The sequence below is a fragment of the Hyperoodon ampullatus genome, assembly GCF_949752795.1.
Source record: "Hyperoodon ampullatus genome assembly, chromosome: 13".
NCBI lineage: Eukaryota > Metazoa > Chordata > Mammalia > Artiodactyla > Ziphiidae > Hyperoodon > Hyperoodon ampullatus.
This window is the reverse complement of record NC_136926.1, coordinates 18173465-18460752: the sequence shown is the minus strand read 5'-3', so window position 1 is coordinate 18460752 and position 287288 is coordinate 18173465. Positions and strand designations below refer to the sequence as shown.

General features: G+C 47.6%; 5 protein-coding genes across 6 annotated transcripts; 3 read left to right on the top strand and 2 right to left on the bottom strand.

Annotated features, from left to right (window-relative positions):
* Positions 1-58674: 58674 nt before the first annotated feature.
* Positions 58675-103703, top strand: MYO1H (myosin IH; the record flags this gene model as incomplete). Its single annotated transcript, XM_079717415.1, has 29 exons — positions 58675-58800; positions 61707-61822; positions 63090-63288; positions 64211-64291; positions 66627-66806; positions 69889-69987; positions 71116-71229; positions 71553-71624; positions 72285-72404; positions 73466-73533; positions 73870-73975; positions 74483-74563; positions 76979-77070; positions 78787-78881; positions 82530-82576; positions 86205-86285; positions 87434-87539; positions 88251-88368; positions 93204-93317; positions 95894-95970; positions 97565-97633; positions 99039-99123; positions 99795-99954; positions 100805-100888; positions 101675-101768; positions 101974-102029; positions 102894-103029; positions 103394-103464; positions 103599-103703. 29 exons carry the CDS (start codon positions 58675-58677, stop codon positions 103701-103703), a joined length of 2952 nt encoding a protein of 983 aa, XP_079573541.1.
* A 4475-nt stretch (positions 103704-108178) lies between these two features.
* On the bottom strand, positions 108179-143042 carry KCTD10 (potassium channel tetramerization domain containing 10; the record flags this gene model as incomplete). Its single annotated transcript, XM_079718143.1, has 10 exons — positions 108179-108973; positions 119557-119752; positions 121044-121096; positions 121421-121507; positions 124125-124294; positions 132669-132882; positions 139367-139506; positions 140400-140482; positions 140608-140718; positions 143035-143042. The coding sequence occupies 10 exons, from the start codon at positions 143040-143042 to the stop codon at positions 108749-108751; spliced, it is 1287 nt and encodes a 428-aa protein (XP_079574269.1). The 3' UTR covers positions 108179-108748.
* Positions 143043-145877: 2835 nt separating this feature from the next.
* Positions 145878-195872, top strand: UBE3B (ubiquitin protein ligase E3B; the record flags this gene model as incomplete). 2 transcript variants are annotated; one of them, XM_079716984.1, is made up of 26 exons in its annotated part: positions 145878-146038; positions 146191-146311; positions 147637-147696; positions 148115-148219; positions 149678-149774; positions 151022-151107; positions 151991-152073; positions 155423-155528; positions 155827-155947; positions 156949-157126; positions 157572-157735; positions 158876-159043; positions 172705-172876; positions 174447-174565; positions 175202-175316; positions 176092-176191; positions 180523-180642; positions 185087-185263; positions 185389-185499; positions 187414-187551; positions 187911-187976; positions 189797-189855; positions 192229-192411; positions 192887-192998; positions 194458-194550; positions 195438-195872. In XM_079716984.1, the coding sequence occupies 26 exons, from the start codon at positions 145878-145880 to the stop codon at positions 195627-195629; spliced, it is 3207 nt and encodes a 1068-aa protein (XP_079573110.1). In that variant the 3' UTR covers positions 195630-195872. The 2 variants fall into 2 exon arrangements, with proteins under 2 accessions (XP_079573110.1, XP_079573109.1); XM_079716983.1 differs by having other exon boundaries at positions 158876-159050; positions 172640-172876.
* A 13643-nt stretch (positions 195873-209515) lies between these two features.
* Positions 209516-220946, bottom strand: MMAB (metabolism of cobalamin associated B; the record flags this gene model as incomplete). Its single annotated transcript, XM_079717595.1, has 9 exons — positions 209516-209615; positions 211053-211112; positions 212651-212715; positions 213054-213151; positions 213401-213473; positions 215378-215435; positions 218110-218203; positions 219625-219686; positions 220831-220946. The coding sequence occupies 9 exons, from the start codon at positions 220944-220946 to the stop codon at positions 209516-209518; spliced, it is 726 nt and encodes a 241-aa protein (XP_079573721.1).
* Positions 220947-221294: 348 nt separating this feature from the next.
* Positions 221295-241670, top strand: MVK (mevalonate kinase). The gene is made up of 11 exons (XM_079717536.1): positions 221295-221317; positions 222236-222327; positions 223213-223360; positions 226048-226192; positions 228004-228159; positions 231290-231393; positions 231984-232029; positions 235959-236049; positions 236425-236541; positions 239760-239913; positions 240934-241670. The coding sequence occupies exons 2-11, from the start codon at positions 222250-222252 to the stop codon at positions 241083-241085; spliced, it is 1191 nt and encodes a 396-aa protein (XP_079573662.1). The 5' UTR covers positions 221295-221317; positions 222236-222249; the 3' UTR covers positions 241086-241670.
* The last annotated feature ends 45618 nt before the right edge of the window (positions 241671-287288 follow it).

Sequence of the window (287288 nt, the reverse complement as noted above, 5' to 3'; positions counted from 1 at the left end):
TGCAGAGCCACAGACTGAAAACCCCTTGACATACTTAATGTTGAGAGTGAAAACGGCACCCTCGAACACACAGTCTTGAATCCAGACCACGTTACAGTAAGTGAGCAGCCAGTGTGTTCTTGGGACTCTGAACTAGGTAAGTAAGCCTGTTTTCTTTTTAAACTATTTGTATTCTTAAAATAACTGTTCACAACATTTTAAAATCAGAGCATAACCATTTCAGTGGTAATTAAGATTCATAGGCAATGTCTATATACAAACACATAAGTTCTCCTTCCAAATCTCTGGTTTGATTTCAGATGTAAAGGTGAGAAATAACTTTCCAATAGGGAGAATAAGTTGTCTCAGAAGAAAACCCAAAAGCCTGAAAGCCTAAAAGAGTTTAAGGCAATTCTCTTGGCTGTTTAGGATTTGTTTCTCAAAAACAAAGCAAAACCTTCTATCCAAATGAACTGTTTATCCTAAGTATTGTTTCCAAACACCGTTTTGTTACATAGCTCAAAACAAAAGTTCGAGTCAACACTGTATGTCTGACTCCAGGAACTATCTTGCTTTGAGGCATGTGCACCCCACACGGGTTTTATTGCTTTTCCTGAACCCAGGGATTTGTGACAGAGATGGGCCAGCTGAGTGATAATGACCATGTCCTCTCTTGGACCAATTAATTACCCTCCCAGAAGGGTTTGGCAGCCCCATCTTGAGGGGACGCTTGTAAGCTTCTCAGGATTATTCTAGAGTCAGCTTGGCAACTGGCTCTTAGTTCGGCTCTGTTTCTCAGGCGCTGGGGTGGATAGGACCTTGCTCAGAATGATCAATGTGGCCTTTATTGTCATAAATATCAATGATAATTAGTAACATTGGGCAAGACTCATTCCTTGGAAAAAGCCTATCAGGTTTGAAACATGTTAAAGTATCAAGTGTAAGATACATAGTTGTTGGGCTTCCCTGGTGGCGCAGTGGTTGAGAGTCCGCCTGCCGATGCAGGGGACGCGGGTTCGTGCCCCGGTCCCGGAAGATCCCACATGCCGTGGAGCGGCTGGGCCCGTGAGCCATGGCCTCTGAGCCTGCGCGTCCGGAGCCTGTGCTCCGCAATGGGAGAGGCCACAACAGCGAGAGGCCTGCGTACTGCAAAAAAAAAAAAAAAGATACATAGTTGTTGATATACTGTTTAGAAAAGCAAGGGATGGCCAAAACAAACAAAAAAATTGGAGTATAACCTAAAGTGTAAAATAAATATCCATGAGTATGTACCGACATAAATGATTGAAAAAAAATGGGGGAGAAATGAGAACTATTCTTAACGGAAGATCCCAAATAATGTATTTACATACTCTGTCCTCTAGGAGGCAGATGTTAATTCTCTCCCCTTTCCTGCCCCTTCCGCACTGGGCTGGTCTGAACGACTCACCTCCGAATAACAGTGTATAGAGAGGGAAAAATAGTCACGTTACAGGGGGGCAGCCTGGCCCATACAACCTTAACCAGGTGATGCAGGTTAATAGCAGTGATGACATGTGGATCCCATGAGTCCCTGATGGGATGGGATAGGATGCGATGAGATGCACTTCACCTCTGTGGTATTCTTTCTAAATCTCTAACTTTGCTCTACTGATGAGAAGAACAGACAAACCCAAACTGAGGCACATTCTACCAAATACCTCACCCGTGCCCTTTAAAACTGTCATGCTCATGAAAAACAAAGAACAAGAAACTGTTCCAGCCCAGAGGGGACTGGGTAGGGATGACGACTAAAGGCAGTGTGGTGTCCTGGGTTGGATCCTGGAAGAAGAAGAGGGCATTAGTGGAAAAAAACGGGTAAAATCTGAATTAAGTCTGGAGTGCAGTTAATAGAAATGTCCCACCTTGGGTTTCTTAGTTGTGACAGGGTACCATGGTGATATGAAATAGTAATGGAGGAAACTATGTGAAGAGCAGAGGAGAGCTCTCTGTATAATCTCTGCAACTTTTCTGTAAGTTTAAAATCATTCCCAGTTTATTTTAAATCAAGTAAATGACACATCCATGTTCACAGCGTTATGGAAAAGAGTCAAGAGGTGGAAGCAACCCACGTGTCCACCAGTGGATGAATGGATAAACAGAACTTAATAGTATTCAGCCTTAAAAAGGAAGGAAATTCTGACACATGCTACAACATGGATGCAACTTGAAGACATTATACTAAGTGAAATAAACCATCACAGAAAGACAAGCAGTGCATCTTTCCACTTATATGAGGTGCCTAGAAACAGTCAAATTCACAGAGACAGAAAGTAGAATGGTAGTTGCCATTTTATGTGTTTTACTCCACAAATTTTATGTTTTACCATAATTTAATACATTTTTTGAAAAATCAAGAAAATGAATATAACAGTTGTACAAATTATGAAAAGCTTTGCTTACCATAAACAAGGCCAGAGAAGGATTCTCAGCCTTGGTGTTAACATTTGGGCTTGTTGATTCTCCGTTTGGGGGTGTGGAGCTGTCCTGTGCTTTGTAGGATGTTTAGCAGCACCCCTGGTATCTACCCACTGGATGCCAGTGACACCCCACCCCCCACGATGAAACCAAAAATATCTCCAATGATAAATGACTCCTGGGTTTCAGGGGCAAAGTTGCCCCTGGCTGAGAACCATTGGACTATTGTAAGACTGGGGAGGAAAGGAACAGATTAAAAAAACAAAACCTTCACTGTCTCATATAGTAGTCAATAGCCACATGGGGCTATTAAAAATGAATTAAAATTTAAATTTGTTGCTTGTTCATTAGCCACATCTCAAGTGCTTGATGGCTACCATATTGGACAGTGCAGATCCAGGTCATCACCATCGTTACAGGAAGTTCTGTTGACGGCACTGTTGTAGATATTGAGCTTATTCACTGTATTGATTTTCATCGGTTTGGTGTGTGTAACTTTTAAGTCCTTTACAGGCTCTCCTTGTGTACGATGTTGATGGTGAACGATAGAGCAGACTCACCATTAGCCACGCTGATAACTGTGAACCAAGCTGCCCCTCATTACCTGCTCCCAACTGTCCTAGTCAGGAGAAAACTAAGGGGGACAGAAAGCAAAATAACTTGAGTTGAGCTTACCCACCTGTCAATGATCATAGGACACATCATGGTCTAAGAGCTCCTCATTGCCTCTCTTAAATTAGGACCGAGCCCCCCATCAGCTGAAAACCATCCTTGTTAGCAGTCCCTCCCAATTCTGGCCATCTTGGTATATTTCCCACCCAGCTGGGTCGAAGGAGCAGACAAGCAGATGGAAGCCAAGGTCTGTTGGTCCTAAGGGCAGAGGGTAGAAGGAATGTGCATGTAGTTGGATGTTGCTGATTACATCCTGTAAGCACATAGAAAGCATTCCTGGATTATCTACTGTATGTCTACTCTCCTCTCTTAGACAAATAAAAACTAGCTGTTACTATTCAAACACACCTTTAGGTCTCAGAATGGGGAAACGCAGACTTCCTCCTTCTTTTTTCCAAGACCTTCAGACAGGGTCTTCTGGTGAAAGGATAGCTCCCTAGGATCTGACACTTGGCAAGATCCTGGGTACAAGAGCAGTCCAGTCCAGTTAGTTGCCTGTTTTTCTTTCCAAAAAATCTGCCTTCCAGTTGTCCAGGGTGGTGTGAAGCCATTCTTTTATGCTCTTATCTCATTCCTTGTTGGTGTTTTAAAATTCAGTTGTTAAATCACCAATACCTTGTTTATCCACCTGATTTCCTCTGGTCTGGAAAATAACAAGAAAGAATTGGGCTCCTTGTGAGAGAGGGGCCTGGAAAGGTGTAGGATGGCGTAAGGAGTCTGTAGAACACTATGCCAGTAAAATACACTTAACAACACTGTGTTACACAGTTAAAAATTTAAGAGAGTAAAACTCATGTTAAATGTTCTTACCTCAATCAATCAATCAATAAACACATGTTATATGCCACTAAAAAGAATGAGATGAATCCAAAACTTTTTTTAGCTTTTTTGAAGTATAATTGACAATTGTAAGATATAAAGTGTACAATGTGATGATTTGATAAACATAGATGTTGTGAAAGGATTCCCCCCATCAAGTTAATAAATCACCTCACATACTTACCTTTTTTGTATGTGAAAACATTTAAGATCTACTTTCAGCAAATTTTAATTATATAAGACAATGTTATCAACTATAGTCACCATGTTTTTCATTAGATCTTCAGACCATTCATTTTGTAGCTGAAAATGTGTACCCTTTACCAACCTCGCCCTATTAACCCCAGTCCCCAACCCCTGGCAACCACTTTTCACTGTTTCTTTCAGTTTGTCTTTTTATTTTTTTTTTAAGATTTCACATGTAAGTGATACTATGCAGTATTTGTCTTTCTCTGTCTGGTATACTTCACATAATGTCCTCTAGCTTTATCCATGATGTCAAAAATGGCAGGATTTCCTTCTGAGGCTGAATAATATTCCATTGTGTATATATACCACACTGAGTTTATCCATTCATCTGTCGACAGACATTTGGGTTGTTTCCATACCTTGGCTATTGTGAATAATGCTTCAATAAACAAGGGGGTGCAGATATCTCAACAAGAGAGTGATTCGTTTCCTTCAGATATATAACCAGAAGTGTGATTGCTGGGTCATACAGTTCTATTTTTAATTTCTTGAGGAATCTCCATACTGTTTTCCCTAGTGGCTGTATCAGTTTACATTCCCACAAACAGTGCACAAGGGTTCCCTTTTCCACACATTCTTGCTAGCATTTGTTATCTTTTGTCTTTTTGATGAGAGCTATTCTAACAAGTGTGAGATGATACCTCATCGTGGTTTTGATTTGCATTTCCCTGATGATTAATGATGTTGAGCATCTTTTCATGTACCTGTTGGCCATCTGTATGTCTTCCTTGGAAAAATGTCTGTTCAGGTCTTTTGCCCACTTTTTAATTGTTTTTTTTTGTTTGTTTTTTGCTATGAGTTGTATGAGTTCTTTGTATATTTTGGATATTAAACCCTTATCAGATAGGAGGTTTGCAAATATTTTCTCCCATTCTGTAAGTTGCCTTTTCATTTTCTTGCTAGGTTTCTTTGCTATGCAGAAGCTTTTTAGTTTGTTTTACTCCCACTTATTTATTTTTGCTTTTGTTGCTTTGCTTTTGGTATCAAATCTAAAACATCATTGCCAAGGCCAGTGTCAAGGAGTTTATCCCCTATGTTTTCTTTGAGGAGTTTTACAGTTTTAGGTCTTATGTTTAAGTTAATCCATACTGAGTTGATTTTTTTTTTTTTTTGGTATGGTGTAAGATAGGAGTCTACTTTCATTCTTTTGCACATGGCTGTCCAGTTTTCCCAACACCATTTATTGAAGAAATTGTCATTTTCTCACTGTATATTCCTGGTGCCTTTGTTATAAATTAATTTACCATATATGTATGGGTTTATTTGTGGGCTCTCTATTTGTTCCATTGATCTATGGGTCTGTTTTAATGCCGACACCACACATTTTGACCACTATGACTTTGTAATATAGTTTGAAATCAGGGAGCATGATGCCTCCAACTTTCCTTGTCTTTCTCAATATTATTTTGGCTGTGAGGGTCTTTTGTGGTTCTGTACAAATTTCAGGATTTTTTTTTTCCTCTGTAAAAAAAAAAAAAAAAAGCGCTGGAATTTTGATAGGAATTTTGCATTGCATCTGTAGTTTGCTTTGAGTAGTACAGATATTTTAACAATATTAATTCTTCCAATCCATGAACATGAAATATCTTTCCATTTATTTGTGTGTGTAATTTATTTCAATGTGTTGTAGTTTTCATTGTACAGATCTTTCACCTACTTGGTTACATTTATTCCAAAGCATTTTATTATTTTTGATGCTATTGTAAATGGGATCATTTTCCTAATTTCTCTATCTGATAGTTCACTGTTGCAAAACACTTTAATGGAGAATAGTTCTAAAACTTTGAAAGATCCAGAAACAAGATGAGAATAAATGGAGAGAGACAGTTTTTCATGCATGAGATAATTTATTTATGGTGGTAAAATAAATAAAATAAATAAAATAAATAAAATTTACCATCTTAACCATTTTTAAGTGTACAGTTCTGTAGCATTAAGTACATTCACATTGTTGTATAACTATCACCACCATTCATCTCCAGAATTTTTTTCATCCCCCACTGAAACTCTGTACCCATCAGACACTAACTGCCTCCAGTCTCTGGCAACAAGCATTCTACTCTCTCTCTCTCTCTATGAATCTGACTACTCTATACCTCATTTGTGCTTTTGAATCTGGCTTATTTCAGTTAGTGTAATGTCTTTCAGTTTTAGCCATGTTGCAGCATGTGTCAGCATTTTCTTCCTTTTTAAGGCTGAGTAATCATCTTCTGTGTGTGTGTGTATGTGTGTAGACACACCACATTTTTGTTTATCCAGTCATTCATCAATAAACATTTAGATAGCTTCCACCTTTTGGCTGTTTTGAAAAATGCTGCTAGGATCATGGGTATGCAAATATCTGTTTGAGTCCCTGCTTTGAATTCTTTGGGATATATACCTGGAATTGGAACTGCTGGATTGTAGGGTAATTCTATTTTTAATATTTTGTGGAACTTCCATACTCTTTGCCATAGCAGTTGTACCATTTTACAGTCCTACCAGCAGTGCACAAGGGTTCCAGTTTCTCCACATCTTCACCAACACTTGTTATTTTGTGTTTTTTAAAAAAATTGTAACCATCCTAATGGGTGTGAAGTGATATCTCATTGTATTTTGATTGGCATTTCCCTAATGATTTGGAGGTGATAATTTAGCATTGTAAATATGTCAGTTCTCCTTAATTAAACCATTTGATAAAATTCCAATCAATTATTAATCCACACTCTTAGGGCATAATGAAAGCACACATGAACAGTGAAGAAGAATAGAGACCCAGAAATGCACTCAGGCATGTGAGAAAAGTTTCTCTGACTGGCTAATAAAGGTGAAACTGACTAGCTGATAAACATTTGTGGTTAATCATTCTCTCTAACTTCACAAATAATCAGTAATACAAAGTAAACTGCAATGGAATACCACTTTATACCCATGAGACTGGCAAAGATTGTAAAGCCTGGAAGTGCCAAGGAAAGGCAATGATACAGAGAACCAGGGGCCGTAATGCACTATTGAAGGAAGGACAAACTGACTTCTATGATCATTCTAGAAAAGGGTTTTGCAGAATGCAATGCAATTATGTTCTTATGTGCCTTATGACCCAGTAGTCTCACTCCTGGGCATACACTCCTGAGAGGACTTGAGTGTATGTTCAAAAGAGAACACATCTGAGATGTTCATCACGCTGGTGTTTGAGGGAGTGGTGAGCTGGAAATGACCTAACTATCTATCATTAGGGAAATGGATGGGTTGAACAAGGTGGATCTATACCTGGAATACGGTACAGCAATTAAAAGCAGAGAACCAGATATGTTTTAAAAATGTTTCGTGATGCGTTGAAAGACCTATACATAAATTGAATCTTCCTTCTTTAAAAGATTTCCTGAAAGCCTCTCCCAGGTACTCCCACTTGTAGCTCTTTGGCTAAATATGGGCCGTGTTGCCTCCCCTAGCTGCAAGGGAGCCTGGAAAACCCAGCATTTTACATTTCCATCCTGTCAGATAGGAGGCAAGGGAGGAAGGAGCTCTGATTGGTCTTTGGTGCACAGTGTCTGCCATGCATTCTGAAATACTCAAACAGAATCCTGAGTATTTTATTTTAACCGGGGAATCTTATCAAAAGGCAGATTCTAATTCAGTAAGTCTGGGATGGGGCCTGAGATGGTACAGTTCTAAGCCCTCCCAGATGGTGCTGAGGCTGCTAGTTCCTGGACCTTATGTAACAAGGTTCTAGAAGGTCTTCTGCTTTTGAGAGTTCAGCGGGCCTGGGTGTCATCTAGGTGTCAACAGGGGATGGAAAGCAATGGCTAGTCTTGGGCTTTGGTCCATGGAGGTCAGTCAAGAGAGTATATGCCTCATTGTTTTGGTTACTACTGGGGAATAAAAATCCACCCCAAATTTTGTGGCATAAACAACCATGCTTTTATTATGCTCACTAATTCTGTGGGTGATGAATTCCAGTAGGGAACAGTGGGATGGGCTTGTCTTTGCTCCTTGATATCTGGGTCCTCATCTGGGAAGACTGGAAGGCTGGGATGGGAGTGATTTGATAGCTGGGCTCAAGCTATCTGAAAGCTTGCTCACTCTCACGTCTGGCACCTGGCTGGGGAGCCTGGAGGACGAGAGCTGCCAACCAGAAGGGCTGCAGGTGGCCTCTCCACATAGCTGGGCTTCCACACAACATGGCAGCCTCAGGGCAGCCAGGCTGCTCTGATGGCGGTTGTGTCTTTGAAGCCACACAGTGTCCTTTCTGCCACATTCTGTTGGTTACAAGTGAGTCACAAGCCCACCTAGATTCAAGGGAGGAATTAAACTCTACCTTTTGATGGAGGAATGGAAAGATCTAGAAAAGCAGGTGGAATGGCAGATACTCTTGTGACCATCTTTGGAAAAATCCCATCTGCCAAACTTATTTTTAAAACTTTTTTTTCCTCTTTATGATTAAGATATTTTGCAAAACACAACACCTTTTCAATATGTCTCTTATATAGGTGTTAACGTTGTCATTTTGTTAGAGTTTAAAATCTTGCTCAGGGAACCAGGGGTGAAGACGATGGATTCACACTGAATCTTTCCAAATGCACCATCCTGAGAGTGCCTTAGTTCTCTCTTCTTTAAGGCTTACACAAGACATTTGCATCCTTGATGACTATTTTTCACTACAGGGTAAACACTCTGTCTAGAAAACATTTCTGCACTGAGGTCCTGTCAGCTTGCAGCAACCTTTGCCAGAAGAGGGTAATCAGATACCTTGGGCACAACCTGCTTGCCTGTCTGTACCTGTGCAGGTGATCTCTTTCACCTGGTGAGTGGTCCCATTATTGTCCCGGTTGCCTAGGGCCCCAGCAGTTTGTATGTTTCTGCATTACTTCCTGCTGCATCCCTGTCCACCTACTTCAATCCCATCACACCATCTTGGTCTCTCTTCTCCCAGTTCCAGACTAATAAGTGTAGTTGACAGAAATGGTAATTTCATTCCTTAGTTGTGATAAACGTGCCAGGTTATATAAGATGTTTACACTAAGGGAGACTAGGCGAAGGTTATATAAGAACTCCCTGTACTGTCTCTGCAGCTTTACTACAAGTCTACAGTTATTCCAAATAAGAAGTGCAAATGTGTGTGCACATATACACGCATGCATAAACATACACACATACGTGAAGTCAGCCACACTTCTGTTCCAGTATTTTTTTTAAACAATCATTTAAATGTTACGGTCATTATTTTAAAGTTTTTAATATCAGTAGTCACCCTGTTTGGCTAACAATGTAGATCTGAATGTAGTGGGGTGTAAGTGGCTGATGAATGAACGATTTGTGGTGTTATTCCTACTTCCTTATTTAATAACTGGATTCGTAAGGGCTTCTTAAGCCTGAGTGACCCATGTTTTGTTGCCAGGCCTATCCCAATGACCCCAACCAAGACCCCTGTCCCAATTCGTCTATCAGAGAAAAATGAATCTATTTCAGGAACTATCACTCCTTATTATCTCTAATTGGGTCTGGCGGCTGGAGACAAGCCTCATTATTTTTAATTGGGGCCCATCGTTCTAGAACAAAACGCCACCCAGTTGCATGCAGATCATGCCTGGATATTTGCTTGCAAGTTCAAAGTGAAATTGCATCGTGGGATTTCCAGGAAGTCACACTATTTTTATCCCTTTGTTTCACCTAGCCTTATAGTTGTAGTCTTGGGTTGTTAAACCAAAAATAATCATTGGATTGGGACTGTCTCTGTTTATGTCAGAGGGTTGGTTTTTTGTTTGTTCGTTTTGTTGTTGTTTTTGAATGTGGGTACCAGTAGAAGTTTTTCTTTCAAAATTAATGAATATTATAATACTGGACATAATTTGACAGACTGCTCACTTAAGTATCATTTAAATGCTGCTTTTGGGCATGGCATTATGCCATGGATAAATTTTCCTGGTTGAAAGGGACTCTTTTTTGTTAATTTTTCTAATCTACTCTAAAATAATGCTTCCCGTATCATACACTTTAGTGTTTCTTCGTTATTATCCTGTTACTAAACCGTCCGTCAGCGTCTGAAGTAGGAAATCCATTTTAGAAAGTTTGCAGGAGTACGTCTCCTGTTGATTTTTAGAGCTTTCGGTTGTCCCACCTTTCATATTTTAACAATCCAAGATGGCAAATAATTCCTTCTTGAGCTCAATTGACTTCAGAAGGCCTTTGGAGGAATGGTTTCCACAGGAGGTAGAAGTTCTGAGATCCAGCCTGGGTCATCTCTCTTGAGAGAGCTCATGCCACACAGGGTGGGGGTCTCTGAAGTCCCCAGATGCCTGGCCAAACATTCAGACACAAAGTCTGGGCCCTCCTCAGAGCCGAGAGCTTCTTGGGAAGAAGGCAGACCACCCTGGAAGGAAAATTGTTAGGAGCAGCTTTTACGTGCTTTGCCTCCTCAGGAGAACTTTTTAGACCTTTCAGAAAAGAGAAAAGGGTCGGGACAGGTCTTCGATGTGATGGGAAATGATGGATATGGCAGGGGTCAATTCCTTCAGTCCCCCTGCAATGATCTGTCCCTCCTGCTCTCAGCTGTAGAGTGTGACTCCTTTTTCAAAGCTGAAGATTTGTTGCTTTTGTTTAATAGTGTCGTTCTGTAGCAGACACACAACCTAACCTGATGAGGATTTTCTGCCACCCTCTTGTGTTTGAGATTCCTTCTGAAATCTCTTTTTGTCTCCAGTAGACACATCAGAATTGGCGCTGTGTCTTTTGATGGCAGATGTACCATATAAAGTAGGGGGATTTGTCACAGATCTTCCTGTTTTTGTTCTGTGGACACTCAATGAATATTTACTGATGAAGAAGAAAATGAAGAAACAGCAGATTGGCAGTCATTAACTTCTACAAGCATAGGCACTGTTTTCCCCCAATGCACGTAGAACGCATTTATGGCTCTGAAAATGAGCACCACATGCCTCTTGACTGGGGAAATTTGCCCCCTTGCAGAAAGGAAAAAATATAACCCTGTGGTCTCTAATTTATGGGAAAACACTTGCTCAAATTGTGATAAAACTGTTTATTGAGAACATTGTCTAGACCTTACATCTGCTGATTTCGGTCCCAACACCTCTCAATTCACTTTTTAGAAGATTGAGTGTGAGGTGTTTGGCCATATTTCTCCCTGAGAAGGGGACCCGTTCACTATTTCCCCAAAAAGCTCGGTGGGAGGGATGCCAGGCTCGCTGCCCCCATATGAGAGCCCCAAGTTCTAATTCCCTGACAAGGCTCACTCCCCAGGCTAGTGTGTGTTTTACATCTTTTCAACTTCATTTTCATAGCACATTTGAAAGCTCAGTTACAATAATAATCGCGTGGCTCTTAAAAGATCATTTCAAGCTATTACTAACCCAAGTTGCTATGACATTTTGGTTTTATCACACTTCATAGAGCAAACATTTTGAAGGTACAATAGAGAAAATGTGGAATATAGAAGAACCAGGTACTATAGCTGACTTTCTGGCTTTGTGACTTTGGGTAAGTTATTTATCTCCTCTGTGCCTTGTTTCCTCAACTTGAGAACAGGAACAATAGCAGGATCTATCTTGTAGGTTATTGTAGGGAGTAAATGATTAAAAATGTATAAAACGCTTAGAACAATACTGGCCACAGAATAAGTACTGTGTTAGGATTTGCTACTATTACCAAAGAGCTGCAAGACTTTCATGGACCTTAGTCCTTTTTTTTTTTTTTTTTTTGCGGTACACAGGCCTCTCACTGATGTGGCCTCTCCCATTGCGGATCACAGGCTCCAGACGCACAGGCTCAGCGGCCATGGCTCACGGGCCTAGCCGCTCCGCGGCATGTGGGATCTTCCCAGACTGGGGCACGAACCCGTGTCCCCTGCATCAGCAGGCGGACTCTCAACCACTGCGCCACCAGGGAAGCCCGACTTTAGTCCTTTTTAAGCCAACTCCCAAGTTTAGGTGGTACCTAAATGCCTTAGCTACTCTACATTTATCCTGCCATCTCAAATGACCCACTTGCACATTTGCTTATCCATCACCTTCTCCTTCTTATTTATTCATTTCCTAGTTTTCTCTCCCTCTCTGTAGGCAGCAGTCTCCTCTGATGTTCTTTTTCTTATAACCTTTGCCTATTCAGTCTGGTCACTGCTGACTTATTCTTTTTCTCGAGATGAACTGAGACAGCAAACAGAAGCACACAGATATACATGATTGTGGCTGACATGAGTTGCAATCCTACTGTGTGTGAAGGCCACCCTCATACCAACCCTGGGAAGTAGATATCATTATCCTCATGTTCACAGATGAGAAAATAAGGTTCAGGAAAATCAAGCAATTAGGAAAGCTAAGATTAAATCTGCTGAAAATGCCAGCTGAAGCTACTACATTTTTTACCACCTCAAGCTGCCTCCTGCTTTTTAGCAGGACATTTTCTTGGCCATGTATCTAGAAGCCTCTGTTTCATTTTATAGACATTTCCCCCCTCTTCTTATATTTAGCATTCTTATGCTGTGCTTAATTTTTCTTCCCTTTGTTGTTGTTTTAATAACATCTTTATTATCATTTGAAAACCATAAAATTTACCTGTTTAAAGCATACAGTTCAGTGAGTTTTAGTATATTCACAAAGTTGTGCAATCATCACCACAATTCCAGAACATTTTTGTCACCTCACAAAGAAACTCCACACCCATTAGCAGTTGCTCCTCTTTTCCTTCTCCCCCCAGTCCCTAGCAAACACAAATCTACTTTCTGTCTATGGATTTGCCTATTCTGGATACTTCATATAAATAGAATCATACGGGCTTCCCTGGTGGCGCAGTGGTTGAGAGTCCGCCTGCCGATGCAGGGGACGCGGGTTCGTGCCCCGGTCCGGGAAAATCCCACATGCCGCGGAGCAGCTAGGCCCCTGAGCCATGGCCGCTGAGCCTGCGCGTCCGGAGCCTGTGCTCCGCAACAGGAGAGGCCACAACAGTGAGAGGCCCGCATACCACAAAAAAAAAAAAAAAAAAAAAGAATCATACAATATATGGCCTTTTGTGTCTCACGTATTTCATTTAGCAATGTGTCAAAAATTTATCCATCTTACAGTATGTATGAGAACTTCATTAAAAAATTTTTTTTTGGCCATGCAGCACAGATTGTGGAATCTTAGTTCCTGGACCAGGGATTGAACCCAGGCCATGGCAGTGAAAGTGCCAAGTCATAGAGTCCTAACCACTGGACTGCCAGGGAACTCCCTCATTCTTCTTTAAAGCTGAATAATATGACATTGTATGGATATACCACATTTGTCTATTCATTTATCAGTCAATGGACATTTTGTTATTTTGTTTTCATGCTATATAACTTAGTCCACAATTTCTTTTGAAGATAGAAAAGAAATGGTCTTTTTGAGGTTGACTGGATTAGGAGACTTTGTGGCAAATGAAAGTATTTCTTATAGAATTATGTATATGTTTCATCCCCTTTTCAACAGTATTGTACAGAATTGCTCTTTTCATAGTGTAACGGGAATCAAAGAGAAATAAACCTAACAGATACATAATCTCACCAGTATTCTGCAATATTTTTTTCTGTTCACGTCTGATTTTTTTTTTTTTTTTTTAATCAATGAACTTTGAATCTCAGCAGATCTGGAAGTAGGATGAGGCAAGGGTGTAAAATTTAAATGGTTGCCAAAAAAACTCAATAGTCAAGATAAACAATGTTTTTAAAAAATCAAAATTAATGTCAAAAAATCCATGATGAGTAAAATATCAAAAATGTAAATAAAGACAGGATCAGTATCTCTGACATACCATACTTCTCACACAGTATGACTAGGTTCTTTTTGGTAATATCCTACTTCCAGATATTAATCATACCTTAGATTTAGAGAATTTTGAGTCTATAAAGCACTATCTTGAGAATATTTCTGTGCCTGGTACCACACTGGTTACTGTGAAGGGCAGGATGCAAGCAAGAACATTTGGATAAGAAGTAAGTTTCAGATATAATTTTGCATGTTGGGATTGGGTGGGAAGGAGGAGGAGTTTTTTGTTTTGTTTTTTGTTTTGCCAACAAAGAAAAGTACAAAGAAAGTTAAATAGTTAAAGTAATTTGGATGTGATGTTGTGATTTATAAGAAATATATATTTGGTCTTTGTCCACAGTTGCTGGCTCACAGCTCCCCAAACCCTTGGAACTTTTAAGTGTTACAAGAGATTAAAAGTGTCTTTTGTTATGTTAATGAGGTGGCTTTTGGGATGCACCGGAGGATGGGGGCTGGTTGCCAGGAGACCAGGGCTTGTCCCCCACCCCAAAACCTCTTCCCTCTCTGGGGAGGGAAGAGGGGCTGGAAGTTGAATCAGTCTCCAATGGCCAATGATTTAATCAATTGTTGACTTGGGGGAAAAAGGCACAACGTAAAAGCTGTGGGTTGAGTTTATTCAGTATCTTACTGAGGACTATAGCCTGGGAGAGAGCCTCTCAGCTCTGAGAAACTATTCCCAAGAGGTAAGGGGGGAGGACAGTGTATGTGTGATTTTGGTGAAAGGTACTGAAACCAAGCCCACATCTCAGTAGAAGTTTTCTTCTGGTCACAAGGAATTGATATCTTAGTTAATGGTTTTAGTGCTTTTCTAAGTATGGGAAGATATAAGAATCCAGGATCATAAAATTTTCTCCTGAAAATATCTAACTATCTGAAGGTCTATTTTGCCAGTTTTCCCAGTGCGCAGAGTGCCTCATTGCTGATCTCTGCCCTGAATTCCTTTCAGGGTGTGCTGAAGGCCATTGACTACAGGGGCTTATGACTTAATTCTTGTAGAACTGGGAGGTGAGCAACCTTCCTTAGCTGGCACAACCATGCCAGTGTAATGAAGCCTCCATAGAAACCCCAAAAGGACAGGAGTCAGAGATCTTCCGGGCTGGTGAGCACGTGGAGATTCTGGGACAGTGGTGAGCATAGGACATGGGAATTCCATGCCCCTTCCCACATACCTTGCCCCATGCATCACTTCCATCTGGCTGTCCCTGAGTTACATTCTTTTATAATAAACGAGTGATCTAGTAAGTAATAGGTTTCTCTGAGTTCTGTGAGCCACTCTAGCAAGTTAACTGAACCTCAGGAGGGGGTTATGGGAATCTCTGGTTTATAGCCAGTTAGCCAGAAGCCCAGGTAATAACTTGGACTTGGGATTGGCATCAGAAGTGGGGTGGGGGTGGGGGGATAAACCCTTAACCTGTGGAATTTGGGTATAGTGTCAGCATCAACAAATTGTAGGACACACAGGGGGTGTCCTGAGAATTGCTTGTCATATAATATGTCTGGGGAACCTCACCCCCCAAAATTGGAATTCAGTAACCAGAACACTAAAAGAGTCTTGAGGAATTTCTTTAGGAATATGACCAATATAATCAGCCTTGTAATTATCAGAAACATACTGAAACCAGGACTTCCCTGGTGGTCCAGTGGTTAAGACTCCAAGCTTCCACTGCAGGGGGCATGAGTTCAATCCCTGGTCGGGAAGATCCCACATGCTGCCTGAGAGCCGGGCAGCCAAAAAAAAAAAAAGAAAAGAAATATATTGAAACCAAACCTGGAGTCAAAAGGAAGATTGGTTTTATATATTTTTTCTTAATGTTTAAGTTTACATTCAAGAATGAGAATAGTGCCAAGAAGACCCATATACCCTTTACCCAGATTCCCCTATTGTGAGCAGTTTATCCCATTTGCTTTATCATTCATGCTCCCTTTGCGCTGAAATCATCTTCTTTCTAGCATCTTTTCTCCTCCAGTGCAGGATTTCATCAAGGGTCAGGTTTTGTGTTTAGTTGTCACAACTCTATTTTTTTTTTTTTTTTTTTTTTGCGGTATGTGGGCCTCTCACTGTTGCGGCCTCTCCCGTTGCGGAGCACAGGCTTCGGACGCGCAGGCTCAGCGGCCATGGCTCACAGGCCCAGCCGCTCCGCGGCATGTGGGATCCTCCCAGACCGGGGCACGAACCCACGTCCCCTGCACCGGCAGGCTGACTCGCAACCACTGCGCCACCAGGGAAGCCCTGTCACAACTCTTTAGCCTCTTTAACCTGGAACTTTTTCACAGCCTTCCCTGGTCTTTTTATGTTGTTTGTTTGTCTGTTTGTTTATACTGCAAGTTCTTATTAGTCATCAATTTTATACACATCAGTGTATACATGTCAATCCCAATCGCCCAATTCAGCACACCACTATCCCCACCCCACCACGGTTTTCCCCCCTTGGTGTCCATACATTTATTGCCTACATCTGTGTCTCAACTTCTGCCCTGCAAACCGGGTTATCTGTACCATTTTTCTGGGTTTCACATACATGCGTCAACATACGATATTTGTTTTTCTCTTTCTGACTTACTTCACTCTGTATGATAGTCTCTAGATCCATCCATGTCTCAACAAATGACTCAATTTCACTCTTTTTTTTATGGCTGAGTAATATTCCATTGTACACATGTACCACAACTTCTTTATCCATTCATCTGTCGATGGGCATTTAGGTTGATTCCATGACCTGGCTATTGTAAATTGTGCTGCAGTGAACATTGGGGTGCGTGTGTCTTTTTGAATTGTGGTTTTCTCTGGGCATATGCCCAGTAGTGGGATTGCTGGATCATATGATAATTCTATTTTTAGTTTTTAAAGTAACCTCCATACTGTTCTCCACAGTGGCTGTATCAATTTACATTCCAACCAACAGTCAAGAGGGTTCCCTTTTCTCCACACCCTCTCCAGCATTTGTTGTTTGTACATTTTCTGATGATGCCCATTCTAACCAGTGTGAGGTGATACCTCATTGTAGTTTTGATTTGCATTTCTCTAATAATTAGTGATGTTGAGCAGCTTTTCATGTGCCTCTTGCCCATCTGTATGTCTTCTTTGGAGAAATGTCTATTTAGGTCTTCCGCCCATTTTCTGATTGTGTTGTTTGTTTCTTTAATATTGAGCTGCATGAGCTCTTTATATATTTTGGAGATTAATCCTTTGTCCATTGATTTGTTTGCAAATATTTTCTCCCATTCTGAGGGTTGTCTTTTCGTCTTGTTTATGGTTTCCTTTGCTGTGCAAAAGCTTTGAAGTTTCATTAGGTCCCATTTGTTTATTTTTGGTTTTATTTCCATTACTCTAGGAGGTGGATCAAAAAAGATCTTGCTGTGATTTATGTCAGAGAGAGTTCTTTCTATGATTTCTTCTAAGAGTTTTATAGTGTCCGGTCTTACATTTAGGTCTCAAATCCATTTTGAGTTTATTTTTGTGTATTGTGTTAGGGAGTGTTCTAATTTCATTCTTTTACATGTAGTGGTCCAGTTTTCCCAGCACCACTTATTGAAGAGACTGTCTTTTCTCCATTGTATATCTTTGCCTCCTTTGTCATAGATTAGTTGACCATAGGTGTGTGGGTTTATCTCTGGGCTTTCTGTCTTGTTCCATTGATCTATATTTCTGTTTTTGTGCCAGTACCATATTGTCTTGATGACTGTAGCTTTGTAGGATAGCCTGAAGTCAGGGAGTCTGATTCCTCCAGCTCCATTTTTTCCCCTCAAGACTGCTTTGGCTATTCGAGATCTTTTGTGTCTCAATACAAATTTTAAGATGATTTGTTCTAGTTCTGTAAAAAAATGCCATTGGTAATTTGATAGGGATTGCATTGAATCTGTAGATTGCTTTGGGTAGTATAGTCATTTTTACAATATTGATTCTTCCAATCCAAGAACATGGTATATCTCTCCATCTGTTGGTATCATCTTTAATTTATTTCATCAGTGTCTTATAGTTTTCTGCCTACAGGTCTTTTTTCTCCCTAGGTAGATTTATTCCTAGGTATTTTATTCTTTTTGTTGCAATGGTAAATGGGAGTGTTTCCATCATTTTTCTTTCAGATTTTTCATCATTAGTGTATCGGAATGCAAGAGATTTCTGTGCATTAATTTTGTATCCTGCAACTTTATCAAATTCATTGATTAGCTCTAGTAGTTTTCTGGTGGCATTTTTAGGATTCTCTATGTATAGTATCATGTCATCTGCAGACAATGACAGTTTTACTTCGTCTTTTCCAATTTGTATTCCTTTTATTTCTTTTTCTTCTCTGATTGCCATGGCTAGGATTTCCAAAACTATGTTGAATGATAGCGGTGAGAGTGGATATCCTTGTCTTGTTCCTGATCTTAGAGGAAATGCTTTCAGTTTTTCACCTTTGAGAATGGTGTTTGTTGTGGGTTTTTTGTATATGGCCTTTATTATGTTGAGGTAGGTTCCCTCTATGCACACTTTCTGGAGAGTTTTTTTCATAAATGGGTGTTGAATTTTGTCAAAAGCTTTTTCTGCATCTATTGAGATGATCATATGGTTTTTCTTCTTCAATTTGTTAATATGGTGTATCACATTGATTGATTTGCATATATTGAAGAATCCTTGCATCCCTGAGATAAATCCCACTTGATCATGGTGTATGATCCTTTTAATCTGTTGTTGGATTCTGTTTGCTAGTATTTTGTTGAGAATTTTTGCATCTATATTCATCAGTGATATTGGTCTGTAATTTTCTTTTTTTGTAGTATGTTTGTCTGGTTTTGGTATCAGGGTGATGGTGGCCTCATAGAATGAGTTTGGGAGTGTTCCTTCCTCTGCAATTTTTTGGAAGAGTTTGAAAAGGATGGGTGTTAGCTCTTCTCTAAATGTTTCATAGAATTCACCTGTGAAGCCATCTGGTCCTGGACTTTTGTTTGTTGGAAGATTTTTAATCACAGTTTCAATTTCATTACTTGTTATTGGTCTGTTCATATTTTCTGTTTCTTCCTGGTTCAGTCTTGGAAGGTTATACTTTTCTAAGAATTTGTCCATTTCTTCCAGGGTGTCCATTTTATTGGCACAGAGTTGCTTGTAGTAGTCTCTTAGGATGCTTTATATTTCTGCGGTGTCTGTTGTAACTTCTCCTTTTTCATTTCTTATTTTGTTGATTTGAGTCCTCTCCCTCTTTTTCTTGATGAGTCTGGCTAATGGTTTATCAATTTTGTTTATCTTCTCAAAGAACCAGCTTTTAGTTTTATTGATCTTTGCTATTGTTTTCTTTGTTTCTATGTCATTTATTTCTGCTCTGATCTTTATGATTTCTTTCCTTCTGCCAACTTTGGGTTTTGTTTGTTCTTCTTTCTCTAGTTGCTTTAGGTGTAAGGTTAGATTGTTTACTTGAGATTTTTCTTGTTTCTTGAGGTAGGCTTGTACAGCTCTAAACTTCCCTCTTAGAACTGCTTTTGCTGCATCCCACAGGTTTTGGATCGTTGTGTTTTCATTGTCATTTGTATCTAGGTATTTTTTGATTTCCTCTTTGATTTCTTCAGTGATCTCTTGGTTATTTAGTAACGTATTGTTTAGCCTCCATGTGTTTGTGTTTTTTACGTTTTTTTTCCCGTAATTCATTTCTAATCTCATAGCATTGTGGTCAGAAAAGATGCTTGATATGATTTCAATTTTCTTAAATTTACTGAGGCTTGATTTGTGACCCAAGATGTGATCTATCCTAGAGAATGTTCCGTGTGCACTTGAGAAGAAAGTGTAATCTGCTGTTTTTGGATGGAATGTCCTATAAATACCAATTAAATCTATCTGGTCTATTGTGTCATTTAAAGCTTGTGTTTCCTTATTTATTTTTATTTTGGATGATCTGTCCATTGGTGTAAGTGAGGTGTTAAGGTCCCCCACTATTACTGTGTTACTGTCGATTTCCTCTTTTGGATGATCTGTCCATTGGTGTAAGTGAGGTGTTAAGGTCCCCCACTATTACTGTGTTACTGTCGATTTCCTCCTTTATAGCTGTTAGCAGTTACCTTATGTATTGAGGTGCTCCTAGGTTGGGTGCATATGTATTTATAATTGTTACATCTTCTTGGATTGATCTCTTGATCATTATGTAGTGTGCTTCCTTGTCTCTTGTAACATTCTTTATTTTAAGGTCTATTTTATCTGATACGAATATTGCTACTCCAGCTTTCTTTTGATTTCCATTTGCATGGAATATCTGTTTCCATCCCCTCACTTTCAGTCTGTATGTGTCCCTAGGTCTGAAGTGGGTCTCTTGTAGACAACATATAATGGGTCTTGTTTTTGTATCCATTCAGCAAGGCTGTGTCTTTTGGTTGAAGCATTTAATCCATTCATGTTTAAGGTAATTATCAATATGTATGTTCCTATGACCATTTTCTTAATTGTTTTGGGTTTGTTTTTGTAGATCCTTTTCTTCACTTGTGTTTCCCACTTAGAGAAGTTCCTTTAGCATTTGTTGTAGAGCTGGCTTGGTGATGCTGAATTCTCTTAGCTTTTGCTTGTCTGTAAAGCTTTTGATTTCTCCATCGAATCTGAATGAGATCCTTGCCAGCTAGAGTAATCTTGGTTGTAGGTTCTTCCCTTTCATCACTTTAAGTATATCATGCCACTCCCTTCTGGCTTGTAGAGTTTCTGCTGAGAAATCGGCTGTTAACCTTATGGCAGTTCCCTTGTATGTTATTTGTCGTTTTTCCCTTGCTGCTGTCAATAATTTTTCTTTGTCTTTAATTTTTGCCAATTTGCTTACTATGTGTCTCAGCGTGTTTCTCCTTGGGTTTATCCTGTATGGGACTCACTGCGCTTCCTGGACTTGGGTGGCTATTTCCTTTCCCACGTTAGGGAAGTTTTCAACTATAATCTCTTCAAATATTTTCTCGGGTCCTTTCTCTCTCTCTTCTCCTTCTGGGACCCCTATAATGCGAATGTTGTTGAGTTTCATGTTGTCCCGGAGGTCTCTTAGGCTGTCTTCATTTCTTTTCATTCTTTTGTCTTTATTCTGTTCCGCAGCAGTGAATTCCACCATTATGTCCTCCAGGTCACTTATCCATTCTGCCTCAGTTATTCTGCTCTTGATTCCTTCTAGTGTAGTTTTCATTTCAGTTATTGTATTGTTCATCTCTGTTTGTTTGTTCTTTAATTCTTCTAGGTCTTTGTTAAACATTTCTTGCATCTTCTCGATCTTTGCCTCCATTGTTTTTCCGAGGTCCTGGATCATCTTCACTATCATTATTCTGAATTCTTTTTCTGGGAGGTTGCCTATCTCCACTTCATTTAGTTGTTTTTCTGGGGTTTTATCTTGTTCCTTCATCTGGTACATAGCCCTCTGCCTTTTCATCTTGTCTATCTTTCTGTGAATGTGGTTTTTGTTCCACAGGCTGCAGGATTGTAGTTCTTCTTGCTTCTGCTGTCTGCCCTCTAGTGGATGAGGCTATCTAAGAGGCTTGTTGGGAAGGGCTGGTGGTGGGTAGAGCTGACTTTTGCTCTGGTGGGCAGAGCTCAGTAAAACTTTAATCGACTTGACTGTTGATGGGTGGGGCTGGGTTCCCTACCTGTTGGTTGTTTGGCCTGAGGCAACCCAACACTGGAGCCTACCTGGGCTCTTTGGTGGGGCTAATGACAGACTCTGGGAGGGCTCATGCCAAGGAGTACTTTCCAGAACTTATGCTGTCAGTGTCCTTGTCCCCACGCTGAGCCACAGCCCCCCCCTACTGCCTCTGCAGGAGACCCTCCAACACTAGCAGGTAGGTCTGGTTCAGTCTCCACTGGGTTCACTGCTCCTTTCCCTGGGTCCCGATGTGCACACTACTTTGTGTGTGCCCTCCAAGAGTGGAGTCTCTGTTTCCCCCAGTCCTGTCAAAGTCCTGCAATCAAATCCCACTAGCCTTCAAAGTCTGATTCTCTAGGAATTCCTCCTCCCGTTGCCAGACCCCCAGGTTGGGAAGCCTGACGTGGGGCTCAGAACCTTCACTCCAGTGGGTGGACTTCTGTGGTATAAGTGTTCTCCAGTCTGTGAGTCACCCACCCAGCAGTTATGGGATTTGATTTTACTGTGATTGCACCCCTACTGCCGTCTCATTTTGGCTTCTCCTTTGTCTTTGGATGTGGGATATCTTTTTTGGTGAGTTCCAGTGTCTTCCTGTCGATGATTGTCCAGCAGCTAGTTGTGATTCTGGTGTTTTCACAAGAAGGAGTGACAGCACGTCCTTCTACTCTGCCATCTTGGTTCCTCTCCCTGGTGTTTATAACATTGACGTCTGGGGAAAATACAGTCCCTCTCACCCCATTTGCTTAATGGAACTTGTTCATCTTGTGTTTGTCTGATGTTTCCTGGCAATTCGATTCCAGTTATGCATTCTTGTCCACAATACTGCAGAGGTGATGTTGTTTCCTTCTCAATGAATCAAATCTGGAGTCTCACCATGTCCGTTTGCTCCTCGTTGGTGATGCTCACTTTTACCACCCAGTGGAGGTGTTGGTCTGATTTCTCCACTGTAGAATTACTATTTTCCTTCTTTCTGTTAATGTGCAGTCTGCTGGAAGATATTCTGTACCTTATCAAAATGTCCCCCTGGGTTCAGTATCCATTCAGGATTCTAGCCTGATTCAGTGTTTACTAAGATGGTTGTAAAATGCTGGTTTAAACTCTCAAATGTAGCCCAAAGACAACAGAATAGAAAAGAAAAAAATATGAGAGGTTTTTGTTCTGATTATATCAGAACCTGATAAACGAGAACTGGGTACATTTTCCCAGCATCTGGCACAATGCTTAAGAATAATGGCTTGCATGTCTACCTGATATCACTAGTTACTAGCTATGTGATCTTGACCTTGGGCAAGTTACTTGGTTTCTCAAATCTATATCTTGCTCCTCTGCAAAATGAGGTTATTCGTATTTGACTCAGAAGATTTTTTTTAACATCTTTATTGGAGTACAATTGCTTTACAATGGTGTGTTAGTTTCTGCTTTATATCAAAGTGAATCAGCTATACATATATATATATATATATATATATCTCCCCATATCTCCTCCTTCTTGCATCTCCCTCCCACCCTCCCTATCCCACCCCTCTAGGAGGTCACAAAGCACTGAGCTGATCTCCCTGTGCTATGCGGCTGCTTCCCACTAGCTATCTATTTTATATTTGGTAGTGCATATATGTCCATGCCACTCTCTTACTTTGACTCAGAAGATTCTTATAAGGTGTGATGGTTAATTTTATGTGTCAACTTGACAGGGCTAAGGGAGGCCTAGGTAGCTCGTACATGTCATTTCTGGGTATGTCTGTAAGGATGTTTCCAGAAGAGATTAGTATTTGAATTGGTAGACTGAGTAAAGATCACCCTCATTAATGTGGGTGGGCGTCATTCAATCGTTTGAGGATCTGAATAGAATAAAAAGGTAGAGGATCGGGATACATGTATACGTATAGCTGATTCACTTTGTTATACAGCAGAAACTAACACACCATTGTAAAGCAATTTTACTCCAATAAAGATGTTAAAAAAAAACAAAAACAAAGGTGGAGGAAGGGTGAGTTTGAATTTCTGTTGTTTAAGCCACAAGGTCTCTGGTATTTTGTTATGACAGCCCAGGCTAAGATAATTACTGAGTTTTTTGACACCCTCTTAAATTTTGCACCTGTGAGACACTTACCTCACCCTAGTCCTGGCCTTGCTGCACTGTGAGCATCCTGAGGTCATATCTCATCTGTCTTGTTCACTGCTGAATTCCTAGTATGTTGTACCCAGTAGGCCCTCCACAAATATTTGTTGAAGGGTACATGAATGATTGCATTTGGGCATCCCACCTGGGCTCTCTGGCCTTGCTGACCTCATGGTGATTATTTACACCATTCCCACAAGAAAGGACATGCAGTGCCTGCCTTGCCCTGGAGTAGGATTCATTGTCAGGCATCAGCCTCTTGTTAGTTGCAGTCACATCCAATTCACATACCACACAACTCACCACTTTAAATCGCACAATTCAACGGTTTTAAAAATATATTCAGGGGGCTTCCGGGGTGGCACAGTGGTTGGGAGTCCGTCTGCCAATGCAGGGGACATGAGTTTGTGCCCCAGTCCGGGAGGATCCCACATGCTGCAGAGCGGCTGGGCCCGCGTGTCTGGAGCCTGTGCTCCGCAGCGGGAGAGGCCACGATGGTGAGAGGCCAGCGCAAAAAAAAAAAAAAAAAAAAAAAAAAAAAAAATATATATATATATATATATATATATATATATATATATATTTTCAGAATTACACAACCATATACGTTCAGAGTCATACAGCCACATATATACACATACTATAGAACTATTATAGCTCTACAGTGTTGTACTATCTCAGCAGGACAAACACCCCTAAATTGCAATCTTTCTCTTAGCTATTATCATCTGTTTATTCTTTTTCAAAACACTGACAATATTTTGTCAGTTTTCAAATACGGATTGATCTGTAGATTGGAATTGCATTCAATCTATATAAATATTAATGGAGGGTAACTGACATCTTTAAGTGTTGTCTTTGTAGCAGGAATATTCAAGCCATCTTTATCTCTTAGTAAACTTAAAACTTTTTCTTTAGGAGGCTCCTGTACATGTCTTTTTAATGTTAGTGCTAGAGATCCTATGCCCCTGTAGATGAGGTTTTCTTCCCAATGTATTTTCTGTTAGAAAATCAATAGGCAGGGAATTCCCTGGCTGGTTCAGTGGTTGGGACTCTGTGCTTTCACTGCTGAGGGTTCAGGTCTTATCCCTGGTCGAGGAACTAAGATCCCACAAGCCATGTAGCATGGCCAAAAGAAAGAAAGAAAAGAAAATCAATAGGCAAGTGTTGTGTCTTGTATTTATCCTGTATTCAGCCACTTTACCGAGTGCTCTTTTTTTTTTTTTTTGTGGTACGTGGGCCTCTCACTGTTGTGGCCTCTCCCGTTGCGGAGCACAGGCTCGGGACGCACAGGCTCAGCGGCCATGGCTCACGGACCCAGCCGCTCTGCGGCATGTGGGATCTTCCCGGACCGGGGCACGAACCCTCGTTCTCTGCATCGGCAGGCGGACTCTCAACCATTGTGCCACCAGGGAAGCCCTACCGAGTGCTCTTTTTAACTCTAGGGGGTTTTACATTATTTCTCTTAAGTTTTCTAGGTATGTCATCATTTCATCTGCATTCCTCTTAATTTTTGAAATCTCTACGAGAAACAGCACTCTAGTTAATGTTTCCCTGACTTCTCTTATGCAAATCCATTTGGTTCTTCCTTGATGCTGTCTGTTAGGCCTCTTACTTCTACTTCTCTTTTTCCTTCCTAAGCCCCAGAGGACCCTCATTCATTGACTTAGACCGTTCCCAATCTAGCCCATTCCTTTCCCCTCACTTCGCAATCCATCTTGCCAACTTCCCTCCCTCCCCACTCCTCTTACTACACCCTTCAGAATTACATCTGTATTCATTAAGACTGTCAGTTTCAAGTGGCAAAAATCCAGCTCAGACTGGGTTGAGTATTGGATCACACTTCTGAAAAACGTGACTGGATCCAAGGGTTTTATGCTGATATCAAGACTTGCTCTCCAGCTCTATTTTCTTCCAAGATGAGTTAATCCTCAGACAGATTTTCTCCTTGAGATCACTTCTAGGTAGTACAGGCTAACTTCCTACAGTTTATCAGTGTCAGTGGAATAAGAGGGCTTTTCTCTCCCAAAGATTCTTTTAAATTCCAGAACGAACTGTTGTCAGACTGGCTTGGGTAAAACATACAGCATCTGTGCTAATAATAACCTGCTCCCTTTGCTTAGTGTTCCTGCCATAGTACTCATGTTTATAGGAGGCTTTCAAAATCTTGTATATTTTTCTGTAAAAGAGTGGTTTGTTCATATATAAAATTTTAGAGGGAAAGAAGTGCTTCCCATTAATAAGTTAACATTTCCACCTGGAGCCATTGATGTCCCTTTAAAGACTAGAAGACTTAGAGAGGCAAAGGCCTTGATGAGCAAAATCCCCACCTAGAAACCATTAAGGAAATGACTTCCAAACAAATTTAACTCTATGTAAATTGAAAACAAAGTTTGAAAACTCCTAAAAAATGTCAAAAGGCAAGAAAGAAACTGAGATGATTATTTGCAACATGTGACAAAGGGTCAATTTCCTTAAGTTGTAAAGAGCTCTTACAAATCACTAAGAAAAAGATCCACAGTCCAGAAAAGGGGAGGGAGGAAAGAGACAAGGATTAAAGATGAAGAAATTCAAGTGGCCTTTAAGCATAAGAAAAAAAAAGTCTCAACCTTCTTTACAACTAAAAGAAAGTTGCAGCAATCTAGACTTTTGATAATACGCAGTGGTACCTGGCAGGCCATATTATGATGGAACTAATAAGCATCTTTGGGCCCTGCTAGGAATGTATATTTGTGCATCTTTGATGGAGGACAGCGTGGCAATGTTGAGCAAATTATAAAATGCACATAAACCTTGACTTAGCAATTCCACTTAGGAATTTAGTATCCCACAGTTCTTCATATATGTGTGCCTCAAAGTCAAGTGTACAGCATTATTTATAATAGCAAAAAACTAGAAACAACCTAAACACTAATCTCTGGGGTCTGGTTCAATATTTTTTGGTGAATTCACACAACAGGAACCTACACGGCCATGAAAAAGACCAGTAACCAATACATTTGTGTACCTGGAGCGTCTACCACCTGCTGAGGTCATTTTGAACACCTCTCTCTTCTATTACAATAAAACTATTTTCAGTAATAATCATGAAATTAGACAACAACAATAGTCAGAAAAAAAGTGGAGAGAGTGAAATTTGTCTTATTTCACTTTTTATTCGGTTGGCCAAAAAGTTCGTTCGGTTTTAAGTAAAAGACGTTTTTCGTTTTCACCAAGATTTGTATTGAACAACATATTCACTAAACGAATGAACTTTTTGGCCAACCCAATATATGTAAAATCATGCCAGTAAAAAAAATCTTCAAAATTAAAATATTTCAGTACAAAATAGGAAAAGAAGTAATGGATCAGAACTTTTTAATTACATTAATGTGTTTTGTGACAAAAGGGGGAAAAAGTTATGCCTACATATTTTCTGTCACAGTGATGAACAGTAACATTACATTTTGAGTTTTTAAACCTTAACTTTTGCAAATTTTGCCAACATCTTCATGGCTACCGTTCTTTTTTGCATATGCATGTTCAATAGATGTGAAGAAACAGGCCATGCAAACAGTTAGAAAAAGTCTTAAAAACAAGGATAAACTTGGTAGATACTCATAAAAATTCGTTTTCACAATACATTCCAGAAAAATGCAATATCGTCCGTGTCTATTTCTTCGGCTCAATTCTTGCAACTTTCCAATGTCTCCAGAGATGAAAGTTTCCAGCACAACAATTTTATTAGAGAATTCACTATATTCAGTGAAAATTTCTGAAGTTTTTCTTCTGCAAAAATCAGTGAAAATGGCTGAATGACAGCAACTGTGGAAATAAGTGCAGATCAACCGAATGAGAACAAACAAAGGCTATTTATTCAGAGCTTGGGACAACAAGGGAGTCAGCCATCATCATTTGTGTTTGGGCAGGGAATCAAAGGCCGGGAGAGAAGTGAGAAAGCCTGCATAGTGGGGAAAAAGGGAAGGCATCAGGGATACCTCAACTGGATGTTGTTGGCACAGGGAACTGGACGTGGGCTAACTAGAAGCAGGGCATCCTCTGTGATTATCTAAGGGTACATATTTGGCTTTCTCTAATTGGTCCTAAGTTGGAAGTAGGGACAAAAACTAGGGAAGCTGGCAGTTTTTAATCAAGTCCTGGCCATTTTGAGCCAACAGTTACGGAGTTATTGTTTGGCTTTCCTGGATTATTACTGGAGATGGATGGCAGGTTGGCTTCCTGGGCTGTGTGTTATAGGTACAGTGTTGGTTTCCTGAGCAGGTAGCTACAGGTTATGGGTCAGAGTTCTGATTTTATACGTGGTCTGGCCATTGTCCATTTATATATTCTGTCTCTTGTGTACACTGATGTTATTTCATTCTTTGCTTTAGAACAAGCTTCCAATCATGGGTGGAAATAAAATGTCAGGGTTTAAATGCCTTGATTAATTTTTTTTCCAGTAAAACCATTCTCTTTTGTCTTTTCTCCTGTCACTCTTCTTTGAAATTTGGAATTTGTCTGATGTTTTCTCATGATTATTTCAGGGTTATGGGTTATTGGGAAGAAAACCACAGAGGTAGAGTGTCATTTTCATCACATCACATTGAGGGTATGTCCTATAAACATAATTTATGACTGGGACTTCCCTGGTGGTCTAGTGATTAAGAATCCAGCTTCCAATGCAGGGGATGCAGGTTCGATACCTGGTCGGGGAACTAAGATCACACACGCAGTGGGGCAAGTAAGCCCGCACACCGCAACTACTGAGCCAGCACACCACAACTAGAGAGAAGCCCACATGCCGCAACAAAGAGCCTGTGCACCGCAGCGTGCCGCAACTAAGACCCAACGCAGCCCAAAATAGAATAAATATTAAAAAATAAACCGAAAAAAACCCATAATTTATGACTGTTGATGTTGACCTTGACCTGACCTCTTTTTAAATTAAAAAAATATATATTATGACACCAAAAGAACTGTTACACCTGATGAGTTCAGCAAGTTTTCAAGATACAAGATCAATATACAAAAAAATCAATTGTATTTCTGTATATTAGCAATGAAGTATCCAAAAATGAAATCAAGAAAATAATTCCATTTACAAAAAGTATCAAAAAGAATAAAATAATTAGGAATTTTGTTAAATTAAATAGTAATTATTATTAAATAATAATTATTAAATAGGAATTTTGTTAAAATTTTGTTAAATTTAACAAAAGAAGTGTAAGACTTGTACACTGAAAACTATAAAATACCATTGAAAGAAACTGAAGAAGACCCAAATAAATAGAAAGACATGTTCATGGAAAGAACGGTTTAACATTGTTAAGATGGCAACACCCCTAAACTGATCTACAGATTCAATGCAATCCCTATCAAAATCCCATCTGGCTTTTTGCAGAAATTGACAGGCTGATCCTAACTCAGAATAGCCAAAATAATCTTGAGAAAGAAGAATGAAGTTGTATTACTTAAATTTCCCGATTTCAAAACTTACTACAAAGCTACTGTAATTAAGAGAGTGTAGGGACTTCCCTGCTGGCGCAGTGGTTAAGATCCGCGTGTCAGTGCAGGGGACACGGGTTCGAGCCCTGGTCCAGGAAGATCCCACATGCCGCAAAGTAACTAAGGCTGTGTGCCACAACTACTGAGCCTGTGCTGTGGAGCCCGCTAGCCACAACTACTGAAGTCTGCGCAGCTAGAGCCCGCGCTCCACAAGAGAAGCCACCGCAATGAGAAGCCCGCACACCACAACGAAGAATAGCCCCCGCTCGCCGCAACTAGAGAAAGCCAGCACTCAGCAACAAAGACCCAACACAGCCAATAAATAAATAAATAAATATTAAAAAACAAACAACCACAAAAAGACTGTATAGAACTGGTATAAGGATAGGCATGTAGATTAGAAGAATAGAATTGAAAGTCCAGAAATAAACCCATACATTTATGGTCAACTGATTTTCTACAAGGTTGCCAAGACAATTCAATGGGGGAAAGAAGAACTTTTCAACAAATGGTGCTGGGACAACAGGATATCACATGCAAAATAATGAAGTTAGACCCTCATATTTAAAAATTAACGGAAAATAGGCCAACTATAAAATTCTTAGAAGAAACATAGGTGTAAATCTTTGTGACCTTGGGTTAGGCACAGGTTTCTTAGATAGGGCACCTAAAACACATGTAACCAAAGAACAAACAGATGAATTTGGCTTCACTGAAATTAAAAACTTCTGTGCTTCAAAGGACACTATCAAGAAAATAAGATAGGGACTTCCCTGGTGGTCCAGTGGCTAAGACTCTGCACTCCCAGTGCAGGGGTCCCAGGTTCGATCCCTGGTCAGGGAACTAGAGCCCGTGCACTGCAACTGAAGATCCTGCATGCCACAACTGAAGATCCTGCATGCTGCAACGAATATCCTGCATGCTGCAATTAAGACTCAGCACAGCCAAATAAATAAATATTAAAAATAAAATGAGGAGACAACCTACAGAAAAGAAAATATTTGCAAATTATTTATCTATTAAGAGTCTAGTATCCAGAATATGCAAAGAACTTTTACAACACAACAATAAAAGAATGGATAGTCCAATTTAAAAATGAGCAAAGGATTTGAATAGACATTTCTCCAAAGAACATATACAAATGGCCAAAAAACACATGAAAAGATGCTCAACATCAATAGGCATTAGGGAAATGCAAACCCAAACCACAGTGGGATACTGCTTCACACACACTAGGATGGCTATAATCAAAAAGAAGAACAATAACAAGTGTTGGCCAGGGTACGGAGAAATTGGAAGTCTTGTACATTTCTGATGGGAATATAAAATGGTGCAGACACTTTGGAAATTTTGGCAGTTCCTCAAAAAGTTAAACATAGAGTTACACATAACTTACCAGCAATTCCACTCCTAAATATATGCCCAGGAGAAGTGAAAACATATGTACACAAAAGCTTTTACATGAATGTTCATAAAGTCATTGTTCACAATATCCAGAAAGTGGAAACAACCCAAATGTCCATGAGTAGTGACTTAAGATTTTTTTTTAATTATTTTATTTTATTTTATTTATTTTTGGCTGTGTTGGGCCTTCATTGCTGTGCGAGGGCTTTCTCCAGTTGTGGCGAGCAGGGGCTACTCTTCATTGCGGTGCACGGGCTTCTCATTGCGGTGTCTTCTCTTGTTGCAGAGCATGGGCTCTAGGCATGCAGGCTCAGTAGTGGTGGCGTGCGGGCTCAGTAGTTGTGGCTTGCGGGCTCTAGAGTGCAGGCTCAGTAGTTGTGGTGCACGGGCTTAGTTGCTCCACGGCCTGTGGGATCTTCCTGGACCAGGGTTATGAACCCATGTCCCCTGCATTGGCGGGCAGATTCTTTTTTTTTTTTTTTTTTTTTTTTTTTTGTGGTACGCGGGCCTCTCACTGTTGTGGCCTCTCCCGTTGCGGAGCACAGGCTCCGGATGCGCAGGCTCAGCAGCCATGGCTCACGGGCCCAGCCGCTCCGCGGCATATGGGATCCTCCCAGACCGGGGCACGAACCCGTATCCCCTGCATCGGCAGGCGGACTCTCAACCACTGCGCCACCAGGGAGGCCCGGCGGGCAGATTCTTAACCACTGCACCACCCGGGAAGCCGTGAGTTAAGATTCTAAGCATGATCTAGTGAAAGCCTGCTGGGCACTGAAATGCCAAGAACTCCAAGCTGAATCATTGAGTAAAAATATCAAATTGCAGAACTTTATATACCATATGATACACTCGCATAAATGTGCACATGTGATCATACCCCTACACACAAATCAACACCGTACTTGTTATGGGTACATATACAGGCACGTACATGCATAGAAAAAAGTCTGGAAGGAAACTCAGCAAGAAAATAATGGTGGACCCCTGTGGGGAGGGGCCTGCAGAGGAGGTGGGCTTAAGAATGACAATCTTAGCTATAATATTAGTACTAGCACTTAATGATGCCACTGGTGCCAGGCACCTTTCCAAGTGCTTTACAGGTATTACGATCCTCGTAACAGCCTGGGGAGGTGGTACCATAACCCTCCCAAGTTTTATACAGCAGGAAACTGAGGCCCAAGAGGGGAGCCACTTGCCCATGGTCCTTCTACATCCTATAGGGATCATGGTGGGGGTAACAACACAGATACCTGCTCCACAGAAGTCTTTTAAATAGAATACAACTTGACAAACATAAAATTAGTTCCAGGGCTTCCCTGCTGGCTCAGTGGTTAAGAATCCTCCTGCCAATGGAGGGGACATGGATTCGAGCCCTGGTCTGAGAATATCCCACATGCTGCGGAGCAACTAAGCCCGTGCGCCACAACTACTGAAGCCCACGCGCCTAGAGCCTGTGCTCCACAACAAGAGAAGCCACTGCAATGAGAAGCCCGCGCACCGCAAGGAAGAGAAGCCCCCGCTCGCTGCAACTAGAGAAAGCCCGTGCGTAACAAAGACCCAACGCAGCCAAAAATAAAAATAAAGTTATTAAAAAAAAAATTAGTTCCAAGCCTGGAAGGGGGACCAGCTCTGAGTTTCACAACAAAGCCACCTGCAGTTCCACTGCCTCCAAAAACCTGAACGTTGTAATTCTTTTTAATTTCGCAAAATTTTCTTTTTAAAAAAATTTTATTGAAGCATAGTGATTTATAATGTATTAATTTCTGCTGTACAGCAAAGTGATTCAGTTATACACCTATGTATCCTTTTTCATGTTCTTTTCCATGGTGGTTTATCACAGGATGTTGAATCTAGTTCCCTGTGCTGTACAGGAGGTCCTTGTTGTTTCTCCATCCCTATATGTAATAGTTCTGCATCTGCTAACCCCACCCTCCCCATCCTTCCCTCCTCCCCACACCCTCCCCCTTGGCAAACACCAGGCTGTCCTCTCTGTCTCTGAGTCTGTTTCTGTTTTGTAGATATCTGAACATTGTAATTTTTTAATGAGGCACACATGCATGATATTTGCTTCTGAAAATGAATAAAATGAAAATAGAAATCTCTGGGGGGAGCCTAGAGCCTCCATATTCTGGATCTTGAAGTTGCCCTGTCAACTTTCTTCCTTGAAGTTGGAGGATGTAAAGTTTTCCAGACAGAATCAAGAGAGGATTCCAAGAGGATTTCTGCTAAGCTGGATCTAGCCTGGGAGGTCAGGAGAATTTTTACTTTTTTAGCATAGCTCACTGAAGGACCTGATGGCGACCTGTCAGGAACGTAAGTGACTAATCAAAGATCAGCAGTAGCTGTAACATAATCTCGAGGGAGGTCCAGTTTCCAGTTCTTATCGCTCTCCAGCAGCCCCGTGTGCACACAGGTGGGTGGCCATAGGGCGCAGTCACTGCCTCCCGTGATAAATTATGAATACTGCTCCGCCCAGCAAGGTAGAGTCACCTCATACTTTGCTACTGAGCATCAGGCGTCGCAGGAGCATAAGCCAGTGGGAAGCAAGCTTTGAATGGCTTAAGCGGAATCATTGCTAACAACCCAGTCTCTTCTGTGCAGAATGGCATCCAAGGTAATGGGACTCAAAAATGGCCTCGCTGTGACATTCTCTCTTCTACCTGGAGCCACCTAGACACAGTAATACCTGGGCTTCCAGCAGGCATGGGGAGAGAACAGGACTCATGGATAAGATTCTGAAATTGGTGAAAATTTTATTTAAGGCAGTCTTTGGATGCCTCCCTTTTGTTGGTTGGAGGAGGTGTGATCACTGAGAACTGAAATGTGGTGTGTTACAGATTCATTTCAAATTGGTCTAGAGCAGAGCCTTCAATCAAACATTCTGTGGTAATGGAAGTGGTCTGTATTCTTGATGTCCACTGTAGTAGCCCCAGGCCATGTGTGACCTTTGAGTGCTTGTGATCTGGCTGCTGTGACTGGAGAACTAAATTAAAAGTTTTTCTTTATCCTAATAGCCACATGTGGCCCGTGGCTACTGTGTTGAGCAGCCCAGCTAGAACCTTAAATAATAGATGGTGACCTAATAGTGAAGAAAATCGTAGGTAATTATTGCCCTTAGATGTAAGACTACCTGTAAATTTTCTTTTTTAAACCAGATATATTGTGTTTATTCTTAGACGTGGTAACTCCAAATTATCCCAGGTAAAAATCACCTTAAAAAGCGAAAACAGGTATTTTCATTAGCCTGTAGACAATGAGAAAATTCTCCTGAGGTGACTGAAGATAGAATTTGAGTGTCAGACCTATTGCCTTTTTCCAGGAATTAATTACAAGGCATAAGATCTAGAAGGACACTTTTTTTCTGGTTCCCCCCCTTTTTGGGGGCATAACCGTCTCATACATTATCTATTCAGAAAAAACTATTTGTTGAAGGATTATTTCTCCTTCTCTAGACAGTCAAAAAGGTTACAGAAGCATTTATATATATAGTTAGAATAATTTAGTAGCTGGCCACAGAACCCTCCTGCACAATGAAGAAACTCTAGATACAGCTTGTCATCGAGCCGTTCAGTCAATGATTCATTTCTATAGCACCTAATACTGTCTCCTTGGCAACCGGTAACTCCAAAAGGCACTGTCCTTGACCGAAAATGTATTTGAATGCCCAGAGGTCCTGGTTTCACTTGCCATTCCTGCATTATATCTTTTTTTTTTTGTCTGCGTTGGGTCTTCTTTGCTGCGCACAGGCTTTCTCTAGTTGTGGCGAGCGGGGGCTACTCTTCGTTGCGGTGCGCAGGCTTCTCATTGCGGTGGCTTGTTGTGGAGCACGTGCTCTAGGCGCGTGGGCTTCAGTAGTTGTGGCTTGCAGGCTCAGTAGTTGTGGCGTGGGGGCTTAGTTACTCCACGGCATGTGGGATCTTCCCGGACCAGGGCTCGAACCCATGTCCCCTGCATTGGCAGGCGGATTCTTAACCACTGAGCCAGCAGGGAAGCCCCCTGCATCATATCTTAAAATAGGAACTCTGGGAAGCCTGATTCACTGGGAGAAATAATTTGGTTGATTGGTGGAGAGGAGTATTCACTGTGGATGGGGTCTTCAGAGGAAATGGCACAGGTAGACCTGTCCTCAAGCAAGGTCATGTGTGGTATTTTCTATTGTCATGGCCATATGAAATTCATGTAGAAATTCATGCAGATGTATCTATATGTGGTTATACTTTTTTTTTTTTTTTTTGTGGTACGCGGGCCTCTCACTGCTGCGGCCTCTCCCGTTGCGGAGCACAGGCTCCAGACGTGCAGGCTCAGCGGCCATGGCTCATGGGCCCAGCAGCTCCACGGCACGTGGGATCTTCCCAGACCGGGGCATGAAACCGTGTCCCCTGCATTGGCAGGCGGACTCTGAACCACTGCACCACCAGGAAAGCCCTATACTTTTTTTTAAAATGAAGGAAGTTATCCTTCCTTAATTGGTGAATTAATTCCCAGACTCACTTGGTAAACCATTATTGGAATGGAATACTACTCCATAATAAAAAAGAACAAACTATTGGTCCATCCAAGTTGTTGGATCTCGAAGTCATTATGCTGAGCGAAAAAACATGTCAAAGGTTTGTATACTGTACGTCTTCATGTAATTTTTGAAATGATATTGATTATAGAGATGGAAAACAGATCCCTGGTTGCCAGGAGTTAGAGAGAGGATGGTTGGTATGACTGTACAGGGTAACATATCTTTAGGGATAATGGAGCAATTCTGTATCTTGATTGTCATGGTGGTTACATGAATCCTTACATGTGATGAAATTACATAGAACTACACACACACACACACACGAGTGCATGTAAAAACTAGTGAAATCCGAATAAAACCTGAAAACTGTCCCAATGTCAATTTCCTAGTAGTAAAGTTATATTACCTCTGGGGGACTTGGGTAAAGGTTACATGGGATATCTCTGCATTATTTTTGCAACTTCTTATGGGTCTATAATTAGTTCAAAATAAAAAGTTGAAACTTATTTGGAGATATTAGAGATGAAGCCATTTAGAAGTGACCTCAGAGGGAGCTGGGTTTGATGAGAGAAGCAAAATGACGAACTTAAAGACACATGAATAGTGATGCTGATAATAACTGAGTACTTCGCTCCTGCCGCTTGACTGGGCATCATCCATGTTTGCGTATTTCCATATGCTCCTCACTTTATGCAGATCATGTGGTCAGTTGCCTCTTTCCTTCAAGTTAACTGGATTGTAGGGACTTGGTCAGAAATCAGAAAACTCTCCTATCAGGTAATAAGGAAGAGATCCATAGTTTACATCCATGTTCAATATCTATAGAGGATGGCTTTCATCATGTTTCAAATAAGTACTTCGCCATGGTTCAAGTATATTTTGTGACTTTATATATTTTGTGCCTTTATGACACATCAAAGAGTCAAAATGTGGGCTTCCCTGGTGGCGCAGTGGTTGAGAGTCCGCCTGCCGATGCAGGGGACACGGGTTCGTGCCCCGGTCCGGGAAGATCCCACATGCCGTGGAGCGGCTGGGCCCGTGAGCCATGGCCGCTGAGCTTGCACGTCCGGAGCCTGTGCTCCACAACGGGAGAGGCCACAATAGTGAGAGGCCTACGTACCGCAAAAAAAAAAAAAAAAAAAAAAAAGAGTCAAAATGCAATAAGCAATTTTTAAACTTTTTATTTTTAAAATATAGACATAAAAAGTTTCAGAAATTGTACAGAGAAGATCCCATGTACCGTTAACTCAGTGTGCCTCTATGGCTACATCTTACAGAGGTATAGTCAATATTTAAACCAGGACAGATGACATTGGTATGAAGTGCATGTGTAGTTCCCTGCCACTTTTTTATCACATCTGTAGATCCATGGAACAATCACCACAATGTATTTATTTTTATGCTGGTGTCTTAAGTGCTAATTAAGCCTCTAAGAAACTTATTCTCCTGTTCTGTTAAGAGGTGGTTTCACTAGAATGTAGGTGAAGGTGGTGTCCAAGTAATATGATGGGTTCAGAGAATAATTGGGCTGGATGAGTTGCATCTTGGGTTTCATTTCCAATAACTTCATTTTTAATTTTGCCACTAATTTTGGTGTGGCTTATTTTTAAAGCAAAGCTGCATCTAAACCAGGCTGCATGTTTTTGTTATTACTACTATGAAAACTCTTATGAACGCTTTCCTCCAGTCCACTTCCACTATCTTACCTTATTTTTTGACTAGCAAAATAAATATTTTATACTAAAATCTTGAAGAAAAGCAAAATCACACAGAATTTTACAGCAGGAACTTATGACACTTTTAAGTAACTTTGTAGTTAACCACTTTTTACTAGAATCAGAGAAAAGCCATTTAAAAGGTTAGTCATTGAGTGCAGGCTTGTTGTCTTGTTCACTGTTCCTATAATTGTGTTTTATTTCTAAAGCGATTATAAATTCCCGATAAGGACCAGGTACCTACCACAATGCCTTGCACACAGTAGATGATCAGAAAATATTTGCTAACTGGTTGATCAGGTGCTGTGTTCATTTGAAAAATAAGAAGAAAGCCCCCATAATTATGATGATTTTGATTGTGCTCATTGTCGTGGTCTGAACGCGGGTTGGAGAAGAATTTCCAGACACAAGGCAGAATGTAAAGAAGATAGAATTTATTAGAGGGAAGGGTCGCTGCCAGAACAGACTTCCTAGTAGTCTGGGAGAGTTGAGCCCGAACGTGTGCTATTGATCAGTTTTTATAGCCAGAAAACAAGGAATGGTCCGAGGTGAAAATTTCATTTACTGATTGGTCAAGGCACATATACCTTCCTTCTATAGGGTGGAAGTGGGACAAGGCATATGCCTTTCCTTATTTGGGACAGGTCCCGTTGCCCAGGTGGGCGTTGCCCAGGTGGGCTCAGGAATTTCTTAACCATTGGTAGGGAGGCGATAAAGAGTCCGATAGGGGGTGTGTCGCTAAAGCTTTTTCAGGCAGGGTCGTCCTTTGTCCTTGAAGCACCATTGTCCTTGGGGCACCACATCATGTCCCTATTTAATTGGATCACTCAAATTTCCAGTGTGATCATTGGCTTCTTAAGTGGACAGTACAGATTCTAGGGTCAACATTTCCAGTAGTAGTTTTAGCAGGCTCTGTAAAATTTTCTCTGCTTGAATCTGATGTAAATGATTCCATGGTAGTTGGAGAAGCTGGTTCCAATTATGCTTTTTTACCCCCATCACTTTCATTTAAAGAAAATAAAACTCTATTTTCTCTCCCCTTTGATTTTCTAGATGTTCAGGATTCTGTCAGATGAGCTTTACTCTCTCTTTGCTTCAGAATTTGTTTTACTAGTGGAACAAGAGGATGCCCTCAATATGGTTCAGAAGATGAAGGTTTTTTTCCTCTTTTCAAGGCTAGATCCTTTGTTGTCACAGAAGCCTGGCTCTGCTCATAATTCCACTTTTAATGAAGTCTTTAAAAGATGACATGTAATGATGAAAATAATTCTAGTTCTTAATACTTTAATATCAGGGGTACTTGGCCATAAGACTTAAACAATACCATTGTGGCCCAGAGAACTTATTGGGAAATTAACTGTTGCCTGAATTTTGATTTCTAACCTTGTAATTCTGCAGGTCTCAATTCCAGATGATCTTATACCATGTGATCTTTTATAGTGTCATTCTTAATTTATGAGAATCATGTTATTTTAGAAAAATGACATAAAATCACATATAAAACAGTATCCCAGTATTTTTACACACACACATACACATGGGTGGGAAACACTAAAAGGAATATTCCAGAAGGAAAACAGTGGTAATTTCTGAGTGGTGGGATTATGGGTACTTTTTATTCTCCTCATCACATTTTCCCAAAATGTCTAAAATGAACATGTAATTCTTTTATAATCAGACAGGAAAAGAAAAGATAGCATTTTAAAAGAGCTATATTTATGGGGGGCTTTTAATAGTTGCCTATTTAATAAGTATACTTTTCATCCTCATCTCCCTACTTTATCTCATCAGAAACCATTCAGTGTTTTTTGTTTTTGTTTTTTTTCTTTTGGCTGAGCCGCATGGCTTGCGGGATCTTAGTTCTCACATCAGGGATTGAACCGGGACCCTGCAGTGAAAGCGCAGAGTCCTAACCACTGGACCAGGGAAGTCCCAGAAACCATTCAGTGTTAATAGCAAAATCCAGAAAAGTAAATTAAAAAAAATGGTACACATTGATCTTTATTTGTGGCATATTTGTCCCCAAGGGATACGTGTGGTCTCCCCTTCTCTCCTCTCTCCCCGTCTCCCTCTCTCCCCTCCCCTTCAGTGAGCCCTTTTCTCAACACTAATTCTTTCTCCATTTTCTCATTCATTCTGCCTCAGGGGAATTACAGTTTCCTTTTACTTTCAATCTTCCTTAACTTAAAAATTTTTCCTAGATCACTGGGTCTTAACATGGGTTTTATTCAAACAGTAAGTTGCATACCAATCACAGAGGGCTATTGTTAAAATGCAGATTCTGACTCACTAGTTCTGGGGCAGAGCCTGAGACTCTGTAATTCTAACAAGCACCCAGGTGATGCTGATACCTTGCACCACAGCTTGAGGAGCAGAGTTATAATTATGGTCCTGGGCTACCTTCATTGGAATGGCCTGGGGTACCCGTTAAACACGCAGATTCCTGGGCCCACCCTCTGCACGGTCCCAGGCTTCACCCGGAGATCCTCCTGCGTGTTGAAGTTTGAGAACCACTGCCTTAGGGTTAAGTGATTGCTAACTGTGCTGGACGCCACAGCCATTTTTCCCTGAGTGTTAGGAAAGCACCCCTTTGGGGATGGGGAATAGTTTAAAAAGCTGTGTTGAAAGTTGTCTATTCTGTGATGTCTGTTAATTTCCTCATTGTCCCACAGGGATGTGGACTGGGTAGGGGGGTACCCTGGGAAAATTCCAGGCCACACATTAGCATTTGTTGTTCCAGATAGGTTTTAGTATAATCCATGGCCGATGTCCAATTTCTGTTGAGTGTTTGCAAGGCTCCCAGACCACGAACCATCTTTCTTTCCAGTGAAAGATAGCTGAGGATACCAGGAAGATTCTCCTTCAGGCAAGAAAATGCTTCTTTTATAAATTCGTCTATAAACTCAGGGAAATGGGACTTCAAGAACTTCCATGGACTTGAGCAAAGGCTAAAAGTAATTAGGATAGATATCCTCCATTCAAAATTACTAGGTTGTACCACCATATTCATTGCAGCATCATTTATAATAGCTAAGACATGGAAGCAACCTAAGTATCCATCGATAGATGAGTGGATAAAGAAAATGTGGTGTAAATATACAATGGACAATTAGCCATAAAAAAAGAAGGAAATCTTGCCACTTGTGACAGCATGGATGGATCTTGAGGGCATTATGCTAAGTGAAATAAGTCAGGCAGAGAAAGACAAATACTGTATGGTATTACTTATATGTTGAATCTTTTTTTAATTAAACTATTGTTGATTTACAATATTGTGTTACTTTCAGGTGTACAGCAAAGTGATTCAATTATATATGTATATAATTACATATTATATATATATTCTTTTTCAGATTCTTTTCCATTATGGGTTATTACAAAATATTGAATATACTTCCCTATGCTATAGAGTAAATCCTTATTGTTTATCTATTTTACATATAGTGGTCTATACCTGTTAATCCCATGCTCCTAATTTATCCCTCCCCTCCCCCTTCCATGTTGAATCTCAAAAACAAAATAAAACAAAAACCCAAGCTCATAGATACAGAGAACAGATCGGTGGTTGCCAGAGTTGGGGGTTGGGCAAAATGGATGAAGGTGGTCAAAAGATAACAAACTTCCAGTTATAAAATAAATAAGTCATGGGGCTGTAACGTACAGTATGGTGACTACAGTTAATAATATTGTAACTCTATTTGAAAGTTGCTAAAAGAGACCTTGAAAGTCTCATCAAAGAAAAAAAATTGTGTAACTATGTAAGCTAATGGCTGTTAACTAGACTTTGTCGTGATCCTTTCCTAATGTATACAAAAATCAAATCATGTTGTACACCTGAAACTAATATAATGTTATATGTCAGTTACACCTCAATTTTAAAAAAAGAATGTGTATGGAGGAAAACAATGCTGTAAACATCCAAAGATCTTTTTTCTAATATTTACTGATCTAATTTATTTACTTATTGTTGGGAAGTAGTGAGAGAAGTCTAGCCCTTGCATTTGTTATTGTTTAGTCCTTTATGCTGAAAAGTATGTGCAGTTAATGGCCATTTCTTTCTCCACCTGCAACTCCCATGGGGCAATTAAGGCTCCATGAACTGCTCTAATTCTTACTAGGAGACCATCTAATCCCTAAAGTAATTTAGAAGCATTATTCTGTTTACTGATATTCATAATTATATGCATTCAGTAGTGATTAAGAGGCCGCAGTTGGATAATCAAAAGCTGACGGTTTTCTTGTCGTTACATGAAAAGATAGTCCCTCGTTTCAGCCGTTGAGCCATCAATGTTGAGCAAATTGGATACATAAAAACTTGCAATATTATAATGCTCTTATCACTCAAGTATGAGCCTTGTAATTTCCACAGCTGAGACCCCTTCAATCAAAATACCAGGCCATGCTTTCTTTCTGGAGGTCTGTTTGGTTTAAATTTTAGCTGCCACTGAGTGCTATCATTCAGACTTGGGGACGGTGCCTTCAGAAGGGTTTTCTTGAGAGCTAGAAGTGTTGTCTGTTTATGGAGCAAACACTAAGTTCTACTCGAGAAACTGCTACCTACTGTTTGCACACTTAATTTTTGGTTTGTGTTTGGTGAGCAAAGAAGCAGCTGTGGGTCTGGAAAAGTAACATCTCACCTCGAGTTCTCAACGACCTTATTTTTCAGCGTCTAACAATGCTAACTGTAAAAATCTTAACTAAGAAGAATCCTAGCCACAGTTTGAGAGATGTAGCATAAACTATCAAACATTTGTTTGGCAAGGGTTATATTTGAAATTCCACTTTGCTTCTGTTGGTGTGTGCAGCTTTTAAATACCATGGATTCAGAAGTCTGGTTCTAAGGAATAGAGACATTTTTTATAAAGGACCAATAGTAAATATTTTAGGTTTTGTGGACCGTCAGCCTCTGTTGCAACTACTCAAATCTGTCATAGCAGGAAAGCAGCCACAGACAGACATACACAATATCGTGGCTGTGAATTTCATATGATTTTCTCATGTCTTTAAAAAAATTATTATTATTTGTTTTTGGCAAAAACAGGTGGTTGTCTGGATTTGGCCTGCGGGCCATGGTTTGCTATTCTCTGACACGGAGCATCAAAACTGTTTTGTTTTTAGAATTTCATTGACCACTGACTGAGCTTCTGTAACTAGCTTCATTATGAATTTTGCTTTCTCCTTAAGTACCCACTGATTTTCTCCAGCATCTTTTCGCTGTTTGACTCTGTGACCAGAGGCAGTTTCCTATGACACATCAAGATGATAATAAGAAGCAAGTGTAACATGCAAACCTCAGGATTGCTATAAAAATAACCATAAAGTGACATGAGTCATTTTTGAGAATCTATGACAGCCAAGCCCATTTGTACTCACTGGTTTCTTATCAGCATCACTAGGTGGTATATAATCTTCATACAGTTGCAAAGTAGAAACAGCACCAGAGGTGTTTTAGATTTGTACATATTCCCGTATGATTAGCTACATCTTAATCTGGCCAGACTTTCAAGATGGGATTTTTCCCACTACCTTAGGGAAGGATCCTCTGGTGTTAAAACTATTTTATTCCTTTGAGTACCTTTAAAAAATTGGCTCTAAGATAAATGTTTCCCAACTTTTCCTACGAATCGTCTTCTAGGTCTTTGGGTCTGAGTTTTGAGTTAAATTTTTTAATGGAGGCATGAAAGGAATATAGATACAGCGCATCGGGAGTTGGCATGTAGTCTTTCGCTGATGGAGCAAATGTTTCAAACTGTTGTTATTCAAGATGGTTTTCAGTGTCTGTGCCCGGGAGATGGCCCTTCACTACGGGAGGGTGGGATGTGACTGGGAGCTGCCTCACTAACTAACAGAACTGCGGGCCGGATTTCTGGCCTGAACCCAGACGTGTCAGCGCCTCGTAGCTCCTAGGGAACCTGACAGGCAATTGTATTATGAAAGCTGACATGCTGAATGGGCCGCTTTTAACGATATTCTTTACCTGTCTCTTTGTGTTAAAGTGGGAACGAGCAAAGTAGCAGAGGAGAGAGTCAAGGAGGGCGGGAGGGAGCTGGCAGGTGGACTAAAATATCGGGCGGGTTTCATGTGCGGAGCCCAATGTAGACTGCGTAACAAGAAAGGGTTGCACAGAACAAATCTCTTTTGTTTCCTGTCATCTTTAAATGAGTGTCAAAGTAGGCAGGGGGGCTTTGACCGTTAACCGCACAATTTAGCCGGCCTGTTGTGTCCTGTGGGCCCCACCTCCTTGGAGTTTCTCAGATTAGAAAAGAAGACCCCAGCCCCTTATAAATGGGGCATCTCTTGTTCTTTGTGTCCAGACTGCCCAGTGTGAAATCCACAGTGACGTTAAATGTTTTCTAATGAATAATTACTGAAAGGAAATGGAGGACTATATGTGTAATGGATTGTAGCGCATTAAAATGTTTTATTTTGCGCACAAAAATGTTGTCCTTCACAAGCACCGTGATTGTTGCAAAAAGGCCTTTGTGCCGGACCTGTTTCAATGGATTATCTGCAAGCGTTTCCATCCCAAATGGGAATCAAAGGCCGCTTTTGGCAAACTAATGTTTTTCAAGATGGCAGCCATGAAACACATTTAGTATTTAAAGTTGCGGGGTTTAAAGGAATGTTTGAACTCGGGAGATTTTCTCACTTACTTTCCCCCCTTTTGATTTGGGAAAGGGTAGCAGCTCTCCACCCCCGACCTCTGTCCTGTTCCAGCAGCCGACGGACGGTCCTCCTTTAGCGACTCTTGGAGCCTATTTCTTAGAGACAAGCAAAGATGTCCCAGGCGTGGGTGGTTGGCACTTTCTCTTGGCTAAATTTCATTTTATTTTTTTCCTGGATGCATGTGGATGAATATGTGACTGCAGAGTATTGCAAATGTCACCTTGTGGTGAACTTATTAAGAACTTCCCAGTGGGTTTTACGGGGCAAACTATTGGGATTTGAGTGGCTATTCAGCGTCTAAGCATTGAGATCCTTGGGTGTGTGTGCCAGCTCTAATCGGTTTATGACAAAACTAATGGGAGTTTCTGTGCTGTTTGAATTGGTGCGGGGATATCTACTTCAGAGTTTCAATACTGTTTTGTTGCCAGTGAGACAACTGCCATAGCAAGGGTCTTCTCTCTCTTTCCCTGGAATTTTACTAGTACTAATGTGAGTATGCTGAGGACAAGAATAGCTGTGTCTGATGCTTGGCGAAATTTTTCTGGAAGGTAATGTTCCAAACTCTTTGGTTATCTGCCTTCATGGGGTCGAGGGTAAATGTGTTCATTCCCTGGAAGAAGTCTCTTTGGTCCTCATGGATGTAGCCAAAGACATCCACAGTCTTGCTTTTTTCCATGGGATTAATCATATTGAAGTATTGTACTAAGAAAAAAAGACCAGATACGCATTTCTCATCTGCGAATTAAAGATGTCGACAGAAGTGGGTCTTGCTTGCAAGATGCTGCCTGAAATCCTCGCTGGTTTTTAAGCTTTAGATAAGAGACACAGCCACAGGATTCTGTGTTAGAAATAGATACAAAAATCAACAGTTTTAACAGGTACAACAGAGTATTGATCTCCTTTCCGATAATGTGAACATAACTTCCATCCCCCACGTCTTTCTCTGTTGGTTTATCCTGGTTACCTGCTGTCTTCACAAGTCTAACGAATTTTCCAGGTGAAACAAGGCTTCTCAGTGACTTAGCTTTCCCAGCTAAGATTTTATGGAGAATAAATGAAAAATAAAAGTGTGCACTTCCTCACAGGCACTGCTCTCCTACATTCTTGATCTTGAGAGGAAACATGACGATTAAGATGTGATTTTTTTTTTGGTTTTGTTTTTTAATTTATTTATTTTTGGCCGCATTGGGTCTTCATTGCTGCACACAGGCGTTCTCTAGTTGTGGTGAGTGGGGGCTACTCTTCGTTGTGGTGCGTGGGCTTCTCATTGCAGTGGCTTCTCTTGTTGCGGAGCACAGGCTCTAGATGCGCAGGCTCAGTAGTTGTGGCGCACGGGCTTAGTTGCTCCACAACATGTTGGATCTTCCTGGACCAGGGCTCGAACCCGTGTCCCCTGCATTGGCAGGCAGATTCTTAACCACTGTGCCACCAGGGAAGCCCCAAGATGTGATGTTTTTTAAAAGGCTTTTTATTGTGGGGTATAATCCACACGCTGAAAAGAGTATAAATAAATGTGCAGTTTGATTAATTATTATAAAGCTCACTCCTGTATAACCACCATCCTGGTTACCCCAGAAACCCCTCATGTGCCTCTTTCATTCAACTCTTTTCATAGCCACTAAAGATAATCACTATTTGGATTTTCATGACTTTTTAAAAATCAATTGCTGAGCATTTGCAAACAAAAATTACAGTTTTTAAAAAAATCGGACTAGTTTCACAAAGTGGAAGCATCTAGATTATTTTAACTGGTACAGAGATGGCATAGTTGTGTGTTCATGTGTATTGGGGAAAAGAACTAGCAAACCGAATGCATCACTGTTCAGATACTATTACTTAGAACAAAATGAAAGTAGGCCTTGTTGCTGATCTTGCATCAATACAAAGAAAAACAACTGAGTCAATAATAGAAAAAGGTCACACTTGGACCCAGCAAAAGTCACAACTGAAATGTGCAGTGACTGGATTCATTAATGATTGTCTTTTGGATGGAGCAGTTTAAGTTTGGAAAGAGAAAGCAGATATCCAATAACCTTTATTGTTCAGCCACCAAAGGCTTTGTAATTCTGTCAGCAAAAATGAGAGCTTTTACTCACAAGCTACAAGTCAACAAATAACTGTTGAGGAACATCAAGGTGTGTCCTTGTTATTTCGTTGATGGAGGGCAGGACGCCACTGATCGAGAGATTTATTGAAAGGGCATATCCCTGTATTGAACCTCATGGTTTAAAACTTGAGCTCTAGCTTGAGCCCAAAGATCATCCTTTTTCTACTGAATTTATAAAAAAAATTCTATCCATTATGTTATTGTTACCAAACGCAAATTCATGTGCCTGATGCACAGTGAGGCCAAACAAACCAAACCCTTGGAGTTTGGAGCAGAGAAAGGTTTATTGCAGGGCCATGCAAGGAGACAGGGGCTTGTGCCCAAGAAACCCCCAAGTCCTTGAAGGGTTTCAGCAAAGCACTTTTAAAGGCAAGGTGAGGGAGGGCCATGGTTACTTGTTGCAAACTTCTTGGTGTGGGAATCCTTTGTTTTTGCAGCTGTCCACATAGGTCAGGTCACCATGTTCCTGTAAACCTCCAACAAGACAAATTTTATTCTCTGTTCTGCAACTTTTTATCTCTGTGTGAATGGAGTCTTAAAGGTCAGAGCCCTGAGAGTAGGCTACCCTGTATATTTCAGGCTATACGCAAAATTCTTTTACAAAAGATGCAGAGCCAGCATGACTAAGCACAGGAAAAGGAACAGATCTAATATGGAGTCAGATTTGTTCTTCCCTATTACATTATGTCTTATTTCACTGGTCACAAGCAATAGAAATAACCCTAATTAGGCCAAAAAGGAATTACATTTTTCTTTTCTTTTGACCTTAGATGCAGGTAACAAAGATGGAGTGTCCCCAGTTCATATCACACATTGTGATCTTTGTGAAGCCTCTCTCCAGATTTGTTTTCCTCCTTCTTCTCCCCTCCATTCACCTTCCCAATTAGAGATTCACCCCCCACCCCACCCCGCCCAGGGCATTTGGAACACATCCTTAAATATGGCTATATCCACGTGCAACATGTAGCTTTGTTTTGCATGTTGCTTAAAGGGTAAATTTGTTTCTTTGTCTGTCATAATGCATGTAATATCTTTCCACGATACTGTGACTTCCCTGGTGGTCCAGTGGTTAAGACTCCTCGCTTCCACTGCAGGGGGAATGGGTTCTATCCCTGGTTGGGGAAGCTCCACATGCCTGCAGTGTGGCCGGGGGAGAAAAAAAAAAAAGGATTCCCTGGGGTGCATCTCCCATGCTATTCAGTCCCTAGTGGTAGACACTGAGGTGACCTCCAAACTGAGCTGTCAGTAATGACCATTTCCCTTCTATATATTGCTGCAATCAAGGTCTAAGTCCCTGGAGAGAGAAATCTGGAAGTCTGAGCTGTGTCTTCCACCCTCTTCTTGGCTAAAGGAGGTGGGAGCATCTTACTGGACTGGACCGCATGACACCTTCCAGTGGGAGAGAGGACACACCTGTGTCAGGGGTGTAGTCAGAGGAGGAGGTACAGGGGCTGTGAGAGCAAAAACAGACATTTAGTACCACGATAGGAAAAAGAAATAACAATACTCTTGGACTCAGTGTCTGACCAGGCACTGGGAAAAGCAGACAGACACAAGAAGTGGGAACAGTGTGGACAACCGAGTACCTGTCACCTCATGTAACTCTGGCCCACATCCCAGTCCAGTCTGGGACTATTAGCATATATTTGCATATATATTTTGCAGTCACAGTACACATGTACATTTGTACTCTGCTGCTCTCCCTTAAAAGGGAGAAAACATTGGCTGCATAATCTCATAAACATTACTTTAATCTCTATACATACTCTCTCCAGTTAGTGTAATATACTTGACTCTTTACTGTTGTAAATTTAATGTAGATTTTAGAGAACACCACAGAAACATAGAAACATCAGTTGTTCGAAATATTTCCTTAGCAGAAATTCTCAGGCACAGCATTACTGGACCAAAGGTATAATAATTATTCTAATGATTTTTTTTTTTTACATATGACATTACCTTTCTAGAGAGAATCAAAACTTACTATGCTACTTGCAGTGTATTTGGTTTTAATCTCACCTCAACCTTGCAAGTATTGTGTATTATTCCATCCCTTACTTGATATTTTCTGGTAAAAGCATGATGCTGTTGTTATTTTCATTTGTATGAATTTAAATATTACTGATGTTGAGCACCAATAGGTAATCTTTGGCCCAGATGTCAGGTACTGCACAGGCAACAGTAGTAATGGCAGTAACGTAGCTCAATCTGGGGCATGTTCCTTATTCCAATTTTGTTGCAAAACTGAAAATGCTTCCCAGGCAAGTGGCAGTATGTAGGCAAAACCAAAGGAGATCAAGCTTCTATTTAAAGAATGGCTTTGGGATTTTTCTTCCCATCCTTTGCTTCCATCTCATACTTTTCCCCTCTGGCACTTGGAGCCTCGTGGGGGTGGGTGGTAAGCTTGGAGTTGGGTGCAAGAGCTCTGGAGTCAAGCCTCCCCCACTTACCATCCATAGGCCTTAGATCTTTCCTCTTTTGAAAAATCAAGATAGGTGCTATTATCTTTGTAATGGGGCTTTGTAAGGAATAAATGAGATGATGAGATGGTTGACATAAGGCTAAGGACCCAGCACCAGCACCCAGGGTGCATTTGTGGCCCATCCTCCATCACAGAAGGAGGGTGAGATGCCTCTCTGAGACCCACTACCACCTAGACCACGGAGATGTGCCTTCCCCGGAACTTCGTGTGCTTTTTCTTTTCAGTTCACTTCTTTTTGCCAAAACTTCTCAAACCTGTGTCCCATCAACTTTAGGCACTACAGTCGAACCCAAAGCAAAGGGGTCCAGTGGTGAGTTTTTAGCCAAAGCTACAATCTTTCCAAGATAGGGGGGTTTGGAGAAGTTTGGGGGTCCCCATCTGTACCCCTCAAGTCTAACCACATAGGAATCCTTGAAACAGCCCTAGAACTGGCTTTGAGGCCATTGTATCTGGTAGTTTTATTTTGTGGTTTAAGTAGGATGAGCAAATCTATTCAAGGTTCCAGAACAGTCTCCTTGCCACAGAACCAGAAGCTCTAAATGCAGGACACATCTGTGGTTCTCACTCAGATGCAGATAAACCTGTTATATGAAAGGGATGAAGTACTATGTTGGAACATTGAAACAGACATAGAAAAACACTTGCATTTGCTACATAAAAGGTCAAATTGAGTGGAGAAAGAAGAAAGAGTTGGGAGTGACAGGTGTGTGTTGAATCCCAGCTCAGCCCCTTACGCCTGTAGGAACTTAGTCAATTCTCACTATTATTACTACATCCATTGTTATTTTTGTTATTTACTACTTCTGGGGGAGGGACTACTTTTTATTTGGTGCTACCTCATATCCTTACAACAAATCTATTAAAGAAATATTGTGGGCTTCCCTGGTGGCGCAGTGGTTGAGAGTCCGCCTGCCAATGCAGGGCACAGGGGTTCGAGCCCTGGTCCGGGAGGATCCCATATGCCGTGGGGCAACTAGGCCCATGAGCCACAACTGCTGAGCCTGCGCTCTAGAGCCCACGAACCACAACTGCTGAGCCCGCGTGCCACAACTACTGGGGCCCGCACGCCTGGAGCCCGTGCTCCGCAGGGACAGGCCACTGCAATGAGAAGCCCGCACACTGTGAACTTGCTGCAACTGGGGAAAGCCCGCGTGCAGCAAAGAAAACCCAATGAAGCCAAAAATAAATAAATAAAATAAATAAATTTATTTAAAAAGAAAAAATATTGTGACCTCATGTTATATGGGAGCAACCTATTTGGGAGATTCTGTACCTTTATAGAGTTCCATTGTATTGCATGTACCATAATTTAATTTACCTGTTTCCCTATTGATGAATATTTGGATTTTATCTTTGTGAGATCATATATAATAAGATAAATATAAATAAAATTACTGCATGAAAGAATGTGTACTTAATTTTTAAAATATAATAGCAAATTACATTTCATTGCCATACTCACAAAGAGTATGTTCTCAAACTTTACCTATCAAATTGCTAAAAATGAGAAATGGTATTTCAATAGTATTTTGGTATATTTTAAATAGCATTTCTCTTTGGAGAGAAGTTAAGTATTTTTTCCTTGTGTTTAAAAGACAAATTTTCATGTTCTTTTCTGTGAATTATTGTTTATATCCTTTGTCCACTTTTGGGGTGTATGCATGCGGAAGGGTGTTCGACTTTTTCTTATTGATTTATGGAAGCTCTTATATTAAGGAAATGAGTCATTTGTCTGAGCTGTGAGTTGCAAATATTCTTTTCCAAAATTGTTTTTATCTTTTGACTCTGCTTTTGATGATTTTTCCTAGGCTGAAATTTTTCTATGTAGTTGATCAGTCTTTTCTTCTGTGGCTTCTGAATTTTGTATCATAGTTAGAAAAGCATTTCTCCTTTCACATGTGTTTTCTTCTAATATTTTATTTTATAATTTTCTTTTTTAATGTTTCAATCTGTGAGCCTCTGGAATTTGTTTTGGTTTTGTCTGGACATTTCATATAAATGGAATCATGTGATCTCTTGTGACTAGATTCTTTCACTTAGCATAGTGTTTTCAAAGTTTATCCATATTATGTATCAGTACTTCATTCCTTTTTATTGCCAACTAGCATTCCATTTTATGGATACACTACATCTTGTTTTTGCATTCATCAGTTGATGGACATTTGGGTTGTTCCCACTTTGGGGCCATTATGAATAATGCTGCTGTGAGCATGTCTATATGAGTTTTTGTGTGGACACATGTTTCCATTTCTCTTGGGTATATACCTGAGAGGAGAACTGCTGGGTCATATGGGAAGTCTATATTTAACATTTTGAGGAACTGCTAGGCTGTTTTCCAAAGTGGCTGCACCATTTTATATTCCATCAACAGTGTGTGAGGGTTCCAATTTTTCCACTTCCTTGCCAACACTTGCTGTTGTCTGACATTTTGACTGTAGCCATACTAGTGGGTATGAAGTGATGGCTTATTGTGATTTTGATTTGCATTTTCCTCTTTCAACTCTTTTAATATACAGACTATCTGGCAGTGTTCTCCCACAAATGATGAAGAAACTAGATAGTTTGTTCCATAGAATTTCCCAGGCTGGATTTAGGTGATTGTGGTGGAAGCATTTTTTTAAAGTGTTTCTCATTCTTTGTTTTCCTTTGAATTGGAAATTAGATTCCAGACCTGTGCAGCCTAAACACTAGTCACTAGCCATCTTTGGCTATTTAAATCTAAATTAATTAAAATTAAATTAATATTTCAGTTCCTCGGTCTCATCATATTTCACATGCTCAGAGGCCACGTATGGCTCGTGGCTGCTGCATTGGACAGTGAAGCTGCAGAATATTTTCATCATCTCAGAAAGTTCTATTCTTTTGAAGTGTTGGCCTGATCAGGTTCAGTGAGGCTTAATCAAGATTAAGCTGTGCATGATTTGAATCCATTGAAATCTGAGATTTGCTTTATGACCCAGGTGGTGGTCAATTTCTGTCAGTGCTCTATGTGCTAAATGTATACTGTGTGATTTTTGGGTGTAGTGTTATACTTGTGTTAGCTAATTGTGCTGTTTAGATTTTTTCTTCTCTGTCCTACCGATTTTTTGGCCATTGTTTTCTGTCAGTTGCTGACAGAGGTTAGTTAAGGTCTTCCACTATTAGACTGTCTGAATAAACTATAGTGCAGTTGACCCCTGAACAACATGGGGGTTAGGGGTGCTGGCCCTCTGTGTAGTCGAAAATCCACTTATAACTTATAGTTCATCCTCCGCAGATTCAACCAGCCACAGGTCCTGTAGTACTGCTGAAAAGCAGTTTACTCTTGAAAAAAATCTGCATTTAAGTGGACCCACAAAGTTCAAACCCGTGTTTGTTCAAGGGTCAACTGTATAGTATGAACATACAGTGGAGTACTTTGCATCTAAAAAGGAATGAGGAATGTCATTTTAAACAACTCTGAAGGGATCTCCGGGATAAATTTCCCAATGAAAAGACAGGTGGAAACATAACATGTAGAGTTTCCAAGCATATGCCTAAGAAAGGGGGGAAACAAATCTACGTGTGTATTTGCTTCCATTTAAGAAAAGAAACAATTTTAGCATTTTAAAGCTTTTGAAATTGTTGTTTACAGTGGGAAGAAGGGAATAGGGTGGAAGGGACTGGCATGGGAGCTAGCTCTTTGAATATGCCTTATTTTGGTTTTGGCACCATTAAATACATTTTACATAATGATAAAACAAAATTTTAAAATTAGTCTCCCCAAATAAGGAATAAAACAACAGGAATGAACCTAAATATGTATCTGGTTGCTGGTATAGATGGCCATATGGAAACCAACTATTTCAAGGGAGCTTAAAAACACAGTAATGTGCCTATACAAACTCAGTGAAGTACATTCTGAAGACGAATAATTTAAAAAATTTCAAACTCTCTTCAGTAATCATGTTGATGATGGTGTTCGTATTGCTATTTTGAGACTGTTGTGTGTATTGTGGAATAAAGCCAATGAGTAATTGACTGTGTCACTGAACTGGAATTTTAGGAGAAAGAGGAAGAGATATAAGTAAAATAAGATTAAGCACAAGCCCCTTAGTTGTGTATATGAATTGGTAGAATCAGAATAAACTCATGATGTATTTTATTTTAAGAATACTTCCTTGCTCTCTAGTGAAAAGCCTTAGAAACAATGATCAACCCAGTGGCAATGAGCGCCCCTAGTGTCTGATTATGGTATCTACCACCTCCCCACTGAAAGAAACCAGAGCTCCTTGGGTAGATTCAAGGTCTGGGCTGAAAATATATAAAATAAACCTAAAAACAGCTTGGCATTTTAATAAGCATGGGAAGCTATCAAAGACTATTAAGGCCATGTCAAAAGGACTCAAGAGCCCACTTAAAAGGTTCCCACTGGCCAAAAATCGGATAATTTTAGCATCAGTAAGGATAAATAATTGCCACGGAATGCAATATATCAAATACATTTAAACCTACTAGCTCATAATATTAAAAACTCATTGTCCCCTTTGAAGGATGCTACAGAACTAACTGATTATTCTGAAAATGGGAAATCAAGCATTTATCCTGCCTTTTTTTTTTTTCTTTTTTCAAATTGTACCTCAGGGTAACCAAGTAATTGATAAGGTTTCTCTTTATAGAAAGATCCCAGCTAATAAATGAAGAAGTGGTAGAACTGGAACATTACCATTTTTTTTGCAGTCTTCTAAGAAAATGTGGATTTAGGCAATGTGTATAAGAGCACTGACATCTCAAAATGACAGTGAGACCTTATGTGCATTCCGCTGGAAGTACACTTCACTGCCTATAAAGTCTTTTTGCCAGAGTAAAACTCAAGCCTGTATTTGATAAGTCCTCTAGGTCAAACTACCAGTTTTTAGGAAATGCAGGGCAAAGAAAAACATGTTAAATGACCCCATAAGTATGCAATCAACAAAAATCCAGAAGGTGGGAAATTCTACAGGACAAATTGTCCAATTTCTTCAACAAATACACTGCAAGAAAAAAGGAGAGGGAGCCCATAGAACAAGAGAAGCTTGAAAGACCCATTGACTAAATTCAATGTGTAGACCTTGTTTGGATCCTAATTTGAGCAAACTAACTATACCAATATCATATAAGATAGAGAAATTTGAACACTGATTGTGTATGATAATTAACATCAAGGAATTATGTGAAGGTCTTTATATATGATAATGGTGTTGTGTACATATAATTTAAGAGCTTTTTACCTTTTAGAGATACCTACTGAAATATTTATAGATAGTGATATGGTATCTGTGACTTACCTTGAATGAATCCCTCCAGTGTCGGGAGGAGTGGCGAGGCATAGCTGAAGTAAGAGGGGCCGTCAGTTAGTATTTGTTGAGGCTGAGTAATGGGTACATTGGGTTTGGTATGCATTTGATGCTTTTGTGTGTGAACATTTTTTCATAATAAAACTTTAACTGTATATATTTACAGGAAAAGAGCTCTTTAAGGAAACATTTGAGGTAAAAAATAGTACTGGTGGTATACTGATATGACTATAAATGTAAAGGAAGTCCTCAAATAATGAAGATTGGGGAACATGATACAGGGGACATGCAGGGGTTTGCAAACTCTCCTTTGCCCTCAGGGTTCCTCAGACTCTCTCCCAAGGAGACTTTCCCTTCCACCTTAATCAGAAAGTCTCTGCTTTTTAATTTTGTATATTGAGGTTTCTTATGACTTACCTTGAACAAAGTGTTCTGAAGTATAAAATAAAATTCAAAAGCTACAACTCTAGGACTTATTTTCTCCTTTAAAAAAATGCCTCCTTCTCATTTTCCAAGCTTAAGGATAGTAGCCAAACCTGTTGGCTGAGTTTAACATGCAAGAGCTGTGGTTCACATTCAAACTGCTATTCTACCAATGGAAAAGCCTTTTGGCATCTGTATTAGTCAGGTTAAGCAGCCTCAGGCTACAGTAACAAACAGCCCCCCAACTCTCAGAAATTTACCATAACAGAAGTTTATTTCTTGTGTTCACAAAGTCTACTAGGGTCTGGATGATTCTTTGGAACTTCTCCATGTGATGACTCAGGAATCTAGGCTGTTTTGGTTTTGTGGCTCATCCATTCAGTGAGAAAAATTCTCAATCATTGCAGCACTGAAGGAGTCCTAATAACCCACCAAAGGGTCTGGCACAAATGTCACTTCTATTCACAACCTGTTGTCTAGAAGTAGTTATGTGACACCACCTAAATGCAAGGGGAAATGTGGGGCAGCCCATGGAATATCTGGCAGGCATTTCTGTTGCTGCCAAAGCATCTCACCATCTTTATTCACATTGTGCCCACCTCCCCCACTGCCCTCCATCCCCCGGACACACTGGGTCAAGCACTAGATTGTGTAGAAGGTGATATGATCAGATCACCATTGACAACATGATGCTTCCAAAACATTGGTCCCGTTGGGAGCATCTCATTGAATCCCTTGCCTTCAGATGAGTGAAATACCTAAACCATCCAAGACAAAGGGTGGCCTGCTTTATTTTGCAGTGTCTGCTGCAGAGCTTGCAAACTAGTGTCCCATGAGGCTAAATACATGCTATAGGACTTTACATAAAATTCTACATTTTAAACTTCTCTTGAGGAATTGAAAGGTTTGGCAACACAAGCCGTATATCCGTCAACCAGCCAAAACTGAGCAGTGGCTGCACACAGATGGCCATTCACTCCCTAGTCTTAAGTGAGTCCCGGCCACCTGCAGCTTGATTGAATCCCAGTACCTGCTCTTTAGGTAGCAGAGTTTGTGATCACTGCTGTGTGTGTTTGCGTGGTGGTATCTACTACAGTTTTATTACCCCAAAGATGGAGTTATTTCATAGGTATAGTAAAGACCTCTCACTCTTTAATTTCCCTCTTATCTGGTCATTTATGGTGTTAATGTTCTCTTCTTGATAAAGTCTCTTAATCGTCTTCTTTTTGGTCAAAGCTGAAACCCTTCAATTTCATTATTACTGTTCCCCTTTCTGCTCCAATATTCATCCCTCTGACCATTCTTGTCAATATCATTAGGATCCTCTAGCTTGTTCACACCCTTCTAAAGGTTATTTTGAAACAAACTAGATAAAAGAAATCCAGATATTAGAATTGAAATACTGCAACAAACCAAACTCCAGGCTGACATGGATAGACTGTGTTTTGGCCCTTGCAGGTTAAAATTATTGTCACATTCCTTAATCTAAGAGGTTTTGTCAAATCTCTTTGGGCTGGAAGTTTGCATAAGGCACTGGGGCTGACTGCAGGACTCACTCCTGTAAGCATGCTGTGGCTCCCATCTCTAGGACTGGAATAAGAAAGAAGCTTTGTTACGATCTCTGCACCCTCCACCCGCAGAGATCCAACTGCAGTAATATTTGTGGGTACAGCTCCAGAGATTACTTCAGACTCCAGCCCACTCCTAATTTAATATGGGGCTTGTTGACTACTTACCAGCGGATTTCTTTTTTGCTTTATTATGGTCTTGTTTCTAATAATCTATTAATATTAATGAGGACAGAAGCCAGTACTCACAGAGCTGATATTGTATCTGGCACTGTTCCAAGAGCTTTCCATGGTTCTGTTCAAACCAATAACCCTATGAAGTAGGTACAATTATATTCCATTTTACAGACATGAAACAGACTGGGGCTTGGAGAGATTAAGAGACTTTCCCAAGGATTTGAAACTGGACAGACTCATGTTCCAAAGTCCTTGTGCTTCATCACTATGCTATACTGCCTCCCTTATAAAAAATATTTAAAACGGGAATATTTGTAATCACTAATATAGTTTGATCTAAATGCATCGTTTTCATTCTTAGCAGGTGACTGCGCCTTCTAGCTCCATTTAGCTAGTGAAGGGAGACACCTGGTGGTGATCTTGTTTTTTAAAACTTTTCATTATGGAAAATTACAAGCAAATACAAAGTAAACAGAAGAGTATAATCCCTCCTGTACCCATCACCTGGCTTCAACAATTATGAACATTCTGCCATCCTGTTATCATTTTTACCTCCACGTACTCCCCGTCCTCTCCCCACTTGATTATTTTTTATGGTTCTTTTTAAAACAAAATGTACATGTATCATAATGTCCAACATCGTAACCATTTATCTTGACAAATAGATACACCCATGTAACTCAGAGTCCTCTCAAGTTAGGGTATATTTCCATCACTCCAAAATTGTCCTCGGCCAGGCAGTCCCCCCATAACCAGGCAACAATTGTTGTGATTTTCACTGTCGATTAGTTTTGCTTGTCCTAGAATTTCATATAAATGGAATCATACAGCGTGCAGTCTTTTGTGTCTGAGTACTTTCACTCAGCATAATGTCTGTGTCATTGTGCATACCTGTCATTTCTCTTTTATTGCTGTACCCATTCGATTGTATAGATGTTCCACAACCATTCTCCAGTTGATAGGAATTTGGACTGTTTCCAGTTTGGGACCATCATGAATAAATTTGATGCAAACCTTCATGTTCCAGTCTTTTTGTGGACATATGTCTACATTGCTCTTGTGTAAATACTTAGGAATGGAATTGCTGGATGAAAGGGTAGAGGTTTGGTTAACTTCATTAGAAACTGCCAGACTTTTCCCCAGTGATTCCATCGCTTTACCTTCCTGCCAGCAATGTATGAGAGTTCTGTCTGCTCCACAATCTTGGGAATGTTCGATGTCGTCAGTCTTTTTCATTTGAACTCTTCTGGTGGCATCTCATTGCGGTTCTGATGTGCATTTCTCTGATTACTAATGATGAGCACTTTCCTATGTGCTTATTGACCATCTGTCTGTCTTCCTTTATGAAGCAGCCATTCAAGTCTTTTGCCCAATTTCTGTGTTTTTTGCTTTTTTTAAACTGAGCTGTTGGAGTCTTTTATTCTAGATACAAATTCTTTGCAGGTATATAGTTCATGAACATTTTTTTTTTGCCAGTCTATGGCTTGCTGATTCATTTCTTAACAGTATCTTCTGATGAGAAGGTTTATATTTGATGAAGTTCTAATTTCTTTTTTTTTTAACTCTTACAGTTATTTCTTCCTGTGTCCTAAGAAAATTTTGCCTTTCTCTGGATGAAAAGATATTCCCCTCTATTTTCTCCTAGTAGCTTTACAGATCTTGCATTTATATCTAGATCTAAAATCCATCTCAAATTAATATATATTAACTCTATATACTTATATATACATATATAAATGTATATAATATACAATATATTTTATTGTATAATATACGTATGTATGTAGTCTGATGTAGGGGTTGAAATGCAATTTTTCCTTATAGATATCCAGTTGTTTGTACACCATTGGTTGAAAAGATTTTCCTTTTCCACACCAAGTGGTTTTGGTACCTTTGACAAAAATCAGTTGACACACAGTCTTGATTATTTAAAGAAGTGTGAGTCCTCTAGCTTTGTTTTTCTTTTTCAAGAAGGTTGCGGCTATTCTAGGAACTTTGCACAGCCATATGTGCCAGGTGTCCATTTATTGTCTCTCAGATCCAAATTCACCGTTCCGTACCTGCTCTGGGATAATGAAGTGGACTCCTTAAACATTTCTCCTTGAAGAAGGCATGATGTCAGTCTTTGTCACTAGAAGGTGCTGGAAGGACATTGCAATAGCAGACGGTTTCTCCTCACGGCTCCTTTTGTGATGTTTTGCTTTTCCTTGCCTTTCAGCTGCCATCAGCTGCACAGTGGGATGTGGCAGGCAGACATACACGGACTGTGTACCCAGAGCACAGAGTCCCCTGTGACTGTGCAGCCCTGGCCTGGTCACCACCTTGCCACAGTCCTCCCAGTACAGACATCACACACTCCAGCCCTCCTACCCACAGCAGCTCCCCACTTCCTCTGCACACCCCCAGCCTCAGCTTCCCTGAGCCCTGGAGAGCTGTTTCCCACGGCCCTCCCAACCCAAACAGGGCAGCAGCAGGTCTCCCGCCCAGCGGTGATCCGGCTCCCTTTGCTCGTCTGTTCCTGGGAGGGTTGTTCTGCTGCCTGGTCTGCCCTTAGTAACCTAGCAAGATTCTCCACCATCCAGCGGGCTGCCACCAACCTTCTCCGGGGAGGTCTGAAGCCCAGCCTTTGGGAGGAGACCCTCCAAGTTTGTCCTTTGTTGATGTTGAAATATTCCTCTGCAACAAGATAGTCTCCTTTTGACCAACGTTTTCATCACTCATCTGGGAATTACATAGCAAGTTTAGGCAACTAACATTCAGTGAGTACAGCATGTTCAGGAAAGCAGGCTATAGGGCCAGGCTATCTAGGTGCATATCCTGACTCTGCCTTTTGGCAGGTCTTGGACATGTTTTATAACCTCTCTCCTCAGTTTTCTTGCCTGTAGAATGGGCATGATAAGAGCATAGGGTCAGAATGAGGATCAAGAGAGATAATACATGTCAAGCATTTAGTGTAGTGACTAACATAGTAAATGCTCAGTTCCTGGCAGCAGCCGCTGTTACTACAGTTATTGCTTTTACTATCATTACTTGTATCCTTAACTGGATCATAAATGCTTAATGAAGAGAGCATAATTTAATCTCTGCTCTCAGCTATCCCCAGGGTTTGGGATCTTGCTGTTTCCATTTTAGACGAGCAATAAAAATGACAGAATAAGCGAGTTGCTGAGGAATGTTCTGTTTCCTGTAGAAAGAAGAAGTGGGACGGAAGCACATTCGTCTGCACATGGAAGGCGCGCTGACTGCCCGGGACAAGGTCGGGGTGCAGGATTTTGTGTTGTTGGATGCCTACACCAGTGAATCTGCTTTTCTGGACAACCTTCGCAAGCGTTTCAGCGAGAACCTCATCTATGTAATGTAACCCATTTCTCAGCTGTTTTTCCTAGAGTGGTGGCTCCCTTCTGGTCTTGTCTCGATGATCGTGAACAGTGTCACTCTAATTAGGTTAGGCATTAAGGGGGGGGGTGTCGAGGGACCACTGTCAGGTGCACTTTGATTCTTTGAATTAAGACTTTTATGTCTGCTGGTGGCAGAGACCCAACTTAAATCGGCCTAAGCTGCAAGAGGGAATCTATCAACCTACGTAACTTCAGAAGGGTCCAGAAATAGGTCTAGGGTCTAAGGGTGATGTCTTGAGGACTCTTTCCCATCCTTCTGCTTTCTTTTGCATCAGTTTCCTTCTGGAGCAGCCTCTCTGCATGGTGGCGAGGTGACTGCCAGCAGAACCAGGCTGATATGTTATCCTCTTAAAGCTGCTACTGAGAAGGGAGCAAGTCTTCTGGGAGACGGAGGATGGTTGGCTCTGATTGGCCCATGTTGGGTCATGTGTCTATCTCTGAACCAATCCCCATAGGTAGAAATGAGGAATATTCTGACTGGCCAGGCTATTCCCAGGCCCACTTCTAGAGGTGAGGGATGAGGCCAGTGGCCCCCTGACCTCATGATATGGACTGAGAGCTGGAGAAGTTCTCTCAGAGGAATCTGTTGGAACAAGGGGGACTTGATGCCAGGCAGGCAAAAATAAGAGATGTCCACCATATCCCAGGAATCTTCAAGGGTCAAGACTGCAGTATTTTACCAGAACTCTGTTCAAGTTGGTCTCCTTGCTTCTAGTGGTCAATTTTTATTAAGATCTCCACTTATCACTCCACCTTGGTTTGATTGGTCGCTGTTCAGGTAAATTCCTTTAAGGGTGCACTCAACAGTGTTTCTGTGGGTGGGTGGGTGGGTGGGTGGGTGTGTTATTGTTTAATTTTAGTAGCTTTTGCTAAGAGTAAATGAGATGATCAGAAGCAGTTTAAAAATATTAAAAAATTAAAAAAATTTTTTTCTTATAGTTATTTTGTTTGTAATAGTGCCCGTGACTTAGTCTACATGTGGAAACCAAGGTTACCAAAAGAAACAAGCAAAGTGTTTCTCAGAGTGTACATTTTTAATCATGGAAATAGATTTCATCTATAAGTTTATGTATAAGCAGAAGAGAAATAGTATGGTTTGGGGAAGTATAAGTGGGATGATAGGATCATCATGGATAAACGAAATGTTTCCAACCTGAACAGGTAAATTTCAGAAACTGTGTTCTATCTTGGAAGATTTCTACTGATGGAAGCGATGAAGAGTTTTAGTCAAAATACTCATCTGTGATCCGGTTCTCTGTTTGAGTTTGTCCTAGAGATTGGAAACAATAGTTGGAATGATTTTAGCATAATTCAATGTAGGCTTGAGTACCTCCAGTCTTTGAGACTCTGAAATGAAAAGCAACAAACAAACTCAGAATCTGAAAATACCAGATATATTTTTTATACTTTTTTTTTTTTTTGCGGTACGCGGGCCTCTCACTGTTGTGGCCTCTCCCGTTGCGGAGCACAGGCTCCGGACGCGCAGGCTCAGCGGCCATGGCTCACGGGCCCAGCCGCTCCGCGGCATGTGGGATCTTCCCGGACCGGGGCACAAACCCATGTCCCCTGCATCGGCAGGCGGACTCTCAACCACTGCGCCACCAGGGAAGCCCTATACCATTTTTAAAGGTTACTTTCCATTTACAGTTCTTACAGAATATTGGCTCTATTCCCCGTGTTGTACAATACATCCTTGAACCTATCTTACACCCAGTAGTTTGTACATCCCACCCCCAAACCTATATCTTGCTCCCCCCACCTCTCCCCACTGGTAACCGCTAGTTTATTCTCTGTATCTGAGTACCAGATGTATTTTTTTTAAATACTGGGATTTTTAAAGATAAATTTATTTATTTTACTTATTTATTTTTGGCTGCATTGGGTCTTCGTTGCTGCACGCAGGCTTTCTCTAGTTGTAGTGAGTGGGGGCTACTCTTCATTGCGGTGCGGGGCTTCACCACAACTACTGAAGCCCACGCACCTAGAGCCCGTGCTCCAGATGTATTTTTAAAGGAGCCTAAATATTTTATATATAAGAGCTTAGAACTTTTTTTCATAATCATATTCCAAGAAGCTTTCTTTAGTGGCTATATTACAAATATAAGTACTTCAAACACTTGAATATTAGTTGAATCCAACAGTGAGATCTAGAGAAATAAATGCCAGTAGTGGGAGTGTTTGCCCAGTTTTAGATGGCAGGTATATATGCTTACCCTGCTTTCACCCAGTCACCAGAAAGACCTTTGTGAAACAGGAATCAATCAGATCATGATGTACACCCTCAAAGTCATCTCTTTTACATAATAGTTCAGGGCAGTGTTTCATTTCAGTAGCAGGGAGTGGGCTCTCTGACATCCATTGCATGTGGAATGACACCCTGCATGGTCTCAGCTCACACCCTCCCCAACATTCTCTCTACCATTTTCTAGTCTCCCCTCCCTCACTGGCCTCCAACGCAGAGCCACGCATGTCCCCTCAGCCTGAGATGTGCTTCCTGCCTACATTTTTCATGGCAGGCTCATCATCCTTCAAGTCTCAGCTCAGATGTCATCTCCTTAGAGAAGCCTCCCAAAGCCCACTGGCTAAGGTGGCCTTCCTTAGTCATTCACTCACTCATTACTCTCTTTATGCCTTTCTTAGCACACTAATTGAAGCAGTCTTGGTCCCTCGGCTGTTTGTCTGCCCACCTATGCCATGTAGGCTCCATAACAGCAGAGACCCCCCCTCCCCACCTGTCTTATTTATCGTGTTATAGTCCCAGCACTGAAGGAACACAAGGGGATTATAGTACGTGATGGTCTTTTGCTGTAGCCATTTGCACCCCGAAATTCCTCACTAGGGCTTTGGTCTGTTCCTCTAGACGTATATTGGAACCCTGCTTGTGTCTGTGAACCCATACCAGGAGCTTGGAATCTACACTGTGAGCCAGATGGAACTTTATCAAGGGGTCAATTTCTTTGAACTGCCACCGCATGTGTAAGTAGCACCCATGAGGTCAGCAATAGGAATATTTTTCTCGCTTTCTACCTCTCTTTTTTTCCCCTCTCTCCCTTCACCCCACCCATCCACCTACCACCCATCCAGCCATTCATCTACCCACCCACATACCCACCCATCCACCTATTCACCCACCCATCCATTCATCTACCCACCCATCCATTATCCATCCACCCAACCATGTACATCCTGGATACATGCTCATTAGGTTGTGTATCTCACTTAAACTGCTGCCTTTCAACAGAGTGGAAAACATCAGCAGATCAAATCTAAGCTTAAATATGATGAGAAATAGAATCTTTGTATGACTCCTGAGAAATCTAAATGTGGCTAGAGAGGTGTCTTCTCTTGGAAATGGATTGCTATAGTGCCTTATACTGGTACCTGAATGTCATGTCAGCTGAGAAGAATGCCCATTGGTAGGAACTTACCAGGGCTGCAGATCCATAAGAAAAGTAATTTCCTGCCTGGTCTATATGTGACTTGGGCTTTGCTGAATTTCCCAGTTCTCCTCCTTGGTCGACTTCTGGGCTAATATCTAGGTTCTCCCTTCATTTTTCTTGGTGATTCACCTGTTCCACTCCCAAGGCATTTATGAACCTTTCTGCCTCACCACCACCAGTGATTTCTGAAATACCTAGCTTTCAAACTCAGCCACATACTAAGGTTATACCCTTGGGAGACCTTCCTGCTTTGGTTTCTGATATTGTAGATAAAGCCTTTATACTAGTTTTACCTCTTGTCCTAAAGTTATCACGGAACTTTTCAAATCTTTTTGGTTTCCTGTCTCTATACTCTTAGTACTTTAGGTTTTGAAGGGAAGGAAACACGAGATCTTATATCTATTGAGTTACCCAATATTTAGACAAAATGTTATTTCCACCTACAGTTAATAGAACATCTCTTGGGGATGTAACTTAGTATGTAGCTTATTCTTATAAGAATTGTTGATAGATTTTTTAAAAATTGGTAAATTTTGAAAAATCTTTTTATTCCTGCCCCAATTCTTCACTGTAACTCTTCTATTGTTAGAGTTTTGATATCTAGTACACTTTGTGAGTGATCAGTCAATGGGCCATGGTGAAGGTTTGCTATCTGTCTGAACTAAGTGCCTTGTACCACAATCTGGGCGTGGCTTCTGGGAGGCAGAGTACTTTGTCCTTCTGCTCTGGTGGGCATCAGAGTCAAGGGAAGGAGTGTTATAGTCACTTCCATTCCCTGCGTTTCTGTCTCACTACTTCCCCAGCTACGCCATAGCTGACAACGCTTACCGCATGATGTGCTCTGAGCTAAATAACCACTTCATCCTCATTTCTGGAGAGAGCGGGGCAGGGAAAACGGAGGCCTCCAAGAAGATTCTCCAGTATTTTGCAGTGACCTGCCCAATGACTGAGTCACTACAAATAGCCCGTGACAGACTGCTACTCTCCAATCCAGTGCTGGAGGTGAGCGATCTTTGAGGACCTAGAGAGGGCAGTTCCAGGGAGGTCACTAAGTAAGAAGAATCTTCTGTTCGGGTAGGTCGGTCAAAATGGGCAGGTCTGGAAGTTAAGAAGAGGGCAGTGGATCACATGGGTAGTATTGTGGTTGAAGGCATGACCTTGAAGTCCAGCAGGCCTGGAGACTAACGCTGGAGCAGTCATGCACCAGCAAGCTTCTGCAATCACTCCCCATACGGAGAATGGGTCTACTCATAGTACCTACCTCTTAAGAGGTTTTGAGGATTAAACAAGATGAATGCATAAAAAGCACACAGCAGAATTAGTAAGCACTAAAATAATACTCTTATTATTCATTAATATTTTTATTGTTTAACTAAAATCATTTTGATGATTATTATTTCTACTATTGCAATTCACTGACTTGCTGGATGATTTTGAACACGTTATTTTCTCCTGTGTTTTGATTGCTCCTTGCGTAAAAGGTGTTTATGGTTGAAGGGATTTTCCCAGTAGACCTTTGGGCTGAACGGTTTACATCTTTGATATAGGAAGGTGTCTGGTGATGGGGGCCATTAACTATGCCCTTCTAGAACAGCAAGGGCCTAGGGTCCTATCTACCTCTCCTTAGGCCATTTCTAATCTATTCCTAGATTGGATTCTAGGGAGAAGATATTTTTCCCTTCTTTTCTCTGGGTCCAGCCCCAATATTGGGCATCAAATCCTCTGTAAATAGTGATTCCTTCTTAGAAGATAAAGTATGGCTTTCATTCCTGGTTCCCCCTCCCCTCCTTCAATGAGCATGTCATTTAGGGTCAGGAATTCGATGAGCATGGCGAATGACTTAAATGACACTGAATGACACTTAATGACTTAAATGGCAGTGAATGACAATTTGGTTCAGTCTCCCCTCCCTTTGTATTCCAAGGCTTTTGGAAATGCCAAAACACTCCGGAATGACAACTCCAGCAGATTTGGAAAATACATGGACATACAGTTTGACTTTAAGGTACACTGAAGTTCCTATTACTGCTTCATGGGGACCCCTTAAGTTGCCAGCAATGGAAACCCATCTCAAGGCACCTTAAGGGAGGAAGGGCATTTATTGGCTCAAAAAGTTGAAAAATCCAGGATTAGTGCTAGTTCTAGGAAATGCAAATAAAGACCACGATGACATATTTTTACTATGTGGGCAAAAATTAAGAAGTCTGATAATACCAGGTGTTGGTAAAGATGTGGATCATTAGGAACTCCCACACATTGCTGGCGGGGAGGACATTGGTACAGCCCATTTGGAAAACAATGTATCATCTTGTGATGTTGAAATCACATAATCTAAGGTGGAGCCATTCCACGCCTGGAGATATTCCTACAGATGTGCAAAGATGCCCACCACAGCACTGCTCACGATGGTAAAGGGACTGGAAAAGAACCAACACATCTCGAGAGAGCTGAATGCCCATCAACAGGAGAACGGCCAAATAGTGGGATGCTCACACAATGAGATGTTTTATGGCAGTGAGAGCATGTGAACGCCAGCTACGCACAATGTAGACGGGTCATGAGAACGTGCTGGGTGTCAGTGTGATGCCATTTCTTATAAAACTTGAGAACATTCCAAAGTAAACAATATATTGCTTATGTGTACATAATTATATGATGTGGGTTGGCAAACTTATTTGGAGAGGGCCAGATAGTAAATATTTTAGGCTTTAGGGACCATACAGCCTCTGTCTCAACTACTCAACTGTACTCTTGTAGCATGAAAGTAGCCAGAGACAACACATAATGAATGAGTGTGGTTGTGTTGTACACAGAGTTTAAATGAGGCTAATGCAAGTAGGAGGGGTAGACAGAGTTCTCAAGGACATATAATTCCAAGTGACAAAATGACACTTATGCTAGAGAACAGTAACTGGCTGAGCGTTCAGTGTAGTGGTGAGGACACACTGACTCAGGGTTTCCCAGAGGCTGGAACATGGGTTTCTGGTGGTGTGTGCATAGACTTTGAAAAAAATTTAATAACGATATATTTTTTTTCACTTTTTATTGAAATTCAACACATAGTAAAAAGGACACAAATCATGTATACAGCTTGATAAATTTTTACATATGAATCTACCTGTGTAACCACCACTCAGATCAAGATATAAAAATTTCTAGCACCTAGAAGGTTCTCCTACCTGTCTCTGACAATACCCCCCCTTCCCAAAGGTGTTCGCTCTTCTGACCTCTATAATCACAGATTAATTTTGCTGCTTCTTGAACTTAAGAAAAATGGCATTATACAATTGTTCTATTTTGTTTGGCCTCTTTCAATCAACATGTCTGTGAGATTCAACCATGTTGCTGCATGGAATTGTTCATTTTTTGATTGCTCGACTTTTATCACCATTTATCTGTTCTCCTGTGTTGGACATTTGGGTTGTATCCAATTTGGGGCTATTGCAAATAGTGCTGTGAGCATTCTTGTACCTCTTTTAGTAGATATAAGCACACTCCTTTATGTTGGGTATATATCCAGGGGTGGCATTGCTGGGTTCTTACCAGCAATGTTATAATTGAGAGTTTCAGTTTTTCCACACTCTTGCCAACATTTGGTATTGTCAGTCCTTTTAGTTTTAGGCATTCTGGTGGGGTATAGTGGTTTCTCACTGTAGTTTAAATTTGTATCTCCCTGATTTTTAATGAAATTTTGCCTGTTGGTCATTTAAAAACCCTCTTGTATGTTAAAGTCTTTTGCTCATTTTTAATTGGGCTGTCTATTTTTTTTTCCTTATTGATTTGCAAGTGTTCTATATATGTCCTGGAACACAAACCCTTTATTGGATATCTTATTTAAAGCAATAATTAAGACAGTGTGATGTTGGCACAAGAATATATAAAGAGGCTGATGGACCAGAAGAGAGTCGAGAAAGACCCCTCCCCCCACCCCGCTCACGTGTATGGTCACCAGACTTATGACCAAAGCACCACTGTGATTCAGTATGCATAGAATTGTCTTTCCAATAAATGGTGCTGGTCAACTGGAAATCCATATGGAGGATAAAGAGATCTTTGGCCTCAACTTCACCCCATATACAAAAATTGAATAATGATGGATCACAGTCCTAAACGTGAATGGTAAAACAGTTGCTTCTAGACAAAAACACAGAAAATGTCTTCATGACCATGGGCGTAGGCAAAACTCTTTTTGAAACGGAACCCAGAAAACACTAATCCTAGAAGATCGTTAGATCAGACTTGATTCAAATTCAGAATTTCAGTTCTTCAGAAGACACCAGTAAGAGAGTGGTTTGATTATTGGGGGTTTTTTCCCCCAAATTTTTTGTTCTCTTTTGAAGGGCATTCCTGTAGGTGGGCATATCATCAGTTACTTGATAGAAAAGTCTCGAGTCGTCTATCAAAATCACGGTGAACGGAATTTCCACATCTTCTACCAGCTGCTAGAGGGTGGGGAAGAAGAGCTCCTTGCTTACCTGGGACTTGAGCGAGATCCCCAGCTGTATAAATACCTCTCACAGGTTGGAAAGACCAGCACCTGGTTCTGGTGGCCCTTGGAGGGGGGGATCAGGGGTGTTTGGGGGACTTCTGCGGGGTGTTCAATAACTTTCTCATTACCATTGTGGAGGTATTCTACTGATTGGTGTCTTGATCCCTCCTTTTACACCTGGCAGGTATATCATCTTGGTAAAGTAACCAATATCTCGGTGAGTGGTTCTCAGCCCTGGCTGAAGTTAGAATCACCCGAGGAGCTTTTGAAACACACAAATGCCTGGGCTCTACTTTCCAGAGATTCATATTTAATTGGTCTAGAGCAAGACCTGGACATCAGGGTGGTTTTATTATTTTTTTCTTATAATTTTTTTTATTATAAACATTTTCAGTTTTCAGAAAAGTTGAATCAATATCATTACATGCCTCACTCACATTAAAAAATTATTACCACTTTGCTATATCTGTTCTATCATCTAACTTCTGCTGAACCATTTTAAAGCAATTTGCGATTTTATGGCACTTCCATCACAAATAATTCAGCATGTAGCTTCTAAAAATAAGAGTATTTTCTTATACCGTGCTACCATATTGAACCTTAAAAATTAACAATAATTTCCTTATATCATCTACTAACTAGTCTATAGTCAAATTTTCCATTGTCCTCAAAATACTATCTATAGCAGTTTCTTCCAACTAAGATAAAATCATGCATCAGTTATTATGTTTCTTTCAATCTAGACTCTTACTTCTTTTCATAAAATTAACAGTGTGAAGATGCTAGAGCAGTAGATTGAGATTAAATATTTTTGGTAAGGACACTGCACAGATGCTCTGCATAGGCATCCTGCATCATCTCAGCAGACACATGTTGTCCATTGCTTCACTGTTAGTGATGCGAATTTTTTTTTTTTTTTTTTTTTTCTGTGGCATGCGGGCATCTCACTGTTGTGGCCTCTCCCATTGTGAAGCACAGGCTCCAGACGTGCAGACTCAGCGGCCATGGCTCACGGGCCCAGCCGCTCCGCGGCATGTGGGATCTTCCCGGACCAGGGCACGAACCCGTGTCCCCTGCATCGGCAGGCGGACTTTCAACCACTGCGCCACCAGGGAAGCCCGTGATGCGAATTTGATCACTACATTAAGGTGGTGACAGATCTTTCCACTGTAGAAATATTTTCCATCAGCGTTGTTTTAAACATTCCTTGGTGACTAAATGTAATTCAGTGAATCCCCTGGATATTCTAATGCACAGCTGTGGTGAGAACTTCTGGTCTAGTGTGATAGAAATACACTGTCTATCTGTGTCCACAGCCTATGGTACTTCATTCTGCTTTCAGAACTAGTTTGGCAAAGACTTTTTGCACCTTCCTGCCTTCCATCCCGAGAACTGCGAAATGAATGAACATCCTCCCTTACAGAAATAGTTCAGACCATTTCTATGAGCAATCCTAGGATGTAGTGTTGTACAAAGTGGCTTCCAGAATTTAACTTACCAGCACTAATTTTTTTGCAACCAGCACTAGGGTGTGGGATGCTCAGGATGTAGTGTACCTCTCAGTGTTTGATGTCGCTAGCACCTTTTTGCCCCAAGATTTTTGGATTTTTCTCTTCTCTCTGGGCCTGGCTTGAATGGAGGTCACTTGGCAGAGTACAAAGCAGGGACATCATTTAAGAAAGAGAGCCAGCTCTTATAAAGTGAATATTGTAAAATGAAGACCAGCGTGTCATAGTAAATCATGGAGTAAAAGATGACTTGATGGAAATTTATTTTGAAAAATGCAGCTAAATCAGGAAGATAAAAGAATCTCATTTTATACTTAACAAACTTTGTACTAATTCTTAGAACAAAGAATAAATCAAATTTGATTTTTTTTCTTTTTGAGGACCTCATTTTTCCAACAGAGCTGTATGGGAGCATCACCTTTGGCTTTTCGTAGCATGATCAGAGGATCAATTTGTTACACTCTTTGAGGACTTCATCCATTAAGGATGGATTTCATCCATTTAAGAGGACTCCATTTATGTAGGGCTTCTCCTAACCATTCGATTATCAAATCACTCTCTTTGGGAATGTATCATGCCTTTATCCTTGCCGATTTTTTCTGGCCCGATTAATTTGGCAAGATCCTCATGCCACAGTGGCTTTGGAAATGGCTCAAGCAATTCACCAGTATTATTTTGATCGATTTCCTATTCTCCTGTAACTTTGGCAAACTTTGTGACTGCTTTGTAGTATATTTGCACTGCTTCCAAACCTCTAGGTGTCCTCTGAGGACTGACTTAGACTAGCCCTGCCCTTGGAGAGGCAAGGGCAGGTGTTGCTAGTTGTGTGGGATATCTGGGAGGTTGCAGATTTAACACTGGCCAGTTCACTGGTGAATATTTTCATGGTATGACACCTTTGTTTTCCCCACGCAACAAGGAACTCTTTTAAGGTAACAAATCTTCAGATAATCAGGAAACTAGGAATACTCTGCACTACAAAAGCAAAAACAAAAACAACAGCGACAACAACAAACCCTCATCTAGAAGGTTTTCTCTTTAAATTGTGATATTGGTAGTCTGTTACTTGTTTAAAAGACAGCCTCTAGAGTTAATGGGGAAAGTCTTATTGCACTTCCTGTAGAATCTGTGCTTCTCTAGCTGCCAAACTTTTATTTCCTTGAGTGAAGGAAATCCTGCAGTGAAGTTTCTGATGTTGGTTGCTAAGTGTGTCAAGATTGTTTTCTGAATTTAAACACTGTCATTTTCCTGTATGTTTCAGCAGATATCTATTGAGACAAGTGTTTCCAATTTATTCAGAAAAATGACAAGAAAACCTATCTATTTTTAAAAACACACTAAAGATATACCGCTAATATGTAACTTTGAAAGTTTTCCCAGACAGATTTTTAAACAAGATTACAAATAAATTTGAAAAAAGCAGCAGTTGGCAAATCATCAGGTGCTAAACAGTTAGAATAAAATCCATTTTTTTCACAGCTCAGAACATTATAGAACTAGCTTTTTCGTGCTTGTAGAGAAAATCATTTTGATTAGGAGTAGGTGTTTATAAACCTAATTGTCCTTATAAAAATGCTGTTAAGCGACCCAATTCTGTGTCAACAGGGCCACTGTGCCAAAGAGTCGTCTATTAATGACAAGAATGACTGGAAAACTGTTTCCAATGCCTTTTCTGTCATCGATTTTACTGAAGATGATCTTGAGGTATGAGCCCCCCGAGGGCTGAGATGCCAGTAGTCAGGTCTGGGATTGTGGAAACCATCCTGGTTTCTTGGTGATTACACAGTAGGGTTGCCAGATTCAGCAGATAAAAACATAGGACACTTAGGTACATTTGAATTTCAGATAAACACTGACTAATTTTTTAGTAGAAGTATGTCCCGACATTGCATGGGACAAACTTCATACTAAAAATTAGTCATTGCTCATAAATACACTACCATGTGTAAAATGGATAGCTCGTGGGAACCTGCTGCATAGCACAGGGAGCTCAGCTCGGTGCTCTGTAACGACCTAGATGGGTGGGATGGGTAGGGGGGAGGTTCAAGAGGGAGGGGATATATGTATACATATAGCTGGTTCACTTCATTGTACAGCAGAAACTAACACAATATTGTAAAGCAATTTTACTCCAATAGAAAAAAGAAAAAAAATTAGTCATTGCTTACTTGAAATTCAAATGTTAAGTGGGCATTCTGCATTTTATGCAGCAGCCCTGAATTTTCCCAGTGTTGGGTGCTAGCAGGTGGTCATGTTTCCTCTTCCCCTTAAACCCAATCTCAAATATTTAATCCCTTAGAATGCTAGGAATATCATTTATTTATGCTTCTATATTGGAACAAACTGGATCAAATTGTAGGATTTATAAACAGTTTGTTTTTACATCTTTTTGTCCTTGTTTTCTGGGTGGGGGGGTGGATTGTTAAACTATTGATCTTTCAAGGACCAGGATATAATTTTAAAATATATATATATATATGTATGTACATATACACATATGTGTATATATACACACACACACATATATATATACACACATATATCTGGGATCGTGACATTTGAACATTAGATGGGTGGGGAGGCACAGGGTGATATCAAAATAGCAGTGTCTTGTGCTGGAGATGAGTGAGGCATCATCCTGCCCTCCTCAGAGGCTCTTTCCCGGCTTCCCTTAATATCTGGGGAAGGAGGAAACTCCATTCATTCTGTGAGCTCCAGGCTGGAGTTCAGGGGCGGGGAGTTCTCCCTCGGGTATCTCCTCCGGTGATATTTATCAATTAGACGGCCACCGTCTTCTCTCCCTGCCCTCCTCACCACTTCCCACATTCCTAGAATCTCTTTGGAATTATTGCCAGTGTCCTACACCTGGGGAACATCTGTTTTGAAGAGAACCAGCAAGGCTGTGCCTCCATACCAGTCACCCACGAGATCAAATGGATTGCCAAGGTGATGGTCCAATTTGGGAGAGCCCCGGTGCGGGGGCAGCAGACACTCTCAGAGATGGAGAGGCGGGGGAGGGGAGCGAGGCAGCCGGATGCCCATGTCCCACATGGCTCACATCGTGTTCTCCCAGCTGACACTGGTTAGGAGGTTTAATAGAGCCAGGTGGTAGATGAGGGAGTGGGAAAAAGCCAGCTGGTTGAAAGACCAAATATGATCTGTTTTGCCTTAAAGCACAATTAGTAGGGCAGGTACACCTGGACCTGGAAACGCTTTATTAGTGAGTAAAGTTGGGTTACTGAATGGCATTTTGATTTCCATTTATTCAGCTCCTAGGGGTCCACCCATGGGTCCTTCTGGAAGCTCTCACCCATAGAAAGATTGAAGCCAAAACGGAGGAGGTAAAGATGGCTCTAGGTGGAAATGTACCCGCCCTTCCCACCACTGCTGCCAGCAGGATGGTGGCCCTAGGGGAGGCCAGACGCCTGAATCCTGCCCGCCAGGTCCTGTGTGGTCCAGCTTCTGTCAGCATCTCCTGCCTTAACTTCCCCATCCCCCAACCTCCCACCATCACAAGCTCTCTGTGCCTCACACTCGCCCTGCCTTCCCTCCACAGAGACTTTGCATATGCTGTTCCCTCTGCTGGAATACTTTTCCCTGTGCTTCTTGTAGTTAACCCAGCCTTATCCTTCAGTTCCCAGGGATCATTTCTTCAGAGTCCTTTCCCTGCTCATCCCACCCCTACCCTAAAGCACCATATGTATCTCCTTATAGCACTTGTCACTCTCAGCTTGAGAGCAACATGATGCTTCTTTGTGTGACTTGTTGAATGTCCCCCTGCCAAATGTGAGCCCACAAAGGCTGGAACTGTTTGTCTTAGTCATGGCTATATATCAGCACAGTGCCTGGCACTCAAGAAATAGCATGAACAGCACAGGCGGGAGGGGCATCTTTCCCCAGCAAGTATCCTTCCCTAGTCATCTTTAAAGCCTAGGTTGAACACTCAGGAGGGCTTTTAATTCTTTTAACCTGTGTAAAGATGTACCTGTTCTTCTTCTCAGGTCATATGCCCATTGACGCTAGAACTCTCTGCCTACGCTAGAGATGCAATGGCAAAGGCCGTTTACGGACGAACATTTACTTGGCTGGTCAACAAAATCAATTCCTCCTTAGTGAACAAGGTTGGTCCACACACATTGGGTAATGTGCTCACTAACACGGTAATGTTTTATAACCAACATCTTTACTCTAAAGAATTTGTGAGAATTGACTGTACGCTCCTGGTGGGCAGGGATGGTGTCTTTTCACGTCTACATTTCCAGTGTCTAGCACACAGTAGGCTCACAAAAATGCATGCTGAATGATCTTGGCTGTGTGTCCCCAAGTGTGGGACACACAGCATTTCAGGTATGCCAGGTGGCTTTAAGTATACCCAGAAGCTTTTCCTTTTAACAGTATATTTTAATGTGTATAAGAAAAAACAGGCTGACTCCTTCGAATTTACCCTATGGGCATGTTTCCTGTTTAAGTGGAGTTATTTAAATTAAAAAGGGAGTTTACTCAAAAGATGGAAATTAAGGAAATGATATGAGGGCAACGGGGGTACAGAGATGTGGTGGGACTCACGGAGGAAGCATGCAAAGGACAGATTTGGATACATGGACTCAGTACATCATATACAATGTTAAATTGTGTCCCTTAATAAAAAAAAAAAAAAAGGCATGCTCTCTCTAAATAGCCATCCTTGCGGGACAATACTTGGTCCTCTGTTGAAAATGATATCCAAAGTATCTGCCTTCCCTCCTGGATAAACATCTCCTTCCTGCTGTTTATAGTTTCCTTCTTTCCTTCCCTCCCTCCCTCCCTTCCTTGTTTTCTCTCTTTTTTTTTTTTTTTTCTCTTCCTCTTTCTCTATCTCTTACTTCTTTTTTTTTTTTTTTTTTTGGATTGAATGTGGGATTGGGAGGCTGAAGAGGGCTGAAGCAAGGAAGTAAACCAGAAGATGAAGGTTTCACTGCTCCGGTGATGGATAAGGAAGCTGGGATGGGATCTGGGGAGGCTGCAGGCAGGAAGAGGCAGGCTGGGAAAATTATTTCTTCCCTAAGGTTCTTCTGTGAGCCATTGCTGGAGAGAGAAGGCATGAGATTTATAGCCAAGTCCGAGATTCTGGGACAGCTACCAGGGTTTGAGGGTCACAAAGTAAACAACCTTAACAATTAATGGTGTGTGTTACTTTGACTAGGATTTCACTGGGAAAACTGTGATTGGATTGCTGGATATCTATGGGTTTGAAGTCTTTGACAAGAATGGGTGAGTTCGTTGTTACCCACTGGTTCTTTGTTTTTCTTTAAGGTCTGAGTCTGGTTTACGGCATCTCTGATGTTATTGGAATTCATTTTCCTATTTCTAGAAATTCTCCAGATTTGCATAGCCCCTACCTAATAGACTTTTCTAGAACTGGAATAACTATAAAAAATGCAAATGTCTTTTAGCTTGACTCTTCTGATCTATTTAGTAAATGATTTGTTTAATAAAGGGCTTTGGTTTTTCTGTATGGAAAAGCATCCTTAAAAATAAGTAAAAGCAATTTTTTAAAACTTGGTCTACTCACGTAGCTTTCGTTACTTAAATCTTTTGCACCTCTAGTTTTGAACAGTTCTGTATAAATTACTGCAATGAGAAACTCCAGCAACTATTAATTGAGAGAACCCTAAAGGCGGAACAGGCAGAATATGAACTGGAAGGCATAGAGGTAACTGTTTCGATGTTTCCTCCTCATTTGATTTCTTAACCGAGCAAAAGACATTTACTTGAGAAATATTATTTCATTGGAGATCTTTCCGGATTAGTACTAAGGATTATTTTCCACTCCTTCTCTGCTCATTCTGTGGGAAGTTATTTTGATATTCAGCAAGTACTCTTCGTGAAATGTTAGAGATAAAAATCAGATTTGGGAAAAACAGTTGGAAAATCAATTTAAAAGAATTATATTTGGGGCTTCCCTGGTGGTGCAGTGGTTGAGGGTCCGCCTGCCGATGCAGGGGACAGGGGTTCGTGCCCCGGTCCGGGAAGATCCCACATGCCGTGGAGCGGCTGGGCCCGTGAGCCATGGCCGCTGAGCCTGCACGTCCGGAGCCTGTGCTCTGCAGCGGGAGAGGCCACAACAGTGAGAGGCACGCGTACCGCAAAAAAAAAAGAATTATATTTGATGTTCATCTTAATCCTTCTTGGAGAATATTTTTCCTCTTTGTCATTTTAGTGGGAGCCAATTCACTATTTCAACAACAAGATCATCTGTGACTTGGTAGAAGAGAGACACAAAGGAATCATTTCCATTCTGGTGAGAAAATTAACATTGACTTGGGGCCCATTCAATGGTATTTACAATACCCCGGAAGATCTTTTCCCCAGGCTTACAAAGGGTTAAGAGTGAAATCCACTGGATTATTGAAGGATGCAAGTTGAACTTTTTTGCTGAATTTTTGCTCCAGGCTTTAGGCTGAGCTTCCTCCTCTTGTTCAGATTCACAGACCTAAATTATAGCCCATCAGGAGATCACAAGGAAAGACCTTTTATAATGAAAGCATGCATGTCTCTCTTCGATAGACATGGCAGGATGAGCCAGGGAACTGGGGACCTGGTTTAGGCACTTGGGGGAAGGGCTGCTTTCACGCTTAGCACTGAGCAGGGAGCCAGAAGATTTAAAGGAAGGCTTTATAAAGAATATCCACGGATCCTGAGCTGAGGCTCTGTGAGGTGGGCCTGTGACCTTGTTTCAAACTATTGTGACTTCTGGGAACACCAGGGTCCTCGAATCCACAGTTGTTCCACTTCAAACATCAATGTCTCTAACAAATTCTGAAGGCCAGTGAGAAATGACTTCCCTGCCTTGCCTTCCATTCAGGATCATCTGTACTACGGTTTGCCTCCCTGTTAATGAGAATTACTGGTCCCCTTCCTCCACCTGCCTCCCCGACAACTAACTGCTGTGTGAACCCACGATTCTGAAGCACAGCAGGGACATTGATGGGTGGTGACTGTAGTCGCCAGGAACATAGGCACCACCTCGATTCAAATCCCAGCCCTGCTGCTTATTAGCTGTGTAAGCTTAGGTAGGTGTCTTAACCTCTCTGAGCTCCAATTTCATCATCTTTCAGTGGGTCCAATGATAACAGCACTTACCTCAGAGAGGAGCTGTAAGGACAAATTAAGCGAAATAATACATGCAGAGGGCTTAGAACTATACCTGGTGTATGGCAAGCATTCAGACTCTATCCGTTCAACAAATACCTATTGAATGCTTACTTTGTGCCAGGATTCTGCCTTGTGCTTTGGGACATGGCAGTGGACAAAACAGGTCAAAACAGCTGCACTCAGAGGCTTTAAATTCTAGCATGGAGAGACTAACAACAAACAGGTGAATGGGCAAAATGCACAGATTGTGCAATGGAGAAAAAAGCAGGAAAGATTAGATGTGCTGGGGAGGGAGGTTCAATTTTAGATAAGATGGTCTAGGAAGGATTCTCTGAGAAGGTGACATCTGAGCAAAGACCTGAAGGTGGGGACAAGCTGCGTGGACGTCCAGGAAGCACAAACTGATGTAAGCCAGTACAAGTACGTTCAATGTGCCTGCAGATTGCTAGACTAGTATTTTAAAATACCTTAGTAATAAGTACTTGTTTCTATTTGGTTTGCCATAGGTGGAATCAGAAAGCATAGAAATGTTGCATTGTAAGAATTGTTTCACCAACATGAACCCAGCTTTTTTGTTGTTTTAATAAAAGCTATAGGGTTGATTCGTTTTTTTTTTTGTTTGTTTTGTTTTTTTTTGCGGTACGCGGGCCTCTCACTGTTGTGGCCTCTCCCATTGCGGAGCACAGGCTCCGGACGCGCAGGCTCAGCGGCCATGGCTCATGGGGCCCAGCCGCTCCACGGCATGTGGGATCTTCCCGGACCGGGGCACGAACCCGTGTCCCCTGCATCGGCAGGCGGACTCTGAACCACAGCGCCACCAGGGAAGCCCGATTCATTTTTTTAAGATGGTCAATTAAATGTTGTCACTGTTGAGGACCCAAAACAGGAAATAGACATAGCTTGTGAAATAGGAAAGGTTAGACTCAACTAGTTTTACGGCTTGCTTTCCCTGAGGGCTTTGCTCCTAGTAAAAGAGGGTATGTTCTTGGCCAGCTGGTTACGAGTGGTTAAGAGACAATGAAGTTGAGGGTTTCAGCTGGTTTTGAAAGCTGTGAAGTGTCCCTGGGAAGACTTTGGACATAGGCGTCAGACAGGTGGGAGAGTTGAGTTTTCATGGAAATTTCTAGTCTCTCTGGTTCCAAGGTTCTCTGATCAGATTTAAGAAGCTGAGCACATGGGCTTCCCTGATGGCACAGTGGTTGAGAGTCCGCCTGCTGATGCAGGGGACACGGGTTCGTGCCCCAGTCTGGGAAGATCCCACGTGCCGCGGAGCGGCTGGGCTCATGAGCCATGGCCGCCACTGAGCCTGCGTGTCCGGAGCCTGTGCTCCGCAACGGGAGAGGCCACAACAGTGAGAGGCCTGCGCACCGCAAAAAAAAAAAAAAAAAAGAAGCTGAGCACATGTGATGGTTTACCCTCCCACCCCAGAAATGTTCACCCAAACTTGTGTGAGATGATATATTTCAATCCACTACATTTTGCCCTAGCTGGTGGGAGCATTTAAACTTGGAATTGATGGAGGGTGGTGCCATGAACAGAGACTTCTCTTTCTGTTTTGTAGGATGAAGAATGTATTCGTCCTGGTCCTGCTACAGACTTGAGTTTCCTGGAGAGATTGGAAGAGAAAGTGGGCAAGCACGCACACTTCCAAACGTAGGTGTCTCATTGCGAGGCTGTTGCATGGGGGAAGGTCATGTAGAGTTGACCTTTGAACAACACGAGTTTTAACTGCATGGGTCCACTTATACATGGGTTTTTTTTTTCAATAGTAAATAGTTACAGTACTATGTGATCCCATCCCCTGTTGCTTGAATCCATGAATACGGAAGGCCAGCTATGAGTTATACACAAATTTTTGACTGCGTGGAGGTCGGTGCCCCTAAACCCCATGTTGTTCAAGGGTCAACTGTATCTCCATTATCTTGGATGTATGGACAGTGCTCTCCAAGAGTACAGATACTTCTTCATTCCTAGAAATATCACGATGATACGCCAACTGCTCACCTTTTGTTGGTAGGGGTCAAGCTCATGTGAATTCCAAGTAGAATTTTTTTTTTAAGATTTTGTGTCTTTATTCATCATCATTTCATTTTGGACATGTCCACATGCATGAAATGTCTCTTCTTAATTCAGGTATAAAATTCATGCAGTGGTGTATGTAGATCTGAATTGTACAACCAGATGAATTATGATATTTGTGTGTACCCACATCACCATCCCACAGATGAAGACATAGAGCATTTACAGCACCCCAGAAAATCAACTAGAAATTTAACATAGTCTTTGAGACAAGGAGGAGAGAATTTAAGGGCATGTGCTCTGGAGTTGTAGGGAGCTGGTTATGAATCCCAGTTCAGCCACTTATTAGACACGTGACTTTGGGCAAGCAATACTCCTGAGTTTGAGTTTCCCCTTCTACAAGATGGGATAATTAATATACCTACCATATAGCATTGTAAATGACTACATAAATCACCTAGTGTAATTTCTGGCCATAGCAAAGATTCAGTAAATTGTAGTGGCTTCATCAAACCCCTTATAGACTATTGAAAGGCTAAATAAGTGGAACTGGATAAGTATATGAATCAAGAATGGGAAAATAGGTTGTAACATCTTCACAAATGGGATAATATATGGCCATGAGAATGAACAATCTATAATACATGCAGTGATGTAGGTAAATCACAAAAGTGTATAATCAAGAGAAATCAGACACAAAAGAGTACATACTATATGGTTCCATTTCTATGAAATATCAAACCAGGTAAAAACAACCTCTTCTGTTAGCTGTCAGTTTGTACCTGGAGAGGGCTCAAGGTTGGGGGTTCTCAGGGACTAGTAATGTTCTGTCTCTTGATCTGATGCGAGTCACACAGAAGAATTCAGTTTGCAAAAATTCACTGAGCTGTGCACTTGGGATACGTGTGTACATAATATATATGTATATACATTTCAAAAAATTTATAAAAAATTATGAATCACCAGGATCTGAAAAACAATGTTTCATCAGTATTTTAGTCTCTCAGCATCATAAAAATGTAAAGTAGTAAAACTGACTTTTAGGCATCACCTAGAAAAATGGAAGTTATTTCATTGTACAAATAAATGTGTTTCTGTGACTCATGTATTTTTTTTTCCATTCCTCGGTGCTTATGAGAAGGAAGGATCTAATTTTAGAGAGACCTTGGTCTGTAGCCAGAAGAAATAGGAGGCAAGGTTTCCTGGGAGCTGCCCTTTGTGGTTAGGTTTCAGTGCTGGCCTTCAGCTGATTGTCACAATCCTGAACAACTCTTTTGCTTTATATGTTGGTGCATTTTGTTGCAGTGAAGTAGAAAGTTTCAGTTCGTGTCTATTTCTGTCTTGCTGCAGCCGGAAGCTGGCAGGTCCAAAGGGCAGAAAGAGGATTGGCTGGATGGAGTTTCGGCTCTTCCACTATGCGGGAGAGGTCACATACTGCACCAAGGGTGAGTGTCTGTGGGGCACAGGTTACAGGTCACAGCCATGCAGGTGCCCCCGAGTCCACTGAAAAACTGCTGCACATCTGTCTCAAGTGTTCCCTAGCCCCGCGTGCAAACATGCCATTTAAAAAGTATTTTAAAAGTTTTTACTTTTATATATAACCACTTTATTGTGATAATTCACATAGCATCTATTTCACCCATTTAAAGTGTGCAGTTCAACGGTTTTTAGTATATTCACTCTGCAATTGTGTAATTATCGCCACATTCTGTTTTAGAACATTTCCCCATCACCCCAAGAAGAGCCCCTTTACTCATTAGCAGTCACACCCCATTTTCCCCCAGCCCACCTCCCCCAGCCCTAGGCAACAAACCAGTCTACTTTCTATCTCTGTAGATTTGCCTATTCTGGACATTTCATAGAAATGGAATCACACAACATGTGGACTTCTGTGTCTGGCTTCTTTCACTTATATAATGTATAATGTTTTCAGGGTTCATCCACGTTGTCATTCCTGTTTAATTGCCAGATAATATTCCATTGCATGGTTACACCACATTTTGTTTATCCCTTCATCAGTTGATGGGCATTTGGGTTGTTTCCTCTTTTTCGCTATTATAAATAATGCTGTTGTGAACATTTTTTCAAAGCATTTTTCAAACACTTTCTTTTGTCACTTCTACTTTAGGTTCTAGATAATTTTTACTTCTAAATAAGTTTATTTTGCTAAAAAATCTTTAAAAAGTAAAATACTGTATATTATGGTTTTTCCCTTAAGTACAGAGTGGTATAAAAAAGAAAAAACGTTTTAAATAGGACAAATCTCTCTATGTATATAACATTGATTTTTGTTTAAAGAATAAAGTAATACACATGCAAGGCTAGAAATTTCTGACAGTACAGAAAAGTACAAAAGGAAAACTAAAAACCCCTTTTATTCTTAGTCTCTCCCTGAGGTAAATACAAGAACCAACTGGAAAATACAAATGTCTTATGCATATACTTACACACGTGGGGACGTGCATGTGTGCACACACACACACACACATCTAAATAACACATATTGTTATTTTGTGTTATCTCTTTTGCATTTTTCATTTAATGGATATTGGCAATCATTTGGACTCCAACTAATATTCATTGAGCTCTCACTATGGGCCAGGCACTGTCCCAAATGCTTTACCTCTGTTGCTCATTTAGACCTTACAGAACCCACCCTGTGAGGTGGGTAGCCTTATTAGCCCCCTTTTAATCTATGAGACACTGAACTCAGAGACGTTAAATAACTTGACCAAGGTCACACACCCAGGCCTCTTGCTCCAGACCTGCATTTGCTCTCCATAGCAACAGACAGATTCCTCTGCATTTCTTCTGAAAAGCTACAGGTACTCCCTGTGGGGCTGTGTCCTTTCATCTGTTTGATGGCCTCTCGTTGTTCCCAGCTTTGTCTCTTGTAAACACTGGTGTGTTTGACATTTTTGTCTATTCCACTTAGCCAATTTGTGCACATTATATACCTAGGATAAATTCCCAGAAGTAGCATTGCTAAGTTAAAGATTCTATCAGAAGTTCCTTTTGACCACTTCTGGGCGTATATCCAAAAGAACTGAAAGCAGGAACGCGAACAGATATTTGTACAGCCATGTGCATAGGAGCATTATTCACAATAGCCTAAAGGTGGAAGGAACTCAAGTGTCCATCGATGGATGAACGGATAAACAAAATGTATTCTATCCTTTCAATGGAACATTATTCAGGCTTAAAAAGGTAAGAAATGATGGCACCTGCTACAACATGGATGAACCTTGAAAACATTATGCTAAGTGAAATAAGCCAAACATGAAAGGACAAATCCATTCCACTTACGTGAGGTACGTAGTCAAATTCATAAAGACAGAAAGTAAAGTAGGGGTTATCAGGGGCTTCAGGGAGGAGGAATGGGGAATTAGTGTTTAACCAGTACAAATTTTCAGTTGGGGAAAAAGAAGTGTTCTGGATATGGATGGATGGTTGCACAACAATATGAATTCGCTTAACGCCACTGAACTATACACTTAAAGATAGTTTAAATGGTAAATTTTATGTTATGTATGTTTTACTGCAATAAAAATGTTAGTTTTCCATCTACCATGTTCTACTGAAGTAGCCCTGTGGAATGGCCCCTGGGGTGGGACAGAGGTCACTAAATGGTAACTGTGGCTGAGCTCCCCACTGATAGTTAGAATCAACTGGCCAGCCACTGGGGAGGTGATATGCCAGATCCAGTTGAGTAATCCTAGCCTGATGTGTGAAGGAGACACTAGCTATCCTGTCCAGGTTGCAGATTTGTGGGCAAAATTTAAAATTGTTGTTTTAAGCCACTGTATGTGGGTTAATAGCAGTGGGTTACATAGCAGTTGATAACTAGAAAACTACCTGAAGATTCAAATTTTTTTTGCTTGTTTCCCTAGAAGTTAAAGAGCTTTGGCCCTTAAATTTGGTTCTCTGATCCATTTCAAGTTAGTTTTTTATAAATGTTGTGAGGTAAGGGCTGAAGATCATTCTTTTTCATATACATAACAAGTTGTTCCATTATCGTTTTTGAAAAACCTATCCATTCTTTCCTACCCACCCCCAATAAATTAACTTGGCACTATTGATAAAAACCAACTGACCAAAAAAAAAAAAAAATGTTAGTTTTGATAAGTCCAAATTGTCCTCTAAAAAGGTTGTATCTTAGACATTGCTGATGCATGTTTTTTTTCCTGATGCATGTCATCTTTAGCTGGTTTTGACTTTATAATGCCATCTAGTTACTAATTTGTTTGTTTGTTTGTTTGCTTTTTTGGCGGTACGCGGGCCTCTCACTGTTGTGGCCTCTCCCGTTGTGGAGCACAGGCTCCGGACGCGCAGGCTCAGCGGCCACGGCTCACGGGCCCAGCCGCTCCACGGCATGTGCGATCCTCCCAGACCGGGGCACGAACCTGTGTCCCCTGCATTGGCAGGTGGACTCCCAACCACTGCGCCACCAGGGAAGCCCCCTCTAGTTACTAATGTAATTACTAACTGGCTAGGTTTTAAGTGAGCATTGATAAGCCAAGTTTTAAAATTCGAAATAATGTGTCTTCCTTTGATGCCATTGGGTACCACTAGTCCAAGTGCTTGAGCTTGATTTTTGTCAGTGGTGGGGTGATTTTCTCATCCATCTACATAGTCTCACCTGGCCGCCCTTGGAAATCAGCTCCCTTCCATTGTTTCAATGTCATTCATTGTATGTGTAGTTCTTTACTAGGGCACGTGTACAATACTCAGTGTAAAGACTCTACATTCATGTGATAGCTCATCGGGGTTTAGCATGTAGCATGTGAGCTATAGGTCAGTTCTGAGGACTTGGTTCTTGACCAAGGATGGAGTTATCCCCCCAGGGACATCTAGCAGTGTCTAGAGATCTGGCATCTAGTGGGTAGAGGCCAGGGCTGCTGCTAAACATCCACAATACACATGACAGCCCCCAAAACAAAGAATGATCCAGCCCCAAATGTCAGTATTGCCAAGGCTGAGAAACTCTAATCCTAAAAGATTATTTTAGAATTTCCCTTTACAATCAGTTGGGACGGAATTGTATTTTTAGTCAAAAACATTGATTCAGGGATTTCTTATTCAATGTTTTACAGGATTCTTGGAAAAAAACAATGATCTCCTCTACAGACATCTGAAAGAAGTAAGTCTGAAACTTAAGTACATGTATTTCTGATGGTTATGAGATATCACCTGTGATACTGACTTTGGGGTAGATTTGGCCTTCTGGATTTTTCTCTTCCATACATTATATTAGAACTCCAGCATGTCATGGCCGGAACAGACATTTAAGATCATCTGTATGAACACTTGACTCAACAAACCCATTCATATGTGTGTGGTGTCCCTCCTGTGTGCCAGGCATGGTACTAGCTCTGGGGTCTCACTGGTGAACAAGACAGTCCTCGTTCTCATGGGGCTTATCATCGGGGGCTGGGGGCAGGATGGGGAGGGAGGGAGGAGTGGCTGAGAATAAATATATACACAGTTAAGTTATCCATCAGTGAGAAGTGCTATGAAGAAAATAAGGAACTATGATTGAGAGGGACATGTTTTTGTTTTTTGCGATACGCGGGCCTCCTACCGCTGCGGCCTCCCCCGCCGCGGAGCACAGGCTCCGGACGCGTAGGCCCAGCGGCGATGGCCCACGGGCCCAGCCGCTCCGCGGCATGCGGGATCCTCCCGGACCGGGGCACGAACCCGCGTCCCCTGCATCGGCAGGTGGACTCCCAGCCACTGCGCCACCAGGAAAGCCCCTGAGAGGGACATTTTAAATTTAGTTTAAGTGGTCAGAGAAAACACCCTCGTTGAGGTGACTTTGAACTGAAACCTGAATGAGAAGGATCTTGGCCTTGGAAAGATCAGGGGCTACTCCATGTAGAGGGACCAGCATGTGCAAAGGCCCCAAGGCCCAGGTGAGCTCAGCATGTGTTCAGTGAGGGGCAGTGTTAGAGGGGGCTGAGAGCTCAGCAGGATGAGGTCCCCAGGGAGGAGTAGAGATCTTGTCTTGGAACAGTGGGAATACACTGGGGTGACACAATCCAAGGATGAAGAAACTGAGACCCAGAGAGATCATGACTTGTTCAAGATCATATCTCAAGGTGGGGCTGGAACCAGGTTATGCCCCTGGGGCTACCAATGAAATTCCATCTCTTTTCATATGCCTCACTGATCAGAGAAACCTTGGGGTTTTTTAAGCCTTTATTTTGTATTAAAATAGTTAACTGTTTTTTAAAAATTGGATCGTATTTAATGAGCTTGGTTTATAAAAAGCTTAAATAAACCTAGAGAGACATTTTCAGAGAGAACATGCAAATGGTTCATCTCAGGAGTGTTTTCTGCCTTTCCCTATTTTTCTCCACCACTTTAGGACCACTTGTCCCAACCTCTGGGATTCAGGATGGATAAGCGATTCCTAACTTTGGATGTTTGCTCCAGGCGGTGCTCTCTGGGTCTGAGTCTCAGCCTGACCCTGTCCCAGCTCGGGGGTCTCATGGCAGATTTCCCCATTGGTGAAGTGGGTCTGTTGATGCCTTCCGCTTGGAGTGGAAGGTCCTGTTGGACAAATGGGAGACAGTATTCCCCTTGTGGCTTTCCCCTCTGTGGGCATTGCCCAGCCCCTTCACAAACCCATCCATGGAGGGTGCTTCCCACAGGAAGAATCTCTAAATCTCCCACTTTTTCCACCAGGGCTGAAGTTCCTTGTACTTTCTGAGATGGGTGCTTTCTAATTTTTAAAATTTCCTATCTGCAAATTACTCTCTCATGCCACTGTGAGTTTAAAATTGGGGTGAGTTTTAAAAAATTCTTTTCTAAATTTTACTGTGGCAAAATACACATAATATGAAATTTACTATGTCAATCATTTTAAAGTGCACAGTTCAGTTGTGTTAAGTACATTCCCATTGTTGTGCAATCCACCTCCAGAACTCTTTTCATCTTGCAAAACTGGAACTCTGTACCCATTAACCACTAACTCCCTTATTCCCCCTCCCCTCCAGCCCTTGGCAACCACTATTCTACCTTCTATATGAATTTGGCTACTCTAGGTACTTATATAAGTGAAATGACACAGTATTTGTCTTTTGTATCTGGCTTGTTTCACTTAGCATCATGTTGTCAAGCTTCATCCATGTTGTTGCATGTGTCAGAATTTCCTTCCTTTTTAAGGCTGAATCATCCTCCATCCTATGGCTATAAGGAAAAAAAATTTGTGTGTGTGTCAAATTAAAATTTTTGAAAAGATATGCACAGAAGGAAAAATCAGACATACCAAAGCTGATGTCCTTGGACCCATGTCACCAAGTCCCTCTCCTGAGAGCCAGTTTATTGTGTATCCTCCCAGGGATGGTACAGACCACGACGTGTGTATGTGTGTATGTGTGTGTGTGTGTGTGTATGTGTGTGTCTCCCCTTTTTCTTTTCTCTTCATACACACTATGCATGTGGTCCTGCATCTTGCTATTTTTCACTTAACACCACATCTTGGAGATCATTCTTAAAAAGCTGGTTTGTTCTGTAGCAGCCTAGCTGGACTGGAAATAATTATTGCTTCATCATGTCCAAGGAAAAATAATCAGATGGCCTCACCAAGTAGACAGAGCACTGGATATAGTACAGATCTTCCTCAACTTACATGGGTTACATCTTGATAAACCCATCATATATTGAAAATATCATCAGCTGAAGATGCATTGACTACACCTAACTACTGAACATCATAGCTTAGCCTAGCCCATCTTAAAGGTGCTCAGAATGGTTACATTAGCCTACAGTTGGGCCAAATCACCTAATACAAAGCCTATTCTATAATAACTTATTGAATATCTCATGTTATTGATTGAATACTGTACTGAAAGTGAAAAACAGAATGATTTTGAGTATATTGGTGGTTCACCCTCGTGATCTCATGGCTGACTGGGAGCCGTGGCTTGCTGGGCTGCACAGCATCACGAGAGTGTTGTAAGCCCGGGAAAAGATCAAAAACCAAAATTCAAAGTATGGTTTCTATTGAATGTTCATCACTTTCACACCACTGTAAAGTCAAACCATCGTAAGTCGGGGACGGTCGGTATTTGAACATTTTCTTCTACATATGATTGTGTTGTTTTTTTTAAATTAATTAAATTTTTTTGGCTGTGTTGCGTCTTCATTGTGGTGCATGGGCTTCTCTTGTTGCAGAGCACGGGCTCTAAGTGTGCATGCTTCAGTAGTCGTGGCACGCGGACTCAGTAGTTGTGGCTCACGGGCTCTAGAGCGCAGGCTCAGTAGCTGTGGCTCACGGGCTTAGTTGCTCCGCGGCATGTGGGATATTCCCGGACCAGGGCTCAAACCCGTGTCCCCTACATTGGCAGGCGGATTCGTAATCACTGCGCCACCAGGGAAGTCCCTATGATTGTGGGTTTTTTGTTTTTTGTTTTTTTGTTTTTTTGCGGTACGCGGGCCTCTCACTGTTGTGGCCTTTCCCATTGCGGAGCCCAGGCTCCTGACGCGCAGGCTCAGTGGCATGGCTCATGGGCCCAGCCGCTCCGCAGCATGTGGGATCTTCCTGGACCGGGGCACGAACCTGTGTCCCCTGCATTGGCAGGCGGACTCTCAACCACTGCACCACCAGGGAAGCCCCTATGATTGTGTTTTTTCCCCTCTTCTTCTTTAAGTGCTCCCAAGGCAGATGGCTCTGGTCCATTGTACACACTTACGTGAACTTTCCTGAAGACCCCTTACTGATTTCTGAAGCAGCAAATGTGGTACTCATTTCTCTTTACCTACAGGTGCTGTGCAGGTCCAAAAACAGAATCCTGAAGGAATGCTTCCGGGTGGCCGAGTTAGAAAACCGGAGAAGGCCACCAACAGTGAGTGGCAGGGGGAAATGCCTGTGCAAAATTGGAAAGGTAGCAAAAATCACCCAGAGGGTGCAAGTACTTTAGTTACCTATGCTTTTTAAGCTATCCTCTCCTTTTTTTGGAAGTATTACTCTCTAAATGTTCTACTAAATATATATTTTCCAAGGTTAGAACCAGTGTGTTCATTTGCAGACATTCATTGAGCACCTACTGTGTGTCAGGCACTGTGCTGGGCACAGGGGTATCTACCAATAACGGAACAGACAGTGTTCCTGCCCTCGTAGGGTTTACAGTCTAGTGGGAGATAGTATAGGAAGATACAGTAAGTCCCCTACACACAGACCTTCAAGTTGCGAACTTTCAAAGCTGTAGACGTGCATGCCAACAACGTCAGGCATGAGTGAAATTGCAGCTTGCCCTCCATCTCCCATTGCTGATGATCCTTCAGCTCTACCATCTCCCACCTCATCTCCCTCCTCCAGTCAGTAACTTTTCTTGCCTGTTCACTCAATGCCAGCCCCTGTATGCTAGCTGTTGTACTATACTACTGTACTTTTCAAGGTGCTATACTGTAAGATTAAAAATGTTTTCTTATTTTTTGTGTTTGTTTTTAATTCACTGTTTGTGTGAAAAGTATTATAAACCTATTACAGTACAGTACTACATAGCCGATTGTGTTAGGTCAGTACCTAGGCTAACTTTGTTGGACTTATGAACAAATTGGACTTAATGTGCTCTCAGAATGGAATTTGTTCATATGTAGGGGACTTACTGTATCATCAAATAAAGAAAGAAATTACAATAGTGCGAGTGTCATAAAGGAAGCTTGGTAACAAGGAAACAGGAAGGTGGTGGAGGGTGACTGGCTCAGCGGCAATGCTGGCTCCTACGAGGTGCTCACTTTGTATTCTCCAAGTGAGGGAAGCATCCTGGAAAGATGCTTGTCCAGCCTCCACTTGACCAGACTGAGCTTGGGCTTCTCAGGCCAGGACATTCAAAGCCTTCTCTTAATGGACAAAACAATTTGTGACAGGTAACAAGCAGAACAGTCTGTCGAGCATTTGGGTCTAAAGGGCCAGTCTTGTGATTTAACCAGTCTTCTCTGTATAAATGGGGAGCAACAGCGTCTGTTTAGCTCATTCTCTCTCTCCCTGCAGGTGGGGACTCAGTTTAAAAACAGTCTGAGCAGCCTTCTGGAAATTCTCATCTCTAAGGAACCTTCGTACATCCGTTGCATCAAGCCCAACGAGAGTAAAGAACCCAGTGAGTTGTGAATTGTTCAGGACACTGAGCTCAGGGAAATGAGGCTGGGCGGAAAACCAAGATGACAGTGGGCAAAGTCCTAAAAACCACCACAGGCTTGCTGCTTGTTCTCTGTATTAAATGATAGAAGGCAAATGAATAAGGAGGAGGGTTCCTTTCATGGTCCTGTGTGAGCTTTGCTCAGAGCGTGGCCAGTTTCAGGACTAACACAGCTGAGCCAAGCAGACCTCAGAGGTGAGGGGAAGCAACCCTGCTTCTCTCCAGCCAGTGAAGAATCTTCCAAAATGGTCTATGACTTGGGTATTTTCTAAGCTTGTGCCATGGTCTCATAACAAAGCTGTACAGTCAAAGGCTTATAGAATCCAGGCAGGAAGAGCGAAACAGACCAGCTGTAAAGCAATAGGGAACAGAGGGGACTGTGGCCAGCTGGAGAGAGCACACCCTGTCTAAAGGGGCAGTCCTCCTTCCTTAGGGCCATTTGTTGCCATGTGGGGCTCTAGGCCCAGAATCTCATGGATTTTCAGGAGAAACCAGAAATTCAGACTTTCCTGTAAAATTCCCCCATTAAGAGAAACACAATTAGGACCTAACAAAACATGCCTCGTGGCCAGACACAGCCCACGAATCGTCAGCTTGCAGCCTCTGGTCTGCCTTGGTTGAAACAGAGCCACAGGGTCCTTCACCGTCACTCTTCCTTCTGTGTTTCCAAAGGCAAGTTCGATGACTTCCTCATAAGGCATCAGGTCAAGTACCTGGGGCTGATGGAGCACCTGCGGGTGAGACGGGCCGGCTTTGCGTACCGACGGAAATACGAGCATTTCTTGCAAAGGTAAAGTTTGTTTTGTTGATCTGAAGCCAGTAAAGTGTGTGGCGATGAATAAAAGGCCATCCCCCAGGGAACTCCATTTGCTTCTTAACTGCTGTAGCGGTGACAGTGATGAACACTGACATTTCAGAGAATAGGAAGCTGACTTAGTTTGCCACCTTCTCTTCATTTCGCTAAGCCCCTAACTTCTTGGAATCTAGGAAGTACAAGACGCGATACACAGACTTGCCCCCAGGGGGCAGACGTGGGACATGCACCCTTGGGGTCTGTACTTGGCTGGGGAAGACCCTTCCCATGGCGACCATGGGTGCTGGTTTTAGCGCGGTCAGTCTGGGAGCAATCCCCTTGGCCTCGTGGGCTGTCCAGAGACACAGGTGTAGTGGTGATAACATGGGCGTTGGAGCCACAGATTCTTGGGTGGGAATCCCCATGCTTTCTCTTCCAACTGAGACCTAATTCCTCATGTGTAACACGGGGATTAAATTGCTCTCGAGGAGTTTGGAAGGATTTAATCATACATCCACCACCACTATTACTGTGGCCCAAATTGCTTGTGCATGCAGTTGGGCTGCATGTCATTTGTGCTACCAAGAAAACAACACATTGTTACACTTGCAAGAGAAGCATAATCAAATGGTTCTTTTTGTGGGTCAGCATGGTTGAATATCAGTAATTTCATATTTTAACTTAATATTAGACTTCTTTTTTATTTAAAAAATTTTTTTAAGTTGAAGTATAGTTGATTGACAATGTTGTGCCAGTCTCTGCTGTATAGAAAAGTGACTCAGCTATACACATATATACATTCTTTTTTTAATATTCTTTTTCACTATGGTTTATCCCAGGAGATTGGATCTAGTTCCCTGTGCTCTACAGTAGGACCTTGTTGTTTATCCATTCTAAATGTCATAGTTTGCATCTATTAACCCTGAACTCCCAGTCCATCCCTTTCCCTCCTCTTCTTGCCCTTGGCAACCACAAGTCTGATCTCTATGTCTGTGAGTCTATTTCTGTTTTGTAGATAGGTTCATTTGTGAATATTAGGCTTCTTTTGAAGTACAACTTCATAATTATAAAAAGCACATGCATGAGGTTACATTTTCAATCCAATTCCTCGCATTTTGCAATTTACATCAAGATCCTGTGCTCTGAAACTTCATTTTTTGGTGCTCTTATTTTCAGCCCCTCATTTAATCTCAGATTTTTCTCTACCCACGGATCTTGCTTATTTTTCTCCCATGAGCCTCGTGTCTTGATAATTAATATCTGTTTATATGCATTTATTAAGTAACCATCTCTTTCCTCACTGTTGTTTTTTAATGATTTACCTGCCGATCTAAACCTCTGATGAGTATCATCAGCATTAACCTTTTGAGTTGATACAATTTCAGCTAAATACACTGAGGATTTTATTGACCTGTGTGTTTCTATCTTGAGAAACAGTGTAAGTGTCTTTGGGTTTTAGAAACAGTAAAAAGAGTTACAGACAACCCCACCCCAAATACTACCTTGGAAGGCTCAGCGGGGCCCGGGACCCCAGCCTTGAAGATCTCTGCCCGGCTTTGCTCTACGCTATAGGTACATTTGGATAAGCATCTCCATCCCAATCCTCACAGATGAAACACCATCACAGGTGTCCCCCTGGAGGCCCGTCTGGAAGGCAGGTAGGAAGGAAACATGGGACCGTCAAGCAGCCTAGTGTCAGAGGCTGGTTGTCACCCCACTCTCCTTTTTGTCCTCTCTCCTTTTTTCTTTCATCTGTCACCATTTGAGGACCACATTGCCAGTGGATAGCCATGGTTTTCTTTCCCTAAACAGCTTCATTGAGATATAATTCACCGACTGTACAATTCACCCACTTAAAGCATCAGTGATTTCTGGTATTCACAGATCTATGCAAGCACAGTCCATCTGAGAACACTTGCATGCCCTCAAAAAGAAACCTCATACCCTTTAGCTATAAATGCCCTAACTCCTTACCACCGTGCCCCAGCCCTAAGCCACCACCACTCTCTACTTTCTGTCTTTATAGATTTCCCTATTCTGAACACTTCATACAAGTGTGGTCGTATCATATATGGACTTTAGTGTCTGGCTTCTTTCCCTTAGCATGATGCTTTTTTTTTTTTTTTTTTTTCGCGGTATGCAGGCCTCTCACTGTTGCGGCCTCTCCCGTTGCGGAGCACAGGCTCCGGACACGCAGGCCCAGCGGCCATGGCTTACAGGCCCAGCTGCTCCGCGGCATGTGGGATCTTCCCGGACCGGGGCACGAACCCGTGTCCCCTGCATCGGCAGGCGGACTCAACCACTGCGCCACCAGGGAAGCCCAGCATGATGCTTTTAATGTTCATCTCTGTTATAGCATATGTCAGCACTTCATTCCTTTTTATGGCTGAATGATACTCAATTGTGTGGACAACATTTTATTTATCCATTCCTCTGTTGATGGGCATTTGAGTTGTTTCCATTATTTGGCTATTCTGAATAATGCTGCTGGGAGCACTCAAGTGTAAGTTTTAGTGTGATCATATGCTTTCATTTCTTTGGGCACATACCTAGGAGTAGATTACTGGGTCAGATGATAACTCAGTGTTTGTTTGAGGATCTGCCAGTCTTTTTGCCAGGGTTTGTTTTTTTTTTGGTGGTGGGTTAGGGTTAGGTGGGGGGAACCTCCTTGACATACCAGTTTTGTTCATCAGCGACTTGTCATTCACCCTTATCTCATCCATTTTTCTGAATCTGAAGTCTAGTGAAGATGGAAGCAGCAGCCACTGCCCACCCCGGCACCAAAACACACAGGCGTTTGCCGTTCCAGTCTTCCTGCATTTTTTCCTACTTTGCTGCTGTCGGGCTTGTTTATTCTTTCTATAAATACTAGTGAGCCCCTGCTTTGTACCAGCACTGTCCAAGGTGCTGGCTAACAGCAGTGAACAAGACAGACCCCACACCTGCCCATATGGAGTGTACTTTCTACTGGCGATAACAAGGAGATATAGGAGGTCAGGTGGGGCGTACATTCTTTGAAGGAAAATGAATCTGGGTTGGGGAAAGAGTGGTCCAGGAGGGCCTCTCCAAGTAAGGAAGGGAGCCATGAGGATATCTGGAGGCAGCTGTCTGGGCAGGAGAGCCTGGAGGTGGGAACTGGGCAGCTTGAGGACCAGCTAGGAGGCTGGCATTGTTGCAGGACAGTGGCCCAGGGGAAGGCAGGAGAGGCCCATGGGAATGGGCTGGAGATGTCCGAATGTGTGCACCCTCCCTGGCACTGCTTCCCTTGACCAGGGAGCGACTGCATCTCAGAGTTAAACAGGACAGAAGTTATGAGTCCCTCTACCCTGCAGGCACTTAAGGCATCTCCCCATCTCCTCTGTGTCTGTCTAGCCCATGTTTAGACAGCTTTGATGGTGTGTGCTAGGGATGGGCCTGCAGCAGACAGGAGGGAGCAGGGCCCGGCGTTGCTCTGCGTTCCCTGGGGTTGGCATGTGTCTATACCTTTGTGTGTGGCAGTAACAGAGGGAAGTAATCAGGGAAGAACATGTGACACATAATGCCTTAGTTCAGGCTGCTATGACAAAGTACCATAAACTGGGTGCCTCATAAACAACAGAAGTTTATTTCTCACAGTTCTGGAGGCTAGAAATCCAAGATCAGGGAGCCAGCATGGTCAGGTTCTGGTGAGAGCCCTCTTGTGGATTGCACCCTGCTTTATTCTCATCACATCCCCACATGGTAGAAAGAGGGCAAGGGAGCTCTCTGGGGTCTCTTTTATAAGGGAACAAATCCCAAGGGTGAGGGATCCACCCTCCTGACCTAATCACCTCCCAAAGGCCCCATCTCCTAATGCCATCACATTGGGGGTTAGGATTCTTCAACATATGAATTTGGGGATGGGAGGGCACAAACATTCAGTTCATTGCAATGTCCTTAATGGATTTTCTCATAAAGTATAATTCCAGGAAAATAAACATGTTCTTAATGGTTTGACATTTGATTTAAAAGTAATACAAACCATATAATGATATTAAGGGAAGGAAGTGTAATAGGAATACCGTAGCTAACATTTTTTGAAGTCTCAGACTGTGCCAAATACTTTCCAGGGGTATCTCATTTCAACCTCGTGACGACCCCACAAAGAAGGTCCTATCATTCATTGTTGATGCTGCAAAGTGAGGAGGTGAAGCGACTTGTCCAGCTCCTGAGCTGGGCTCCAACCCAAGCAGTGCGGTTCTAGTCCCGTGGCTCCAGTTGTATCGCTTGTAGCCTTAGTCCACAGGCACTTCTGAATTCTGCATTCACTTTTTTCATTATATTACAGACATCATGGTTATCTTTATCGCGACCACATATTAGAAGGGAGTTGCATTTTATACTGAAATCAGGTTCTTAAGTCAACCTTGGGTCCAAAATTACCCTTGAAAAATCCCTCATCAATTATCAAGCATGTTTATACATTCCTTTGTCTGTTGATGGACATTTGGGTTGTTTCCACCTTTTGTCAATTATAAATAATGATGCTCCGAATATTCACGTATAAGCTTTTGTGCGGACATATGTTTTCATGTCTCTTGTGTATACACCTAGGAGCAGAATTGAGTTTCTTGGGTAGAGTGTCTGATGAGGTCATTGTTCTATGAAGACAGGCCAAACCTCCCACCCTGTTGAAACAGTTCCTCTTGTTTCTTTATTGCCGAGTATATATCGTTGAATTCTAGGAAGTGGGTGTGATGAGTCTACTCTGTTACTCTGAGTGGTTGGCGTGCCCAGCGGAGTGAAGCTGACCTCTAGGGGAGCTAGTTAGTGTAAGGTCTGCGGCTTCCTAAACATGCCTCTCCCCTCCCTAGGTACAAGTCCTTGTGCCCAGACACCTGGCCGCACTGGCACGGGCCTCCAGCAGAGGGCGTAGAGCGGCTGATCAAGTACATTGGATACGAGCCCGAGGAGTACAAGTTAGGGAGGTGAGTGTCCTGGAAATCGCTGTCAAAATGTCTTCCTAATCGATCTGTATCCATCTTGAGCCTGGAGATTCATTCTTCAGGAGTTTACGTAGATTTATAAGCAGATACTCGCATTCACTCAATTTAAATGCATCTCTGTAAAGAAAAAACTCTCCTGTTTGTCTCTACTCTCAATGCTTCCCTCACACTCAAAACACTCCATCGCACTTCTAACACCAGCTGGGTGTCCTACAATTAAACTCACTTCTGACAGTCTACCTGGAGATTGTGTCAGAGCCCGCGGGTTAAGGGCTCAGTCTCCCAAGACTGTCCAACCTCCCTTCAGAGACCAATCACAAGTCCAGTTTGTTACCTGTGTTTCTGACCAATCAGCTATAAATTGGAGGTCCCCATGACCCCCTCCTTGGGTTTGATTTTTTTCTAGAGTAGCTCAAAGAATCAGGAAAATACTTACTGGATTACCAGTTTATTACAAAAGGATATAACTTGGGAACAGCCAGATAGAAGAGATACACAGGGCAAGGTATGTGGGAGGGGGTGCGGAGGTCCCATGCTCTCTCCAGGTGCACCCAGAAGATCTCCAAATCATGCCTTTTGGGGGTTTATAGAGGCACAAGCATGACTGATAAATTCATTGGCCAGTGGTCATTCATTCAACCTCACGCCCCTCTCCCCTCCCCAGGAGTGGGGCTGAAAGTTCCAACCCTCTAATCTCAAGGTTGGTTTCCCTGGCAACCAGTTCCCATCCTTAGGTTATCTAAGGGCTTTCTAAACATCAGCTGTTAGCATAAAGTCAGGTGTGGTGTGGTTGAAAGGGGTTTGTTATAAATAATAAAAGACACCTGGAGAAAGGGGGTGGAGAGGGATAAATTGGGAATTTGGGATTAGCAGATACAAACTACTATAAATATAAAATAAACAACATGGTCCTACCGTGTAGCACAGGGAACTATATTCCATATCCTATAATAAACCATAATGGAAAAGAATTTTTAAAAAGACACCCATTTCCCCTTTATCACTTTGAAGCCATTTCAGGAACAAAAACAAAAAGATTATAGCAAAAGATGCCCCACTGCTGTAATCACTTAGGAAATTACAAGGGTTTTGGGAGCTGTGACACTGGAACGGGACAAAGACCAAATACATATTTCTTATTATAAAGCACCACATCACAAGCGCTAAATGGTTAGAAAGGCTACATAGCTGCCTATTGGAGGAGATTAAGTATAAAGGAGCCCTGGGTTCTAAACCTGCACTGGAGACTGGGATGAGCTTCTTTGTGCGCAAAATGAAGAGGGTGTCAGCACGAATTCCCTAATCTCTCTGCGCCTACATTCTTTCATTGTTCAAAATGTATGCATGACTTCTCAGAGGGGATATCAGGACTTCTGCGATGAGAAAGCTCCTCTAGCATCTCCCAGAAAGTGGTGTTCTAGAACTCTAGGTATCATTACTGTAGAGTTGTCGTCCGTGAGCAGGAGGACTTTTCGCACACATTGAAAGCGTCAAGGCAGAACTCAGTGGGGTGAACCAGGATAATTTTCATCTGTTCTCTTAGACATTTTGGTCAGCGTTCATTTCATTGCAAAGAACAGGGCCCATGCATGAAGAGGATCTACTCCCAGGCTGCAGAGATTCCAGCGTCAGGGATCTCTGCCTTTGAATCTGTCAGTGGGCTTTCCCTGCCAACTTGTACATGGCCCTCTATGACCACCCTGGCCCCATTCCATCCTTTATCCTTCTATTCTGGGCCCTGCTCCAAGGAGCAGTTACTTTTCCAAGCCAGATTTCTGAGGAATAGGGCTTACTTAGCACATCCAGCAGGAGGTGGGTCATGGAGGTCAGAGGTGTTATCTGTCCCCGGTATAAAACCTCTGATGGGTTCACGTGGCACGATGCACTGCTGTCCCCCAGTGGCTGGCCTGGGAAGTTTTCGTCAAAGGGTGGGTTGCCGGGGAGCCTGAGAGGGCAGGCAATATGAGCTCAATATTTATAATTTATCTTTGCTGGCTGATGGGATCTTCTAAACTTAGACCGATATTCTCTGTCATCACTTTTTAAAGCCCAGGGAAGTCACTTTGGGTTAGGAAGGTGAATTAACTTCCTAGGGCTGCCTAATGAATTAACTACAGACTGGTTGGCTTAAAACAACAGAAATTTATTTTCTCACATTTCTGGAGGCCAGAAGGCCAAAATCCGGGTGTTGGCAGGGCCGTGCTCCCTCTGATGTCTCTCTGGGAGGATGCTTCCTTGCTGCTTCCAGCTTCCAGTGGCTCCTGACATCCCTTGGCTTGTGGTAGCATCACTCCAATCTCTGCCTCTGTCTTCACGTGGCCTTCTCCCCTGCATCTGTGTGTCTTTCCCTCTCTCTTATAAGAACATTCTCATTGGATTTAGTGTGATTTTATCTCAATCTTTACCTTGATGACATCTGCAAAGACCGTATTTCCAAATAAGAATCACATTCTGAGGATCTAAGTGGATGTGACTTTGGGGGCGGGGGGAGGACACTATTGAATCCACTACAGATGGTGATGACCAGTTAATAATTAAAACATTTTTTTCATTTCTAGATCCAAAATATTCATTCGCTTCCCCAGAACTCTGTTTGCTACTGAAGATGCCTTTGAATTTAGTAAACATCAATTAGGTATGGTTTTTTTTTCCTGCCCTGATTTTAACAGAATGTGTTATGAACAAGCTTAGCTTGGGAAACATCTTAAACATGAGAGTGTTTGATATAATGTTAGAAGCACTGGCTTTGGAAACCCAGAACAAGGTAACAGGATTATAAGATACAGGTGAATTTATGCCTTAACCCAGAACAAGGCAACAGGATTATAAGACACAGGTGAATTTATCCCTTATGTTTGGAGGGCTGTCATGGATGCACCTGGAAACTTAAACACTGTAGTTCTGCCTCATTTTTAGTTTGGATCCAACTTTGTTGTGCCATACCAGGACCTAAACTGATGGAGTCCATCCCCCTTAAATGAAGGTTTTTATTTTTTTTTGCGGTACGCCGGCCTCTCACTGTTGTGGCCTCTCCCGTTGCGGGGCACAGGCTCCGGACGCGCAGGCTCAGCGGCCATGGCTCACGGGCCCAGCCGCTCCGCGGCATGTGAGATCCTCCCAGACCGGGGCACGAACCCATGTCCCCTGCATCGGCAGGCGGACTCTCAACCACTGCGCCACCAGGGAAGCCCAAGTTTTTTTAAGACTTCATTTGTGTAAGTGTCTGATGTCGGAAGGTGTAGCTGTGAAGCCCACAGCCAGGGTGTTTGTTGTGAATGTGGTGAATGAGAAAACTGAGACGGGAGGAAAGTGCAAAAAATCACAAATCAAAACGACCAGGGGGTAGGGGCTTCCCCTCTGAGGTCTCACCTGGCCGGCTGAGACCAGCTCTGCCTGAGTCACCTCAGTGCTTTGCTGTATTCAGGATCTCATCATATTCTCGGAACAAACCTGTGGACGAGTGCTATTATTATCTCCACTTTACATGTGGGGAAGTTGAGGCCCAACAGCAGCAGAGCGGGGGTTTGAGTGTGCGTCTGTCTGGCTTCAGGGCGTGGGCTCGTAACCACTGTGCTTGGTGGTCTGTTTTTGACCCCTCCGGCAGCGGGCACTGATCACCCAGATCAGGTTCATGGGCAGGTGCTGAATGCGGGGGCCTGGGTTAACATTTCTCCCCAGCTCCCAGGGGATGTGATGCTGCTGGTGTGCGGGACCCTCGAGGAGCTTGGTCTGTGGGGGGACGCCAGTCACTGGGTGGAGGGGGCACGCTGTGAATGGAGGAGCTACAGGGCCTGTGTGTGGTTCCACAGCCCTGGGTTCACACTCCTGCTTCATAGCCGCGTGGTTGCCTCGCACCTGGCAAGGGTCTTCACCGGCTGGGTCTGTGATCCCCTTTGTGAAATGTGCTGATGCCTGCCTGCCTTGCAGGGTTGGGTGGGAGGATGAAATACAATGCCTAGAACCAGGGGCCAGCAAGCCCTCCAGACGGTGGTTCTGTTCCTTAGCTGGGGGAAGGCAAGAAGAAGAAAGGGAGCCCCAGTTACTGGCCAGCTCTGGCGCTCAGGCTGAATGTAAGCCGCCCACTCTTGTTTCTGTCCTATCGTATCCCGTGGCTTCCTGTCACCTCTACCCTGCACGCCCCTAGGGCCACTGCCGACACCTCTGAAGGTCACACCTACCAAGCTGCGCAACTGAAAGCCATTTCACCAAAAGTTTTGTTTTCTTTTAAGTTGCGAGAATCCAAGCCATGTACAAAGGCTGCCTGGAGAGGAGAGCATACGTGAGAAAAAGACAAGCAGGTAAGAACTGAACAGGACCTCTCAGGTTTGCCATGGCCCCCAGTTTCCCTCTTATCCACGTGGCACCTAGACCCACAGGCTCCTTTGAGCATCCTTTTTGCCTGCCTGGCCTTGAAACCTCGGTGTCGGGCATTCTCGGGGTCTGGTTCTGGGGCCTCATTTTTACTCTATATAACAATGTAGCCTTTACTTGTTCCACACTTTTTATTTGATCCACAACATATGCATGTGTTTTTTTAATTTATTTTTGGCTGAGTTGGGCCTTCATTGCAGTGCGCGGGCTTCTCATTGCGGTGGCTTCTCTTGTTGCAGAGCACAGGCTCTAGGCATGCAGGCTTCAGTAGTTGTGGCTCGCAGGCTCTAGAGCGCAGGCTCAGTAGTTGTGGTGCACGGGCTTAGTTGCTCTGCGGCATGTGGGATCTTCCCGGACCAGGGCTCGAACCCAAGTCCCTTCCACTGGCAGGCGGATTCTTAACCACTGTGCCACCAGGGAAGTCCATGCATGTTTAAAGAATAATTTTTTTAAAGGTTACTAACACCATGAGTGCACTTGGAGCCCCTGCACTTTGTCCCTCCCCAATCACTTCTCAGCACCGCCCCCAACACACACTATTCTTCTGAACTTTGCATTATTTCCTTGTTTTTCTTTATAATTTTATCATCTATGGATGCATCACTAAATAATATACTTGTAGGCTGGAATGTTTTGAACTCCATAATATTATGCTGTTTGTATTTTTCTTCTGCGACATTTCTATTGCAATAAAACTTTACTTACAGACACAGGTGGCCAGCCCGAGGGCCGCAGTTTCCTGACCCCTGTGTGCTATATGAGCGTACCATAATTTAGCTGTTCCGTTGATGGACATTTGGGTTGTTTCCAGTTGTTTGTTTTTGTAACAATGTGGCCATGAGGAGTAAAATAAAAGCATTTTGAATATCTGAATTAACTGGAAATACAACCTGAAAAGCATTTAAAAATTGGGACACAAGCCAGAAATCTGATTTTTGTGTCCCAATTTATGTATCCCCATTTTTTAACGTAGACAACTAAAACTAAACGCGGGGTGAGACAAAGCAAATGCAGTGGCGAGACTAATCTGTGCCGTCAAGTGCCACTCCGGTCCCTCAAAAAGACCTCAGAAAACTGACCCCCTTGCATAATTTTGGAGCTTCCCTTGATGCTTCCCAGCACCCTCTGCTCCTCTGTCACTCTGGTTCAGTTGTCCGTCTGGGCACGTCCAGGTAGAGACTGATGACTCTCATCCCACTTTCCATCTCGAGGGCTAGCGGAGTGCTGTGCTGGGCATCCAGGTGTTTGTGGAGTGGATGAATAATTCTGGAAAAGGCTTTTGTATTTAAGTGATTGTGCTCACCTTCTAATGCCAGCAGTGAACTCTTTCAGCCATTAAACTTGAAGCCCACTGGCGTGGAGCCCTGGCTCGGAAGGAGGCCAAAAGGAGAAAGTGGGCTGTGCAGATTATAAGAAAGTAAGTTCTCAGTTGGGTCCAGTAGGGAGGAAAGGTCTCTAAGTGCTATTGTGCTGCAGAGGGTGGTCATGGACTTGGAGGTTTTGGCTTTGGGCAGAAAAGTAATCTTCTCTGCAGGATGTCAACCCTTAGGAATTCTGTTCCATCTCCTTCCTCTGAGCTCCCTAATTTGACAGGGATCACAACTCAGAACGTTTGTTGTTTCTCTTAGCCTAGTTCAAAAGTCACAAAGTCGAATGCCTTCTGAGGCCAGGCAGGGACAGCAAGTCTCATGAGCTGGGATAAGGCAATAAGGTACGGTAGGGACTGCGGCAAACTGGAAAGCTCAGTCCACCTAAGAGGGGCAGTCACTACTCCACTTTAGCAGACTGCGGCCAGGCCAGTGTTGGCAAATCGTTTTTTTTTCCAAGGAAAGCTGGAAATCTGGCTTTCATGTTGTTGTTGTTGTTGGCAATGAATTCAAGTCACTCAAAACAAAACAAAAAAAATGGTGTGGGTGAAATAGAACATACCTTTGGGCCAGATTTGGCCTGTGGCCCTACTTGGTGAACAAAATCATCTCCACCGTTTTGGCCACCGTTGAATCAAACCAGTGGGGGAGAGAACGCAAGTTTCAGTGAAGAAATGGGAAGTGAAGCAATAGAAAACTAACAAAACTCTCTCCCGCTTAGGTTCATAAAGGGATTCATCAATCGCAACAAGCCCCTCTGTCCTGACAATGAGGAGTTCATTGTGTACGTGCGGAAGAATTACATCTTGAATCTTCGGTATCATGTCCCAAAGAACGTCTTGGACAAGAGCTGGCTGAGGCCTCCTGGCCTCTTGGAAAATGTAAGGACTGTTCTAGAACTCACGTTGCAAATGACATGGGCACAGATGGAGCTTAACTTGTATACTTTTTGGTGCTGCCTCCCTTTCCTTGAAAGGGCTGCCTCAGCAGACAAACCACTTCCCTGCAAGAGTGACGCCCAAGGAATTTAACTCTTCACAATTCGTATATCCTCTCTAGAATTACAAAGCCCGTGGAGGTCTGTTTACACAGAGCACTCTTGAATGGTTTCTGTCCTTGATGTAACATTTCAGATGGGTTTAGGGACTGTTGCCTAGAACAGTGTTTCTCAGAAGATGCTCTGGGGACCCTCTGTGTCTGGAGCACAGAGTGGGGGTGACTAAGATTCCTGGGCCCCAACCCGGGCCCATTGAATCAGCGTCTCTAGGAACCTCCTGGCCAGCAACTCAGGTGACTCAAAACTCATTCAAGATTAGGAACAGGGCTTCCCTGGTGGCGCAGTGGTTGAGAGTCCGCCTGCCAATGCAGGGGACACGGGTTCGTGTCCCGGTCCGGGAAGATCCCACATGCCGCAGAGTGGCTGGGTCCATGACCCATGGCCGCTGAGCCTGCGCGTCTGGAGCCTGGGCTCCGCAACGGGAGAGGCCACAACAGTGAGAGGCCCGCGTACCACAAGAAAAAAACAAAACTAGGAACCACTAGTTTAGCAGTAGCGAACAGTGAGTCCAAGACTGGAAGATGAGCTGCTTTCTTTGACTAGAAAATATTAAGGCTGTCCTTTACCTCAAACTGAATTCAGCTGTGCTTTCAAAGCTTCTGTTTTGGCAGCTGAAGCCTAAAGCGGGGGCGGGTGAGGGAGGCAGGTGGAAAAGAAGAGTGTTCTCCACGCAGGCATCGAATCTGCTCAGGAAAATGTGCGTGAGGAACCTGGTCCGGAAGTACTGCCAAGGGATCACAGCCGAGAGGAAAGCCCTGGTAGGGACGTGGCGTTGCGGGCAGGTGGCAAGATGCTGGAGGGGTGGGTGCTGGCCCCTGGAGAGTCAGCAGTGCTCACCCACCATCTCACCTGTAAGCCAAGGGTCACACAAGGCTCATGCCTCATACATGCTTTGAGGATAAAATGCATGGAGGCCACTTAGCACAGAGCCCTTATTAACTGGCAGCTGTTAAAAGTAGCATCGCTCTTTTGTTACCATGGGAACACCATCTAGAAGACCTCAGAACTGCAAAGCATGCAGGGCCCCTTCTCTGCTGGTGGCATAGTTCTGTTTATGTTCATTTGCTGGTCGGCAGACTTTTTCTGTAAAGAGCTAGAGGGTAATATTCTACGCTTTGCCGGCCACACCATCTCTGTTGAAATTATTCTGCCCTGGTACACACAAGCTGCCAGAGACAACCTGTAAATGAATGGCATGGCTGCACTCCAAAAAATTTTTTTTTACTGGATTTGGCCCACGGGCTGCAGTTTGGGATCTCTGACCTAGAAGAAACTGTCAACTCTGAAAATTCCACTTCCAGGAAGTCAGTGCAAGCAGAGACAAGCATAAGTGTCAACTTCAGACTCTAATCAGTAGAATTTTTGGAGCATTTTGGCCAAAGCCAAATGTGTTTGACTTCTATGTGTTCTGACTCCTATGGAGAAGTACGACAAGGCTCCTGAGGAGCCTTACTTATTCAGGGAAGCAAGCACTAGTGTGGACCTCTTTAGGTCCCCAAAAGCCTCATGGCTACCATTTTGTACTTTTAATTATGTATTACCAGATGCAGCAAAAGGCGATTACAAGTGAAATATTCAGGGGAAAGAAAGAAGGCTATGCAGAAAGCTTAAATCAACCCTTTGCCAACAGCCGAATAGGTAAGTCCCTTTTTTCATCTATGTGCTCACTTCCCCTATTTAAGAAAAAAAAAGTCAAAGGAAGATGCTTGATCCACATTTCCTGACAGCTATCTCCCAGGTTGAGCTCTTGGTCACAGAGGGACAGAAAACCAGCAGATGCCAGTGGCTTGTGCACTGGGGTGGTATTTAGTGATGATTCGCTGTGTTCTGGTTGCTTCCTTAGATGAAGGAGACATTAATCCCAAAGTGCTTCAACTCATCAGCAGTGAGAAAATCCAGGTAAGGAAATGTGTGTCCTTGCCTGAGACAGGATTCCCCCGTGGGGTCTGAGAACAGGGTCTGTCTTCTACGTGAAGGGGGTCTGGAAGCACTATTTAAAGGCAGGGGTGCGTGTGCGTGGGCCGGGCTCTCAGCTGTGATGCTCTGGGTGTTAAGATGACAGGGATCACGATAACGTGACTGTTAGGTACCTGTGGCTGTTCTTATGGTCCTCATCTGTCACCCAGGAACTGTGTTTGGCTTTCTATGAAGTTGAGAGAAACGCAGGCACACACTTAATCATTAAACATGCCCTATCAGAAGCAGTGTGCCTGGGCGCTGACGTGGGTTTCATAACTTAGCTGTGTGATCCTGGGCAGGTGACTTGTGATCCTGGGCAGGTGACTTACGCCTTCGGCGCCTCCATCCTTCTGTGAACGGGGAGGACGGAGGGGTTGATGGTGTGAAGGGCACAGGCCTGGCACGCGGCAGCTGGTGACTGGCTCCAGTGGCTGCTCGGTCACTTCAGTCCCTGGGGACTAGACACCTGTGACTAGGTTGGATTACCCTCTGGCTGTCAGGGCTCTTAACGCCTGCAGAGCATCTTCATCTCTGCTGACCTTTCAGAGCAGCCCCATGAGGCAAGTGGCTGTGGCCTTGAATACCTCAGAAGGTCAACGCCATAGGCAGAGCCAGGAATCACAGCCTTTCACGCAGAGAGCCAGGGTTCAGGGAAAACTCATTTATGCAAAATCTGTTTGAGCCCCTCTCTGTTCGGGCGCTCGAAGCAACGTTTCCAGAGGCCGAGTAACAAGGCACTCGGTACGCGGCCGCCCTCCCCCGCGAAGCAAGCGTCGCCTCGTAGTGACGGTCACCTCCTTGCAGTACGGTATCCCGGTCATTAAATATGACAGGAAAGGCTTCAAGACACGGCAGAGGCAACTCATTCTCACTGAGAAAGCAGCTTACGTGGTGGAACTTGCCAAAATCAAGCAGAAAATAGAGTACCCTGCGCTCAAAGGTAAGAAGCAGGCAATCTTCAGAAAATTCACTGGGTTGACTCAGCTCCCGGGCACACCATCAATGAAGCAGCCTTTCATTGAAAGAGTGAAGAGTGCCCACAAAACCCAGGGCCGCCCGGGCTGTGCCTCTTATTCTAGCATAAACGCCAACGGCATCTCACTCCGGCATCCGGGTCGGACACTAGGCACCTTTAACAGGGACCAGCTTTTTATTCCGAGCACAGGTGCTGATCGCAGGGCCACCCCACTTGGCCCAGCTAGGAGGGAAAAAGCCTGGGGTTGGGGACCCCCAAGGCACGCCTTTTTTCTGTATTAATGTCAAGTTGTCCAGTTCCTGGCCTCTAACTTTGGATCTGTCCTAAGGTGTCTCTACCAGCAGCTTCAGTGACGGAATCTTAGTCATTCACGTTTCGCCAGAACACAACAAGCAAAAGGTAACACAGCTACAGGGCTGCTAACAGAGGGAAACACTGCCAAAATCTTTAGCCGCCCCCAGTGAAACCTCAGTGATGTTCTTCTTTGAAGCCGCTACCACTGAACCGGCCGTGTTCTCTCCTCTCTGTCGCAGGGGGATGCCGTCTTACAGTGCAAACACATATTTGAGGCAGTTACTAAACTCGTCATGCTGGTTAAGAAGGAGAAGAACATTGTAAATGTTGTTCAGGGAAGGTAGGTGGTTGCGTCTGTACTCGGGAAGTCATTCAATGTTAAGTGTCTATTAACAGATCAAGGAAGACGCAAATGTTAATCGTTTCACCCACGCCTGCCCCTCCCCGCAAAGTAAGAACTGCCTACCCGCAAGGGGTGGGGTACCCTTGCCCCCTCCGATCACCAGCTTTCTTCCCTCCTCACCCCCTAGGACTTGGGCTCCACAGAAATGAAGTCAGTGATCACTTATTCACCCAAGGGAATGAACAGTGGTCTCACCATCTAGTTTTCAAAGGAGGTGCTTATGGTCCTAAGGGAATTTGTCACCCAGTGAAAGGGGGACCCCCCCCTCCCCTGGGCGAGAGCAGGTGCCAACCACACCTCTGCTGTTGATGCCTGTGGAAGAACTGTGCTAAACTGATTTGAAAATAACTACAGGAAGGCGTGGCCAGTTTCCCAGTTGCAGAAACGGTTTTCTTTCGATTACTCAAATAGACAATAAAACTCTGTAATGAAACAGGAATTTGATCTTGAAACTAGTAAGCACCACAAGTGAATTTCTTTTGCAGACCCAAAGCTGAAGGAAAAAATAGAGTATGCCAGTAATTTATCACTTTGTGTATTTTAAGTTTACAGTTTTATATTAGTCCTGGAAAAGAAGGCACAATAGTTTTTGACACCGGACCAGAAGAACAAATCTATAAAGATAAAAACGGACAGTTAACAGTGGTGAGTGGCCGTGTCTGGGGAGCGGGAGGTGTAAGCAGTTTCAAATAAGACTATAGGTTAAAATTCTCCCAATTTCAGTCCTCCTGTCGATTGATCAGAATCAGAATCTAGTTTATTTCTCCCTCTGTCCCTGATTCTACGTTGAAAAATAGGAAGGAATGGGTACTAGAGGTGTACATTCAAAACTGGATGAAAAGGAAAACAGTTTACTCACATTTGTCAGTGAACCAGAAGTTGACATTAAACTTTTCACAATATTAAATGTCAAAGCCCAACTCTTCACTGGGTGTCAAAGGCCTTGTGCCCTATCATGTGGTTCTCAAGTGAGTCTCCACGGGGGAAACTCCTGGCGAGCTTCGAAAAATACCAGTGTGTGTGTCTCCCCCGACCCGCTCCCCGACACCATGACGTAACTGGCTGGGGATGAGGCCTGGGCTCTGGAAAACAAGGATCCCAGGACTGAGGAGGAGAGGTTTGGGAACCAGGTGCATCTTAAGAAGTCGAGCCTGAGTGCTCGGTGCTTTTGCCCTCCCTAGCAAGTCTGATCCAATTCTGCTGGCAAATGACAAACTGAAAGCTGAGGGGGATGAATCTTTAAAACGTAGTTTGTAGCCAATTATGAATACCTGGTATATATATACAAACCAAAAAATGGTCTGACAACATGGACTGTCTCATACACATTTAACGATGAAATTGTTTTGTGGACAAAGAGTACATGTAATTGCCCCCGGATACCGTTAACTCCTTTGGGGACAAGTTAAAATACTGAAGCATGAGTTTTAATGTAAAGTATAAGGTGACTTTTCAGTTTACATGCTGTAAACTTACCTCCATTCCTCCCTGGCTGGCTCAGGCTGAAGCTGAGAGGCCTCAGTGAGTCCACTTCTGGACGTGGCTTGTCTCACGGGAGGGGGGGAGCAGGAGACGGTGCGGGGGGCGGGGCTTGGCCGCTCGCGGCTCGTCCACGTCCCCCTCAGCCATGCGGGCGGCTGCACCGCTAACTGCCGCCTCCTGAGTGAGAGGAGAGACCTCTAAACCTCAGCGTGTACCTTCCCCAGGTGTCGGTCCGCATGAAGTCCTGATGGAGGATGACGTCTGATCTCTCCCATCGCCATTTCTGCTGCAACTGAGGAAAGCACCCAGGAAGCTTGAATTTGGTCCAGCTAGCGACACCTTCAAGCAAAGGTTCCAGCAGCTCTAGGAAAAGGATCGTCCCTGAAGAAGCAGAGTGGCATCTTATGCCAAAGGCCAAACCCTCAGGTGTTCCGTCACACTGCATGTTCTCTTTAGGGAGCCAACCTCAAGTCACCCAAGGGGGTGATTTTAAACATCCCCAATAGGACCTACACTTGACGGGCACTTGAACGTGTCAGTATGGGGGGATGACAGATTCTCTTTGTCATGCTGCCCCTGAGGCACAATGAAGTATTATACGTGGTCTGAGAGCATAAAGTTGCAAAATCTGAATTCTGCTTTAAATAAATGGAACTCAGAAACATACCCAATTCCTTCACGGCTTTAGGTTCCACGTGGTGAGGTGTAGCTCTCCCCACCCCAAACCTGCAGTCGGGGGCAACAGCAGCCAACTGCTGTTTCACAAGCCCAGCAGCATTTCCACCCAAGACTTCCTTCCAGTGTTTGAGTTCAAACACTATGGAAAAATGACTCATCTTTTCCACCCTGAGCAGCAACCTTTAGGTGGTGAAGTAGAAGGTGGGATCTCTGCTCTCTTTCCTGTGAACTGCACTTCAGTTCAGTGGCTGGACTGTGCTGGGTGTTTCTGAAAAGACCCAGAAAAACAGATTTAAGTAGAAGCGTTATATAACTTTTATTTTACATATGTCCACAGATGCTTGTACAACACACAGTGACTACTTCTGAAGCTCATAGCGTTTTTTTCCATGGCACAAAGAGACAGAAAGGTTAGTGACACAGACGTGTTACAGTGACTCTGGGTGGAGCCCTAGAGAACACACATTCCAGAGGGAGGGCCAGGGTACCTGCACAGCGACCCCCCCCCTGCTAAGCCATTACAGGAGGACGATGGAGAGGCAAGGCCCCCAGTCACCACAATCAGATGACTTATTTGAAAAAAAAGCCTCATTACGAGGGACCCAAAGCTGTTCTGCTTTTTCCATTGTTAAGTTATTACAGTGAAATAAAACTTCGCTCTTCACCAAATCTTAGGCCAGTGTTTGTTTTACTTGGATGGTTCTTAAATACAAATATTGACTTTTGTTGCCCTTTAGTGCTCACATAAGAAATCAGTTCTTTGTAGAATATGTTTGATAACAGAGCCTGGACCAGCCAACACTTTGTCATGGTCAGCTCACGGCTGTATGCAACTAACAGTATCACTCACCATGGAATGTTTCATGAACTTGTTCATACCCCAGGGAAGCAAAGACTCCAAACTACAAGTGCAAAGTTGAAGGAAATGTGAAAGTAGAGAGACGGCCAGAAACATTTGGTCATAAGGTGTACAAGCCCCAACTAATCAGACTGTTCCACAAAGTTAGTTACTCTTCACGTAAACATTTGAAAAACAGAACTTACATGATGGCTTTTCCATTCCTACAGAAAACATCAGAACTGACATTCACTTTAACTTTCTAAAGAAGTTCAACCCAAACAGCAGGGTTGGTGTTTAAAACTTAAACAGTATAAAGTATTTACAAAACATTATTTAAGCCCCCTCCCCTCCCCTCCCCTCCTTAGCACTTAATAAAGTCCAAATGGCCTAATATGAAAGTTTCCCACACAACAGTTTAAAAAGCATCTACCCAATACATGATTTTTAGGTTGGGTCATGATTGTTTTAAAGTTTTATTGTAGGCTTTGCTGCTGGATACAAAATAAAGGCATACAACTGTCACAAGTAGGGCAGGATGTACAAAGTCTAAGCTGTAAAAACCATTTCAAAATATAAACTCGTTTTGTTCGAATACACTGTATCAAAGGCTGCCCGTATTAATACCTTTGGTATAAAATGGAAACGTTTCCCTTGAACAGCAGACAAAACCCATCCATACCTTACACACGTCCGAATCTCCTTGCAACTACTCTACCAGCCTAGTCTCAACCACCCACGTTCGTCACCACTCCCTCTGTGCGTCACGGGCGTGGAGACAGGGAGGTAGGTAACCGAGAACGTCCGTCCCACACGAGCGCCATGCAGACAGCAGGGCTCCAGCGCGGGCCACCCAGGCACCATGGGCACACATCCTCATCCACATTTGCACACGTCCCTTAAACAAACATGAACACGCACACTGACCGGACCCAAAAGGATCTGCACGTCCTCTCCGTCTGCTCACCAATGGCCACTCCACACTGTGTAAGAATCAGAGAGACAGGAAGGGATCTCCAGGCGACGGCTGCGTTGACAGCAGGTGAGCCGTCCTGAGGCTGCTGGTGTGAGCAGTGGTCCTGTCTGGACACCAGAACAAAGGGCAGGGCATCCGCTGGGGGCAGTAAGCCCTGCTTAACGGGGCACAAGGCCAAGGAGGAAGGAATGGAGCCCACCGGGCAGTGGTTTGTGCGCTGTGCCCGTAAGCAGGCCAGGCAGCCTTCCTGGAATGGAGTGGGTCAACGAGGAGGGCAGGGGAAGGGGCAGCTCTGCTCTCGGCCAGACCCTGCGGGGTCCCAACAAGCACCAGCCCACAGACCAGCCGAAGGGGCGACAGGCCTGCCTGTTCAACAGAGCTGGGCATCCAGAGCCACACTAGGAACAGCGGCTGAGAGGCAGGAACCCCCAGGTGGTATCTCCACTGCCACGAGCTGTGGTCCTTCACCAACAAGCTCTAGGATCGATGCCCGAGGCGGGATGGGCTGTTCGCAAAGCCGTGGAGCCTGTGCCGGGCACGGGAATGGGGCCAGGGTGCTGGGGTGGAAACACTGAGCTCGCAGACACCGCTGCTGACCACCGACTACAGGACTCGTCTCAGAGTTGACAAACCGAACCCTGGAGGGAAGGCGACCCAAGAAGCTCAAAGAGGCAGTCAACACCCACAGAAATAAATACCGCAGACAAGTTCTCACATACACACCACACCCATTCATCCTCTTCCTCCAGAACCAGGAAAGCCTGGCTCCAGTGCTTCTTGGATTCTCAGGAAAGCAGAGACCTTGGACCCAGCTTGGTCAATAGCAGGGGTGTGTTCACCTGGGTAAAGACAATCCATTCACCTGGTCGAGAAATACCAAAATCGTCATCTGGCTTTTTAGGCAGTCTCTCCGGACGCGGGGGGAAGCGGGAGGCCCGGGAGCTCTCAGGGAATCAGTGCACAGCGGGGAGGAGCGGGGCGGGCGGGGTGCCGTCGGGGGCCCCCTGCCCGCTCACTGGTGGAGGTGGGCCCGGTCGTCCGGGCGCTTGATGTGGATCCGCCGCACGCGCTCGATCCGCTCCCTCTCCCGCTCCTCGTCCTCGTCCAGGTGGTGGGAGCGTCCGGCCGCCCCACCCGTGGCCTCCAGGAGTGCGTTGTCAGGTCCCCGGCCATCCTGGGCCTCATACAGCAAAATATTCAGGGTCTCCTCATAGATCCGGGCTTCAGGGAACTCCACCTGTAGCCCCACAAAACACAAGGCAGGTACATTAGCATCTCAAACCCCTCACCCCACCAGCTCCGCCACCACCCAGGACTTCTGAGCAGGGCCATCTGTCTACACCAGGCCCCTAAGATTCCGTAAGACCGTCGTTATTACGTTTAAAGCAGTTTTTATTGTCAATACACAACACTTACACATGGCGCTACATTCACAAGAGACAAAAGGGACACAGTGAAACATCTCCCTGCCCTCTCTGCCCCCCAGTTTGCCTTCCTTTGGACATTTACGTCATTCCCAATGTGTTGCTTCTAACAATCAGGGCTGCACCCTTGTACACGAGGCATTCCACACCTTAAAGCAGCGTCCTTTCTGAACAGGGACCAGCTGGGGACCCTCATAAAATGGACACAATCCCTCCCACTCAGTAAAGCGCTGCGTGCGCTTACCGCCCTTTGGGGTCAGGCGCCGTGAACTAGAGGTGGGTCCCAGGCAATCAGTAAGAACTGGTAAAGCACTTGAAATGTTCTGCCAGGGAAGATACCGATTATGCAAAAACCCAAGTGGAACATCTGTGCAGTTACGGGAGACAAGGAACCATGAGTGTCAGCTCCAAAGCACAGGTCCCGGAAGTGTGGGATGGAAGGAGAGGAAACTGTGCCTGAAGGGGCAGCCATCCCAACACCAACTCCCTGGAAAAAGGAAGGAGCCCTGAGGGACAAGAGGCAGAGCGAAGGGAGCCAGGAGAGGGATTCTGGCCTCCACCCCGGCTCCACCACTAACCAGCTGCACGAACAAGAGCACAGGCTCACTCTGGAACCCGTCCACGAATCTATACACAGTTGGGATCCAACCACGAGGTCTCTGAGTGCCTTTGCTCGCTGTTAAGCTCTAAAAACGTAAAGTCACTATTTTGAAGTTTAATCAATATTATGATTAGCTTTTGAATATCCAAGGGCAGAGGCAATCCATGTACATAAAAAACCAAACTATGACAAATGGAGAGTCTGGTTACAGGTGGAATTCACAGCCCTAAAGAAAAGAGGCACGGGCTTCCCTGGTGGCGCAGTGGTTGAGAGTCCGCCTGCCGATGCAGGGTACGCGGGTTCGTGCCCTGGTCCGGGAAGATCCCACATGCCGCGGAGCGGCTAGGCCCGTCCGGAGCCTGTGCTCCGCAACGGAAGAGGCCACAACAGTGAGAGGCCCGCGTACCGCAAAAAAAAAAAAAAAAAAAAGAAAAAAGAAAAGAAAAAGAAAAGAGGCACGTCTTGTTAAGAGAAAAAGTGAATAATTCTGGTCCCCCCACTATCTTTGAAAGGAAAAAAAAGAAACTCAGTGTTTTTCCCTTCCTGGCTACCTGACAACAATACATACCTTTTAGGATACATTCTAAATACTCATGAATCAAATGTTCTAAGAAGTTTAAAAAAAAAAAAAAAAAAAAAAAGGGCTTCCCTGGTGGCACAGTGGTTGAGAATCCACCTGCCAATGTAGGGGACAGGGGTTCAATCCCTGGTCCGGGAAGATCCCACATGCCATGGAGCAACTAAGCCCACGAGCCACAACTACTGAGCCCGCATGCCACAACTACTGAAGCCCATGTGCCTAGAGCCTGTGCTCCGCAACAAGAGAAGCCACCACAATGAGAAGCCCGTGCACCGCAACGAAGAGTAGCCCCTGCTTGCTGCGACTAAAGAAAGCCTGAACGCAGCAACAAAGACTCAATGCAGCCAAAAATAAACAAACAAAAAAACCACGTACCCTTTTAAAAAAGGAAAAAAGAAGTTAAAAAAAGATTTTAACTCTGGTTTCTACTTTGTGGTCTGATTTTCTCTCATTTGCATTTTGCCTTTGAGGCTGCTCTAGCATCACACAGAGCTGTGGGCTCCCTGGACTGCAGTGAGGATAATAACTTGAGCAGATGACCTACAGATCTGTATGAAGGTGACTAGAGGCATGACCTGCTGCATGTGTTCCTGGTCATGAGATTTCCCCAGATAAGTTGAAAAGGAAATGACACAGTGTATGGGATGATTTAAAAAAAAAAAAAAAAAAAAGCACAATCAAGATGGTAGAATAGTAGGACATGAACCTTACCTTCTCCCACAAATACAGCAAAAATATATCTACATGTGGAATGTTTCTCACAGAATATCTACTGAACACTGGCAGAAGACCTCAGACTGCTGAAAGGGCAAGAAAATCTCCACGAAACTGGGTAGGAAGAAAGAAAAAAGAAAAAGGAAAAGAAAAGAAAAAGAAAAGAAAGTGAGAAAGGAATCGGGACAGGACCTGTGTCACTGGGAAGGAGCTGTGAAAAAGAGGAAAGGTTCCTGCACCCTGGGAAGCCCCCTCACCGGTGGGGAGATGGGCCGGGACAGAAGGAGAGCTTGAGCCTCAGAGGAGAAAACAGCAGCTGGTTGGCGTCAGCCAAAGCAGACGGAGGACTGCACAGTCAGTCAGTCAGTGCTGCCGCCCTGCACTCCCCAGCCTGACACACGAGTCTGCCAGTGCTGGAACTCGGGCTTCAGAGATCAGAACTGGGGAGAGGACTGGGGTTGGCATGTTGTGCAGACGGACCGGGGGGGCTGGAATCCAGTGTGATCACAGCTGGGGGTGTATGCAGGGGAAGCCTGGGCCACCTTAGAGGCCAGTCGCCATTGTTTGGGGGGTGCATGAGGGGAGGGGTGGGATCTGCATTGTAGCCTTTTTCTCTGTGCGTGTGCTTGCAGAGGGCAGGATACTACCTGCATGGGCTCCAGGAGCAGTCGCAGCACCCCCCCACCCCCGACACCAGGAGTGGTTTCAGGCTACCACCACCTCCCTCCTGGACCCCAGGAAGGGTTGCAGGGCCCCCACCGCTGCCCGCCCAAACTCCAGGAGTGGCTGTGAGATGCCATCACGCCCATCGTGTGCTCTGGGGGTGTGCCTGAGCTGCCCACCGCCACCAAGAACCCAGGACTGGGCATCAGCCACTGCATCTGCACACCCCCATCAAGGGGATAACGACCAGCACATGCTGAAGAAAAAGGCCACGGGCATCCATACTAAAAACTGCCCTCACGCCAAATATATTAAACTCACAAAAGCTACACAGGGATGACCCCACATATAAAGAGCCCTCCAAGACCACAGTAGACAATTGTTTCCCCTAAACTCACAAAGAGAAATATGTAAAATGAAGAAGCAAAAGAACTACTCCCAGATAAAGGACCCCTGAAGGAACAAAGAGTGAAACAGACCCCTTCAGTCTAATAGGCACTGATTTCAAAAAGATGATTATGAAAATACCAAAGGAATTAAGAAAACCTATTGAAAGAAACGCAGAGTACTGTAAAAAGGAAGTAGAAACTATAAAGAGGAACCAAAAAAAATTAGAAAACTCATTTGCAGAGACGAAAGCTGAGCTAAAGGCAATGAATAGCAGAATGAATAATGCAAATGAATAAGTGATCTGGAAGATAAAATAATGGAAATCACCCCATCAGGACAGCAGATAGAAAGCCAAAGGAAAAAAACCGAAAGCAATCTAAGAGACCTGTGGGATAATATAAAGTGTGCCAACCTATGCAGAATAGGGACTCCAGAAGGGAAAGAAAGAGTAAAGGGGATCGAAAATATATTTGAAGAAATGATGGCTGAAAACTTCCCAAACCTAAAGAAAGACACATACCCAGGTACAGGAAGCTCAAGAGTCCCAGACAAGATAAACCCAAAAAGACCTGCACCAAGACGTATTATAATAAAAATGGCAAAAGTTAAAGAGAGGATTCTAAAGGCAGCAAGAGGAAAACAGGGTTAATTAGAAGGGAACCCCCCCATAAGACTATCAGCTGATTTCTCTACAGAAACGTTGCAGGCCAGAAGGGAGTGGCAAGATATATTCAAAGTCCTAAAAGGGAAAAAATCTGCAACCTAAGATACTCTACCCAGTAAGACTATCACTTAGAATAGAAGGAGAGAGAAAGAATTTCTCAGACAAGAAAAAGTAAAAGAACATAGCAATATTAAACCTATCCTAAAGGAAATATTGAAAGGTCTTCTCTAAATAGAAAAGAAGTAAAAATCTATAGGAAAGAGAAAATCACAATTGGAAAATAAATCACTTAAAAAAGCCAGTACAGGGCTTCCCCGGTGGCACAGTGGTTGAGAATCCGCCTGCCAATGCAGGGGACATGGGTTCGAGCCCTGGCCCGGGAAGATCCCACATGCTGCAGAGAACTAAGCCCATGAGCCACAAATACTGAGTCTGTGCTCTAGAGCTTGCGAGCCACAACTACTGAGCCCACGTGCCACAACTACTGATGCCCCCACGCCTAGAGCCCATGCTCCACAACAAGAGAAGCCACCGCAATGAGAAGCCCTCACAACACAACAAAGAGTAACCCCCAATCGCCACAACTAGAGAAAGCCCGTGAGCAGCAACAAAGACTCAACACAGCCAAAAAAAAAAAAAAAAAAGCCACTACACAGATTAAAAAAAAAAAAAATCAAAATATTTTCTACGAAAGTGATGATAACCACAATGAACAGCAAAAGGATGAACGTGAAGATGTCAAAGAGGACATCAAAATCATAAAATGCTGGGGAGGAGAGTAAGAAAATGTAGATTTTTTTCCCCCTAGAATGTGTTTCAGCCTATATGACCACCAGTCTAAGGCAAATATATGTAGGAAGGGCTTAACATACTTGAAAAACAGGGTGACCACAAATCAAAAACATACAATAGATTCACAAAAACCAAAAAGAACATAAGTATAATGCAAAAGAATATCACCAAGCCACAAAACGAAAAACAAAAAGAAAAAGGGACAAAGAATATAAAACAACAGGAAAACAAGGTTTAAAATGGCAATAAATACATATCTATCAATAATTACCCTAAATGTCAATGGACTAAATGCTCCAGTCAAAAGACACAGAACGGCAGATTGGATTAAAAAAACAAGAGCCAGGGCTTCCCTGGTGGCACAGTGGTTGAGAGTCCACCTGCCGATGCAGGGGACACGGGTTCGTGCCCCGGTCTGGGAAGATCCCACATGCCGCAGAGCAGCTAGGCCCGTGAGCCATGGCCGCTGAGCCTGCGCATCCGGAGCCTGTGCTCCACAACAGGAGAGGCCACAACAGTGAGAGGTCGCGTACAGCAAAACAAAAAACAAAAAAACAAGAGCCTACAATACGCTGCCTACAAGAGACCCACTTCAGGGCAAAGGACACACACAGACTGAAAGTGAAGAGATGGAAAAAGATATTTCATGCAAACGGAAGTGACAAGAAAGTGGGGGTTGCAATACTAATATCAGACAAAACAGGGCTTCCCTGGTGGCGCAGTGGTTGAGAGTCCGCCTGCCAATGCAGGGGACACGGGTTCGTGCCCTGGTCCGGGAAGATCCCACATGCCGCAGAGTGGCTGGGCCCGTGAGCCATGGCCGCTGAGCCTGCGCGTCTGGAGCCTGTACTCCGCAACAGGAGAGGCCACAACAGTGAGAGGCCCACGTACCACAAAAAAAAAACAAAACCAAAAAAAACAAAAAACAAAAACAGACTTTAAACCAAAGCCCATGAAGAAAGATAAAGAAGGACACTATATAATTATAAAAGGATCAATACAAGAAAAGGATTTTATACTCATCAACATATATGCACCTAATATAAGAGCACCCAAATACATAAAACAAATACTAATAGACATAAAGGGAGAAAACTGACAGGAATACAATATTGGGTTGGCCGAAAAGTTCGTTCGGGTTTTTCTGTAACATCTTTCAGGAAAACCTGAACGAACTTTTTGGCCAAGCCAACAGTGGGAGACTTTACCACCCCACTCAAATCAATGGACACATCTTCCACACAGAGACTCAATAAGGCAACAGAAATACTAAATGATACAATAGAACAGTTAGACTTAATTGATATTTTCATGACATTACCTCCAAAAAAAACAGAATACACATTCTTTTCAAGTGCACATGGAACATTCTCTAGGATTGACCCACATACTAGTGCACAAAACAAGCCTCAACAAATTTAGGAGTACAGAAATTATCTCAAGCATCTTTTCTGACACAACAGCATGAAACTAGAAATTAGCCACAGAAAAAGAAATGAGAAAAAAAAATTACACGGAGACTAAACAACATGCTACTAAAAGACCAATGGGTCAATGATGAAATCAAAGAGGAAATTAAAAAATACCTTGAGACAAGTGACAATGAAAACACAACCATACAAAATCTATGGGATGCAGCAAAAGCAGTTTTTATAGGGGACTTCATAGAGATACAGGCCTTCCTCAAAAAAACGAGAAAAATCTCAAATAAACAACCTAACCTACCACTTAAAAGAATTAGAAAAAGAAAAACCAAAATCTAGTCACCAGAAGGAAGGAAATAATAAAGATCAGAGGGGAAATAAATAGAGATTTAAAAAACAACATAAAAAAATTAATAAAACCAAGAGCTGGTTCTTTGAAAGGATAAACAAGATTGATAAACCTCTGGCCAAGCTCACGAAGAAGAAAAGAGAGAGAACTCAAACAAATTAGAAATGAAAAAGGAGACATAACAACTGATACCACAGGAATACAAAAAACCATAAGGGAATACTAAGAACAATTATATGCCAACAAATTCAACAACCTAGAAGAAATGGACAAGTTCCTATAAACATACAGCCCACCAAAATTCAATCAAGAAGAAATACATAATTTGAACAGACCAATCAATAGAACTGAAATAGAATCTATAATTTAAAAACTCCCTACAAACAACAGTCCAGAACCAGACAGTTTCACAGGCAAATTCTACCAAACATACAAACAAGAACTTATACCTATCCTTCTCAAACTCTTCCAAAAAATTGAAGAGGAGGGAACATTCCCAAGGACATTCGATGAAGCCACCCATCACTGTGATACCAAAACCAGACAAAGACACCACCAAAGAAGAAAATTACAGGCCAATATCTTTGATGGTATAGGTGCAAAAATTCTCAACAAAATATTAGCAAACCAAATCCAACAACACATAAAAAAGATCATACATCAAAACCAAGTGGGAGGGCTTCCCTGGTGGCGCAGTGGTTGAGAGTCCGCCTGCCGATGCAGGGGACACGGGTTCGGGCCCCGGTCTGGGAAGATCCCACATGCTGCGGAGCGGCTGGGCCCGTGAGCCATGGCTGCTGAGCCTGCGCGTCCAGAGCCTGTGCTCCGCAACGGGAGAGGCCACAACAGTGAAAGGCCCGCGTACCACAAAAAAAAAAAAAAACCAAGTGGGATTCATCCCAAATTCATAAGGATGGTTCAACATATGCAAATCAATGTGATACACCACATAAACAAAAGACAAAAACCACATGATCATCTCCATAGATGCAGAAAAGGCATTTAACAAAAATGCAACATCCATTCATGATAAAAACTCTTACCAAAGTGGGTATAGAGGGGACATATCTCTAAATAGTAAAAGCTATTTATGACAAATCCACAGCCAATACTCAATGGTGAAAAGCTGAAAGCCTTCCCTCTAAAATCTAGAACAAGACAAGGATGCCCGCTGTCACCATTTCTATTCAACATAGTATTGAAAGTCCTAGCCACAGTAATCAGATAAGAAAAAAAATAAAAGGTATCCACATTGGAAGGGAAGAGGTAAAACTGTCATTATATTTAGATGATATAATACTATATACAGAAAAACCCTAAGGACTCCACACTAAAACTACTAGAACTGGTAAATGAATTTCAGCAAGGTAGCAGGACACAAGATTAACATACAGAAATTGGTTGCATTTCTTCACACCAACAATGAAGTATCAGAAAGGGAATGTAAAAAAATCAATACCATTTAAAATCACAACCCCCCAAATAAAATACTTAGGAATAAACCTCACCAAGGAGGTGAAAGACTTATATGCTGAGAACTATAAAACGTTAATAAAGGAAACTGAAGATGATTCAAAGAAATGGAAAGATATCCCATGCTCCTGGGTTGGAAGAATTAATATTGTTAAAATGGCCATATTACCTAAAGCAATCTACAGATTTAACATGATCCCTATCAAATCACCCATGACATTTTTCACACAACTAGAGCAAATAGTCCTAAAATTCACATGGAACCACAAAAGACCCAGAATTGTCAAAGCAATCCTGAAGAAAAAGAACAAAGCAGGGGGCATAACCATCTCAGACTTCAGATAATACTATGAAGCTACAGTAATCAAAACAGTGTGGTACCGGCACAGAAACAGACATATGAATCGATGGAACAGTACAGAGAGCCCAGAAATAAACCCACACACCTACAGTCAATTGATCTTCAACAAAGGAGGAAAGAATATACAATGGGAAGAAGTCTCTTCAGCAAGCAGTGTTGGGAAAATTGGACAGCCACATGTTAATCAATGAAGTTAGAACACACCCTCTCACCACACAAAAAAATAAACTCAAAGTGGCTTAAAGACTTAAATGTAAGATATGACACCATAAACCTCCTAGAAAAGATCATAGGCAAAACATTCTCTGACATAAACCATACCAATGTTTTCTTAGGTCAGTCTCCCAAGGCAATAGAAATAAAAACAAAAATAAACAAATGGGACCTAATCAAACTTACAAGCTTTTGCACAGTAAAGGAAACCATAAACAAAACGAAAAGACAATCTACAGCATGGGAGAAAATATTTGCAAATAATGCGACCAACAAGGGCTTAATTTCCAAAATATACAAACAGCTCATACAACTCAACAACAAAAGAACAAACATACCAATCGCAAAATGGGCAGAAAACCTAAAGAGACATTTCTCCAAAGAAGAAATACTGATGGCCAATAGGCATATGAAAAGATACTCAACATCACTAAATATTAGAGAAATGCAAATCAAAACTACAATGAACTACATTCTCACACCAGTCAGGATGGCCATCATTAAAAAGTCTACACAACATCGTTAATCAACTATACTCCAATATAAAATAAAACTTTAAAAATTAAACACAAAAAAATTAAATAAAATACCTTCACAAAAAAGAAAAAGGTCTACAAATAACAAATGCTGGAGAGGGTGTGGAGAAAAGGGAACCCTCCTATACTGTTGGTAGGAATGTAAGTTGGTGCAGCCACTGTGGAAAACAGTGTAGAGAATTTCCTCAGAAAACTAAAAACAGAATTACCATATGATCCTGCAATCCCGGGGCATATACCCAGACAAAACTATAATTCAAAAAAAGATACATGCGCTCCTATGTTCATAGCAGCACTATTCACAATAGCCATGACATGGAAACAACCTAAATGTCCATCAACAGATGAATGGATAAAGAAGATGTGGTACCTATATACAATAGACTACTATTCAGCCATAAAAAATAAAGAAATGATGCCATTTGCAGCAACATGTATGCAACTAGAGATTATCATACTAAGTAGGTCAGAAAGAGAAAGACAAATACCATATGATATCACTTATATGTGGAATCTAAATTATGACACGAATGAACCTATCTATGAAACAGAATCATAGACACAGAGAATAGAATGGGAGAGGGATGGATTGGGAGTTTGGGATTAGCAGATGCAAACTAGTATATATAGGATGGATAAACAACAAGGTCCTGCTGTATAGCACAGGGAACTATATTCAATATCCTGTGATAAACCATAATGGAAAAGAATGTGAAAAAGAATGTATATATGTATAAGTGAGTCACTCTGCTGTACAGCAATTAACACAACATTATAAATCAACTATACTTCAATAAAAAGAAAAAAAAAGAAGGGAGGAAAACAAAAAAAACAAAAAACCCAGTCACATAGCCTAAGGAGGAGGGTAGGCAAGCAGAAACCTAAAGGGAGTAAATATCCATTAACAGTGGACCAGATCTCTAACCACACTCTTCAGCATGATCTAGCTTTGCAAAACAGCACAGGGACAGAAGCCAAGGGAGAGGTCAGGTCCACTGGTTTGCAGAGGATGACATAAAAATGGGTCCAGAGTCCAGATCAGTCAGGCAGTCATGTGCTGGGAAGAAGCCACCCAGGTTCACGAGGAGTGCTGAGAGGGCCCCGTGAGGGTGGAGGGCTGCCCAAGTCGGTGGGTAAGAGGAGGACAGATGACAAGGAAGTAGTAGCTCACGACTAGAAGGCCAAGGTCAAGACCTTGAAGGTAGCACTGCTCTTGATGAGTGAGATGGATGGGGCCAGTGTGGTGGGAAACAGCGTTGAGCGGAAGACGGCAAGGAGCTGGCACAGGTGGGGTCAGATCGTTGATGACAGAGGAGAAAATGCAGGCAGCAGGGTACACACGGGTACAAGGACCCGTCTGAATCAACCTTTACAGAAAAGGAACCCAGGAGCAGTATGACTGTCTATACTTACTGGGTGTCAGAGAGGAAACGCCATTCTGTTTTTCCAAGCCTACATTTGGATCTTTCCAGGGCCCAAAAGAGAATGAATATTTGAACAATGAGCAGTCATGAGCCAAGGAAAGCATTTTTAGAGCCTTTCCCTCTTGAAGTGTATTTTGCTCAAGGAGAAAGGGAAGTTTTTCAAATACAGATTTCAGACTAGCCACTCAGAACTGTCCTCTGGAGGCACTTACCTTGGTCTGTTTCTTCTCGGTGGCGTAGACGATAGAGGTACAGCAGACTTCAGCGATCTTGCGGCCCTGGCCGTAGAAGGACCAGCAGCAGATTTCGTCCCCAATGACATCCTTTATGAACAGGACCCTTCCATTAAAGCGCAGGGACAGCTTATCAAACAGTTCGATGTTCTTCAACATATTGTCGTCAGAATTGCTGCAAAAGAGCATTTGATAAGGTGGTTGATTACAAGCTGGTGTTAACAGCCACCACTAGTGGGGGAGTGTTTCCACACACCGGGCCCATCATCTCCACCATCCCTTTTCAACCTCACAGTAAGCCCGTGAAGAAGGCACTACCATCCCCAAAGCTCAAAGGAAAGCTAGGGTCAGAGAAATTAGGGGACTGCCTGAGGCCAAAAACTAGTAAATGGCAGAGCTGAGCCTCAAAAAGACAGCTCTGGCCTCTAAGTCTGCACTCCTCACCAGCGTGCTAGGGCAGACGCCCTGCTGTGCAACAGCCAGGAATGAAATGCTGAAACCATGGGGTCTGCAGGCAGAGGCACCAGGTGGGGGACATGGAGGAGAGCCCCACGGAGCCACATGAGAGGCTGAGTGACCTGCCCGAGGGAGACTTTTGATCCTGGGTCCGTTTATGAGTCTTGAGTAACTTCATCGAATACCCCTACAACCCATAAGTTCCTGATTTAGAGTCACATGTTCCCAAGAGCCAAAAGGCATTCTAGAAACCTGTATATATTGCTAGTGGGAACATAAAATGGCGTAGTCACTTTGGAAAACAGTTCGGCAGGTCCTCAAGTGATTAAACGTAGAGTTACCATATGACCCAGCAATTGCACTCCTAGGTATCCACCCAAGAGAAATGAAAACATGTATGTGTACATGCATGTCCACAGCAGCATTATTCCTAAAGGCCAGAAGGTGGCAACAACCCTAACTGTCCATCAACTGATGAATGGACAAACAAAATGTAGTCTGTCTGAACAATGGAATATTTTTTAGCCATAAAATGAATGAAGTACTGATGCGTGCTACAACATGGATGAACTTTGAAAACGTTATGCTAAGTGAAAGAAGCCAGACACAAAAAGCAACATATTATAAGATTCTACATATATGAAATGTCCGGTGTAGGCAAATTCATAGAAACAGAAAGCAAAATAGTGGTTGCTTAGGGCTGGGGGAGATAAGAGGGTGGGGGGGACATGGGGAGCGACTGCTAACAGGTACAAGTTTCCTTCTGAGGTGATGAAAATGGTCTAGAATTAGGTAAGTGGTGATGGTTGCACAACTCTGAATATACTAAAAAACACTGAATTGTGTATTTTTAAACGGTGAATTTTATGGTATGTGTGAATTAGATTTCATATCTATCAATCCATCTGGGCATTCTAGAGGTGCAAAAAGGCCACCCTCATCTGAGGGGAACAAGGGGAGCTGGGCCTGGCTGGTGTGAGTGCAGATGTCTTTTCTGGCCAACACCTTACCTGGTATACGAGTATTTGTTGTTACTTCTGTTGTAGAGCAACTTCACGGCTGGCTGTGGGTTGTTTTAAAAAAAAAGGAAGAAGAGAGTCACTTGGAGTGCAGGTGCGAAGGACCACCGGCTTCCCACAGCGCTGGAGCCCTGCCATCCGCCTGAAGAGGCAGGTAAGCGTAGCCTGCTGGCTGGGGTGGGGCTGGAGAGGGAGACTGCGTGAGCCAGCACCAGGAGAAACACAAGATGAGCTGTACGCCCCCATTCCTGACCCCTTCTCAGGCCTTGCCAAGGCAATTTCGCACATTTTTATTCCAAAACTTACTCAGAAGAACCTCCACCACTTTTGGTAGCAAAAGAAATGCCACAAGGTTGCCTCCACCATACCTTATTTGAAGTCGCTATAAGTTTCTGTTCTTCCTTGGATGAGGTGATGACAGGAACTTTGCAGAAAGGCTCATAAGTATCTTTGTTCTGCTGGAACAAAACATGCTTTCAGCCTGGGAGGCCTGCCCAGCACTGGACTGTTTAAGCTGGCCTGCCGGGCAAAGACGGACTCTGGTGAGGGTAGATGGGGCAGCCATGGCTGGGAAGAGAGGAGGATTCTCAGCACCAGTGAAGTAGGATGGGGGACGACCAGGAGTGGAGTTCTCCAGTGAACCCGCTCTTCGGCCAGGACTGTTATATGCCAGGGCGCTTGGCATATAAATACTAACAACAATGACACATTTCACAGCCCAGGAAGCCACTCAAAAATAAACCCTAAACATGGCAGATGAAATATGATTGCATCAAAGCTCCTAAAACCCCACTGCAATGACTGCAGAGGAATTATAAGCCCATGAGGAGAGAAAGAATGGGAAAAGTGAGGTCAGCAGACAAAAGATGTCAAAAACTCAAGTCTGGAAAGCAGGCCTCAAGTGAGTGATAACTGAGGACGAGAACGCTGAAACCTAAGTTGTCGGATGGGAAAGAATCCACAGCTTTGAAGGCTGGTGGGCTCAGGGCAAGAGCAGAGGGTCGCGTGCTAGTCGGCAGAAGCACTGGTGAGCCCTCCAGATGGATCCCCTACCCCAGCTGGGCAGGAGAAAAGCCCACTTTCCTGGAGCAGTTTGCACAGGAGAGGACAGGGCTGAGTTGCTATTCCAAAAACGGGAGATTAAGTGAACGATCTACACGCTAAATGGTGAGCCCTACCCCCACCCCAGCCCCTTCTCCTACTCAGATCTCAGAAGGCAGCCAGTCAGGCTTATACCTACCAGGCAAGAGAGTGGAGGATTCCTCTACAGGGAACCACCTGTCCAAAAAAAAAAAAGGCTACAGATTCTGACATTGAGAGTTCCCACTGAAAACGCCAGCCTTATCATCTGCCACTGAAGCCCACTGGACAACAATACATACAGTGTTTCAGACCCTTTACTCTTGAGTTTCAACAGACCAAGGACCATCAGATTATACCCGGAAAGCCTCTCAAATATGAGACGGAAACCAAAACAAAGAGAAAAAGTAAGAGAAGGAGTCACACAATGAAGGCAGCAGAAAGAAAACTTCAAATAGTATCATCAGACAGATGAGAGCAGATATCGCATCCCATGAAACAAGATCAGCGTGCCATATAAAAAAAGAGCACTTGGAGAACAAGAAAAGGCTCTCGGGAGTTAGAAATACGATAGCAGAAATGAAAAATTCAATAGAAGCGTTGAAAAGATAAAACTGAAAAAACCCTCTGAGAAAACAGAAGGATAAGGGCGACAGAAACTAGGAGGTCAGTCCCGGAGGTTTAATCTCAGACTAACAGAAACCACAAAAAGGAACCCAGAGGGCATGTCTCTAAGACAAAGATGAAACAGAGATTCCCTGATGTGTCTGAACATACCAAAAGGAGACTGAAGTTTCTGAGAATTTAGGGCTGAATTAGGGATGTGTGCTTAGAAAACCAAGCAAACGAAAGACAATGAAGCAATCACTAATTCTGGTAAACTGAAAAGTTACACGAGAAAGGAAATAATCGCTGCATACTCTGTGGCTCAACTGTTAACAATATTTACACGACTCAACGTAAACTCTGAGTACGGATTTAATCAAAACTGTGATAAACTATACCGGGAGAAGGAATATGTGCATGCAAGTTTGGTAGTGGCTGGGGGGGGTGGTGCATGAGCTAAATTTTAATTTTCTACAGAAACGCCAGTAGATAATGTGGTAAACTGAAAAATCAATAAATAGTATAAGAAACAGGTGAGTAAAGAACTGATGCAAGAATTAAAAGAGGCTGCTGCGGGGGTGGGAGTGGGTGGAAGGCGTATGGTAGAGTTTTTGACATCAACCTAGCTTACAATACTAACTTGACTTGGTAAACGCTTTACATGCATTACTTTAATAAACATACAAATGAAATAAAAAATTACAAAGTATAAGCTACAACATTCAGTTAGATTTACAGGGAGTTCACAGACTCGCAGTAGCGGCAGGGGTGGTGTGTGCAAATAACAGTTCCTCAGGCAGACTGGCATTGTGGGTACTGCCCCAGTGGAGAGCCACCCAAGAGCCTCACGTTTACAGATCCAATTCCTAGGACAACGCAAAGGGGTTCTTCTGATTCTCTGCCATGTCTTAACTTGCCTTGAAATAAATGGCTGCTGGCTACATCTAGAAGTGTTCTGGTTTTGCAGGGATTTTACTGTCCCTAGACTTGACCCCAGCGGTCCTGCCCCAGCTCCAGCTGAGGAGTGAGGGGTGTCTGTCTGTAGAGATTACGCTGGGCTCTCAACAATGACTTGTGGGATGAGAATAAGTCTCCCAATGAGTCCAGAAAAAGGATCAGGTTTTATACCCCATGGCTCGGTACTGAAGGGTTACAATGCACACAGGGAGAGGACCCAACACCATGGGGGCTGAAATAAGCCAGAGAGCAGTCAGGTGGCCTCAGCATCACAGGGAAGCCTCTCGGGGGTCGCGCAGGCCAGAGGGGAGCAGCTCCGGGGCCAACTCATTAACTCTCACAACAGCTCAATGAGGGAGGGGGACAATGAGAAAGGCAGATGAGTCTGGGGCTCCCCCCACCCACACGGGGAGAAAGGGTGATGCCTACTTGCAGGGCTGCCTGGCACTCTTCCACCAGGCCCTGGACCAGGTAGTACTTGGCTTCTGCCAGCAGCTCCTCGATCTCCCGGCGGCTCTCAGGCAAGGGGACCGCCCCGTCACGAAGGTAGTTGAGTATGGTACCAAAGTGCTTCCCACACCGGTCAATGAGGATCCAGCCTGCGGTGGGAGGAGGGGGGAGGAGAGCTGGGGTGTCTCTTGTCTCCCACCACCTCTGGGGAGAGCAGGACCACAGAGAGGGATGAGGCCCCACCTGCCCAGCTACCAGCAAAGGGCTGACCAGGCCCCGCTGGCTGTAGACAAGCACACCCCAGACTCACTGGTTTGGGCTCCTTTATTTTATTTATTTATTTTTAACTTTTTTGGCCACACCGAAGGAAGGATTGAACCGGTGGCCCCTGCAAAGGAAGCACGGGGTCTTAACCACCGGACTGCCAGGGAAGTCCACGGCCCCTGGGGCCTAAAAGCATGTTCCTAAAGTACCTCAAAAATCCCTTTGTTAAGAATATCGCAAGAGGGCCTACCCCACACCTGGATAAAATGGGTCCAAATGAGCACATCCCATTGACAGGGGAAAGGCTTCTGGTGTGAAAATATCTATTCCCTTTTTCAACAACGCTTTTTTTTTCAGACTCCCAAATAACAGAGCCATTTCTAAGGAAGCAGACGGCTCACTGCCGCAGGCTGTGACATCTGACTCCCAAGGGTGACCCCCAGGCACTCACCAGCACCACCACAGAAAATTCCATCCGTAACCCCCCAAACAAGTGTTTAGTGGCTAACGACAGTGATCAGAGATAAAATGGTGACCAGCCAGACCCTGCCCTCAAGCAGTTCAGTCTAACTCGGGGAGATGGCGCTGGCATTCATGAGATACGGAAACACGTCCCAGCTGCTGACCAGAGCCAGGCACAGTGCAAAATCGTGTCTTGTGGGTGGGGACAAGGCGAGTCCTGCTGCTTCTCAGCGTCTTCTCCAGTCTCCAGTCTTGGCCCTGGTCTGCAGGGCCTCTATGCGGCTTCTCGAAATTCCTCCGCTGAAATGCAAATGCTACTGGGAAGGGGAAAGAGGACTGGAGCCTGGGAAGGGGAGGAGGAGGGACCAGAAGGGGAAGCAGGGATGAAGTGAAGACCAAGTACATCTCAAGAGAAAACGCGAAGCCAGACAGACAGAGAAGTCCCGGCCTTCCTGATAAGCAGGGTCACCCCGGGAAGGGGGCCCCAGGTCTCCTGCTGTGCACTGCAGGTGAGGAAACGCCAGCGCCCAGGGAAGTTAGGAGGTTCACACAGGAATCACTCCTTCTCTGCCCCTGCTTTCCCTCAGTTTGGGAAAAGAGCCAGGTTTCCACTCCTAAGACCACTATGTCTTCCCAAATCCTCCTCAGCCCCCGGGCCCTGGAGCAGCAGCAGAGGCCAAGGGCAGCCAAGGCACCTTTTCACGTCCAGTCACAAGTCGGCCCACCTCCCCCGAGTCCAGCCCCACCAAGTGTGCTCAGGTGTTCTAGTGCACTGGTTAGTGTTCTTTGCCGCCATCACCAGGAGAGTTGACAACGAGGCCACTTCCACGTTCCGCTTTGCAACTACTCCTCAGTCCACGGTTCCTGGGCCTTTGGTTAAAGGTCCCGTCTCGTCCCTCCAGAGCCTTCTGCATGGCACTTCCACGCTGCTATGGCTTCCTGAGTACATCAAGAAGTTCATCCCCAATTTGGCAAACACAAAGCAAATGTGTGGCCTGGAGTCAGACCCTGGATCCGAGCAAGGACGACGAGGCCTTCACAGGTGTGGTGAATCCTGTCACCTTGACAGTGCCCGCTGGACATTACGTTCCCACTCCTTTCTCCAGCTGAGACAACAAAGTGCGGACTCAGCATCTGTTCTGCAGCTCAGGTGCCTACAGGGGCCCTGAGCACACAGGATAACCAAGTGAGGGTGGGCAGGGCGGACCACAGCCCAGGCCCTGCCTCTCCCCGCGCCCCCCCAAGGGGGTTCTTCCCGCTCCAGCCAAAACTGGCCAGGTAGGAGTGAGGCCCAGGGCTGAGAGAGCCCCTGATGTTCCAGGAGACGCCAAAAATGCAGATTTCCCTGTGAAATCTCCTGACTTCTAAAGAACAGTAAACTGATTTTTTTTTTTTTTAAACCTGTCATTAACCCACCACAGGGCAGCCAAAGCAGGGCCTGCTGGCCACCAGCCTGTGACCCCTGTTGTTGCTGTGGATCAAGTGCTCTCCTTCCAGAGAGCCGACGAGGTATGGAAAGACCGTATTATCTTCCCAACAGTTCTTGTTGATGGAGGCTCATTCCCCTGCATTTTCCTCAGATGAAAACAGGCTCGGAGAGGTTCAGGGACACTCCCAAGTTGGGGAGGCAGAACTAAACCACAGAGAACAAGCAAGGAACTCGTAGGAAAACTCTTCTCATCATACATAATTGAGAAGACACGTAGAACCTCAGTCTTTGGGAGAAAGGGCAACAAATTCCACCCAGCTGCTCTGGGAAGAAAATGCCCTCGTCTGCCTTTGATGCGTGGACAACGCAGCCACTCAGAAAGAACGAGGGCCCCTGAAATCAGTTACCCAAGTGACAGTCCAGAGTTTCCATAAACGAACAGGCGGACCGTGACACTGGGCTCTGGCTCAAGAATGCTGTCAGGAAATGCTTGTGGTGAAGGAATCATACTTTGGACAAATAAGGGCAAAAAAAAAAGAGCACAGCCAGGCGCACTCTCCATGAGGTTTCAATTAGCATTTTGACTTCAAAATATTTTAGTTGCTTTCAAAGCAGGAATCGATCCCTTTGAAACAGTCAGCTCCAGTCCCCAGCATATAGACAAGCTGAGGGAAGCCAAGCCAGGTCCGGGCGACCTGGGCTCCCTGGCCCCTTCGGCAGGGCTGGAAAGAAGAGTGAGGGGTGTAGACCCGGAGGCTCTGGGACGGGTTGAGTGAGACAGCACAGGCCTGTACTGGAAACCCAGCTCTGCACCTACTTGCTGGATGACGTTGGTGTCTCACTTAACCTCTCTGTCCGACGGTTTCCTGTTCTAAAAATGGTTCCTCCCTGGGCTGGCATAAAGGTAAGATGAGAGAATGTACAGGAAGCACAGAGCACAATGCCGGGTCTGCCAGCAGCCATCAAATAGGTCTCTGATGGTGAGCCCTTTACCTATGTCATCATCACTGGAGAACAGACAGGAGTGGCAGCGGCATCCAGAGGCGGAATGTTCCAGCCCCCAGGAAGGGGGTCTGCGTGGTTTTTGGGGTGCCTGGGAGGAGGCTTGGCTCAGAGACGGGGGACTGGACCGCCGGGCTTGCCCCCTCCCAGCCCCGCCAGCAGACCAGGTACTTCCTCTTTCCTTCCCTCCCCCACCTCCTCCAGGGAGCTTTCACTGACCTCTCCTTCTCCACACTAAGGTATTTAGATTTTTATGGTCCCCAAACTTGCCTGTTCATAAGTTGCCTAAGGTACTTGGGTCCTTGTTACAAATTCAGACTCTTGGAAGTAGCCTCATTCCTAAATCAGAATCTCTAGGGCAGGGTTTCTCTGCCTCAGCACTGACACTTTAGACCGGGTAATTCTTTGTTATGGAGAGACTCTCCATAGGGTATGTAGCAGCATCCCTGGCCTCCACCCAATAGCATTCCCACACCCAAAATGTGACACCCAGAAATGTCTCTGGATATTGCCAAGTGTCCCTGAGGGTCAAAAATCATCTCTGATTGAGCACCACTGACTGAAATAGATCAAAGACCTAAATGTAAAAAATAATGTAAAAACTTAGAGGTATCAAAGTCAACAAATCAGATTGGGGGAAGATATTTACAACATAAGACCACAAAGAAATATGATCCACAACATATACTTATACAAAGAAAGAAAAAAAGGAAAACGGGAAAATGTGTAAAGATACTGGCCGGCAGCTAAATGATGAAACACAACGGCCAATAAACATAAGTCACTCAATGCACTGGATATCAGGAAATGCTAAATAAAACAACAAAGTACTGTATCATAACCATCAGATTGGCAGCAAGTAAACAATGACAGGTGCCCAGTGTTGGCAAAAATTCAGACCCCTGTGGGGAGGATAACTGACACAACCGCTAATACCTAATCAAGCCGAGGATATGATCCCCAATTCCCCGCTTGGGAATCAACTCCAGGACAGAGCTCCCAATGGTGGGTAGGATCTTAATGCTGTGGGCCCTGGCGGGGGGCTGGCTGGGGCCTGGGGACTCCAGAGCTTCTTCACTCACCGAAGTAAAAATATTATTTTCTGGGTGTGCCATGATGTGGCAAAGGTTGGGAAGCAGAGCCCACACGTGCACTGGGAGAGTGTTGGAGAATGATAATATTCCTAACAGTGAATGCTGGAAACAGCCTAAATAACCATCACAGAACATGGATCCATAAACTGCATGGAACACTCTACTTCAGGGAAATGTGTGAACTAGAGCTGTTTTTTCATGGATCAATCTCACAGGCATAATGCTCACTAAAGCAAAAGCTAAAAGGCTAAGTACAAGCTATAACACGTAACACCGTTTATACGATGTTTAAAAATGCACCAGCTATACAGTGGTTACAGATATAAACAGTTGTAGTAACAGTAATTCATGCAAAGCCCCACACCAGTGGTTCTCAGCCCTGGCCGCGCATTAGAATCCCACGTCGAGCTCTTAAAGTCCTAACGCCCACCACACCCTGTCCGGTTACATCTGGCTGAGGAGGGGGTGGGGGACGGACACGACAGGCGTCAAGGTTTAGCTCTGAGGGTGACTCTGTGCAGCAAAGACTGAAATCCACCCCAGTGACCCCATAGTCAAGCTACTTAGAGGTCATCGCTGGAAGGGAGAGAGGCAGAGAGGGTAAAGAGAAGCCCCATGGGTCCAGGTAATGTTTTAGTCCTTGTCTGAGTCGGGGCACAGGGGAGTCTGTTACATTATGCAGTTTAAACGCTTTCAACTTATTTCAGAATTTTGCATAAGGCAGGAGGCCTGGAGACCTCAGGGAAACGGGTACTGCAGTTTTCCTGCTTATTACACTGCCCCACTGGTTTTCTAGGGAAGGTCTACTGATAATTAGATTAATGACTCTCTTCTCTGATCTAGTGTATAGACTTCCTTACTCCAAAAACATTAGCCAGAGACCAGACACCATTTAAGGCGGGAAAGTACTACAAGCAACAGGGAGGGATGAGGCAGGCAACTACAGGTGAGGGCCGGACAGAAGTCGTGTTACTAAAGGTGCCACATAAATCCACCCGCCAATGACGACAATGACAAGGGCTCCAGGGCTCCAGGAGAAATTCTAGCACTGCAGGAACTGAACCTTTCTGGGGAGGAGTCTGGGAAAGGCCTGATCACTGCCACCGTGTTCTCTCAGAAGAGCGACCCCTGTAGGGGGAACGTGAGACCGCAACACCCTCATCCCACAAGGCCAAGGCAGGCCACTTCTCCCCAGCGTGCTGAGACCCTTCCCCATAGCCCCGCCCCCTCTACACCCCAGCCCAGGCAGGACTAAAGCAATAACAGACAGCCCCCATTTACTGAGTCTCCCAAAGTGCCGGGCATTCTGTCAAGGGCTTTCTAACGTCCTCATGTAATCCCCATGACAACCCCGAAAAGCATTATCATTTGCAATTTTGAAATGAGGAAAGAGGCTCAGAGAAAAAGTCACTCGCCCAGTGTCACATCACCAGTGAACGGCACATGAGCCTGTATGAGCACAATGCCCAATACGTGGAAACTACTCCATAGCGGTTAGCTGGGACAGCTACCATGTGACAGAGCAGGACTCAAATCCAGGTCCACCTCCAACACCCACGCTCCTCTCTGTTGAGGAATTACGTGCACACGGTATACAACTCAGGCAGGCAGAAGGGCGTGTAGTGCAAGAGAGTCTGCCACCCACCCAGGACCCCAGGTCCCCTCCCCAGAAGCAACCAGCTTCTCAGGTATCCTGTACAGATTTCTAGCAACACAATGCATATACTGTTCGGTATCTTCAGAGCCCTCGTTCTTTAACCAGCATGCCGTCCTGCTGGCTTTACTCGCCTGGGTGAGCCGCACTCGGCAATTGGGCCTGTTTGTGGCGAACTTCACTGCTGCCGACAAGCTTCCTGCCTGAAGGCCAGGGTGAAGCTGTGAGATGCGGAAAATCTACCGCATTTTGTAGATCCAAGGGTGTGCTTAGGCCACGGGTCAGGCTGGGCAGTGTACTCCCCAGGGGCCAACAAGATTGCTCTGCCAGCACAGCGCTGGCTGGAAGACCAGACACCCAGCCTGACATCCCAGGCCCAAAAGGGCTTCATCTCTAAGCTGGTGGTTGGACCATAAGGCTGCCACACTCAGACGACCAGGCCTAGGGCTGGGCCCACATCAAACCACGCACAACAGACAGTAAGAGCCAGCAAGTCCTAGGTTCAGTAGCTTCATCATTTCCAGCCCTGTGGCTTTTGAAAAAGCATTTCACCTCTCTGAGATGTGGATTTCTCACTTAGCAATCGGTAACAACAGCAGCCACCCCTTAAAGGGTTAAGGTGAGGCTTAAATGAAACAAAACCCATAAAAGGCCATACTGTGAGCTTTTCATGATGACTTGAAGGGGGCTGGAGTTCTGTGAAGTGGAAATAGCTGAGGTTTGGTGTCAAAGGCAGCACTGCTTCCCTGGAGATGCTGGGTTTTTCACGAAGCACCGAGAAAGGACATCCTCTGGCAGCTGTTTAGAAGCCTGCGCAGGCCCACTGGTTCCACTCTCGTGCGTCTCCCAGTTGGGGGATGGGAAAGCTTGTGGACTCTGTCTCCTTTGTGACACGGCATCAAGCCACCAAGGTGAGGGCTCTCAAGGAGACACGGCTTCCACTTTGCCTTGGAAGCAAGCCAACCGCTTTTCCTGAGCCCCGCCAGAGACTGGGCAGGGCGGAAGAAAGGCCACAACAATCCTGGGGTCTCAGATAAGGTCCACTTCCTTCAGCAGCTGGGGTGCTATTGTCTTGATTTCCACAAATACTCCCGGGCAATGCTGGGTGCGGCCCAGCAGAGGGGATCCTCCTACTCATAAAAACCCTGGTGTTTTCTGGGTGGGGCACGGAGGCAGCTCTGGGGCTCTGACCTCATTCACCTGCTGCTGGGCCAGAAACCCGAGTTTGTGGGGAACCCAGGGAATTGGGACTGCAGGTCCCCCAGCAGCCTGGCTTCTCCAGGACACAGAGGGAGATGCTCCCACTAGCCGAAAGTCCAGGGTGTGGTCCTCTTAGGATAGGAGAACACACTGTGCACACCAGGCCCAGAGCCCCCAATCCCACCCCCTGTGTCAAAACTCGCCACTCTTCCAGGAACTACCATCTCGAGAAAGGCAGGGGCGTCAGCACAGAGGCCAGCCTCGGAAACAGGTAAGGTAGGGTCAAGCCAAGCCGTGGTCTGGCCTGGTCTCAAGCAAGCTCAGGCCAAGGAATGAAGGATGGGGCCATCTTTAAACCTCATGTGACCTGCCCCATAAACCCAACCCAGGAAGGATGCTCCCTCTTGCAGGGGTCTGAGTGTTCCAGGCGGGTGGAAGCAGTTATGGGAAGCAGGACCATTTTAAACAATCCTTTGCCCTTCATTAACATGACTTTCCACAAAAAGAACAAAAAAACCACACACTGGGGACTTCCCTGGTGGTCCAGTGGGTAAGACTCCACGCTCCCAATGCAGGGGGCCCGGGTTCGATCCCTGGTCAGGGAACTAGATCCCACATGCATGCCGCAACTGAGAAGCTCACATGCCGCAACTAAGAAGCTCGCATGCCACAACTAAGAAGTCCGCATGCCACAACTAAGTTCCCATGCCACAACTAAAAACAAACAAAGAAACAAAAACAAAAAACCCACGCATTGAATGTACATATATTGAATGCTTACTATGGGCCAGCAGTCCCCCCGGGGTGGGTGTCATTGTGCCCATTTACCAGATGGAGAAATGAGACAACGACAGGCTAAACAACTAGATTAGGGTCACCAGACAAGAAAATGGGGAGCTGAGACTCCAAAATCCAGGTTCCTGAGTCTTTTATCAGGAACCCATCCTAGGAGGACAACGGTCCAGAGAAAACGCTCTCACCTCAGTCACACTTGAGTTTCACTCTGACATCACATAATCATGACCGAGAGAATGGGAAGAGAGCCAACCAGGGCAGCCAGTCCAGCGTCCACTGTACAGAGCTGATGCGTGGGGCGGGGAAGTGACTTTCTCAAAGTCACACTGCAAATCAACAGCTAAGTCGAGATTATGACCCCCCATCCCGCTGACTCCTACTCATCTTCAGCTCTCAGCTTAGGTGTCACCTCCTCAGGGAAGCCCTCCTTGACCACCTCCCCCACCCCCCCGATTAGATCTAGTCTCCCTGTTACTCACTCTCAAGGCTCCCTGCACGCCCAGTAACACCGAGCACAATAGGAAACCTGGGCCTGTGGACACTGCCTGTTTCACGTTGGTTTTCTGAACTGGAAGGAAGCCCTCGACCACAAGCACATCCCAGGCCCCGGAGGCTGGGCTTACCTTCACTATCCGTGAGCACCTCCATGCGCCCGCTGAACATGGCCTTCAGCATGGTGTCCTGCTTGGTCAGCGTCTGCATGGTGGTGTAGTACAGGGCTCCACCCACGTTCAGCTTCACGTACTTGGAGCTGGGGCTCGTGCCCTTGAACGAAGTGGTGCGGGTCGCAGCCGCTGGCACCGCTGAGCTCACCACACTTTCTCCTGACATCTCTTCCTGCCAGGGGACAAACACAGGGGCACTAGGGTCACAGCACCAGGCCTGATTTATTTTTTTCAGCCAGTGTGCTGCAGCTGGCCTCCAGATGTGTTCTGCTTAGTCCAAGCGTATACTGCATTGAAAACAAAGTTTGCTCCCAGCGTTGACAACTCGGGAGAATTCACAGGAAAATCTGGGTTTCTGGCTTCTCTTAAAATCAGAGGCCAACTAGGCCAGCAGGGGAACCAGCGGTGGGAGCTGGGGCGTCGGCTGCCCCATGGGGAGGAGCATGCACTCCCCAACCTGCCCCAAACTCCAAGCAGACAGCCTCATACCCTGGCTTCACTGCTGACCCTGCAAGTACCAGTTTGCCACTAAGTCTTGCATTACAAGGACTTCCTTTGTGCCCACTACCCGTATAAATGAACACCCTGGCTGTATCCTAAAGCGGCCGAAAGCACTGCCAAGGTCTCGTTTTCTTACTGCTACGCACCACGGAACAGCTAAAAGTGCCACTTTTCAGTTGAATTACCCATGAGACAAGCTTTCAGGAAATTGAGTGGGGTCTCAACTACCATTCCCTTACAGGGAAAAAGTGTTTCTAAGGACTCAACAGAAGACATAAAACTCTTGGAAGCAAGTTATTGCAAAATGGAGACTTCCTGTACTAGTGCTACCCCAAACAGCAAGACCCACTGAAGCTCCCTAAAGAGCACTGCCAGCCACCATGTACATCCCCGTAAGAGAAATGGATGCCGTGTCTGATCTAAGCAGACGTAGGAAAGGAGACTGGTAGCTGGCATGTGTGTATTCAAAGAAAACTTTTCTTTTTTCCCAAATTCTATTTTTTTTAATTTAAGTCTAGCTGATTTACAATGTTGTGCCCATCTCTGCTGTACAGCAAAGTGGCTCAGTTATACACACATTTTTTAAATATTCTTTTCCATTATGGTTTATCATAGGATACTGAATACAGCTGCCCGTGCTATACAGTAGGACCTTGTTTATCCATCCTATATAGAATAGTTTACATCTGCTAATCCCAAACTCCCAGTAGAAAACATTTCTTGAATAGTGAACATTCTATAGCTGAAGATTCCAAGAGTGGCTGAGTCTTGACTTGACCTGGAGCACAGCACTGAGAAGGCAGCCCCCGCTGGCCAGGAGCTGGCCCAGCACTCACGCCGAGGCCTCGGGGTTCCCACAGAATGTGAATGACTTCACAGCACATCACCAGCAGACAAGGCAACTCGGCGGCTGATGCATCAAGACACAAGTGAGGCCACTCCGTAATTATGTCCGAACACAGACAAAAACAAGGACATTGTGCCCCCAAAAATGACCAATAAGAGTCATGGCTGCTTCTTTACCAATTAGAGCCCCATTCCATCCTTCCCGCCTTCAAGTGAGGAATTACTAAGACCCAATCCCAGAATTAGCCCTGTTTCCCGGCATCACTCAACACAGAGCAAAGCCCTACTTCCCTGAGTCCTTCCCACAATCACCCACCACCAGAAGCCCGAGTCCTCTTTCTGAGACTCTCCACAGTTCTCCCTCAATGCACCAAGGAAACAAACCCAACTATGACTACAGACATACTCTTGGTGGTTTCAGCTGGAGGGCACTGACAACACAAAACCTTTAAAACTATACCCTGGGGCTTCCCTGGTGGCGCAGTGGTTGAGAGTCCGCCTGCCGATGCAGGGGACACGGGTTCGTGCCCTGGTCTGGGAAGATCCCACATGCCGCGGAGTGGCTGGGCCCGTGAGCCATGGCCGCTGAGCCTGCGCGTCCGGAGCCTGTGCTCCACAACTGGAGAGGCCACAACAGTGAGAAGCCCACGTACCGCAAAAAAATAAAAAATAAAAAAAATAAAAAATAAAACTATACCCTGGACTGAAAAAGGACTGTTTTTTTTTTTTATTCTTTATGCTTTTCTTTTTCAGACCTCCCACAATAAACCCATATTACATTTATAGCTGGTAAAACACAAATGTTATTTTTTTTAGAATTTATTTATTCATTTTTAATTTATTCATTTATTTATTTTTTGGCTGCGTTGGGTCTTCGTTGCTGCGCACAGGCTTTCCCTAGTTGAGGTAAGCGGAGACTACTCTTCCTTGCGGTGCGCAGGCTTCTCATTGCGGTGGCTTCTCTTGTTGAGAACACAGGCTCTAGGCAGGCAGGCTTCATTAGTTGTGGCACGCAGGCCTCAGTAGTTGTGGCTTGCAGACTCTAGAGCACAGGCTCAGTAGTTGTGGCACACGGGCTTAGCTGCTCCGTGGCATGTGAGATCTTCCCGGACCAGGGCTTGAACCCAAGTCCCCTGCATTGGCAGGCGGATTCTTAACCACTGCACCAACAGGAAAGTCCCCACAAGTGTTATTTTTTAAATGGGCTAAGGGACTAACGGGTGGCAACCTGCCATCCACCAGTGATAGTAGAGGCAATGGCCAACTTGCTTGACCTCCATCCCCTCAAAAGAGTGGCCTGGAAATCACCCACTGGGGAACCCACTGTTGTCAGGGCACTGCAGAATGACATGGATGAAGAATGGCCTCCTGGAGAGAAAGGTGTTTTCTCAAGAAACTGTTCCTGCTTCGTTCATCAAGTGAAAACATCACAAGAAGGTTAAGTTTTCAAAAGCTCAGGCTTAGCTCACCTGGGGTCTCTGTGGCCTGATGCCAAACACAAAAGACAGAGGCCAAGAGGAAGCAGTGATGCCTCCCCCCTAGCTTTCCTGTGAAATCAGGCCTCAGAGACCTGCTACTAACAGTTATGACCAACCATTTCCCCCAGAAAGACACACTGGCCGTTTGATGACAGAAATGGCTTACGGGAGTAAAGAGTTTCAGAAAACTCTAAAGACCTGGAGCAGGGGGGAAAGAAAAGCTTATAATTATGGATTGGGAGTTTTTTTTTTGGGGGGGGTTAGTTAAGGAAATTTGCCCCCAAACGGAAATACTTTTTTAAGCACCCATTTCAGATCTAAATTTATACAAAAATAAATATGTTTTTGGGAAATGGTATGGCATTTTGTAAGGCACTTACCGTGAAACAGACAAAAAAAGTCATAAAGAATAATTTTATGTGCTGTACTTTTTTTGCTTTCCAATACCTTTTTAAAGATAATTTGCACACACTAAAGTGTACTTTAAGTGTAGAGTTTGATGAGTTTGGGTCAACTTATGCACCTATGTAGCCCCTACTCAAATCAAGATAGAGAACATTTCCATCACTTCCAGAAAGCCCCTCCCTGACCCTTTCCCACTCCTCCCTTCCAGGAGATACCACTGTTTTAATTTCTATCACCACATACTACCATTTAAATCCAAACAATGCTGGAAGACAGTTATCATTATTTCCATTTTGTGGATTTGGATACCTCAGCCCACAGACAATCAGTCACTTCTCCAAGTGCACGGGTGACGGAGGTGTCTTGATGAGGAGGCGAGTGAAGGATGTGGGCAAGTCCTGCCTGGCCCCAAGCCCATGGTTTTATCAGTGGTCATGCTTGGTATACACAGAGCTGTGACACAGAAATTGAGAAGGGGGCCCCATCCCCCATTCTTCAGAAAGTACAAAAAAGCTCTGAAAGAAAGACAGCAGGTCATGTGTGGCTGAGGGCTTGGGTTTGGAAGTCAGATCTGAGTTTAGGCCCCAAGCCCTGCCACTTACCAGCTGTCTGAGTCTAGTCCCATCTAGCGAGTGGGGACAGCGGCCACACCTTCCAGGGCTGCGATGCCCCCAGAGAGCACTCAGCCCAGCCCCTGCCTCAGAGCAACACAAAGCACTCAAACTACGATGATCTGGGAATGTGTTCCAAGTCTCAAATTATCTTCTCTTTGAAGTCCATTTCCAGGTCTACTGACATTCGACCGAATCACTAAGAGAGAAAGGCAGAAACCATCCTGATCTAGCTTGAGACTTCCAAGTAGACAGAGAAAGCCCTGAACCTTTCCAGAGCCCACCCTTCCAAAGGTCAGTCACTTCAATACTAGGAGAGGCCCTTGGAAAAAAGATTCTGGCTGTGTTCATCCCTAAGCCTGAGTCACAGGGAGCGGAGGACACAAAGCAGTAGACAATATGCCTCTCACAGCAAACCTCTCTTCAGAGGCCTCCCCAGCCATCCCTGCTGGGATCCTGCCTTTGTTTCATCGTTAATGAGGTTGGGGAGGTGAGGCAGGAGAGAGCACAACTGGTTACAAGAAACAGAGGTAATTAACACTCGCCGTATTGGTTACTGATTCTACTCAATCAGAATTTTATTCCTGTTAGATCAGTAAGTCCAGGCTTCTCTTTCCCACCTCCCCTGAGCATACTGTTGCTGATTCTAAACAGTGGCTCTCCACTTTAAAAAAATCCTGATGCCTGGGCCCTACTCAGGGAAATTCTGATGCAATTGGTCTGGGGGTGTGGCTAGGCAATAGCACTTTAGAATTCCAACTCCCTAGGTGATTCCAATGTGCAGCCAAGATTTCAACCAGCTGTTCTAAAAGTTCTGTGTCGCCCCACTCTAATCAGCCTACATTTAACTTCCTGGTCTTGGAGAAGCTCCCCAACCTCTGGCTCTATAAGCCCTATGAATTTCTGACCACACAGAAAAACAAACCAAATCGGAAACAAAAGCAGGCCCCTGCTTCACAGCTTCAGGCCACACACACACACAAGAAGCAACTTGTACGCATGCTTAAAAATAAAAATCAGCCTAAGGGGTAAAACCCCTGACTCGAAAGGAGACCCAGGCAAGTACAACAGGAAAAAAGGCACCAAATCCCTCACCCTTCGAAGTTTCCTCTACCTCTCTCTGTAGAACTGTCTCGTGTGTGTGTGTGTGTGTGTGTGTGTGTGTGTGTGTGTGTGTGTGTGTGTGTGTGTGTGTGTGTGTGTGTGTAAGGTCTGAATAAGAGTTCAGCAAACCTAAACCTGCAGTTCTGTGTGATGTTCAGACAAATGGTTTCACCGAGTCTCAGCTTCCTAACTTGTAAAATGAAGTTAAAGCCATAATCTTCAGAATAACCCGCAAGGAATAAATATTTAAGTATTTAGTGTAGTTTCCCTTTTGCTCAAGTTGTCCTTGAGGCCAGAGCTTCCCAGCCTTGACTGAACTGGAATCACCTGGGTGCACTTAAAAAGTGGTGATGCCTTGGCTTCACCCAGAACAATTAATCAAATTGGGGAAGGGTGCGGCAACTCAGAAACTAGTGTTTAAAAAGCTCTTCAGGTGATTTTAATGTGCAGCCACAAAGCTCAGGTGTTTCTTTAACTAGCTAGGAGTCATTGTCTTGAGGCTAATTATAAAACTCCCTCTACCCCCCAAATCAGGGCACTTCTACAACTCAGAGGTCTGCTGTTCCATTTCAACAAAACTAAATTCAACCAGTGGACTTCCCTGGTGGCGCAGTGGTTAAGAATCCGCCTGCCAATGCAGGGGAAACAGGTTTGAGCCCTGGTCCGAGAAGATCCCACATGCCGCGGAGCAACTAAGCCCGTGCGCCACAATTACTGAGCCTGTGTGCCACTACTGAAGCCCGGGCGCCTAGAGACCACGCACCACAACGAAGAGTAGCCCCTGCTCGCCGCAGCTAGATAAAGCCCGCGCGCAGCAATAAGGACCCAATGCAGCCAAAAATAAATAATAAATAAATAAATTTATGAAAAAAATAAAAATTCAACCAACCACATAACTGTAGCATTATTTTGCATCCAAAACTTACAGGACAGCCACTGATATTTCCAAGAGTTTTGTCGAATTACTTTCTCTTCCTGTGTTGAGCACACAAACCATTGGCCTATTTCTTTCAGCAGGCTAGTGAGGAAAAGGTTATCATCACTCCCATTTTTAAGGGGAGAAAAAGTAAGTACCAGAACTATTAGGATCCTCTGACTCCCACTCTCATGCACCTCTCATTACAGAGCCCAAATCAAGAAATCATCACTCTCATCCCCTGCAGGGCTCGCTAAAACAGATTGCTGGTCCCCACCCCCAGAGTGACTCAGTAGTCTGGTAGGTCTAGAAAACTTGGCCGTTTCTAACAAGTTCCCAGGTGATGCTGCTGGTCTGGGGACCACAGTTTGAGAACCACTGCTTTAATGACTTCTCTCCCTCAAGTGGAACTTACTTTGCACAAAATGGAGCTGTTCAAAGTCAGATACAGGTTGAATCATTTTTTTCTTCAACATTGGCCTTGGGACCGGTGTTCCCTAAAGACTGCACTTGCCAGGTTAAAGACTTGGGGCAAACAAGTAAAAAGAGGGTCTGGGCTGAACTTTGGTCATTCCCACCCAGGGAAAAAGGGCTGTTCAAGAACAGACCTTTGAAGGATTCCAAGCACAGAGAAACTTGCCACAGCTAGAAGATAAGAGTGTGAGGCATCCCCAGCTCCTTGGGTGTGGCCACCCCGGGTCTCGACGCAAGTGACTAGATAGGTACCCAGGCGCCAATTAAGGCGCTGGATTCCGTGGGCGAAGGTACCCTGACCTCAGGACCCTGGCATCATACCTCCGCGGAGTTCCCAGCACCGAGCGCACGCCCGCCGGCGGGCTCCCTCGGTTTCTTTCCTCCGCTCCACTGGCCCGTGTGTTCAGACGCACTTGTAAGCCTCGTCCCCACTTCACCGAAACCCAGCGACTCTAGCACAACTTCCAAAAACCCCGAACACTCCGCTCCAAGGAATCTCACTTCGCCCTCTCATAAACTACCCATTCTCCTTCACAACCCTGCCCAAATCCTCATTTTCCACTCCAGATATCCATCTTCAGTGACATCTCTTTGTTCTCTTTACAATCACCAATTCTCATTTCCGACCAGCGCTGAAGTCTCAGAGACTGCCCCCCCCACTCATCCATGCACATCTACTCCCGAAGCCCAAATGCCCTTTCCCGGATCCCACAACAGCCAGGGACAGCACTCCCCTACACACACAAACACACACACACACAAGCACACGCACACACTTCTCCGTCCAGAGCCCTTCCCCCATCCCCGGCCTCGCCCCCCATCCATTCCCCCAACCACCTCTCTCCTATCGCGACAGCCCCTTATCAAACCTCCCCCTCTCGGTCCCTGCCCCCTTTATTCTACCTCTGTCCCGCTCTCTCGCCCGCCCAGAGCCCCCAGTCCGCGGGCAACGCCCTCCTTACCATGAAAAGCCGGAGGACGCCGGAGTCTCCAAACCCGGACTAAGAAAGACAGGAAACACCCAGCTCGCTTGAGCCTAGGGCGGAGGCGGGGCCGGGGCGAGAACTTCCGCACTAGGCCACGCCACTTCCGCCCCGCAGAGGACACCTTCCTAAAGAGTCCGTTGTACTCCTAGATATCGGCCGCTTTCCTTCCAAGTTCCCTGGCTGGAATGGGTTGCATCTCTTCTCGGATGGGTCAGGCAATTATCCCGCTCCTAATGCTCCGCTTTTTCGGCTTCCATAGAGGAGGACAAGGTGCAGGGAGGTTTTCCTTTCCGGACGAAGAAGCTCTTCGGAACTGTCGTTTCCGGGACTGGATAGTTGTTTCCCGGCGGAGCTCTCAGAGTGAACACCGCGGGGCAAGATGGCGGTCGGGCCTCGGCTGCTGCCCCGGGTCAGGCAGAGCTCGGTGGTCTTGGGCTGAGGCGGTGGTAAACTGCGGCCCCGACCCCGAGCGCGGGGGCCTCGAGCGGATAAAGGTCTACGGCCTGCGGGTAGCGAGTGGCAACAGGGTTGTGGGTTCTCTGGGTAGTGGGGCCGGGGACTTGGAGGGAGGTGCACCTGGGGCTGGGTCCCTGCTTCGCCTGGTCGGAGGGGCAGGTGCTGGGGACTGGCTTTCGGGTTCCGGTGGGGGGTGGAGAGGGGGAGGGGCTCTCCGTGACCTTTTTATCTCTGGGGCCAATGAGATAAAAAGGGGCAATAGGCCTTTATAAGCGGACTAGCGCTGGACGAAAAAGATTTGTTATTGTGGTTGTTGATGCCAGGGAAAGACGCCGGGCCGCAGGAGTCACCCAAACCGGAGTTCGAACCCTACTCACTGTAACCTTGGGTGAATTCCTTCTTCTCTCTGAGCCTCAGTTTCCAACTCTGTAAAATGGAGTAATTAGCTCGTGTCACAAAGGGTGTTGTGTAATTTCAAGTTTTAGAACCATGTCTGACATTCAGCTCTCAATGGAAGCAGCTGGTGTTAATGATACCAATAAAGAAAAGCTTGGTAGTAATCTGACTTTTAACTTAGCCCCACGGGCAGCCTTGCATTCTCGATTTTTCTTTGCCTTCCGTGAATAGTGGCGTCCCTGGGTCTTCTCTGTTTCACTTAAAATAAATAATTGCTTTGGGGTTAGAAGTGGGTTCAAATTCAGGAGCCTAGTGACCTCTGACAAGTCATGTCCCTTTCTACATTTCATTTTCTCTGTGTGAAGGTGGGATTTGATAGGATGCACCTCCATAGGCTGTAGCCTTCAAAATCTGTTGCTTATTCTTAAGAAAGTTACACTGTTGAGACCTGATAGAGCTGAAAAGACAGAGGTGGTTAAATATCTGTACAGTGTCTGATCCATGGTCCACCCTTAACAAATGGTCATTCAACCAGGTCATTCAACCTGGCTGCCCAGCTATTCCCACCATAAGTGGAAAATTGTCTTGGGCTCAGACAGCAGTTATTTATGGTGCTTCACCTTTGGACTACACTCTCTAGACTGTCAGGCTCTTTCATAGTGCTCCATGAAGTTGGCCTGATCCAGAAAAGATTGATTTTGAACAGTCTCATGGAACTATAGAAGTAGAGAAAAGTCCTGACTCAGTATTAAAATCTTGACTCTGCCCCTTTTGGGATTATGGGAGATATTAAATGGGATTATGGGAGATATTAAATGGGATTATGGGAGATATTAAATGATCATATAGGGTTGCTCTTCTTGTTAGATGAGATCACATAGAAAGGACTTGACAGGCAATGGGTACTCAAATCAACATGTTTCCTTTTGCTTTTCAGACCATCTTGGTTATCACCAATCTCTTGTTTCCTAATCTTTCCACCTATGACATTTTTGTTTCCCTAACTGGATTGTAAACTTCTTAGGGACAGAACGGTAAAGCTCACCTACCTGCTGTCTGCTTTCAGATACTCCGTATTAACATTTTCCCATTTAATCTAATCCCAGTATCCTGATGACTAAATCGAGATACAAGAAGGGTAAATTTTCATTTAATCCTTTTAGCAACTCTAGGAGGCACGTACTATTATTATCCTCAATTTACAGATAAGGAAACTGAGGCCTAGAGAGGATAAGTAACTTGGCCAAATAAGGTAGAACCAGAACTAGAGAGAATCAGGGGCTACTTTGATGCAAGGCTTTCTCTGCTACACACAGCCTTTTCTACGCACAGCCTTTTCTTTGATTCTCCAGGGCATTTAGCAGAGTAAGTACTTAATAAATACTTCTGATGTGTTTTTATTTGATTGATGAACTGTAGTAGAGGTTATGCAGGTAGAGGAGGTGAATAAGAAAGAATTTGAAGAACTGCAAAGTATAGACCATTATGTGGTGTAAACAGAAACCAACATATAGTGTTGCCGAGGGGATGGTGATCTCAAGGAAGGGATCTTATCCTGCAGGGCCCGCTGGGAGAAGTGAAGTTTTGACATAGTCTTAGAGGTTCTTAGTCACCGTTAGCATGCAACCTCCTGTTTTTCTATTGGGAAAAGTGCTGTCTTCTCCTTCTGCTCCCTCCCCTTCCTCCCCCTGCCCCCCAAGAGGGACTGTCTCTACGTTAAGGAAAGAGTATACCATTGTGCTCATGGCTTGGGCCGGCTTGTTTGTAGCTCTCAGGACCTTGAAGCTGTTACCCAGGGTTCATAGCCCAAGTGACAGCACTGGTGAGTCTTAGTGCACCCAGGGATAGAAAAAACTCTTAACAGGTGACTGTTATTTCCTACCCAGAGAACCATAGTGCCTGTACAGAGGAGGGCCTCTGCTGAAGAGTTTTAAAAAAGAAAATCTTTGTGTCTATAAAAATAATACGTCAATTAGACTTACTGACTGTGCGCCCCGTCAGCCACCTCTGTAGGTGCTTGATGTCATCATCTCATTCAGTGTTCATGATCATCCTCTAAGCTGATTAACAGACAAGACAGAACGACTCCGAGATATCTCCCCCGCGGTACATGGCAGAGCTGGGGGCTGGCTCCAGCTCTGTGTGACTCACAGTGCCATGTCACGCTACCACATGCCTTCTATGGAGAATTCAGAAAACAGACTAGTTAGGGAAGCAAAATTCCCACAGTTCCCTTACCTCAAAACAACCATTCTCTTTTTTTTTTAATATTGAAGTATAGTTGATGTACAATATTATATATAAGTTACAGGTGTACAATATTATATATAAGTTACAGGTGTATAATATGGTGATTCACAATTTTTAAAGGTTTTGCTCCATTTGTAGTTATAAAATACTGGCTATATTCCCCATGTTGTACAAAAGATCCTTGTACCTTATTTTATACCTTACAGTTTGTACCTCTTAATCCCTTACCCCTATACTGCCCCGCCCTCCTTCCCTCGCCCTACTGGTAACCAGTTGTTCTCTATATCTGTGAGTCTGCTTCTCTTTTGTTATATCCATTAGTTAAAACAACCATTCCTAACGTGTTTTTTCCCCCCAGTTTTGTATCTACCTGTGCACATGATTTTTTCTGTTTCGTTATGTAATTGGGATCATGTTGTACTAGGGAAGAACCCTTTGTATTCTATTACAAGTTAATCACTAAAGGAATGTTGTCTGTAAGCTTAAATTATACATAATGGCCCGCCTCTGGGAATCCTGCCTCCCAGGTAATGAGCATTAAGCTAAAATACCTTTGTTTAGCTCACAGGAAACATCCTGACCAGGCCCACCTCTGAAGGACTGCAGGGAGGAAGAAATTAACACACCCCCTCTGGAGGCTGACCAGAACCAGGAAATGTTTGACTTTACTCCCTCCCCTTTTAGTATAAAAGAAGCCTGAATTCTAACTCAGGCAAGATGGTTCTTTGGGGCATGAGTCCACCATCTTCTCGGTTTGCTGGCTTTCCAAATAAAATCGCTGTTCCTTGCCCCATCAACTCGTCTCTCGATTTATTGGCCTGTTGTGTGGCAAGCAGTATGACCTTGGACTCTAACAGTGTTGGTTCGCAGCCAGCCTCCTTTTCATTTCTTAGACATAAATATTTTTCCAACTTGCTGAAAATGTCAAACATAATTTGCAATGGCTTTTAAACATCATCCCCTCTGTTATTCTTGGTTGCCATCACAAAACATTTACAGCTTTAATTCAGCAACTTCTTTGGGCTTATTCTCAACCTATTCCCTTTAAACTGTGAGGACTGGGGAGATACATCTACCATTTAGATCCAACATTAGCTAGAGAGGACACAGATTTTTTTTTAAAACCAGAGGCACTGTCTTTATTACTTTTTCTCAGTGAGGAAGATATATGATGCCTACCTATAAAACTAATCCTAAATCTGGATTTTTTTTCTTCTGCTTCTGCCAGAAAACACAAGCTCTTCTGAAGTGAGAAGATGTCCTCAGCAGTGAGCCCTGTGCAAAATCACTAATGACTGATTACCTGACATTTCTGCATCACCGGCAGGTCCTCAGGTGAGTGCTCCAGTCTTCCACTTCTGGGGCAGAGTGAATGGTTTGGAAGACTGGTACCTTTTTATTGCCTGTCTTCTCACACTCCCTCCCATCATCAGGTAAAAGTTTCAAGATAGTCTTACAGGTACTTAGTCACAGTGTGTGTGCAACCTCCTGTTTTACTATTGGGAAGAGGCTCTCTCTTCTGCTTCCTCCCCCCTGACACCCCATGAGGGACTGTCTCCATGTTCGTTTGTCTTGAGAATTACTGATGAGAGACCCACGTGTAGGAAAAGGCTTACTGTTTAACAGATGTGAATCAATGTCGAACAGGGGCCACAGAGGTCCCCCGATGTGTTGACATGGGAGGAGCCTCTCGTGACCTTCTTATCCTTAATGTTTTCACGTGGACACTGCTTTGAGTGAGGTAACCTGGTAAAGAGATGGTTTACAAGAAGTCTAGATTTCTGAGTAATTCATTTCAGTGCCCATGTCAGCTGGTCTGATTATATATTTTGGATAGAATGACAAAGTTTTCAAGCATCTAAAGACATCATCTCAGTGTGGGAGGCTCTGTGGACCAGTGCTATGTGCTCTAGGCTGATAGCCAAAGCCATCCCTTTGGGAAAAGACAGTTACTGATGATTTAGATTAAAATGTAATGGCTAATTTAGAGCCTCTGTCCAAAAATACCAGTCCGTGGATGGGGGCCTTTCTACTCTAACGTCTTCCTCAGCCCTTGGCAGTATGGGAACGGTGAGGACAACAGAATAAGTTATGCTTAAAACCAAACATGTTCGATTTAATGGATTGTCTGCCATTCTGGAATCATGTACTTTTGGCTGTTTTAGTGTTTAAATGGCCCTTTAAAAAAAAATGAAAGGCTTCTTTTGTGCTGGGCACAAAGTAGGTATCGGTAAATATTTGTTGAGTGAATGGATGAATAAAATAATGGTGCCAGTAAATAATTATGTTTAATGTTTTGCCCTCAAGTCTTTACTTGGCAAAATAAAAGTTGACTGCTCAGTGAAATATCCAGGGACCTTTGACTTAGAGGATGCCTGGTTTGAGTTAGAGCTTTGTGGATGGAATTGATTCATGCTTTGTTTATTCATTAAACCATTGCAGAGCCCAGACCCTATGCCAGGCACTCTGTTCTTTCTCTTAAAAAAATGTGATTACTTAATACAGGAAAAAGCATCGCTGGTCTGGGGAGTTGCATGCAAGGAGCCGACAGGAAGTTGGGACTTGTGTGGGGACAGCTATCAGCCCTTTGGGAGGGAGCTGGGGGGTCCCGAGTAGCTTTCTGCTGCTGCCCAAGTCCCTTCCTGCCCTTTGCTCCTGCGCCCCTTTCCGTGAGTGTTTTTAGTATAATGACCTACATCAGCCACTTGCCATTTTCTTTGCAGGGTTTTTGCAAGTTTGCAAACATGTTCACTGTTTCTCAGACCTCGAGAGCTTGGTTCATTGATAGAGCCCGTCAGGCTCGAGAGGAAAGGCTGGTGCAGAAGGAGCGGGAGAGGGCAGCTGTGGAGATTCAGGCCCACGTACGGAGTTTTCTCTGTCGGCGTCGACTGCAAAGAGAAATCAGGTGGGTGTCAGGAGCTCCTCAGCACGTTTTCTTTTGTTTCCAATTCATAGCAAAAAAACCCCAAACCGATTGCTCTTAACAGTTCTTGAACAGCCTTCCAGCTGCTATGAGCTCCTAATTTAAAACGTCTTTTTTTACCCTTCCCTCCCTAGGAGAGAGATGGATGAGTTTTTCAAAGCAGATGACTCTGGGTCCAGTAAAAGAAGTGCACTTTGTATTTTTAAGACTGCCAGGAAACTGCTGTTCTTGTTCAGAATTAAAGAGGATGATGAGGTAAAATAATAATAGCAAACCCACATCGTGCTTATGTGTCAGACCTTTTTGTAAGTATTTGATAGATATTAACTCATTTAGTCCTGACAGCAACTCTATGAGACAGGTTCTGCTACCCCCACATCCTGCCCCTTTTGCTTTCTTGGAACCTGTTGCCTAGGGATTATGCCCAGCGCTGGGAATCATCACGATTGTTTTCACATTGACTCTTACAGGCACTTGTCCTCAGATGCGTAGGTTAGCAGGTTTAGGAGACACAACCTGCTACAAGTCATAATAAATGGAACTGACAGGCGGGGTGAGGACGTCGGAGGCAGCGGCGGGCTGTGGTGCGCCGTCAAAGGGGTGGCTGCTCCCCGCCCCGGCCACTGGGGGACTGATACTCTGATTCGTTTAAAGACACTCCAGAGCTCTTTGACACTCAGCTTTCTAATTTGTAAAAATCGGCCGCTAATTTGAAATTTCTCTTAAAATCCTGCAAACCAAACAAAACAGGCTAGTTGTACCTTTGGAGTTAGAAACATCAGCCTAGAAAGTAAAATTCCAGGGGAGCAGCTAGTCATCTGTAACAGTACTAATGGAGACCCTTGAGGAGGGCCTCTGTGTTCCTGGGGGTTAGGCATCCATTACTGCTAAGCTTCACATTGTGCCAGACCCTCTTCTGGGTACGGGGCCCCAGAAGGAAACAAAGCGGGCAAGGTCTCTACCCTCGAGGAGCCTGTAGCCCAGCAGGAGAGAGAGAGAGGAGGACGCTGGCAGTAAACACAGTCACGCAGATGAGGACAGGCAGGCGCAGGGAGGTGACGCCTGTTTACAGAGGAGGAATCCGCAGCTCAGTCTGGTAGGGCAGCAGCCAGGGCCACTCCTCTTTTAAGGGTGGATCCAGGGTTGGTACAGCCAGGGTGTACCACTTTTCTTGCTTTTGCATTTCAAGATGAAAGTGGTGATATGACAGTTTGTGAGGCAAAAGTCAGCATCCGTGGTGCTTACAAAATGGCAAATGGCTGAGCACAATTTAGGAGACAGCTGCTAGTCTGCAGGAATCCAGGCCCAGTTTGCCAGGTTGATCTTGTTTTTCAAAAGGAGCCCCACTCTAAAACACATGTAGGGCTCATCCTGCCTGCGGGTCACCAGTTTGAGAGCCTTTCCTTAGGCTTTCTGATCCTCGGTCTCCACATCTACAAGTCGGAATTAAATAGGATCCTGATGTGAGTCATCTGGCATCAGGCCGGCACATCCATGCCAGGGGTCCACGGAACATTTGCTGCTTTCTGATTTCTCCATTCATTGTGAGAATTTATAACCCCCATTCTGCCTCTCTGCAGAGATTTGAGAAGTTGTGTCGCTGCATCCTGAGCAGCATGGATGTTGAGAATGAACCCAAGGTAAGTGGGGCGGAAGCCAGAAAGTCTCCCACGACCCCTCAAGCTGGCCTGTTTGCCTCTGAAAATTCCTGATGAATGTTCTGACTGTTGTTTATGACTCTGCATGTTCACACCCATGTGTAAATAAGTAATGGATGGAAAACATTAACAAAGTACAGGTGAATTCCGTAGTCTTTGCATTATCCAAGAAGCCGTGTTCTGTTCTTGCCTCATACTCAGGATGGTAAATCCGCTTACCAGGCTATTTTTACCTTTGGGTTTAGTGTCAAAATAAGTCCTCCGTGCTGCTTATTTTTATGTTCATCCCCCTGCCTTATCTGGCTCTGGATCTAGATAATTGGTCCCATTCCAGTAGCTGGAATGTGTGTCATTTGATCCCTGTAACTGCCCATTACATTTCTCTTTTTCCTGTTTGTAGGTATGGTACGTGTCCCTGGCTCTTTCCAAGGATCTCACCCTCCTATGGATTAAACAGATCAAAGACATTATGTGGTATTGCTGCGAGTTTCTTGAGCAGCTCAAGGTAAAAAATAAAAACAAGACTGTAAATCTATCCCTCCCACTTGAGGCCTGTAGAATGTATTTTCAGAGTCCTCGTGGTTCCCTCATAGGTTATACCTTTGTGATATATCAGTTGGAGTCTAGTAAAGAATTACTGGAGCCCCTGTTCCCAGAGAGAGTGAGTTAGATGGTGTTATCAACTTGAGGGCTTCTTTCATGCAGGGTATTTTGAACATTGACCTGCACTTACCACAGTCTTGATGCCAGGGAATCTTGTCTTCCTTTCAGTGCTTTTGATATAGTGGATACTTTGTAGCTGGCATTATTATACTAGTCAGGCCCCTCGTTACAGTGCAGAAACCCAACACGAGTGCAGCTGGTAATACATACTAGAGCCAGGGAGCTTCTGGATTTTCCCTCTCTTTCCTTCTTTCATGTGTGCTCCCTTTTGTAATCACCTTGTCCTCTCCCACTGTAATCATGGCAGCTGGCAGTTCTAGCCTCACATCCTGACTCTGTCTTGACCAAAGACAAAAGGGAGGCTTCCCCCATTGATTCAGAAACCTGAGAGGACTCATAAAGGTCCAGTGGGATCCTGGTCTCAACCCTGAACTGGTCACAGTGGCAAGATGGGTGGGGTACTGCCACCAGCCCTGCCTGGTCCAGTGCCCACCCTTGTGTTATGGGAAGGTGGGCAGGGGTGTGAGTGTGCACAAACAGCAGCCATTTCCACTTTGCACGTAGGGAGGGGGAAGTTTCAGGAGCAGAGGCTTGGCAAGGACTCTGGTAGTAACTGAGCAATGGAGCAGATGTCCCCAGAGCACCCAGTGATCCATTCCCAGACATCTCTCTCAAGGCACTTGTGAATGGCTCTCTTGGCCTTGACCCAGCATCAAGCATGAATTATAGTCATCATTATAGTAATAGCCAATAGTATCAATACATAGTGTTCTCTGTGTGCGAGGCACTGTTCTTAGTGCTTTATGTTCATTAATCCATTTATTTCTCACAACAACTGAATGAAGGAAGCAGTGTTACTGTCCCTAGTCAACAGAGGAGGAAGCTGAAGTACAGAGAGGTTAAGAAACTTGCCCAAGATCACACAGCTAGTAAGTGGTAAAGCCAAAAGTCTGAGCCCAGAGTCCTTGTTATGTTCAATTGCATTTATACTCTGTTGCTCCAGTGTACATGCATACATATGTTAAATACTAAATGCATACATGCAGCAGGCCAGCCCTGGTCATCTTGTTTTCTAAGAATTCTCAATTCTCCATTCCCAGGAGTATTTCAGTTCTATGGTCAAGCACTAGTGTGCTGAAATCCCTGTTGTTTAACTCTTATAGTGGTCATTTCTCAAGAGAAAAAGAATAAAGACTTAGAATCCTGACTTGTTTGCATTCAGAAAAGTTGTAAAACGGTTGCTCTACTGTCTTGGACTGGAGGGCGTGTGTCTTAATCTTACTCTCTTTATTGTTTTTAGCCTGAAATTTTACAAGACTCCAAACTCATCACACTGTACCTCACGATGCTTGTCACCTTTACAGACACTTCAACATGGAAAATTCTCCGGGGAAAAGGTCTGTGGGACTTGCTTCAAAATCTTTCCTAAGTAGCGTTTCCATGGAGAGTTCGGGGACCTTTTCAAGAAGTATTTTTGCCGCCACAAGCCTCAGGGAAGGCCCTAGAACCACACACATGGAGACGTTGCACTGTGGTATCTAGGATAAGTTCAGTATCGTGTGCTCAACTCTCTCCCTTCTTGGAATTTACATTTGAAGGCACAATCCCTCTGAGCTCATTTGTTACAACTCCCACAGCACCTCAGCCTTCAGACTGATAATATTCCCTTAAGCCTCATCATTTCATTTGGAGAATATTCGGCAGCAAATAATTCTGTTTTGCCCATAAAATTGCATGTAAAGCTGCCTTCTTCCTTGAACACTGAACTCGGCCTTACATGTTTCATACGTTCACTTTATTTATCCATTCACCCAGTAGCCTGCTGTGTGCCAGACACTCTGCAGGCACTGGAGATCGGGGAGAGGTCACTGCCCTCCAGGGGCTTGAGGTGCTGAACTCTGTGTGCCCGCCCTTCCTCCCAGCACCTGAGTCTGGCAGGGTGGGGAGGAGACAGACACTAAAGAGAGGTCATATATATATGAATATCTGAGTAGTATACATGGGTATGTAGGTCATGACAACAGTGTGACAAGGGGCGCTTGGAAGGAAGAGCCCAGGAGAAACGAGAGTGCAGTGGGGAGGTAGGCCTTGCCTTGTGTGGGGCTCGGCCTTTCCCGAAGCAGTGACATCTGAGCTGAGAGCTGCAGGGGGAGGTGGAGTTTGCAGTGCACAGATGTGGGGCAGGACTCTGAAGCAGAGGAAACTGTGTGCCAAGGCTCCAGGCCAGGAAGGAGGGTTCATTTAAGTCATGATCCTGGACTCCAGGGGGGATTTAAAACTCGGTGCATTCTGGGCCCTGCCAGGGGGCTTGTATCCCAGTGGGGAGAGGAGGTAGCCACCGGGGGTAGAAAGTGCCAGGCCCTTGGAGGGAAGTAGAAAATGTGCTGCAGGAGCTTGGAGGCCGGGGATGATACTTCTGGGAAACCATAGGTCCCGTCACCTAAGAGGTTACACTTCCACTGGGCCTTGCAGGAGAGAGAATTCTGGAGATGTGGCGTGTCCCTGTCCTCTGGTGCCAGACCCAAGGGGAGCAGGAAGGCAAGCCAGAGGAGCTCTCGTTTCCTTACGGCCTGGGGCCTGGGGCATGTAAACAGTTCACATTATGGCCAGAGGTTTTTTTTCTCAGACTTTTTTCTTCGTTTAGGTGAGAGTCTTCGACCAGCCATGAACCACATTTGTGCAAATATAATGGGCCATCTCAACCAGCATGGATTTTATTCTGTGCTGCAGGTCTGTGACCCCATCCCTAATATGGGACTCACTCTCCATACCTGAACTTGGGTTTTTACCTCTGGTTTCGGCATATCTGCTGCCATCCTCACAGAAGCGCTTTCTGCAGGAAGCGCCCTCTCCTCCCTCCCCAATCCCGGCTTTGAGACCCTCTCGATTTGTGTGAAGGGAGGACAGTGACTGGGACCCCTTCACTGTGCTACATTTTTGACTATGAGGATAATCCAGTCATTTGAGACTTAAACTCAGGAAGGAGGCCTCAGGATGTATTCCCTCAGGTTCCTTCTTGGTTGGTGTCTGGAATCATCTTTCCAGCTCTGTGTCCTCAAACAGCCTTCCGTCCACACTGCATGTTATCTTGCCAGTTTGTACATCCAGGGAATTGTCAGAGATGTAACTAATCACTGTTGAAAAGTATTGACACTTTGGAATTCTTGAGTTTGAGAAGTGACATTGATCTAGGCTGTCCTCCTGCCTGGCACCGAGATGGGCTCCTGGTTGGGTTTCAGTTTCTCCTCACGACAACCCTGCGAGGTGCTGTGGCAACCAAAGGTGGATTCTCAACAGTTCATCTCAGTGGAAGCGTCTACTTGATTCCATAATTCTGAATTGCTTCTAAAATAATTGAGATTTTAAATCTGTTGTTCTTTTAATCGGCTGCTAATTTTTTTAACTATTATTTTTTAAAACTCAAGTGTAATATTTAAAGTAGAGAGAGAGAGAGTGGTACAGTGAATCTCCATACATACCCATTGCTTTTCTTTCATTTTTTTAGAAACATTCCAATACAGTTTTTTATCTGAAGCACTTACTGTGCATTTTTTACGTGCACATGAGTATAAAGTTGGTGTCACCCCCTGACCAATTACAATGTTCTTTGCAGGTATTGTTAACCCGTGGCCTGGCGAGACCCCGGCCTTGTCTGTCCAAAGGCACTTTAACAGCAGCCTTTTCCCTAGCAATGCGGTGAGTAAGAAACTGCACCCGAGGAGCCGGCATGCTTCTGAAGGCCCACTCCTCCTGCTTTTCTTCTCTTGTTACTGGTATTAGTTACGGGCTTGCCCACTTTGTTAGAATTTACAGGAAGCGTTGTTCTTGAAAATGACACATCTGTGACTGCCCTGTTCTTAATCTTCCGGCTGTACCCTTGAATGTTTTTGCATCATTATTTGAGGGAAGCTGTTCAAAATGAATTGCTTTTATTCTGCCAGGGCCCAAGATATGACCATTTTTCCTTTTGAGCTTTTAATTGATAAAGGAAACCTAAGAGCTGAAAGAGGCCCAGCAAAGGGCAGGGTGAAAGGATTCAAGGAATAGTGTTGCGAACACGGGTTTAAGACACTAGAGTTCGGGGGCTTCCCTGGTAGCGCAGTGGTTGAGAGCCTGCCTGCCGATGCAGGGGACGCAGGTTCGTGCCCCGGTCCGGGGGGATCCCTCATGCCGCGGAGCGGCTGGGCCCGTGAGCCATGGCCGCTGAGCCTGTGCGTCCGGAGCCTGTGCTCCGCAACAGGAGAGGCCACAGTGGTGAGTGGCCTGCATGCCGCAAAAAAAAAAAGACACTGGAGTTCGGAGGACCAGAGAGGATATGATATTTATCTTCACTTAGTCAGTTTGGAGATGTAAAGTACATAAGAAGCTAAATATTTCCTGATAGAAATCATACCAGCAAGTCTGAGAACTGCCAAGTGTAAAGAGCTGTGCTTGTTAGTGGGTCCAGAACATACTTAAACTGTTGAAAGGAGCAGTAACCTGGGGAGTTGTTAATAAGATCGCTTGGTAATCTGAGATCATCTTAATCCCCAAGGTAATAATAACTTGGGAAAGAAGGAGTGTTGTGGTCAAACCAGCTTGGTAAAGCTGCCTGTCTGCCCTTTCCTGGTAATTCACCGGGCACCTTCCTGCTGAAAGCTCTAACAGATCCTGTGGTAGCAAACTCTTTGGGCTTGTTTAACCTGATTTGACCCAAACATATCTGAACATGGAGTACTCTCGCCCAAGTTTTAGATGATGGAACATGTCTGTTACTATCCTGTGGAATCATTTTCCATGGAACACCAATTTGAAAAATGATGGTCTAGATTATAGGTTGGCAAACTTTTTCTGCAAAAGGCCAGCTAGTAAATATTTTCGGTTCTGTGGGCTACACAGCTTTTGTCACAACTACTGTGCCACTATAGCCGCCAAGCAGCCATAGACAGTACGTACACAAATGAGAACGGCTGTGTGTTCCAATAAAACTTTATTTACAGAAACAGGCAGTGGGCAGTTTTTGACCTGTGGGCCACAGTTTGCCGACCTGATCTAGATTGTTTTCTACTAACCATTAGCCACGTGGGGCTGTTTAAATGGAAATTTATTAAAATTAAATAAAATTAAGAATTCAGTTCCTTGGTTTCATTAGCCATATTTCAAGTGCTCAGGGGCCACGTGACTAGTTGAAAACCATATTGACAGCACAAATGTGAAACATTTTCATCATCACCAAAAGTTCTATTGGACAAGGCTGGTCTACACCGTCCAATAGAAATATGATGAGAACCACATTAAATAAGTCAAAAGAAAGGGGAAATTGAGTTTAACGATATATTTTATATAAACTGCTGTATCCAAATTTATCATTTTTGCATGGAATCAATACTTTTAAATTATTTATTTTAATTAAAATTAGATAATTTATTAATTTTTCTTCCCGTGCTGAGTCCTCAAAAAGTGGTGGATATTTTACACTTAAAACATAGGAATTTGGCCTAGCCACATTTTATGTGCTCAGTAGCCCCTGACATGTGGCCAGTGGCTACTGCATTGGACAGCACACCTCTAGAGGCTAGACCTTCATAACAGGAACAGAATCCAACCAGTTATGCTATGATTAAAGAAGTAGAACAGATTATCTAGGTAACAGTCATATGTTCGTTACATACTTTGAGAGGAGTTACATGGAGACGTATTTAATGTGTCGTAACACATGTTTTCCTAGATCAGGTTTACTGCAGCTCCCTCTCCTGAGTCACCTGAGCAGCTCATTCCAGCAGCATCACCCACCCTCTCCTCTGTCAGAGACAGCAGAGGATTGACACACAGGCGCCTGAGCCCAGAAGCGCAGCAGCATCCTCTAGCTCCCCTGTCTTCCATCTCCCAAGAACACAAGTCATCTTTCCGTCCCAGCATCCTTCCCCTGTCCCACCGTGGCTGCAGTTCACACTGTGATCCACCAAGAGGGTCATCTAGTCATTCCACCACGTTTCTTCTCCTTTGAGAATATAATAGCGTCCATGATTTTAAGTTTTTTCTTTCCATATGTCAGAATCCATTGACTCACTTGTTAAGGCCGGGCTGTTCTGAAGCCTTTTTCTTTGCACAGTGCACTTTTTTTCCTCCTCTGAATATTTGTAAGTAATTGAACAGGACCAGGACCTTGTAAAACAAGATATTCAGTGGTTTTGTCATACAATATGTAGATACTACTACTAAAAGTCTGTGAAGTCATAACTGATATGTTTAGATGTGATCACCAAGTCCTATAATACAAATAGCTAACATTCATGGGCTGCACGTTGTTTTAAGACCTCTACACACATTAACTGACTCCTCACCACATTCTCTTATCTCCCTTTTATAAATGAGGCAGCTAAGGCCCAGAGAGGTTAGGTCTCTTGCCCTTGGTCACACAGCCGGGAGGGGCAGGGCCTGGAATTAAAAACCTGGGCCATCTGACTCCAGAGCCCACACTTTTTATTCCTTACTCTTTATACTTGCTTCATATATTCAACACATTTTTATATTCTAAGATCAATATATATTTCTTAAATTAATGGCCCATGGGAACCTTCCCAAACTCACCTTGTTCCACTTATTATCTGGATATATATTCAGAATAAATTGCTTAATTGAAGTATGAGTTATTGGTGACTTATCACCCTGTAAACATACCCATGTAAGCCCCACCCCACCTGTGAAATAGAACAACAGTAGCAGCACCCCAGAAGCCCCTCTTTTCCTCCTTTCCAGTCACTATCCCCATCCTCCTCTCCCATGTATATAGTTTCTCATTCTGCTTTTTTTTTTAAGTTGATTATAGCATGAGGATTCTCTCATGTCAGTAAAACTTCAGTAAATTGATTTTTCATAGCTGCGTCATAGACTAAAGTACCACTTATTCAAACTTCCCCCAGTGAATGGGCCCATTTTCAGCCTTCAGTCTTCCTAGAAGTCCTGTGAAGCATAATTCCAAGGGATTTGGGGGTGTTGGTAGGGTTGTTCTTTTGTTCCAGGTTCACATTAAACGTGTCTGAGTAAGGTGATATGTCTGTTCTAGCCCTGTGATTGCTGCACAATTTTCAGACAATCTGATCCGGCCGTTCCTCATCCACATTGTGTCCGTGCCCGCTCTCATGACACATCTCAGCACAGTGACCCCCGAGGTGAGTGGGCTCTGAATTCCCCCAATTCCATCTTTGCCTTTGTCCTTAAAATAGAAAGTAAAATGTTTTCTCTGTTAATTTCTACCTCGTTTCCTGATGGTTCTCCTAAATCAGTAGCTACCGTAGACACACTTGTGTTAGAAGCCCAGAGAAAAGGGGTCTCATCTTTGTTCATTTTCTTCTTGGTGATGGATAACATGTTTGGCAGCTAGGGGGTGATCTGCAGGGATAGAGTTCACACTCTGGTGGGAAGCTCCTTTTATCAGCTTCCGCTTTAACAGTCTACGATTGTTTGCAGCGCCTCACTATTTTAGAATCTCATGACATGCTCCGTAAATTCATCACGTTTTTAAGAGACGAAGATCGATGCCGTGATGTATGTGAAAGTTTAGAAGGATGCCATACACTTTGTCTCATGGGTAAGTATCTATGGCTGGAATTTTATTGTGTTCTGGGCATTGGGAAAAGCCCAGGTGTTTTGCTTTCCACCATTCTGGAGGCCACAAGCTGTTTTTAGTAAAAGTTGGAAGTGCTTACAATAAAAGACAGGTGATGAGGTAAAAAAAAGTTTAAGTAGACACATGAAACTGAAAATCACATGGAAAAATACATCAGCCTGGCAAACTAGCTGAGTGACTGTAAATGAATGTTAAATTTCAGCCCTTAGCTTCCTGGCAGCCAAGGGAAAAATGAAAACGTGTTGAGTTACCTGGATAACTCTCATCTCAAGAGAGAAGAGAGCACAGTTGGCTGGGGCTTAGATCAGAGTAGGGTCTACAATGTCTATTTTACAGTGTTTTCATTTAGATGAGGAAAGGGTTTGGGGATAGAGAAGCATCTGAAACAGCAGAGGTACACAGGTCTCGTTGCCTAATGAGAGGAAATTTATTTTACATAGAAAAAGGTTCTTGGGGCTACATTTTAAGGGAGTTGATGGTAAGAGTCCTCACAGAAAACGTTAAATAAATTCAGTGAACACTGAATAACTAATTTTCCAGGACTTTTCAGCTATTCTTCAGGAGGTCATTTCTTGTGTTGACCCTTGGTTTTAGAATCTTGATGTGAGAAAATGTTATACTAACTTAAAAATCTGTGTACCTGACATTTTACACGTTACTTCACATAGTCCTCACATCAAGAGTGGGGATCATCACTCCAGTCTTACCGATGAGCAAACAGACTCAAGAAGTAGGTTGAGGATCACCTAGCTCACCTCTGGCAGAACCAGGATTTGAGGCCAGGTCTGCCTGTTTCTAAGCCCTGCACAGCACTGCAGCCCCAGCACTGATGGGTTCCTCTCTGCGTGGAATTTCTTCCTGCACGTAGACATGGACGCATGAGCCCCAGGCAGAGAGCAGGGCTGGGAGGTGAGGAAGCGTGTCTGTCCGGGCCTACCGCATTCAGCCTTCTCTCTTCATAGGCAACCTCCTGCACTTGGGCTCCCTCAGCCCCAGGGTGTTAGAGGAGGAGACAGATGGGTTTGTGAGTTTGCTCACCCAGATGCTCTGCTACTGTCAGAAGTACGTGTCCCAGAAGAAATCCAACCTGACCCACTGGCACCCTGTCCTTGGCTGGTTCTCCCAATCCGTGGACTATGGGTGAGTCCTGGAGGCAGATCACTGTCTTCCTTGTCTCTGCCTGCCTCTCTTCCACCACTTCCCCCTTTTCATCGAGATTTGTGGGCCAGGCCTGCAAGCCAGCTATGAAGAGGACAACGCAGTAGGCATCAGGAAGCTTTTGTCGACTGATGGTAAACAGGATGGAATTAGGATGAAGAACAGATAGAGGGTGTCTGGGAAGTGACTGTGACACGTGGGGCCTGGGGGGAGCAACAGTGCTGCTGGCAGCACAGGAAGTCTGTGTGGAGCGAGAGAGCCAAGAAAGAGGTTGATGCCTTCTGCATCCAGGCCTCAGCGGCAATTTGTGGATCCCACTTCTCTTTTAGCATCTTACTTGCCATGCTGAGTGGCGGTCCCCAGCCACCCTTCCGTGTGGCCATCCAGCGGGTGGAACTGACGTGCCCGCTCTCCTGCTCTCTCCTAGCCTTAACGAGTCCATGCCCTTGGTCACCAGACAGCTGCAGTTCCTGTGGGGGGTGCCTCTGATCCGGATCTTCTTCAGTGACATCCTGAGCAAGAAGCTGCTGGAGAACCAGGAGCCGGTCCACGCGCCACCAGCGTCCCCACAGAATGTGCTTCCCGTGAAGAGTGAGTGGCTCTCCTTCCCCGAAGTGCAGCGCCTGACTGGCCCTGTGTACCTGCTCCCCTCTGTCATGTGACCTCTGACTTCTCCCCTGAAGATTTTGAGACAGCTTAAATCAAGTTCACGTTTAGCAAAACAGTGACTGGAAGTCCTTAGGGATAGTAAACAAGGACTAGGGAAATATAACTATGTGAACAAAATCAAGGTTGTGTGTAGAGAACATCCGCAGATGATCCATGAGGGCTGCTGTGTTTATCTCTGAACTTCCATTTGGCTCTGAATTTCCAGTGGCCAAAAATGAAAAGGGATTTGTGGACCCTTTATTACTTCTCATTAGTAGGAAGAAGGAGGAAGATCTATTTCTTAGGGAAAGTAGAGCTTTTCTGAGTTCCTAATCATAAAATAAATCTCCCCTGTGGAGCTCCTTATACAGGTGGTAGTGGTCACTGACCAGGCTACCACCTCAGCGGCATCCCCGTTGCAGGGTCACAAATGGGTTCCTTGGAAAGGTTTCTTATTGCGCACTCTGATAAAAGTAAGGCAATGCTGTTAACACATAATTCAGTGGAGTTACTTGCCTATGACAGATTGCCAGGTTCGGTGTGGTTTTTCTTCTGCCACCCAGTGTGTCACAAAGCTCCATCTTGTAGCTGTCAGTGAGCATGGGCTCACTGTAACTTCAGCAGGATATAGATGCGAAGGTGTAAAACGAGAGTACAACCCCAAACTGATGAGTACTTGAGGTTGATGCTCCTACTTCCCTCTGAAAGCACAGAACATTGGGAATTAGCCAGGCCCCCCACCTTTGCCCCTCTTCCCATAATTCAGTCCTTGGAAGTTTCACCTTTGTGGGTTCTGAAGTTAAGTGGTTACAGTAAAAGAATCCACGGTAAGAATCAAATATGTTTGGCTTGTTCTGACAGATCTTGTGTTGTTCTAAAGAGGTCGTTGTGTTTTGTCTGAAAACCTTTTGTTACTGCTTTTCTGATTTATCCAAAAGAGATGATTTGAATCAAAGCTGCAGCCTCACTGTCTGGCTCTGGCTGGAAATTAGGAGCTTTACTGAAGTGCTCTTCCCTTTATGGGGTGGAGTTTGGCAGATGGCTGAACTTCTGCTCACACGTTCCTCCTCCTCTCCACGCCAGCTCTCCTGAAGCGTGCATTTCAGAAGTCGGCGTCAGTTCGGAATATTCTCAGGCCTGTTGGGGGTAAACGTGTTGATTCTGCGGAGGTACAGAAGGTTTGCAACATCTGCGTCCTCTACCAGACCTCGCTGACGACTCTCACCCAGATCCGGCTGCAGATACTCACAGGTCTGGAGTCCTGAGGCAGTCTCTGCCATCTCTCACATTTGCCAGACAAGTTTTCTTAGAAGTTGATTCTCTCCTGGCTTCCTTGACTCAGAAAATAGATTCTGAAGAAGGGTATTTTTGAGCTATTCTTAGAACTTGATTCTCTTCAGTTAAATAGCTTAAGGTCATTGCAGTCCTAGCACTTCTAGTTTGTTCCTGTGACCTGGCTTTATTTTCATTATGAAGTGCAACTTGCTTTTTTAAAAGTTAATTTTTTTTATGAATAGAAAACTAGAAAAGACAAGGAAGCAGAAAAAATAAAACTTAAACCACTCTTAATCCTACAGTCCATAGATAACCACCTGATCCTGAGTCTGTTACATAAATATATATTTAGATTGAAATACATAGTTTTATTTTTCCCTTTCCATTAATCACATTATAAGCATTTTATCATGTCAGAATTCTTTGAAAACCTCATTTTTATTGGCTGCATAAGATCTCATTGCATGGATATGCCTGACATTTTCCTTTTTAGCTGAGCAAGGAAGAAAGTCCCCGCTGTGAGCAGCACAGGAGTTGTTAGGATGACGGGTGTTATGAGGACAAAATGTCTATAAGCCTTGAAGCTGTTGACTGCATAAAGGGTTAAGAACTTCTCTGTTACATTTTACATTTTTTAAATCAAAGTGCTGCTACTTCTGTCTTTCACACTTACTTACTCATCTTCGGATATTTATAGAGCACCTGTGTGTGCCAGGCACTGAGGATGCCGAGGGGAATAAGATAGCCAAGGTCTGTGTTCCCAAGAGGATTGCACTGTAGTAGTGAGGAGACCAATGATAAGTGAGAGGAAAGTATATTTAATATAATGAAGGACACTGTGACAATGAAAATAATGAGAGACATTGTTGACTTGGACTAGGGCAGGGTTTCTCAGCCTTAGCACTGTGGACATTTGGGGCCAGATAATTCTTTGTTGTGGAGGGCATCCTATCCATTGTAGGATGTTTAGCAGCCCCTGACCCCTACCCATAAATTCCAGTAGCACCTCTCTCCCACTTTTGACAACTGTACATGTCTCCAAACATTGTCAAATGCCCCCTGGAATGGGGCGGTGTGCAAAATCATCCTTGGTTGAGAACCACTGGGCTGATGGAGGTGGAAGCAGGAGGATTTACAATCCACTCCAGGAGTGGAGTTTACAGGTCTTACTGGTAGATTGGATTTGGGGGAGTGAGGACTATAAGTTTCAAAGATATTGCCAGATTTCTGGCCCAAGCAACTGTGTGGATGGTGGGGCCATTTGCTGAGCTAGGGGATGACCAGCTTGGATGCGGGGGGCAGGAGGTGGAGGGGGGATTGTGGGCCATCGAGAGTTCTGTTTGGCTGTGATGAGTGTAAGGTACCGGCTGGACCTGCAGCAGAGATGCCAAGCCAGCATACTGTGTACTGTGTGGAGGCTTGAGCAAAAGGGTGGGGTGAAAGGCCTGGGCCTGAGGGCCATTTCCCTAAGGAGAGTGCAGAAGGAGAAGGGGCCCAGATGAGCTGGCACCCCAGCACAGTGTGAGGGTCTGGGAAGCATACTGAGTGAGATGATTTTGAGGTTATAGCCTGTGTCCACCTTTATAAGATAACCACATTAAGCATCCCCCATTGTCCCAATGAGAGAATTGAAAAAGAAGTTTTTTGGCCAATTTGAAAGTATATGATTTTAGGGAATTCCCTGGCTGTACAGTGGTTAGGACTCAGCTCTTTCATTGCCAGGGCCCGGGTTCAATCCCTGGTCGGGGAACTATGATCCCACAAGCTGCACTGCGTGGCCAAAAAAAAAAAAGGGAAAAAAATACATGATTTTTAAAATGAAGATGAGCTAGTCTAAAGTATATGTATAATATTCGTTCTATTAGCTTGGCTATACACAAAACTATACACAAACTAGATTATAGAAAATAACATACTTGTTTTAAAAATACTGCTTTTTTTCTGCTCTCACAATTTAGAAAATGTCTTTGTTCGTGCTCCTCACATACATGTGTTGGTCCTGGAGCCATGTGCTGCTCCTCTGACCCGGCTCACCAGAGCATGGCATCTTCATTTCTATCTAAGTTGCTCGGGATGCAGCCCTCGTTGAATTGGTATATCATGCTGTAAATGAGTATATTTGTCCTGTAGAAGTATACCTGTGATCTCTGCACTGTAACTTCTTACTCCATTTTTTAAAATTGAGGTATAGTTGACATGTAACATTATCTTAGTTTCAGGTGTACAACATGATTTGATATTTGTACACATTGCAAAATGATCAACACAGTAAGCCTAGTTAACATCCATCACCACACATTGTTAAATTTTTTTCTTTTTTTTCTTGTGTTAAAGACTTTTAAGATCTACCCTCTTAGCAACTTTCAGAAATGCAGTGTATATTATTAACTATAGTCACCATGCTGTACTTTACATCCCCATGATTTATCTTTTTTTTTTTTTTTTTTTTGTGGTACACGGGCCTCTCACTGCTGTGGCCTCTCCTCTTGCAGAGCACAGGCTCCAGACGCACAGGCTCAGCGGCCATGGCTCACGAGCCCAGCCGCTCCATGGCATGTGGGATCTTCCCGGATCAGGGCACGAACCCGTGTCCCCTGCATCGGCAGGCAGACTCAACCACTGCACCACCAGAGAAGCCCCTGATTTATCTATTTTATAACTTGAAGTTTGTCCTCTTTGATCCCCTTCACTCATTTTACCTTTCCCCTACCGCCAACACCCTGACCCAGCAACATAGGTACACCAATCTGTTCTCTGTATCTATGAACTTGAGTGTTTTTTTCTCTGTTTTTTAGTTTCTGCATATAAGTGAGATTATATGGTATTTGTCTTTCTCTGACTTATTTCAGTTAGTATAATGACCTCAAAGGTCCATCCATGTTGTCACAAATGACAAGATACCATTCCCTTTTATGGCTGAATAGTATTCCTGTGTGTGTGTGTGTGTGTGTGTGTGTGTGCGCACACATGCACACCACATCTTTTTATCCATTTGTCCATTGGTGGACATTTGGGTTGTTTCCTTTATCTTGGATATTGTAAATAATGCTGCTGTGAGCAAGGGGGGTACATACATCTTTTCAAATTAGTGTTTCTGTTTTCCTCAGATGAATACCCAGAAATGCAATTGTGGAATCATATGGTAGTTCTATTTTCAGTTTGTTTGAGGAATCTCCATACTGTTTTCCATAGTGGCTGCACCAGTTTACATTTCCAGCAACAGTGCACAAGGGTTCCCTTTTCTCCACATCCTCACCAACACTAGTTATTTCTTGTCTTTTTGGTCATAGCCATTCTAACAGGTGTGAGGTGATATCATTGTGGTTTTGATTTGCATTTCCCAGAGGGTTAGTGATGTTGAGCACCTTTACATGTGCCTGTTGGTCATTTGTATGTCTTCTCTGGAAAAATGTATTCAGATCCTCTGACCATTTTTTAATCAGATTACTTGTTTTTTTGTTGAGTTGCATGAGTTCTTTATATATTTTGGATATTAACCCCTTATCAGGTATATGATTTGCAAATATTTTCTTCCATTCCATAGGTTACCTTTTCATTTAGTTGATGGTTTCTTTTGCTCTGCAGAAGCTTTTTAGTTTGTTGTAGTCCCACTTGCTTATTTTTATTTTTGTTGACTTTGTTTTTGGAGTCAGATCCAAAAAAATCATTTCTAAGACCCTTGTCAAAGCGCTTACTGCCTGTGATTTCTTTTAGGAGTTTAATGGTTTCAGATCTTACATTCAATTCTTTAATCCATTTTGAGTTTATTTTTATGTATGGTGTAAGGTAGTAGTCTAGTTTTATTCTTTTGCCTGTGGCTGTCCCATTTTCCCAATACCATTTATTGAAGAGACTGTTCTTTCCCCATTGTAAATTCTTGCCTCCTTTGTTGTAAATTAATTGACCATATATGTGTGGGTTCATTTCTGGGTTCTCTATTCTGTTCCATTGATCTGTGTGTCTGTTTTTATGCCAATACCATACTGTTTTGATTACTGTTTCTTTGTAATATAGTTTGAAATCAGGGTGCATGATGCCTCCAGCTTTGTTCTTCTGTCTCCAGATTGCTTTGCATTCAGGGTCTTTTTTGGTTCCATACAAATTCTGATTCTATTTCTCTGAAAAATGCCATTGGAATTTTGATAGGGATTGCATTGAATCTATAGATTGCTTTGAGTAGTATGGACATTTTAACAATATTAATTCTTCCAGTCCATGAGCATGAAATATCTTCCATTTATTTGTTTCTTCTTTGATTTCTTTTATCAGTGTCTTTAATTTTTTTAAATTTAATTTTATTTTTTATTTATTTATTTTTCATTGCATTGGGTCTTCATTGCTGTGCGCGGGCTTTCTCTAGTTGAGGCAAGTGGGGACTACTCTTTATTGTGGTGCATGGGTTTCTCATTGTGGTGGCTTCTCTAGGCTCACGGGCTTCAGTAGTTGTGGCACGTGGGCTCAGTAGTTGGGACTTGCGGGGCCTAGAGTGCAGACTCAGGAGTTGTGGCACATGGGCTTAGTTGCTCTGCAGCATGTGGGATCTTCCTGGAGCAGGGCTCGAGCCCGTGTCCCCTACGTTGGCAGGCGGATTCTTAACCACTGCGCCACCAGGGAAGTCCCTTATCAGTGTCGTATAGCTTTCAGTGTACAGGTCTTTCGGAACTCCTTGGTTAAATTTATTCTAGATATTTTATTCTTTTTGTTGCAGTTGTAAATGGGATTACTTTTGTAATTTCTATTTCTGATAGTTAATTTCTGATAGCAGCGGATTTTTGTATATTGATTTTGTATCCTGCAATTCTACTGCGTTAATTTATTTTAACAATTTTTTTTTATGAAATCTTTAGGGTTTTCTATATATAATATCACGTCATCTCAAATAGTGAATCTTACTTCTTCCTTTCCAACTGAGTTGCCTTTTATTTACTTATTTTTTCTTGCCTAGTTCTGGCTAGGACCTCCAGTACCATGTTGAATAAAAGTGGTGAGAGTGGGCCTCCTTGTTTTGTTCCTGACCTTAAAGGAAAAGCTTTCAGCTTTTCACAATGATGTTAGCTATGGGCTTTTCATATATGGCCTTTGTTATGTTGAAGTACATCCCCTCTGTACCCACTTTGTTGAGAGTTTTTTATCATAAATGACTGTTGAATTTTGTCAGATGTTTTTTCTGCATATAGTGAGATGATCGTGTGATTTTTATCTTTCATTTTGTTAATATTATGTATCCCATTGATGGATTTGCAGATACTAAACCATCCTTGCATCCCTGGAGTAAATCCCATTTGATCATGGTGTATTATCTTTTTAATATCTTGTCAAATTCGGTTTGCTAATATTTTGTTGAGGATTTTTGCATCTATGTTCATCAGGGCCTGTAATTTTCTTTTTTTGTTGTGTCTGTCTTGTTTTGATATCAGGGTAATTCTTGCTTTGTAAAATGGGTTTGGAGGCATTCCCTCCTCTTCAATTTTTTGGAAGAGTTTGAGAAGGATGGGTATTAATTCTTCTTTGAATGTTTGGTAGAATTTATCATTGAAGTCATCTGGTCCTGGACTTCTATTTGTTGAGAGGTTTTTGATTCAGTTTTCTTACTAGTAATAGGTCTATTCAGAATTTGTTTCTTCATGATTCAGTCTTAGAAGATTGTATGTTTCTAGGAATTTATCCATTTCTTCTAGGTTATCCAGTTTGTTGGCATATAATTGTTCATAATAGTCTCCTAGGATATTTTGTATTTTTTCAATCAGTTGTCTCTTCTTTCATTTCTGATTTTATTTGAGCCTCTTTTTTTTTTTTTTTGGTGAGTCTAGCTAAAGATTTGTCAACTTTATTTCAAAGAACCAGCTCTTAATTTCATTGATCTTTTTGGTTGCCTTTTCAGTCTCTATTTCATTTATTTCTCTTCTGATCTTTGTTATTTACTTCTTTCTACTAACTTTGGGCTTCATTTATTCTTTTTCTAGTTCCTTAAGGTAAAAAATTAGATTGTTTGAGATTTTTGTTGTTTCTTGAGGTAGGCATGAATCACTATGAACTTCCCTCTTAGAAGCACTTTGCTGCATGCCATAAATATCGAAATGTTTTATTTCCGTTTTCACTTGTCTCAAGGTATTTTTTTAATTTCTCTTTTGATTTCTTACTTGACCGATTGGCTATTTAGTCACCTTGTTGTTGTTTTTTTTCAAACATCTTTATTGGTGTATAATTGCTTTACATCGTTGTGTTAGTTGCTGCTGTATAACAAAGTGAATCAGCTATATGTATACATATATCCCCATATCCCCTCCCTCCTGCGTCTCCCTCCCACCCTCTCTATCCCACCCCTCTAGGTGGTCACAAAGCACTGAGCTGATCTCCCTGTGCTATGCAGCTGCCTCCCACTACCTATCTGTTTTACATCTGGTAGTGTATATATGTCAGTGCCACTCTCTCACTTTGTCTCAGCTTACCCTTCCCCCTCCCCGTGTCCTCAGGTCCATTCTCTACTTCTGCATCTTTATTCCTGTCCTGCCCCTGGGTTCTTAAGAACCATTTTTTTTTCTTTAGATTCCATATATATGTGTTAGCATACGGTATTTGTTTTTCTCTTTCTGACTTACTTCACTCTGTATGACAGACTCTAGGTCCATCCCCCTCACTACAAATAACTCAATTTCATTTCTTTTTATGGCTGAGCAATATTGCATTGTATATATGTGCCACATATATAAAGAAGAATTGACATTTAGGTTGCTTTCATGTCCTGGCTATTGTAAATAGTGCTGCACTGAACGTTGTGGTACATGACACTTTTGAATTATGGTTTTCTCAGGGTATATGCCCAGTAGTGGGATTGCTGAGTCATATGGTAGTCCTATTTTTAGTTTTTTAAGGAATTTCCATACTGTTCTCCATAGTGGGTGTATCAATTTATATTCCCACCAACAGTGCAAGAGGGTTGCCTTTTCTCCATGCCCTCTCCAACATTTACTGTTTGTAGATTTTTTGGTGCTGGCCATTCTGACCAGTGTGAGGTGATACCTCATTATAGTTTTGATTTGCATGTCTCTAATGATTAGTGATGTTAAGCATCCTTTCATGTGTTTGTTGGCAATCTGTATATCTTCTTTGGAAAAATGTCTATTTAGGTCTTCTGCCCATTTTTGGATTGGGTTGTTTGTTTTTTTGATATTGAGCTGTGTGAGCTGCTTGTATATTTTGGAGATTAATCCTTTGTCAGTTGCTTCATTTGCAAATATTTTCTACCATTCTGAGGGTGGTTTTTTCGTCTTGTTTATGGTTTCCTTTGATGTTCAAAAGCTTTTAAGTTTCATTAGGTCCCATTTGTTTATTTTTGTTTTTATTTCCATTTCTTCGGGAGGTGGGTCAAAAAGGATCTTGCTGTGATTTATGTCATGGAGTGTTCTGCCTATGTTTTCCTCTAAGAGTTTTATAGTGTCTGGCCTTACATTTAGGTCTTTAATCCACTTTGAGTTTGTTTTTGTGCATGGTGTTAGGGAGTGTTCTAATTTCATTCTTTTACATGTAGCTGTCCAGTTTTCCCAGCACCACTTATTGAAGAGACTGTCTTTTCTCCATTGTACATTCTTGCCTCCTTTATCACAGATAAGGTGACCATAGGTGCGTGGGTTTATCTCTGGGCTTTCTATCCTGTTCCATTGATATATATTTCTGTTTTTGTACCAGTACCATACTGTCTTGATTACTGTAGCTTTGTAGTATAGTCTGAAGTCTGGGAGCCTGATTCCTCCAGCTCTGTTTTTCTTTCCCAAGATTGCTTTGGCTATTCGGGGTCATTTGTGTTTCCATACAAATTGTGAAATTTTTGTTCTAGTTCTGTGAAAAATGCCATTGGTAGTTTGATAGGGATTGCATTGAATCTGTAGATTGCTTTGGGTAGTATAGTCATTTCACAACGTTGATTCTTCCAATCCAGGAACATGGCGTATCTCTCCATCTGTTTGTATCATTTTTAATTTCTTTCATCAGTGTCTTATAGTCTTCTGCATACAGGTCTTTTGTCTCCTTGGGTAGTTTTATTCTTAGGTATTTTATTCTTTTTGTTGCAATGGTAAATGGGAGTGTTTCCTTAATTTCTCTTTCAGATTTTTCATCATTAGTGTATAGGAATGCAAGAGATTTCTGTGCATTAATTTTATATCCTGCTACTTTACCAAATTCATTGATTAGCTCTAATAGTTTTCTGGTAGCATCTTTAGGATTCTCTATGTATAGTATCATGTCATCTGCAAACAGTGACAGTTTTACTTCTTCTTTTCTGATTTGGATTCCTCTTATTTCTTTTTCTTCTCTGATTGCTGTGGCTAAAACTTCCAAAACTATGTTAAATAATAGTGGTAAGAGTGGGCAACCTTGTCTTGTTCCTGATCTTAGTGGAAATGGTTTCAGTTTTTCACCATTGAGGACAGTGTTGGCTGTGGGTTTGTCATATCTGGCCTTTATTATGTTGAGGTAAGTTCCCTCTATGCCTACTTTCTGGAGAGTTATTATCATAAATAGGTGTTGAATTTTGTCAAAAGCTTTTTCTGCATCTATTGAGATGATCATATCTTTTTTTTTTTTTTTTTTTTGCGGTATGCAGGCCTCTCACTGTTGTGGCCTCTCCCATTGCAGAGCACAGGCTCCGGATGCACAGGCTGAGCGGCCATGGCTCATGGGCCTAGCCGTTCCACGGCATGTGGGATCTTCCCAGACCGGGGCACAAACCCGTGTCCTCTGCATTGGCAGGCAGACTCTCAACTACTGCGCCACCAGGGAAGCCCTAGATGATCATATCTTTTTTATCCTTCAGTTTGTTAATATGGTGTATCACATTGATTGATTTGAGTATACTGAAGAATCCTTGCATTCCTGGGATAAACCCCACTTGATCATGGTGTATGATCCTTTTAATGTGCTGCTGGATTCTGTTTGCTAGTATTTTGTTGAGGATTTTTGCATCTTTGTTTATCAGTGTGATTGGCCTGTAGTTTTCTTTTTTTGTGACCTCTTTGTCTGGTTTTGGTATCAGGGTGATAGTGGCCTCGTAGAGTGAGTTTGGGAGTGTTCCTCCCTCTGCTATATTTTGGAAGAGTTTGAGAAGGATAGGTGTTAGCTGTTCTCTAAATATTTGTTAGAATTCACCTGTGAATCCATCTGGTCCTGGGCTTTTGTTTGTTGGAATTTTTTTTTTTTTTTTTTTGCGGTACGCGGGCCTCCCACTGTTATGGCCTCTCCCGTTGCGGAGCACAGGCTCCGGACGCGCAGGCTCAGTGGCCATGGCTCACGGACCCAGCTGCTCCACAGCATGTGGGATCTTCCCGGACCAGGGCACGAACCCATGTCCCCTGCATCGGCAGGCAGACTCTCAACCACTGCGCCACCAGGGAAGCCCCTTGTTGGAATATTTTTAATCACAGTTTCAGTTTTAGTGCTTGTGATTGGTCTGTTTATGTTTTCTATTTCTTCCTGGTTCAGTCTCGGAAGGTTGTGCGTTTCTAAGAATTTGTCCATTTCTTCCAGGTTGTCCATTTTATGGGCATATAGTTGCTTGTAGTAATCTCTCATGATCCTTTGTATATCTGCAGTGTCAGTTGTTACTTCTCCTTTTTCATTTCTAATTCTATTGATTTGAGTCTTCTCCCTTTTTTTCTTGATGAGTCTGGCTAATGGTTATTCAATTTTGTTTATCTTCTCAAAGAACCAGCTTTTAGTTTTATTGATCTTTGCTATCATTTCTTTCATTTCTTTTTCACTTATTTCTGATCTGATCTTTATGATTTCCTTTCCTTGTGCTAACTTTGGGGGGGTTTTGTTCTTCTTTCTCTATTGCTTTAGGTGTAAGGTTAGGTTGTTTATTTGAGATGTTTCTTGTTTCTTGAGGTAGGATTGTATTGCTATTAACTTCCCTCTTAGAACTGCTTTTGCTCCATCCCATAGGTTTTGAGCCATCGTGTTTTCATTGTCATTTGTTTCTGGTATTTTTTTATTTCCTTTTTTATTTCTTCAGTGATCTCTTCGTTACATAGTAGCATATTGTTTAGCCTCTGTGTGTTTGTATTTTTTACAGTTTTTTTCCTGTAATTGATATCTAGTCTCATAGCGTTGTGGTTGGAAAAGATACTTGATATGATTTCAGTTTTCTTAAATTTACCAAGGCTTGATTTGTGACCCAAGATACGATCTATCCCAGAGAATGTTCCATGAGCACTTGAGAAGAAAGTGTATTCTGTTCTTTTTGGATGGAATGTCCTATAAATATCAATTAAGTCCATCTTGTTTAATGTATCATTTAAATCTTGTGTTTCCTTATTTATTTTCATTTTGGTTGATCTGACCATTGGTGAAAGTGGGGTGTTAAAGTCCCCTACTATTATTGTGTTACTGTCAGTTTCCCCTTTTATGGCTGTTAGCATTTGTCTTATGTATTGAGGTGCTCCTATGTTGGGTACGTAAATATTTACAATTGTTATATCTTCTTGGATTGATCCCTTGATCATTACGTAGTGTCCTTCTTTGTCTTTTGTAAAGTCTGTTTTGTCTGATATGAGAATGCTACTCCAGCTTTCTTTTGATTTCCATTTGCATGGAATATCTTTTTCCATCCTCTCACTTTCAGTCTGTATGTGTCCCTAGGTCTGAAGTGGGTCTCTTGTAGACAACATATAGATGGGTCTTGTTTTTGTATCCATTCAGCAAGCCTGTGTCTTTTGGTTGGAGCATTTAATCCATTCACATTTAAGGTAATTATCAATATGTATGTTCCTATGACCATTTCTTAATTGTTTTGGGTTTGTTTTTGTAGATCCTTTTCTTCTCTTGTGTTTCCCACTTAGAGAAGTTCCTTTAGCATTTGTTGTAAAGCTGGTTTGGTGGTGCTGAATTCTCTTAGCTTTTGCCTGTCTGTAAAGGTTTTAATTTCTCTGTCGAATCTGAATGAGATCCTTGCTGGGTAGAGTAATCTTGGCTGTAGGTTTTCCCTTTCATCCCTTTAAATATGTCCTGCCACTCCCTTCTGGCTTGCAGTGTTTCTGCTGAAAGATCAGCTGTTAACCTTATGGAAATCCCCTGTATGTTATTTGTTGCTTTTCCCTTGCTGCTTTTAATATTTTTTCTTTGTATTTAATTTTTGATTGTTTGATTAATAAGTGTCTTGGCATGTTTCTCCCTGGATTTATCCTGTATGGGACTCTCTGTGCTTCTTGGACTTGGGTGGCTATTTCCTTTCCCATGTTAGGGAAGTTTTCAACTCTCATCTCTTCAAATATTTTCTCAGTCCCTTTCTTTTTCTCTTCTTCTTCTGGGACCCCTATAATTCGAATGTTGGTGCATTTAATGTTGTCCCTGAGGTCTCTGAGACTGTCCTCAATTCTTTTCATTCTTTTTTCTTTATTCTGCTCTGTGGTAGTTATTTCCACTATTTTATCTTCCAGGTCACTTATCTGTTCTGCCTCAGTTATTCTGCTATTGATTCCTTCTAGAGACTTTTTAATTTCATTTATTGTGTTGTCCATCATTGTTTGTTTGCTCTTTAGTTCTTCTGGGTCCTTGTTAAATGTTTCTTGTATTTTCTCCATTCTATTTCCAAGATTTTGGATATCTTTACCATCATTGCTCTGAATTCTGTTTCAGGTAGACTGCCTATTTCCTCTTCATTTGTTAGGTCTGGTGGGTTTTTGCCTTGCTCCTTCATCTGCTGTGTATTTCTCTGTCTTCTCATTTTGCTTAACTTACTGTGTTTGGAGTCTCCGTTTCACAGGCTGCAAGTTCGTAGTTCCCGTTGTTTTTGGTGTCTGCGCCCAGTGGGTGAGGTTGGTTCAGTGGGTTGTGTAGGCTTCCTGGTAGAAGGGCCTGGTGCCTGTGTTCTGGTGGATGAGGCTGGATCTTGTCTTTCTGGTGGGCAGGACCATGTCCAGTGGTGTGTTTTGGGGTGTTTGTGAACTTAGTATGATTTTAGGCAGCCTCTCTGCTAATGGGTGGGGTTGTGTTCCCGTCTTGCTAGTTGTTTGGCATGGGGTGTCCAGCCCTGGAGCTTGCTGGCCATTGAGTGGAGCTGGGTCTTACCATTGCGATGGAGTTCTCTGGGAGAGCTGTCACCAATTGATATCACATGGGGCCAAGAGGTCTTTGGTGGTCCAATGTCCTGAACTTGGCTCTCCCACCTCAGAGGCTCAGGCCTGACCTCCGGCCAGAGCACCAAGACCCTGTCAGCCACATGGCCACGTATGTGGGGAGTTTCTTGCCTTTTGGGAAGTCTGAGGTCTTCTGCCAGCATTCAGTAGGTGTTCTGTAGGAGTTGTTCCACATGTAGATGTATTTTTGATGTATTTGTGGGGAGGAAGGTGATCTCCAAGTCTTACGCCTCCGCCATCTTGAAGGTCCTCTCAGTCACCCTGTATTTTGTTTTTGTTTTTTTTTAACTTATTTTTAAATTGTGAGGTTTCTGCATTTTATAACCAGATCCCCTTACCCTTGAAAATGTGAGGTCAAACCTTTAGGAATAATAATGAGATGGGTGTTAAATTTCTTTGCCTCCATTACAATCCCTTCACTTCACCCTCTAAACATCCATAAGTAACGTTGATTGAGTCTGCCCCCAGGCTAATATATCTTCCCCAAACAGTTCTTTGTTCAAAATTAAGCCATTCAAAGTGCTCTATAAAGTGAGAAGCATTATAAGGACTCAAATATAAGGTGACTCCTCCTTTTCTGAGGAATAATTTGAGGAACACATCTTACTGTACATTCAGTGACACGTGGAACTTTAGAGCCACACTTTCTAGGTCAATAGCCATATTAAAAGCCTTCATAGATAACAGTGATGCAGTTTGTGTGCCTGAGGCCTAGCCATCGAGAAGCCCTCTGCTTCTCCCAGGGTCAAATTTTTGTGTGACACTTCAGAGTATCTCATATTGTCATTCGCTGCTTTCCCATTTTTAACAGAGATAGAATAATAGCAGTAGATGAGAGGAAAGCTTTGCTAAATGTGGATAAGCCTGCAAGATAGTTTAAAGCAGGGGTTGGCAAACTATGGCCCATGGGCCAAGTTCAGCTCACCACTTGCTTTTGTAATTAAAGTTTTGTTGGGAACACAGCCACATCCATTTATTTACCTATTGTCTATGGCTGCTTTCATGCTGTGATAGTAGCACATTGAGTAGTTGTGACAGAGACTGGTCCAGACTGAAAACCTAAAAATACTGACTGTCTGGCCCTTTCCAGAAGAAAATTGCTGATCCTGATTTAAAACGTAAACACTGAGTCAGCAGATCTGGGTTCTGTTCTTGGCTCTGACACTTAATGGTTGTGTGATTTGGGGCCAGTTACTCAACCTCTCTGAGCATCAGTGTCCTCCCTTAAAATGGTGATAACATCGGGTTTTCCAAGGTGAAAAGGAAATAGTGCCTGTAAAGTATTTAGAATGGTATCTGATACATAGTAAGCACCCATTAAATATTAGCTGCTATTATCATTGTTGTTCTCATGGTGATGTTATTCTTCGTAATTGCACCTTCTTTCTCTCAACTGCGTTAAATGGTCACTAATAGGTTTAAGTGTTTTGTTTTCCTGAAGGAGAGGAAACGTAAGGGACCAGGTGGAGCCCCACCTGAAGCTTGGGTTTCTCTATCCTTTTCCAGGTCTCACTTACCTTGATGACCTGCTGCCCAAACTTTGGGCGTTTATCTGTGAACTGGGGCCCCACGGAGGGTTAAAGCTCTTCTTGGAATGCCTCAACAATGACACTGAAGAGTCTAAGCAGCTCTTGGCCATGCTGATGCTGTTCTGTGACTGTTCCCGGCACCTCATCACGTAGGTTGACTGCTGTGGGGCTGAATTCCTTTCCTAGAATGTGGAGAGACCAAATTACAGTGTCAGCAAGGAAGCAATTGTTAATGTGATTACTGCAAGCATTTGGACCTGTCATTAGAAGAATTAGACAAGACATTTACAAAGTGGGTGGCACTTAGTAGGGATTCAGCAGTTGTTAGTTCCCATCCTTTCAGGAGAGCTGGGTCATTACCACTTGATGTGGTCTTTGGGGTCTTCTAGAGCTGGGTTCAAATCACACCTCGGCTATTTATTCACTGTGCTAGGTAGTTAATTGGAAAATTCCAGAGCCAGTGTGCAGAACCTGGCTCAGCCACTCACTGAGACACCCTGGGCCAGAGGGGAAGGGGCTCCACCTCTCTGGGCCTCAGTTTCCTTATCTATAGATAGGAATTCATAGCACCTACCTCTTAGCCGTGTGGGAAGGTACAGAAGAGATCAGTGATAGGCATAGTCCCAGGCACCGGAAGCAGTCAGTATGTGTTGGCTGTTATTCTTACAACTGTTGTCAAGCTGACCCTGGGCAAGTTGCTTAACCTCTTTGAGCCTCAGTTTCCTCAACACTGGAATGGAGACAATATTACCAATCTGATAGGGAGTAAATGAGAAAAGGAATGTCAAGTACCTAGTACAGTGCCTGGCACAGTGAGAAACTAACAAATGTTAGTCCCATTCAGTTCCTTTCCTTTGAGCTTATGTGTCTACTTGAGTATTTGGTATTCTTTTAATTCCACTTTTTCCCAAAAGGTTGGTGAAGAATTGTAAGATAGAATGGACCTCAGGAAGTTATATTCGGTCTGGGAGAGATCGGCAGGAGGGGATTAGGGGTATGTAGGTGGCGGATTAGGTATGAGACATGGAGGGAGGGCCCAGTGAGTAGTTAGAGGGGAGAGCAGGGGTCTGTAGCTGCTGGTGACACACCCTTAATTGCCTGGTCAAGGGTGACCCAAGAGTGAGTCAGGCTCTAAAGTGAATAGAGCAGTTATAGCAGATTTTCAGATAGAGCTGCATCTTATGGTTCATTTATTCATATATGCTTTCAGACATTTATTCATTCACCCTCAAATACTTATCAAGCACTTACTCAGTGCCCCTAGTGTCTGTTACAGGTGCAGAATAAGATTCCATAACTTCCCTCAGTAGACAGACTCTCATTCAAGATTCCTTGATAATTCAGACATGAATTCATAAGCAGTGTCACAGTCAGATCCTTATGAATAAGAAAAGGGTAGAGCAGAACGTGTTGTTTCTTTCCTTTCTCAATTGTATTTTTTAACTTCTTACTACAGACAATTTCAAATAAATAGAAAGTGGAAAGAATAGTATAACGAACCTTCACGTACCTGTCACCAACTTCATTAGTTATTGACTCATGGCCACTCTTGCTTCATCTATACCTCCACCCACCCTTCCATCATAGCCTTTTACCTGTAAATTTTATCTAAAAGATGCAGCTTATTTCTTAACATTATTTTGTCTAGTATGAGGAACAGATCTTTTTTTTCCCCTTCTTCTTAGTGGGAAATTGTGAATAATTTTCTGTCTGACTTAGGATCCTTGATGACATTGAAGTTTATGAAGAACAGATTTCATTCAAACTAGAAGAACTGGTCACCATCTCCTCTTTTCTGAATTCCTTTGTGTTTAAGATGATCTGGGATGGAATCGTAGGTAAGGTAAAGATGTAAGCTGTTGTTTAATTGCTGCTACACATGGGAAGTCTAGAGTCTATAACATCAACTGATTCTTAGCCTTGTTGTCCATCAAAGTTAATTGAAAATGCACGTTTATTCACATAGTTAGAAGTTTTATTTCTCCACTCTTTATGACCTCTTAAGATAGTAGTGTGGTTATGGAAGTCTTACTCTCCCAGGCATCCTTCAGGATTTACATGTGTGTGTGAAGGATTATTCATGATTAATTTTGCCCTGAAACTCCTCTTGATTCTTTGAGTTGATCTTCATGAAGATAAAACACGTGCCTGGTCCCATTTCAAGTTAGAGTCTACCTCCTGAAGTGTTTCCAGTCGTTCAGCACCAAACTCCTTAGATTAAAAGGTCCTTTGGATGACATACAAGTGGGAGGCAGCCCAAGTGACTGTGTCTGAGACATTCCCGGGTCCCACAGGCCCTTAGAATGTACCCAGGGAGCCTTTTAATTCTGTTGATTCCATGTAACGTTCAGCATGAGGGAGACGAAGAACCGCTGGGCCTCGGGGCTGACGAGAGGAGACACGGGCTATCCTCCTGTCCCCTCCAGTTCTGAGCAGCTCCGAGACTGTGGCTCTCCTGGTTGTTTGCCCCACAGAGAATGCCAAGGGTGAGACCTTGGAGCTGTTCCAGTCCGTCCACGGGTGGCTGATGGTGCTCTACGAGCGGGACTGCCGGCGGCGCTTCGCCCCCGAGGACCACTGGCTGCGAAAGTGAGCACGGGGTGGGAAGGGGGTTTACGGAGGCTGGAGTCCCTCTGTCATGCCGCCAGCACCAGTGTGGCCTGATGCTCAGCACTCATGTTTTAGGGCAGAGAGGACTTGCTCCGTCTTCTTCATCTTGTCCTTTCATCTGCATATGTCCCTATAAAGCACCTGTCAGGACAGGTCACCTCGCAGTTGCTTCTGTTAGGACACAATACGCTGAAGATGATTAGAGCTCATTATTGGCAGCCAGAGCCAGCTCACATTGAGCAGATGTTTCATACGCAATCCGGAAAGAAAAGTTCTTTCAGCTGAACTAAGCAACAGGTTATGATCATTAAATGGCAGTTTTTATCAGCAGAATTAGGGCGATAAAAACCACAGCTAGGCTTGTTGGGGGGTAGGGTAGGGAAATCCTCTTGCAACAACTAAACATAAAATCATGTCTGCCTTTTTTTAATCAATGACAGATCAACTCTTATGTAACTATTGAAGTTGTGGCACTAGAATAGCAATTAGCAGACTTTTTCTGTAAAGGGCCAGACAGTAGATATTTCAGGCTTTGCACACCAGACAGTGTCTGTTGCACCTACTCAACTCTGCCATTGTAGTGCAGAAGCAGCTAGAGACAGTACCTAATGAATGGGTGTGACTGTTCCAAGAAAACTTTATTTACAAAAATGGGCAGCAGGCTGTATTTGACCCATAGGCTGTAGCTGGCCAACCCTGTGCTAGAGGATGGTTTTCTTGTTTTTTATCCCAAATCCATGTCTTTGTTTTTAAGGGATCTCAAACCTAGCGTGCTCTTCCAGGAACTTGACAAGGACAGAAAACGGGCCCAGCTGACCCTGCAGTACATCCCGCACGTCATTCCTCACAAAAACGTGAGTTGCCCTCAGAGCTGGCGTCCTCCCACCAAGTTCCTGACTGTCCATTTTTGTTATAGCGATTATTAGAAATGAAGAAAAACGACCATTCAGTAAATGCAGATGCTGACTGGCTCTTACTCTGTTGCAGCTGTTATGCCAAGTGCTGGGGGTGCAGAGATTGAAGACAGTGTGAACTGTCCATTTGGCTAGTGTGGGATGGATGCTACGGGGTGGATGCCGTGGGCACCCAGGGCAGGGGCTCAGGAGAAGACTCCACAGGTAGAAGTGGACAGTGCTTGCAGGCCCAACGTGAGAGAGAATGTGGTGCCAAGGGAGAGCCAGCTGGAGTCCAGAAATGAAGCTGAGGAGGTTCGTAGGAGCTGGAGCAGGAAGGGCCTCGTAAACCAAGGGCGGGAGCGTGGATTTTGTCCAGAGCCATTGGAGAGTTTTTAGCTGTGGAGGCACCTGGTCAGAGCTCTGCTTTAGAAAATTCCTTCTGGCCGTAGCGTGAAGGACTGGCGAGAGGCAGGTGTCGTGGCCAACTGGCCTGAACTCAGGTGGGCCCACGGGAGTAGAAAGACAGTGACATCCAGAGATTCTGAAGGAGGCAGCACCTCCAGGCCTTGAAGAGCGATGGCACTCGGTGGGAAGGAGGAGGAATTCAGAGCGCGCTCAGGTTCCCGGCCTGGGGGCCTGGCTGCCCGAGAGAGCCGTTGCCAGAGGTGGGGGCACAGGCAGGAGCGGGACTGGCAAGAGCCGGGAGCAGGCGGCGTGTCTGCGGCTCCTCGAGGCCAGTGGACACAAGGGTCTGGAGTGCAGGAGAGAAGACGGGGCTGGAGGTGGACTCGACATGCGGACGGCTTGCGACCTCCTCGGTGCATTCATGGATGAGGCTGAGGTGGTCAGGGAGCCAGAGGGAGTGAGCAGACCGGGGACGGAGGCCAGAGCCCTGCATGGGGAGAGGAGTGATCAGAGGAAGGAAGAGAACGGGGGGTGTGTGGCATACAGAGCCACGGGGCGTGAGAGCCTTGGGAAGGGCCGGGTGCTGCGGCAGGGGCGCCCGGGAGATGAGGGGCGTCCCTGGTGTGTCGTGAGCGCTCCAGAAATGTCTGCTCCTTCGGGGGGAGGCTCATTAGAACCCACAGGTGCCCCTTCCTTTCTCTCCTGACTTACTTAGTACTCCTCACTGTTCTCTGGTATGGTCTTGACCTTGATGTCGTACTTGTGGTTGCCCTTCTTTACCTCCCCTCAGGCAGCGGTTCACAAACACCTGTGGCTGTTTAAATTCTTACTGCGCCTGACAGCAGAGCCTCTCAGAAGGCTTAGACAGAACTAAGCCTCTCGTGGAGATGACTTAGTCACGCGCCCTCTATGCATGAGCCCCTTCAGCGGCATCCCTGCCCCTGCCTCAGATAGAGGATGTGCAGCTTTGCAAAGCAGGCCATTGTATGGCTTCTGTCTTCCCAGTGGTGGAACATCCTTCCTTGTCTTACACGATCTACTTATCTGTAACTTCTACCCTTTGGTCCTTGAACAGCCACTAAAAGTGGACGGTGTCACCTTCTGCGGTTTGCTTTCTGGGTGGTCTGTTTTCCAGGGGTGGTGCCCTGCCCTTCTCCAGCCAGTCCTCCTTTGAAGTGGGTTCCAGCCCTTCACCTCGTGGGTCTGGTCCAGGTTGGTGGAATCGGACTTGAAATGTGGCTCCTCGCTCCGTTCCTGGGTGTCTGTGACTTCAGCGCTGGCCCACAGTGTCTGGTCTGGAATCTCCACTCCGCGTGTCTGCAGTTAACAGATGGTGTGCTGGGGCACCCTGGTTGCTACCGGATATTTTAAATTTTTGAGGGAAACACAGTGAAATCTGTTGGGCACCATGTGAAGTACTTGCTTGAGTTCACAGCGTCAGTGTTAAATTCTGCTCCATTCTTCTCGATGATGTCCTATTTGCTAAGCTGGGTTTAAAAAAAAATGAAATTAAAATATTTTTAATTTCAATTTATGCGTGTTTTTTAAATACAGCTACTAAGTTCTTAGGACATAAACACTTATTAAGTTGTCAGGACTTAACTGTCTACTAAATGGAACTGTTAGGTATTTCTTTTGACCTAAGAGTGCGGTAAGAAATATTACTGAGCCATTAGGGGTGCTGAGAACAAGAAAGTCTGGGAAGCTCTGGGTTTAGCTGACCTGACTTAAGAGTCCAGGGTGTATGGTAATCCTCACCAAGGGGCGGAGTGGGGGGCGCTTAAGATCGACAGCATGAAGATTATGAGCCATTCGTCCTTGGCTCATAAATCTCTTGTCTCCCTTGGGAAAATAGGGCCCTTCCTCATCTTCTGGCCCCTGTCCTGCTCCTGTGGTGGCACCAGCAGGTCTGGGATAGTGTCTGAGGCTTGGAGTGTTTTCTGTGTCTCAGGCTTCCCTTCTCTCTTCACAGTGTGTGTGCTGTTTTCTTCCGGTGACGTTCTTACTGGGGCGTACAGGGGGTGAAAGCCTCTCTCCAGGCCTGCGTTGTCTCTCTCATCTGTTACTGTTATGCCATCTGCCCTAGACACCGAACCTCTCCCTCGTTCTTGATCCCGCCTCAGTGGGTGGCTTATCGTGCCTTTACTGCTTTCCTTAATATTTTTTAAAGTCTCAGCTCTGCCTGGTTCACACATGCAGCACTTCAACGCCTGCACTCTCTTATGTTGCTTTTACATGTTTACGTGCAGTTCATCTCCCGACTGGTACTTAAGGCTCGCTCGCTCGCTCGCTCTCTCTCTCTCTCTTGCTTTGGCCTAGAAGGCCTAGGCCCACGTGTGGTGGGTAGGGCTGGGTAGTGTGGTGGTCTGTGCATGGGCCCTGGTCCCCGGTGCACCAGCTGTGTGACCTTGCATGACAGTTTCCTCATCTGCAAAGTGAGATGATGATCCTTACCCAGATGTCCACTGTGCTCACTGAGGTCTCGTAGCCCCTTGAGAGCTGGTGACAGTTACCCCAAACCTTCTTCCCTGCCCCACGGAAATCCAGAGGCCCATCCAGTCTTTCTGCGATTCATGGGAGGCCAGCAATCTTGTGGTCACCTCTGTAGTTCTGCCTCTGTGTCCGCTGTCTCTGCTCCATACGGCATTAACCTTGACAGGAGGCTTATCTTCTGCCTCAAGTTCCACAAGACAGCACCCCTTGTTCAGGTGATCATGCTAAAGACTTGGGGGTCACGGGAAGCAGTCATGCCACATGGCCCCCCACGAGTTAAATACCTGTGCCTGACTCCAGCTCCCCAGCACAGAAGGCAGAGGCGGGAGTCCCCGGCATGTGCATCTCCAGCCACCCTCGCTGTCCTCAGCCCGCTCTCTCCCTTCTGCATTGCCCAGGAACCCTGAGAGCTTTTGCTGTTTTTCAGGGCACTTCAGTCCTAGTTTCTAGACTTGTAAACCAGCCACATGGCGCCCCTTCACTGACCAGTCCCTCCACTGAGCACATCCCCCATCTCAGGAGGTTGTCGGCAGTGGCTTTTTCTGTCTCAACCATATTTACTTCAGAGAGCTAATAGAATGATCAAATGAAAATGCAGTAGCCTCCCCTCGTGTATAGTTAGCTCTTATTACTACTGTGGCTGTTACTATTATTACTGTTATTATTTGTATTTAACAATGCTCTTGACTTTGGGGAGATTTCCATTTTTCAGAAAAACAGCTGAGGTTGGAGTTATTTGTTCATTCCACTGACATGATTTGAGTGCTATTACAGGATGGGGCCAAAGGTCAGTGCTCTCCTAAAGGAGCCTATCAGAATCTTGAGAATGCGAGAGGCTTCTATTTAAATGATACTTGAGAAATATTACTGGTGGGACTGCGATGTGCTTGAGGAGACAGAGGAGGCAGGTGGAAAGGTCAGCGACGTTTATACTGTAGGGTCATTTACACATTTCTGACAGTAAAATATATATATATCTGTGAAATGATTCTGTGTTTTAAATTCATGCTATTGATTTCCTCTAAAGCAGGCACGGCTATATAAAGCACCCTCTGTAATGCATGCTGCCGCAAGGTTTTTACGGTGGATTATTGACTGAACAAGGAGAATGATTTTTCTCCCAGACTGTTCTTAGCTGGGCTCTGGCTGCAGCCAGACCACTCTTTCTGGAACCTTTCCCCTTGGCATGTATTCAGCTATATTTCTAATTCCCAGGAGCGTTTGGGGGGATGTTTACTGTCCTCACAAAACACTTCTAACCTGTAGCACACATCAAAGCGTCCCATTCTGGGAGCCTCTCACGTGCTTACATTTCATTAATTTTGTACAGTGTGTTTTAGGGGATCCTCAGTTGTTGACCCCTTTATTGGTCTCATCTTTGCTCATTTCAGAGAGTTCTCCTGTTCCGAAACATGGTGACCAAGGAGAAGGAGAGACTGGGGCTTGTGGAAACCAGCTCCGCCTCCCCTCATGTCACTCACATTACCATCCGCCGGTCCCGGATGTTGGAGGTGAGAAGCCGGTTGCAAAGTGCGCTCTGTAAACCGGAGGGTTTCTAGTGGGTGACCTGTTGCCTCTGAACTGTTCTTATCACTCCTTGATCTAATGACACTGAAGCCAGTGCTGTGGGTGCAGGAAGGGCCTGTTTGTCCTGCCAGCTGCTCTGAGCACTGCTTGATTAAACACGCCCTCAGTTCTGGAGACCCCAGCGCAGCAGTTCCCTCCCTTTACCCCACAAGGTGAGAGTGGCCAACAGTCTGTGCCTCTGAAATGAGGACAGACGCGCTTATACCTGTGCAGACTCTGTCTGTCCTGGCAGGCGCTTTGCCCAGCCGCCCAGCTGTGAGTGTGGAGGCTGGAGTGCGGGTGTTAAGTTACTGAGCCATCCTGGGAAATACATCGATCACAGAGCTACATGTTCTTTTTGGACATAAACTTAGGGGCTGCATGTGAAGTGGCCCACCTATGCCAAACCCAGCATCCAGGGTTCCTCCCATGCAGCAACTTTGTGTGACTTTGAAATAGGTGCCTGTCCTCAGGACACTGTCCTCTGTATGTCAGGAAGTTGTCATGATATGTTGATTTTGCTGGAACAAGACCCTGAACCTTGTCATAATAAATGCGCGCACCTGCAGTGTCTGCGTCGTGCCTGCCACACACCCCTCCAGCATTGTGCAGTGTATGTGCATGTATGGTGATTGAGCCCCATGTCCCCATTCCCAGGAGTGGCTTGGCTTCGTTGATTTGCCCATGCTTGCCCTCTTGCCTTTCATCACACTCCAGCCGCAGTTCCTCATCGGCATGTTCTGCAGTGTAGAACAGTCAGGGGATCCCAGGACAGCACGGGGCCGCATCGCCAGCCACCAGCAAACGGCATCGGCAGCAGCCCTTCCTCCCCACGCGTTTTCATTTCTGCCTCGGGGCATCTGTGCTGTGTTTGTCGCTCCTGGAGAACTTGTTTAAGTTCTCTGACCACTGGTGATTGACACTGAAAGCTGCCGGGGAAAGGCAGCAGGTGGTGAACAGATGATTTTGACATTCTCAAAGGTAGGGATAAGAAATGTAAGTGCCCCCAGGGGCGCTGCCAGTCATGGAGATGAGTAACGCTCGCTGAGAGTGTCTCGGCACAGGGACATTTTGTTTGCATGCTAAATGAATAGAAATATTCTCCACTTCCACTGCTTGCTCCCGTTTTTCTTGAAACACAGCCCTTGGACTGACCTCACAAGTGAGTTGATAATGACAGCTGACAACCAGCCTCGGTGTTGGGGCGCAGGAGAGGGTAGGCAGGTGGAGAACACATTCCTCTAAAAGAGGCCACCTTGTGGAGATTTGGGCTCTATAATGCTCCGGCTTGTTAAGAAAAGACCAAAATTTAGGGTTTTGTGTGAAATCCACAGATCCTTTGTGTTGTGAACTAGTCAGTTTTTGTAAAGTACCTGGAAGGTCAGATAACACCTGTCTGCCCATCAAATTCAACCTGCTGGCCACCAGTTTGCAGCCTCTGCTTTGACTCAAAGAAAAATAAGCCCAGTTGTGTTGTAGGAACTCACTTCTCCAGCACTTTCTTTGTTGGACCCAGATGCACCTTTCCTGTCTCTTAAACTCCTCCATCCCACCGCCCGTCATACCCACTCCTGTGTGGCCTGCACAACGGGAAGTCTTGGTGGTGGAAACTGGGGTGTCTCCTGAGAGTCACACAATCCCCGATGCCCTCCTCAAGTGTTACTGGGAGATTTACCAGACACCTACTTACCCTGGGCCAGCTTGTTTAAACACATCCCTCAGGGACATCGAAGGAGGGATTTCTGTCTTAGATTTTAGGCAAAGTCCATTTTCCTCTTTACGTTCCATTGGGATAGATCCTGTCATGAAATTGATCACTGGTGTTCGTACTGAATGAGGAAGGAGAGAGGGTCATTGATTCAGTGACCCCAGTTCTCACGATTCAGTGGTTTGGGGATCAGAACTTGAGAGCCCAGTGGCCTTTGCTTGATGAGGACACATGGGGGCATCAAAAAGCTGATATTTGACCCATGATATCCTGGGCTTTTATTCTGTCCCCTTGTTTATGGTTTGTACTGAAGGTGAGGCTTGTGTATTAGGCTTCCAGGTGGTGGTCCAAAGTCCTGCAGGAAGGCCTCTCCTCACAGGGGTGCACGGGGGCCAGAACACCAGCACTGCAGAACTAGAAGGAGCCGTGGGCACACCCTTGCTCATCCCCTTCCCCTCACCCCGTCAAAGGCAGGACTGAGGCCAGAGGAATTCAAGGTCACTCAGGTGTCAATGACAGAGCTGGGCCTGGAAGCCAGTTCTCCCGCCCCGTCAGTGTTCTGTGCATCCGCTCTTTGAGATGCAGAAGAGAAGAGGAACGCCCTGTCCCCTTTCACCTTCCCCTGGGGCACAGATATAGAACCCTCCAGAGAGGGCAGTGGGGTGCAACAGGAAGTATGTCGGAGGAGGTGGGCAGCAAATTCCTCTCTACAGCGTTTCAAAGGGAGACTAAAGAGGGGCTGATCCAGCAAAACTGAGATTTGAGTCCAGCAGACATTCCTGGAGCACCTGCCATGAGCCTGACCACTTGCTAAGAGCTTTCACATGGACCAGCTCGTTTAATCTGCATGACTCTGACACACCTCCTAACACATGCTAAGGTTAGGGAGGCATCATTTTAAAGCAGAATGGAGGAAGTCCTGCAGGCAGGGGCATGTTAGAATTCTCTCCCCGTCCCCACTCAGTGCCAAGATAATTACCTTACATTTAGGCAGAATGATTGAAATGCTGCAGCAGCTGCCTGGTGACTCCCTGTTTTTCTCTCCTTTTCATCTGACTTAATGATTTTCTTATTTCATGTGCATAAAAAAGTACTTTTCAGGGCCTCCCTGGTGGCGCAGTGGTTGAGAGTCCGCCTGCCGATGCAGGGGATACGGGTTCGTGCCCCGGTCTGGGAGGATCCCATATGCCGCGGAGCGGCTGGGCCCGTGAGCCATGGCTGCTGAGCCTGCGCATCCGGAGCCTGTGCTCCGCAACGGGAGAGGCCACAACAGTGAGAGGCCCGCGTACCACAAAAAAAAAAAAAAAAAAAAAAAAAAAAAAAAAGTACTTTTCAGGATTGTGCACTCAAAACTGTGTTCTTATTCCTTCAGGTGATTTAGGGGACTTCAGAGGTAGTTTTTTTTCCCTGCTCACTAACTTTGGAACCTAACTCCTAAATAAGATGGGTAGCCACCATGGCACAGGCCTTTGCATCCGTAGGTGAGCACAAGGAAAACATGATCGGCAGGAAGGCAGCAAGCGTTCCCCAAAACGGGTCTTGCCATACTGGCCTCATTTGCTTTGTGACAAGGAACCAGGCAGGCAGGTGAGTGGGTGCTGTGGAGATGGCCTGTCTGATGTCAACAGAGCATCTGAGAGCACTGCACTTGTGCCTGAGGGGAGGAATGTGGGGTGGCCACAATAGGACGTGGCAGCTGATTTGTAACCTATTCTGTGACAGTATCTAAAGACATCAGTTTGACCCTGGTTATGGGGCCTCTCAGGCTGGGCCGAAGTACTCCTCCCTGGGCCCTATCGTGTTCTAAGCACGGTTTTTTATAATCACTGCTCTGAAATGAAAGCCTAAGCAGCTTGCCCGTCAGCACCCACCTGCCAGGAATACATTTGAGGACAGGCTCTGGAGCCAGGAAGTCCTCAACAGATCAGAATCAAGAGATAGACTGTGCACGATGATTTAGCAGGAGAGCTCCAGAGTCATGTCCTAGCTTTCTGGACAGGGAGACATGCCCAGTGGCTGTGTGTCTCAAGGGAGCCGACCGCAAGCCGGAGGTGCTGAGGCCTCTCTTCCCCCTGCTTCTGCCCTCCTCCAGGCCCAGCAGCACTCCTGGCACCCATCTCCCTGCTTCCTGCCATCCCTCTGCTTTGCTTCCAACAGAAAGATCTTCCTAAGACAGAAAGCCAGCCATGTGACTCTCTGCCTAAACTCTTCTGTGGCTCCCCAGCGCCCTCAGGAAATAACCTGAATTTCCCAGCGTGACTCACAGCCTTTCATGATATGGGGAAAGGTACCAGGAGTTGAGTGGTGGGGGGCTACTCTGATTTTTCATCTTACAGCTTTCATCTTGTCTCAGCGTCTTCTGTCCTGTCTGATGACCGAGAGCTTGTCGTGGCTCATCTTGTCTGACCTCTCCATCTCACTGCTCTGCATCCTCCTGAGGGCAGTCTCCCCTTGCCAGAGAGTGGTAAAGTCACATCCCCAAAATGAGTTTTTCTTTTAACAGGCTCTCGTCTAGAAGCAGGTGAAAACTGCTGGCTCTCCTCATGCACCCGTGCGTCCTGACACATTTAGTAATTACACTGGGAAGGCTTCCCACAGGGGAGAGGGAGCTTTGAGGAGGGAGACCTGAATTATGCAGGGGCCCTTGGGTTCCTAATGGGCTATAATTCTGCCCTTGGCAGGACGGCTACGAGCAACTTCGGCAGCTCTCCCAGCACGCCATGAAGGGCGTCATCCGCGTGAAGTTTGTCAATGACCTCGGGGTGGACGAGGCAGGGATTGATCAAGACGGCGTTTTCAAGGAGTTCTTAGAAGAGATCATCAAGAGGGTGTTTGACCCAGCGCTCAACCTGTTCAAGGTATTTAAAGGGCACGAGATCATGGTTGATGGCAGCCAGATTCGAGGTGACAGATGAGAAGTGAAGGCCTTGCTCGTTGCAAGGCATTTAACTTCCCTGTCCCTACCCGTCCTTTTGCCTTGCAGACGACCAGTGGGGACGAGAGACTCTACCCTTCACCCACGTCCTACATTCATGAGAATTACCTGCAGCTGTTTGAGTTTGTGGGCAAGATGCTGGGGAAAGCTGTGTATGAGGTAGGCGCGTTAAGAACCAGTGAACAGGATTGGAAAATAAAATGTTCTAAGTACCGTGGGCTTCGTATACATGTAAGTGATCAGGTACATAGTGGCAACTACCTGTCACAAGGATAAAGGCGAGGAGAGAGGGACAGGAACCAGCACCAACTGCTCTCGTCAGTGAAGGGGGGATAGTAGAGCTACGTTACTGGGTTGCTGTAGGTGGTAAATGAGGTAATACAGGTAAACATCTCCCATGGTGGCTGGCAGCTGGTCATGGGGGAAGTCGGAGCTGCCATCCTCACTGTTATTAGGAGGAAGGGTGTCTGAGCTTCTGCTCCCGGTGTTGTGGGGTCGGGGTGGTGTGGCCTGCAGGCTCTGGGCCAGCCCTCCCGGCTCCTGGTCCCTCTCCCCTGAGAGCCCACCAACTGGCAGGACTGCTTCCAGGTGGCGCTTTACCCCCTGCCCTTAGGATCCTGCTCCCCAGGAAGGAAGTAAAGCTCCAGCTTGAGCTCATCAGCAGCCTGTCCCTGTGGCCTCACAGTGGACTCCAGAGCCGCAGGAGACCAGTCCGTCCCCACCCTGCCTCACTCCCAGTGGCCGCCTCCTGAGTAGTGCTCATGTCACACCCATCACAAAGCCCAGGGAGGCCAGGATGCTTTCCAGAGGCAAAGAAGCTGTAGCGGGCCAGGCTGGGAGAGGAGGCCATGTGGGTGAACGTGCTCTGACTCTCAACTAGTCCATCATTTTCTCTGTGTAAACAGCCCTGGTCTGCGGCCTCAGCCCTTGCTGTGATGATGTCAGGTGCCCCGTCTGAGTCCAAGCACCCTCCAGGCCTCCTCCTGCCCTGGACTGGTTGGGTGGCTGGGGCTCATTCTCTGTGCTTCTGTTTCCACATCTGCAAAATGGAGACAATTTCTCAGTTGATTCCCCTTTTTTACAAACAAAACAAGACAAAATAAAACAAAAAACCCCATGAGGCCCTGCCTGGGCATATGCCGTGTTTTTCCTTTGAACGTGTAGTTGTAATGAGACCCAGGAGAGGCTGGGCCAGCTGAAAAACACCACTTCCTCGCTTTGTAAATGTCCTCCCCCACTTCCTGGGCCTCGTCTCCATCTCCTCCCTCTCCGGCAATAAGGACCTCCTGGGTCCTGATGAGGAGTGGCCTGTGTTAACTCACTTCACACTCGTCCTCAGGACAGGCCCGTCGTGGGGTTTGATTGGCTCTCCCTTCTCCGTCTCTCCAGCCCGCACACCTCTCTCCACGCAGTACAGTCTGTCTGAAGTTCCTGGTGTTGTGCAAGGGCTTCCGGCCTGTGTCCCTGCCTCCAGGCCATTCCCTACAGGAAGTACCCATGCGGAGAGCCCTCCCAGCGCTCCCTGCTGCCCTCTGGATGGAATCCAGACTCCAGGAGGCTTATGAGCGCTTCCTGATCTGCCCTGTTTGCCTCCCTGGCCTTCTCGCTCACCCCCTCCTTCAGACCCCATGCTGGGGCCAGACAGACCTGTGTTCCAGCCCTGGAGGGCACCTGTGAGCCTTGTACTAAGGGCCTCCTGCTCAGCTATCCCTTCCTCCTGGAAACTTTCCCCACCTTGCTCCTTTAACCCTTAAAACTGAGGCTCTTCTGGTCCCCATTTACAGACGATAAAGCCAATGCCCCGTGGCCTAGCAGCAGCGGAGCTGGGATGTGATCCCTGAGCTGTGCAGCTGCAAAGCCTGGGCCCTTAACCACTATGTGGTAATGTCCCCAGGAGACGCTCGACTGTGTTTAGGTGGTAGGGAGGTATTGCTCTCCAGATTGAAAATTTAGGAAGTCTAGAGATGTCATTGGCGCCCTCGGAGCCCCGTCTGCAGCCCGAGCCGCCCTGGATGAGATCACCGAGACGGGCTCCTGGGCGGCAGGTGGCAACTCCTGTCTCCTCTCTGGCAGGGAATTGTGGTGGACGTGCCCTTTGCATCCTTCTTCCTGAGCCAGCTGCTCGGGCACCACCACAGTGTCTTCTACAGCTCTGTGGATGAACTGCCTTCTCTGGACTCCGAGTTCTATAAAAACCTCACTTCCATTAAGGTCAGTGTGGAAGGCGGCATGGCTTGGCTGAGTGCTGGTGTGAACTCAGCCAAGTGACGCCCCGTGGGGTTCAGCTGTACCCGTCGTCATGGGGTGGAGTGGGATTTCCTGCTGTGGTGAAGTGGCACACTCCTTAGCCACTGCAGGGCCTCGTGTCCCCTCCTGAGCACTTCCTCCCGGGACTGATGCTCACAGCCTCCTTCCTCCAGGTGATGAGTGGCCTTTTCCTTTGTTTCAAGTTGTACGGCAGCCACAGTGGTAGCTGCCCAAGCCGATGTCATAGGCGGGAGTGTTAAAACCTTCAAGGATGTAGCACTCCTTGACCCCTACCTTGTCCCTTTCTTTCTCTGTTGCTTTAGCGGTACGATGGGGACATTGCTGACTTGGGCCTGACACTGTCATATGATGAGGATGTCATGGGTCAGGTAGGTGGGCCTCTGGCTGAACCTTCTTCCCCCTTCCCCCTTTTGGCTTCCTAAGACCTGCCCTACTCTGGGTGTTTTCCCCAGGAGACCCACAGACTGGGGCTCTGTCTGTCTGTGTGTCCACCCTTCTCCTCTGCCTCCCCAGCCCCTTTGCCACCCTGCCAGGAGGGAGGGCGCTCCCCTCCCCTTCCCAGCTGACCTCGCCTTGGCCTGTTCGCCACCCAGAGAGCTCCCACAGAGACCCTGCTCTGCTTCCAGGGCACTTTGGGGTCATTTCTGATGGAAGCTGTGACTCCTACTTTGTACACTGCCTTTCGTTACCATGGTGAGGATTAGCTGTTCCAGAGGATCATGACTGAGACATGGGGAAGAAACCATGTGACAGGGTGGTGCCTCTAACAGAGTCCTGTCCTTGCTCCTCCTCTACTTGGAGAGCAGAGCCGGGAAAAGAGACCCTTGAAGTCGTGGCAGCAGAGGGGCTTCCCTCAGACTTGCTCTGTCCTGATTTTCCTTGCAGGGCTCCCAGCCCCTCCATTTACATCCCCGGACCCCTGCATGAGCCCCAGTGTGCATGTGGTGTTAGGGCTGCTCTGGAGCTCGTAGTACAGGGCCGGCTTCCCAGGGCCTCAGCGAGGTCACTCAGTCTCCCTGAGCCACACTTTCCTTATCTCAACAAATACCATTTGCCAAATGAGTCCTTGCTGGGACCAGTGTCACCAGACGCCCTCTAGACCACACGCCCTGTCCTCCTCCTGAAGAGCCACTGAGCACGCTGGCACGTCAGGGCCCTAAGAGAAAGAAACCTGCTGTGGTTGTGTTAACCTCAACCTTCCCCAGCTCATTTGGTCACAGAACTCCTTCAGGGAGGACATACCACCTCACAGAGAGATTCTCCAGATGGTGGTGCACAGGCCAGGAGTTCCCTGGAACCTACTGTGGGAAACACCAGGCTGGGCATTCCTTAGGGCCATCCAGCTTTAACATCCTGCGGTGTCAGCCCCGAGATGTTGATAGCAGTGGGACTAGAGGGCACCGTTAACTCCTTTCCAGGTCTCTAGAGTTACAGTATATTATGTTAGTAGAATTTCTATTAAAATTAGCTTTGAAATGATGCATTCTTTGATTTTTAGGCTACACACAAGACTTCTTGAAGTTGAGGAAAGCAGTTGATTCTATAGCGTTTTTGAATCTTTAATCAGATTTTGAGACTTCTTCCTGACATTCTTAATTTTCTGTCCTGACTACAAAAATAATGCAAACTTCTAACCAAAAATTCAGCTACAATAAAAGCATAAAGGTAAAAGTGAAAACCACCTATAGTGCTGGTGCCTGGAGAGCGCCACTGTTAACATGTGGCCTGAGCCTTTTTAGGTTTTTTCTCCCTGGGCACGTATATAATTTTTTGCATACCTTGCCTGCTGTTATATAATCTGCTCTTTCCCCCCACCTTTTCAAGAAATATACTTTTTCATCATATTTTTTAATAGCGCCACTGTATTCCAAGGTATGGTTGTACCAGCATTTATTTATCCGTCCTCCTGTGCTCTTCATTGCTAACACGTTCCCCTCCACGACACCCCGGAGCCTTAATACACACGTTTGAACGAGGATCAGATGAGAAGGAACCTGTCATATTGATCATGCAGGGCCGGCTTGTTGATATTTAAGCCCTGGCTTTTTGTGAAAATGATTGTTCCCAAACGTGTCTCATCTTCCTCTGTCGTTATTATGGATGTCGGCATCAGGCCCTTTCATCTTCAGGAAGCTTTATTTTCTCATTAGAATTCTCTTGAGTAATTGTTCCCCTTCCTCTCCCCCAGCTTGTTTGCCATGAACTGATTCCTGGAGGGAAGACCATTCCTGTTACAAATGAAAATAAGTGAGTATGGCAATTAGATTTTTAAGGTCACCACTTGAAAAGACTTCATTCTAGCTCTCTGGGCTTACTTTGAGAATTTATTAAGATCAATTGAAGTAGAAAGAGGCCATAAATATCATAATGGAATTGACTGGTTACAGTTCATAGGCCGAAATCGTATTAAATTCGATTTGCAAAATAAGAATTGACAATTTATATTTTGCAATAGCACTTCTAAGGTCAGAGGCACCCAGGCCATGGTGTTCCTAGGAATTTAATGACGGCTCTAGATGGAGACAGATGGGTTCTGAGCCGGTCGGGCACGAAGTCCTGAACCCAGAGGGCACGGAGGCGGGAAGACTCCTTGGAGGGGCAGATCATTTTGGAATGAGGGTGTGTGGCAGTTGTATAAAACACTGTTCTTGAGAAGACACAGTGATGAATTCAGATGCAGCAGACAGGTCCTCAGACGTGGGGAGACCCTGAGGCCCAGCAGCTCTTGTCACAGATAACAGGCTTTTAGGAATCTATCATAAATGGTCCCTCAAAGCAAAGCCCTTCCATGCATGTCTCCACCCAGCCCTGTACTCACCTAATTAAACAGTAGGACCCGGCTCAAGGAGTAGATATCGGCCCTTTTGTCAACCTGTCAATCTCCTGCCACTAGGCTCAGCTGAGCATCTGAACTGTTAATCTGAGCATCACTCTCTTCAGTGACAGGTGAGAGCTTAGTCCTACCCGGTGAGTCATTTGGATCAGATGCACGTCACAGCCCAGTGTCCCCAGGCATCGTGTCCCTCTCGGGTCAGATCAGTCAGTCCACGTGCTCGGGGAGCTTTTATTTAGACTGTCAGAATAGTCAGGAGAGCAGACCCAAATCTCGTCATGATTGAAATACACCCATTTTGACTCTTGGCCACGGAGCCTTAGAGTGACAGCTGAGAAAGAACAGGGGCCACAGGGTGGGTGGAAGCTGCCTGGGGGTGTCAGAGAGCAGAGTGGGTCCTGAGCCTGCCCACCGTGTGCCTGTCATCATCCCTTCAGAGGGTTTCACATGAGAGCGCATGTAAAGTACCTTCCAGGATGTCTGGCTCAAAGGAGGCCCTTAATAAATGAAAGCAGTGATCTCACCATCATCAGATATGTTACCCTCAGATGGGCCCTGGTTTGCCAGGCATGGCACGGGGATGATGGTAGGAGCCATATGTACAGCAGCCAGTGGAGGTGGGTTGATACAGCCTGGGTTGGAGTGAGGTTCCCGTCCTGCCTGGAAACCTATGTGGAAAGTCATTTCACAAACTCTTACGTGTTCTTAGCATAAAACCTCAGTATAAGGGCAAGGATGTTCAGTCCTGCAGACTCTGAAAAGGCCTGACATCACCAGGACCTGCTCCTGCAGAGTGATGCCTGAGCTTGCACTTCCTGGGTGTTCGACGGGAAAGTCTCCGAGGCTCCCTCCCTCTTTTGGTAAAATGGAACAGTATTAGTCACCTGCTTCAACGAGTACATGAAAGGAGTAGCAGTGATGGAAAAAAATCATATTTAAGTATATCAGTGTGCAAGCTTGCCACTGGAAGCTTTTTTTAAATAGGCATATTTTCCAGGTGAGTAACTCAGATCTGAGCATCGTGGGGTAAAACAGTTTTATTTGGACTGTACTAATTTGGAATTTTGAGAGTTGTACCTGGGCTGGGCTCACATTCTTTGATCTGAATAAATGGTTTGCTAAGAAATCAGCAATGCTGGCAAGCCTGTGAAAAGGGACTTCACCTGGGCAGAAGCATTGCATTGTGCCATGCAGCTGCAGATGAACTACTTGTGTTGGTGAAAGCAGACCTGCAAGACCGGCTGCTTGGAACCGTTGTTAGTGCTCCAGCTTCCTCATTAAGCCTGATCGTCAGCCAGCTGCGTGTGGTTAAAACTTTCCGCAGCCTTACCTTCTCATGGCCTAGGCTCCTTGTCCGGTCTAGCAAGGTTTTGGTTGAAGTTTCAACATGGAACAATTTTTCTCTGGAGGACTGAACAGTATCTTAATTGGTTTATGTCCAAAAGGATGAAGTTAAATAAAAGTCCCTTTGTCCTAAGAAGGGCCCTCTCCTTAGCTGGAGAATGCCTCACTTTGATTCTTGACAGTGAGGTTACCCTAACGTCTGACCCACTGGCTTTCGGGAGGAGTGCATGAGGTGACGCCCTTGACACTAACGCTTTCACAGTGGCACACCGTGGGCCATTCAGGAGGCCTGTCATCCTCATCGCCGTTGTTCTGGTGAAGTGCTCTGGTGCTATTTGTGTTTTTGTAAAATGGTTCAGAACTGACTGGACTCATCTTCCAGCCCATCAGCAGCTGCCCACCCTGTCTTGTTAATTTCCGTTGTTTTCCCTTATTGGCAACAGAATTAGCTACATCCATCTGATGGCCCACTTTCGAATGCACACTCAAATCAAGAACCAGACAGCTGCCCTCATTAGTGGATTCCGTTCCATCATCAAACCTGAGTGGACCCGGATGTTCTCGACCCCTGAGCTACAGCGACTCATCTCCGGGGACAATGCTGAGATCGATCTGGAAGATTTAAAGTAAGGAGTGAGTGCAGGGGCAAGGTTGAAATTCTTAGGCCTCCAAGAAAGCAAGCTGCTCCTTTGCTGGGTTCCTTTTGGAGAGTTTTCAGGGTCCTGTCTCCAGATGCACTCCTCCTCCCTGATCTCTGGGTGAGTTGCTTTGGAAGAAAAGCTCAAGCCCTTGTCTGCCTGGAGACTGAGAAGCAGAAGCAGAGCTTGAGGCCTATGAGGCTCTCCAAAGTCCTAGGAAACAGTGGTGCAGGGTCTCCTGTCGGCTTCTGCTGGGAAACAACAGGGCCTACAATGCATTGCTCCACCCACTGAGCTTCCGGGACCTGGGGTTACTAAGGCATGAACTTCTGGCTTAAGAGAAGTTTGTCATCACCCAGGCTGGCCGGAGTTTGCTGTGCCGCCTGTCTAAATTCCATGCCTGCCTGTGTCTGTAAGCGCCCGTCAGAATGTGTGGTTGAGCCCTTCTCTGCATTGTTTTCAGGAAGCACACAGTGTACTACGGTGGTTTCCATGGAAGTCACAGGGTCATTATCTGGCTCTGGGATATCCTGGCCTCTGACTTCACGCCCGGCGAGAGAGCCATGTTTCTGAAGGTATTTCATATGTTACCTATACGTGCAGGGGGACATTCCAGAAGTTGATTCTCAAGAGAACCAGTTTTTCCAGCAGGGCCTCTTGTAGGCATAACAGTCTCTGCCAACCTGTAGAGCTGCTTACCCCCCTCTCCTAGAAAGAGGAAAGCCGGTCTCTCCTAAGCACGTGGTCAGTGCCCCTCACAGCAGGCATGTTTATGTCTCTGGGTGGCCTGTCACCACACCTGCAGTTCCTTGTCCTGTGCCTGCCCTTTTCTGTGGCTGCAGACAGCCCCAGAGCCAGGGGGAAGCCACAGAACTGTTGTACAGGAGAGAATGTGACTGTACTTTCTTTAAATATAATGATAACAGAGCTCCAAGGCTCTCCCTGCCCTCCAGTCCTCCTCCTCCTGTCCCAGGAGACTGACCACCCCTCCCTCCCTGGACCAGCTCTGGCTGGTAGCGGGCAGCAGGCCTGATCGGCCTGAACGGGGAGGGGCACAGACTCGCCTGCGTCTGTCTCCTAATCCTTCACACGGGTCGAGTCACGCAGCACCTGTGGTATGATTAGCTGAGCTCGGGTTCACAGAGGACACGGCACAGTGTGGAGATGCTTCTAAATAGGATCCGCTGCCGCGGTCTTCATGGTGGAAAGTACAGGGTATTAGGATAGTGATATATCCTGTCAATGCTTCTTGTAAAAACCGTTTTTGAAGCATGACACGTAAACTTTTTGGATCGTCTTAGGAACCTCACTACCATTTATGACATTGTGTAAATGGTAGTATTTATTTTAAGACCCAAACACTCAGCCTGACACGGAGTTTTGAAGCACAGCTCGGTGTTGTCAGTAGCAGGTCCCTAGATCCCCTGGAGAAGGGAGAGCGTTGGGCTAATGTTGAACTAAAGAAAGCGAACGGTTTCTTAGGATTTCCCTGTGCAGGTTAAGCACTTGGATTTCCAGGTGGGTAGATGCCTCTGTCCACGCAGGACTAGTCATTTTGGGAAATGACCCAAGAGCTGCCATCTGGAAAATGCAAGGAATTCCAAGAGTGTAGCAAGGAAGCAAGGCTGGCTGCCCACAGGCCCCATTTGGGGCATCCAGTACCTTGGTCTGCCCTCAGCCCCACTGGCTCCTGAGGCCTGGTTTCTGTTAGCGTGCTGAGAGGAGGTTAGGAACCAAGCCCACGGGGGCCGCCCGGCAGCCCAGCAGCAGCCCAGCAGGCCCGCGCGCACGTCCTCTGTGCGTGGCGAAGAAGCCGAGCGGGAAAGCAGGTGCGGAGCAAGCACTCACGATGGGTGGTGTGCTGCGTGCCCCTGGCCCCGGCCCTCGGCCCTCGGCCCTCGGCCCAGGCCTCCCCCTGACACACTGAGCGGGCCCACCGGCTCCTCCCTCTCCGGCGCTCTTGTCGAGTGGTCTCTCCCTGAGGACAGCGTCAGCCAGGCCCACTCTGACTCCCAGCCTTGCTTTGTGTTGCAGTTTGTGACCAGCTGCTCCAGGCCCCCCCTCCTGGGATTTGCCTACCTCAAGCCTCCCTTCTCCATCCGCTGTGTGGAAGTGTCGGATGATCAGGTACCGCTGCTGGGGAAGAGCCGGCCCCTCTTGGTGGGGTCTGCTGCACCTACCGGGTGGGGCGCTTACCCAGTCGTATCCACAGGGCGGGCAGCCAGGCTCCTTGGCCGGGTGAGAAGGTGTCGCGGTTCTTGGGCCAGGAGCACAGGCGGGCCACTTTGGGGCCTCAGCTCTCCTGGAGGTCCATTTCTCGTTACTCCCTCAGGGAAGAATACCTGCGGGGCATTTTTCGTAGCTGCTGGTACAGGTCTGAGCGGCAATGTGGGAGAGGGGTTGGAACGTGGGCTCAGGAATTGGACAAGCGCAGGCTTCAACTCCTCCACCTGCCGGCTGTGCACACCTGGGTGCGCGGCCTCATTCCCTCCTCTGCAGAGGGAGAGTGGACGCCCTAGGGGTTATCGTGTTCTGTGTGCCACAAGCCTGACCCATAGTGGGTGCTCAGATGGTAGCCATTGTTATAAGTTTCTCACCCCCCATAAAAACCCAGTGGCCTCTGAGTGTAGCAGCCTTCCACGATGCCACCACCCTCACGCCGAACCCTCCTCTTAGGTGACACTAGACGACCCTCAGCCCCCTTACTTACGGAAGGCTGCCCCAAGTTACGGTCTGTCGCAGGCTGCAGCGCTGGCAAGGTCAGGAAGGAGTTTGTTACCATAACATTTTTACAGTGTTCCGGCTCTTTGCACATTGGTTTACCGATGGTTAGCAGTTAAACCAGAGGTCCTGTTTCCAAGTGCTGCTTCATGCAGGCTTCTGCAGTGCGGGACCCCAGGAGCCAGGCTTGCTTCTGTGCACCCACCTCTCCAGGCTGGTTGTCCTCCGCAGGGGGCTGGTCCAGCCCTCTCCCCAGGCGCCCCCCAACCTGAGGCTGTGGGGTGTACTTGCAGGACACCGGGGACACCCTGGGCAGCGTCCTGCGCGGCTTCTTTACCATCCGCAAGCGGGAGCCAGGTGGCCGCCTGCCCACCTCCTCCACCTGCTTCAACCTGCTCAAGCTGCCCAACTACAGCAAGAAGAGCGTCCTGCGGGAGAAGCTGCGCTACGCCATCAGCATGAACACGGGCTTCGAGCTCTCCTAGCTCCCGTCCTCGCAGACTCTGGGCTCCCAGGCAGACTCTGGGCTCCCAGGCACCCTCAGCCCCAAGAGGCGGCGTTCCCCTGGGAGCACGACTGACGTGCCAGGGGACGGTGGCCCCCAGACCCTCTCTATAGCCATGAGACCCCCCTGTGGCCTCAAGAACTTTGGATGCATGTGACAAAGCTACCCAGCACTCTCCAGGTGACACTGACAGGAAGGGGGTGTTGAAAATAAACCTCCAGGTTCCGCCAGCATTGGTCCTTCTTTCCTGCTTTACAGTGACCTGAAGCCGAGGCCTGTGATGGCAGTGGGGCTTCTCTTCTTGTTAATTTGGTCTTTTCTTGAGTTTCTGTTCCTTAACCTTCTGAGCGAGCCATGCATGAACAAGTCCCAGGAACACCAAGGCTCCGGAGTGGTTTTCAGGGCGTGGGCCTGAATGCACGAAGCCAACCAAACGTGAGATGCTCCCCTTCCGTTTCTGAAAACTTTACTCAGGTAAGGCCTCGCCAAGCCTCTATGCACCCGACAGAGTCTCAGCCTCCGTCCCGTCCGCAGCAGCCTCTCTCCAGATAGCCAGGCCCACCTGCTCCCGGGCAGCAGAGGTGCCTGCCGGTGAGACCACGGAGCACCGGAAGCTCAGGGTGCTGCTCCCACCTCAGAGCCACGAGTTCCACTCGGCGGCGGTCCTCTGCCCATTCTCACCTCAGATGCTCCGGGTCCGCAGCAGCCGGGCTGCCAGGGAGCCCCTTCGGGCTTGCTCCCGTCTTGGGCACTCACGTTGGCATCCCAGGTTTGGGAGAAAAAACACATCGGTCCTTAAGAGCAGCTCCGTTTCCAGAAGGCGCTGGCTGTTACTCGAAGCCTGCTGATTCCTGGGGAGGGCGGCTGCCTTTCCCCTGCTTGTTGGCCACACTTGTCGTCTAGTGAGGAACAAACACCAGCTGAAGGTACCTGTCCCATCTGGGCAGTGGCTTTACTCTGTAGACTGTAAAAGTCCCAAGAAACTTGGGTCTTGTTTCCCGTCCTTCCTCAGCACTGGGAACCCGGGAGCCCTTTGCACTGACGGAGGCTCACGAGGCCGAGGAGACTCACGGGCCCTCCAGGGTTTTTGGTTTTGGGTTTTTTACTTTGTTTTCTCTTCCAACCCATTGCACTCTTCTGCCGCCATTCTTCACCTTCATCACGAGAACTGTACTCTAGATCCAGGGAATTGAGGCAGAAGCCATGTTAGTGTTCTGTGTGGACAGCCACCCACCTCGCCCACGTCACCACACTCCCGGTGCATCCCCACCAGCCAGATTGAAGCCAGACTAGAGGCCAGGAGCCGGCAGAGGGCTCGCAGCTCTCTTCCAAATAGCAAAACACCTTCCAGAAAGAACCTTCATGTTGGCGGCAAAGCGGGCAGGACCTGTCTCCATGGCCTCCGGCAGAGGGTTTCAGCCGGGTGCCGGCGTCCTGCCCACGCCCAGGTTTGGCCATGTTTAGAGCCCCAGGCTTCTACAAAACAGAGCACGTGTTTTACCTTGATGGGGAGACGGCAAGGAATTTAAAGACAGATAGGAATGTATTACTCTTATTAAGATTTGTCAGTAATCTCCGATTCTGTGGACTTGCCACTATCTTTAAACACTCGATTCCTGGGAAAATCCCTTTTAAACGTGCGTGTTGTGCTCTGGGCAGGTGGGTGCATTTATGCTGGTGCCTAAAGGATTGTCAGCCTGCACTGAGAGGGTTGATTCTTGTTCCCTATGGGCCTGCCAGTGTGGGGTGCAGAGAATGGGTTCCTGAGCACCAGCATCAACTTTGTTCTTCTGACGAGGAGGGGTAGTGTGTAATTCCGTTTAACTTCAGCAGCTGGAAGTATTGCACTCTCTGAAACCCTGGGTCTGTACTTTTCTAGGTGGTGTTCACGGACACCTCAATGGCTCTTGATGGCTCTAAAAAGTTGTGGGGTGGAGCTTGTTTTCATAGATAACTTTGGATTGAAACAACAAAAGCTTTATTAAATTTGTACTCAGCACATAGTGGCTTTGTTCTGCTTTTTATGTCGGGAAGGAGCACTTTCCAACCGAGGGCCTGGAGAGCTCAAGATGGGGCATCCGGGGCTTAAAGAGCATGCAGGCTCCCACCGTGGGAAGAAGACACAGAGGATGACACAGCAGACAGCCGAGGCTCACTGCCTCACCAGGGTCAACAGTGGTGGACAGTGTGTCACCTTTCAGATAAAGCTAAAGGCCCCTTAGGCACCCTTCATGCTCCCCATCCTTCTCACACATTTCCCAGAGGCAGCCACCACCCTGGATTACATGCCTTCCACAGTAACGTAAAATGGTGACAGGTGTTGGTTGAAAAGAATCCAGATAATTCAAAAGTGCTCAAAGTAAGATTTTCCAGCTAATCTGGGTGTATTCGGCTTTCCTCCATTACTGAGGGTCGCATTTGCAGGACACGGCCAGCCCTGTCTCTTGCTGTTACACAAGCCCAGGTTTACACTCAGCAGAAAGCCCATCTCAACCCTGCCAGTCTTTCCAGCTCCTCCCATGAGTTCTTGCTGCCTCCCCTGGCCTGGGGGCACCTGAGGATCTGAGCATCAGGAGAGAGGTCTTGAAAGCCTGCCAGTTGGGCCACCTGGGCTCCCAAGAGGAATTCGCATATGCCAGGCTCCCTCCCACAGAGCATTTATATCCTGCAAAGGAAAAACCTTCTGCAGAGTCCCCCAAGTCCATCAGTGGCCTCCAGTGTGGGACACGCCCACCTAAAAAACTAAAGCCTTATCCTGTGATATTTTGGCTTTTAATTACAAGTTAGTACTGCAAAGAGAAAGTTTGTCTTTATAACTAGGAAAAACAAGTGGGGTGTTTTCCATTACTATTAAAATGAGGACAATTCAATACACTGATAGAACTTGCAGGTGCCTAAGAATATTTAGGTGGAACACAGTTTGAGGAACACAGGTCACCACTGTTTCTGACTCCAGCAAAGCCATCAACCTATGTTTGTGCTGCTGATGTAGCCGATACATGCTGCTAACTGTGAGAGGTATGGACAGGCAGGTTGTCTCTAAACCTGGCTAACATGTAGACCCAGGGCCCCCCTTAGGCTGAAGTCTTATTTCCTGGAAATGTCTTAAATTGATAAGAGCTGGTGGGGAACTGTGTAAAGTGTTCATTTGGTGTCTTTTCCAAGAAACAGGCACGTGTGCAAACCCGGTCCCTCACTTCCTGCTCTTAATTCGCATGGGCCGGCCTGGCTGTGTGCGTTTCCAGGAGTCCTGGTGCCACCATGGGGGCGGCCAGAGTTCCGTGGTGTGATGTGCACCCAGGACGAGTCAGCACTCAGATGTCAGCCCTCTTCCTGCCCTTCCTCACCTTTCATGTTGTGAAACCCGGGCTACCCTCGCACCTGGTCGTCGGGCTCTGGCCAGGCTTCCAGAGTAGCTTCTGGTGCTACCGACAGTCACAGCAGGATGTCGAGAGGTGACACGGAGGAGGGTCCTCTGTGATCTCTGTGGAGCTTCTGCGGAGCGGGGAGAAGCACACGCTCTCCTCTGCACTGCCTGCGGCGCGGGGCTGAGCAGGAAAGGACACAAGCAAGAGCACGTCAGCCAGAGGATCCTGGCCCAGGTGTTCCCAGGCTTGTGCCCCCCATCCCCCAACCAACACACGCGCACACAGCCACACACCCACACAGTGTGACACTTGAGTAACACTGAGAAGGGGCTGCTCTGAGGCCCAGACGGGATCCACGGTTTTCTCCAGCCTTTGGAGCATGGAGTCAGAATGAAACAGCCTCTCATTATAATCATCGTGATGGTTAACATTTGTTACAAGCATGTGCTTAACAGGTGGCAGCTGACTCCCGAGTCGGGCGGAGTGCAGCTCTAACTGAGGACGCTAGAGAGAGCAAGGGCTTCGGAGCATCTGGAACTGGGTTCGCGTTCCAGCTCTGCCTCCACCAGCTGGGAGGCTGTGGGCGAGGCCCCTCGCTTCCCTGGGCTTCCATTAAGTAGGCGAGTGGCACTCACCATGCCATGGAGGAGGAGGAGGAGTCAGCGGCTGCAGGACCCTAAGGAGCTGGGCTCCACGCTCAGCCCAGCCCCAGGGGTGCAGATCCTCCTCTGCCCGAGCCCTGGCCGAGCTCTGCGCTTCCCCGTGCGCTCAGGCCAGGCATCTCCCCAACCCAGGACTCACAGCTGCATTCCCTTTGTGGTTTTCTCAGCTCTTGGAAATTTTGGGGGGACTGGCTACACCGAGAAGCCAGACTGCAGGGATCCCCCCAGCGACAGCAGAAGACACCCCACTGAAGCTGGGCCGCAGAGGAAGCCAAAGCAGAGCGTCGAAAACACGTGCACACGAGTCCCCAGGGAGACGCTGCTTCAGCTGGCCTGGCTGGGGCACTGCGCTGCAGACCACGCTGAGGAGCAAGGGTTGGAGTGTCGTCTGCCAAGCCCCAGCGATCAGGCTAAGACCCTGGACTTGGCATCAAAAGCTGCGTGACCCTGGGTAAGTTTCCAGCTCCCTGAACCTTCTTTCCTCATCAGTAAAATCACCCCAGTGATGGTAGTATCTGTCCTGAGAACCTCACGAACAGCTGGGGTGGAAACATGGGCTGTGGGGTCACAGACACGGGTGCCAGGCCCATCATGGCCACTCCTCGGCTGCAGGAGCTTGGACCACCTCCGCCAACCTCTCCTTATCCAAGAACTGGGCATAGTGAGTCGTGCCTTAAAGAGCATCGTCATGGTAACAAGTAGTGTGCGGGGGTCAAAGAAGAGGGGTCACATCTGTTTAGGCAGGAGGGGGCCGTAAAGGAGGCGTTCTTTCATTTTCACTTAGAAAGAGGGTTTCCACTTCAGAGATGGGAAGGGAGGCATTTGGGCAGAGGAAGCAGCCAGACCAAAGGTGTTAAGGTGGTGGATGGTGGGAATTAGAACACATCTATCACCAAGGACGGGAGTGGGAGCGTCATACCATAAACGTAGTGGCAGTAGCTGCCATCCCCCGGGCCTTTGCCCAAGCCCAGCACTGCGCTCAGCCCTCTGCACAAGTGGTCACATTCAATCCACCCAGGGACCCTGGGCCCTGGGAGTGTAACTGGTCTGTTCTGCAGATGAGGACACAGGTTCAGAGAGGTGGGTTCACTTGCATGAGACCACACAGCTCAAAAGTGCCAGAAGTGAGATTCGGCCCTGCGTCTGTGAGACCACAGAGGTCCCCCTTCCACCACTACTAGCACTGCCGCCACAGGGAACGGTCCGTGCGGGACACCCCATGCCGTGAGGGGCGCTGGAGGTGGCAAAGCCTAGGGGGCTAGAAGTCACTGGGTGCAAACAGACCCAGGGGGGCTGCAGGGGAGGGGCTTCCAGGGGGAGGCCAGGGAGCCTGAAGTTAGAGACAGAAAGAGGTCGGGGAGACACAGTGACACTTTGTCCTCTTGACAGTTTGGGCTGCTCTGGACACCTATCCCAGACGTCAGGCTCCATGGTCCTTTCACCTTCCCTCTGGGCCTGGCCCCACTGACTCCCCACCCTGCTTGTGGCCCACCCAGGGACGCTGTCCAGGGAAGGGACCATCAGCCAAGTGGGGCAGTGCAGGGCCGCATGGAGTCTGCTGTGCAGCCTGGATGGTTTGGTCACCATTACAGATGGTGCCAGATGGGCCTGGCAGCTGGCAGGTGTCCCAGCCAGGAGCTGGCCCAGGAAGCCATACTGCCAGGGAGTTCAGGCTCATGTCTATTCATCTAACAGATAGATAGCCAGGACCTACTATGCTCTGGGCTGGGCTCGGTGCTGGAGGTACAGAGGGAAGAATGTGGGTACCACCCTGCCCTGCAGAGCTCGACATGGGGCGGGGGAAGGGGCGTAACTAATCCAAGGAGGACGTGTGTGAGCACATACGGTCATCACTCATCTCCAGTGTGCTGCTGCTAGGATGCTCACTTCACAGCAGGGAAAACTGAGGTTCAGAGATGGTAAGCCCCTTGTCCGATGTCTCAGCATCAGTAAACGGCAGAGCCAAGGTTTGAACCCAGGTCTGCCACACTCCAGAGCCCTTACCTGGTTTGAGCAGGCAGAAGAGGGGTGGGAGAGCCTTCTAGCCAAGGGGCCAAGCTTGAGGGAAGCCCCAGGGGCTGTTCTGTCCCTTGTCCAGAGCCCGCTGTGTCTGCTGCTGTCCCCTGTCCCACCTACCCTCTTGGGGGCTGAAGGAAACAGACAAAATCGCGCCCACTTTGCAAATAAGGCCCTGCAGCATTTTTAAGGACTTGCTGAGGACCCCAGAGCTCAGTCTCCCTGAGTCCTGGCAAAACCAGGAGAAGTGACAGTTTGCACAGCAGCGCAGGTCCCCAGCTAAAGAGCTAAAAGGCAGGGTTGGATTTGGGAGTGTACCTGATAAAGGTGTGCCCTGCCCTGTCATACTGTCACTCCCCCTGACCCCTCACACAGGTTGGGGGCTGTGCCTGTCTGACCCTCCAGTGTATTCCATTGCAGCTTTAGCCTCATGCATTCCTCCCTCCTTATAGAGGTTTATTAAGACACCCCGTCATAGAACTACCCCTGCTTCCTTGAACCTTCCCCAAAGCACCTGACACGAGCCCAAATCCTCTAGGTCCTTTCTAACACCCTGTTCCTGAAACACCCCGCGGCTCTCCGTATTGTGTGCTCTCTCGTTGCAACAGGACTGTCGATCTGACTTTGCTCAACTACGGGTGTGGGTGTGCTCTTAGAGGTCTTTAGCTGGAGGTCACTGTAAATTGGAGACCTAAAAATGTCCCCTTGAACAAAGCGTTTGCCTCAACTAAATGTAGCACTGCAGGGAGGGGAGCAGGACCTGGTCCCTAGCACAGCAGGAAACAGCCTTACAGGGAACTGAGAGGAAAACAGCCCAAGGAAGCGGCTTCCAGAACTATAGCCCTTGCCCCTAGGAGACCCGCTTGCTGGCGAGAGGAGGGATGGATGATGGAGGCAGAGGCTGGAAGTGGGCTGGGGGCGGGAGGTGTCACGCCACTTCTCACTGGCTTTAATCTTGACTTTGCATGTTTTAATGTGAAATGTAATTACAGATTCTAAATTCTGCTGGTGAGCTCATCAGGGCTGACTGATCAATTAGTCAGACTTACAAGTGTTTGGGTCTCAAAGATCTATGACCCTGGTGTGTCGTCTCAAAGCCCTGAGAAATCCCTGTCTTGCTGGTTTGCTCTCTTGGGGAGCTGTAGGGTTAGGAGAACCCTTAGGCAGCCTGAAGACCCATACCTACCTCTGAGGTCCCCACCCTTTTGAAATCTGTGAGGGATTTGGCCCAGGAATTCAGAAACGTCAAATACACATTATTTATTGCATTACCTCCGTAGGAAGCCATGGCAGACATTACTAATGGATTACCAAACTCCTTCCTGCTGAATCGGATCCAGCTTCAGGCTCCTTACCACAGCCCTTTAGGCAGCCACTACCAATCAGTTGGAATTGGCATTTCTTGCCCATCCCTGGGATAAGCCCTGTCTCAGCAGAACAGAGTTGGGAAAGGAAGCTGGATTGTGATCTAGGAAGCCCGGGTTGAGTGCTGGTTTTTCCACTTGCTGACTACGGCACATAGGATTCATTACTCTACCCGATGGGGCGCCAGTTTGTCCAGGTAAAGTTAGGGTGATAATCCAGAACAAAAATCCACATAAAATAATTAAATGTGAAAGTCCACTGTCTACTCTCAAATTCTGTACAAGTTAAAGATGCAGCAACCAACGGAGGACAAAGAAGGATGCCAGCATCCTCAACATCCTGTGAAAAGCTGGTGTGATTACCCGCCGGGGGCGCTTCAGTGGGGCTGCGATCATTTTTCTTCCCTCAGCTGTTGTCCTAGAATGGAAGCCAAACATCCACATTCAGGCTGCACAGGGGCTGCACTCCAAACAGCCAGCTGTCTCCAATAGAACGAACGCAGGGCACACTCTCCAGGCTTCTAGTTTTTGGAGGGGCCCCGTGGCTTTGGCTGCTGGTGGGCGCCCTCCCCTTGGGCTGTTCTCTTGGCTCCAAACATCCCAAGGGAGGTAGATGATTTATTATAGGCAGGGAAAGCAGTTGTCAGTTTCTTTACACTTTTTCAATCATGTTTATTATACAAGTACGCCTCTGTCAAATCTAACCCAAATACACTGTAAAAAAAAAATTAGGAAATCCAAACGAAAATGTAAGTAAAACCCACCCAGTAATCCCACGATTTAGAGATAAGCATTATTAACATATAGAATGAATCCTTGCCTCTTTTTTCTATGGTATATTTACACTCATGTTTCTTTCACAGGATTTGGATCATTCTATACCTATCATTTTATAATTTGGGTTTTTTTTCCCCACTTTAATAGATTGTGAACACTTTTGCATAGTAATAAATATATAGGCACCATCATTTTCAGTAGCTTTATGATATTTCCTACAGTCCCTTATCGTTAAATATTTCTTCTTTAATAATAAGCTCCCTATTGTTGGACATTTGTTTCCAGTTTTTCTCTGTAATGAGCAGCATGCACTGAAAAGAAAAAAAAAAAAAAAACCCTATGACTCCACTGATGAATCTGTTTCCTTCCGAGAAATTCTCAGACACAGAATTGCTGTGCCAGAGGGACGCACATTTCCAGGACTGGGATAGGCGTTGCCAGATTGCCCTCCTGAGAGGTCGTACCTAACTCCACCCACCACAGTGGAGTCAACGTTTCTCTCTCCCCGCTGACACCTGCAGGTGGAGATCCACAGGCTTAGAACTCACTCCAGCTGCCAGTCCTGCAGCCGGACCCCTGAGGGCTGCAGGAATCAAGTTCCTCCCCTTCCATGCCCCACCCCAAAGCGCCTGAGAGAGCCCGTCTGCCAGGCAAGGCCAGGGTCCCGATGCCACCCGGTGTGGCCACCCGCAGACCCTGACCTCCTCCCCTTCCACGTAGGCGCCTGATGTCTCTCCTTGAGGCCTGTAGCCCACACCTCGTGACGGGACAGCGAGCTTCTGAGTTATCGGCAGCCTTATTTCCCTCTAAAGCTCCTATGGAGTTAACAGATGTACGCACGTCTGAGGCAGTCATGCGGCAAGAGACTTTGGGGCCAATCCTTCCCGTTTTGACAGTGTGTAATCGAGGTGAAGCCATAAATTTTATAAACAAGAATAAACGACCCTCGGCAACATATGTCTGCTCGACCCTTCCAAGGTGATCGTAAATAAAGGCACCTGCTCACTGGGGAGGGACGTGGGCACTGCAGATGGCCGGAGACAAGGGCCAAGGGTCTGTGCCTTGGGAGCAGCTGGTGTGGGGAGGACCCCCAGGTCCTGGGTCAGCTGGACGCCTTTCTGCCATTTATTCAGTCCCTTCCCCAGGCTGCCTTTGCCCTGGTGCACGCTGAGCTGGCCTGCTGCTCATCCTTCCTCAGAGACGTAGCTTGTAGGGGGTCCTCCCGGGTTTAGGTCCCCTCTTCTCCTCCTCTGCCCCAGTTATTTGTCAGTCATGTCCTCTGTCCCAAGAGGGCCCCTTGCGGGAATCCGAAGACCAGGCTCTGCTGCTGCCCGCAGGGCACTGATCCCTTTTGGCTCTCGCTGTTCTGTGACCGGGTCACCCTCCCTTTCACTTCGGCCTGTTGCTCCTGGAGCCACATCCCCCTGGGCTGGCCTGGCCCAGGGCCCTCTGGAGATCCCCATCTCCCACCGGCTCAGGAAGTCTTAACAAACCAGAGGTGCTGCTCCCGGTCCTGGGCGCTCCACCTGGGCCTGAGCTATTTGAAAGTGCTTTGAAAAAGGATAAAACCTGATTCAAAAATAGCTACATTTTATTTTTGTTGAGCTGCTGCCGTGTGCCAGGCCCATGGACATATTTCCTGAACCCTTGGAAGTTGGTATCATTGTCCCCAAAAATAAAAGTTGAAGATTGAGGCTCAGAGTGGTTACAGATTCCCTCAAGGTGACTCAGCTAGGAAGTGACAGAGCTGGAACTTGATTTCAAATAATAATAATAATCAAAATAATAATAGCTAACATGAGACGGGGGAGCATGCTAAGCCTTTTAAACATTGCCTCATTAAACTCTCCCAGTGGTCCTGTGGGGCGGATATGATTTTCATTCCCATTTTACAGATGAAGAAGCAAGTCCAAGGAAGATGGAATGACTTGCCCAGAGTCGTGATGCTAGGAAGTAACAGAGCTGGTCTTGGACCCAAGTCTGCCTGAAGCTGACGCCCATGCCGAGCGTCTGACTGTTGCTCACACTCCAGTGCTCCTTCTCGCACCACAAGCCTGGGGCTCCGCAGAGCCAGCAGTGAGGCCGCTGGAGCAGGCAGCCCTGTGCATGGATTCACTCCTGAAGTGGGTGCTGCACTGGAGAACTGAGAGCAGAGGTTCTTCCCCGGGGCTTCCACGGGTTGTACGCAGACTGCGAACACGTGTCTTTGTGTCTGTCTAGGGAGAGGATGCACAGAGCCTTCATCAGAAGTTTGTGAATCTGTGGAGTGCGAGAGCACCGGGACACCCCTAAAGTTCCTGGGCGTCCCCCAACCTTCCAAATCCTGGTGTCCCCAACCAGCTCATCTCCTGCCTCTGCTTGCGCCCAAGCACTGTCTTCCACGATGGACTCCAGAGAAGAAAAGTGACAGGTCAAGGCAAATGAACACTGCACCCTGGCTGGGCTGCAAAGGGGGCCTCAGTCCTCTCCCTAAGCAAGGTGGGACCAGCCTGGGTCCAGTATCGCCAGTGGGCCTGTTCTGAAGGGAGGGGTGAGCCACAAATCCTCCCAAGGCACTGACTTATGTAGCATTCATGTGGAATTTATTACACAAAGGATTTTATTCAATTAAACTTGAAATGCGTCTGGATTCTTAAAGGTTCAGTAGTGATAACTGGGACAGAGGGATCATAAAACTGTATGGGTTGTCGGAGGAAGGCGTGAGGGTGGGGTGGGGTGGGGGGAGATAAGGGTGACATTGCAGCTGACGGGGGATTTGGTACCCGGGACGTTTGTCATTGGGATGTGTTACAAGTTCGGGTTATGAAAATTACTCAGTGAAAAATGCACATTAACAATAGCCATGAAGTATCAGTTAAGGGAAAGTAGGTTGAGAAATGAGACAGCAGAATCTATTAGTGCCTGACATTGTTCTCAGCGGCCCAGGGCGTGATTAAAATGACTGTCAAGTGGCAGCGGGGGGAGGGGCACTGGGCCGGGAGTCACAGGGCCGCGTCCCTGGCCCACATCTTGGCACTGACTCCCTGACACAAGCTGGTTCGCACGTCTGTTCCCCCCTCCTGCCATAGACAGTGCCTCCCTCGGGGTTGCTGTGAGGTTTCAATGCGATGATGTCTGTGGAGCCCCTGGCCTGGGGCCTGGCATGTCAAGCCCTTCAACAATGCTGGCTGGTGGGCTTCTCGCCGCTGGAATATCCAACCACCTCTGACTGTGGCCCTAAATACAATCCTGAGAGCCAGACCTGGACCAGGGAGAGGCAGATGGAGCACTTTCTTGGGTGCAAAATGTATGGGAACACCCCCAAATCCAGGAAGTGAGAGAAATAACTTTCATGCAATTTTTTTTTTTTACAGAATTTATTCCACTGCAGTATTTTTTTTTAGGATTTTTTTTATGTGGACCATTTTAAAAATCTTTATTGAATTTGTTACAATATTGCTTCTGTTTTATGTTTTTGGTTTTTTTGGCCACAAGGTATTTGGGACCTTAGCTCTCTGACCAGGGATGGAACCCACACCCCCTGCACTGGAAGGTGAAGTCTTAACCACTGGACTGCCAGGTAAGTCCCTCACCGCGATATTTTTAAAAATCAAATTTATGCAAAAACAAAATCTATGATCGACAAGGTATCACCATTATAAATAAAAACAGCCTGCTATTTCTCTCCCGACCTGCGTTGCTGTGTGATGCGGACAACCATTTACAAGGGTTGACAGCGGTTGCAAACGGGCTTTATATAGTCATGTGTTTCGATCACGGAGCTTTCATTAACTTTTCCCACTGGGTTTGAGACCGGGGAGGATGTTTTGCTAAGTGTACAGGGGTGAACACATTTTTCCTTTTGCTTCCAGCTCCCACATGGCTACGTAAGGCACAGCAGAGGAGCGAAAGTTTCAAACTGACCCGTCCCCTGGGCGAGCCCCTCCCCAGCAGGCCTCCTCAGTTCTTCCCAGGTCAGTGGCACAGGACATGCCTGCACCTGCACGTTTCTCAGGGGTGTTTGTTTCTCCAGGATGTTTGCTGGTGAAAGGGATGATGCAGGGGGCACGGGGCCTGGGAACCCAGAGTTACCATCTGGCCTGCGACAGCCCCTCCTAGCAAGGGCTGGTGGGGAGGGGATTTGGCTACAGGAAAAGGCCTTGTTTCAGAGATCATCCCGTGAGGACGCTGTATCTACTCAAAGAACTTCTCTTGTCCTTTGCACTTTGCACTCTTGTCCTTTGTTTCACTACGGTGGGGAGTGTGGGACTGTTGTTTTATTATGTACGTTCTGCTCCTTCCAGGAAGATGCTAAGGTGTGGGTAGGATCTAGTCACTTGATGGATTTGCTGTGAGCTCTTGGAACATAGCCCTCCCCGGTCCAGCCTGAGTGCCTGCCTGACAGTGAACCGCCCTTAGCCTGTTCTGTAATGTTCTCAGTTCTGTTCACACAGGCCGAGCGCCCACCATGCACCAGACCTGGCACCAACTGCTGGCCGGGGCCACTTCCTGGAGGGTTTTCACTTTCACTCACGGTCACCTGCACCTCGGCCACTTTGCCCAAGTCCAGGAACGAAAGGACCCAGAAGGGACGAGACAATGATGTTCCTCCAGCAAAATGAGCAGGTAAGGTGGTTAAGAACGAAAGCAAAAGCAAGCACAGAACTCATCATTTTAATGTTTCCTAACTGCTGGCAGGGATGGCTGGAGGGACCAGACTTCCGAGCTTCAGGCTAATAAATGATGGCTGGATGGAGTTCACTGGGCGTTTCTGCCCTGACAGTTAGTGAGAGCCTGCCCTTCCCAAGTTGTTTCCTGCAATTAGTGGCGTGGAATCTTCAGGTTCTCGGGGCTGCCTCCTCGCCCTTCATAAATATCCCCCTTCCCAAGGACACAGCTGGCACTGGCAGGGTCACTCCATAGCGGGAAGGAGCAGCAGTGACAACTGAAATAAAATACAGCTGCGGCCCGGATCTCAGAGGCATAAACCAGCCAAGTGCAACATCAGAGAAGTCGGTCTGGTCTGCGTCAGCCTCGCTGGAAACATAAGAGCTTATAGTCTGAAGCTGAAAGTGGTGGTGTTCCTCTCCCAGGGATGTCCGTCCCTTGATGGAGGAAGGCTCCCCTTTAGAGAAGATTCTCCGGGCTGCACCCTTGCCACACGTGCACTTCAGTCCAAGTGTTTCCGAGGCCTCGCCTGTCAATCTGCAGCCGTCCTTCCCCCTTGATGAGTGGCTCAGAGGTGACTGAACTCCAAATCCTGTCTGCCTTCCTCTTTATAAATGTGACATTTTAAAGCCCCTTTGGCACAGGTAAATCACAGTTACATTTCCAAGGGCCTCTGGTACCATTCCAAATAAGCTGCCAGTGGAGGGCATCTGTCTCTGTCTCACACACACACACACACACACACACACACTCTCTCTCTCTCTCTCTCTCTCTCTCTCAAGCCTTTCCCACTTTTATTCTTTTTTGGAAGGCTGAGGAGAGCCCAGGGGAGGGGGGCGCAGAATTCTCCACCGGCCTCAGCTCCTGAAGGAAGTGGCGGGGCCCTGAGAGGAGGCTGAGTCTGGACAAAAGACCAGCTTCTGGCCCCTCTGGGTGAGATCTTCAGGAATCAGGATATGAGGGCAAAGTCTTCCTTTCCCATCGTCACTGTGGAGTCTGCAAAGCTCCCTTTTTCCATTATTTCCAAGCGCCTCAGGCAGGGACCGACAAGTCATTTTTCTTGTATATTTTTTCTGGATTCCCCTCCTTCATGGCTGTGTATCTGGCTAACGTGAAGAGATAGTCACTGAGTCTGGAGGGGCAGAAGAAGGCAAATGGAATGATCTGAAATGAGAGATCAATGCTAACAGGGTCCTCCCTATATTAGCCTTCAAGGAGGAAATATAAGTCACGTGCCCCAGGAGCACTGGGTGGGACAGCGGGTGCTCAGCCAACCTGGGCTTGATGGATGGCGCTCCAGGCTGGCTCCCTGAGAGCCCAGCGCCCGACTCTGGCGCCAGGGCTGGGGTGTTTCCTGCAGGATGAGGCCACTACTCTGACATCACAGGGCTGGTGACTTTGGGCCACTCCCTGGTTTCTGCACCTTCCAGTGAACAGGACTGGTGCCTCCTAAACTGGGGTGTGCACACAAGTCAGCTGGGGATCCTGGTGACATGCAGATCAGATTCTGATTCGGGAGGACCGGCTGGGCCCGGCCCAGGGTTTGGCAGGTCTAAACCGAGCCCAGGTGATGCTGGTGCTGCTGGTGTGCTCTGAGTAGAGGGAGCCTAGAGCAGGCTTCTCGACCCCGGCACTAGAGACGTTCGGGACCATTCCTTGTGGCTGGGTGATTCTTCGTGGCAGGAAGAGGGAGCTGTTGTGTGCATCGCAGGACACTGGGCAGCACCCCTGGCCCCCACCCACTTGTCTCCAGACATTTCCAGGCATCCCGGTTGAGAAGCACTAGCCTGGAATGTTCTAGTGGGCTAGACCCTAGTGCCCCTCTCCCTTCTTTCTTTGACCCAGCGGTGATGGGGCCTCTGGGCAGGGGTGGGTGGGGAGGGAAACAGGAGAGGAAACAGCGAGCCTGCCCCTAAGGGGCTGGCAGTTAGTTTGCGAAGCTGCTCTGTGCTCTCCCTTGTCTCCCTGCCTCACTGACCCCACCCTCTTCTTCTCTCCCTGCCCCAACCCTACCCCGAGGCCAGCTCCATGCCAGGTCCTGCTGGAACCTTCCCTGACCCATGCCCCATCCTGGAACCATGCCCCCCTCCTCCTGATGCCTGGCTGTCTCTCTGGGAGTGGGGTGGAGGACTGGGCAGTGGAAGAGACTGCTCTGGGTGATCCCCCCTGCCGCAGAGCTGTCATATGCTGGTTCCTCATCTGCGTGGTGATGCCTTCCTTGCTAAGAGAACGAACTGGCTCGGCCCACACAACCTACATGGCCGGAGGGCTCCCCAGGGTCACTACTGTGACATGAACAGAATGGTCCTCACTCCCCTCAGGCCCACTCCCCTCCCAGGAGGAAAGGAGCTGGTCAGGACCATCAAAGCCCAAGCCATGTCCTGGGGGAGGAGTGACCACATTAAGGGGCCAGACCCTGGCTGTGAGGTCACTTTCTGGACCCCAGGCAGCTCCTGGGGTCCCTCAGCTCTCAGCCCTGGCCTGGCCCACGCTGGAGCCGCACGAGCCAGGGCTGGAGCCACGAAGTGCCTACTTTTTCAGAAAGACTCTCCAGATCCCATCTGAGTACCTGTTTAAGAACTTGGCCACGTTTGCATCCGTCTCACCGGACTGGACAAGAGGCACCACGCTAGAAGGGGAGGAAACACAGCATCACACTACGTTCCGGGCTCAACACGCTTGGGGGTAGGAGCTGCGTCCTGAGCCAGCATTTCATTCCCGCTGCAGCCTCGCCAGTCTGTGTGCAGACACTCTAGATGGTGCTCTCTGCTGAGCACCAGTGAGCTGGCAGCCCCTCCACGCATGTCGCCTCTGCTACATAACCCCTGCTGGGAGGTGCTCGCCCCAAACCGAGGCCCCAGGTTTGTGTCTCCTGCCCCAGGGGGCTTTGTTACCTGGGCACGGGTTTGGTGTCCTCAGGACCCCCCCTCTGCTCGGCCATTCCCTGATGTTGGGCCTTAGGGTTGTTTCCAATTTTTTGCTACTATGAGCACTGCTGATGTGGACAGCTTTGTACAAATGACTTTTTTCCTTTTGAAGCTGAAGCTCTTTGGTGACTCAGCATCACTTTAGGAACCACTTGGCCCCAAGGGCCTTTTATGAAAAGTGAAATCTTTATGACATGGGGCTATGGAAAGAGCTCAGGTATGGAGCAGACACACCTGGGCTCAAATCCAGACTCTGCCATGGACCACCCAGGTGACCCTGGCCACGGTGTCACCGCTGAGCCCCAGAGTCCTGACTCCAGTAGAGTGGGGGCTGCCACCACCTCTCTCCCAAGGTTACCACAAGGAATCAATGAAATAATGGATACAAAGTGCCCAGCACGGTCCTGCCGGTTATATAAAGCAGGGCTTTATTCCCATTTCTCTGTAAAACCTGGTGTCAGCCTGGCCTATGAGTGGTGTAAATGGAAATGTTGCAATTACTCTTTTAAAGTTTCCTTGAAAAGGCAGTCAGGAGCTTCTGGCGGGGGGCGGGGGGGTCCCTCCTCTCCTGACTCTGAGTTGGGGGATTGGGGTAGCAGGTGGCTGGTCTGGGCCCTTCTCCACCCAGCAGCCAGCACGTCATCTCATGGCCTAAAGCCCATCAATGGCTCGCAGGATAAAGGCTCTCAGGATAAATGCAGAGCTCTCGGGGCGCATGAGGCCCTGCCCGGCCTGGCCTCCGCTCAGCCTCTAGCCTCGTCAGGCCTCACGCCCCTCACTCTGGACCAGACACTCGGCGTCCTCTGTGTGTGTTCCATGCAGACTGCTGCCTCTGCCCTTGCTGTGCCCTCACCCCAGGCACTGTCCACTGTGCCCCCAGTACCCCCCATGCCCCATCCCAGGCTGGGTCACTCTGGTGCCAAGTACCCTCCCTCATAGCTCTTATCATGGTGTGGAGCTTTTCAATCTTTTCTGCTCAGCTGAGACAACCCCCACCATTTAAATTAACCCCAGGAACAGGGAGTCTTCACTGAATACACACCTGAATTTCATACCACGTGAATGTTATAATTACAAATAATCACCTAGACGCGCTGGGCCTCCCCCGCCCGTTTCCTGGAGCTGCCTGCTTCTGAACAAGCTCTGATCCCGACGTGCCTTCCCCAGCCCCACCCCCACCCCGGTCAGGATCACTGTCTCTCTGCCCAGGTCCCGCTCCCTCGGCCCCGCACCCCAGTACCGTCTCTCAGCTCGGCGGCACACGGCCCGACAGAAATGCAGTGCGGAGCTGCTCTTGCCTCCGGACTGAAAGGAGAAAGCGGGTGTCGGCTGGAAGGGTGGGGGGAGGGTGCCCACTGCAGGCAGGGAGCCTGGATGGACGGAGGGACACACAGGCCCCGCCCACAACGGGCAGTGTTGTGTCTCCAGGGGCCCTGCCGGGGCACACCCACTGGGTACCCCTCTCCAAAGCAGGCAGGACTGGGGAGGGAGCCGTGACGGTCTGGAGGGGACTTGGGGGCTGGGGGAAAGCTTCTGTCGTTGTTAAAAATTAAAAGTGGGGGGTGCGCTGAATCCCTGCCTGTGTGTTTTGGTCAACACACTGGCCCGCAGCCACCCCCAGGTTGAGGCAGCCCAGTACCTACAGGCAGGATGAAAGTGGTGAGCGGGGGCAGCTGGCTGGAGTATCTGTCGATCCACTGCTCCAGCTCCAGGATGGGCCCTGCCTCGAATGTGGCGTGTTCTGTGGAGCCAAGGAGAAGGACGCAGCCGTGAGGCCACTGCCCCCGGATCAAGGAGCCCGCCCCGTCCCTTCCGCCTGGGCGCCTGCCAACCACTGCCCTGGCTCAGAGGGACCTTCCGTCTCAGGCTGCACAGGCCAGGTTGACAGGGGTCCCAGGCAACACCCAGGACAGAGTCATTCCCCCCGCCCGCGGGCCCAGGCCCCCCGGGGCCCTCTGAGCACACACAGTGGGTTCAGGGAGAGAATTACTTAAGTGAGCCTCCCTGGCTGAGGAGCGCGGTGTTGCCAGGGCAGAGCCGACGTCCTGCAGGGAGCACTGGATCTGGGGAGGAATGGAAGGCGTGGGTGAAGACCCTGTCACGCGGGCCAAGCGGGGGTCTCGTGCGTCCACCTGCCGGGAGCTGTCAGACCTCTAAGGAGCCGGCATTTAAAGGCTCATCAGCAAACTCTGTCTGAACCTGCAGCACAGCACGTCTGCCCTGTTGGGAGGGGCCCTGGCTCCCTTGGAACGCCTGGGTGACACAGACGGGGAGTGTCAAGCGCCCAGGGAGAGTCAGGAGGAATCTTCTCACCCCGACCCTCCTCTCCCATGTGCCGGGCCCTTCAAGGTCTTTTTCTTTTGTCTAAACTGACAGCCTTGGTTTTCTAACCTATAACACTTGGGCGGAGAGACCCAAATTGACAGTGCTTTTTAAACTATACAGGACAGGGCTGTGGCCTCTGATGAGATAGCCACCGTGGCAGTGTGCCGGGAGCAGGACACAGTCGGTGAGAGTAGACGGTGCCCACCCGGGAGTGGACTGGAACCCTCTTGAGCCACCAAGCAGCAGACTCTGGGTAAGTTACTTGACCTCGTGGTGTCTCTGTGGCTTCCAATGGAAAGGCGCGTCACAGTACTACCCCGCCGCCGGCCACCTGCAGCGTTTACCCCGGGGGCTGGAGAGAGGTGGCCCCAGTCTAGGAATCCGATCCCAGCCCCGCTGATTCCTGGCTGTGCGGCCTTGGGCTGAGCCTCGGTTTTGTCCGTGAAGGCTGGCCTCCACCTCATGGGCTTCTGCAGGGAGAGCCGAGAACAGGCTGCCTGGCCTGCCATAGCCCCCGGGGGCCAGGCGGGGCACCCAGCTGAACAAGTCACAGTCTGCGCCCTTGGGGCACCCAGGCCACACTCCTGGTGATGCTTGCCTTTAGAGGCAGAAGCACAGGAGCTGCGGAAGCCTGGGAGAGGCACCAGCTGGAGGCAGGGGTGGCCAGGGAAGGCCCCGGAGGAGGTGATGTTGAAACTGTTACCCAAAGGACGTGGTCTAAAGCAAGGTAGGGGCTCATCACGCCACTGACCCCCTCTTCCCTCTGCAAACCCCGCTCAGATGTGAGCACGGCAGACAGAAATGACCACTGTAGATGCCAGCAATTCCTCATTATGAGGCTGAAGACCAGTCTTCCTCATACGGGAGGTGCCTCATTCATAGAATGCTCCAGCAGTTTAGGCCTCCCATCTTTCTGCAGCCCCTCACTACCCTGTGTCTGCTCCCAGGGGCCCCAGTGGGCTCCAGCCTGGCCTGGAGGACTGAAGCAGGCCGAGGGCTGACCCTCCAGGGAGCAGCTGACTCGGGTCAGCACGCAGACTAAAACCCCGGGTACATTCTCCATGTTCTGGGGGGGGTGGCCCTGCCTCTACTTCTGAAGTCCTCTCTGTGGGCCAGAGCCCCTGCTGCCTCTTAAGAAACAGAACAGTAATTCTAAGAACCCTATCATCCCCCCGCCGAGGGCTAACCATTGCTGGGCCTTTCAAGTCTCTCAACCTCTGGGCCACTGACACTTTGGCCCAGGTCATCCTATGTCACGGGGGCTGTCCTGTGTGTTGTAGGACGTTTAGCTGCATCCCTGCCTCTATGCACTAGATCCCAGTAGCACCTCCACCTCCAGTGTGACAACTTAAAACATCTCCAGACACTGCCCTGTGTCCCCTGAGGGGCAGAACTGCCCGGGGCTGAGACCACTGCCCTTCACATTTCCCTCTCTGAGGGCAAACCTCACCACTCGCCTGTGAGGGAGGATCTTCTCTGTGCGTCCCCATCTTACAGATGAAGAAACTGAGGCTCACAGAGGGTAAGTGAACTAGTCCCAGGTGACGCAGAAAGGAAGTGATGGTCAGTTGGCAAATCCAGTTATGGCCACCAGGCCTCGGGGTTGGAAAATCCCAGCTCGGGGTGAGACGATGTTACTCACTTTCTGAAGCTCTTCCACAAACGGGTGGCCCTTTTCTGCAATTAATTCCATAGCAAACCTGTGAGGAAGAAGGAAAAAGAATCTGCCTTGAGTATAACATCCCCAGGCCCTGTCTTGCTGGAAGGCAATACATTCTCAGGGGTTTGGCCATTTTGCTAATTGAGCTATCACAGGAAGGCCGTTATTTTCTTGCTGACATTGAGAACATCGTAACCTTCCATGTGGTTGGGGGTATTTGTTTTTCGCTGCTCATCCAGCCAATAACTCCTCTTTCAGCGCCTACTCTGGCCAGGTCCAGGTGATTCAGTATGAACAGAGGTGACACAGGCCCCGTTAGGCAGGACAGGGAGATGTGAATCAGATGTCACACGACTGACAATGAAGTTGCAAACTGAGGTCAGTGCTCTGAAGGAAAGGGTGAGAGTCCTGGGATATTTGGCCTTGATTAGGGTTCAGGGAGGGCTTCCTGGAGGAAGTGATGCTGGAGGTGGGACTTTGAAGGCTGAGTAGGAGTTTGCTGGTAAGGCTGGGTGGGGCAGGAAAATCAGAGTGCTCCCGATGCAGGTCAGGACTGTGGCCCTGGCCTCCCTCAGAACGCTGCACCCTCTTCTGGACCAGTCAGGGTCCTGGCCGGACAGTGGTGTGTTTGAAGGGTTCCTGGAGAAAAGCTTCACAAAGGGACTACTGACAGAGTGGGAAGGCTTATGAGAACTGCGGATGGATCCAGAGATGAGCAAAAGCAAGAGCCTGAAGGGGCAAGGGAGGGTCACAGGCGCTACCAACCCTGGAGAGAGCTGCATTCTGGGCAGAGGCCACCGCCAGGAGCTGGGCAGCTGGGAGAAAGCAGTGGAGAGCCCCACAACTGCCAGAGCCACACAGGGCTGGGGGCGGGGTCACAATACCCCTACCCCTCTCACCCTTGTCCGATCTCCTGCTGGTGTTGCCCATTGGCTGGACCAACTCTAAAGCCAGAGGACAAGGGAATCGGGGTGAGACCATCTCCAGGTCAGCCTCCCAGGCACAGGAGAATGGCTTTGAAAGGGCAAAAGAAGAACTACTGTGCATCTTCTAGCCCATCTTACAATCAGAACTAAATAATAAGCACACACGTAAGCTGTCCTGCGTTGGTCTTCCCCTCTGGATGGTGAGGAGGGGGCGTATGCCTCAGGCCTGGCACATTGGAGATGCTCGGGAATATCTGCTCACTGAGGATGTTCCCACGACAGAGGCCAGCGGGAGGCCCCTCCCCATGCTCGCTCCATCCCCGCTCCCACCACTTAAGGCTGCCCCTCCAGCGTCTGTCTGCTCTGCCCCGCCCGCTGCACCGCACCCCGCAGACCATAGGCTCCATGAAGGCAGGGCTGAGGCTCCCCACTCAGCAGAGCCTGGCACACGCAGATGCTCCGCCAACACCTGAGGACGGAAGAATCCACAACTGAGCTGTGGCCAGTCCCCTGCACCACATCACCTGAGGGATGATGGCCTGCTGATGTGCTAATTCTAAACAGCCGATGCTAGAACCCGCCTTCCCGCCCCTCTGCCCACTTCATCTTGTGTGCACTTCCCCCTCGCCACACCCTTCCCACACACACCAAGGGGGTCTGCCCTCTCTCCTCTGCTGGCAGACTAGCTACATTATCTTTCCTGAGAACCTCACTTAGGCCCATCACTGAGAAATGGCGACCATGAACAGGTAAGTTTTAATAATTATGATGATAATAATAGCTAGCATTATGATTGGTGCTAGGTACTGTCGTCCTAAGGGGGAAACATGGAGTTCTCTCATTACATCCTCAGAAGAACCCAATGAGATTGGATACTATTACTAGGATCATTTGAAAGAATAGGAAACTGAGGCTCAGAGAGGCCAGGTGATTTGCCTGAAGTCACACAGCCAGTCAGCAGTGGGAGAGAATTTGAACCCAGGTCTGTCTGATTACCATGATCTTCACCCAGAAGGCTGAGTCAGAACTTGTGAACTAGTACTTATAATAACTGCAGCTCATGCTGCCAACAGCTTGCTGAGCATGGTGGCCTGAACTTTGTTCTCAAATATTTGTGGCCCCTCCCACCCCTGCTGCTGTCACATGTGTCCATGTCCCTGGCTCTGGCCAATGAAATGTGAGCAGAGGTGGCGTGTCACTTCGTGGAAGCTTTAAGAGCCAGCGTGGGCATCACCGTGATCTCTCTTCCCTCTGCCACAATTACTGGTGTTATTCTAGACAGAGGCTGTCCCACCAGCCCGGGTCCCAGAGTGAAGGCCAGGCAGAGAAGAAACATACCCAACCCACGATGGGCTTGAAGTGAGAGGATGAACTCCGCCTCTGGTGGTTTAAGCTACGAAATGTGGGGGTTGTCTGTTACACCAGCATGGCCCGGCCGATCCTGACTACTTCCCCGAGTCCACCTTCTAAACTCTGGCTGTGTATATGCTTGTTTAAAAAATAAGTCTCACGAAAGGGATCATGCCTGACGCCCTGTGTACTGTGCTCGACTCACCTGTCACTTAGCACGTGCACCTCAATGGCACACACATAGGAGCACAGTGAGGGGGCAGGGATGGAGGGGCGAGGCAGCATCACGCGGTGAGGGACGGAAGCCACAGGCCAAGGAAGGTTCTTCGAGGGCTGGCAGCCTCTGGGACGGGCGGGCACTCTGGAGAGCTGCACGTCAGCCATAACCTCTAACAACCAACTCAAGCCCGACCCCAAGGCCAATCCCGTCCCCCTTACCCAATGGCTGAACTTAATTCATCTGTAGTTCCCACGGCTTCAAACACCTGGTCGTCTTTCGGTCTCCTTTCTCCGGTGAAGGTGCTGGAAAACCCTGTGAGAATGTTTTGCTGCCCAAATTAAAGAGTTTTTTTCTTGATATGCTCTTTTAAAGCATTTTTCCACTTGAAGGATAACATACACAGAAAAGTGCCCGAATCGAAAGTGTACAAGTTGATGAATTGTTACTAACTGAAACAGACTTCTGTGATCAGCAACGAGATCAAGAAATAAAATATGAGCTTCACCCTAGAAGCCCCCATGTCCCTGCTTTCAGTCACTGCCCCCCTCCCCAGGGGTAACCACTGTCCTCACTTCTTTCCTGATATACTTTATTTATTTATTTATTTATTCTTGGCTGCGCTGCTTGGCTTGTGGGATTTTAGTTCCCTGACCAGGGACTGAACCCAGGTCCTTGGCAGTGAGAGCGTGGAGTCCTAACTACTGGACCGCCAGGGAATTCCGTCCCTGGAGTCTTTGGCTGGAGGGCATCAACACTGTCATCCCTTTGCATCTTTTCTTTTCTTATTGTGGTAACATAAACATAATGTAAGATTGGCCATTTTAACCATTTTTAGGTGTACAATGGCATTAAGTACATCTATGAATGTTTTTATCTTCTTACTACATAAATATACCCCCAAAGCAATAAATACTGGTAATCTGCGTGTTTCTTTTTTTGGTGGGGGGGAAGGCCACGCAGCATGCGGGATCTTAGTTCCCCAACCAGGGATCAAACCCGCGCCCCCTGCAGTGGAAGTGCCAAGTTCTAACCACTGGACCGCCAGGAAAGTCCATGGGTGGTTTAAAACTTTAGAAAATGGTATCACACTGATATGTTCTTCTGCATCTTTTTTTTCTGTACATTATGTTCTGGCATTTTTTTAAATTATCAAAGCAATATATGCTCATTACAAAATAAATAATAGAATAAAAGTATGTATAGGAAACAATGAAAGCCCGTCTATTCATTCCCCTCTCCCAGAATTCAGTCTCTCTCCCAGGTAACAGCCCAAGGTATAACCTTTCACAATGTTCTATGCACACCTGAACACACATATAAATAAATACACACACACACTTTTATCCAATGGATTCCAACTATTTGGATTGTTCTGCAACTTGCTTTTATCACTTAATATATCTTGGGCATCTTTCATTTCACATCACATTTGGGTGATGCCTATTGAGATCTGTCACATACTTTTAATGTCTGCAACGAATTTGGAAGAACTTTTAAAAAATATTTTAAAGCTATTATTTATTTAATTCTCATTCCAGAATTTTCCATCAATTTCTAGTGCCGCGTGGCATACAGGATCTTAGTTCCCTGACCAAGGATCGAACCCATGCCCCCTGCAGTAGAAGCGTGGAGTCTTAACCATTGGATTGCCAGGGAAGTCCTAGAATTTGGAAGAACTTAAAGATGGAATCTGCCATGTCTTTCTTTGCATTTTTCACCTGTCCCCACCCTACCTTTGTCTCCTGTTTTGGTGTAGATCTTGGGGAGCTTGGGTGTGTTCGAGGAAGGCTGTGGCCTAAGGAGAAATAAACATCAAGAGATGATGAGTGAGGATGGCGTATATAGTGGGGCACGTCTTTCAGTGGGTCACAGTTTGCTACCCATATCCTCAGAGGCAGCACTTACCCCTTTCTGCTTGGATCTCTTGAAATCTTTCCCCTCTGTTCCTTTTAGTTTTAAGCCCTTTGTGGGCAAGTTCTGTGTCTTGCCACACCAGTACGTGCAGAATAGGTGATGTAGCGCACTGCTCAAAGCAGACGCTCAATAAATATTGGCTGAAAGAATTTATCGATCACCTTCCACAGTCTCTGCACTGTGTTAAGTGAATTACAGGCATTATCTCCTTGAATTATCCCTGGAACCTTCCCAAGCACTACCTATGATGTTCATTTTGTTTCTGAGGAATCTGTAGCTGACGGGATGAGACTCACCCTCCTAGGTCACCAAGGGAAGAAGCGGTAGGGCTGGGATTCTTGCCCAAGACTATCTTATTTGACACCCCAAAACTGTTACCTCTGCTCTACCAAGCCAGGGACTCTTGGAAGGAAAAATCCCTGGGCCATTTCCATAAATGGAAATGGAAATAAAGCTTCAAGTATACTCCGAAATGGAGAATTGCCAAAACAGGGTTCGAAAACTGGCATTTTCAAATAGCAACACCTTTAATAAAGACTTCAACATTAAAATGTGACATTAGAAGGTTATTCAAAGGTTAAATTACTGGATCTGTGAATTAGATTAATCCATTATTAAGTCAGGTTCTGAGGTCCGGGAACGGGGTGCAAGTTTCAAGGTATATGATGACAGCCATCTTTAGGCCGCGTTGGTGTATCTCTGTGCCTTAAAGTATAAACTGCTTTAGAGATAGGTTAATATCCGAATTGAGGCCCCTCCTGATTGTGAGGCCAGGCAAGATGACCCTCTTGGCTCACATGGGATATGCCCTGTCCTGATGGATGCTGGGCTTCGTTTGGACTTGTCTTGTGCCAAGAAGCCTTGGTCTCTGGCTTCCAAGGAGCCCACGTTGCCACGGTGACGTCACGACTAAAGAGGACGTCACCTGGCGACTACTGCGGTGACCTCCCAGCGGTTTGACGGAACCACGGCGACAACATAACTCAGGGCAGGTGCCTGAGTTACCCTCCCAGCCAGGTACTCACCGGTCCCCGTCTTCCACGCCCTGGGGGCCGCGGCTCTGGAAACGGGGACACAATAGCTTGCGGGCGCCGAGGCACCCGCGCAAGCCAAGGCGACCTCCCAGGCCCCACATAGCCATGCTCCAGGGCTCTGGTAGGGGACTGACCCTGCCAGGCTCCCGTCCAGATCCCGGGGTGACTCCACCTACCTCCGGCCGCACCACCCATCAGCCGCCATCTTCCATTGGTCCATTGCTCTCTCCCCAGGGCGGGACACTCCCAGAGACTTGTTTTTCATTGGTTCATGGAAGGAGATGGGCGGGGAAACCCGTGAGGACTTAGTTAGCAACAGCTATTGGCCAACTCTCAAGCCAATTGGTAAAGGGGCTCTCGGTTCGCGCGCTCTGATTGGCTGGGCGAAGGAAGAGGCCTCTTCCCCCCGCCGCCCGTGAGCTTGGGGATGGAGTCTCGGAGCGGCTCGGGCTCGGAAGCAGAGGGCCTGTGGCGACAGGTGAGAGGTCGGGGTCCCGGGACAGGGTGGCGCGAAGTCCGAGGCCGAGACCCAGGACGACCCTGGACCGGGCTCCCGGCTTCTCTGGCTTAGTTTCCCCAACTCTGAGAACCCTGACGAGCCGGCAACCTGGAATCTGACAGACCGGATTTGGAGTTTCGGACAAGCAATAGGTCCCCCCACTCCGAGCCTGAGTTTCCCCCCCTAAGAAACAGGGATCACTCTAGTATATACTTAGCGCATAGTGCGGTTCTGCTCTCATGCTATTGAGGTAAAGCCTTAAATGGATGGTAGTTTTGCATTATTTATAAAAATCTAAAACGCGCACACGTACGCCCAGCAAGTCACTTTCTAGGACTCTGTCTTGTAGAGATCCTGACTTAAGTGTGCCAAAAAAAAAAGTATAACAGCTGTTTTCTGCAGCCTGTTTGTAATTGTGAAACGTTAGAAACAGCCTAAATGTCCAGGAAAAGGTTCCTTCCGGTCCATGATTTCATTTAAATTTCTGTCTTTAATAGTAGTAATAATAAAAGCTGGAACCAAGAACAGAGCCATTAATAAGTAACTATGAGTATTTGAGTGATTATGGTGTGCCAGACCGTAAGTGTTTCCCTTGCATTATTTAATTTAACCTTCTCAAAACCCATTGAGGTCAGTACAGTTATTGTCCCCGTGTAACTTTTGAGGTTCATAGCTATTTGAGTGAGTTAGTTAAGATGACATCACTGGGGAGTGGAAGAGCTGGATTTGAACCCAGATCTATTTGATGTGTCTAGCTGACTGCTACCCTGCACTGCTTTTTTTGGGCACATAGCAAATGCTGATGGTAGCTGCCTTTTTTATTATAATGGGGAGCTTGAACTAGGCATTCTCTAAGTTCTGGGGACCTTCCATCCTCTTTCTGGCTTTCCTTTGCAGGACTCCCAGGAGCCATGTTGTCAGAAGTCCTGCTGGTGTCTGCTCCAGGGAAAGTCATCCTTCACGGAGAGCATGCCGTGGTCCATGGCAAGGTATACAAGGCCCCCTGAGCCTTTGAGGATTAGGAACTGCTTCTCCCTGATGCTAACCTTAAAAGAAGCTGAAAGGAAGCCTTGAGGCATAGCTTGGGAGTAACATCAGAGAGGAGGTCAGTTTCTCCCCAGCTGGGCAAAGAAAAGACAGGTCTCAGGCCCTCTGAAGGGCTTCTCTGGCCCACCCAGTAAGAGAGCAAAAAGATGACATGGAAAGCCCCGTGGGTGGAATGAGGTCACTTAGGAAGTGAGCTTCGGTGGAGAAGAGAAGAGTTTTAAGGACTAAACTCTGGGGAAAACGAATAGGATTCTGCAAAGGAGTCTGAGACATGCATTGTCTCATTTACCTCTTACAACTACCCTCTGATGTTAAACTTTCATTATCCTGTTTTGCAGACGTGGAAGCTGGGACTTAGGAGGGGATCGGTAACTTGATCAAGGTCCCGTACACCTCGGTAGAGCTAGGAGTGAACCTAAGTCTGCTTGAACCCAAAGCCATGCTTTTTCCACTCTTTCAAGCTGTCGTTTTTCATATTTTTAACTTATATTTTTCTTTGAAAGCATGGTGATTATGGGGAAGCCATTCCTTGGTGTTGAGAACGTGTGAAGTTTTACGTGGGGAGGGCAAATATAAGTAGGTATTAACTCCTAATTGATTGGTAGTGGCTGTGCCTAGGCGTGTGGGAGAGGGTGCCAACGTTTGATTAGGAGAGGGTGCCGAGGTTGATTAGCAGTGTCTGCCAAGGGCATAGGTGAGAGTGGCCTGTGTGCTAGTATTTGCCCTCTCTTCTCGGCTCATTGAGAAGGGCCCCTTTTTCCTAAGACAGGAGCCATGCTTGTTGCCAACCACCCTCAGGCTAATTGCTTGTGCCCTTCATTCTATAGGTAGCACTGGCTGTGGCCTTGAACTTGAGAACATTCCTCCGGCTTCAGCCCCACAGCAATGGGAAAGTGGGCCTCAACTTACCCAACATTGGCATCCAGCGGGCCTGGGATGTGGCCAAGCTTCAGATGCTGGACACCAGCTTTCTGAGTAAGTGCAGGGAGCAGGAACCAGGTGCGGGAAGAGCCTGGGCCCCGAAGAGAAGGAGAAGGAGGACAGCTGGGCTGTCAGCCCAGGCTGTCCCCAAGGGACCAAAAGCCAGCCACTCTGGGGGTGTTTTCTCTCCTGTCCCCACAAAAATAGCTTCACTTATTTATTAATTTTTTTAAAATTTAAAAACATAAAATGATGCACTGGGTCTATGTGAGCCATTGGGACAGGTCATCAGGGCCTACTGTTGAGTGAAAAAACACAAGATGCAAAACAGCACGTATAGATTAAGTATCAGTGGGTATGTAAATGCAAAGAGGCCTGGGAAGATGTATATCCACTGACAATGGTGATTAGTTATGTCTTGGAGGGTCCTACGGTCGGGGAGTGGACAAAGGGAGCCTCCCTTCTACAATGTTGTTTTAACAAAGAGAATGTTTTGGTGTTTTGTGTGATTGAAGATTGTTAAAAATAAAAGTAACTTATGTTACTGGAAAATACGGTCAATGCTGAGACGTTGCCAGGAAAAAAAAATCCCCAATTGTCACTGCCTCCCACTCTACCCTCCCCCCAGAATAACGCTAAGCATTTTGGTGTTCATCCTTCTGGGTTATTTCCTGTAGACCAGTAATTAGATTGATTGATTGAGATAGGGAGAGAGCTTGTTTTTTGCCCAAAATTGGATCAAGCCACATAAACTTTTTTTTTCTTTTTTCTTCTCTTTTTTTTCCTTCTTTTTCTTTTTGTTTCTTTCTTTTTCTGTTTTCTTTTTCTTCTTTTTTTTTTTTTTCCGTATAAACTTCTTAGAAGCGTGTGGGATTATTGCCTTCTTCAATATATTGGGGCTCTCTTCCCATGCCAATAAATAAAGGCCTCGGTGCTTATTTTTGCTAGTGTTGGGACTGTTTTGTCCACTCCTGAGCAGACACGGTTCGTTCATCAGCGGAGTGACTGTCTGCAGCAAAGCTGTGGTGTGTTCTTCGCTCTCAGTGTCTCCTGTCTGGGCTGACGCCTCGTCCTTTGGAACAGTGTCTCCCAGCCAGGGTGGGGCAAGTGAGACTCCTCCAGGGGCCTTTTCTTTTTTTAAAACTAATTAATTAATTAATTTTTTATTTTTGACTGCGTTGGGTCTTCGTTACTGCATGTGAGCTTTCTTTAGTTGCGGCGAGCGGGGGCTACTCTTCATTGCGGTGAGCGGGCTTCTCATTGTGGTGGCTTCTCTTGTTGCGGAGCACGGGCTCTAGGCACTCCAGCTTCAGTAGTTGTGGCTCGCAGGCTCTAGAGCGCAGGCTCAGTAGTTGTGGCACACGGGCTTAGTTGCTCCACGGCATGTGGGATCTTCCCGGACCAGGGCTCGGACCCGTGTCCCCTGTGTTGGCAGGTGGATTCTTAACCACTGCGCCACCAGGGAAGCCCTAGGAGCCTTTTCCAGACGGTTCCCTGTCCCCCATGAGAATCAGTCCACATCTAGTCACTCAGCCACTCCCAAACCCTGCAGGGAGATGAAGGAAGAGTTTAAAACCCACAGTTTCAAGCAAGCCTCAGTTCTTCCTTGAGATCCCGGGGGGAGGTTTTTGTTGTTGTTGTTTTAACAGTACAGATGGCTTCCTGGCCCTGCCCCTCTCCTATTGAGAATCGGTAGTGGTGGTAGGTGACCCGGCCTGTGTATTTGGGTGATTGCAGGGACAGCCTCAATTCAGAGTCACTACTTTGGAGCAACCTGGCCCTTGCTCTCCGTGCTACCCCAGGCCACTCAGCCTGGCCGGAAACATTCCATGAGAACTGGCTGCTGCTTTTGTACGTCAGTAGCATGGATTGAGCAGCCAGGTATAGCGGTACACGTCTCAGACCACCTGTCTGAGACTCTCTGTGTGAGCCTGGGAGGGTCACTTACCTCTCTGAGCCCCTGTGAGCAGCGTCGTGATGCCTGGGAGGGTTGCTGTGAGGATCCCGCAGGGTGGGAGGTGGGTGGAGGCTGTGATATAGAGTGTAGTCCATTCGCAAGGGCTCGTTAGGCTACTTCTCCAAGGAGACAAAGGGGATCTGAACCTTTTGGTGTCAAGTTTTCTGCTAGGTTGCCAGCATCTGCCACATTTTTCTTCGTGTTTTTTGTTCCCTCCTAACAGTCCTAAACATGGTGAACATTCGGGCATTTATGTGTCCTGGTTTTATGTGTGTGTCCTGTTCTCACTAATTATGTTTTGGGAGAGGGAAATATTGGGGAAATAATACTTTGGTTTTGATTTTGTACCCTGGAGTTCAGTCCTAGGCCTTTGAGTGATTGTGTGTGCGTGTGTGTGTGTTTGCTTGTGTGTGTTTGAAAACTACTAGCAATTAATCCCTTACTGCGTGCCAGGAGCAGTGCTAAGGATACTCTGTACCTTATTTAAACAACCCTGGGAGGATGTACTGCTGTTATTCTCTGTTTACCAAGGAGGGAAACTGAGGTGCAAATTAAGTCACCTACTCAAGGTCACAGTAACTGGCACAGTCAGGGCCCAAACCCCAGTCCGCCTGCCTCCCAAGCCTGCAGTCCCCTGACACCCTCGGCTGTGGTGCTTGGACCCTGAGTCCATGTCCATCCAGATGCTGACTCCCGTGATTGCTCGGCCTTTTGTATTCTGGTGTCTGTAAAAGCCTCGAGGCCCTCTCACTCACCCGCTTGCACTTGTTTGCCCATGTGACAGAGCAAGGTGACGTCACAGCACTCACCCCGGAGCAAGTGGAGAAGCTGAAGGAGGTGGCGGGCTTCCCCGAGGACTGTGCCGACCACGAGCATCTGGCTGTGCTGTCCTTCCTTTACTTGTACCTGTCCATCTGCCAGAGTCAGAGGTGTGTGCGTGGTCGGGGCAGGGAGTCTGGGTGCGGCCTGCCCCGGAAACTGAGCCAGGGTGGCGGTAGTTTTGGCTGCTGGACGATGCACGGGCTCCTTCCCAGGCTCTAAATAACAGCAGCTGTCCTCGCCACGTGCCAGGAGCCGTGCTAGACCCTATATGTATGGTCTGCTTTCAATATTCATGGCAACCCCACGAGAAGGACACTCTCCTCATTTTGCACAGGGAGAAACTGCGACCTAGAGAGATAGAGACATTCAGGGCCACACAGCTACTTAGTAAGCGGTGAGAGCTGGGAAATCAACTTAGTTCCCTTCAGTGTCAGCGCCTGCCCTTTTAACCCCACACTGCCTCCTCTGGCCTCTTCGATTCAACCAAAGCCAGATTCCATTCTCAGATCCACTGTGTGTCTTCTTCAAGCCATGCCCAGAGAGGCACCCTTGTTCCACATCCCACAGGCTCCAGGGGAACTTCGTGATTAGCAGAGTGAAGCCTGTGTTATGATAAGATCTGGGTTGTCTGCTCTCTCAGGAAAGCCTGCTCCTAGAGGGGCACATTCCTGCTGAGGTGGTATCACATGGTGACAGAGGGCACAGGCTGAGGGTCAGACGGCGTTGGTTCCCACCCCAGCGTGACCATTTACTAGCTTGTGTGAGGTTCTTACCCTTCCTGAGCCTCAGCTTCCTCATCTGTAAAATGGGGGTGGTAATAGCACCTACCTCATAGGGTTCCTGTGAAGTTAAATGAGTTCATTTACTTAAAGTGTTTGATTCAGAGCCTGGCACGTAGCTTGATAAATGTTAGCTATTATTATTATCACCTTCCTCAGAAAAACTATCAGAGGATTAGAAACATTATACATGAAATGGGCCTAGCACTGTAACTGGCACACAGTGCGTGTTCATTGTGATTTGTGGTCCAGAGCCTGAAGGGAAAGCCTCGAGGTGCAGCCCTTCACTCGTGCAGCAGACGCTGGCTAAGCGGCCACTGGGCCTGGGCGCTGCGCTGCAGACACATTCAATCACATCTTGACACTTGCTGTCCAATGCCAGGGTTTTCACCTTGATTGGGGAGTGTCCCCTTCCGGGGTGAGGGCGGGGGACACATTCCAGAATCTGATGTGGGTGGGGTGGGCATGTGCAGTTTGAAAAGGCAGATTCAGTCTTATAATGTTATATTTGGAAAACGGGAAGAGTGCTTAATGGAAATGATAGAACCTGACGTCTGACAGTTCTCGCTGGGGGGAAGTAGAGGTAAGATGCAGCGATTGGGAACTCTCTGCTGATCCAGAGCAGGCCTGTGTTACACGCGGCTGGGAAACGCTGTCCAGCGGGAGAGGCATCCCATGAACACAGTATCAGCGCCCAGGGGGATCATTTGAGGATGGTCTTGAGGATGGGTAGGAATTCCCCTGGGGGAGAAAGGGGTGCAGAGCTGTCCTGGGCAGAGGGACCAGCCTATGCTGAGGGCAGGGCCTTGAAAGAGCCTTGCTTGTGTGCGGAGCAGGAAGGAGTTAACAGGAATGGTCGGTGGATCGCGAGGCACTTTTAGGAAGAGCTCCGGTTGGACAACAACATAGTGACTTAAACGATCCTCTCCCTATTTTCAAGTTGTCTGATTCACCATGAGTTCCTGCCATCCAACAGGGGTGCCTTTGGGGTTGGGAGATCTCCCCGAGGTCAGAAAATCGGGCCAGACAATTAGAGTCAGGCCCTGCCCGTGTCCAGTCCTGGGTCTGGGCCACCGGTTCAGCGCTGGCCCCTCACGGCCCTTCAGGAGAGTCACTCTCTGCTGCCTGCTGTGTTTCAGAGCCCTGCCCAGCCTGGACGTCGCCGTGTGGTCGGAGCTGCCCACCGGGGCCGGCCTCGGCTCCAGTGCCGCCTACTCCGTGTGTTTGGCAGCTGCCCTCCTGACGGCATGCAAGGAGATCCCAAACCCGCTGAAGGATGGCGAGGCCGCCAGCAGGTAATCAGGCCCTCGCCTCGCTCCTTGTCCTTCCTGAGCTCCGCACCCCGCGCCAAGAGGAGAGAGGTGTCCCTTGGCCCCCTTACAGCTGAGGACGCTGGGGGACAGGGCGGCCACACAGCTAGTGATGGCAGAGCAAGATCTGGACCCGGCGGTCTGAATCCAGAGCCTGAGCTCTTTGCCCCCCACCCGCCACCCCTCCTTGCCTCCTTTGGGTTCAGGTGCCCGTGATTTGGTAGAAAGAGCCTGAGCCCGGATGTAGAGGGCAATGGATCAGAGGAGCCATCGGGCCGCCCCTGCCATCGACTCGCTGAGGGACCTTGGCCAGCCTGCTGCCCGCCCCGCCACCCTGGGAGCCTCACTCAGTGCTCTTTTCTGTAAATGGCGATACGGATACCCGGCGGTTGCCAGCCGGTACCAAATGGTTATGAAAAGCAGTGTAACGTGCTGGGAAATAAACATAGGAGGAGTGTCCGTCAGGTCAGGGCGCCTCCCCTCCCACGGGTCCTCGACCCACGAGGTCGCAGCGTCTCCTCCACGGCTTATTGTAAGTCACTGAGGCTTGTCCAGACAGGGCTGCCGGCAGACTGTTTCTGTTACTTGGGGAAACTTGAGAAACCGGCCCAAGCGCAGATAATGCAGTTTGCCCTGGGAGTTGGGGATGAGGCCCCAGCATCCAGCCTGGCAGCTTCTTGGTGACACCTGCCCTGGGCCCTCATGGCTCCGGGGAGCCCTCCCGCTGGGGGGCCTTATGTACCAGCCACGTGGGCCCAGCTGTGCTGTGTCGGGGGCTCTGCTGGCTAAGCCCGGAGGTCGCTTTGGTCCCCGTGGCCGCAGCAGGTGTGGGACTGTTGTTGTGATTCCCGGTCCAAATTCCCCAGGGCTGCTCTGAAGGGCTTGTGTGCTGGAGAGAGGCTGGGGTGGGATGGGGGGGGAGGGGCCCGCGGAGGTGGCCGTGGGAAGCATCTGGCAGGTAATGAGCCCGTAATGATTGCACCTGCGGGGGATGTGAGACAGCTATTCTCCAGAATGGTTTTCAGGAATCTCAGGTTTGCCGGTTAACTGGCTTCTCTCTGGGGCTCCATTTCCTCATCTGAGAGTGAGGGGCAGCACCTGTGATCCCTTGGGTGGGGGGAGCTTCCAGCCTTGACATGTGCTGATCCCGAGAAAAGATGGTGACTCAGGACGGAGGCTTCAAGACAGCCACTCATCACTGTGTGCTGATCACTGATTCTAGCCCAGAGCAGTGAAGGCCGTGTTGCCCTGGGTGTCCCAGATAGACACCTGCCCACAGGCCGGCCAACTGGCTCTGCCTTTCAAAGGATATGGGTGTGTGCGTGCGTGCATGTACACGCCTGTGGGTGAGCCAGTGTCCAATGTGCGTGTGGGTGTGGTCTTTCTCATGCTGCTTCCTTCCACCCAGTTCTCCCATCATTCCTTCTCAGAAGCTGTGAAGAGAGCAGACCCACCCGCCCTGCCCCCCAGCATTTCCCAATCGTAAGGAAGACTCGAGTTTGCAGAGTGGGCCAGGCCCTGGGCTATATTCCGCTACCCCTTCCCCACCTTGCTGGCTTGCTCACTCGCTCACTTTTCGGTCCTGGAAAGGGCCAGTTCTTGTCCAGTTCCAGGAGTAACACAGGCTGCACGGCCTTGGGCTGGACTGCTCTCCCGCTGTGTCTTGCCTCACTGACCTACCTTGTCCCTCAGCCCCTCCATTCAGAACAGGGTGTGCCCCATCCAGCCGGCATCGCACTTCCCAGAGGCTGTAGTTAAGTTCTGGTGGCTTCCTGACATCTGCTCTGTATTAGACTCCAAGCTGCAAGCAGTTAAGGACCACGTCTGTGTGGGCTTAGTCACAGGCACATAGTAGATGCTCAATAAATATTGGACAAGTGAGTGAGTCTCGTCGGCACCAAAAAGGTCAGTAGTTAACGAGCTCAGGCTTCCATTAGCAGATGTGGTTCTGATGTCGCAGTGAGTGGTACTGTGATCTGAGCCTCGGTGTCCTCTGCTGTAAGAAAGGGGATGGTAATTGTACCTTCCCTTTTGAGTTATTGTGATTGTGAGGATTACAGATGGCCCATTAGAGAGAGCCTTTAGCGCAGTGCTTGGCCCTGGGTAGTCAGTAGCTTTGAGCAGTGTTAACTCACTATGAATCATAGCCTCACAACCACCATGTGAGTCTCAGGTCCCTAAAATCCTCATCTGACAGATGAGGAAAGAGACTCAGAGGGGGTGATTGACTTGCCCAAGGCTCCACAGCAAAGGAGTGGGTGGACCAGGCTTGGAGTGACTCCAGGTGCCATGATCCCAGGTGGCCTCTTTTTCCGGAGCACATACTCTTCCCCTGGGCATTTTACAAAGCACCTGTGTGTTTTTCCATCCCACAAAATCCTCTGTGAGGTAGACATCTTTATCCCTATTTCCCAGATGAGAATACTGAGGGTCGGAGGCGACGCAGTTGCTCAGGGATGCCCAGTGAGTCAGCAGCGGGATGGGGTCCACACCAGCTCCCTGCTTGATTCCCAGCTCAGCTGCACAAGCCCCAGTGGCTTCTGCCGTTTCACGGGGCAGGGACTCGACAGAAAGGAAACAAGAGCTGAGAGAGAAGGTGGGGCAGTGGGGCTGAGCACTTGCCCTCGTTCGATACTCACATGTTTTGGGTCTGTTCACTGAAACTGTCATTGAGTCCGCATCCCTTCTGGGGAGGCACCGTGGCCGCGGGCTGGGGAGGGATCCCGAGATGACCCACATTCCACACCCCTGCGCTGAGCCTGTGAGGAGGAAGGAGTTACCATCCTACAGAGGAGAGTGAGGCTCAGAGAGGGCAGGCAAGGGGCCCAGGGTCACTCAGCTCGTAAGAGGCAAAAAGCAGGATCCCGTGAACTCAAAGCCTTGGCTCTTTTCACTGCACCAGGCGAAAAGGCATGCTTTAGGGCATGCTCTTTAGCCAGAGAGGTTCAAAATTGTTTATTTTTCTCTTCTTTCTGAGTTCGGGGGCCCAAGCCCCTTTGCCTTTTGGTCTCCAGCAAGCCCAGCCTGTGACCCCTGCCCTCTGCTTCCCTCGGTGACCCCCAGCCCCCTATTCACCACCGTGGACAGTAAAGACGAATCTCTGTGTCTCCTTCAGGTGGACTGAGGAGAGCTTGGAACTAATTAACAAGTGGGCCTTCCAGGGGGAGAGGGTGATTCATGGGAACCCCTCTGGAGTGGACAACGCTGTCAGCACCTGGGGTAGGTGCTGCCTCAGGCCTGTGTTCTTTATTTTTATTCTTTTAGAAATTCTTAGGACAAGCGTAGCTGCCCAGGCTCTGTGGGTTTGGGATGAGCAGCGTCAGTGGGTTCTGAAGAAGATGGCATTTTCCTGGTGGAGGAGGGATGGGGGACGTCTCAGGGCCTCGCACGTCCTGGATCCCAATCTTGCGGGGTGGGCCAGGGCCTGGGAAGCTACGGTTTCAGTGGGACCCCCAGCCCCAGGGGTCCAGACGGTGAAGCTGCAGAACCATTGTTGTGGGGTCTGCAGACCACACCAGCTGGGCTCCCCTCCGGTGAGGACGCCTGCTGTGGTCCCACCTCCACCCCATCGCCGTGCAGCCCGTCGGAGGGAAGCTGGATGCCTGGATGTAAGGGAGGGACCCCAAGTCCTGGGCGCAGAGCGCCTTCGCGCCCTCCTGGGCCTTTGCTGCCTGAAGTGAGGTGCCTGGTTACGGGGTTGAGTCTAGTCACGGTGACACTCTACCCCTACCCCAAACCCAGCCCCTTTCCCAAGGGGCACAGGTACGGAGCTTTTCCTACGACTCTGACCCACTCTTTCTTCTCTTTAGGAGGAGCGCTCCGATACCAGCAAGGGAAGATTTCATCCTTAAAGAGGTAATTCTGGGGGAGCCGCAGCTTCCGCGTCTGGCAGGGAAGGGGGAGCCCCATTTCTGTGGGAAGGAGTGAGGGGCACGTGCCCCTGGGCGTCCCCTCCCCTGTGTGGTCCCACAGGGCGTGGGCCGCGAGGAAGCCTGCTCTTTCCTCTCCACTTCAGCTCTTTTTTTTTTTTGGCTGCGCCGCGTGGCTTGTGGGATCTTAGTTCCCTGACCAGGGAGGATTGAACCCTGGCCCTCAGCAGCGAGAGTGCAGAGTCCTAACCACCGGACCGCCGGAGAATTCCCCACTTTAGCTCTTAAATTGCAGAGAGATCAGAGGGGGAGGTCATGCGAGGCTGCGCCATTCCGCTTCCAGGAAGTGGCTGTTTCCCCAGACCTTCATTCAGTTACCTGTTCATCCGTCCATTTGTTCAGTAAACAAGAACTGATACCATCCTGTGTTCCAGATGCCACTGCATTAGGATCTAGGGGTATAAAGATGAATCTTGGACATAGTCCTGGGCGGTTAGGGACAGACATACACACACAAGCCACCAGAAGACAACGTGGGAGTTGCCATAGTGACGGCACCATGGCCGAGCAAGACTGGAGCCCGCAGCAGGCTCGTGGGAGTCTGAGTGGAAGGGACATTTAGCAACTTTCAGCTTGTTTTATATTTCCTTCCGCCCTCCCGCCGGAAGCCTTGGAATTACAGAGATGCATGTTAAATTCCAACACCCTCTGTTCTGTTCGCACTCAGTGTGGAAACGTGAGCGGCAGGAGTGGAGCCCATGGCCAGCAGGAGCAGGTGCCTCCTGGCTCTTCCCTGAGCCCTCCATCAAGTTGGGGGGGCAGTGGTTGTCCCAGGGTGCTCTGCGGCCTCGGGGCGCCTTTCCACACTCTGAGGGTCCCAGGGCTCCCTGTCACCTTCTGCAGCCAGGGTGGTCTTCTTGGCAGCTGGACAGCAGGTCCCGGCCCTCTGCCAGCTGGGCCACTCCATTCGGGGCTCAGTGACCTGGCAGGCCATGGTGCGGACTCCTTCTGCCTGCACCTCTGGCATCTCCCCACCCCTGCTCTGTCAGCTTCTGGGAGCCAAGCCTGCCTTCCTGAGGCCCCACATCAGCGTTTCTTTAGCCTCAGCACTGCGGACATTTGGGACTGGAGACCTCCTTGCAGTGGGGGCAGTCCTGTGCAGCGTGGGATGTTTAGTAGCATCCCTGGGCTCTGCCCACCGGATGCCCGTAGCACCTCCCCTGCCTCCCAGTGTGACAACTAAAGATCGCTCTAGACATTGCCACCTGTCCCCTGGAGGGCAAGTCCCCCTGGGTGACAACCACTGCTCCACACAAAGGAGGAAGCGGAGCCATTTAGGAGCTCAGAGCAGCTTCCTCCGGCTGCTTGTGGAAGCGATGGCAGGGGGGCCTTGTGCCCAGGTGGCGGCTGGCCCTGCCAGGTGGACCGAATCCATGTGCAGTGAGGGCAGGAGGGAAGGCGGGATGCAGAGGTGTGTGGGCCCGCGCCTGCCCTCAGCCCACGGGCTTTTGGAGGAGGTAGCCATGACTGTGGTCCTCGGCACACAGGTGTCCTTGGGGTTCTGAAGCCGCTGGGGATGACAGTCACAGACAGGCTGCAGATCTGGGGAGTCCTTCATGGGGCAGGGGCAGGTCATTCACTCTGTTTCCTGCGAGCCTGTTGCATCCTAAGCCCTGAACTGGGCTCTGGGGACAGAAGATCAATGCAGATGTGGCCGGGCACATGCATGGCCTGTGGGGGGAATTAAGAGCTGAGCACTGGAGGGTTTCCCAGGCATGCGGAGGCGTGGGGAGAGGCCCCAAGGTGTGCACAGTGGCCGGTGGTGGTGGTGGGGTGGTGGCAGATTCTCTGGGGTCCACAGGCTCAAGTTTGAGCCCAGCTCTGCCATTTGCCTGCTGGGGACCCTTAGGTGAGTCACTTCTCCTGAGGCCTCTGTCTTCTCATTTACGTAATAGGGATCCTGGGCATGAAATCAGAAGCGGTATCTATCAAGTGCTTATTCACTCCTTCCTGACCAAATTCATTCATCCAGTCTACAAATATCTCTGAACAACTACTGGGTGCTGGGGCCTCAGCAGGGAACCCAAAGTCCCGCCTTCACGGAACTCCCACTTTGTGGGAGGACAACCCACAGACAGATGTCTCTGTAAGAGCACGGCAGGCCATCCCCATGGCCTTAGGACACATAAAGCAGAGTGAGGGCCGGAAAGTGAAGGGGGGAGTTGGATAGGCTGATCAAGGGAAGCCTCTAACCAGACGGCATTTGAGCAGAGCTGCCGAGGCCGGGGCAGGTCCCTGGAGGAGGAGACGCACATGCAAAGGCCCTGAGGCAGGAGTGTTCCTGGTGTGCTTAGCAGCAGCCAGGAGGCCAGCGTAGCTGAGTGGAGTGAGCTCCAAGGGAGGGCAGAGATGAGATGAGGCTGAGGACATAGCCAGGCCCAGATCACTTACAGGGCATAGCCCCAGGTGGTGGTCACTGGATGTCATAGGACCCTGAGTTTTGTGGGGCCCGCAGGGCTAGCAGCAGGCCCGTTTGCAGAGGACTTTATCTGAGAAAGATGAAGATGTGATACCCAAAGCTCTCCCACCCCGATGGATGGTGACACAGAGCGACCGACCTTTGCTGCTGGCTACAGGGCGCTGCGGCGAGCAGATGGCAGATTCTCTGAGAAGCCAGGAGGCCAGACTCCACATTAATCCCACCAATGGCTTAAAGAGGAGCCCTTGCACCCCAGACCACGCCTGGTGCTTCTCAATAAAAAAAAAAAAAAAAAGCATTGTTTGCGGAGAGGATCAAGATGCGACCTCCCAGAATGCTGCCCTTTTGAGGAACGGCTTGTCTTTAAAGGGAAGAGAAAAGCCAAATAGAATGTTCATCGTTTGTAAAGTTAAAAAAAAGCCAGTCTCCAAGGCTGAGAATCGATATTAATTTCATGGGCTTATGGGCGGTGAGAACAAGCAGGTTTCTGACAGCCTTTTCCAGCCCTGTTGGATTTTACAATCTTGATCTGTGAAAAGAAAAGCAAATAAACGTATCAGGGGCCTACCCATCTCCAGCTATCTCTGGCTAGAGCTCATCCAAATTCTCCACGCTCTGTCTCTGGCCTTGGAGCAGTGCTCTGAAAGGCAGGTTGGGATGACAAGAAACAGTGGCTTAAGTCCCCAAAGACAGCCAACCACAGGGACAATTGGGGTTGTGGCTTTAGGAGGGATTAGAAAGCCCAGAGGGCAGATGAGGACAGCGGGGTCGTGCTGGAGAGCCGGCTGACCGTGGCCACCCCAGGCCCTCCGTTCTCCCACCTGGGGGTGACTGACTTCCTCTAACCACACCTGGTATCATACCAGGGCCACCGGTCTGGGCACCGTCGAGGCAGGGCAAGAAGTGGCTCAGAGCGCTGGGACCCTGACTCTCCCATAAGGCTGCCCTCCCCTCGCGTTCCTGTGCCCACTGGAGCATCCTTCTCCCCCACGCCCCCTCCATGACCCATCCCTGGTCCTGTGGCTTTTTCTTTTTGAATCTCCAGCACCCTCCTCTCCAGCTCCCCGGGGTGGCCCACAGGACAGAACCTCAGCCCCTTCTTGTACCCTTTGAACTTCTAACTCCATGCATGCCAGGCCCTCCATGTGCATGCTCGCTCGAGGTTGAATGAATGAATGAGTCACAAGCCAAAGGAGAATGTCCGTCCGCCCAGGGGCCAAAGCAGGGGGGCAGCTGTAGGCGGTGGTGGGCACCCCGGGGTGGGCGTCGGGAACCCATGCTCCCTGGACCTGTCTCCAGCCTGCCATTGACGTTGCCTCCCTGGGCCTCTGCTTCCTGCACATCCTGGGTCAGGGTGGGGCGGAGTACAGGTGGGCCCCGAGCCCTGACCCAGCTTCCCTGTCCTGGGCTCACCGTGGACCCTCTTCACCCCACAGGCCACCAGCTCTGAAGATCCTGCTGACCAACACCAAAGTCCCTCGCAGCACCAAGGCCCTGGTGGACGGTGTCAGGAGCAGGCTGCTGAAGGTGCCGCTGGCTCCACTCCTGGGCGGGTTCCCGGCAGGGCCATGGCACTCACGTTTGGGTGTCCAAGCCTTTCCTCTGCCTCGTGGGTTAGTGTAGGGGAGTAGGGTGGAGGGGACCTGGGAAGGTGCTGTCCGTCCATACCCCCGCCGGGAGGCAGAACAGGGATTGTTAGACGTGCTGGCTTTGCAGTGAGAACCCCCGCTTGGGTCAAGCGTGGCTGGACAAGGCGGGGACCAGGCCAGGAGGAGAGCGGGTTTCCTTAGAGTGTGGGTGTGGGCCCTGGGGACACCTCCTCCCCCTGCCCTGCTGCTGGAGCAGCTGTCCAGTGTCTGCCAGCCCCCAGGCCTCATGGGCCCTCGATCCCTTTCCCTGCAGTTCCCAGAGATTGTGGCCCCCCTCCTGACCTCCATAGACGCCATTTCCCTGGAGTGCGAGCGGGTGCTGGGGGAGATGGCGGCGGCCCTGGCACCAGAGCACTACGTCGTGCTGGAGGTAAGAGCCCGCCTGCAGGATCGGGGTCCCTCACCCATGGCGCTGTCCCAGGCAGGGGCTCCCCATCTGCGCTCAGAATCCCTGGGAGTTAAAACACAGAGGCCGGGCCTGGGCACCCATGTGTGCACCCATGAGCAAGCGTGCCTTCTTTTGAAGCCTCTTCCCAGGTGATTCGGAATAATCAAGTGAACATACAGACAGCACTGAGGGCGGTGCCTGGCATGTGCTAAGTATGACAGGCCAAGTTGGGGATCATGCATGTAAGGACACAGTCCTCCATAGGTCCAGGAGCAATTTCTCCCCTGGCCGCTTCTTGCCCGTCATGTTTGCTAAGTGCATCTATTCATGCAGTAACTGTTTCTCACCTGCATGCTGTGGATCAGACATGGTCTAAAATTGTTCTCTCACTGTCAATACTCCAGCCACCACCCTGTGCCTAATTCTAGTGTAGAGACTGAGACCTCACGCTTCGGATTTCCTCAGGCCCAGGTCTGAATCTGGCCTCACTGGAGTGTCTTAAGAGTGCAGTGAGGCCCTGTGGGTAACACACGAGCACAATGCCTGATGAGCCACCAGCTCAGCCAGAGGGCCCAGGCTCATTCCCAGACCCGGTGCATCTGTCCCAGTGAATGGACTGCATTAAAAAGCCATCTGGCTTCCCTGCAAGAATCAGAAGATCCGGCAGCCCCAGCTGACATAGCTGTGTGGCAGCGGTCAGCTGGAGGTGCCCAGGGGACCCCCTTGAGAGTGGCCCTGGGGTCTCCATTTCTCCGTAGTCCCCACCACTCCCTAAGTATTACCCACAGCACTATACTCTTTGCCTGGTGCCTCCCTGTCCCGCTGTAGGCATTTGAGTCTGCAGCCCCTGTAATGGGTGGGAACTGCTACTCTCCCAGGTCTCTTCACAAATGATTCCTCACTTAGTCCTACAACAACCTACCTGTGAAGTGGATAAGTTGCCACCCTTTACAGATACAAAAACCAAGACCTAAAGAGAATGACTTTCTCTGAGGTTTTCCAACTAGTGAGTGGCCCTGAGCTGGGGAGTCACAGACTTATTTGTTTATTCCTTTAGTCAACAATTTTGTGTGTGTGTGTGTGCCTCGTCGCACGGCTTGCGGGATCTTAGTTCCCTGACCAGGGATTGAACCTGGGCCACGACAGTGAAAGCGTCGAGTCCTAACCACTGGACCGCCAGGGAATTCCCAACAAATTTTTAATGAGTATCTACTACAGGCCCGGTGTAGGGACTCCATCTAATTCATTTCTGGGCTTTTGCCCTCATTCCCCCAGCCACCTCCCTCCATTCCCCCAGCCTTTGCCTGCTCATTCTCAATTCCTTTCATGTAGAAAGGAAGGGAACACAGTCCTCCCGAGTAGGAAATTAATAATGATGGAGTGCTGCCTAAAATACACCCTGTTGAGCCCCTGGAGAATGCCTCAGAACAGCACGTCGATTATACATCATGTATATTTTTGGCTTCGGCAGCCGCTGAAATGTGCAGCTCGCCTCCCGGACAGCTCTGCACTCAAGCCAGCGAGCTGTTCTCCTGTGTCACAGCCTGTCATCTGATCCTTGACAGATTTTGGATCAGAATGTGACAGGTGTCTGGAACCTGCCTTGGCAACGTGACACCTGGTGTTCAGGCGCAGAGAGAGGCCCCCAGAAGTTTTCCCTCCCATCCAGCCCTCGGGGCTGGTGAAAGGCACCCGAGGCTGCCACTGGGCCATCACGCCTGTCTGCTCGTTTGTCAAAAGTACTGGGGTGTGTGAGGCGGGCTGCGGGGGGGAGGCAGACCCAACCCTGCCCGATGGCTCCAGGCAGGAGAACCAGGTGGGCCTCGGCAGACAGCCCTGTGATTGGCAACCCTTATGGCACACAGGCGCTCCCAGGACCCGGGGGCAGAGCTGCATGCTGTCAAGCCGCACACGGCAAGAAGTGGGTGGCGGGAGGGATGCCAAGGGTGCTCTCAGAGGCGGGGTAGATGCACACTTCACATCAGGCAGACCCAGCTTCCCGTGCCAGCTCAGTACCTTACTAGCTCAGTGACCTTAGGCAAATCACTTTTTCCTCTGAGCCTCAGTTTTCCCCTTTGAAAGCTGGGGATGATGGTAGTGCAACCGTAAAACTACTAACAGCAGCTGACGTTTGCCAAGCACTTACCCCGTTCCAGGCATCATGTGAACGATACTTCATTCCATCCTCACAGCAATGAGGCAGATACTCTTACAATCCCTGGTTTACAAGGGGGGAAACTGAGGCTCAGAGTGAAAGGCCTCTTCCCAAGACACACGACCAAGAAGTGGCAGAGCTGGGACCCAAACCCAGGCCCCTCTGCCTCCAGATCCCACATCTGTAACTTCCCTGCAGACCGGAGCTCATCCTCAGAGCCTCAGCATCTAGTAGGGTGCCAGCAGCATGTTGAAGGGATTTGCCAGACACCGATGGAGTAAATGAAATGTAAATAGGGAACGCCTGGGCAGTGAGGGTTGTTAGCTTTGTTATTTCATCAACCTGCATCTTGTTTGATCTGCAGGAAGGCAGGAATTTTATTATGCATAATCAAAGAAACCTGAACAAACATTTAGCAGTTTCCCCCACTTGTGACCTTGTTAGAACTACAAACCTGTTCTTATTCTGAAGATCGGTACCTGAGGGAGCTGTAGGATGGCATATTACTTGAGACTTCTTTTCCTGCAAATGACAGAAATCCATCTCAACTAGACTTGAGCAGAAAAGGAATTTATTGGCTTATAAGTGAGACGACCAGAGGGGACAGCTTCAGGCATAGCTGGATCCAGGGGCCAAAGATCTAGTCTGAAATCTCCATCTTCTCTGTAATCTCTGACCATGTGCAGGGAAGATAACTCTGGCAGCCTACCTCTGAAGTCAACCAGTTTGGGCAGCTTCCAAGGAAAGAGGGAGAGTAAACCCTGGGAGGGATCTCATTGGCCCAGCTGGGGTCACAGGCCTCATCAGTCCCCATGGCCGGAGCCTTCTGTGGCCAGGCCTGGGACATGTGCTCACCACCAGCTCCATCCCAGCCCCGTGGGACGTCCTGCAGGAAGGAGAGGTTCTTTTATCAGTGGAGAGGGACAGTGTGCTGGGTAGTCAGAGCCATTTGCGTTCCCAAACCAGCAGCTGTCATGTGGACAGGGCGGGCACAGGACCTCGACCTCAGGCAGACCAAGCAGGAACAGAGACCTCTCTCCCTCAGGAGCTCATCGACATGAACCAGCACCATCTGAATGCCCTCGGTGTGGGCCATGCCTCGCTGGACCGGCTGTGCCAGGTGACCATGGCCCACGGACTGCACAGCAAGCTCACTGGCGCAGGCGGCGGGGGCTGTGGCATCACGCTTCTCAGGCCAGGTACCCAGGGGATGGGCAGGGTTCCACCTGGGCAGTTCCCTTGGGAGAAAGAAGAGGCCTCTGAACAGTCTCAGCTCTGCTATATGGCCTTGGTCAAGTGAATTAACCTCTCTGGGCCTTTGTTGCCACACTGGTAAAATAAGGGTGCTAACAATCTAGTTTATGTAAGATTGTTGCCTAGATTCAAGGAGGAAAAATGCATTTAGAGAGGCTGGTGCCGGGCTTGTTCCTACCACCTCCTTACCTGCCAAGCCTCCCACAAGCTTGAGAAGTAACCAGGACATTGTCACCACCAACCCTACCAGCCTTGCATCCCCTGCTGTCACCTCTTGATGGGGCCACGATGTGGACTGACCTTGCTACAAAAGAAAGGGGTCTCTTTCCTCTTAGTCTCTGGGGAAAGAGCAGGGCCGAGGATGAGGAACGGGCTTATAGCAGCCCCTGTGCTGGGGTGGGAGTCACTGCTCCTTTTAGTTTCCTTTCTCTCCGTCTCTCCTTCTTGGCCTCCTCCTCCTTCCTTTTCTTGTCCTGCTTTTCCCCTTTGCTCTGCTGTAAGTAAGCCCTCAGTGGCCCACAGAGGCCCCCTCTGCCTCAGTGGGACTCCCAGGCCTCAGGGAGTCACCGTGTCCTAACTTTAGGAGACCTTGACTGTGGGGACCTAGTTCAGGCGGCGATGACGATGGCGAGAGAACATTTCTTGAGCGTGTGCGGTGTACCAGGCACTGTGCCAGGCTCTCCACCTGCAGTAGCCCATGCCAGCCTCACCATGACCCTTGAGGGGTAGGTCTCATTATTAGCCCCTTTCCCAGATGAGGAGACTGAGGCTGAGATAGAGGAAGTCATTTGTCTGAGGCCCCACGGCTGAGCCAAGGCCAGATCCTTGTGACTCGGGATCCACAACCCTCCCAGGGAGGGTGCCAGGCTCGGCATACCAACAGGAAGACCGGCCCCTGGGCCTGTGCCGTGAGCACAGGGAGTGGATGGTTGTCAGGGGTGACCTGCCGCCCTTCCTCCCCACAGGTCTGGAGCGGCCAGAGGTGGAGGCCATGAAGCAGGCGCTGACCAGCTGTGGGTTTGACTGCTGGGAAACCAGCATCGGTGCCCCTGGTGTCTCCGTCCACACGGCCGCCTCCCTGGACGCCCCTGTCCGGCAAGCCCTGGATGCCCTCTGAGATGAAACCACCCTGCCACGAAGCCCCTTCCCGGATTATTCTGGGCACTGGAGTTGGCCTCTGTGCTGGCCAGTGGGCACCCAGCTCCTGACACTGACCGGGAGGCCCCCAGCCCCTCTGTGACGCCCCTCCCACTGGCCATGCCCCCCCAGTCCCCGGAGTGAGTCAGGCGGCCCAGAAGCCATGTCTGTGTTCTACAACATTCTCTGGAGCCGGCGGGCAGTGGGGCCATGTGGAGTCCTCTGAGACTCAAGGGCCTCTTTCCTGTCCTCCCTGAAGCGCCCACAGACCCACAAATCCCCTGGCAGGGCTGCTTAGATCCGAGATGCAGGGGTCTGGTTCCCAGAGCAGCGGGCCTTCTCCCTCCTTCCACCTCTGCTCACCTCCCCCAGGAAGCCTTCCCAGGCTGCTCTCTCCAGCTAGACTGTGGGTCCCCTCAGGGGATGTCCGGGTGGCGGTCTTTGTCTTCTACCCTGCAGCCCAAGGGTTGGCCAAAGGCAGGGTTGATGTGCAGTTTCTTCCAGTCTGAACCCAAGGGATTTGCAGAAAAGATGGCAAAGGGAGAATAAAAAGATCTTGAGTAAACGGTGCTTTACTCGTGTCCGGAAAGATGGGGGAGGGTCTGGTAGTCTCCAGCTGCCCACACCTTCTTCTCCTGTCCTGTCCCTTCTGCAGCCACTTTCTCAGTGGAAAGAAAGGCTTTAGGTCACTTGGTTGTGTGTCTCGGGGGATGGGACGGGGTTTCCCCAGATGGCCCTGGCCAGACAGGGACGGATGCCCGGACATCAAGCTCTCAGCCCCTCAGCAGAGCTCCAGCCCGCTTTTCAAAAAAGGGGAATTTTAAGCTTCCTTGCTTCTCAAATCGTGAGTACCCACTAATCCGCAGACTTTTTTAAGAAATGGAAACAAACATGCTGTAGGTCATGGAATATTCCTTTCTTTCTAAAATTGACTGGGGGTGGGAAAGAGACTTGAGCACTGGTAGCCAGTGCCTGGCGCCTGCTGGCCCTATTTGAACTTTATATTGCAAGTCAAGGCTCTTTATGAAATGGCAGAATCCATACAAAAACTCTGGTAGCTAGCACATTGCCACCGGAAGCTCTGGAAGCCCTGGGTCTGCAAGAGGCCGGACAAGAAGTTTGGGGGGCTGGGGCAGGGAGTGCAGGATTTGGTTAAAATGGCTCTGTGCTTTTGCCCTTGACCACTAGGGGGCAGCTGGCTTCTTTCCCAGCATCTTCACGGGGAGGGTGAGTAGGAGCCAGCCTTAGAGCAGTCTCTCTGCCCCCCACACCAGGGTTCTCTCTCCAGGTTCCGCCTGGGGTCACTGCCAGGAATCTGAGGGCAATAGGAATAACATCTGCCCCAGCTTAACATGTGAAAATGGCCCTAGCATCACTGATGGGGGGTTGCCTGCCTCCACCCTTCAAAACAAATAATGCATAAAATGATAATACTGATGGCACTGTTCTAAGCACTGTCTCTCAGTCATTGCTTTTCATCTGCCCCAATCTTGGAGAATAATTGCCAGTCTCAGTCCCATTTTACAGATCGGGAAACTGAAGCTCAGAGAGGTTGAGTAACTCGTCCAAGGCCACACAGCTAATCGGCATCCAAGGCAGGATTCCAACTCAAATGGTCTGACTCCAGCCTGTGCCCTCAGCCCCTATGTGCTTCTGCCTGGACACAGGTTTGTTGTGATTCTTGCTGTTTTCCACGCTCGGGCTCCTGATTTCCTCCGGACTCTGATGTATGTGGTCAGAGTGGGGCTTGGGCCTGGGTGTTTTTTGAAAGTTCCCCATATGGTTTGAATGAGCACTCAGGGTTGCAGGATGCTTTCTCAGGGATGAGGCTGGTTGGCAGCATTTCTACACTGCAGGAGGCAGGCCTGAGAGGAGGGTGTCCAGAGGCTGAGGCCCCAGAACCTATCTGCTCCTTGAGACGCTCCCTCTTCCTCGCTCCCTGGGGACCAGGTGTCACTCCTGGAGCAGAAGCCAACCCGTAACTCTTGCCCCACTGAAGCAGCCACCTGGCATGCCTTGGCCTGCAGGCTCTCACCCCAGCCACCGTCACCGGCCACCTTATGGGCCTAGTGGCCCCCACTCCTGGCCACCTGTCTTTGATACAACATTTGTACGAATGCCTCGCCCCACCCCCAGCTGTTCTGATATAACAGATCATGGCGGGACTCAGTCATGGGTAGTTTGTCCAAGCTCCTAGGTGACTCGAATGTGCGGCCAGGGCTGAGGACACTGAACTAGATGACACCTAAGGTCATTTCTGCAGCCTTCACAGCACTGAGAGCTCGCCTCTGCCTGGGCCCCCATTCGGCTCTGCCAGCCACTAGCCACGTGACCTCGGGCAAGCCAGTCCACTCTCGGGGCCGTGGGCTCCTCATCGGGAAGATAGAAGTAATAGTAATGCCCACCTTACAGGGTTTCATGAAGATTGAATGAGAAAATGCACGTAACGCCCTTGGCACGATGCCTGGCACAGTGTAAGTGCTCAGTAAACGCTCATTTTAACTGTCCTGAGCTGAGAGACGGTGTCTCTCAGAGCCCAGAAGTGGTGCACAGAGCTGGTTAGATGCACACAGCCCCGTCTGTTCAAAGCCCCTAGGTGGAGAGCCCAGGGGTCGCAGTTCGAGAAACACAGCGAATGCCAACTGGCTTTCCAGCCTCCTGGCTTCCTCCCCAAAGAGGCGGTGACGTAGCCCCAAGCCCTCCCTGGCTGCCGGAGGACAGCAGTTTCTCAAGTCAGCATTTGGAGCGGCTCCCAGCCTCTGCAGCCAGTTTAACACTCACCCCCACCCCCCACCAGCCAGAAGTTCGCAGGACATTTGCCCGCTCTGGCAGAGGTCTCGCGTTGGGAGACAGGCAACAGACGTTGTGATCCACAGCAGAGAGAGGAGCCGCTACAGTCACACCCATGTTCTGTCGGTGGGGATCTTTTTCTCCCTGAGACCGGCTCCCATGGATGGCTGGCAGCCTGTTGAGTCAGGCGCTGGCTGCAGGTCAGCAGGTTGGTCGGGCCCGCCCTGCCATACCAGGCACATACCAGTGTGCTTGGGCCCATCCCTTTGCCTCTCGAGGTCCCCATTTTCATTCTTGCTCTCCTGCGAAAGCTTTTTGTTTAAAAAAAAAAAACTAGCAGGCACCCCCTTCCCCCGCCCTTCCTGCCTTCCAGCTCATTTTGGACCAGCTCCTTGGCTGTCTCTTAGCACTTACTGTGTGCCAGTCTCAATCATCAGCTTACGTGAGGAAGGCGAGGCCCAGAGAGATTAAGCAACGTGCCTACAGTATGCTTTCATCTCCAGTGCCCAGGCCATAGTCACATTTCCTCCCAGTTGTTCCCCAAATGTCCAAAATCCTGTCCAGGACCACACATCTGGCTGTTATAGCCAGATGTGCCTCAGTTTCTTCACATGAAAAATGCCAGGCAGCGTGCTAAACCCCGCAGGCGTTGTCACATTTAATTCCCACAGCAACTCTGCAGTGCCTGTAGGACAGGACCACAGTGCCTTATCTGAAACCCTGGGACCAGATGTGATTTGGAATTCAGAATTTTGCAGCTTTAGGGATAGACACCCTATGTTCCAGCCTTTGTGGCATCTGGGGCAGCGCCACTCCAGACTGCAGCGACGGGTGTGAAGGGTAAAGGTCACACATAGTGTGTCAGCCCGTGTTGCATCTGCTGACAAGTGAGCTTTGGTGCCAAGCTTCTGGGTTTCAGAGGGTCTTGGACTGTGGGCCTGAATGGCCCTCCCATTTTGCAGAGAAGCAGACAGATGCTCCTTGAGAGAGTTCAATGACTCACCCAAGGCCACAGATCTAAGCGGGTGAAGCCCAGGCTTGAACCCCATCTGTCAGGCTGGACACGACATCCCTCACTGCAGGGTCTGCCCGGGGCCCGTCTTTGGCCACCGGGGTGAGAGGGCTGGGGTGTCAGTACAGACTGAGGGTGAGGGGCGCTGGGCTCCAGCTGGTAAGTCAAACTGGAGTCGTCCACCGTATTTGTTTCTTTCCCACGGTAAAGCTTGTAATGTGACAAACGCAACCGCAGGAAATGGCCCAGTCCAGCTGCTGGGCCCTCTTGAGGGGTCTGCTTCTTCCTGAAGACTGGGGGCAGAAGTGAGGGGCCATAGCCTGAAGGGGAGGGAAGGGGCCTCCCTCTCCTCGTGGGCCGCCCCTCCTCCCTCCAAGGCAGCGGGAAGGGGTGGGGAGGCCGAACGCATCCATTCTCACCACACTCATGGGCTAACAGGGGGAGGCCACCTAACTACACACGTAGGGGAAGAGACGGGGGAGTTGGGCCTCTTTCGCAGGCTGCTCTGCCAAAACCACCCGCCCCCCCGCCTGCACAGAAGATGAGCTGGGTCTGTTCTCACACACTGTTTTAAATCTGATAAGGAAAACATCCATTTCAATGCATTTACATAATGTATTGGCTGAGGCTGAGGTGTCCCCCATGAATGCTGATGGGGGCACACCGAGGCTTTCCTGGGATGCACCTGGCCTCCCCCCGGGCATCCTCCCTGCCCAGAGAGAAAGGGGTTGCCCTCCTCCCCACGACTGCCAAGGGCTGTAGGCAGATCCTGGCCCCTGAGCTCATGGACGATATTCATTCAGCAGATATTAAATCTGCACCTATGCATGCCAGGGACTGGGCTGGGCCCTGGGGAAGCTAGGTGACTGATGGAGCTGCTCCTACCCTTGTAGGCTTGATGGCCTGTGGCTCTGGATGCTTTCATGATCATTCTCTTCACCTGTACCCACAGCAAGCCTGTGAGGAAAGTGTGGTGAGCTCCATTTTACAGATGAAGAAACTGAGGCCCAGAGGGAGTCCCTGCTCCAAGCCACGAAGTCAGCAGGTGCAGGAGCTAGGCCCTGAGGTGGGTCTCTAGACACCAGTACAGTGCTCTTCCTAAGATGCTCTGGCTGTGAAGAGAAAACCAAAAGGCAGCTTGCTGTGTGACCTTAGGCAAGTCTCTTGCCCTCTCTGGACCTTGGTTGCCCCATCCATGGAAATCATGGGGCCCGTTCACCGTGTCAGGAGCTTGCCCTTGTGCCCTCGTTTCATCTTCCCAGTGATTCCTATTTTGTGGTCTCTGAGGTCAGACAGGTCTGGCCTTGTTCTGTGGTCTGATCACCTCCAGCTGTGGGGCTTGGGGTGGCTACATCACCTCCCTGAGCGTCAGGTTCCTCGTCTGTAAAGTGGGAATACTAGGTAACAATGCACATCAAACACTTAGCCTGGAGCCTGGTACGTGGAGTGAGTGCCCAATAAGCAGGAGCTCTTCTTATTATCAGAGATCGGGAAGCTGAGGCTCAGAGAGGTGACCGGACAGCTCGGAGGTGGCCGAGCCGGGATTGGAATGCAGCAGTGTCTGACGGCAAAGTCCGGGGGTTCCTCCGCTTTCCTTGCCGGGAGAGGGGTTCCTCCGCTTTCCTTGCCGGGCGAGGCTGGGTTTTGCCGATGCAACGTCCTGCCCTAGGAGAGAGAAGACTGGGTGCTAGTACCTCCCCTGACACCCTTAGGGAGCTTCGACCAGAGCCTGCTTCCAGGAGGGGTGATGTGATAGCGCACACAGATGCAGGAGTCTTCATGGCTTTGATGGGGAGCGGGGAGGGGAGGTATGGTGGGACCAGACTCACGACCCCCCATCTCCCCACCAGCCTCATGTGGTTGAGGAGAGCACTACCCACGAATTGGGAGATTTCTAAAATGCTGTGTGACTTACACTTGAGGCCTTCCCTCTCTGGGCCTTGGTTGATCGTTCCTGAGGATATTATTTTCAGCTCCATGAAAAGTACCCTGGGGTGTTCCACCTGACCCTCAGCCCCGCTCTGAGGAACCCTACCCACCCAGGGGTCTCACATTCACAAGCCTCCAGGGGCCAGCCAGGCAACACAGAAAAACCAGGCCTGGGGGAGGGTGCAGCACCTCCACCCCAAGCTCCGGACAGGTGTTGCCTTGCGGGCTGGTAGGTCCTCTATCGCCCAACATTTCTATTTAGTTTTTAAGGAGAATTCAGACATCTGGGTTTTGGGGGTAAAATAACCTGTTTTTTAAATGCTGTCAACCAGTTTTTAAAAACCCCGAATGGTCAAATCAAGCTCTTCTGCAGATGGAAAACCGCCAGGGCTTGAGACCTCTTTCAGAGCCCATCTCCCCGGGGCTCTGGAGAGTGAGCCTGGGAGCAGGGGCTCCACCTGTGGGAGGGCACCCCGCCCCCAGCGGAATCTGATTACCCCCGGGCGCCCCCGCCAATGGCAGGCGGCGGGAGGCAGGGGCGGGCCGGGGCGCCAGAGGTTGGGTTGAGAGCGCTTCCCCGTCAGGCACAGATGGTATTTTTTTTTTTTTTTTATCAGTGTCAGCATTGGCTTCTTTCTGCTCTGATGAATAGATTCTAAAGAGGCAGTGACATTATTCGAGATAACAGAGGGAACAGAGAAAGGGTCAGCGACGGAGAGAAAATGGCAGAGCCAGCAAATACAGGGGAGGCCGGAGGGGGCGGAGTGCCGCGGCTGGGGGGCGCCCCCCGCCCCCCATTACTGCGATGCCCCGCCAAGCCCGGCTTCCTGCAGCGGGGACTGCGGTGCTCGCCCGGCCCAGGGCAGGGGAGGCCCAGGCAGCTGCGCGCGCGCGCGCCTGCTCCCTCCCGGCGTCCCGGCCGCCCCTTCCGCCTTTTCAATTCGATTCAATTAGGCCTCCCCGCTCGGAAGCTTGTCTCCTCTGATATCCAGTTTAACTGACAGGGGATTAGAGCTGTTTGTATTAACACACACACTCTCTCGGGCTGCTAAACCACAGGCAGGGCCCGGGGACCGGGTTATTTATGGAACGTGCAGCACTGTTTCTCTCGACCTGCTTCCTTCTTGGGGGAGCTAGGGGGCCTGCTGTCTGCTACAGCCCCACGCCTCCCTCACCCCCACTCCAGGCCTGGGCAGTAGAGCAAAAGAGCTCAGGGAGAACTGAATCTGAATCCCAGCTCTGCCACTTGCTGGCTGTATGGCTGCGGGCAAGACTCAATTTCTTCATCCGGCAAATGGAGACAGCCAACTCCATCGCCTCCATTAAGGCAGGTGTAGGGACGACCTGCAGAAACAGGTGTAGGGCATTTAACACGGTGCCTGTGCATTCACTTGGCATATCACTCAACAAATATGATTGAGGGACAGCCCTGTGCTGGGCGCTGGTCTGTGTCACTGAGGAAGTAAGGCCCCCTGTGCCTGCCTTCAGGAAGCTTACATTCCAGTGCAAGAGTTGGAAAATAAACATGGACTCCCTCCCGGTGCTACATGGGGAGGACCAGGCAGGTGAGAGTGAGGATGGTGGTGATGGTGATGGAAGTGAGTACCACTGCAGGGCCTCTGCCTCTGCTGTTCCCTCTGCCTGGAACGCCCCCACCCCACCCCACCCCACCCCACCCCACCTCTCTCTTTGTTTTATTTCCAAAGTGCCGTCATTTGCTCTTACATCACCTGTCTCCCCAGTCAATTGCCAGCTCTCCGAGGGCAGGCGCCAAGGCTGTCTTCTCACTGCTGCCCCCTCCCCAGGTTAGCACAGTGCCTGGCACATGATAAGAGTGAAGAGTGAATGAGTGAATGAATGAATGGATGGATGGATGGATGAGAAGGCAGGGAGACAGAAAGTGGCCACTCTTGCCTGTGACGTGGCTACCCTGCTCAGCTCAGGAAACCTGGCCATCCCCAAGCCCACCTCTCCAGACCACCTCTCTAAAGGGGTTTTGCTGGGTTTAGGAATGGGTGGGGGTCGGGGTCTTGGTCAGAAGGCAGGGGGCTCTTCCCTTCTTATCCTATTTTCACTCAGAGGGAAAGAAGGGCCTCCACACACCCTCCCTCTCCCAGCAACCAGGGGCTGGGGAACAAATAGCATTTCTGAAGTCTGGGGGTGGGGAGGAGGAGGAAGTGTCCTCATTGTTGGGGGAGGGGTGATGCTGCCAGCACCCATCTGCACCCTTTCCTCACTCCACTTACCAGACCTTGAGGGGGCCCTGGCCCTAGGGGAGTGCAGGTCTGGACGCTCATAACATTCAGTGCAAGAGAATAACAGCCACCAGTAAATGCACACATTCCCCATGTCAGGCTTGACATGCAGGACCGAATTATTTCCCACAACAGTTCTCCGTTCTCCATTCTCTAGAAGAGGAAACTGAGGCTCAGAGTGGTGGGAGGGCAAGCCTAACATCACCCAGCCAGGAAGGAGTGGCACTGGGATGGAACCCAGGACTCTGAGGTTCAATACCTGCTTGTTCATCTAACGTCTGCTGTGTGCCAGGCACCTTCATGTCTCCAGACATCCTGAGAAGTGGGTATTCTGTCCCCCATTTTGCAGAAGGGAAAACTGAAACTCAGCAGAGAGGTGAAAGGGCTGGCCCTCAGTCTCACAGCCTGTTAGAGGCAGGCATGGCCAAGTGGAAATACAAGTCTGCCTGACTCCAAATCCACTCTTCAGTCTCTACCCTGCAGTTCGCTCCTCAGCTCAAGTGTCCAGGTTGTTTCAGATTTGTATTAGGCCCTGGGTAGTGAAGGGTCAGATCAATCAACCAGCAGTTGTTGGGTCCCTCAAAAGCCCCTAAAGTATGACACTGTCCCTACAGGTAAGGAAGATGTCATCCAGTTGGGAGGGTGACATATTAATATGTAAAGAGTTATAAGAATTAAATGACAAAGAGAAACTTTGGGCACTCTCACAAGGGCATGTGTATGATCCACAATTCTGAGGAATTGGTCAGGGAATGTGGCCTTGAAAGATTTTTTAGAGACAGAAGTCCACATGGTACTCATTACAATTACAATGAATCGATCATCATTATAATGACAAAACCCGTTAATAATCACTATAATTAGGCCCCATTGCTGTTCCCATTTCACAGATGAGGATGCTGAAGCTCAGAGAGAGAAAACGACATCCCCAAGGCCGGCCAGCTGGTAAGTGAGACTCAAGCTCAGGTCCTCTGACCCCAAAGCCAGTTTCTCTCCCCCTACCCTGGGCAATCTGAGTGTCACAAGCAGGAAAGTAACTGGCCCAGGTCTAGGTGGCTGAGCTAACATTTGTTCCCAGAGCCAGCTTCTTGGCCAAGGCCTGAGTTTGGCTGGGGCCGAGGGATCAAGTAGACATACTACCTGACCTCGAACAATGTGCTGGGTGCTAGGGTCTCAGGGGTGAATGAGACCTGTCCCTGCCCTCCAGGGCTCACAGGCAGAGCCAGCTAAGCAAAATGACAATGAGAGTAAAGAGCAGCAGGTTCTGAGTTACCATGGAGCCCAGGGAGGCGTGGTACGTGTCCCAGCTAGAGTGTGGGCAGGGAATCAGGGAAGGCTACCTGGAGGAGGAAGTGTCTTTGCAGAATTTTGGCTGAGCTGGGAAGTGAGCGAGGGCATTCTAGGCAGCAAAGGCACTGAGGGGAGCAGTGCTGGAGTAGGTGCAGAGAAGGCACACATGGTTCGGTGTTCAGATGGCACCTATTGTATGAAGCAGGGTCTGGGCCAACACGAAGCAAGGGCCCTGGGGAGCCATGGTGGGTGTTAGACATGGGACGGCAGGTCACAGTTGTGCTTTGGTGAGTCCTCTGGCTGTGGTGTTACAGAGGCAGGGGGATAAGGGGAGGTGAGAGATGGCAGTGGCTGGAAGGGAGTGGCAGCAACGGGAACAGACGGACTGGAGGTGACAGATGGAAGGATTACCCAGGTGCCCAGAGGGGCCTTTCAGTTTTGGAGTCCCACTACACTCCCCCATTCAAGGAGCAGGTTTCCCCTTTTGGGATAGTCTCCTGCCTGGGGTGGGGCCTCTTCGCTACTTCTTTAGTTGGCACACAAGCCCCTCATATTAGCATCCAAGGGCTGCTGGAACACAGTACCACACACTGAGAGGCTGAAAACAACAGAAATTTCTTGTCTCACAGTTCTGGGGGCCAGAAGTCTGAAATCAAGATGTCAGCAGGGCCATACTCCCTCTGAGACTCTAGGTAGAATCCTTCCCTGCCTCTTCCCTAACTTCTGGTGGTGGCCGGCAATCCTTGGCATTCCTGGGCTCACAGCTGCCTCCCTCCCGTCTCTGCTTCTGTTGTCACGTGGCCATCTCCTCTCTGTGTCTCTGTCTTCACACGACATTTCCTCTTCTTATAAGGGCACTAGTCACATTGGATTCGGGTCCACCCTCGTGACCCCGTCTTAACTTGATGACACCTGCAAAGACCCCATTTGCAAATAAGGTCACGTTCACAGGTAGCAGGGGTTAGGACCTCACCATCTCTTTTGCGGGGGATGCAGCTGAAATCATAACACTCTTCAGAGCAGGGGTTTTCCGGGTTCGTTTCTGCATCTGCGGTCCCTGGCACAGAGCCTGGCGTATGTCAGAGCTCAAAGGGAGTCGTGGGATGAACAAATGAGCGGACCGAGTCCGGGCGTCCAGCCTCTCCTCCGTGGCTGACCCTAGCTCCTCTTGTGACTGCAGCCACCCCAGCCCGAATGGCACCCAGGCCAGGCAGGTCTCGGGGGCGGCCTCTCCCACGGGTGGTTCTCCGAAAGAAGTGCTGTCGATGTCAGCAGATGCCTATCACTTTCCTTCCCCAGCAGAGTCTCAGCTGTCAGAGGAAGTGAAATAGTCATTGCCTATCCTTGCGTTTGAGATTTTATTGACAGTTTCATTGTCACCCAAAAAACCCTCCTTTTCTCCAGTGGCATTTTCATCAGGAGAGCCTGGGGGCAAGAGGGGAGGCAGGGCTGGTTCCTGAAAACTGGTTTTGGCAGCCAGTGAGCACTGACTGGTTCCTCCCGCCTGGGGTCAGTCAGGGTAGAAGCCCCCTGCCACCAGCCTTGGCTCCAGCCCTGCTCGGCACCCCCCTCCAGGGGACAAGAGGGAATGAGAGGTAGGAGAGGAAGGCACCCTGAGGGGCCCTGGAAATAGCCACGGTGGCCAGATGGGGCAGCCCAGACCCCATAGGGGGTCCTCACACCTTTCTCCAGCCCTCCACGGTGGACATTCAGTGGCATCAGGGGGCTGGGTGAGAGCACGGGCTGTGCGATCAGGCCCACTGGGGTGCAGTTCTCAGCTCGGCGATGCACCTCAGGGCAAGTCCTTAACCCTGCGGAGCCTCAACGGCCCCATCTGTCTAATGGGGTAGTAACTTGTAGCTTCAGTGGCCGAGGCTCCATGTGAGCCAAGCACCCATTATCCTATTCAGTTCTCCCCAGAACCCAGAGAGCTGGTGCCGTCAGTATCCTCACTTTAATGATGTGGAACCGAGGCTCAGAAGGTGGGGCAGCCTGGCCAAGACCTCCATGGCTGGAAAGTGACAGAGGCTGTGTCTGAACCCAGGTTGTGATACGCCAAGCCTGGCTGTCAACCACCTCATGGTGTCAGTGGGAGGGTGCAGGCATGAGAGTATCACGGTGCCTACGTGTGGGAAAAGCCATCTGCTATTATTATCGTTGTTGTTTTTGTGGGGTGGAACCGGGCCCCTCGACAGCCACTCTGCCCCGAGGACTCTCTGGATGTCACTGGGAGGTGTTGGCCACACAGCAAGGTGAGCTCAGGGGCTGAAGGCCCTATCAGCGGGTCCTATCCTGCTCCATGCTGCAGCCCCCTCTGCGCTCCCCTCCCCTGGCCCCCAGCAGGGCTCCAGGCAGAGCTGTCAGTTACCAAGTGGGCAAGGGCAAGGCCAGCTGACCACAGCATCAGCCTGAGACCTTACAAAGCCGCTTCACCGTGTCCAAGCCACCCAATGGGAAATGAGGGCTGGACAGCTGCCCCTGCTCAGGGCCGCCGAGCGAGGGAGGTGGCTACTGTAGTCAAAACAGATCCTGGAGTCCACGAGTTTGAGTTCTGGTGTGGCCACCTGCTGGCCGGCGAAAGTTGCCAAATATCACTGAGTCTAAGTTTCATCTTCCGTATGATGAGATCATAAAAGGTCCCCCTCGTAAGGTCCAGGGGCTAAATAACACTGCACAGAAAACACTTAGCACAGGGTCTGGCACAAAAAGAAGACAGAATTTTAGCACCTAAACGCTTCTTAAAGGATCTCGGGCTGCCAACCCCTCCATGGTGCACAGGAGGAAACAGGCCCAGAGAGGGGAAGGGTTTCCTCTTAGCCAGTCCCCAGAGCGGGGCTCGCACCTTGGCCTCCGGACTCCCAGTTCAGTGCTCCGCCACCTCCCCACCCAACTTGTCAGCCGAGTCCCTCCGGCCCTTGCCCATCCTTCTCCCCGTGTCTCCGGCCCCCGTGGCTTCGAGAGCCCGAGCCGCAGGCCCCGCAGCGAGGCCCGCCATTCTCCCTCTCTCCGGCACACTGAAGGTTTTGAAAGTTAAAGTATTACCGTCGGCTTTGTTGTTGCCTAACTACGACAGACAAATTGAAAACCAGTTGTCAAAGTGTCAGTGCACAACAAATCAACATGCAGAACGAGTGGCGGCCCTCTGCGGTGTATAATTAAACAAAAAATCCCTTTTAGAAATTTCAGCGAGCGTTGGTTCCACTTTATATTTGTCTGTGTGATTAATAAAGGCAGCTAATTTTCAGACTTTAAAAACAGCTAGAAAATAGCTCCTAATTACATATTAGGTTCCTAGCGGCCCCCGCTGAGCTGCACCGGCATTGGTGGGCCAAAGAATTTGGCAGAAGCTTAATTGCATTCTGAGCATCATCTAATTTTAGTTAAATGTAATGTAATCAGCAGCAGATGTCTGAAATAAAATATGAATTATGAATATGATGAAATTTCATTCTTGAATAAAAAAGTAATTTGCTATTTAGTTCATTAAAGTCTTAGAGTTTTATTAGGAGCAGGTATATACAGCCCGGCGAGGTGATGTATTAAATGATATCTGGGGGAACGAGAGAAAACCCAAAGGGATGGGAAACTTTATCCAGAGTGTCCAGTTATGATTAATTACTATGGGGCCTGGGGAAGCCCCTGGGGACCCCAATGAATCTCTCAGGCTCCTTGAGGTGGAGCCTGAATTTTAGGGCAAGAGGCTTGGAGTGGGAAGCCATGGGTGCCGCTGAGGCCTGTGCCACCCCTGGCATCCCACCCCTATCTCCCTCCCACCCACAGCTGGCATCCCCTGGCTTCTGAGATGAGTATGTGGAGGGCTTGCTCCTGGTGACACTGCTCCATGGCGGGCCCTACGCTGGGCTTGGTGACACCGTGTGGGATGGCCATGGGCATCCCAGGCAGGGATTCAGTCTCTGCCTCTCACTGTCTGTGTGACCTCAGTTCAGGGCCTCAGTTTCCTCTTCCGTAAAATGGGCATAATAATAGCGCCTGTCAGAGACTCAGAACAGTAGCTGGCCTATGGCAAAGCCCCTGCTTCATGTTTGCTATTGTTGGAGTTGTTATTACTATTCAGAGAGGTCACAGTAAATCAGTATTAAAATGCCTTCTTTGGTTTCGTCTCTCGGAGCAGCCCATGATGCAGACTGTAAACTCTATCTTGTTTTTCAGCTGAAGCTCAGAGAAGTCACACAACTTGCCCGTTGCACAGCTAGTAGTTGCCAAAGTCAGGATTTGAACCTGGGACCATCCCTGCTTCCAGTGTTTCCCACAGCATCCCAGGAGAGCTGTCCTGGTGGGAGGCCTGGGCTGAGGATTCTGGAACGGGACTGGGCAGGGCGCAGGAGGGAGCAGGGTTCATCTGCCCCAGATTCAAGGCATAGAGAAGTGGGTAAAGGCGGGAGGCTGGGCAGAGGGTCTAGGCCGGTATCCTGGGCTCTGCCAGGAGCTGCTCTGGGCAGGTGGGGGGGACAGAGGCCACCTCTCCACCCTCACTTCACACCAACCAATAATTTCCTGCAATTATCTGGAAAAGATTAATTAGCAAAGTGCACCATATTGACTGGAGGCTGCCCTGGCAATCGATAAACTTGGGACAGTCTCCCGGGTGCTTGGAGAAAAGGACCAGAACTTGAAAGCGGGGGAGGAAGACCAGCTCTGGCAGGTCTGAGCCTTGTTTTCGAGCCCTGGGGAGGGCTGGTCGGCTTCCTGGGTGGGGCTCAGCTCTGCGTGACCTCCTGGTGGCTTTGAGGAGGTCCCTTTGCCTCTCCGAGCCTCAGTTTCCCCACCTGTAAGATGGGGGTCTGGGCTGCCCCCAGTCAGGGATCTTCCTTCTTCTCTTATAAGTTCTGGGAGGTGTAGGGGAAAAGGGGGTACAGGGGGCCAGTAGGGCAGCAGCTGTGGAGGGAGCCCCTCTTCTTGTGGCCTCAGCTTCCCTTTGCTGACTTGGGAGCCTACTGGGGACTGAGGAAGCAGAAAGGGTTCACCGAGACTGCCTTTTAAGGACAAAATTGAACATCTGGTCTTTCTGAGGAATCATCAGTGTACAGCCCCAGGAGCCCTCCACTGCCCCAGGTTCTGGTCAGCCTAAGAGCTGAGTGCGTGCAGCCTGGTGGGGAAGGTGGCAGAGCTAGAGGTCAGGCGAAGGATGGCTCAGGTCCCGACTCCCCCACCTCCCCACTCGGCGCCCCAGCCAGTCTCCAGGCCTCCTGGGGCCTCAGTGCTCCCCTCTGGAAATCGCACACCCCACTGAGCAGTTGGGAGTTTCCAATGGGCCAGGGGATGCCGGCGGCCCAGCCTGGTGCCGGCACAGAGCAGCTGTGGGGAGGATGGAAGCTGCTGTCCATGCAGATCCCCACCCCGACCCCACCCGGATCCGGCAGCGTCCAGCCGTACCCAGTGTCCCCCTCGGATGGTACAAGTGAAGAGAGTTCTGTGGAGGGATTCTGTGCACAGAGGTGCAAGCCAGCTGGGGACACTGAGGCCCCCGCACTCAGAGGGACACGGCCGCTTCCAGGAATGCCACACCAAGGCAGGCATACCCCAAACTCACCCTCTCCCTCGACCCCCAGCCTCCGATCGGGTGATCCTTCCTGGAAGCCAGAGGGTGGGAAGCCTGTGGAGGTCAACTTCCCAGGGCACAGAGCCGGGCCAGAAAAGTTGGGAACAGACACGTGGTAACAGGGAAGAACCCACCACCGCCTCTCTTCCCAGGACTTTGGATAAGTACTGGGGAGAGGGGAGGCTTTGGGTGGGAGTGGGGACGAGGGGGTCCTAAGCAGGCGTGGTGTTCACCCCATGTTGCTGATGCTGAGTCCCATGTGACCTCTGCCCGTGGCTCCTCCCCTCCCCCCCTGGGGCCTCATCCCACCCATCAGAGTCTCACTTGGCATCAGTGCTCCCAAAACAGTGCTCCCTGGGGAGTCAGAGAGGATTCCAGACAGGCTGGGTTCTCCAGTTCTCAACTTGCTTGTGCCCTAGGCTTAGGGGCTCCACCTCCCTGAGATTAATTGAGGCCACATCAGCCAAGCACCTCGCACAGTGCCTGACACATAGTAGGTGGTCCGCAAAGCATCCCCTTCCCCCCCTCGCCACCCTCTTCCCAATCAGTCCCTGGGGCATCAGCCATTCATCTGATAGTGATTGGGCTCCGGCCCCCGACCCAAGCTGCAGGGAAGCTGGAGTCATTCGTCCTGCGGCGAAGACTGACAGAGCTTCTCCTACGAGCTGGACTCTGGGGACACGGCAGTGAGAGGACAGTGCTGGACTCTGCTCCTGCGAGGTCCACGGGGTCTTATGGAGGCAGACTTGGCGTGGGAGTTCCCAAAGTTTGAGGTGCTGTAGCAGGGGGTGACTCAGAGGGCTGTGGGGTGAGGCCCCTGATGTCAGTCGGCAACACGCTTCCAGGAAAGAGCCCCTTCCTCTGTCCTGTCCTTAGATGCAGGGGGTGCTCGTGTGCAGAGCCCCCTAGGTGGGTCCAAACAGCCCTAAGTCCTGTGCCGGGAGGGGACCAGGAAGGCTGGACGGCTCCAATGTCCCACCTCCACTCACCTCCCGGGTGCCCCCTCACCACCTCACCTCCCGCCAGGCCCTGAGGCCACCTGCCTGCCTGCCACCCACTGGCCACTCCCCAGCCCAGGTCAGCTGCCTGTCCCTGCTCTATTCATCAAGGGCATGACAGCTAAAATTCATTTGAAGATGAAGAAAGTGCCCGCTAATCCGTTCTGGAAGACATTGATAGACTAGCAGCTCAGGGAGAATTGCACAGCAGTAATGAAATTAGGCTAAAACTGCTGGCGGATTGCAGATAATTGCCCTTGTCTGTCACTAGGAATAACATCTCCCAAATCCAACACAAGGATTGTTCAACTTGCAGGAATTTCTTTTCTTTTTTTCTTTTCTTTTCTTTTTTTTTTTTGAGACCGAAAGCCAGGGCTTGGAATCTTTGTCTGGGCAACAGCCTCAGGAGGGTTGGGGAGCAGACATCGCTGTGGTGACTGCCTTCCTTGCCCCTAGAGACCCCCAGGAGCCCCAGCTGCAGCCAGAGAGACAAGGGGACAGGAGGAGGGGGCCGAGCCACGGTCCCGGGACCGTTCCTCCACGGCCCTTTGTGGGTCCCACCCTGAGCCTTGGTTTCTCCTTGATGCCCACCAGCATGGTCCAGCTGGCAAGGCCCTGGGTAGAAATCAGGGAGGAGGGAAATCTTAGGGAACTGCACCTACAGCAATGATGGCTCTGGGTTCTGGGGGGACAGAATCTGGTTGGAAGAGGGCCATAGGACCTTGTATGGAAGTTACCTTTGCATTATGTTGAGATAAAATCAATCCTTCATATAAGAGGATGGACTGTGGGAGATGGGGACAGCTAAGGTCTCCTGAAGCCACTCTCTGGGCCACCATGGGGGTCTAGATTCCTGGAAAGGAAAGTTCTGAGGAGGGACAGTTTATGGACTCACAGGTTTCCCCTGGCTGTTGGTGTGACCAGCACACAGCTGGCACTCAATTCACACTGATGTCATAGAGCGTTCAATGTCAGCCACAACCCCTGTGAATGTCAGCATAATGTCTTTTCACGTGTTAGTATTATAGACTGTTGGATGTCGATATCACTGGATGATGTCACAGAACGTTTGAATGTCAACGCCATGCTACGTTCAAATGTCGGTGGCCCGGAAAGCTTGAATCTCCCTCTCACAGGAGGTCAGAGTGTCAGTCAACGTCAAGGACCATTAGTACATGAGTATCATTGACTCAGAGAATTTGGGAGCTGTAAGGAGTCTTAGAGATTGATTTAAACTCTTCATTTGACAGATGCAGAAACTGTGGCCCAGAGAGGTTAAGTGATTCGCCAAAGGTCACACAGCGAGAAGGACCACCCCCCCCAGATGTAAGTTTCATCAAGGTCACAGTTTTCTCTGGGTCAGCCGTCAGAAAACATGTAACTCCTTCCTCTCCTCCAAGCCCCACCTGTCCCAGTCCCCCCAGGGTGCTGGTCCCTGGTGCTCAACTCTTGGGGATAGGCCCATGTCCTGGGATTCATAGCAGGATCTCCCAGGAGCCTCTGGTCTGCTACCCACGGTTAGCCGGTGTCACTAATCAGCCCCAGCCACTGGCCGAGTCACACTTTCCATCTCCTCATTCTTTTGGATCAGTGTGGTTCTGCTGAGGACTTATTATGAGGGCGATGAGGGCGCTGAGAGTGAGGTGAGGCCGGAAGAGAGAGTGGACAGGAGGTTCAGAGGAGGGAGACACGATCCTCGCTGAGGGCTTGAGTTCAGGAAGAACTTGACTGTGAACAGGATCTCGAAAGAGCCAACAGGTTTCCATTAGTAGCTTGACTTAGGGTTGGGATCGAGGGAGGAGCTGCACGTGGGGATGGAGGACACTTGCCCCCCAGAATGCAGAGGCGGCCTGATGATAGGGGCAGGGACGGTGGTATCCGATGATGGACAGCAACTCGTTAAGGACCACTTGCCCATCAGACTTCATCCGCGTCTTCCAACACCTCTAGCGGCACCGGGGATCATCACCCTGGCTCAGTGGTTCTCAAAGTGTGCTCCACAGACCTCCTGGGACACCTTTCAGGGAGCCTGTGAGATCAAGACCATTTTCATAATAATCCTAAGTCCCTACTTGCCCTTTTTCACGTGTTGATGGTGTAAAAGTAATGGGTGGATAAAACCTGCTGGCCTCATAGCATGAATCACGGCATTGGCACCAACATGGAATAGAGGTGTTTGCATTTTTTATCCTGAACACTCCCTTGGTTAAAAATTTGACAGCTAGTTTCACTTAAGAATGTTCTTGATGAAAAATAAAAATTTTAATTTTTAAAAATCTCAACTTTTGAGTACACATCTTTTAAATACTCCATGTGACAAAATAGGAAGCACACCCGGAAAGGCCCAGAAAAGTGCCATGTGACTGTTTGAGTTGCGAGCTGCACTAGCCACTTTTTTCATTCAGCATCATTTTCACTCTAAATAATGACACACAGACAAACTATAGCCTTGCTGGCTCGGCGATTTGGCAGGTATTTTCTCGAAAATGCACAAAGTTGCCTGTCAGCTGGCAGTATTTGTTGCCAATGATAAAATTTGACTTTCAAGCAAAAATTTGAATTTTGGAGAACTTGTACCTGCCGCTCTGGGTTTGACAGCTTCCTACGGAAAGGCTTACCAAAGAGCTGGGTGGTAATAGTGAATGTGACTTTTTTTTTTTTGGACATTGTATCATGAAATATGTCAACACTTGGAAGAGCTACATAACTCAGTAAACCAGTACGTTCCCAATGACTAATGCAGAGTGTTACAAAATGAGTAAAAGAGCCATTCAAAGTGCAAAATAGACCAATGGGTTTTAATTTAACAGAATCTGAGAGTTAATGGATGTGGTTTCAGGTGCCATACTGCAGCTAACCTTTAGCGAACTGCCACAGAAGGACTTTTGGTTTAATATCAAAGTAGAATATCCATAGTCATCTGAGAAGGCTATTAGAATATTCTTCCCTTTTCTAGCACACATCTGTGCCAGGTCAGATATTCTTCCTATGCTTCAACCGAAATAAAACATAGCAACAGATTGAAATGCAGAGGCAGATGTGGGAATCCAGCTGTCTCGGTAGGCCATATGTTAAAGAGATTTGTAAAACTGTGAAACAATTAATGAACCGCTCCATTTTACAGATGCAGAAACTGAGGCTCAGAAGGCGACAGAGGTAAGCCTTGGACCAAATCCCTTTCCCCATCTGGGCCTCCATCTCATCTGGTTGCCGACCTCCAAGAATCCCCTGGCCAAGCGTCTTCTCACGGCTCCTGCCCAGGCATCCGGGAGGCGGAGCGGCGCAAAGCCAGACCTCGCCTCCCTGGCCCCGCCAGCCCGCTTCTTACCCTGCTGCCCAGGTTGGGCGGGGTCCAGGCCAGGGCAGCTGGCAGCTGGCCCCACGTCCCTCCGGCTGGTGAGGAGGTGACCAGGGCCATTTGCGGTAATGGATTGCGGGCGGGTGGTGGCTGGGTGAAGGAGTACATTGGCCGCGGCCCTTAATGCCTCACAAGCCAGCTCTGGCATGGGTAATTTACTGCTGCCGACAATAACATATTTCACTTCCCATCGCCCCGATGAAGATTAGTTGTGTTTGAAAGTGGCTGAGTACACAGTCAATTCCGCTTAAACGTTTACAGTCAACTGAGCACAGATAATGCCCCCTCCAACATGTGTCTGGGCCTCCTGTGGCTAGAGGAGGGGCCCGGATCGGGGGCAGGGGGTCGCAGCCCAGGGAAGGGGCTGCAGCTGCGCGGAGGGAGGGATTCGGGAGCTGGGGGCTGGGCAGAGGTCTACGGCTTCCTTCGGCCCCACTTTTCAGATTGTCTTTTAAAATCATCCGTGCAACAAATGCTTCCCCGGGACTGGCCAAGGACATCTGTGTAGATGGGTATGGGGAGGATTCAAAGCCATGATTATATTTCATCCCGACAACATCCCTGGGAGGCAGGTCTTATCTCCAGTTTCCAAAAGAATGGAAACTAAGGCTCAGAGAGGCTCATTAGCTTTCTGGATGTCACACAGCTGGTACCAGATGGGGCCATGATTTGAACCCAAGCCTGATGGAGTTTCTGAGTCTTGAGTTGTTTCTAGTGACCTGGATTCTACCAGCTTAAGCCCTGGGCTGGGCAGGGTCGTCTGCCCAGGGCTCCCCGGTGAACTGTAGACTTGCATCCTCTGTGCACCCATGTTTGGGTCGACTACCAGGCTCCAAGGCTCAGGCTTAGAATCCCTGGGTCATATGGAGGGTCCCGTGGGTGCCATGAGTCTGATGGGATTGGAGGCTGGACAGAGTCCCAGGCACAGAACTTCACTTGCTGGGGAGGGAAGTTTCCCCTGACAAGCAGGCTTCTTGCCGTCTTTGGGAGCAGAGTGGTTTGAGGATTGGGTGCAGCTCCCGCCAGGCCTGCTGGTGACACTCTGAAGGCTCTGGATCCGGTACAAATGGAGGCCCCAGCACCAGCCCCGGGGCCTTCTCTTCCCATCATGGGCCATGTCCAGAACTGGAGGGGCCTCACTCCCACACAGGGGGACACCAGCCTGCTAGGGTCACACCACCCCCTTCAAACAGCCACCCCTTGACCTTGGGCTTGGGGGTGCTCACATCTGTGACGGGTTTGTCCTGGGAGGATGCACCTCGGAAGAGGACTTCCAGGCCTTGGAAGTGGGCTCAGGGCTCTTAGAGAAGGGGATTCCAGGATGCCGTCTTCCTGAGTATGGTCAGCAGAGGCACAGGCTCCTGGTGGGCATGTCTCCTGGGCCTGTAGATACTTCACCCTGTGGGAAGGGGCGTGGTCAGCCCTGTAAGACACAGGTGGCGCCCATCCAAGGTGGTTCAGCCGCCCAGCCTGACTTGCTCACGAGGCGGGGGGGGGGGGGGGGGGGGGGGGAGGGGGTGAGGGCGTGGCCTGGGCTTCTCCCCTCCTCACCGCTCCCCGCCCTGAGCCAGCCCCGAAATTCCTCCGAGGGGCATCCACGCCCGGGGACGCTGCAGGCACTGCACCCAAGGCCTGCCGGGAAGGATCAGAGGCTTGCCTGTCTGGCCTGAGGCTGGGCCTTCCACAGCCAGAGCCACGCTGTAAGCAACAGCCTTTATTGAGCACCTGCAGTATGCCAGCTCTCCTCCAGGCCCCTCCAGCACTATTCCACTCAAGCTGCATGGTATCCTGGCTGGTGGCTGTTCCCTCTCCCTTTCTCAGAGGAGAATGAGACTCAAAGCGGGGAGGAGGTCACACAGAAGGAGGGATGGAGCCAGGATTCAACCCTGGGTCTGCGCTCCTATGAGGGGGCCTGGCCTCTGTGCTCGGGACACGTGGTGTGAGAGAGAATGTGATTGTGTGTGTGGGTGGCCACTCATGTCCCTGTGTGACAGATGGGGTGTATCCCATGCTGAGTGTGATACCGTGTCTGGTAAGTCATGCCCGTGGATGCCATGGGCACTGCGTCTCCCAGGGTTACACTGTCCCAGTTACGCTATGTTTTTCCATGTCTTTAGGACATGGCCATGTGACCCTAAGTTGTTTGTGTGATATCGGTGTCAGTGTCTATCCGTGCCTGATGACACCATCTGGGTGACCTGTGTCTGTGTGACCCCCATCTATCCGTGTCTCATGACATTGTTGGGTGACCTTGTGTACGGGTGGTGCTGTCCCCCGTAAGGAGCTGTAACTGGGTAATTCGCAGGGTCGAGAGGCCGTGCTGGACACTGGGTGCTGGCAGAGCTTGGTGGCTGCTGGACCCATCTCTGCAGTCCCGGCCACCCTGCCCACCTACCTGGCCATGCGGGGACCCTGAGGCCTGGGCCCCCGAGTGGGGGAAGTGGCCACAGAGGCTGCGGTCCTCGACCACACCGACCAGAGTGCCTGCCACTGGGCAGGGCTGACCCCATGTCATCTTGTCATCCCTCCACCCCAGGGGGCACCTCTCACCAGCAACTCTCTGTCCTCAGCAGCAGCAGTGGCAGAGCCCTCCGTCCGGGGCTGCACCCCATCCCAGCCATGTCCAAGTCTGGCCCCTCTGCAGGGCCCCCAGGACCCTCCCCCCATCCACTTATCAAGCTCCAATGAGCCAAGCCTATTCCAGGCACTGGGGATTCAATCAATTCCCTGCCCTCACCAAGCACAATGAATAGATGTGCTCAGGCCTGGAGCGCCCCCATTAGACCACCCTTGGATGCTGAGCCCCTGCTTAGCTTCTGCCCCCATGGTAACCCCAGCACAGCTGAAGCCTCCTGAATTGGAGGATAAGGAAGTCGGGATGGGATTTTTGAGCCTGCCCGATGTCCCCTTGCTGTGTGACCTTAGATATATTGCTTAACTTCTCTGGTCTGAGACATGAGATGACCTAAGAAAGGGCTTGACGGTTTGGAAGGGCAGCAGAAACAGCAGACTGCCCTGCATGGCACAGAGCTCTGCGGTGTTCAGAGGGCTGCTGCCGCCACCACCGATGATGCCAGAAATGGCAACTTCCGTCTCTTAGCACAGGCCTGGGGCCAAGCTCTTTGTGTGTTGTAGCTCCTCGGAGGCAGGCTCTCTTTTATTTTCACTCTGCAGATGGGGAAGCAGGTTCAGAGAGGGCAAATGACTTGCTCAAGGCAACCACAGCAAGAAACGAACAGGCTTAAACCAAACCTGTATTCAGAACAACTCCCGCATCCCCTACCATTGTCTCCAGTATGGATGGGGCGTGGCAGGAATGACTATCCCTTTTACAGCTGGAGAGACTGAGGCTTAGAGAGGGGATGTGACGTTTTGGGGTCTCTGGACTTCCAAAGCCAGTGCTCTCTCCCACCCCTCCCTAATCTCTCTACCCTCCTGAGTGCAAATCACCATGGTGGGGTGGGGGAGGGCTGGGAGGCAAAGAGAGAAAGGCTGTCAGAGACAAAGAGCCGCTGTGGCCGCACAATGGTGACAATCCAAGCCAGATGACAGGCACTGGGCTTCAAGAGCAGCTTGGAGCCCACCTGCAGCTTCCTCCAGACAATGAGAAGCCTATGTTCCTGGGGGGTGGGGCACAATGGGCACCCTGTGTTCAGGGGCCTGCCTCTCCCTGCACCCCTCTGGGGACGAGAGATGGCCCTGGCAGCCACTGCCTGGCCTAGGAACAAGGGGCGAAGGGCTGGTGAGTTCACACATGGTGGTGGTGGGAGGGGGAATGGGCAGCCCACCCACATGGCGGGATTAGGAAGGTCTCTCTTTCCCGACCCAAACACCCCACCGTAAGTGGCCTCTTACCTTGCCTGAAAATGTAGAAGTAGCTCTCTATTCCCTCTGGGCAAGCAACTTAAGTTTATCTCCGAACTTCTGGTTCTCCACCTGTAAAATGAAGACGATAGATTTCGCTTGGCAGAGGTGCTATTAGGATTAGATGAGGGAGACACATTGAATGACACGTAGTAATGGCGTGAGATGTGTTAGTTCCTTTTCATGATGGGTGAAAGGATGGGTGGGTGGGTGGGTGGGGTGATGCGTGGATGGGTGAACGAATGAATGGATGGAGAGGAGATGAGTGGACGGATTAGATGAGTGGAAGGCTGGCTGGCCGGCTGGCTGGCTGGGTGGATGCGTGGATGGATGTATGGATGGAGGGGAGATTAGATGAGTGGAAGGACTGGTGGATGGAAGGGTGGGTGGATGGAAGGATGGGTGGGTGGATGGATGGATGGGTGGGTGGATGGATGGATGGGTGGGTGGATGGATGGATGGGTGGGTGGATCGATGGATGGGTGGATGGAAGGATGGGTGGGTGGATGGATGGATGGATGAACGGCTGAAGGAGACAACAGATGAGTGGAAGTATGGATGGGTGGATGGAGGAATATCACATTAGGGTCTAGGTAGCAGGTGGATGGAGGAATGGCAGGTGGAAGGAGGGGTGATGGCTGGGGAAGTCTGAGAAGGCTTCCAGGAGGAAGTAAGCGGCAGATAAACAGAGAGAAGGGTATTGTGTGTTCCTCAAGGGCAGGCAGTGTGCATCTCCCAGCTCTGAATCCCCATCTTCTGGCCTGAGCCTTCACGCAGAACAGGTGCTCAGAGAGCCCCTCTCCCTGGATCTCAGGTCTGTGCCGATCAAGGTCCCAGTGTGTCCCATCTCTCACCAGGCCCTTCCAGTGGACAGGATGAGGACTCCAGTCCCTTTCCATCCTTGGCGGAGGTGGAAAGGCAGGAGACTTGGAGCCAGGTGGCCCTGGATCCGAGTTCCAGCTCTACCTCCTACTTGCTGTGTGACTTCAGGCCTGTCCCTTCCCCTCTCTGAGACTCAGCTTCCTCTGCTCGTACGCTAGGCACCCTCATCCCAACCTCACTGGCATTGTGGGTAGCAAGAGAGATGATGGAGATAGAAGCTTTCGGCACACAGTCTGTGCACGGTCACGAGTCTGGCTGAGACTTAGGGCAGAGGAGAAGCGGATGGCAATGAGGAGGATCAGGACTCAGAGCCTCTGCCAAGCCTGACCTGTCCCCTCCTGAATCCGAATAGTCCCCTGTCTCCTGTCCTCTGACCCCTGAAGCTAGAAGGAGCCGACGGGACATTTCATAATTTAAAGAGAACAAGCAAGAGACTCTCGCTCCACAGCCACCTCTTAATGGAATTACCATAAAGGGCTTCTTAATTAAAAACAAGAAGCTGGGGACAGGTTCATATCCATGATTCAGGGCCGGGTGCTGCGGCCACCCATGGTTTCATTTCCCTTTATTTGTGTCTCACTCTCGGCATGATCTCTATTGTTAAAATCCTGCGTGAAAAATGGGCCCGGCTTTTCAGGTGGAGCTGTAAATATTTACCCTGTCTCATACGGGTCCCCCTGTTGCGGGAAGCTTGGGGGCTTTTCAATGCAGCTTAAGACATCCCGGCGATGTCTCATTAAAATTGAGTTTTGCCTTTTTCGTCTGCTCTGATTAACGCTCAGGGCATGGGAGAGGCAGCTGCGGCGGGGTGGGGTGGGGTGGGGGATATAGACGTTGAGTGGGGAGCGGGTTAGGGGATCCTAGCTGTACGGCGCTGACGCCCTCCCTTTTGAGGTCACAGGCACCCCAGCCTGGAACAGTGGACAAGGCAGGGGACATGGCCGGGAGCTGGTTCTGCCTCTGGGAAGGGGCTACTCAGGGCCGACCTGTGGGCTGCTCCAACTCTACCCTCCCGGCCCCTTCCTCACAGAGCCAGGGGTCCTTCCTCGTCCCTCCCTGCCCCTTGTCCCTCCCTTTCTTCTTCTGGATACACCATGCTCTCTTGAGCCTCTAGGCCTTCGCATCTCCTCTTCCCCCTGCCTGGCTACTTGTCCACCCCTGAGCTCCTTCCCATCTCTGCCTACATGTCCGTTCCTTGGGAGATGGTCCGGGTCCCAGGCTGGGTTAGGAGCCCTCCTCTCTGTGCTGGCCGGGATTGTAGCAATGTCACACTGGGCTGTCATTTCTGCCTACTTGTCAGCCCCACTCCATCTGTCTGTGGACTCCCTGGAGGTAGGGAGTGTTTCTTGCTCCCCACCAAGTCCCCAGCTCCAGGACTGAGCCTGGAATGGGGAATAAAGGTTGAACGGCCACGTGGGTTCAGGGACGGGCCCAGAGCATCTCGTATGGCGATTCCCTGTGTCACCCCCTGGGCTGTGCCACGAGGCCCTGCCCAGGTTTGGTGGGGAGTCTGAAGGCCTGGGGGTACCCCAGCTGGGCTCTCCCCTCAGTTCAGGTGCAGGGCCTGAATCGCAGAGACACTGGGCAGGGGTCTACTCGCCGGGGTTTTGGGAACAGCTTCAGTGAGTTATAATTCACACATTCGAAGTGTATCATTCAATGGTTTGCAGTATCTACACAGAGTACAGATATTGCAACCAGCACCACAGTTGTACAACATTTCCCCGTTTCCCCCGGAAGGGAACTCCCTGCTCATTAGCGCGTGTGCACACGCGCACACACACGCAGCCTTGGCAACCACTAGTCGTTCTGTCGTGTGGACTTGCCTATTCTGGGCATTTCATATAAATGGAATCATACAACACGTGGTCTTTTGCTACTGGCTGCTTTCACTTGGCATCCTGTTTTCAGGGTTCATCCACACTGTAGCATGTATCAGCATTTCATTCCTTTTTAAGGCTGAATACTATTCCATTGTCTCGATGGGCCACATTTTGTTTATCCCTTCCTCAGCTGCTGGACATCTGAGTCGTTTCTGCCTTTTGTCTGTTATGAATAATGCAGCTATGCACATTTGTGCACAAGTTCTTGGTGTGGACGCATGTTTTCATTTCTCGGGGGTGGAAACTGTGGAAGAGAGGGAGTTCCCTGGCGGTCCAGCAGTTAGGAGTCGACACTTTCCCTGCCGTGGCCGTGGGTTCAATTCCTGGTCGGGGAACTGAGATTCTGCAAGCTGCATGGTGTGGCCAAAAGAAAAAAGAACCTGAGGAGGAGAATATGCTTGGGTTTCGTGATGGCATTTTGGCAGCTCTGAAGCTTTTTGGCAGCCTTCTAGGTGGCGAGGGAGGGACTGTGCTGAGACGTGGTGGGAGGGGTGGGAGCACCAGCAAGAGGGGAGCACAGCAGTCCCTGTCTGCCTGCCAGGAACACAAGAGTCACTCTGTCTCTGAGCCTTGGGCTCACCATCTGCCCAACGGGGACAACCAAGGCGCCTCCCAGAGTTGGTGGGGGCCACGGGAAATGACAAGGCTGCAGGAAGAAGGCTCACAGGAAACATTCTCCTTTGCTGGGTGTGGGAAGGGCCCTGGAGATGCCGTGTCGACTGTCCAGGACTGCCACCCCTGCCAGCAGGGGATGGGGTGGAAGAGCCAGGCTTGATGGCACTGACTATATCGCCCTGAGAGGGAGATGCCATTAGGCCCCCATCTTGCAGATGAGAACACGGAGGCCTCAGGAAGCAAAGTCACTTCCCGGGTCACAGTTGCAGTCCCCACATCTGCCAGATGAAGTCTTTCCCTCAACCCGCTCCCAGCCTGGCCCTGCCTCCTCCTGGCTGCCGTGAGAAGCAATGAGAAGCCAGGTTCCTTTTGTGGGTGCGAGTCCCCAAAGGGCTGGGACGATCTGTCTTGTCCCCTGATGTGGTCCCAGTGCCCAGAACAGTCCTTGGCACAAAGCGAGCGCTAGGCAATTTTGCCAGAAGGATGCATGATTTGGAGACTCTGTTTCCCCATCTGTGAAATGGGCATAACATCCAGCCCCTGCGCTTGTGAAAGCACAGGGCACAGAGCCTGAGCTTTTCAGATGGCATTCCCGCCTCTCCCTCCTCCCCCACCGGGATGGTCTTGGGGCAGGGCTGGGAGACCAGCCCTCACCTGGGGGCGGGTCCCCCGGGAGGAGAATGGGACGACAGTCAGAGTCCATGGCTGGTCCTGCCCTAGAGCTTGTGGGGGCACCTGGCGCCTCTCCTGCTGCCCTCTCCCTCTTCCCAGGCTGGTCCCCATCCGTCCGCTCCGGCACACTTCTCTGGGGTCCCGACCTCAAGTTCTGCCCATCCTGGGGGTGCCGAATGAGTACATCTTCTGCACAGAGGTGCCCTCGCTCCTTTTCCAGCTAATGGAGCCAATTAGTGATGTCAGGAGGCCTCTCCCCTGTGATTCCGCTACAGCAGCCAGATTTTTAAAGTCCAGATTATCAGAGGCCCAGCTCTGCCCCTTGCCCACCCAGAAGTGGTAGCAGAGGGAGGGGTGTCCCCAAGGTGGAGGTGGTCAGAGGCCTGGCTTCGAGGGGGCCCTAGCTTCCCTCCCCCCATTTGCAGGCACCGCTCTGCCAGGGAATCGGCCCCTGCCCCCTGTGGGCTGTGGGCTGGTGGGAAGGGGAGTGGGACCAAGGCCTCCCCACTTCCCAACGGCCGGCCTTTCCCTGAACCAGCTCACAAAGGTAGCACCATTGATTGCAGAGCTGAAAGTCCCCTGAGGTTGCAAGACCCAGAGCCCGTGCTTTGTCAACCTCAGCGACAGGTCGGTGCTGCTATTGCATTATTATTATTGTCAACATTCTCCACAGATACACTTTGCAAATTGCTGCCCTGGTGGAAAAAACTGTGGGGTGGGATTGAGGGGCCTGGGTCCTGGCCCCTATCTGCTATGGCCCAAGTGATCTTGGGAAATCCCACCCCTCTGAGCCAGGAGCCACCCTCCGTACAGTGGCAGTGTCTTGCGGTGGCCGAAGCCCAGGCTGGGAGCCAGGTTGCCTGCTCTGCTCTGCATAAACAGGTGAGCTGGGAGAGGTGACTTAAACACTCAGGACCTCCGTTTCCTCACCTGTAAAATGGGAGCATAATAGTCCTCACTCAGCTGGGTTGTGGTGAGGCTATCTGTCGGGGCTACGTGTGCAACACCCGGCTCAGCAGATTGCTATGCAGCGGACCGAATCAGGGGGTTATAGGATCAAGACCACAGGGTGACACCTGACCCCCTGCCTGTGGCAACCGCCCAGGTAGATGTTTGAGGGGGGCGGTCCGCCCGCATCACCCAGGGGCTGCGGTTGGAGGAGAGCCCTCGTTTGTGTCATTTTCCAACCTGCCACAGGGAATCAAAGGCTCTGAGGGGCCTGTTAGCACCCATTCTCTGCGGATCACTCAGACAATTTCCGCAGTGCTCCACGACAATGGGCCGTAATTAAGGTGTCAGCATATCATTTAGCCCTTTCAGCGCAAAGCCCAGAGACAGGCCGGGCAGTCTTCAGCCCCTTTAATGAGAGATGCTTAGAAGGAGTGGGAGGGTGGGAGGTACGCATGCGCGAGTGGGGGGCGGTGCACGTCCCCCAGAAGCCTTTGCTGACCCAGGGGGACCGACCAGATGGGTGTCTGAGCAGTGGAGTTGGGAGGAAGATGAGATAGGCCTGGAGGGGAGGAGGGGCACAGAGGACCAAGGACAGGCTGGCTGGGTGCATCAGCTGTGCCCTCAGCCCCCTGAGTCCCTGCCAAAGCCCTCTTGAGGCTGTGTGGCCAGCGGCCTGTGCAACCTCCCTCTCCTTTCTAGACAGTGAGCTCCTTGAAGACAGGCACCACGGGTGCCACCTCTGTCTCTGTGCCTCCAGTTCCTTGACCAAGAGCGGCTTAAAGGTTGTAAGAAAGAATGGAGAAAGGGAGGGAAAGACAGAAAAACAGACAAGGTAAGAGGAACCAAAGGCAAAGGTTTGATAGTATGAGGGATGGGGTATGAAAATGATAGAAGCCTGAGAGAAAGGTGCAGAGGAGTGTGTGTGTGTGTGTGTGTGTGTGTGTGTGCACGTGTGTGCACATGCATGTGTGTGTTGTGGGTTGAATTATGTCCCCCACCAAAAAAAGATATGTGAAGTCCTAACCCCCAATACCTGTGAATGTGACCTTTTTGGAAATGGAGTCTTTGCAGATATAATCAAGTTAAGGTGAGGCCAGGGAATTCCCTGGTGGTCCAGTGGTTAGGACTCGGCGCTTTCACTGCTGGGGCCCCGGATTCAGTCCCTGGTCAGGGAATTAAGATCCTGCAAGCTGCGCAGCATGGCCAAAAAAAAAAAAAAAGTTAAGGTGAGGTCATTAGGGTGGGCCCTAAACCAATATGACTGGTGTCCTTTTAAGAAGAGGAGAAAAGACACAGATGCACAAGGGAAATGCCATGAGATGACAGAGGCAGAGATTGGAGTGATGCAGCTGCAAGTCAAGGATTTAGGGCCACCATCAGAAGGTAGGAAGAGACAAGGGAGGATTCCACCCAGCGTTTTAGAGGGAGAGTGGCTCTGCTGACATCTTGCTTTTGGACATCTGGCTTCTAGAACTGTGAGAGAATACATTTCTGTCATTTTAAGGCTTCCAGCTTGTGGTGCTTTGTTATAGCAGCCCTAGAAAATTAAAGTAGTGTGTATACATATGTGTGGGTGTGTAAGAAAGCGAGGAAAGACGAGAGAGAGAGATGAAGATGCAAAAACACCGTGCGTTAGTGCCTGTGAAAACGAAGCCTTCAGCGTAGCCTGGCCTAGTGCACTTTCTGTGTTGAAAGACTCTCTTAACAACAGCACCACTATCCCCATAACTACGTCCACCCCCATCATCACCACCATCACCATTATGACCACCACTGTCATCACCCTCAACCACCATCATGACCACTATCACCATCACCACTACCATCATTATCACAACCACCGTCATCACCATCATGACCATCATCACCATCATGACCACCATCATCTCCCGTCATCCCCACTGTCACTATCATGACGACCGCTATCACCATCACCATGACCACTACCATCACCATCACCATCATGACCACCACCACCAAGTGTGGGAGGAGAAGCAAAGAGGGAGAAGGCAGAGCCCTGGGGAACACCTGCATTCAGAGGCAGGCAGGAAAGGAGGCAGCTGCACAGGCAGACAGCCAAGCAGTCACATCTGGGGAGGCAGGAGGAGAACGAGAAAGAAGGAATCTCAGACTCGCAGGGAGGAGGGAGCTAGAACAGTGTCTGGTTCCCCAGAGAGGCCTGTGAGGTGGGGCTGGCACACATCCCAGGGTAGAGGAGAGCATTCTTAGGGGATGGGGGCCCAGAGCAGATGGCAGTGGGTTGAGGAGCGAATGGAAGGTGGGAGTGGATGAAGGCACCAGGCTGGGAGTTGGAAAGATTCTCCTGGTTGCTGGGTGGAGAATGGATGGAGGGGACAAGCCTGAGATTCCCAAGGAGACTGGGGAGGGGCTGGGCTGGTCCTCCAGGTCGGGGGACAGGGGCAGCCCCACCTGGGACAGAGGCCTATGGGAGGGGCCTCGGGAGCCTGGAAGGAAGCAGCCTTGGCTGGGCTGCCTCACTGGGCAACTCATCCTCATCCCCTCTGTCTTAGTGTCCTAGGGCAGCTGTAACCAAGTACCATAAAGTGAGTGGCTTAAAACAGCAGAAATGTATTCTCTCAGAGTTTTGGACACCAGAAGTCTGAAATCAAGGTGTCAACAGTGTTGGTTGCTTCTTGGGGCTCTGAGGTCAAAACCATTCCACGCCTTCGTCCTAATTTCTAGTGGTTGCCAGTAACTCTTGGTGTCCCTTGGAGTCTAGATGCATCACTCCAGTCTCTGCCTCTATCATGACATGGCGTTCTCCTCCCTGTGTTTGTGTGTCAACTTAGAACACCAATTATTGGATTTAGGGCCCACCCCAATTCAGTATGAGCGCATCTTATCTTGATGACACTTGCAAAGGCCCTGTTTCCAAATACAGTCACATTTACAGGTACTAGGGGTTTTGTATTTTGAGGGTTGGGGACACCATTCTACCCACTACAGCCACTGGCACACTGGCAGCTCTTTTTCTTTTTTTTCGGCCGTGCCACGTGGCGTGTAGGATCCTAGTTCCTCGACCAGGGATCGAACCTGCATCCCCTGCAGTGGAAGCGTGGAGTCTTAACCACTGGACCGCCAGGGAAGTCCCCCTTTTATTTTAGCAGCTCATTACTAGAGGCATTTAATAAGCACCTCATGGGCACTAGAGTCAGCCCAGGCATGGGGCTCCTAGTCTCACGAAGCTTACAGTCTATGACCAAAACATGTGGCAGAAGCTTTGGGGGACAGGACTGGGGCTCAGCAGGGGGTGTGAGTGCCAAGGGGCCACGTGTTGGAATGCTGCCCTCAGAGCTGGACTAGGAAAGGAGGCAGGCTGGGGGGAAGGGGCTGCACCCTCGGCCCCCAGCCCTTCCCCACCTTCCCTGGCATTTGGATAAACCCACAGAGGAGCTTGTGACATCTGGAGCCCGTGTAAACGGAGCATAAATTAGCTCTAACAATCACATCTGCAGCCGCCATGCTGCAGTCTGTTTCCTGCCGAGCCCTGGGTGGGCTTGGCGTGGGCAGGAGGGCAGAAGCTGGCCCCATATGTGCCTGAAACCCTCACTGATAGCATCGCCGTGTTTAGAAGCTTCTGCTGAAATGTGTTCGTGTTCGGGACACATGGGACCCAGGATTCTCTTCATAGATGGTGGAATTGGGGTGTTAAGAGATGTGGACATAGACAGGAGGAAATTTGAAGGGTGGAGGAGGAGGGAAGGGGCACCTCCGGGGCTGAAGGAAGGTAAGGGCAAGACCCAGTGGCTAAGAGGCCATGGGCGGGTGCGCAAGCAAGAGCCTCACACCCTTCTCTGTGCTCCCTCCCTCCCACCCTTCTCCATGCTCCCTCCCTCCCACGCTTCTCCGTGCTCCCTCCCTCCCACCTCACTCTGGGGGTCCCAGAGCCAGCCAGGGGTGTGGGGGAGCAAGGGGCCACCGTGGACCAGACCTTTACATAAATTAAGTCATTGTCCTTCATCTAGCCTTGACCATGTCCTTGTGAGGGTGGTTTGTATCATGCACATTTTACAGATGAACAAACTGAGGGGCTGAGATCATACCATTAAGAGCCACCTATACCAGGGCCCAAACCAGGTGCTTCGATTCTTCCTCATCTTCATTGTGTCACCTTGCACCTGATGAAGAAAGGGTGTTGCACATGTGTGTGCATGAGTGTGAATACGTGAATACGTGTGTGCAGTGTCAGCGTGTGAGTGTGTGTGTGAAAGTGAGGGGAGGCAGCCACAACCCAAGATCAAAGTGTGGGAACCAGAACCTCCTTTCCCCCTCCTGCCCCAATCAGCAGGGCCACCGTGGATAGTCATCCTCCGGTCTTAAGCACCTACTGTACACAGGACCAGCGCTTTGACGCGCACAGCCGCTTACCCACCTGCTCATTCATTCAATTTCACAGGCCATTTCATGAGCACCTACTACAATCCAGTCTCTGGACCAGGCACTGGGGACACGAGATGAGTGGGGCAGTCCCTGACCCTAAGGTGCTCGCTCTCCAGTGCAGGGGGGGCAGCCGTGGAACAGCTGAACTTGGTAGCAAACTGTGGTTGGCGTCCTAAGAGATTAAAGAGATAGGTTTCCAGAGGGTGGCGTTTGGAAATTTGCTTCCCGAGCACAGGGACCATGTCTGTCTGGTTCATGCTGAATCCCAGCTCCCAGCGCAGTGCCCGGCACACCACAATTGCTTGTGCCTGTACGTGTTTGTCGAATGACTATTGATTGAAAGATGGGCAGGTTCTCAGCACGCAGAGTTGGGGTGGCTGATCATCCTGGCTGAGGACCCTGCGGCGCAGAGGTGGGGAAGCACTAAGATGTCTGGAGGAACGGCTTTTTGGGGAGACTCGACTAGGAAAAGCATGTCCCCGAGAATGAAATAGACCTGAGGGAATCCTGGCCCTAGCACTTATGCACTGGCTGTGTGAGTCTAGGCAGGTTTCTTAACCTCTTGGATCCTCTGCATTCTCATCTCCAAAGCAGAGCCTCCTGTATTTGCACAGTTATTATTATTTGGGGGGAAATGTTTTCCTTTTTATTGTGGAAGCCTTTAAACACATAATGAAGGGGAAAGAATAGAATAATGAACTCCCACGACCCCATCCTCCAACCTCAACACTTACCAACATTTTGCCATCCTGGTTTGAAGATACTTAGATGGTGATTAAACCCAGTAGATGAGTGACAACAATAGCAGTACCTCTGATGGGGTTAGGACACGAGGGCAATGACAATTCCACCGTCACTGCTGCCTGGCAGCAGGAGGTAGAGGGTTGAAGGGAGTGGGACTGGAGGCCACAGCTACTGCAAGGTGCACCCGGATTTCAGAGACGTTCAAAGGTGAAGAAACGTGCGTCCTAGCATTGATGAAAAGCAGCAGTGAGGCCAGGCTGCATTTTACTTGTGAGACATAGGGTTCGTACCTAAGGTGGGGAAGAGGTCAAGATTTTCCTCACTCGATGTTTGGTGAGTTTCCCTGTTTGTTTGTTTGTTTGTTTCAGAGACGAGCCCCTTGCGAGGTTATTAGGATCCAAAGTGATCGTGGGGTGTAGGGAGGTGGCTGCTTGCGGTGTGGTTGGGTGTGGAGGATAGGACCGGGAGAGGCGACCCTTGAGCTGAAACCTAATTAACACGGAAGAACATTCCAGGCAGAGGGACAGGCTAGAGCTGACCTTGAGGTTTAGAAATCTGCATGAAGTGAAGTGAGCTGTTGCCTGCACAGTGATGGGGGAGAGCAGGAAACGAGACTGGGGCAGCAGTAAGATCACTCTCGGCCTTGGAGGCCAACCTGTGACATCTTCTATCTTTATTTGCTCCATGTCTGCCTGTCCCCTCTGGAGTGTCAGCCACTTGGGGGCAGGGACTTTCTCACTGTATTAGGGTTCTCCAGAGAAACAGAATCAATAGGAGGTGTGTGTGTGTGTGTGTGTGTGTGTGTGTGTGTGTGTGTGGTGTTGGTTCGTGCAGTTATGGAGGCTGACAAGTCCTAAGACCTACAGTCAGCAAGCTGGAGACCCGGGGAGCTGATGGGGTAAGTTCCAGTCCGAGTCTGAGTTGGAAGGTAGGAGAAGATGGATGTCCCAGCTCAAAGACAGGCAGAGAGAGAGACAATTCTTTTTCACTCTGTTTTTTGTTCCATTCGGGCCTTCAGTGGATTGGTTGGGGTCCACCCACATTGGGGAGGGCAGTTTGCTGTCCTCAGATCACAATTCAAACGTTAAGCTCATCCGGAAACACCTTCGCAGAATATTTGACCAAATGTCTGGGTACCCTTGGTCCCAGGCAAGTTGACACATAAAAAGAACCCCCATACTCCCAGCATCCAAGACAGCCTGACACAGAGTAGGAGCTCAATCCACATTAATTGAATGATTGAATGAATGAATGAATGGTGGGGTTGGAGAGACTTGACTTTGACATGGGATCCCCCCTGTATGGCTGAAGCCACTCTTGCTTCAAATCCACACAAAACCCACCTCCTTGTCTGGGGCATCTTCTCTGCATCTCCCCCTCCTGGGTGTACCCGACCTCTCTCTCCTTGGGCCTCCTGGAGCCCTGGGTCACGTTGTCTCTGTTGGGACCCTCCAGGTTGTCCCCAGGGATGCCATCCCAGGGGAGGACCCCTCCCCCCCGGTAGATATCCTCTGGGGCAGCATCTGGATTCCATTCACCTCCACATCCTGAACATGCAAATGGCAGATGCCCCCTCCCTGCCCCACTCAGCATAAAGGATTCATGGAGTAGATGCTTTTTTTTGCTTTTTTTTTTTTTTTTTTTTTTGCGATATGCGGGCCTCTCACTGTTGTGGCCTCTCCCGTTGCGGAGCACAGGCTCCGGACGCGCAGGCTCAGCGGCCATGGCTCTCGGGCTCAGCCGCTCCGCGGCATGTGGGATCTTCCCGGACCGGGGCACGAACCCGTGTGCCCTGCATCGGCAGGCGGACTCTCAACCTCTGCGCCACCAGGGAAGCCCCGGAGTAGATGCTTTGAAGGATCTTCTAACCGTCAAAAGGGCTCCCCATTCCTCATAGGGTGCCTGGAATCCCCTGGAGCATCAGTCTGAACATACGTGTGGTGTCCTCAGAAGACCCCCAGGGAAGATGTAGGGGGTCCACGTTGCCAGCCCCTGGGAGTCGTGAGTGTGTGGACGGAGCACAGGCAAGATGTGTCCCCTTGAGCCCTGGGAGGTAGCCACAGTGGGTATCGCCTCTGTGCCCACGTTACAGATTGGGAAACTAAGGCTTATTTGTCGAGGGGACTCGCGGCACTGAGAGCCTGAGTGACCCGCCTAAGGTTTCCTGCTGCTTCTCAGAGGAGCCCAGACTCAAATCCAGGGCTTTCTGACTTTAAACCCCATTCGCTTCATCCCAGACCATTTTGTAGACCACGTCTGGGCCCTGGCCCATCTGTATTAGATTCACTGAGGGAACTGGTTTGCAAAGGCAGGATCCCAGGCCTCACTCTGGAGATTCTGCTTCAATGGATCTGAGTTGAGACCCAGGACTCTGCCTTTTTAGTCAGCTCCCAAGCCAATCCTGATGCTTTCTGAAGTGTGAGACCCACGGGCTACACTCTGCTGCTTGTAAGGGGGTAAGACGTGCATCTCAGGACCCACAATTTTTTTTTTTGCGGTACATGGGCCTCTCACTGTTGTGGCCTCTCCCGTTGCGGAGCACAGGCTCCGGACACGCAGGCTCAGTGGCCATGGCTCACGGACCCAGCCGCTCCACAGCACGTGGGATCTTCCCGGACCGGGGCATGAACCCGTGTCCCCTGCATCGGCAGGCGGACTCTCAACCACTGCGCCACCAGGGAAGCCCCAGGACCCAGAATTTTGAAAGCAAGAGTGATCCGGTCTCTGCCTCCCTGACGGGGGCTGGTCCCCCGGAGCCCTGCTTGATGGGGACTCGGGCTTCTGCCTCTGCCCCCCTACCTCCACAGGGGCTGCTGCCAGCAAGTGCAGCTCTGCTGGTAAAGTCTTTATCGGGAATGTCGCCTAATGCATTCATATCAAACAATAGCGCCTCATACATCATCCCTGCCAGAGGCCACCTCCGCTAGGACAAGCACAGTCCATTACCCTGACGGGCGCAGGCCGTGCGCAAAACAGATAACGGGTCCCAGCTGTGGGGGGCATCCATGGGAGGGGAGTTGTCACTGCCCCAGCCATCATCAAGGGGACCCTGGGCGCCTGCCATTCTGTGCAGTGGGGACAGAGGTCCCAGTCTCACAGCGCAGTCGGTAATTGGTTGAGAACCTGGCTCTGCATCCTTAGGGAAGTAACTTAACTTCTCTGAGCCTTGTTTTCCCATCTGTAAGAGGGACTAAGCATAGTATTTGCGTCACATAGAACTGTAGGTGGGGCTTAAGAAGAGGAGGCCAGTAAAGTGCTGGGCACAATGCCTGGGGAAGAGGAAGCAACCTGTAAACAGTAGGTGTAACTATTGCTTTATCAGCAGGACCCCATTCACGCTGGCCTGCCCCTTTCCAGGGATGGTTGTCAACAGTCCTCATGACCCCCAGGCTCCCATGGATGCGAAGGGACCAGTCACCCTTCCCAACTGCTGGCTCCCCAGACCCTGAGACAGGGATTTGCAAGCCTGCAAGTCGTTTATTTTGGAAATGAAGCTCACACCATGAGGAGAGTGGGGAAGTGAGGCAGGGCAGGAGGCCGCCAATAAAAGGCGTGTTATAAAGCCCAGCTGTCACTGCGGCGAGTGAGGTGTAAACTTGCGAGGGAGCTCTGGGATGCAGCTGGGAACACGCCAGCTCAAGAAGCTGGGAGCTGGGGTATTTACAGATCAACTCCCATCACCACTGGGGTTGCTCCAGGGGACATGAATCCCCCAGTTTGGCCTACAGGTGACAAAGCAGGCTTCACACACTGGTAGCTAGAGGCTGGATTATGGTGCAGCCAGGTGGCAAGGGTGAGGGGATATGGTGGGACACAGCTATGGGCTGAATTGTGTCCCCCGGAAAATTCGTATGTTCAAGTGCTAACCCCCAGTACCTCAGAATGTGAGTACATTTGGAGACAGACCCTTTACATAGGGAGCTAAGGTAAAATGAGGTCATATGGGTCACAGCCACTCCAATATGACTGGTGTCCTTATAAGAAACTATCAGGACACAGATGCACACAAGGGGGAAGCCCACGTGAAGACACAGGGAGGAGAAGATGGCAGTCTCCAAACCAAGGAGAGAGGCTCTGAAAAATCAAACCTGCCCACACCTTGATCTTGGACTTCCAGCCTCCGGAATCGTGAGAGTAAATTTCTGTTGTTTGGCGCTAGTCCTCTGGTTAACATCACACATGACTTTGAACTGTATGCAGTTGAATGCTTTGGCCCCTACTTTTAAATATTATGGCAGGGGGTTACAGCTTAGAAAGCATTTGAACAGTACTGTGTAAGTGTTAGCTAGTATTATTAATCCCATTTTAAAGATGACAAACCTGGTGCCAAAGCTGGCAGCTGGCAGAAGGCCAAGGGCAGGAGAGGGCATTTTGGTGCCCCCTGACATGTGGGGACAGGGTGGCTTCAGATACCTCCATCCTCCCCAAGGGGCAAGGGTCCCAAGGGGCAGCAACTTCATTACATGCCCCAGTCTCTCCACATCATCTGAGTCAAGTGAAGGGATCATAAACCAGGGTTTTATTAGCTGCCCTATTGGTGGGTGGGCTGGGCTCGGCTGGGTCTCCTCCCTGAGTCCCTGAATAATCCAGGAGGGCATACCTAGGGCAGACAGGAATGGAGGTTGGGTTTGGGGTTGCATAGCAGCCCAGAGAGTAGGGGAGTGGGCCAGGGTCTTAACAGCATGTGATTAAAGACCCTAGTAATTGTGTCTGACAGGGGACTCATCCCCAGGGCTGGAGAGGAGGGGGATACCAAAGCCCAGATGTAGCCTGGGGTTGGAGGCTGATGGGGGTAGGGGAGAACCCCACTCGGAGCCCCTGAGCAGTGAGTCCTGTGCCATACATCACCTGACACGCCTTTCCGTGGGACCGGCCTGGCTGACAGCAGCCATTTATCTGAATGTCATTGGCAGTAAACTGGCGTGGGGGAGGGCAGCGAGGAAGGAGGCAGCCAGGGGGCGGGGTCTCCTTGGGAATTTCCCAGAGGCCAGTTCGCAGCCCCAGCCTCGGAGGGGAGCTGTTATAAGCGGGGAGGTGGCACTATCCGTGGTGCTGAATCCCACCTGCCCCTTTCTCTTTCTCCCTGGGGACAAAGAGGGCAGAGGTGGGGGAGTCCTGTGAACTCAGTGCTACCCTGTAATCAGATGGGAGCTGGGGGCAGCCCCAGTGGTGAGACACTGACAGGGGAGGAAGGTGACAGTCATATACTTTCATGGTTATGGACATGAAATTTGGAGCCATACTCCTATTGTGTTCATTCATTTAAAGGATATTTATTTATCAAGAACAGTTTCCCCAGGACATAGTCCCTGAAGATGTCAATCAGTTATACAACCTAAAAAATGTCGACACTAACTGTGTGACCTTGGGCAAGTTACTTAACCTCCCTGTGCCTCAATGACCTCATCCATAAAATGAGGGTAATAATCATAGCCACTTCAGAGGGTTGTGAGAGGATTGTGATTATGTAATTAAAGTGCTTAGAACAGAGACTGGCTCATGGAAAGTGCTCAATAAGTCTTAGCTCGAGTTACTGTCATTATTTATACTATGAACTGTACGGGGAGCTCTCAGAAGCAATAACAGGGGGAGCCAGACTTTGTTCAGAGAATCAGGGAAGACCTGAAGGATGATGAAAGCTTGCATGGGGGAGGGTGGAAGGCATTCCAGGCAAAGGGGACAGCATGGGCAAAGGCCCTTAGGCAGGAAAGGTGCAGGACACCATCCAAGAGCTAAAAAGAAGCCAGAGGGGCTGGACCATTGAGAGTGATGGAAGAGCCTCAGTTTCTTAATCTGTTAAATGGGTATAATAGTAGAACCTACCTCCTGCAAAGCTGTGAGGGTTAAATGAGATGGTGTGTTTAAAGTTCCCAGCACAGAGACTGAGCACTCATGGTGATTGGTTAGCTTCCTGGTTCCAAGCCCAGGGAAGCCACATTCAGTTTGCCACACCCCACATCAAAGCTGGAAAGGACTTCAGAGGCCATTCATTGTACAGACAGGAGCACAGAGGACTTTAGAGAAATCCACTGGAAAGGGAGGCTGCTGGGGCTGCTTGTTCCAGCCTCTTTAGATGGGAGAGAGTGTGGGGCAGTGAAAACAGTAGAGGCTTGGGGGGCTGAGGGATGGGGTGAAGTCCTGACCCCAGTGCTAACCTGTTGTGGGACTTGGTGGGATGGATGCCTTGAGGCACTCAATTTCTTCATCTGTAAAATGGGGATAATAACACCCAGAAGGCATTTATGGTTATAAGAGTGGGTCAGACACTCAGATGCCCACAGGGACCAGGCAGACAATGTAAAGGAGACTTCCCAAATTAGTCTCACTTCTCAAGAGAGCCCTAAATCCCGATTTTATGTAGGATATCCCTATTTGTAAGTGTTAGAAACTAATTTAAGCTTTTTTAAAACACAAGGTGGGTCAAAGCTACCACGTTTGTGGCTTGAATTTGATCTGTGGACTGCCAGGGTGTAGCCTCTGGCGGAAGGTGATGTACTTAGCAGGTGCTCGATAAGTGAGGTCCCTTTCTCTTGGGGAGCCTCTCCTTCATCCACCTCTATGCCGCCACCTGCCTGCTAGGAGTTCAGACCTTCCTAGAACCCTCGAGTTCAGGAAGAGGCTGAGTCCTACCCAGACCTAAGCCTCTGGCCATCCTCACCCCTCCTCTGTCCCCATCCCTGGAGATCCTGTCTTACCAGGAAGGTGCTGCCTGCCTGGGGACCCAGGATCACAGAGCACACAGGTGGCTGGTGTGGGAGGTACGTGTCACAGCCTTGTCATCAGCACGGCGGCCCCCTCCTCCTGTCTGTGGCATCAAGAAACCCTGAGAACCAGGTGACACAACTCCCCAGGGAGTGTACGTGCCTTGGGGAGTGGTGGCTGTGACTCAGAGGTGCAACTGGGCTCAGATGCTGGTGGATGCACCAGTAAAACAGGCAGAAAAGGAGTGTTAGCAGGTCAGAGCTAAATGGGGCCTTTTAGGGCAGCCCAACAGTGTTCCGTGGAGAAACAGAGGCCTGGAGAGAGGAAGGTCACATGTCTACTGATTCGCAATTGAGTGATTTTTCCATGACATCTTCCTGCCAGACCAAGATCTAGAGCAGGGGTGTCAGAGTCTGGGGAGGAACCACATTTCTTGGTCTTCATATCCCCTAAGTCATGGGAAGAAGAGGCCTACAGACTTTGTTTCCATCCTGGTTCTGCCACTTACTGTGTGTCCTTGGGCAACTCACATAGCCTCTCTGGTCCTCAGTTTCATCATCTGTAAAGTGAGAATAAATGCTTTGCCAAGGTTAAAATGAGAGCTTGTGTAAAATGCCTGGTTCATAATGGATGCTTAAAAGTCTTTTTCTAAAGGCACTTATATCTGGCCTCATTTCAAAAAAGGCTTAGAAGTGGCTTACAAATACACACTGCAATGCCAATGCAGGAAAGACCTAGATGAGAGGACAGGATGACAAGATGGTGGGGTAAAGTCTTGTATGGTTGCGAGCAGGGGGCCACACATCTGGATCAGAGTTTCCTGGCAGCCACAGCAAAGGGAGAAATACGACCATTATGTGACTTTTGGTATCCATAAGCTGAGAAACTACTGCTTGCTTAGGGAAAAAATATAACTTTTCTTGGTAATGGGATATGAGTGATTTCTCATGTGAGTCTTCAAAAACAGGGCCTGTGGGAAGAGTAATTCTCTTTCCACTCCCCCACTTCCTTCTCTAGCTATTCCTTGGGGTCACCCAAACCCTACAACCATAGCTGATGGCATAATGGTTAAGAGGCCCAGCCCTGAAGACAAAAGCAGTCTCCACCTCTGCGCAGCTTTGGGCTCGAGACCGCCCCTCTCTGAACCTCAGTTTCCTCATCTGTAAAATGGATGGTTATAGAAAGAACTACCTCTAGGTTCTCGAAAATTAGAGGTGGTGAAACAGCGTGTAAAACACTGACCAGCTTAAACTGGTTTTGCTTCCTTAAAAATGGGTCGTTGATTAATCTAACCTGGAGTTATTTTTACAGACAGCATTGCGCATGTGCAAAATGGGAACGCATGTCTCCAGGATGACCCCGGAACCAGGAATCTTCAGCTGACGGGACTTAAAGAATAGAAATGTTGCCACCGGAGCCCTTTACGAAACGTGAAGTCCTTCAATAAGGAGACTCTGGCTTCCAGCAGTAGCTTATTTGGACTGATTCGAGACTAGCCAATCAGCTTCCAAGTTTGATGTTCCCTTAACCCTTTAAATTTCACCCAGAACCCTGGATTGAGGAGAGAGATTTGAGCCCTGTTTCCTGTTTCCTTTCAGGTCGACCTGGCAGTAAAGCTCTTTCTTTCCTCAAAAGCTGGTGCCATAGTATCAGCTCCTACATGCATCAGGCAGCCAGCACTTGCTGGGTAACAGAGGTATCTTCTATGAAGACCTTCAAGTGACATCTTGCACACAGTAAGTGTTCCATAAATGGTGGCTGCTCTTATAGCAGGAACTCAATAAATGGTCACTGAATGAGTATCATAGGGCAGCAAAAGCATTTTCTCTTCCAAACCGTCTCTTCAGTGCTTCTCAGCAGCAGGCGTTCTCCCCAAACCAAATTGAAACTGCATGTGTGTTTTAATCAATTCCATGGTTTGTGGGAGCCAAAGAGCCCAGGTTAATGGAACACAGCCGAATCCCCCGTGAATTTCTAACCCTTCTTGAAAGGCCTCTGCTTTTTCCTGCTCAGCCACTGGGAAGCTGTTGCCTCCACTCGGGGAGGAGAAATTGAATAATTGATGCAATTTGAATAACACTAGGATTTATAATGATATTGAAATGTAAAGATAAAAGGGGGCGTGAACGGGAGGGGGGCTCATAGTGGAAGAGGCAAGTTGTTAATAGGCGCTTAGGGGCTCTGTGGGGTGGGGGGAGCTCCCCTGGAAACATGTGCTGAAAAGTCATTTGAGAGAGGAGGCGCTGGGAGGGGGATGGGCTGGGAAATCTCCACCCGGAGAGGGAGAAAAGCCATATTCATAAATAAGATTCGGAAATTTCTCCCGACTCAGCACCACTAACAGGGAGTGGATAATTATTTAAATGCCAAATCATTCTGCTCATTAGAATCCCACATCATATCTGAAGAAACTGATTGCCCAGGGCAGGAATGAGAGGGGGCGGAGGAGGAAATGGGGTGGCTAGGAAAGCAGGAAATGGGAGGGTCTCCCCGACTTCTGGTCCAGGCCAAGGGGAAGATGGGGTGGAAATGATGGCAGGATGGTAGGGAGGGTAGGAACATGGGGTGGAAGGAAGTCAGATAGTCGTGGGTTCAAGGCCAGGATCTGATACTTCCTTATTGTGGGTCTCCTTTGTTACCTTACCTCTCTGAGCCTCAGTTTGCCCAGCTGGGAAATGGGGTTGATGCTAAGATCTCCTTTGCAAGCAGCGAATGTTAGCTGCTGTGATTAGGGAGGCAGGACGGAGAGGGGCTCAGGACGGGGCATGGGCTAGGGCTGGGGGAGAAGCCTTGCATAAGCCCCAAGCCAGGGCTCCTTTCCCTCCCAAACCTACCCTGTCTGTGACCCCAGTCACAGACAGGAGCTGACTTGAGAGGTGGAGACCGAGTCCCAGAGAGGGTAAGGGTTAAGGGACTTGGCCAAGATGACACAGAGCCAGGGACCCCAAGTACACACACATCCTATCATCCCCACGAGTCCACAACTCCCAGCCTGATCTGGCTGCCCTCCCAGGTGCCGGGAGGTCTCCAAGTTGGGAGTCGGCTCAGCCCCCAGGAGCGTTATCATGTCTGTGGACCGGAGTCACAAGGGCAAGTCGGTAACAATCCAATTATGCCGAGAGATTCCGGGCTGGCTGGTGCCCCCTCCCATGGTGGATGACCATGCCACCCCTCAGAGATGAGCAAGCAAGCGGGGGCCCTGGAGCAGGGGGGCCACAAGGAGCGCTGGCTGGGCTCAGCAGGGACAGGAAAACCCAAAAATAGGGAAGCAGCATGCGCTCACGTGCTCTCAATATAACACTATGAGTAGTAGTAATAAGGCAACCGCACACCTGTTGTGCAATAGCATGTCGGCTTTTATTCTGTGCCAGGCCCTGTGCTAAGCATTTTATATAATTTAACTCTCATTAGAACCCTGTGAACAGAGGCGATGGGGAAGCTGAAGCCTGCAGAGGTGAGGCGACTTGTTCATGTAGCTCAAAAGCTGTGAGGCTAAGGTTTGAACCTGTTGGCCTGAAACCCAAGCCTCTTGGTAGCTCTGGGCTGCCCCCCAGACTCAGTCCACAGCCAGCGCCTGGCTTTCTCCTCACCATGGCTCTGGGAGATGCCTTAGGTGCTGTTTGCAGGCGAGACCCTCCGTAGCCCCACAGAGAGACTGAGAAGGAGCTGGGATTCAGACATGGGTTGTTCCAATCTCGATCTCACACCGCCCTCTGTCTGACCCCTCTGGAGCCTCAGACCCTTCCACGTTCCAGCCCACCTTGCTGACCTCTCTCCACCCTCCCCCACCCCCACGGCCTTCTGGTCAACGCAGAGAGCAGCCCAGCTGCCACTCCCCCCATCCCTTCAAATAAGACTTCCAGCAGCCACTTGCCTGTCCCCAGAAGCCTGGGGAACCAGGTGGGGCCCCCTACCCGCTTGCTTAAGGTCACCCTGGCATTCGCATTCAGTAGAGGTCGGGGGCCAGGCCTTCCAAGGTTCCCCAAGTAGTAACTGAAACATTAGCTCAATTAATATTTCAGTGGCCCGGTCCTGGCTGGTGATTGCTGCAGCTGGGAAGCTGGATCCTTTCTCTTCCCAAGAGGCCAAGCGGAGACAGCTGGGAAGCCTTGGGGCCAGGGGCAGTCAGAGGATCTGGGTTGGAGCCTGCCTGCATGGCTGTGTGGCCTTGATCAAGACCCTTCCCCTCTCTGGGCCATGTCTGTCAAATGGAGACATCACTCTTTCCTGCTTATAGTGTTACTGGGATTAGCCTGGGGCCTGGCCTATGGTCGGATAGTATTCGCAATACCTGTGTTTTCCAAGGTGAGCTGCCCATTCTACCTGCTCCAGAATTCCATGGGGTGCTTGTTACAAATACAGTCTCCTGGGCCCCGCCTGGACCAGCAGAGCCTGGATGCTGGGGCCCTGGAGTCTGCACTTGTGCCAAGGGCTCCCAGTGACTCCCCAGCACCCCTGCTTCCTAGTGAGGGAGTAGGAGCCTAGGCTCTGAGACAAGCAGTTGCACCTCGGTTTCCTTGTATGTAAATAGGAACAGAGACATTGACCTCCCAGGGCTTCTGGGAGGAAAGACTGAGATTAGGGGCTGGCACATAATAGGTACTCAATAAATGATTTCCCCTCCCACCACCCACTCCCCCCAGTGGAAGACCAAGCATCAGCCCCCGAAAGAGGGGCCGAGGGGGGTGTCCTGCCCCTCAGGAGCCTTGTCAGCAGGGCCCGCTCCAAATCGATCTTTTTCCCCCCGTTTTCACTCACAGTGTCAGCATCTCTTGGGGCGGGAGAAAATGCCAGCATCAGCACACTGCATGCCCCAGCCAGACACCGCTGCTCTTTATTAATTAACCACCAGATGTTAGTTTTGCATCTTTTATCAGAGGGAGGTTTATCACCGGGACCCTGTATGTCAGGCCATTAGGGAGAGGCAGGAAAACATTCCTTGGGGGGCCCTGGAGTTGGCAGGGAGCGGGGAGGGGGACAAGAAGCATGGTCGCCAGCCCAGAGCACCCCTCCGCCCTGGCCACCCCCCGCCCAGTGCCTCCATGGTCACGTCCACAGTGGCCATTTGGCCCATTTGAAGTGGCTACTTGTACATCAGCTCACAGGGCCACCATGATGAGCAAACCAGGCCCAGTCCCTGTTCTCCAAAGCTCACAGTCAGTTGGTGAGACAGCCACGTTCCAGTAAACCCAAATAAGTAACACTATGACAAATTGTAAGCGGTGTCATGAAGGAAACTGACAAGGTTTTCAGAGCAGGCAAATAGCTGGCAGGGGACCTAATTTAACGGAGCAGTTTCCCTGGGGAGGTGACATTTAAGTGGCCTCATGGAAAAGGAGCTGAGGCAGAAGATTCCAGGCAAAGGGCACAACAAGGGCAAAGGCCCTGGGGCAGGAACTGGCTCAGCATGTTTAAGGATCTGAAAAAAGATCCGTGAGGCTGGAGCGTGATGAAGGAGGAGGCCACCAGGATGCTGAGGTCAGCTGGGCGGGGACCAGGGGTCCTCGTGGGGCATACGGAGGAGCATGGATTTCTCGTGTTGAGGGCACCAAGGAGCTACAGCAGGCTGTTGAGCAGGGGAGCGATGTGATGATGGGATTTTGACATGAGAAAGAGCCCTCTCTCTGCCCTGGAGGGTGAGGAACGGGTTAGAGGGGAGGGAGGGAAGCCCGCCAGGTGGTCAGTCTGGGAGAGATGGTGAGCCCTTAGTATTGACTGGACCTTCACAGGGTGTCGGGCAGTGTTCACATGCAAGAAATATTATGAAGCAGAAACGGGGGGCGAGGGTGAAAGAAGGGTCTAAGGTGACTCCGGGTGCCTTGCTCCAGACACACCCGAGCCCTCTCATGCCCCCAGCACCCACGAGACTGGAATTAGGATCATCTTCATTTCACAGATGAAGAAATGGGGGCCCAGTGAAGTGTAGCAGCTTGCTCAAGGTCACACAGCGAGGAGCAGCAGATCCCACACTTGAACTTGGTCTGCCTGCTGCGCTGTCTTTCCTGCAAACAGCTGCCCAAGCTCACGCAGGCTGCAGGTAACTGCTGTCTTCCTCCTGCTGTTTCATGAATGCTGTGCTACCCTCCACCAATTACCCAGCGAGGACCACTGGGCGGAGCAGAAGGGGCCCGGCTGACCTGAGCAGGTAAGGGGCAGTGGGTCCAGATCCAGCCCTTAACTTGTCCAAGGCACAGCAAATCCAGACACGAGTCTATGTTATCTCCTTTCAAATTGATGTGACACCGTTACCCAGGGTGATTATTTTCTGCCTGATCCA

Excerpts from the sequence above, each read along its gene's own strand:
- MVK (XM_079717536.1), top strand. The coding sequence starts at position 222,250 with ATGTTGTCAGAAGTCCTGCTGGTGTCTGCTCCAGGGAAAGTCATCCTT. Across the intron at positions 226,193-228,003 it reads TCCATCTGCCAGAGTCAGAG|AGCCCTGCCCAGCCTGGACG; the intron begins GTGTGTGCGTGG and ends GCTGTGTTTCAG. Across the intron at positions 239,914-240,933 it reads CATCACGCTTCTCAGGCCAG|GTCTGGAGCGGCCAGAGGTG; the intron begins GTACCCAGGGGA and ends TCCTCCCCACAG.